At 46.1% G+C, this 288,358-nt stretch overlaps 2 protein-coding genes, 1 long non-coding RNA gene and 1 pseudogene across 7 annotated transcripts in view; 2 read left to right on the top strand and 2 right to left on the bottom strand.

Annotated features, from left to right (window-relative positions):
- ZCCHC7 (zinc finger CCHC-type containing 7) overlaps window positions 1–26,055 on the bottom strand; it is a 230,835-nt gene extending 204,780 nt beyond the window's left edge. Inside the window, exons 1-2 of one of the 2 annotated variants that reach the window (XM_079113549.1) lie at window positions 25,918–26,055; window positions 19,890–20,517 (exon numbers count right to left, since the gene is read on the bottom strand). In XM_079113549.1, coding sequence (XP_078969675.1) covers window positions 19,890–20,496 — 607 coding nt within the window. In that variant the 5' untranslated portion in view covers window positions 20,497–20,517; window positions 25,918–26,055. Of the gene's footprint in view, window positions 1–19,889; window positions 20,518–25,913 lie in introns of both variants that reach the window. The other variant, XM_079113550.1, reaches the window with a different exon arrangement.
- A 375-nt stretch (window positions 26,056–26,430) lies between these two features.
- On the top strand, window positions 26,431–34,299 carry LOC306645650. The gene is made up of 3 exons (XR_013759689.1): window positions 26,431–26,575; window positions 31,251–31,388; window positions 32,286–34,299. It is a non-coding gene; the product is annotated as an uncharacterized lncRNA (long non-coding RNA).
- A 41,158-nt stretch (window positions 34,300–75,457) lies between these two features.
- On the top strand, window positions 75,458–266,013 carry PAX5 (paired box 5). Of its 3 annotated transcripts, XM_079113559.1 has the most exons (11): window positions 75,458–75,678; window positions 88,792–88,957; window positions 94,181–94,378; window positions 101,990–102,054; window positions 105,972–106,100; window positions 139,408–139,583; window positions 176,054–176,110; window positions 182,085–182,214; window positions 222,145–222,246; window positions 254,728–254,814; window positions 261,734–266,013. In XM_079113559.1, exons 1-11 carry the CDS (start codon window positions 75,633–75,635, stop codon window positions 261,808–261,810), a joined length of 1,233 nt encoding a protein of 410 aa, XP_078969685.1. In that variant the 5' UTR covers window positions 75,458–75,632; the 3' UTR covers window positions 261,811–266,013. The 3 variants fall into 3 exon arrangements, with proteins under 3 accessions (XP_078969685.1, XP_078969686.1, XP_078969687.1); XM_079113560.1 differs by lacking the exon at window positions 176,054–176,110; XM_079113561.1 differs by lacking the exons at window positions 75,458–75,678; window positions 176,054–176,110 and adding an exon at window positions 82,082–83,141.
- Window positions 142,719–145,851, bottom strand: LOC306644886 (small ribosomal subunit protein uS5-like; annotated as a pseudogene). The gene is made up of 2 exons: window positions 145,254–145,851; window positions 142,719–142,817 (listed from the first exon to the last, which is right to left on the bottom strand). The product of its transcript is annotated as a small ribosomal subunit protein uS5-like (transcript).
- Window positions 266,014–288,358: the final 22,345 nt, after the last annotated feature.

Here is a 288,358-nt window from a genome sequence, read left to right as displayed (position 1 = left end):
GCAGCTCTTCTTAAAGAGTAAGTTAAAATAGTAATGGTACTTGCTTGAATTAATATACCATTTCTAATGTTTAAAAAAATCCTCAATGTCAAACTTGTCCATAGGCTTACTGACTTAAAGGTGAAAGCATGTGAGAATGTGTATTGTACACACTTCAACAAGATATAAGACCTACTGTCTCAGGTAATTATCTATTAGAAAAATAATCAATCTTTTAATTTTGGGTTATAATCCTTGCTTTTAGCTGAAATCAGTATCTCTAATCCATTTATGAGAACAAACTTTGCCCAAGATTTTACTGAGATATCTTAAAATGTTAAACAAGGAATGTTACTTAATAAAACATTTATTTTAATATAAGAATTTTTTAAAGTCAAGGATCTAAAGCAACCACCAATTTAATAAGCAATTAAAAAGCTGGGTATGCTCTTCATTTCTGAACTCATAGAACTTGGCATTTTTACTTATTTACAATAGCATAAAGAATGAACTTCCAGGTTCCTTCCTTTCGAATTAAGGTTTGTTTACACCTGACAATTACCCTTAATCTAGAAGTTTTGTATTCTTCATTTCATAGCTCAAACTGTTGCTAATCTAGAAACTGAAAGGGTTAATTTTGGAGCTTTTTGGTGTTATGTCTCACCTGGATAACAATTACACATACACAGCAAAATGAACACAATTTTTAGAAACATGTAAAAATCTGAAATAGACTTCTAAAAACATAAATTATTTGATACTTTAAAAGTAGCTTTATTTTAAGACTAAAGAAAAATATGAGAGGAAAGGAAATTTTTAAACAATTAACTACCATATTCCATGCCAACTTTCAATATGGTCCATTTTTTAATCAGGATCTACATATCTGAAAAGTTGACTGCTTATTAAAATTCTCAATGAATTTAAAAAGCACTGCCATAAAACTTTTCCTTAGTCCATTCAGCCCCTTAACTAATCAAACAATGAAACAAATATTACAAGAACAAGGCTGACAAAAAATCATAATGAACCTCTCAGATGAGAAACTAATTGGTACTAAGTACACAATGGCTTACATTTAATCCTGTTAATAACCACACAAAAAAAGAAATAAAAGACTCACTTTTCAGTCATCTCTCTGGACCACTGGGCTAAAATAACAGCATGACTAAATCTGACATTGACCCCGTGGCCCTGCTAGGAGTTAAAAGAATTCCTTTGAGTCTTCTGAGGCCTGTTTTCAACTGTTCCAGAAGGGGTGAGCTAGTCATACACACTCGTTAGCCTTCTTTACAGTAACAGGTCAAATTGGAAATGGTCATATACACTGTAATATATATTAGCTCTTAACTTTAGTCTGTACCTTATAACAAAAGCACCAGAAAAATATGATAAAATAGTTACAGCTGGCTAGTAAAATGTCATAAATGGATGCAATGTAATTTAAACAATGAAGATTATTCAAGCAACATTATTAGAAATAAATTTTTAAAACGAAAAATAAGATCACATCCAAATTAATGAAAAAGTCAAATTGAGATACAACATCAAGATGAATCATTAAACTTCAAAAGAAAAACCTAATTTTTTTCTAGATTGATCACAATAAAATTTTCAGCAAGCCTACTGAATTAAAAAAAAAAAAAAAAAGAATTATTCTGTGAAGTTTTGCTGGCTTTTGTGACATGAACTCACAAACAACAGTGCCAAGATGATACAAACCTGACTGAAAGCAATTACTTTTTCTTTCTCATCCCTTTTCAAAATACAATTTATGTCTTCAAACAAAGAAGATACTAACAACTCACAACTTCCTTCCTAGTGACTGAAAATTATTATGGATACAAACATGCTATACTTCATAAGGTTTTCTAGTTCTAATACTAATACTTTTAAATAAAATGTGTTTTCTAAAATAAAATTCCAGGCTGTCTTTCTATTTCAAAAAATCTAATCACTAAAAAATTTTAAAAAGCCAACCACTACTATATTATGTATCTGCTTCAAGTTACTGTAATTTAAAAAAATAGTTCCAATTTACATCAGTATTTAAAATTAACAAGTCAAAATTTTCTGAATACAGAAAGCCAATAGATGTCCTTTTATAACACTAAGAAATAAAATTATTACACATCAAGGCATACTTGAATTCTATGCTGCCACTGTGGCAAAATATCAAAATTAATTTTACATATTCATTTTCTGCAGTTATAGATCTTTTTCAATTTTAGTGTTTCACATTAATAACAAATGCAATAATCAAATAAATATTACCTAATGAAACATATAACTTAATTGAAGAGTAGTAATTAGTCTCAAGGAATTGTTTTGTATTTTTGTAAAGGCTTAAATTAATTTAGGACAAAGATCAGAGATAAAATTTTAATACTTATCACAAGCTTTGTGACATATGTTAAAGTTTAAATAAAATCTTTTAAAAAGAGAGAATTCAAGTACACTGTTTGGAAAATCTATAATGGCATAGGTATCTCCACCTGTCAGGTGACAACATTTTAGTGGGGAGGTTTTCTTCCCGCCCCCCCATTCTTATTCTGTACTCACCTCCATTTTGCTCATTCACAGAACATTATTTTTCAGGAAATTTCAATAATCAACTAGAACACTAAAACACAAAACACCTAAGAATAAGATAACTGCAAAATACTACACAAACAACTACAATTTAAAGTTTAACTTAGAGCCTACTTTTCTGAACAGACAACTCTCAAGCTAAAACAATTTCCGTACCACAGTGATTTATACTCATTGGCTTACCTTCACAGCATTTTTGGATCTAAAAAAATCATGAATAAAAGTATTTCCATTACACTTTAATAGTTACTAGATATGTTCAGTCTCTCAGTTTTAAAAGAAACTTCCATGTACTGCCAAAAGAAAAAGAAAGAGGGAGAACAAAAAGGAAATTCCACAAAATGAGAACTTCAAATAAAGAACAGAAAAGGCATCAAGCAATCATGACCTTTAAAAAAACAATTGTCTGACAACTGTCTGTGAAGTTCTGTAACAGCATAAAAGCACTTCACCAGTTTCTTTCCTTAATAAATTTCAAGTTTGGCTTTATTGTGCTTTCCTAATAAGACCATACACAACAAAATCCATACAATGAGCTTACTAGTAACATTTTCCACAAATACTTCCTAGTAAAATATGCTAACAGAATGCCTTGTTATTTTAAAAGCTGCATACTTTTACAGTTGTATCACTTTTCATATAACAAATTATATCCTGATTTGATGTGCTGAATACTAGAAGTACATATATTTTAGACATTTTTGTGTTTCTTAATAATTACACATGAATATCAAGTATAAAGTTTAAAATACTTTTAAAATACTAATCAGAATTAAGGGGAATAATCTTAAAAATTTGTGAAGACTATGATTAAAGAGTAGAAATTCAAAGGACTACTTTAATTGCTATAAACAACAACAGCTAATTAGACTCCAGGATATAGTTTCTTCTTATTCTGAAACTCTGATTTTAAAAGAAATTGTTTCTTGAGAAGTCATTTCATAGAAGTCAAAATGTAAAACAAAATAATGAGGAAAAACATAGTAAAAAAAAAAAAACAAAAAACTGCTCACTGTTTCTTGGTAATCACAAATTCTTTAATTCAACTACACATTGTAAAAGTACTAAAATCTATAAAGGAAAAAAAACCCTATAAAACAGATACAGAAAGAAGGCTTACCCTTACCCAAAACCCAAAATACCTCATACATCCCAAAGTGCTCATACAAAAGAACATTTTAGATTCCTCACTGCCATGATGTATAATCAATAAAATTAAAATTATTAAAATTGTAATCAAAAACTAAAATTATAAATTATTAAAATTATCTTTTTCCCTCCTAGTTATCATCATTAAAAAGTTTTTTACACTACTACTTAATAGTATAGCACAACATCATTTCTTCTGGTAGATTAGGAGATTATTATAATTCTTTAAATGGTAAAAAGGTAAAAAGGATCTTTTTATTTCATGCTCATTTAACAAATACAAAATTCAGTTAAATGTGGTACTGCATTATGCCATCCTCACAAAACTAAAATATAGTTTTGATCACATTAATTTGATATTGAAGTCTTCACATACTAATAAAGAGATATTTTGAAGAGCTATTAGGACTAGAGGCCTGTAGTTTTCCTTTATAACAATAATTACTCAGTATTTAAGTTGCCACACACTTCTCCAAAGACGTAACATTTAACAGCATTAAGTTGTGTCTCATAAAACAAAATTCTTTCATTTTGAAAAATAACCATGTTTTGCAAGAAAAGGCAAACTTGGGAACCGGTCAAGGTAAAAATGTTACATCCCCAATCAAATGTAATTCATATGTCTCTGTAAATATATATATAGATACATATGTATCTATATATATATACACAAACACACCATGGACAATTAAAATTCAATAGAAGCATTCATATCAGATTATAACTGATTCCTTATTGATATATTTTAATACACAAGAGTTACACTAAAATATTTTAACAATAATACTTACTGCTAATTAGTATTTTTAGCATTAACTTGGTTCAACTATAAAATTATCCCAACAGTAAAATGACCATGAATAAAAAATTTTAGGATTAATAATTTTCCATCAATGTCATGCATAAAACTAACATCTTTTGAGCTTCTCAATGGCTCAAGAATTAAATTGGTACTGTTATTACGAAAACAAAACCAAAAACAAAATTAGTTTTTCTCTGCTGGTCCCCATGGATCTAAGCACCACACAATAATTCTTCCCAATCTGCAAAACAAAACAACACACAAATAGATGGGCTAAGGAAGAAAGATCAAAACAAAGAAACAAGTTGTGTTTTTTTTTTTTTTTAAATCCTCTTTCCCTTCAGCAATCAACAAAATAACAAAAAAGAAAAAGTGGAAAAGTCACCCAGAATATATGACCATGTAAGCATGGGCACTCTTGCAGAAAACCAAGTCTGCAACCCAAAGCCATGGGAAATTTAAATTAGAGCAAACGGCCACAATAGGCAGAGAAATCTGTATAGATAAAAAGGGACTGCTGAGGTTTCAGGTATACTACTAAGATCTGAGATTTCTAAACAAACTTTATTGGTTTTATTAATTTTTAAAAATAAGAAATAATTACTATATTCATGTTAAACTAGAAAAATTGTTTTCCCTTTTAATCAAAATATATATATGCATGTAAGTAATGTATCTAAAGGGAAAGAAAGGATTCCCATTGATTAATATTACTTCAGAAACTTGCTTCACTAATCTGTTCTTCTATGTTTAAATAATTTTAAAGGAATAAAAATTTAACAAAATGAAGAAGACTCTTTGCTGCTGATGTTAACCTAAGTGGTGGCACAATCACACAGTTGAACACAACTGGCTACCCTATACAGAACTATATACCAAAATTAGTTTACCTAACAAACACTCTTCAAAAAATGGATGATCCGTGCTATACTGTTATATTTTTTTTCTGTTAAATTTAATAACAATGGAAATTTCCCAAACTAAAACATCTCAAACGGAAGAAAATGGGTTGCAGATACAATTTTTTTTAAGTAATGGTATTAAAAACATATACAAATATTCCATAATTAAGTACCTGATGGATTTTTACCAATAACTCATCAGTCCAAAATCATTTAAATTGAATGTTATAAATCTCTTTAAGGAAGTATTTCACACACATAAAAAACCAATAATGTCAGTTAAATGATTGTTACACAGTATTAACAGCAATATTTAAGTTATATTTAGACTCCCACAAAATTTATATCATTTTTAAAGCAAACCAAAAGAGTTCAAGCGGATATAAGGAGACATGTGATGGGCAAAACACTCGATTATATGGTAGTGAGGTAATCTTTCAAGTTCTTATTGGAACAATGAAATTTTATTGGCAATTAAAATCCTCCTTAAATGTAGAAAGTAACGCTATTTCTAAAAACCACTGACGAAAGTTTATTTATGTTTAAATCAGACCATTTAAAACTGAAAAGTGACAAGAGCTGCATAAGGACTTAAAAATTAATGTGGTTATACACCTTCTCTTTAAATAAAACCTCCCTTTTCAGTTAAATTTATCTGCCATGTTCCTGAATCCCTCAACTGACTTTTTAGAGCATAATTTGTATTACTTTAGCAGTCTCATTTATTAGCCATAAACATATTTCCTACATCTTTAGAATTCTTCATTAACTACAAATATGGAAAGAATATTGAAAAGTTTTCTAAAGTTGAAGCTTTCCCTGACTAGAGTAGATACTTCTGTTACAAGTGCTATTTAGTCACAAAGAAAAATCAAATGTGATCTACTCACTTCAAGGGAATTGCCAATAAAAACACTTTCCCTTAATATGTAGTTCTTTAGCTACTTAAGTCATTTTTTCACCTTGAGGCAGTAGTAAGTTAACTACATATTTAAGTTAAAAAAAAAAAGAAGAGTGGGAGAGTAAAAATGATTTTTACAATCATAAATTTATGCTACTTTCCCTTAAACCGTGTTTGCAAAAGACAGGCATAAGAACAGATGCTTTCAAGTCCACTATGAACTATTTTCAAAACTGACAAAAACTGAAATTCTAAGGTAAGAAGTTGTCATAAAAATCAAAATTACACATTGGCAGGTAAGAGCCACTTTTAAATAATTTATTTCACATTTATATTTTAAATCTAAATATATAAATTTTATCACTAGAATTATACCTCTATTCAAAGCCAATGCTATTAGATAAAGACTCAAATAAAAAAGCAGGTCAAATCTATTTCTTTAGGTATTCCTAAGTATGTCTATATAATTTAAAAAGAAAATGTGACCTTACACATTACAGATACTCAAATAATTATCTCTTCTAGGAGAATTAACAACAATGCAGCAGGTAGCTCCAAATGACAAAAACTTAACCATGACAATACATTTAATTTAAAACAAAAGTAAACAATGAGAGATTAAAAAACTTAGACTGAAAATTTCCCATTAACTCAACACTTTTACTTCATTATTGTTAACCACTAAGACAGAGTTCAGCAAATTAATGTTACTTTAAATTAAATATAAATTTAGTGAAGTCTTAAAATCAGTATCTTCTACTTAGAGATGAATTATTTGAATAGCCTTTACTCTTAAGGGAAAAAGTAATTAAATGTTCTTCTGCATTTCTTTTGAAAAAAGATTTACAACCTAATCATGTGTCATTCATATCAAATTTACCTTCTGACCATAAAAGTACACTATAAATTATATTTAATTCAGACAAATGATCATTATATGCAAAAATGCAAACAGTTAAATGAAAATTACATTTAAACCCTCTCCACCCAGACATCAGGAGTCAAGTTCTTCTGACAAGAATGAAAATACTGCCCATCTAATTTTATGCTTGTCCATTCCAAAAAAAATATGCAAACCTGTAGGTAATATTTTAATGATAACTATACTAGGTCATTAGTTCAATAAATATACATTATAGTATTTTCTTATTAGCAGTTTCTAATGAATTTAGTAAATCTTACATGAAAGTCAAATCAGTTACTAAAAGAAATGTTTTTTAAAAAATAAAATTTAATTCTCTCCCTAGGGACTCACATTGTTAAAAGGAAGAACTATTATAAATGAATTTAAAATAAAAATCATAAACGAGTTTGGAAGAATGTACACCTAAGGTGCTGATCTACAGTGAAATCACAAAAATTAGCAACACATAATATCAACATTCCAAAATGTTATTAAAATCCAACCCACAGTTGTCTTGGCATTTCTGGAGTTTCTAAAAAGATTTTCAGTCAGCAATGGCCACGACCATAAAAAAGTTTTCAAACTTCACTTCATTCGCAAGTAAAGTTGAAATTGAACATTTTTATTTCCTCTTTCCTTATGACAACTTCACCATGGAATGACGAATAACACTATCCAAGTCATTATGTTAATTAGAAATTAAATAAAAAGATGTCCTTACAATAGATAAGTGTAAGGTGACATGCTACAACTAGAGACACAGTTCAAAAGCAGCTTTAAGAATTATGTAGCACAGGCTTACAAAAGTAAAAACATCAGGGAGGGAGCTCCTTGATGCTCTTGGTCACTGGAACTCCAGCATGTGGCCATTTTTAAATTACAAGACAGATGTTAAACTACACATCAATGAGAAGCATGTCACATGGCAACCCACACTTATGACCTATTAGGGCTAAAATGTCTCAAGAACTATATTTACTGAAATTAAGCTGATGAATGCAAAAAGGGGAAAAAGCACCACCTCACTGATTTCAGTAGGAATACGAAAAGTAAATGTTAATTTACTAATGCTTCCAAACTAACGAAATGGGCTCCTTGCCTATGTTAAAAGATTTTAAGAATCCAAGCTATGAGGAACCAAGTTGTATTTTAAAACATGTTCTACTTTGAATAGCCCTGCATAAAAAGAAAAAAAGCTAGTCATGTCCTTTGACTAACTTATAGTAGCTAGTCCAATTGAGAGAATAGTTTTATCTTCCATAAAACCATATAAAATACCCAATTGTGTTTTAAAGGAAAAGAAAGAGGAGATAGAGAAGCAAGAAAACAACCGAAGAAAATTATGACCTAGAAATTTTCCAACATCATTCTGGACAAATACAGCACATAAATACCCTTTTTCATTTAGGCTGATGTGGCTTCTGAAAAGATATGCTATTAAAATGTTTAATCCTATCTAGCCACATATAAACATCAATGGTACCATACAGTCTTAAGTTTCTATTAAGAGTTTCAGCTTCTATTCTTCCCTGTATTTAACCTGAACTTTAAATCCTATCCATTCTTCAAGACAAAGCTCAAAGAACTCCTTTTCAATTCAATCTTGTACAGTGCCTATCCACAGCAATCTTTTTTAAAAAGCCTATTACATTCATCTGGAATAATTATGTATTGTGCTGGGGCATCTCTTATATTTGTAGAAATGTATTTAACTCTGGTATTATAGTGAATTTTCCATGTTGTCATGCATTTTAAGGTTTCTAAAGGCAAGAACTACATGGTAATTCTTGAATCCCAACGTCTTAATGGTACAGTGGCTTGTACACTGTTGAACTCATTTTAAGCCTTCAGAACTAAGATTAATGACATAAGCTAGTGTATCATAAAATGTAACAAAATCAAATGTATCCAAGGAAAATACCATCCTACAGACATATTCAAAAACAACTTGGGTTTAAAAAGAAAAATAGCTGAGAACTTTCAACTCAAGAAACCAAGTGGAAGCTATAAACCTGTTCGCCACAATGATCATGAACCTATCTGGAAGTTGTGAGTTATATCAGACTATTTTCCTATTATATTAAATCTACCTGTTACTTCACTTTAGCTTTATAACCTTAATGAAATAAAATGCATTATATAACCAATAAAAAAATTAAGTTACCCAAAGTCACAGTCAAATACAGAGTTGTAACACCTAATATCATCACTAATTGAAAACCTATAACCATTACCTCATTCAGAACTGAACTTTAAACTGACACCTCAGGGATGACTAGGTTATCAACCAGATAAGTAGAAACTGACCCAAGCAGGGGAAAAATAGCATATATAAAGACCCAGCTCAAATAAAATATTGACATATCTGAAAAACTAAAAATTCAAATAGGTATCCCATTCTCCTCAAATTTTAATGTTTTATTTATTCTTGACTGAGTGCCTAATAAATACCAGAGACTCAGCAAATGCCCCTAAATGAGTTTTCCATCTAATAAAATTTACCTGAATTTTGTATTTGTATTTTAGGGGATCGAGTTGTGCAAGGCCCTGGGTTCAATTCCCAGTATTTGAAAAAAAAAAAATTTTAAAGTGTATTTTAGGGAGAAATGGAATCTGACACAAAAATAAGTTAAAACTTACTATCCTAAGTTAAAAGCCATAATTTGACTTCAATTTCAAAAGCCATGATTTTATCTTAATGAAGCCATGATTTGCCTTAAATTTCAAACAGTACCACGTAAAGAACACTACTCTAGGAGCTGGAGTTGTGGCTCAGTGGTAGAGAGCTTGACTCACATATGAGGCACTGGGTTCAAATCCTCGGTACATAAAAATAAAGGTATTAGGAAAAAAAAAGAACACTACTCTACAGAAAGGTGAACTGCAATTAAATTCATGTAAGATTTGTTAAGTATCTATGATGTGGCACATGTTGACAAACTAAAAGAGCAATGTGCGCAATGTGTATACTGAAGGAGCTCCATATTAATTCTAGTTAATGTAGCTCTACATTAATTCTACACATAATTCTGCACCATCACAGTCACAAACTAGGAACTAACAATGGCTTCCTTAACTCTTAAAAAAGGTATATTCCTGCTGAACAAGGAGAATCATAAGTTCAAGGTCAGACTGGGCAATTTAGCAAGTCACTATCTCACAATTAAAAAACAAAATTTAAAGGAACGGGGATGTAGCTCAGTGGTAGAGTGCTTGTCTAGCAGGTGTGATGCCCTGGGTTCAATCCCCAGTACCACAAAAAATAAATACAAAGATAGATAAATGAAAATGCTAATATTCCCCATTCTTCCATTTTTAAACCCTGAACTATTTAATTTTTGCTAAATCTAAATCATTACACTAAATGAGAAACACAAAGATGAACAAGAATAACGCATGCTTCTAGAAGCAGAATTAGACTATTGCTCATTTGCTTAAAATATATTTTAATTCTGTAACAAGTACAGAATTATTCATCAATTATTCCTCATTCACTTTCAAAAAGTATTACATGTCTAAGGTATCAGCTCACAGTAATATAGAAGATACAAAAAATAATTCACAGACCTATAAATAACAAATATCTTTACATAATAAGATGGAGTCATCTTCAGGTTATGCTTACTGTTAACAGCAAAAGTAAGGTAGAACCAAGTGTGATGGGATGTCATTTTTATTTAAGAAATGAAAATAGTACACACATATACATGTGTGTGTGTGTATATATGTATATATGTGTGTGTACACGCATATATACACATATTTGCTTATTTGCTTATTTTTTGTTTTAATGTTAAAGACAAAGCATTAATTTTCTCTTAATAGTTACCCATATGGGGAAGGTCAGGAATCGGGAAGAAACTTGGTTAGAAGGTAGGTTTCCCTGGATAAATTTTACCTTGTTTTGTTGATTTGAATTTGGAACCTTACATAAACTTTTTATATAATTATAAACCAAAATTAAACTTTAAAAGAGTAATCCTGTAAAATAAATATATCAAAAACAAAATGAAGCACATGAACCTAACTGCCTATCAAGTTGATAACATAACTAGAGAAAGAAAAACCTAAATTAACAAGCTTGTAGATCTAACTACTAATTCATAAGAAACAGAAGACAGTGGAACAGATGAAAGAGTACTACTACATGGCGAGGAATGTAGCTCAATGGTAGACTGCTTGCCTAGCGTGCACTAAAGAAGCCCTGGGTTCCACCCCCAGTACCATGAAAATAAAACAAACAAACAAAAACTACAAAATAAAGACTACACTAAATTCTAGAGCAAAAACAATCCAATTACTACAACAATTATATTACAAAAATTAAAAATAAAAGAGATAAAGGGAGAAACTACAAATTAAAGGATACTTACCAACCAATTATAATATACAGCTCAGATATAATTCAACTAAACTGTAAGAAAAAATTAGAAGCAAATCCAGGAAATTTTAACATTGACTGGATACTTAATAAAAGATTTACTATCTATTTGTTTAAGTGTGATAATGATATGATTGTATTTTTTAAAAAGAATCTTTACCTTTTGGAAGGGTATACATAGTGGGATATACATTTCTGTGTGTGCATATTTAAACAAGTGAAACGACTTATATCTATAGTTTGCTTCAAAATAATACAGGGACGTGGAGTTATAAACAAGAAAAGAATAGTCATAGGTTGATAATTACTGAAGGTAGTTTATGGGACACTGGAGTCCATTATAACATTCTATTTTTGCATACTTTAAAATTTCCATAACAAGGACTGGGGTTGTAGCTCAGTGGTAGAGCATTTGCCTAGCACGTGTGAGGCACTGGGCTCAATCCTCAGCACCACATAAAAATAAATAAATAAATAAAGGTATTGTGCCCCACTACAATTAAATTTTTAATTTTCCATAATAAAACATTTAAAAGTTAATATCTCTTCTCTATCCAGGAAAATAAATTGTTGATTATTTCTCCATAATTCCTAAAGCATTTACTATCTCCCTTCATTATTTGGTTGTCTTATACACGTAAATCCACAAAAATCACTCTGTAAATTAAAAAACATCTGATTTCCTTTGGTACATCTTTTCTTCAAAAAAGAGATATGCTTTTCTAATGTGTTAACTCCCCCATCCAGTTTTGCTTTTGAAACTTTGTTATCCATGATCAAATAATTAAATGGAAAATGTCAGGATAATTAATTAATCTTAAAATTATGTGTCATTCTGAATATCATGATAAAATCTTGCACCAACTTGCCCTGTTACCTGGGATGTGAATCATCCTTTTGTTCAGAATATTCATGCTGTATATATTACCCACTCATTAGTCATTTAGTAGCTATTTTAGTTCTCAGGTCAACTGTAGGAGTATCCCAGTGCTTGTGTCAAATAAACTTTATCTTACTTAATAATGGCCCCAAAGCTCAAGAGTAATGAAACTGACATGTAGGATATGCCAAAGAGAAAACATAAAGTGCTTTCTTTAAGTGAAAGGTGTATCACATGCTGAGATGGCTAAAATGTATGGTGAGAACAAATCTGTGAAATTGTGAAGAAAAAAAATTTTGTGATAGTTTTGCCATCACACTTCAAATAACAAATTTTATAGTCACACTGAAATAAGTACTAGAATAGTTATAAAACGTGTGGGTCTCTGTGTGTGTATTCTTTTCTTTTTTTTTAAATAATAACTTTGTTCTATTTAGTTTTGTATGTGGTGCTGAGGATCAAACCCAGTGCCTCCAGTGCAAGCACTCGACCACTGAGCCACAATCTCAGTCCAACAGTGTAGTCTTAAAACTATCTATCTTATTACTAGATATTATTGTTATCTCTTACTGAGCCTAATTTGTAAATTAAATTTACCACAGGAATGCATATGGGGAAAAAACAGGATTTGGTACTATCCACAGTTTCAGGCATCCACTGAAGGTCCTGAAATTCATCCTTGAGGATAAAGGGAGATACTATATATGAGAATTTTAAAAATCAGTCCTACTGAGTAGGTAGGACTTTAAGAAAAACAAATGACAGATCAAACACAGTTCTTATAAAAAAGACTTAGCATGCACAAGGCCCAGGGTTTGATCCCCAATACAGGGGCAGGGAAAAAAGTCTTAGAAAGGGTAACGAAAGTAAAGAAAATGAAGCCCAGACCTTACAAATAAATTCTACAGTAAAAAGAGCTGATGGCTTTAAGTATCCAGTACTGATGACCTATGTTTCTGTGTTTTAGCAAGAATTTATGACAGGCAAAGCCACCATCTATAATTATGGGAACTGAAAAAGATTAGGCTATGAAGTAAGTGTTACACATTTCTAGTCTCAATGGATCCTCAAAAAGTTATATCAACAGTTTCAGATAAAAAATGAGAAAAGGGTTGAAAACTTAGATAAAGTAAAGAAAGGAAATAAATGCTTCATAATTGTATATTATCTGCCAGTAAAGCAGAATAAATGTTTCAGTATCTCACTGAAATTTAACAGGGGAGAACCTAAAGTTTTCACAGAGGTAGTGCTATACTCATTAACATAAATAATAGCAAATGCAAACTATATATGCATCATGTAGTCGTCTATAGGTTTATGCACAATCTCAAATTCACTAATCCTATTTATTTAGAAAGTGCAAGTTTTCAACTACATCAATCATCAGAATTTTGAGAGACTTAACTCCTATGGTTAAAAGACTTCTTACAAAATAACTTAGCTTCTTATTATATTCTATCACTTCAATGAAATAAGTCACTTAAACTAAATTATGTCCTTTATATTCTACATAGAGCAGATGCCCAATAAATGTTTGATGATTTAGCTATTTTTGGAATCAAACTAATACATATGTCAAAGAATTACTCCAAATATTATAAGGCTTATGAGTATGACAAAGACCTGCCATGAAAGAGTTTGGGATTTTTCTCTTGTGCCAAATGGCTGTTTTAAACATGCCACAGTAGCCAGGTACTATGATACACAACTGTAATCCTTACAACTCAGAAGGCTGAGACAAGAGGACAGCAAGTTTAAGTCCAGCCTGGGCAACTTAGCAAGACCCTGCTTCAAAAGTAAAAAATTATAAATTCTGGGAATGTGATAGAATGCTCCTGCATTCGAACCCCAGTACCACCAAAAAAAAAAAAAAAACAAAACAAAACAAAAAAGCAGCAGCCACACTTTTGGCAGTTTGCCTGGGGTGGGGGATGAGTACACATAATAGTTACTGATGATGTTTATAACAATCAGCATTTCAAACGCATGCCAGAATTTCTACATACTTCCACTAACATGAAAAAAATCTTCTAAAATTATTACATGACCTAGATCTATCCCAGATCTATATATGAAAGGGATAATGACTGAAGAGTAACAAAACACTCAAACAGGTATCATTCCAGAATATATTATTTATTAGTTGGAAAGAAACAGAATTATAGCATTAACAGATCAAGGAAATAAAATAGAAGATACGTATTTGAGTATTTGAATATAAAAATGAGTCAAGCAAGTTAATCTGCAGAATTAGTTTCAATTTGATTGGATCAAAAGACAAGTCCTAAGGTCAAAGAGTAGGGATAAACAGCATTATAGATAAAGATACAATGAATGTCTAAAATTACTTATGTTTTGTGTCAATTATTTTATATCACAGGAAAAGTGGTATAAATTTATAAACACACACACACTAAACTTTACCTATTAGGATGAATTAGTTTTTCAAAAACATCATAAATGGATAAAAAATATAAAAAATTTAATATTTTTAAAAAGCCACACTACAAAAATGGAAGTCAACACAAACTATAACCATATAAACCAAAATACTAGGAGACAAAAATAAGAGTAACAAAGTGCCCGCCAGCACATCAAACAATGTGAAACATGACAAGTCACTATAAAAAAACAATGCGGTTGCCAGTTGCATTACAGTGGTGCAAACCTGTAATTCCAGCGGTTCAGAAGGCTGAGGCAGGATGACTGTAAGTTCAAAATTGGCCTCCGCAACTTAGCAAGGCCTGAGCAACTCAGCAAGACCCTGTCTCTAAAAGGCTGGGGATGTAGCTCAGAGGTTAAGTGCCCCTGGGTTCCATCCCTGGTACCAAACTGCCCCCCCCGCAAAAAAAAAAACACAAAACAAACAACAAGAAAAAAACCAATACAGTTAACTAGAACTGTTGCAATATAAGAGAATGTAAAATGGTGCAGCCACTATGGAAAACAGTTTATGGGTTCCTCAATAAATTAAACAAAATTACCAGCAATTTCATTCTTAAGCCTATACTTCAAAGAACTGAAAGCAGGTATTTAAATAATTTGTACATAAATTTCTATAGCAGCACTATTCATAATAGCCAAAGAATGGAAACAACCCAGAAGTACATCAACAGATGAAGAGATAAACAAAATACTTAATACAATGGAATAGTATTCAGTCTTAAAAAGTAATAAAGAACTGATACATGCTACAATATGCAAGGGCCTCCAAAACATTAATCTAAGTGAATAAAGACAAAAGGTCACATACTGGATTATTCTCATTTATATGAAACATCAAAAACAGATGAATCCATAGAAACAGAAAGCATATTAGTGGTTGCCAGTGACTAAAGGAAGCTGGGGAATAGGGAATGACTGCTTAATGGTTGCAGGATCTCCTCTGAACATAATACAAATGCTTCTGAACTAACAGAGCTAATGCTGACACAACCCTGTAAAAGTTCTAAATACCACCAAACTAAATAAACACTATAAAATAGTAGATGTTATGTTTCACTTCAATAAAATTCAAGGACTCCCCCCCAAAAAATATAGTTTAAGAACAGATGTTTCTTGTTTATAACACAAAATATTAAAGTTGTTCTCCCAGAGATTTCTTTAATACCTGATTGCCAACCTTCTTTTTAATCTATAAAACATATTTTATATCCATCAATTTCTTTCCTTCAGAATCCTCATTTCCACATGATTCAGTCGCCTCTTATTCCATTATTACCCTCTTACCAATCCTTCATTTTGTCCTAAGAAATCCCTTTTTTATCGAGTCAGCTCCCAGTTAACTTGCTCCTTTTTCTGTTCCCCAGGTTTGACTTCAAAGCCATCATTAACTTTTTTTCTGATCCAATACCACGTTATGTCCATATTCCCACCTAAAGCTCTCTAATTCATATCTTCCTTGCTATTTTCACTACCAGTACCTAGCTTAATTCTGTCCCCATTGCTGTTAGTGCAGATTACTACAAAAGAAAACCCATCCCCCACCCATCTTGATAATTCCTAACTGTGCAATTCAATTTTCACATAATCCCCAGAATTCTTTCCAAAATAAAAAGGATGAACATGTTACTCTCCTGCTTAAAATCCTTCAATAGCTATAGAACTTTCAGGATAGATTTGTTTTGTTTTTGTTTGTTTTATAGTCCTGAGGAATCAATCCAGGGGTACTTTTAACCACTGAGCTACATCCCCAGATTATCTTTATTTTGAGACAAGGTTTTGCTAAGTTGCCCAGCAAAATCATGATCCTCCTGCCTCTTCCTCCTGGGCAGACAGGATTATAGCTACCAGGCCTGGATTTCAAGATATTTTTTTTTAAATGGACACAGGAAGCCCCCTTATGTGCTGGGCACCATGGCCTCACTGCACTTATAATCCCTCACTCCCCAACTATCACTCTATAAATCAGATTAAAATACTTGCACATCCCCAAAGTCACTGTTTTCATTCTGCAATGTTTTTGTACCTGCTGTCCTCTTCTCCTAAAACCTTCCATTCCAAACCACCCCTCATCTTCTTCTCTTCAAGACTCAACTCTGACATTGTGGTCTCCAACAAGTCTTTCCCTACTCTCCAATTTGAAATAAATGTCTTTCCATATTTCCATGCCAAACTGTAACTTTTTTTTTTTTTTTTTTGGTGAGGGGGGATCCAAACTATATAGTTAGTTCCTTTTAAGACTGTCCTTCCTTTCCATGACCCAACATTTACACAATATAATAAACAAATCACTTCCACATGCCTCCTTTTTAATTGAAAACTACCTTTTGCCAACAATGCCAAGAAAGTAATAACTCTCTCTTATGGAAATCTTAGCTCCAACTGACTCCCCTCCTGTCAATCAACAGAAGAATGGCCATCCTGCTCCACTCTACACTGCCACAATATGTCCATCATCTATCACCACTTAACTAGTTCTTGAGATCTATATCATCAGTCAGTCTCTCCACATTCTCATGACCATCATTTACTACAGGCATGACACAGTTCCAAATCCCTCCATGAGGTTAGCACTTGTCCCTTTTTTCACAACCTATCTATACCCTGCCATCAACTTTAGCATCTCTACAGATTCTGAGTATGTGTGTGGTGGAGGAATGGGGGTGGTACTGGGGATTGAACCCAGAGATACTCTACATTTAAGCTATACCCCAGCACTTTTTATGGTTTATTTTGAGTTGCCCAGACTAGCCTTGAACTTGTGATCCTCCTGCCTCACTCTCCTGTGCAGCTGGAATTAAAGATGTGTGCCACCCAAGCCCAACTTTCTACAGATTCTTAAACCAGAAGAGAGTTGGTTTCAAAGGAAAAATAACAAGCTTTTTTTTCAATATATTAAATCTGAAACAACAGTATAATACCCAAATGGAGTTATTCAAAAAATTGTACATGAAGAACTTGAACTCAAGAAAATAGTTAAGGAGATACCAACAAACACAAAAGTGACTAATGAAACTAGGTGTGAGCTCAGGAGAAGACAATCTAGAGAAAGAAGAGACTAAATGCTTATTTTGACCTTCTACAATTTTATGCCTAACACTGGATGATTTGGTTTCTGTCACCTTGCACCAGGCTACCAAGTGTTTCTGGGGAAAAAAAATTATGGAATCTTTCAAAGTGAACTCATTACAAGCTCATATTATTTCAATCTTGACTGAATACTATTTCTAAGCAATTCTTTTTTTCTCTTATTGCTGATCTGTTAGCACAATGATTTCAAATCCATGAGTTTCAGGCTCCAAGGGAGCTATACAGTTAGTTACCACAATGAGTACCAAGAGGCATACATTATTAAAAGACTATCTCCCACATATATTTATTAACATTTCTCAACTGTGCAGTCGATAAAATATAAAGTCATTTAAAAGACTACTAGCAGCTATTTACTAATATGCATTTTCTCAATTACCAAATACTAACTGTTTTAAAGTAGTTGTCTTCTTCAAAATATTAGGAACCACTGCCAAAGAGTGGTACCCATAGCACTTAAACATCCTTTGCACACCATAAGCTAATAATGTGAAACACCAATTATCCTCTGCCCATTCTCACTTCTGCTTTCACTTTCCCACAAAAATCAAACACATCCTTATATTGTTCCCTTATCCACCTCAATTCATCTCAATTTTTTCTTTCTTCTCTACTGCTACAAATAGTTGGCCACTTAGCAACTTTGAAGACTAATGACACATACATACACTCAATCTCACCTCTTACTTCACCTCACTATACCAACCATCAAACAAGTTTAGTCTCTTCAAGTTTCCTCCTTTCTTCCTAAAAACGTTATCAGATCTCCTTTATTCTGACAACCCTACTTGATTCTGCTGTATGTTAAGACTACTAATCTATCTTTTTTTCTTTTTTCTGTCAAATGGAATCATGTGCCAGCTACCTGTTTTTGTAAATAAGATTAAAACAGTCATCTCGTTTCTTTAGGCACTAAGGCTACTTTTCCACAGAAGCAAAGTTCAATATTTCAAGAAATCTGATGGCCTAGAAGCCTAAAATATTTCTGATTCCTTTAAAAAAAAAAAAAAAAAAAAAAAAGTTTGCTGTTTCCTGGAGATTCAAGCATGATCTACATTCAATATCATCTAAGGACAGGAGGGTGACACTACAGGTTTTGAAGCAGCAGTAAAGAACCATGAGCAAAGGTGCATCTCAACAGTAGTATACAGGGCAGATATATAAGAAGACTATTTAGAAAACTATCACAAGGGACTTGGCATTAGGCATAAAAGGAGAGAAATAAAGGGAAGGAACTTTTTAAAGGAATAGGCATTAAGACTTAAGCTTGTGACAGAAGAAACACCACCAAAAAGTTTAATCCTCAATGATGTGGCTCTTGGAATTTGCATTCTCTCCTACAAACTACTCTAGAGGCTTTCAGTTTTTCATATTTGCCTATCTTACTGGCTTGGGAGTTCCTAAAATCCTAATACTAAAACCATATTTTCTATGTACCAGTCATTCCCCATGCTTGCTATGTGGCTAATACCTGGTTAAGCAAAACACTTCAGAAGTAGTTCAAAAGAGTTGGCCAAATGCAAGCACAAGGTCAATGTCAAAAGTACATGGAGTACTCACCTGTGGTACCAAGCAGAGAGAGAAGAGTACTAAGATTTCAGGTCCAGAACTGGCTCTAGCCAAACAGGAAAAAGCAGCTATGAATGTGTTTATAGCAGAAGCAGAGTGTCTTTGGTACTCTGACATACTTTTTCTGATGTTCAAAGAGACCACCATTAAAGTAGACTCTGGTAAGAAAGTCTCATGAGAAACAAGACCAAAAGGTGAAGAATTAAGGAGCAGACCCTACTGGTCTATTGTCTAGGAAAAGTAGTCCTCCTTATTAAAGATGATTATTACTTTTCAAAATGGCCTATATAATACTAACCTTCAGTAACAGAGTTTTCACATCCCACAAGGTTGAGAAGGATATCATCATCTTTATCATCTACTTCACATCCCAGTAGCATCCAGCTTTCCACATTATCACTTTCTGAAATGATGCTCTCTTCTTCACTTGAACTGACCTCTATAATCATTACCTCTCGGAGTACGGTTGATCTCTCTTCAGGTTTAGGTTTCTCAATATTCCTCTTGGATTTCTTATCAGCCAACTCATTAGAGTGAGAAGAAGCAGAACCACCTTGGGTCTTTTCTTGTGCTTGGACCCTAATATTCTTTCTTTTACATCTATAAATACTATCTTCATCAGATAAAGTGATGACGTCTGACCCATCTGATAGCTGGATGACCTCACTATCTGAAACAACAATTAAGTTCTTCTGATTTGGTTTACTACTTGATGATTCAGAACTCCCAAAGTTCTTTTCTTCATGTCCTTCCTCCCTAATGGCATTACCAAGATCTTGGGCATAATGAACTTGACTGTAGAGTTGAAATTCCACCTCACTATCAACACTCAGTTCACTAGATGACTCTTCACGATAAAGGTCATCTTCATATGCTTCTATAGTCTCGAAGCCACCAAACATCATGGAAAGTTGGTAACCTTAATGCTGTAAAAGAGAAAAGCCATACAAAGAAGATATTTTAAAAGTTCAGACCTCGTGAGGTTAGCGCATATCAGTCTGTAGCACCAACTTCTACATGAAGGCCATCACTTCTCTCCAATATATTAAAGCCCTTTTTCTTGTAAGACAGCTTTTTTCCACAAATTTCTAAATCATATTATGACCCACTGTAATAATGCCCTCAAATGAAAATAATACTCTTAAAAGAGAATTACTACCAACCAGTTGTTATAGTTATTAATGGGAATGTCATAATTCATAGGTACACCAGAAAAGAAAAAAGGTTGAGACCCACTGCTTGACACTGAACACTAATTCTCCAAAATGTTAAAAATTGCAAAAAGATTTTAAGTAGTACTAGAGGTGTAGCTCAGTGATAAACTTGCCTAGCACATCAGAGGCCCTGGGTTTAATCCCTAGTACCACAAAAGATAAATAGATTTTAAGTCTCTCTCATTATTCCATTCATTCTTCATCTCTTCTTGGGCCCTGGATTCAATCCCTAGTATTACCAAAAAAAAAAAAAAAAAAAAAAAAAAAAAAAGTAAGTATCTCTCACTATTCCATTCATTTTTCTTCTCCTCCTTGGTTCTGGTTCTTTATTTTCTCTTTTCAGGTATACTTTCTCATACAGGAATATTACTTCAACTATGATTAAATCCATAATAGGAAGTCATTATCATAGTGTTTAAGTATAGGTATTTATTCTGAACTTTTAAATTAATCTAAAGGGCTAGGGGTGTAGCTTAGTGGTAGAGCACCTGCCTAGCATGTTAGCATGTGTGAAGCCTGCATTCAATCCCCAGCACCACCAAAAAAAAAAAAAAAAAAAAAAAAAAAAAAAAAAGATGGCCTTCTAATCCTTGGCCAAAAGAACATAGCTTAAAAATCTGATAAACCTACTTACTTCCATGCTAGTTATAAAAATGTATATGAAATGCAAACTCAGTAAAGACCTGAAGTTGAGGCAAAACTCCTGGCTTTGGGAATAAATGCATACAGAAAAAAACTTTACTTTCCTATTAGGCACATATTAAATCCTGCTCATCTTCCAACTCAGCTTTAACACCACTTCCCACCAGGCTAAATAAAGCCCTATATAGGTTTCCATAATGCTTTACATTTCAAAATATTCATCACATTTTTAATTACTTATTCAATGTAAATGTCCCAGAAACAGATCAGAAACCCCAGGAGGGCAAGAACCTATGTACTTTATTTCAAACAAAGGATCACCAAAACCAATCGGAGAAACTGATATTTTGGGGGACATCTATAAATGTCTGTTGAATTAATGAATGAATAAATGAATCATATTATCAGACATTTGTTCTTCAGCCCTGATAAAGCTAGTATGTGCCTAGAATACAGAAATTATGGAGAGAATTTCTCAGTTGTTACCAATGTTCTAAAGACTTAAATTTCTTACCATCAACCAAAAATGTACACAGCAGATGTTTAAACTGGGTAGTAATGGAATACTGATCAAAATGAGAGCTTTAGAAAAGTAAGTTGTATTTGCTTAAAAACCATGCCAGGAAGAAGGGCACACACCTGTAATCTTAGCTACTTGGGAGACTAAGGTACAAAAATCTTGAGTTTGAGGCCAGCCTGGGCAACTTAGGGAGAACACGTCTCAAAATGGGGGCTAGGGCTGGGGTTGCAGCTCAGCAGCAGAGTGTTTTCCTAGCATGTGTGAGGCACTGGGATCGATCCTTAGCACCACGTAAACATAAAAAATAAAATAGGGACATTCTGCCCATCTACAACTACAAAATAAAAATTTTTAAAGGGCTGGGGATGTACCTCAATGTTAGAGTCCCCCTGGATTAAATCTCTATTATGGGGTACAGGTGAGGTGGCCTAGCCTACAACACATCATGGATGCCCTAGAAAAACAGTAACAATGCCAATTTATTCTTTCTTCCATTTTCAGATACACAGATAAAATTAAGAGAGAATAATTATCTTCTTATTTTCTCATTCTCTGCCCAAAATGTCAGGGTACTGTGATGGCAGTTTTGGTCACAAAAGGAGCTGACCCCAAAAACCAAATGAACAAGAGCCAAAAATGCACATACTCTTTGTTTTCCAGAAATAAAGAAACCAACTTTTAATGTCTTTTTTCTTCTAAAAGTTACAATACATCTGTTCCCCTGTGTACTTTCAGGTTGCTATGCAGTTATTGTCATAAAAGTTGAATGTGACTGTCTGAATAATAATGCTCATAGCACTTATCAGTTTATATTGAAATGTTAGCCTCAGAGGAATTCAAATAAAAGATGAATCCTTTCCTTTTTATTTAATAGGTAAATTAATTCTAAAAGAAGGCAAAGGAATTATGCTTTCTTCAAAATCCTCACTGGATCCATCCTGAGGATCCAGTGTGGACTTAAGATAAAACATAATTCCAGTGCAGCACAGAAAAAATTAAAAAGCTAAATTACAGAGTTACAAATTTGTACTACTCTTGGAGCCATCCCAAAGGAAGGGGATTAAGAATAGAGCCATAGGCACACCTGTGAATGTATGCCAAAAATAAACTACAGAACCATAATAAAAACTGACTTCCTTGGGTCTAAGGATTTATCTCCTTCCCTGAAATGTAGAAAAATGAATTTAACAATTTAGCCCCTATGGCCTTTAAGAGGATTTTGTACCTTCTGTACTTGAAAATTGTGCTCTGGCATAACATGCTCTCTTCTATTTATGTAGTTTATGTATGCCAGGGTTAAGGTTTGCCTTAGGCTGTTTTGGTTTGTTACTATTTTAATTACATTTGAATGCATTTATTTTTAAAAAATATACTCAGAGATGAACATGAGATAAAATATATCTAGAGTAAACATATATATATACATACACATATATATCCCTCCAGAGTATCTCTCTCTCTACATATCTGTGTGTGTGTGTGTATATATATGTACACACATATATATATATATGTCCCTCAACTCAGAAAGTTTTCTCAGTTTTTTTGATCACTGCGCATGATTCTCAAGTCTACTCAACTAGATAGCAAAAGGCTCTTATGATAGTCACAAACTTTTAAATCTGGAGGGGACATTTTGGATCATTTCACACAACCCCCTCAATTTACATATAGAAAACTGACATCCAAAGAGATAAGAAATAAGGAGGCCCACCCAAGGTCTGGCAGCTGGCTAAGAATACAGCTAGAGGGCTGGGGTTGTAGCTCAGTGGTACAGTGCTTGCCTAGCATGTGTGAGGCACTGGGTTCGATCCCCAGCACCACATATAAATAAATAAAATAAAGGTATTGTGTACATCTACAACTAAAAATACTCTTTCAAAAAAAGAATACAGCTAGAACTGATGACTCACATTTTTCTGACTCAATCAAGCACTAATATTTGAAATAAAAATTTCAAAATAATTTCAAATGAAGTTTGCTATGTGTGCATTGGCTCTAACACCTAAATTTATCTCATGCATATCTACTTTACTTCCCACTGGAGTATGCAAACTTTCAGAGGCATTTTCATTAAGAAAAAGCATACATTTAAATTTTACCACCCAAGAACCTCAAAGACTTTATCAACACTATTACTAAAAAGGAGGCTTCTATATAAGAACCTAAAACATCACAGAAATGTGAATTAAACTTATCTGAAGAATTAAAATGATGTATCAAATATAAATTTTGACAGCTTTTGCTGTCAAAAGAGGGAGTAGTATTCATTCACTGACTTTTTTTTAAAACAACACAACTTAAGTTTATTTAAGCTTTCAGAATTTACTTATACAATCTTTTAAGCCAATGCTTCTGCTCTAACAGTCTACCTACTGGTCATTCCAGACATTTTGCTCTTTTTTCCATCCAAAACATTTTTAGTTAAGATGTTCCTTCTTAAGTCAGAAGCATTCATCTCAGGCAGATTTAAACAAAATCCACAATTTGCTTGCTTGATTTTTGCAGGGCTGGGGATTGAACCCAGAGCCTTAAGCATGCTAGGCAAGCTCTCTACCACTGAACTACATCCCCAGTCCCACAGCTTGATATTTAAATCCAGTTTCCACTGGAAAAATGATTTCTACATAATTTATCTAAACTTAAAATTTTTGACTGACTCTTTCGTGCTGTCCTGACAATAACAATGGATTAAAATTCCTGTCCATTTTTCAAATGTGACACTTTGAATCAAATATGACTTAAGGATCTATATGTGTGAAAGAATGGTCACAAAAAAGAGAAAGAACACAGTATCGAGATGAGAAAATTATGCTTAATTTATTGTGATAAATCCCAGCTGTTCCTGGAATACATAAAAGGTTTTTACAAGAACTAAACCCTATCTGGAAACACTTCCATTACCTTTCTCTCAACTCTTCTCCTTGTGCCAAGTCTCTTACCCCTAGGCGCTGTCCAATAATCTCCGTTCCCTCGTACAATCCGCACTTCCAAATCTTTTTCAGTTCATTCCCCACCCTCAGATTCTCCTGATAACAGCAATAATACTAAACTTGTCCCCAAAGCACAGCACTGCCTTAAATATACACTGTTCACTTAGAAGTCTTTAAGTATTCAAAACAAAGTCAAGAGCTTTTGAAGGAACCTGAATTATCAAATAAACGCTCTGATTTTATACTTGGGAGAAACCGGTCCAAAGAAATGTATTCAATGAGCTATAAACGTCCTAAGATTTCCTAATTCAACCCTTTAATCTGAAATAATCGTAAATTCAGCCTAAAGAAGAGATTTGTAGAGTCACCAGCAAGTCAGTGGTGGAGACATGGCTAGAACCCAGGCCTACTAACGCCCAGCCAGTTTTCCAAATGCACCAGCAGCAATTCCCTAAAGTTTAAAGCAACGATTGGCTAACAAGATGTGGGGGATAAAAAGAATCTTAGGGAATATAATTCAAGTCTCCTTGTTTTACATGAGGGAAAGGTTACAGCTCCCGATATTTTTCTGGTCCCACAGCGGCAGCTTCTGACAGTAGAGGCTGGAGTCAGACCAGGACCATCGGTCCTCAAAGGCCGAACTCGGCCTCGGTGCAGCAGGACCTCGGCGTTTGACTGACCGGCTTCCCTAGAACAGGGGAACATTGTGGGGCGTCAGGCGAACCAGGCAGAAAAGCCGGCCCTTCGCAGACTATCAACCCCCAGTCCTTCTTGAACCACGGCCTCGGGCCGTGGAAGGGCAGGGAGTTGCAGGCAACCAAGCCTGTCAGCCGAGCCGCGCGGGGCAGCACGCGGCTGAGGAGCCATGGGTTGCGCCCTGCCACAAGTGAAGAGGGACCCGGGTGCGGTGGCCAACGAAGGAGCACGCGCTAGTTCCACAGCCCAGCGGGCAAGGCGGAGGGCGGGCAAGGGTCCCCCTGTCGCGGAAGACGTGGGGTCCGTCACACACATACTCACTGCCGCGGCTGCGACCAGGAAGCACCAACCAGGAACCAAAACGCGTAGAGGAACGGGGAGGGGCGAGGACAAATGAGGTAAGGAAGCCGCGTCCGCGCGGACCCGGGAGGAGGGAAGACACTTCCGGGAAAACACAGCTCTCGGCAGTCGTTCTTCCGTCCCCGCCCACCACCTGGACCCTTTGTGCGCATGCGTAGAAACTGTTAACCCTTTCTCTTCCTCGCTGGTAATCTTTTTGGTTCACTTAATTTGCTTTGCTCCTTCCCCTTAACTCCTTCTTTTGAAAAATAACTAGATCCATCTATTATGGAGTGCATTTTGTTTAAATGACTTGCACGAGAGAGCTGCTACTTACAGAGCAAAAGCAGGGGGAGCTCCCGCCCACTGTGCCTGCGAGAAAACTACCACTCCCATAATGCCTCAGGGAGGGTTTCAGGACAGGCTCCACCTCCTTCACGCCGGAGGGACCCCGCCCCCCCCCCGCCCACCTCCCTGCGCCACGTGGCTAGGAGCTGACCCAAAGCCTGGTAGCAGCTAGGCTACCTTGGGCAACGTGGGCAGGCCTAGGACCCCGGGAGCCTCAGCTAGGTAAAAGGCTCTGGAGAATGCCTGGCTTCTAGTTACTTCGCGTATTCGCATGACTGGTTACCTCTCCCTGGTAGGTTGCAGTTGAACATAGTTCACACTGGGGGGCTTCCGCGTTTTAATGAAATACCATGCAGCAAATTTAACCCATTGTGAACCTTGAAGAGCTGAAAAAGATTGGAGTTAATGCTGGTCTTTTGGAAGCCTCTGGAGACTACAGGACTGTCCTGGGCGCGTTTATCTTTGGTCTGCTTATCACACCCCTTTAAACATTTAATCATAGTAAACCCATCTGTGCATATTTATAGACAACACTTCACCAATTCCTTGGCCCCTAGCAACAGTCCTCCAAGATAAGCTTGACTTTTATTCTTTTTGCCAACATCTGTTGAACATCTGTTAAGAGCCAACCTCTGCTAGAAAGTAAGGATAAGTGGTAAAATTTTTTAAAATCTCTGGTCTCATAGAGCCAAGAGTTTAGCTGGAGAAACAGAATATAGATAGTTTGGTTATAATCTTAAGAGTTTAACAGGGAAAATAATTAGAAATTTTTATTAACGTTTTGGTAAATGCTAGAAGGAAAAGAAAATACTGTAAACAGGCAAAACTCGAAAACCCATTTTGCAAATAAGCAAACAGGCATAGAAATGGGATCACAGATTTCTGTATTGTTTGTGTTTAGGTAATACGTAAAATAAATGCCATCTTTATAATTTTTTTTTTTTAATCTTTGTCAGGTGCCAGGCTTACTTACTCCTTTAAAAAAATGATACTCAATCTCAATTTCTTTTTCTTTCTTTCTTTTTCTTTTCTTTTCTTTTCTTTTCTTTTTTTTTTTTTTTTTTTTTTTTTTTTTTTTTTGGTACCAGGGAACGAATCCAAGGGCACTTAACCATTGAGTCACATCCCCAGCTTTTTTATATTTTGAGACAGGTCTCACTAGTTTGCTTACAACCTCATTAAGTTGCTGAGGCTCTCTTTGAATCTGTGATCCTTTGCCTTAGCCTCCCAAGCGACTGAGATTACAGGCGTGCATCACCACACCCAGCAGATATATAATTTCTTTAAAATATTAACAACCTTTTGAGGTCGATTTCTTTTTTTCTTTTTCCCCTTTTTTTTTAGCTCTCATTTCACAGAAGGAAAAAAAAAAAAAGGAAACAGACTGAGAGGTTAAATAACTTACAACCACAAGTTTAGGAGATACATCCAATTACTATACTCCATCCTTTCACTATTCCTCATGTGTTCAACAAAGACATACTGCTGTCCTACCTCAAAGCCTTCTTAGGTTGTCTCAAAACATAGTCCTTTGGATAGCATAAGTGGCACTTCATGAGATGACATCTGCCTACCTGTTCACTATCCTGCTGAATCCTGAGCAGTTGTCAGGATACTGATCTCCCATATCCATGCCTTTACAGACAATGCTCCCACAGCCAGCAAAGTCCTTCTTCATGTCCTTCTAAAGTAGCCCTATTCACCCAACTCAGCTTGAAGTCCTGGGTCTTAAGTGAATCCTTCCATTTCAACAAGACAAAACAGGCATTTCTTCCCCATGATTCCCCATACTTCAGACAGACCTCCATCATGCTAATTAAGGTTGGGTCCCAGCTAAACTGTGGAACTCCTTAAAGTCAGATGTTCTAATTTTGTTTTTGTATGTTTAGTAGCTGACACAGTGCCTAGCAGACAGCAGCATATTCTAAAAGTATATAGGCTTTAAGAAACTAAGAACCATAATTGGATCCACCACTGTCATGGGTATGTGAATACCACTGTCAGTTCAGTGGGAAAACCCAAATAACTAGAAGGCAGTGTGGTGCTCCATGACATTAAGATGGCCATAAAAAAGGGGAAAAAAAACTTCAGGAGTCCAAGGATACAGAGATTTCTGACTTAAGGACAGTGATATATATTCACATACGTCATGTCTTTATATAGTGAACTCTCATTTACAAAATTCTTTATAAATTATGAGATCCAATCTTTTATTGCAGAGAAACTGAAGTCAAGAAGGGAAAGACTGACTTGCCAATAGTAACCTAAGAAAGGCAGAGTTGTGTCTTTAATCCTGGTCTGGTTAATCTGAGTCTCTCACCAACTACCTACACACACACACACACACACACACACACACACACACACACACACACACACGAGGCATTTCTTTCCACTTCAAGCTGTCTCTGGTCTCCACTTCTTCAAATCACGAGCAGCATGCACTCTTACAGAATATATTCTAAAGAGACTATTTGAGGAAGGAAGCACCTGTTTTCCCCCAGGGCAGTAGCAGCCCTACATCATACATCAACAATAGAGAGCTGAACTGGGACAATGGACCAGGACAAAGCCAAAACCTGCTGAAGAGAATAGACAAGATGGGAGATACATGTAGTAGGATGTAGGGAATAGGAGGGGGGCATATCACCACTCATCCTTCCCAGTGCAAAGAGAAAAACTACTTTTTTTCTTTTTTCCAGCTTCTTAATAGGTCCTAGAACTAATCTTTAAGAGTTGCCCTTCAATTATTATTTATTTACTGAGAACCTACTATGAAACAGGCCCTTGCTAGCCACCTCAGATACGTTGTCTCTCACCTAGTCTCAAAATGACTCTGTAAGAGAAGTATTACCTTGTTTCTTCAGTTTGGAAGTTGAGAGTTAGAGAGGGGCAAGTAACTTGTTCTGTCACACGACAGGGAAGATTGAATCCAGAAGTTATGCTCTTCTCTGGTTTCTGAGGTGGATTTCAAACCCCTTAATGGAGACTGTAATGACCTGATCCTGTATCTCCACCTAGCACCTTGCCTAAAGCCAAGCACATAGGGTAGTCACAATGAACTCTTCTGGAATAAGTAAATCTAGTATGGAATGGTTGGTAACTGAAGGTCTGGGTGCAATGTGAACAGCATTGTAAGATAGCAGAGAAGAGTATAGTTCGCTGCTCAGAGGAAATGGAGAAGCCTTTCTATAAGACAACTGACTGGGCCTGGACAATAAATAGTAAATCAGAAAAAAGACCAATAAGCCAGCAGTCCAACAACAAAGAACACTAAGTGGCATTTCACAAAACAAGACATTCAAAATGCAATTGAACTATGATAAGAGGTGCTCAACATTACCAATAATCGGAAAGTAGAAAATTATCTCATACACAGTGAATGGAAATACAAATTGCAGCAATGTTTTAGGAAAGCTATTTGATAGTATCAAAATTATAAGTTGGTTGTATTCTTATATGTATGTTTGTGATTTATCACAAAAGATTGTATAGAAAAATGGAAAATAAGTATTCATCAGTCAGGGACAAAATAAACAAGGATACATACTATTTTTAAAAAAACATGCTTCTTTTAAAAAATGAGATGAATCTGCACTGGGTAGATGATGAAGTGCCCTCTAAGACACACAGTTAAATGAAGAAAAGGCAAATTGCAGAGCATTAGTAAAATGAGCATTATGTACTCTTTTTGTTAGATTTTAAAGATTACTTGTGTATACCCGAATATACATGTGAGTGTATATAAATGCTTAAAGAAAGTACTAAAGGGATACTAATGGATGACAATGATTATTTTAAAACTTTTTAGAAGAGTAGGAGTGGAGAAGGATGAAGGACTTTCAGTGAAAAAGAAAAAAAAAAAGATCTGATTCATTGAGATTCATGCATCACTTCTGTGGTATTCCTTCCAAAAGTGCATATTCTGTATAATAACAAAAAGATGATCAGACAAACACAAATTAAAAGACATTCTACAAAATATCCAATTTACTTCTTCAAAAGTATCAGTGTCATGAAGCAAAAAGAAAGATTGAGGCACTCTGCCTCATTAAAGCAGATTGAAGAGACTTGATACATAATAAACCCAAGGCAATGATCTAGGATTTTCTCTTGCCATAAAAGTTACTGGAAGAGTCTCTCTGCTTCCTGGTTGTCATGAACTGAACTGCTGTCCTCTGCCATGCCCTTCCACCATGATGTTCTGCCTCCCCTCAAACCCAGAGCTTCGGAGTTGGCCGACCACTGACTGAACTTCTGAAACCACCTATCTTTGATCTCCTGAACTTAAAAAACTACACAGTGTTCTCTTTTGCACACTCACAGACACTCAAATGAATCTACCCAATATAGGAAGATTTCATCTCCAGTCTTGAGTTTTTGGATACCATTCAAAATGAAGAATAGAGAACCATGACATCTCTGAATATCTGTGATTCACAGATTTAGTTCTTTTATGTTGCCTATAATAATGTCACTTCAGGTGATGAGCCAGAGGAAAAATAAAAAATGTCAAGATAGTGTGATGGTGAGTCCAGGTGACAGTCTGGAAATAAGGATATCTAGGGTGTGGGGAGATCAAAATCAAGCATTTAGACAAACTGGAAAATAAGAAATCTGCCACAGATAAAGAAAGGTGTACCTTTCAAAGAATCAGATGCCTACAACAGTATCCCTATATATGCCCATGAGAATGCATGGTATAGAAAGACAGAAGCACAGTCTGTTATTCTGTAGTAATTTGAAGAACATTCTAGATTAAAAGCCCAGGAATTTTAATAAAGGCTGTGTGTTTTAAAAAATCATTGAAACAGCAATATTAAAGTCTAGATTAGATTACTAAGTACTATAACTATTATTTTCCCAATTTCTGTATTTATATTTTGGTTTTATTAAGAGAACGTTTTTGCTTTTTCGATGTCATTATTGTTTTTCTTTTTCTTTCTTTTTTTGAATGCACACTGAAGTACCTGGAGTAAAGGAATATCATCATGTCTGAAACTGTCGAATGATTTAGAAAAAGACTGCCATGATTGAAAGAGGAAAGGGAGAGAGACAGAGAAGAGTGTGGTGAAGAGTTAACATTTTGAGAATCTGGGTAAAAGGTATACCAGAATTCCTTGTACTAATTTTGTGTTACTTCTCTAAGTCTGAAATTTTGTCAAAATGTAAAATTAAAAGGAAAAATAGAGAGAATGGTTGCGAGTTTGCCAGATAGAAAAAATAGAAGGTCTGATGGCAGTAGAACAAGAGCAGCAAAGAAAAGTGACTTGAGCAAGAGTCCTGTGTTTTGAGAAACAACTGGTGGCTCTGAGTGTCCAGACAGCATGGTGTGGAGAGGAGAGTAGGAATGACCAGCAACATGACCCAAGATGAACACATTTCCTTACTACCTAATTTTGGAAATTAAGCATTTATGCCTTCCTTATACCCAGCCTCAAGCCCTGCAAAAAATAATTTGAATTCTTCTAGTGACTCAGTTTTTCCATTGGCAATTTCATCTGGGTACTCTATAAAACAATAAGAAACCCTACATCGGGCTGGAAGGGACAGCTAGTCCAACTCCCCCAATTTGCAAAAGGATTAAGACCCAAAACAAAGAAGGGGATTGCAAACTCCTATTTAGAGCTAATGTTAAAACTGCCTCTAGTTCACCATCCATCATTCTTTTTGCTGTACCAAAATCTGAAGGATAAGACAGAAATAGAAGGCTAGAAAGTGGAATGATTGAATGTTACCCTTTAAAGTTTGAGTGTTTTTATTTGCCCAAAATACAGACTTAATGTTTGTATGATTTTAAAAGTAAATACAGGCACCAATGTGATTACAGAAACAGTTATCACTTAAAGCCAATACATTGCAACTGGTAAGGGATATTCAATTTAGGCTCCTAGGTCTGAAGAAGCAATCAAGGTGATTCTCAGGAATTCTCAATGACATTGGTACCCATCTGGATTTGCTGAAAAGTTTAACGTCCTTTTTTATTATTCATGATTTTGCAGTTCTTCAAATTGCAAGGTGATGGAGAGAGCACGCAATTTCAAGCAGACTATGAAATCATTCTTGAAAATTTGGACATTCATATAGATGGCTTTTAATTTTTCTTGGAGACTGCCTTCCCTTATAAAATCATGAAATGTAAAAAAAAAAAAACCTTATACACTATAAATTAAACTATATAAATGATAATATTCTCATTACAATAAAATCCTAGGGATAAGAAACCAGTACTTCAAGGACCCATTCCCACTTGTTATTATTCCTAGTTGGAATTGTATTGTTGGAAACTTAGATCTAAGTGACTATAAATGAACATTGACTAGGAAAACTATTAACATTCTAATGTATGTAAAAATCATTAGGGCGGGATGTAGCTCAGTAGTACAGCACATTTGCTTAGCATGCATGAGGGGGAAAAAAGAAAAGAAAAAAAAAAAAAGGAAGAACTATCAGATTCCATACAAGAAACCTTGAAGCATGTCATCAGAAATGTCTTGTGAAGCTGCACACTGCAAAAAGCATGTCTTTATTTTAAATGTCCATGTGCCCTGGCTCTATAGATTCCAGTACATAAAGAAAGATGCAGACGCCAGGTGTATTGGTGCATGCCTGAAATCCCAGAGGCTCAGGAGGCTGAGGCAGGAGGATCACAAGCTCAAGGCCAGCCTCAGCAACTTAGTGAGGCCCTTAGCAACTTGGTGAGACCTGTCTCAAAATAGAAAAAGAAAAATGCAGGCTCAGAGACAGCCCTTACTTAGGTCTCATTCTATATGGGACAGTTTTCTTCAGCTGCCTATCCTGAGCCTCAGAATCATGCCTATGATTTTTTGTCCCAAAATGTTTTTGTGACAATACTAGCATAACTTATTTTACTCAGGATTTTAGATTGACAACAGAAAAAAGATAATTCAGAATAATGAAATTCGTACTACCAAATGAGCCATATACAGCTTATTGTGGTCAACTTGAGCATAATTTTATGGAATAAACTATAGACTTTGCACTTTATGTTTCAACCATTGATATCTATTACTGCTTACTAACTTGAAGAAACCATTAGTAATGTAGCACATACAAAGGATTGTCTTTATTCTGAGATAGTCCATATCTTCTTCCTCTGTCTCCATTCTGAATCGAAACTCTTCTATAACCGATAACAGTCTACATTTGGGAGGGATACAATCCCCCCCATCCTTGGGGGATACATTCCAAGACCTCCAAAGATAGCTTGAAACAACAGATAGTACCAAACTCTATATATATACTGTTTTTAATTTGTAAATTAGGCTTAGTAGGAGAATAACAATAACTAATAATAAAAGAACAATTATAACCATATGCTATGTTATTTAAAACTTATGAATCTTTATTTCCATAATTTCCCATTTAATGTTTTCAGACTGGTTGATTGTGCATAACTAAAACTGCAATAAATGGCAGATAAAGGAGCACTACCATAGTTCTTTGATCAAACTTATTAATTGCAGAAGATTCTGTCTGACTATCTGCAGTGCCTCATAGTTCCCACTTCCTATTCTGTCTTCAATAACTGTCATACATGACTCTATCTACCTTTGTCCTTTCTTTGCTACTGGATCGATCTGTTAAAATCCTGGAACTACCATACATTTTCTTCAGAATGTTCAATGTCTTTCAAGAATCTTCCTTCTTTCTGTGTTGTGTTGTTGCTCTCAGAACTTATGTTCTCTATTCCTATGCTCAGTTGTGAGGGAAGAGTGAGAGAGGTTTCATCTATCTTGATTTTTTGGCACAGACAGGGTGTCTATCTATCTGAATGAATATTACCCAGTGAAAGCTCAAGGCTTGCTTAGAGTACACTAATACTCATTCTGCTCATGAAGTATTAGGGTTTCCATTTCCTCTCTTCAAAGCCCATCTGAGCAAACCTTGACCAGATTAGAACAGGATAGAATTGTGTGAAGTGGGTCCAGGAAAGCAGTACGTAGGCATCACTAGCAGTTGTACTGGGCATCGAAAGGCAAATACTTGAATCTGTGAGAAACTATAGGATACATAGACATATAGAGATATTGTTAACATAATCCTGGAGACTGAGAAGTACCATAATCTAGAGTTGGCAAGTTGAAGACCCAGAAAAACCAACGGTGTGAATATTTCTTGTCCAAAAGCCACCTCAAGACCCAAGAAGAACTAATGTTTCGCTTTGCATCCAAAGACCAGAATAGGTGAATATCCCATCTCAAGCTATCAGTAAGAAGAATTCCTTCTTTGCAGAATGCTTAGCATTTTTGTCCTACTCAGGCTTTCACTTGATTGGATGAGGGCCACTACATCAGGGAATGTAATCTGGTTTACTTATCCTACTAATTTGAATGTTTATCTCATTACAAAACACCCTTGCAGCCATACCTAGAATAATGTTTGACCAAATATCTGGGCACCCCATAGCATGATTATTGACATATAAAATTAACCATTGCAGTGGGGTGTTGAAGAACTATCATTGTAAAACTACTTCTTCCTTCAACTTTGTCAGTTTGCTTCACTAATTTTGGGGCTTTAGTGTTTAATGCATATGTGTTGATAATTGCTGTATCTTCTGACCTTCTTAACTATACATAAAGTTCGTTCTTATCTCTTTTAACTTTTTTTTTTTTTTTTTTTTTTTTTTTTTTGGTGGTGCTGGGGATTGAACCCAGGGCCTTGTGCATGCGAGGCAAGCATTCTACCAACTGAGCTATATCCTCAGCCCTCTTTTAACAATTTTTTTTACTTGACAATTGATTTTGTCTGATATTAGTACAGCTCTCTTTTGGTTACTCTTTGCAGAGAATATATTTTTCCATTCTTTCACTTTCAACTTATTTGTGTCTATGAATAAAAAATGAATCTCTTGTGAGCAGCATATATTTGTATCATGTATTTTTTCACCATTCTGCCAGTCTTTCCTTTAATTGGTGCCTTATTTAAAGTGATTGCTGATAATATGGGACATTTTCTGCCATTTTGCTGTTTATTTTCTGTATGAATAATATATTTCTTGTTTCTCAGTTCCTCCAGAACTGACGACCCCTTTTGTTTGTTTCTAGTGTCTATATATACACACACATTTTTTAGTTGTAAGTGGACGTGATACATTTATTTTGTTTTTATGTGGTACTGAGAATCCAACCCAAGGCCTCATGCATGCTAGGCAAGGGCTCTACCACTGAGCCACAACCCCAGCCCCTCTAGTGTACTATTTTAATTCCCTCTTCATTTCCTTTTCTGTATACAATTTAGTTATTTTATTAGTGATTACTACAAGTATCATAGTTAACATGATAAATTTATACCAATCTAGTTTGAATTGATACCAACTTAATGTCCATAGTATATCTTAATTCTGCCTCTATCCATCTCTGTTCTCCTACTCTTATTTATGTTGTGCTTGTCACAAATTACATCTTCTTGTTTTGTTTTAGTTTCGCAGTACTAAGGATTAAACCTAGTCTCACTCTACCATTAAGCTACATTGCATTTCTTTTTATTTTTTGTTTTAAGTTAGAGTCTCACTAAGTTGCCCAGGCTGGCCTTAAACTTACAATCCTGCCTCAGCATTCCAAGTCACTGGGATTACAGGCATGCACCACCATGCCCAGTGACAAATTACATCTTTACACGTTGCATGCCCATTAACATAGATTTATAACTACTGGATTATGAAATTGTCTAAGTCATATGTAAAACAAAAAGAGGAGCTATAAATCAAAAATAAATTGATATGAGCTTTTATATTTACTTACCTTTGCCAGACATATTTCTTTCTTTTTTTTTTGGTTGTGAGTTACCATCTGATGTCATTTCATATCAACCAAAAGAATTTACTTCCGTGTTTCTTGAGGGACAGTTCTACTAGGAACAAATTCTCTTAGTTTTAATTTTTCTATGAATGTCTTACTTTTACCTTTGTTTTTTGAAGGATAGTTTTGCTGGGTCTAGGGTTCTTGGTAATGATTTGTGGTTTTTTTTGTTTTTTTTTTTTATTAGCACTTTATATTGTCTTACTTTAAGTATATCATCCTCTTTAGGCTTCCTTGGCTTCCAATGGCTTTTTATCACACCAAGAATCCTTTATGTGATCCTCTTGTTGCTTCTCTCTGCTTCCAAGATTCTTTTTGTTTTTTGACAAAGAGCTACATTATAAACTGCCTTAGTGTGGATCTCTTTGAATTTATCTTGCTAAGTTCCTTGGATATGCAAGTTCATGTCTTTCAAAGGTTTAAGCCATTATTTATACAAATATTCTTTCTGTCCCTCTTTCTCATCTCCTTCTGAGACACTGGTAATGTACACATTGATTGATATGCTTGGTGATATCCCTTTTCACTTTTGTCCTAGTGGCTCTGTCCCTTTCTCTCTCTTTCTTTCTCTCTCTTTCTTTCTCTCTCTTTCTTTCTCTCTCTTTCTTTCTTTCTTTCTTTCTTTCTTTCTTTCTTTCTTTCTTTCTTTCTTTCTTTCTTTCTTTCCTCAGACTGGATAATTTCAATCAACCAATCTTCAAGTTCACTGGTTCTTTCTTCTGCCTGCTAAAATCTACTCTTGGACCCCCCTTTACTGAGTTTTTAAATTTCAGCTTCATATTTTTAGTTTGGTTTCTTTTTATAATTTCTATCTATTGATAGTCCCTACTTGTGCCTGCATTGTTCCCTGATTGTCTTTAGTACATTGTGATGATTTTCTTTAGCTTTTTGAGCATTTTAAGAAGTTAACATCTTCATCTAATATTATGTGTTTGTGCTCTCCAATGTGTATGTTGAAGTACTAAACCCAGTACCTCAAAATGTGACTTTATTAGGAAACAGGGTTTTGGGAAATGTCATTGATTCCTAAGGATAGTCCATAATCCAACATGACTAGTGTCCTTATAAGGAGAGGAAATTTGGACAAAGAGACACATACGCAGAGAAAACATCTTGTAAAGATGAAGGCAGAGATTAGGATGATGCTTCTATGCCACAGGTTTATAGCAGCCACCAGAAGTTAGGTGAAAGGCATGGAAGAAATTTCAGATTTTCTCTTATAGCCCTCAAAAGGAACCAATCATACTGGCACTTGGATTTGATATGTACATTATAGTGACAGAAAATATTTGGAAGGGTACTTTATCTAGGAAGTCAGTTGAAATAGAGAGAAAGGGTGGTAAGAGATTGGACTTCCACAATTTAGTTAATACAATTTTAATTGCTAGACCTTGTTAGAAATGTGTTATAACGCTTTTAAAAAGCAAGTATTCTTTAATTTAAATTTAAAAACGTCCCTCTTTATGAAGAGCAAAAAAGTCTTAACTGATCCATTGCTACTATTTTTGTGCTCTGGAGCCTCACAATGCATGTTAAGATATCAGAAAACTTGGATATGAATCCTGGACTCTGTATCTTCTTTACCTCTCTGAATCCACTCTTCTCTACTTTGCTACAATAAACTGGAAAGACTTATCTCTTTGGGCTGCCTCAGAAACTTCCTTATCTTCTGGGTATTGATTGGGGTTAGACATTAGGAGGCATAAGCTGGATTTCAGAGAGAACTAGGGGACTTAGTTCACTGGCTCCCTCTCTGCTGGGTCTCCATGAGTTGGTTGTGTTCTACAACCACAGCTTGTTGAATAGCTTCTCCATATAGTGACTCCTTCCCTTTTTGTATTAAGTGGACACCATCCCTGTTGTATTCTCTAAACCCTCTCTATCCCTTTGTTCCTTCACTAAACTTTCCTCAATCACTCCTTTAAAAAGTGCCATCTGTAATAAAAATAATAATAATTTTAAAAAGTGCCATCTCTTTCCTTCTGAGACTCTAATTCAAATGTCTAACAATAAAGTAGTACATCTCTCTGGAGTGGAGTCAGCCTTTAGCAGTCCAGTAAGACTCCAGTGTGAGGGAAGGTTTAACAATAATTTTCTCAAGTCTTTTCTGGCTTTTGAACATATGTAAGCCCTTGACTAGCTATAGGGGTTGGAGGAGTTTGGTGAGTGCAAAGAATAGTTTTTTTTTTTATCAATGCACACTTGAGAGATGTGACTTGGCTAAACCATAAGGCTCTGTAGCCTTGTTAAACTGAAGATTTATGACTGCAGTTTCTTCAAATAGGAACAAAAATACCCTTCCTACATCTGCTTCTGGATCTGTTCATCATCTATTGCTGATATCCTGGTGTATTAACTTTTCATTACCAAAGCAAAATATCTGAGACAGACTACTTATGAAGAACAGAGGTTTATTAGCTCACAGTTCTGGAGATTTGGGGGCTTGAATCTGATAATGGCCTTCTTGCTGGCAGAGTCTAAAGGCAGCACACAGCATCATATGACAAAAAGGAGAGATCTTGTGCATATCTGTGTCTATGTGGTCTCTCTCCCTTGTCTTATAAAACTAACTGGAAACAATCACGCGGGCTTCATCCTAATGATTTTATCTAATCCTAATCATTTCCCAAAGGCTTCACTTCCAAACACCATAGTCAGGTTAAATTTGCACCCTCTTAATACTATTAACATATGACTGTATTAAGTTTCTAACACATGAATTCTGGGAGATACATCCAAAATATACATGGCTTAGACCCTGACCATAGCAAGCTAGATGCTTGAACTTTGGGGATTAAAGGCTGTCAAAGGTTTCAGCCCACCCAACTCTTGGTTGATAACTACCTCCATTCCAAGACCTTAATGGACCCCACTTGTGTTGGCCCAGGGAAATATATGTGCTGGCAATATTTATGTATTTGTTTCCCAATACTGCTAGAATAGCCAAAAACTAGGCTCCTTTATTTTCCACAGTTTTGAGGCTCATAGATCAAGATCACATGTTGGCAGGTCTGTGCTCTCTCTGATGACTGTAAAGAAGAATCTTTCTTGCTTCTTCCTAGCTTCTGAAGGCTCTCAGTAATCTTGGGCATTCCTTGGCATGTAGGTGCATCACTCCAATCCCATGGCTATCTTCTCCCTGTGTGTGTCTTTCCTACTCTTACAAGACTTCCAGTCACATTGGATGAAGGGTCCCTTGTATCATAAGTAGTTTTCTCTGCATTGTGCTTATTTTCAAATAAGGTCACCTTCTGAGATATGGAAGTTAGGATATCAACATAGGGGTTTTTTTGGGAAACACAGTTTGACTCATAGTAATATATACTTATCATTTTCAAGGATATATCTACCTCTCTGATTCATTTCAGTCCTGGAAGAAAAAAAAAAAAATCAAACCTATAAAAAGACTTTAGAGGAGATCCAAGATGGTGGACTAGAGGGAGGCTGTATTCCTTGCCACTCCATAACTCTGGTTTCAAGCAGAAGATATCTGTTTCTTGGTGAGGCAATTTTTGCTGCTTATCAATCCCCTGCTGTTTACCCCATTTGTCTACTGTGATCACCTGCAGTCTGCCAGCATATTGACGCCTTTTTTGAGTGCAGATTGCTCACTGTCAGGTGCCTATCATCCGCCATTTGCCTGCCTCTCGCCTGTCCATCGCCTGCCTTACACCTATCCATCACCCACCTCCCAAGGTTCACCTCCTGATCCTCCGACAACAGTCAGCAAACTGATAACCAACCGCCAGTGGAGTGCCAGCTGCCTGCTATTGCCTGGAAGTTCACCCTGACAGTACTTGCAGGTTTGATCACATGTGGCTGCCACCATTTTGAGACAACAGCTAGGCCCTGTAGGACCCCTGGCTGGGCTGACTGAGCCCCGTCTCCAGGAACCCTCAGCCTGACCGATCACTCCCTGCCTCCGGGGCCCTCACATCGACTGACTGCTCCCTGCCGCCAGGACCCCCAGACCAACTGACTGCACCCTATCACCGGGACCCCAGACCGACTGATTGCACCTGGCCCCCAGGATCCCGCAACCACACCAAACACACCCAACCTCCAGGAACCCTGCATGACCAACCGCACCTCACCTCCAGGACCTCCAGCTGACCATGTCCACACTCTGAGCTGCAGCTCCCCATTTGCCAACACATTTGGAAGCCAGAGCAGCCATCCTGGATAATCCTGGACACCATAGCTCCAATCTTTAGGTGGGGCAAATCCCATCCTGAGACGCCTGCTGGAGGCTTGAAGCTCATTGTCAGGTACCTCTCATGCATCAGGCTACTGAAGACTGGAAGGTTTGAATACTGTATGACTGTTATACTGTAGATTTTCTTTTTTCTCCTTATTGAAAAAGTTTTAAGTTTTTATTTCTTTACTTTTCTTGCTCTCTTTTCCTTTTGTTTACCTGTTCCCTCAGAGTCTCTTTCTCCGTTTTTACATGCTAATATCCAATTTCTTTTGATTACACTCTCACCCTTTCTATTATCTAGAACTTCTGTATTTTCTTTTCTTATCCCATTAAAGCTACATCCTATATCCCTCTGCATCCTCTTTGTCCTCCATTAGAAACTGCAGATCTTATTGCAAATCTGTTTGTTATACTGAAGATAATATTTGATCTCATTCTGTTTATTATGACAATATTGTTATTGTCCTCATAGGGGCTATTTGGTCTAGGATTGCATAGTGTCTGAATTGGACACTGTTAATATTGATCTCCCCTTAAAGAAAAGGTTTTGGAAACCTATAGGGCCACTATAAGCCTATAGGGGAAAATCTGCGATACCCCAGATCTGCACTGCTAGAGGGGAAGATACATGAACAACATGAAAAAACAAGGGAAGAAAATGATCCAAACAAATCTACATTCTATATTAATAGAACCCAATGACAGTATGGTAGAAGAAATGTCAGAAAACGACTTCAGAGTATACATGATTAAGATGATTTGTGAAGCAAAGGATGAGATAAGAGCAAATGCAGGCAATGAATGATAATATGAATAAGCAGTTGAAAGAGCAACTGCAGGAAGCAAAAGATCATTTCAACAAAGAAATAGAGATTCTAAAAAACAAAAAAACAAACAAAAAAAAAAAAACGAACAGAAATCCTTGAAATGAAGGAAACAATAAACCAAATAAAAAACTCAATGGAAAGCGTCACCAAAAGACTAGACCACTTGGAAGACAGAATCTCAGACAATGAACACAAAATATATAATCTTGAAAATAAAGTGGCCCAAACAGAGAACATGATAAGAAATCATGAACAGAAGCTTCAACAACTATGGGACATCATGAAAAGACCAAATTTAAGAATTATTGGGATTGAGTAAGGCAAAAAGATACAAACCAAAGGAATGAACAACCTATTCAATGAAATAATATCAGAAAATTTCCCAAACCTCAAGAATGAAATGGAAAATCAAATACAAGAGGCTTACAGAACATCAAATGCACAGAATCACAAAAAATCCACACCAAGGCACATTATAATGAAAATGCCTAACATTCAAAATAAAGATAGGATTTTGAAGGCCACAAGAGAAAAGCATCAGATTACATATAGGGGGAAATCAATATGGATAGCAGCCGACTTCTCAACCCAGACTCTAAAAGCTAGAAGGGCCTGGAACAACATATTTCAAGCTCTAAAAGAACATGGTTGCCAACCAAGAATCCTATACCCAGCAGAACTAACCTTCAGATTTGAAGATGAAATAAAATCCTTCCATGATAAACAAAAGTTAAAAGAATGTACAAATAGAAAGCCCGCACTACAGAATGTTCTCAACAAAATATTCCATGAGGAGGAAATGAAAAACAACAGTAGAGGCCAGCAACGGGAGGAACTACCTTAGAGAAAAACCACTCAAAGGAGAAAACAAGCCAACTTAAAAACCAAAAATAAGCCAAAGGACTGGGAATACAAATCATATCTCAATAATAACCCTGAATGTTAATGGCCTAAACTCATCAATCAAAAGACATAGACTGGCAGAATGGATTAAAAAGAAAGACCCAACAATATGCTGCCTGCAAGAGACTCATCTCATAGAAAAAGACATCCACAGACTAAATATGAAAGGATGGAAAAAAACCTACCACGCACATGGGCTCAGTAAAAAAGCGGTGGTTTCCATCCTTACATCAGATAAAGTGGACTTCAAGCCAAAGTTAGTCAGAAGGGATAAAGAAGGACATTTCATACTGCTTAAGGAAAACATAAATCAGGAAGACATAACAATAGTAAATATTTATGCCCCAAACAATGGTGCATCCCTGTACATCAAGCAAATCCTTCTCAATTTCAGGAATCAAATAAACCACAACACAATAATTCTGGGTGACTTTAATGCATCACTGTCATCACTGGATAAATCTTCCAAACAAAAACCAAACAAAGAAAACATAGAACTCAATAACACAATCAATAACCTAGACTTAATAGACATATATAGAATATTCCATCCATCAATGAGCGGATTCACTTTCTTCTCAGCAGCACATGGAACCTTCTCAAAAATAGACCATATGTTATGCCACAAAGCAGCCCTTAGGAAATGCAAACAAATAGAGATACTGCCTTGTGTTCTATCAGTTCATAATGGACTGAGAGTAGAAATCAATGAAAAAATAAAAAACAGAGATTACTCCAACACCTGGAGACTAAATAATATGCTATTGAATGAAACATGGATAATAGAAAACATCAGGGAGGAGATAAAAAAATTCTTAGAGGTCAGTGAGAACAATGATACAACATATCAAAATCTCTGGGACACTCTGAAAGCAGTACTAAGAGGAAAATTCATTGCATGGAGTGCATTCCAGAAAAGAATGAAAAGTCAACAACTAAATGACCTAACATTACAGCTCAAAGCCCTAGAAAAAGAAGAACAGAATAACAGCAAAAGTAGTAGAAGACAGGAAATAATTAAAATCAGAGCTGAAATCAATGAAATTGAAACAAAAGAAACAATTCAAAAAATTGACAAAACAAAAAGTTGGTTCTTTGTAAAAGTAAACAAATAGACAAACCCTTAGCCACACTAACAAAGAGAAGGGGAGAGAAAACTCAAATTACAAAAATTCATGATGAAAAAGGAAATATCACAACAGACACCACTGAGATACATAACATAATGAGAAGCTACTTCGAAAATCTGTATTCCGACAAAATAGAAACTACCGAAGACATTGACAAATTTCTAGAGACATATGCTCCTCCCAAACTGAACCAGGAGGGCATACAAAATTTAAACAGATTAATATCAAGCAATGAAATAGAAGAAGACATTAAAAACCTACCATCCAAGAAAAGTCCAGGACCAGATGGATTCTCAGCCAAGTTCTACAAGACCTTCAAAGAACTCATTCCAATACTTCTCAAAGTATTCCAGGAAATAGAAAAGGAGGGTACCCTACCAAACTCATTCTATGAAGCTAATACTACCCTCATACCCAAACCAGGCAAAGACACATCAAGGAAAGAAAATTTTAGACCAATATCCTTGATGAATATAGATGCAAAGATCCTTAACAAAATATTGGCAAACCGTATCCAAAAACATATTAAGAAAATCATGCACCATGATCAAGTGGGGTTCATCCCTGGAATGCAAGGATGGTTTAACATCTGTAAATCAATAAATGTAATCCATCATGTCAATAGACTTAAGGTTAAGAATCATATGGTTATTTCAATTGACGCAGAAAAGGCATTTGAAAAATACAACACCCTTTCATGCTCAAAACACTAGAAAAAATAGGGATAGTAGGAATATACCTGAACATTGTAAAGGCTATTTATGCTAAGCCCATGGCCAACATCATTCTTAATGGAGAAAAACTGAAACCATTCCCTTTAAAAACGGGAACAAGACAGGGATGTCCTCTTTCACCACTTCTATTTAACATTGTCCTCGAAACTCTAGCCAGAGCAATTAGGCAGACTAAAGAAATTAAAGGGATATGAATAGGAAAAGAGGAACTTAAGCTGTCATTATTTGCTGATGACATGATTCTATATTTAGAGGATCCAAAAAACTCCTCCAGAAAACTTCTAGAGCTCATCAATGAATTCAGGAAAATAGCAGGCTATAAAATCAACACGCATAAATCTAAAGCATTTTTATATGCAAGCGATGAAACAGCTGAAAGGGAAATGAGGAAAACAACTCCATTTGCAATAGCCTCAAAAAAAGTAAGATGCTTGGGAATCAATCTAACCAAAGAGGTAAAAGATCTCTACAATGAAAACTACAAAACATTGAAGAAAGAAATTAAGGAAGACCTTAGGAGATGGAAAGATCTCCCATGTTCTTGGATAGGCAGAATTAATATTGTCAAAATGGTCGTACTACCAAAAGTGCTATACAGATTCAATGCAATTCCAATTAAAATCCCAATGATGTACCTTACAGAAATAGAGCAAGCAATCATGAAATTCATCTGGAAGAATAAGAAACCCAGAATAGCTAAAGCAATCCTTAGCAGGAAGAATGAAACAGGGAGTATTGCAATACCAGAACTTCAACTGTAACTACAAACTACAAACTACAAAGCAATAGTAACAAAACAGCATGGTATTGATACCAAAATAGACAGGTAGATCAATGGTACAGAATAGAGGACATAGACACAAACCCAAATAAATATAATATTCTCATACTAGACAAAGGTGCCAAAAATATGCAATGGAGAAAAGATAACCTGTTCAACAAATAGTGCTGGGAAAACTGGAAATCCATATGCCGCAGAATGAAACTAAAGCCCTATCTCTCACCCTGCACGAAACTCAACTCAAAATGGATCAAGGACCTCGGAATCAGACCAGAGACCCTTCATCTTATAGAAGAAAAAGTAGGTCCAAATCTTCAACATGTTGGCTTAGGATCAGACTTCCTTAACCGAAGACTGATAGCACAAGACTCCCAAAGCACAAGAAATAAAAGCAAGAATCAATAACTGGGATAGATTCAAACTAAAAAACTTTCTCTCAGCAAAGGAAACTATCAGCAATGTGAAAAGAGAACCTACAGAGTGAGAGAAAATCTTTGCCACTCATACTTCAGATAAAGCACTAATTTCCAGAATATATAAAGAACTCAAAAAACTCTACACCAAGAATACAAATAACCCAATCAACAAATGGGCTAAGGAAATGAACAGACACTTCACAGAAGAAGATCTACAAGCAATCAACAGATACATGACAAAATGTTCAACATCTCTAGTAATACAAGAAATGCAAATCAAAACTACCCTAAGATTCCATCTCACCCCAATTAGAATGGCAATAATCAAGAATACAAGCAACAATAAGTGTTGGCAAGGATGTGGGGGAAATGGTACACTCATACATTGCTGGTGGGGCTGCAAATTAGCGCAGCCACTCTGGAAAGCAGTGTGGAGATTCCTCAGAAAACTTGGAATGGGACCACCATTTGACTCAGCTATCCCACTCCTTGGCCTATACCCAAAGGACTTAAAATCTGCATACTACAGAGATACAACCACATCAATGTTCATAGCTGCTCAATTCAAATAGCCAGATTCAGAACCAATGTAGATGTCCTTCAGTAGATGAATGGATAAAGAAACTGTGGTATATATATATATACAATGGAATATTACTCAGCTATAAAGAATAATAAAACCATGGCATTTGCAGGCAAATGGATGAAATTGAAGAATATCATGCTAAGTGAGATAAGCCAATCTCAAAAACCAAAGGACGAATGATCTCACTGATAAGCGGATGATGACACAATGGGGGGTGGAAGGGGGGCAAGAATGGAGGAAGGAGGGACTGTATAGAGGGAAAAGAGGGGTGGGAGGGGTGGGGGGAAGGAAAAAATAACAGAATGAGTCAAACACCATTACCCTATGTAAATGTATGATTACACAAATGGTATGCCTTTACTCCATGTACAAACAGAAACAACATGTATCCCATTTGTTTACAATAAAAATATTTTTTTAAAAAGGCAAAAAAAAAAAACAAAACTTTAGAATACTTTATCCAAGGAAAGCAATAAGTGAGCAAAAAAATAAAGAGTTGTGAACCAGAAATCAAATGATAGAACTGTAATACTAGGTATGGCATGATTTTTCTGTGTGAACTTCCAACCCACTGTATATCTGTACACTTTAATATCCTCACCTGTAAAATGAGAACTTATACTTACTGGTTGCCAATGCAGGTTCCACTGAGCTCCCAAATTCTAAGATTCTTGAACATATGCATCCAGTGCTAATCTTTTGGAAGTGATACCATGACTTGCTTCAACTGTGTCCTCAGACTGCTTATCCTCAAGGTCTCTCTGGGCTCATTTCCAATTACTCTCCTATTGCCTGTGAGATAGTATGATTTATTTGAAAAATATCAGAGGATTCACTCGCCATAATTTCAAGTGTCAAATGTAAAATCTCCATTTAAAGCTCCATAATCGGTGCCAGATGTTTCTTCTAATGCTATTAAATCTTCTCCATCTATCCTTGATTCAAAGAATATTATGGCGTTTCCTCTCTGGGGAACTCAAATAGAAGCATGTCACAGAAGTCCGAGGGGGAAGGAGGAATCTGCAAAGATTTAGAGCCATGCTGTCTACTCTCCCTCACCTTCCCACCTGTGAACTTCACTCCTATGTATCCCTAACCCAACAGATTTGTAGTACTGACTCCCCTGGGGCAGGTACTCTTCTTATGCATCTGAGTGCACTTAGTAGCCCCCAAAACAGTACCTGTCCCAGAGCCAGTGTTGGAAGAAGGAATGAGGGTTAAGAGACAGATGAATCATAAGACAACTTTTATCATTCTGACCCACATCCTTTGACCTCCTAAATTCAGAGCAAGGAATTGATTTCCCTTTTTTAAATTGCTGAAATACACATAACATAAAAATTTACCATTTTAACTTTTTTAAAGTATATAGTTCAGTAACAACATTCACATTGCTTTATAACCATCACTACCATCCATCTCCAAAACTTTTTCATTTTCCCATACTGAAACTCTGTATCTATTAAACAACTCCCCATTCCCAACACCCCAGTCCTTGGCAGCTCCCATTCCATTTTTTACTTCTATGAATCAGACTGTTCTAGGTATCTCATATAAATGACATAATACAATACATGGTGCTGAGGTTTGTTAAGTGTTCTCCAAAGGTCCATGTGTTAGTTTTGGTCACTAGCCTGTAGCACTATTGGGAGATAGAACCTTTAGGAGTGGAGCCTACTAGAAGGAAGTTAGGTCATTGGGGGTGTGTCCTTGAAAGGGATATTAGCACCTGACCTTTCCTCTCTCTTTGCTTCCTGGCCATCCTGAGGTGAATAGGACTCCTCTACTACTTGCTCCCACCATGATGTACTGTGCTCCCTCAGACCCATAGCGACATGAACAACCATCAACTGGAACCTCTGGAACCATGAGCCAAAATAAACCTTTCCCCTTAAAAGCAAATTATCTCATGTATTTTGTCACAGTAGCAGAATGCTGACTAACATGTATAGCCTTTTGTATCTGTCCTATTTCACTTGGCATATGTCTCAAGATTCATCCTTGTGGAGATAGCTCAGCTGGTAGAGTGCTTGCCTCGCAAACACAAGGCCCTGAGTTCGAATCCCAGTACCACAAAAAAAAAAAAAAAATTCATCCTTGTTGTAGAATATGTCAGAATTAGTAACAGACTTCTTGAGACTGCAGAACATTTCAATTCCCTTCTAATACTGAGATCCTCTACCTCTGTAGGAAGACATGTCTTCTTTTGTTAATAAAGAGCAAGAACAGGACTATTCCAATCTCCTGGTCCTCACCACACTGTCTTTGCCATGGGATCCTAAGGACCTCAGCTTTAGAGTTTTCTTGGCCCTTATTCATTTAATCACTTGAGTTCCTGCTCTGCCCTAATCCTATACTGGGTATTTATAGAAAGAAACAGATCTATAAACAAATGTGAGAAAGGTGCTCACATCATCTTCTAAGATATAGTAAGTATTATGGAGCTAACAGGAAAACAAGAGTTCATATATAACCAAGAGAATGAGAAAAGTCTTCAAAAGAAGTAACCCTCTGAATATGACAGAAAAGTAAGTGTTCTCTGTGGTAGAGCCAGGATCAGGTGAGAAGCATGCCAGGAAGGAGGCTTTGCCAGAACAGTGGTATAGAGGCCTGATTCCGTTTTATGTGTTATGAAGTTGCAAGTGAGCTTGTTTAACTACAGCACAACATTGGAGGGAAGAGAGAGAGAGGAAAAGCACATGAAAGACTACTTTGGGAAGCTTTAGAGGAAGCCATGGGCTACGTGACAAAGATAAAGTATACTAGGTAGGGGATTTGGTTTTAATCTCAGGATAATCAAGACCCATTGAAGGTTTTAAGAAAGGTCATATGGTTGGATGCATGTTTTAAACTAGAGGCTAATATGGGGAAAGTGTGATGAGAGGTGAGGCCAGTTAGGAGACTCTTGCCTTAGACCAGATAAGGGGTAGCACAATAATATGGGATGGGCTTGACCTGGCTCGTGATAGCTTATTTTCAAATTTTCAGGAACTTCTCAATCTAGTTGTTAGATGGTCATTGTTTGAAATTAAATTATATAAACAAAATTAATTACATTTTCCAAGTAGTAATAAATATTCAAAATTCATCACTTTCTAATTACTGCACTACTATCTTTGCTCTTAAGACAATTCACATCCATTGTATGAGAATAATGGAAATGCTATATAATGGTGTGCTACTGCTCATTTCTTTCCAACAATGTGTTCAACAACATTACATTGGCAACTTAAAATCAACCACTGTGGGAATATTTGTATTATATCAAAAGCTGCTTTAAATCAGGGCATTTCTCCCATAAGAGCCAGTTATTAAACATTTACCAGCATACCCCTGAATGGGATCACCATGGCCTAGAGAAATACCTTCAAAGGAAAAGAAAGTAGTAGAATCTTCTGGCCATTATCTGGACATATAGTCAATATAATTTTTTAAGCCCTTAGTTTTAGTAACCTTCCTGCATGATGGTGATGTGCTCTTCTAGAGTCAAGGACCTTATAGCAGAAACAGGTATCTCTCAGTTCCCAAGGACTCTGATGATTTCATAGGACCTTGAGTACAGGGCCAAGACTGTTATTTTGTTGGCCAATAATTTACAACAAGAAAGAGTGGTGTGGCAAAAATCCCCTGTCTTCACTCTATATCCCTAAGGATTTGATTGGTTAGGTCTGGACATTCTTGGGAAGATGTAGCAGTGGACAAAGGGCATTATAAGATCATATTTTTATGTTATAAATAATAACATCACTTTATATGGAAGAAGGGTGGGCTAACATGAATAGAAGCAGAGGCAGGAAGACCAGCTAACCAACTGTGGCAGTCATCCTAGGAGAGGTGGCAATAACTGAATGAGAGAAATGACAATGTGGGATAGACCCAAGAGATGTGACAAGATAGAATTAATAATATACAGTGACTGGTTGAGTGTGAAGGAAGAGTGAGTCACTGGATGATTGGTGGAACCATTACTGAGAGAGAAATCAGGAAGAGCAAATTGTTAAAGGAACTACTTTTGGGCACATTGATTTGGAGATGCCTTTGGGCATCCAGGTGGCAAAGCCGGATAGACAATTGGATATAACAAGAAGGTCCTCAAAAGAATTACAAGCTTGAGACCAGCCTCAGCAATTTAGTGAGACCCTATCTCAAAATAAAAAAAGGATCAGGGATGTAGCTCCTGGGTTCAATCCCCAGTATTAAAAAAAAAAAAAAAAAAAAGAGAGAGAGAAGAAAAAAAGGGAGTTTATTAAAGGAAATGTGTAAAATGAGAAAAATGAGAAGAAAATCAAGGACAGAATCCTGAGGATCAACCCCAAGGCTTAAGAGGCAGACCAAGGAACTAGCAGCAAAGAATAGAGGGGAAGGATCAGGCACCATCATAGCATATAAGAGATAAAAGTAACATCAAAGAAAACTGGAAGGGAGTAGTGACATTAGGGAAAGATCTATGGTAGTGTCAGATAATACCAAAAGATAAAATCAAGTGAAAACTGGAGGAGAGTCAACTGGTCCACTAGATGCATGGGCATCTAGGAGGCCCCCAGAGCCTGTCTTCAGAGCAGTCTGAGTGAAGTGGTGAGATAAAAGGAGTAAGTAGGAAATGAGATTATAGAGGAACATGTAGAAAGTCTTTTAAATGTCATACAATAGAAAGACATATGCCAAGGGAGGTTTGTGGGAGTTTTTTAGTGGTATGTTTAAGATGGGAGAGACTTGCGCATGTTTCTGGCTGTGGAAACATAGAGAAGTTGGAAAGACAGAAAAGACTGGGAATTACCAATCAAGTGACCTACCAAGGCATATAGGAGGGGATTGTAATTGGCAGTTCCTCAAACGTGTGTGTGAGAGAGAGAAAGAGAGAGAGAGAGAGAGAGAGAGAGAGAGAGAGAGAGAGAGAGAGAGACTGAGGATTGAACTCAGAGATACTTAACTGCTGAGCCACATCCCAGCCCTTTTTGTTTTTTGTTTTTTTATTTTGAGACAGGGTCTTGTTAAGTTGCTTAGGGCTTAGGTTGCTAAAGGCTGGTCTTGAACTTGTGATCCTCCTGCCTCAGCCTCCCAAATTGCTAGGATTGAAGGCATGTAAAACTGTGCATGATTCAAACTTTCATGTACATACAAATCACCTAGGGATCTTGATAAAATTCAGATTCTGATTCAGTAGGTCTAAGGTGGGGTCCAAGATTCTTGCTTCCAACAAGTACCCAAGTGGTGTTGATGCTGTACTTTAGGAAGCAGGGCAATAGACCTATGAATTGCAATTGTGCATTCATTTGTCTGTCTACCTCCTTGAACCCTGAAGCAAGATCCTTCTTGATAATCCTTACTGTCTACAATAGTACCTGCCGTATAAAAGTTTGTTAAATGCATTAAATATATGAAGATACTTATCAGAACTATGAACAAGTAGGGAGGGACTCTAAAGTACAACACAAGAATGGGTAAGTAAATTCTAGTACAAATATACCTGGGAATATTCTTAAGTAATTAAAGTGATCTTTATGGAATCCCTGGGATGCTATCAGGAAATTCCTAGGATAAAATTTTAGAAAGGACCAGGTGCAGTGGCTCATTCCTGTAATTCCAGCAACTCAAGAGGCTGAGTCAGGAGGATCACAAGTTTGAGGTCAGCCTCAGCAAATAAGCAAGGTCCTAAGCAAATTAGCAAGACCATATCTCAAATAAAAATAAAAAGTAGGTGGGGATATAGCTCAGTGGTAAAGCACCCCTAAATTCAATCTCTAGTACAAAAAAATTTTTTTAGAAAGCATATTCATTTTTACTTACAGTATGATGATCACTGTGTGATATTATACATTTAGGCAAGAATTGACATTAAACAGAAAAATTAAGATACTTAGATTTCTATTGATATTACAAAAAAATCAGACAAAAATAGCACTGCTACATGTATGAAAGAAATCAAACAGAGGTTACAATGTGGGAAATAAAACAGGTAAATAACCCCCACACATGGTGGCTTAGATTTGGGATTTTATGTATTGTTTAAAAATGTATATTAACTTCTATACACAGTCACTCTCCTATTCTGATTTGACAGCTTCTCTCCTATCCCTTCTTTCTTTCCTGCCTTTCTTTTCTTGTGACTTCCCTCTTCACCCCCTCTTTTAAGACATCTCTCCCTTAAGGAATTCCCATTCCCAGAGATATCTCATCAAAGGAGCACATGAATAGCTGACATTATGTAATGCTTTGACATTTGGCATTCCCAAGGCAGTACCCCACCCCTGATGCAGAATAAGCTGTCAGAGCATGAAATTGGTATTTTTACATATTCTTAATGTACAGATGTCAGTCTGAAAACCATTCACTGGTGTTATGATTACATTCTTTGTCTCATTTTCTTTCTATGCCAAGATCTGTTCTTGTGATTTCTTTTCTTTTGGGAGTTTCAAAGGGGGAAGACAAAACTTTAATGATCCAGTTTGCTGATTCTGCCAAAAGGCAAAAGTAAACTTTTAAGTCTCTGACCATTTTTGGCAATGATATCGCTTGGCGCAGGAGCAGAGATGTAACAAGAAGGACCAGATGCAAGTTGAAAATACAATCAGTAGCCCACTTGATGGTGCCAGATTCCTCAGCGGGTTCCAAATCAAACATGCTTGCAGTTTACACATTTGTTATTCTGTGCTAATCACATAAATGAATAGCCTAGGCTTATGGGGGAAACAGCATGTCTGAAAAATAGAAATGCTATAGAAAATTTACCAGGTAAAAGCAAGAGAGGATTTAAAGATACTGGTCCATCCTCCCTGTACTCAGCAATGCCCCTGTTGGATCCCTGACAGGTGGGTGTTCAGTCTTTGTTGGGCACCTCCAGTGATGGACATCTCACTACCTTATGAGGGACCTGTTTCACATTAGGAGAGTTGGCAAATACTGCTCAAGATTCTTACCCCTTGGAATAATAGCACCAACTGCTTTGGGGAAACGGCTGTTTCTTCATTGCTTGTGATTGTTCATTCCAGGACAGGGCAGCCAGTCACAGGAGCATTCCATCTCCCTGGCCACAGGGGTAGCAGGTTCCTCCCTGACCTGTGTGCCCTCCTATTCATTATTCATCTTTCCTCTTCTCTGTACTGCAATGGGTGGAGACTGATCCACTCAACTCTCAGTCTCAGGCTCCCTGTGGGCTGGGTTTGGATGGGTGTGACCTATGGAAGGCATTGGCAGACTGGAGGATGAAAAAGGGAGAAGCCGAGGTCTTTCTTCCCCTTCTCTCTGATTGAAACTGTGTTTCTTCCATGTCTTGGCTCCAGCTCCAACCGGACAGATCCACCATGGTTCCAACTTCTGCTGGGTAACCCCAGAGACACCACTTTCTCCCTTTATCTCTCTAACCTAGGATCACAGTGGCATTTAGCTGTTGGTGATAATTGTGTTTCTTCACTGTTTCCCCATAGGCTTCTGAAGCACTTCTGTCGCTGGTTTTTAACAAGTAAATTTCTCTGCTAAATACTGTAGTCAGAGTGGCTTCTATTTCCCAGGTCACATTGATATATTTCAGCATGTGACCCAGGCCTGACAATCATAAGGTCTATTTCTGGCCACAGTAATTGGCTCAGGGATGAACATATGTCCCAAGCTGGATGTTTCAAAGTCCTCCAGAGCTATCTACTTTTTTTGCTAATGGTGGTCACTGATCTTGAACAGGATAAGATGGAAGTCTATGGCCATGGCTGTAGTGTTCATCTGCAAAGTGAGAGAATGAAGTTAACATAGAGATATACCTGGCAAGGGGATGGGGAGATGGCCAAGGACAGCCTTCAAGTTCTTAATTTCTGAAATTCTACCCTGAAGTACCCACGTTACATGAACCAACATAATCTTTTTTGCCCCTTAAGCTCCCTTGATTTGGGTTTTTGTCACTTCCAACCCCAAATAAGCCTGACTAACAGAGACAGATAGTAGAAAACCGTCCTCTTGAGGGAGCCCAAATCTGCTTCTCTGAAACCTCCCCCCAGTCAACTTGGTTCTCAACTCTGGGGCCCACAGCAATCACAGCTGCTTCCCACCCTACAGCCCTTCTCCTCTCCAGCAGGGAACCAGGACATGCTCTTTGCCCTCCATCTCCCCTGCCCTACTGTCCCATGTCTCCAGTGGCTCTCTTGCTCCCTTCAGGCTCTCTTCAGAAAGCTTTACTGACTCCTCTGTAACTCTCCCCTCTGGGATGTGATGTTGGCAAGAGTCTCTGGTCCCAGGAACTGGCCAGAGGCATTCCCCACCCTCCCTGTCACAAAGAAGAATTGGTTAGCATGCTTTCTGTGGTCCTTAATAAGCTGAAGGCAGCCTGTTTGTTCCCCCTCATTCTCCTGTTCTTTTCAGGACCTTTGAAACACTTACTATGTGCCTGGGACTATTTTAAGCACATTATGTGTATTACCCTATTTATTCTTCACAAAAACCCTCAGAGGCAGTAAATCTTATTATCTCCATTTTACAGACAGGTAAATAAATGCATAAGGCTGAACAGCTAGTAAGTGATAGAGCAGGCACAGGATTCAAACCCAGCTGCATGACACCAGAGCCCATATGCTTTACCATTCTGCTGGGCTGTCAGTCAGTGCCTAAACCAAGATGCCTCACTTTTACTTCAATCCTTACTCCATGAGCATATGTACATAGATAGTTACTTACACAGACATACTCCCAAATTTCCCTTTCAGGAATCTGTATACAAACAAGGGATGTCCAAATGTACCTTCTTCAATCAGGAGTTGCTAGAAATGAGGTACCCATGTGGAATTGGTGTTGACACCCTACAGGAAGGGGCTCTGTCTCCCAGTCTAGGAGTCTGGCTTAAGGTCTTATGTGGAAATTTCCTGGATGTGCCTCCTAGTGCAGGCAGCTCAGGGGAACTGGTGGAAGATGGTAATAGGAGAGGAAATAATCGCTCACTGCTGGTCTATGTGGAGTCTGAGCAGAAAGTCCAAGGCTACGGTAGACTCAACTCAGTAATATGTGCTCAGAGTCACACCATCCCAAAGTGGAGGGTCGTGGTAGTAATGGAAACTCTCTAGAAAAGGCAGACTATAGTTCTCCACAAAGAGGAATAGGGCCTAATACTGCCTCCTACCCACCTTTGACTTCATTCATTTATTTGTGCATTTAATTACCAGTTAATTTTTTTCTTTTTTTAATATTTTGTTTTAGGTCTAGGTGGACACAATACCTTTATTTTATTTTTAGGTAGTACTGAGGATCAAATGCAGGGCCTCAAGCATGCCTGGCAAGCGCTCTACCACTGAGCCACAACCCCAGGCCCTGATTAATTTTTTCATCTGGTCATTTATTCATTTACTCTGGCCAGCCATGGTAGCACACACTTATAATCCCAGTGACACAGAGGCTGAGGCAGGAGGATTGCAAGTTCTAGACCAACCTCAGACACTTAATGAGGATCTAAGCAAATTAGTGAGACTCTATCTCAGAAAGCCGGTGGAGAGGCTGGGGATGCCGCTGAGAGGTAAAGTGCCCATGAGTTCAATTCCTAATACCAAACAACAAACAAACAAACAAACATAAAGTTTACAAGTAAGAAGTAGACACTAGCTTGCAGCATAGTGGGGTTGGAATGACCATGATTCAGAGAAGATTTCCTGGGGGAGGTGACAACTGAGCAGAGCCCTTCCTGAAGGAATAGAGAGGGAAGAGCAAATTGGACAGAGGGAACAGCTATTACGGAGCTACACTGATTCAAGGGAGCCTCGCTCAGCTGCTCATGTGCTTGAACATGGAGGGTGTCAGTATAAAGGGATGTGGGGCAAAACCAAAATAAAATGTTAATGACAATGATGATAAGGTATCTATTACCTCACCTTTGTTCCAAGGCAAAAATAATGAAATTTGTGACAGTGTCAAGGATACAGGCCTGGGGATCAGGAGGGTTCCAATCTGCACTCTGCCACTGTCAGTAGGTGACCTTGGGCACGTCCCTTCTATTCTCCAGACTTCAGTTTAACCCTCTGTAAAATGACGGGGGAGGATTATGATGATGTCTTAGGGCTCTCTTCCAGCTCTATCATTCTGTGATTCTAAATCCCTTTATAACAAACTCTAGGAGAGGAGCTTTGCTCTTGCAAATGGAGTGTAAAGTTAATCCTGCCTGTGCTGAGGCTAACTAATGTGCATGTGTGGTTTATCCTACTTCATTAGACCCTGACTCCCACAGAGCAACGCAGAAGGCAGGCCGGGCAGGTGATACTCAAGTGTTGCTGAACGGGGTCTCCTGATGGAAAATGATTTTCCCCCACTTTTTCTCAGCTTTATCAACCCAAAGCCTATAACCTCCATTTTCCACGCCGTCACCTTTCCACAGGTGCAGATTCAGATCCAAGCAGAAGTATGGTAATTTGGGTTCTGATACCTTATTTACGAGTGTACCCCCACCATTACACTGTAGGTTGTCATCATTTTACATGAGGAAACTAAGCCCAGAGAGGTTAGGTCACTTAGTAGGAGAGGCACAGCCTTGGGTGCTGTATGAAGTGGGGACATTGCTGTTGTTGACTGAATGCTCACTAAGGGCAAAAGGGAAGGTATTTGGGAAGCTCTGGGATAATGTCCCTGGGTGCAGAACTTCCCTATGGAGCATAATTTTTGTAAAAATTCTTGCAGCTTCCCAAGTCACCTTTTTTTTTCCTTTTCCTTTTCCAGAGTAACAAGTATGAGTTTATTAGAAGAGATACAGAAGAAGAAAAGGGGACATTCTCAAGGAAGGGAGTGGGTCCTTTTGGAAAGAAGGACCCCAAGTCACATTCTTTTTCAATATTAATAACTTGCATTTATGTAGCTTTTTAACTACTGTTCACAGTTATCTTTCTTTTTATTTTTAAAGTAATATATACTTAATATATGATGTTTGGAAAATACTAAATAATATTTTAAAAGTTTATTATTATCTTATTCCTAAACAACTCTTCTTAGTATTTAATTTTTTGTATTTGTTCTAATTAGTTGTACTTGACAGTAGAATGCATTTATGCATTTTGATAAATCATACATAAATGAAGTATAATCTCTCATTTTTCTGATTGTACATATTATAGGATCACATGTGTACATGAGGTAATAATGTTTCCCTCTACCATTGCTCCTACCCCCAAGTCACATTTTTTTTTTTTTTTCTTTTCAGTGCTGGGGATTGAACCCAGGGCCTTGGGCATGCGAGGCAGGTCCTCTACCAACTGAGCTTAGATCCCCAGCCCCTCAAGTCACATTTTTAAGACTAAACAAGAGCCCTCTTTGTAGGTTGTCTCCTGAAGACAAAATTGAACAGTAACCATCTTGGACTCCTCAGTTTTTCTTCTTTTATTATGAGGTGTAGTGCTGATGCTAAAAAATGCATAATTAAAAGGGAACACTGGTGACCCCCAGTTCAGTCAGGAAATAGATTATGATGTTGGGTGAAAGAAGACACAACATTCTTCCAGTATGATTCCATTCTTCAGAAGTTAGAAAACTTCTAACTCTTCTGACAAGCAGAAGAGAGAAGGAAGAGGACATACGGGGGAATGATATAGGCTAAATTATACTGTTACATTGTGAAGAATATGTGACGACAAATCCCAGTACTATCGACGACAAATCCTAGTACTCTCATAACTATAATGCACCAAAAGATATGAGGTCCAAAAGAGTGCATCAGAGTTGGAAAGGATCTTTGTGGTAAATCTAGCTAATCCAGTGAGCCCCAAACCTGGCTAGAAACAAATCAGCTGGCGAAATTGTTTTTAAAAGTACAGATTCTGGAACCCCATGCCCCAGAGATAGGGATTTGGAGTCTAGGACTGGAAATTAATAGGTCACTTTATCCATGTGTATTTCTTTTTCAGGAATGGGGATTGAACCTAGGAGTACTCTACCGCAAAACTACCTCCCACCCCAGACTTTAACATTTTTTAAAAAATTATTTTCAAGAGGTGTTGCAGTGTTGCAGAGGTTGGTCTCTAATTTGTGATACTCCTGCCTCAGTCTCCCAAGTAGATGGGATTACAGCTATGCTGCACCACACCTGGCCATGAGTACTTCTTAAAGCCCCCACTTGCTGCTCTCCACCCCTAGCTGATTCTGAAGATTAACAAACAGGGCATTCACAGTCCTAGACTGCTCTGCCTGATTGACAGAGGGAGAAATTGAGGCCAGATTAGGGGAGATAGAGGGGCTGTGGAAAGCCACATCTCATACCACTCTAAACTCTTCAGTTGCCCAGGATAGAACTGAGCCAGGCTGCATGTCTAAGAGTCTTGATCTATTAATGGTGTTTTCCCCCAATATTGTTTTTGTGGTTAACACGTTTCATTTTTGAAGCAGCTTAAAAGATTCCCAGCCACGCTGCGAGGCTCTCAGATTTGTGCAGTGTTTACAATGACTTTGTTGTTCATTAAACAAATTTACCCAGACTAACCCAACATGAAAGAAATCATCTTGTTTACAATGAGATCCTGACAAAAATACGTGTAGCAAAGACAGACAAACACACATAAACCTGGATTGCCGGGTGGGACATGATTTACTGCCGCATTCAATTTTTCTCATTAGAACTTGTTTTATTTGAACATGACTCAGTACCCCGTGTAAATGCGAGGTTGTTAATCTTATTACTATATGGAAAACAAATTAATTAGTATGCATGCTATTGGAGATGAGTTGTTAGGTTGGTGTTGGAAAGATTAGGAAAATACACTCATTACTCCAAATGATATCTGATATACACGTCTGACTTCCACTTTAAGATTGGTTCCAATATATGGGCAACAAATATAGCTAATAAAAATCAAATTTTTGTGCTCAGCATCTCGATGTTGGTGTTGGCCAGAGTCACATATGCTAGCTTTCTTTGTTTTAAAACAAAGGTCACTATGGTGAATAACTGCTTGTCATGTTTAGCAGCCAGAAACTCACCTGTTGCAAATGCCTCCTCAGGTTCCAGCTCCTGGCCAATACTCAGACCCAGTTGGCGGTGATCTCTTTCTTCTGCTTGGCTACTGCACTTTATGTGGCACTTCTACCTTCTTTAAGTAGTTATAATGACACACTTCCTATTTCCAGGGAACTATGTGCATTAAACGAATTTTTTAAAATAAATTTATAGGGGCTGGGGTTGTGGCTCAGTGGTAGAGCTCTTGCCCATATATATATAAATTTATAAAAGCCCTTACAAAGCAATTTGCCCATATGTATTAAGAATCATGCAGAAATTCAGGCCCTTTGACCCAGCTAATCTTAAAGTGTTGACCGTATTCCAATGTTGCAGGGAGAAAACAATACCAAAATTGAGGAAACTCTTTATGTACTAACGTGGACCAGTCACCAAAATGGATTGCTGGATGTACATATGGACTATCTCTAAAAGTATTCTAATAACATTGATTACCAGGTTACCAGGGAGGTAGACTAAAGAGACTCCTTGAGGTTCCTTTTGTACCTTCTGAATTTTAGCCATGTGTGTGCAGTTCCTAGTTTTAAAAAAGGATAAAAAAAATAGAACAACACTAAATTGAAAAATAAAATCTAATAAAAAGGAAATATCTGCTCATGTAAAAATAAAAACAAGTATCATTTGTGGTTTTGGACTCCAGTACTTCTCAAATAGTTTTTGACCCTGACATTTTTTCCTTTTCTTCTCTCTTCTCTCTCTCTCTCTCTTTTTGGTGGCACTGGAAATTGAACCCAAGGGAAATCTACCACTGAGCTACCCCCAAACCCAAGACTTTTTATTTTATTTTGAGACAGTCTTGCTAAGTTGCTGAGGGTCTTCTAAATTTGCAGAGGCTGGCCTCTAACTTGTGATCCTTCTGCCTCAGCCTCTCAAGTAGCTGGGATTACGAGTGTGCACTCCTGCACCTGGCTCCTGCTATTCTTTTTAAAAACAGTCACTAATTAATATCTCATACACAAGTGACCCATTTTAGGCTCTTAGCAACATTTCAAACCAGAGTGTGGGTGATCACTACTGCCAATTCCATAAATGAACCTGGGCAAGTCCTTTCTCTTCTCTGGGCCTCAGGGTCTTCATCTCCAAAACCAGCCAGTTATGTGAGATTTTCTCTGATGTTCCCCCTGGCTCTGAAGGTCAAGGATTCTCTGGTAAGAATATATCAAAGCTCCTCACTTGGGGTAGCATTTGGAGGCAAGGAGGTCTATGGTACTTGGTCAAATAAACTACAAATGTACCTGTGGACACTTACCTCAGCCTCCATTCCTTCTCCAAGAGCTGGAATGGGGTGGGGAGTAGGAGGTGTCCCTGAGTTCAATCCCCAGCACCAAAACAAAAACCAAAACACCCAGAAGATATTCTAGGAGGTTATAAGAAACCAGTGCAATCATCTCTGAGTCACAACCGTCACTGACAATTTTGCTCAGCCCTTCAACTTACTGTATAATCTGGGGCAAAACCCTGAGTCAAGATTCAGTTTCCTCAGCTATAAAATGGGTATAATAAGTGCTTTGCCACTTCCACAATTTCTTGGTATAGGCATCTAATTTATGACAGAAACAGAGTTAGGGAAAGAGATCCTATAACTAGTTTGTCAAACCATTGTTCAGTTAGTTAAAAACACTGCTTAGCAAGTTATGTTTCATTTGTTGATAGATTTTCCTGAGTTGTGGCAAGAGCATGGTATGAAGTTATGGTACTCATCCATCACTGGAAGCAAAATAAATTTATAAAAGGCTTTTGTAAAGTGATCTATCCATATATATTAAGAATTATGCAGGAATTCAGGCCCTTTGACCCAGCAAATCTAGATCTGGGGATTTTAAGGAAATGACAAAAATAGGAGAAAGGGATATGTATGAAGACATGCACTTTGGGATTATCTGTGATAGTGAAAAAATTGGAGTCCTTCTAAATATGCCATACCAGGGAATGGCAGATCCACTTAAAAGGGTATTAAGCAGTCATTAAAATAATTATTGAAACATTTATTTTTAAAGGATAATTGTGAAGATCATGTGGCATTATAATGATAAACTGTTACATGAGGAAGCTGAATACAAATCTGCAACTACACTAATAAATCACCTATGTAAATTTGCCCCCTTGTAAGAAAGAACGGAAGAGGAACACTGAACAGTTCATTTGTTAGAATGGCAGGATCATGGATAATATTCATTCCTTTTCATTTTCCTTATTGTTAAAACATTATAAACTAAATAAAAATCTAGAGAAAAAAATGCCATGGATGCAGCAGTTAGGTACATGCAGTTATATCCTTCCCAAATCCTTTCACTGAAAGAAGGAATTAAACGTGGCTTACCACAGCAAATCATCAAATAAAACCCACATACTGCATTTGCTCCAGACCCTCCTACCCTTCTGAGAATAAATTTAAATACAAACACCAGAGTTGATTTTAAAATCCAGGATTATCAGCCAGACGTGGTGGTGCATACCTGTAACCCCAGCTACTCGGGAGGCTGAGGGAGGAGGAACAAAAGTCTGAGGCCAGAGTTGGGAGGTAGCTCAGTGGCAAAGTGTTTGCCTTGCATATGCAAAGCCCTGAGTTCGATCCCTAATAAAATGAGAAAAATTTCAAGGTCAGCCTTGGCAACTTAGACTCCATCTCAAAATAAAAAATAAAAAGGACCAGGGATATAACTCAGAGGTACAGCTCCTTTTGTTCAATCCCCAGTACTGAAACAAACGAACAAAGAAACAAATAAATTCCAGGGTTATTTCATTCTACTCCAAACATATGGAAACCCCATTAAAAGTTATCCCAGTCAAGGCCCAATGCTTTTGCTGTGGTGGCAATGGTGGTGCTAGGGATCAAACGCAGGGCTTCATGCTTGCCAGGCAAGCATTCTACTATTCAGCCACATTCCTAGTCCCCAGGCAAGTTCCATATGTCTGTTCTTCCCTGTAGGCAGAGCATGGGTCACCATGTGTACTACACACATTTTTAACCTGTTGACTTCTGCTCAGATTTGTAGACTGCTGGAGAAGCTCCAGTCAAGAGTGAAGGGACCTCAACAGCTCTTGCTCTATGAAATGAGTGTGCTAATTTCTGCCCAACTACAACCAGGGTCTGGTGTCAGAATTCCCTGAGATAATGTTCAGGAAGACACAAAAATGCTTTGTAAATCCTCTAAGACCGTGTCTGGTTGGATTTTTTTCTTTAAGAATCAGCAAGGGGCTGGGGAGATAGCTCAGTCGGTAGAGTGCTTGCCTTGCAAGTACAAGGCCCTGGGTTCGATCCCCAGCACCACCAAAAAAAAAAAAAAAAAAAAAAAAAAAGAAAAGAATCAGCAAGGATCAAGCCACAAAAAGACATGGAGGAAACATGTATATTGCTAAGTGAAAGAAGTCATTCTGAAAAGACTGTATATACTGCATGGTTTTAACAATATAGCATTCTAGAAAAGGCAAAACTGTATAGAGATAGTAAAAGGATCAGTGGTTGCCAGGATTTATGGTGAAAGAAGGGAGGGGTACATAGGTGGAGCACAGGGCATTTTTAGGATAATGAAACTATTTTGGATGGGTGTGGTAGCACATACCTGTCATCCCAGCCACTTGAAAGGCAGAGGATCAGAAGTCCAAGGTTGGCCTCAGCAACTTATTGAGATCCTGTTTCAAAATAGAAAATAAAAAGGACTGTGATACTTAAATAGTTATCTCTTATTAGACAAAGGTGCCAAAAATATACAATGGAGAAAATACAGTCTCTTCAATAAGTGGTGCTGGGAAAACTGGAATCCAGATGCAGCAAAATGAAATTAAACCCGTATCTCTCACCCTGCACAAAATTCAACTCAAAATGGATCAAGGGCCTAGGAATTAAACCAGAAATCCTGCACCAAATAGAAGAAAAAGTGGGCCCAAATCTTCATCATGTTGGCTTAGGACCAAACTTCCTTAACAAGACCCCTAAAGCACAAGAAATAAGATTAAGAATCAATAAATGGATGGATTCAAACTAAAAAGCTTTTTCTCAGCAAAGGAAACAATCGATAACATGAAGAGAGAGCCTACAGAGTGGGAAAAAATCTTTACCACATACACTTCAGATAGAACACTAATTTCCAGGATTTATAAAGAACTCAAAAAACTTAACATCAAACAATTCAAATAACCCAATCAGTAAATGGGCTAAGGAACTCAGCAGATACTTCACAGTATACAATCGATCAACAAATATATGAAAAAATGTTCAACATTGCAAGTAATTAGAGAAATGCAAATTAAAACTAAGATTTCATCTTACTCTAGTCAGAATAGCAATTATCAAGAATACAAGCAACAATATGTGTTGGCAAGGATGTGGAGAAAAAGGTACACTCATACATTACTGGTGGGAATGCAAATTGGTACAACCACTCTGGAAAGCAGTGTGGAGATTCCTCAGAAAACTTAGAATGGAACCACCATTTGACCCATCTATCCTACTCTTCGGCCTATACCCAAAGGACTTAAAATCAGCATACTACAGTGATGCAGCCATATCAATGTTTATAGCAGCTCAATTCACAATAGCTAAATTGTGGAACCAACCCAGATGTACTTCAATAGATGATGGATAAAGAAACTGTGGCATACACACACACACACACACACATACTGGAATATTACTCAGCCTTAAAGATGAACAGAATTATGGCATTTGGCATTTGGAAGTAAATGGATGGAGTTGGAGAATATCATGCTAAGCAAGATAAGCCAAATCCCAAAAAACCAAAGGCCAAGTGTTTTCTCTGATAAGTGGATGCTGATACATTACAGGGGGCAGGGGGAGGGTTAAGGGAAGATTGGAGGAACTTTGGATTGGGCAGAGGGGAATGAGGGGAGGGGAGGGGGTACGGGGGCTAGGAAAGACGGTGGAATGAGACAGACATTATCACCCTGTGTACATGTATGATTGCACGAATGGTGTGACTCTACATCCTGTAGAACCAGGGCAATGAAAAGTTGTACTTCATGTGTGTACAGTGAATTGAAATGCATTCTGTTGTCATGTATAACTAAACAGAACAAATTAAAAAATCTAAATAAATAAATAAATGGGCTGTGGTAAAGTGCCCTGGGTTCAATACCCAGTACCAAAAAAACAAAACAAAACAAAACAAAAAAAAAAAACCCAAAACAACAACAACAACCAAAAAAAGAAAGAAAAGAAAAGAAACCAGAAAAGAAAAGGTGTTTAGCTTAGTGGTAGAACTGCTTGCCCGTCATTCTCGAAGCCAAGGATTTGACCCCCAGGACTGCCAAAAAGAAGTATTCCTGTGATATGAGGGAGGGTACACAGAGGTAGAAACAGGGTGAGTGGGGAGAGGGAATTATTGAGCTTGAAGGAAGCAATATACTGTTAATGGCTCAGAACTGCCTTTCAAATTCTGGCTCTGCCATCTCCTGCACGATCTTGGGCAACATTTGGTATCTCTGAGCCTCAGTTGAAGTTTTATCTGTGAAACAAGAGCTGTAACAAAACCTGCTGCACACATTTGTTTTGAGGATGGAATTTAATAATGTATGTGAAATACAGTGCCCAGTGAGTGTTTAAGAAATGTTAGTTAAAAGGAGGGGAAAAAATGTGGTGTGGCAGGGGTATGTAATCCCAGCTACTTGGGAGGTTGAGGCAGGAGGATGATCTGAGTCTGGGAGTTCAAGACCAGACCAGCCTGGGTGACATAGCAAGACCCTATTCTTGTCCCCCTGCCAAAAAAAAAAGTCAGACCTGGTCATGCACACCTGTAATCCCAGAGAACGTGGGAAGATGAGGCAGGAGGGTTGCAAGTTCAAAGTCAGCCTCAGCAATTTAGGGAGGCCCTAAGAAACTTAGGGAGACATGGTATCAAAATAAAGAATACGAAGGGCTAGGGATGCTGCTCAGTGGTATAGCACCCCTGGGTTCAATTGCCAGTACCGGGGGTGGGGAGTAGGGAAGAAAATAGAATTAAAAAAAGAAAGCAAGATTAAAACAAATAAAAATGTCAGTCACTCTCATTAGTGCTGCCCCTCCCTCTAAATTACTGTGGAAACTCTGGCAATTCTATTTCCCTCTCTGGGTTTCTTAGCTGTTAAATGAGAGAAGGGACTGGACTCAGTGGTCTTCCAGGATGTCTTAGCACAAAGATGGGCCAAGTCCATGGTTTCAAGTATAGATGTAACAATGTCTTTTTGTTTTGTTTTGTTTTGCACAGGATGGTAGGTGGTGGTGCAGGTGATTAAACCCAGACCCTAGCACATGTTAAGTACGTACTCTGCTATTGAGCTACACTCAGGCCAGCAGCAGCCTTTGAAAACCAGATTTGTGTAGGAATCTGTATAAACCATGTGGGCACGGTCATGGGAATGGGGTTCCAGAAATTTTCTGCAGGTTGGGTTCTCAGTCCCACAATCCTGCCCTTGTTTTACTCCTAATGTGCCTCTTCCAGTTGGACATTCCAAGACCAGTGACACCTTCCAGCTGGGATTATTCATCCAAAGACAGGGGAGATGTTGGAACTCCCCTCACATTGGCTCAGAAGTTCTTTGCCCAGGAACCTTCATCACTGTGACATCCCGAGGGAAATGACCCTCAGAGGGCAGAACTAGCAGAGGAGATATATGGAAGCTGATAGGTATTCCATGAGGGGAAGGCAATTCCACAATGCAAGGGCTAGTGAGCTCACTGTCTCTGGAGGTAATCAACCTTAGGCTGAACCATCATTTACCAGGATGCTGGCGAGAGGCCAGCCTAGAAATAGTTCACTCAATTTAATGAGGTCCACTACCCCAAATCCCTGTGCTATTAATGAACTATTTATCAATACATGATTACTTAATTAGTGATCTGTTAATGGATAAACTACTGGTTGTACCATCTTGGAGTTCTGGCCTGCTCTCATTTCTCTCTGCAGAGAAGGCCCTTGGAGGATTCCTGGGGGTAGGGATTGGTGGAGAATTAGAATGCTCCTGGCTCATCTTCCTGGGCCACCTTTTCCACAGAGAGAATTTTTTTCTGTGATTTATGGGATGTGAGTGTGTGTATAGATTTGTGCATACACAGTACAGGCCCTCTCATTAATGCACTATTGACTGCCATTCTGTCTTTCCATTTACTCTCCAGGATCTGAGGTTTTCTTCCCCCTTCCACTCTGCCCAACTGTTTTAACCCAGCAACTCTACATCCGACACTGTCTTTTCAGAATCTTAGCAGCAGTATCATGACAGCTGTTAACCTTACAGCACTCAGATGTGCTTGAGTTGAATTTCTTTGCTTTCTCTCTTTCAGTGCTAGAAAAGGATGCTGTAAAAAGAAACACACAATTTTTCAGCACATGAGTTCTGCCAGCCTCTTCCTATATAAACCTTCACTCACAGCTCCTGTCAGAAATCCGGGGCCATGGGCTCTTCTACCAAAAGAGAAATATATTTAGTCAACCAAAAAATATTTTCTTTAAACAGCCATGAGGAATCTAAGCCCATCCTAACAATACTTTGTATAGCAAGTGGCCAGATGTTTTATCATTTGGTTCTCACAACAGCTCTGGGAAGAAACTTGAGAGGGCTGTGAATATACTCTCCATTATACAGGTGAGCAAATTGAGGAGCAGAGAGATAAAGTCATACTTATAGGATGTGGAAGCAGGAGTTAGAGGCCTAAAGAGGACTCAAGAGGCCCCATTCAGGGAAGACTTCTCTTCAGTACATTTATTCTCTCACATGAACATCTTTTATGCGCAAGTTCTGTGCTGTTCCTGGGGTTGCGAAATGGATCACACGGTGTGAAGGCCAGAGGACGAGGAACTAGGACAAAGTGACAAAGGCATTAGCAGAAGGCGCCAGAAAGAACCTGATACACTCACTCATGGAGTGGCCCCAGGCGTAATGCGGGCACAAAAGTATACAAAAGCAGGCAGCAGTGACTCCTTCTTCAGCCAGAAGGCTCAGCCAGAGAGGGCTGGCAAGGAGGTCTTGCAAAGCTCCCAAGAAAGTTCGGATGATCCCATGCATGCTGCCTGCCAGTTGTGGTCGAGAGTGCTCTAATGCCGCTCTTACTGTATCTTCTTGGATACTTATATTCTCAGCTGGTCCCAGTTTCAACACTACAAAGTTTTCTCTCTCCTCATGCCTTGCCAATTCCTAAGTTGGTCAAGAATCTACCTCCAAGTCATTGCTCCCCCTGAACCCTGGGTCTGTATCATCCTTGTGCCTGTCTTTTCCAACTCAGTCTTCCAAACCCAGATGAAATGCTGAAAATGAAGAACTCTTCATAGGTTCACCCTAGAAGGAAGGAAGGACTCTTCCTTTATTTCCCTAGTTATATTGATTAAAAGCCTGATCATGTCCTACCTTGTATTACAGGTTTATTTCTCCAACCTGACTGCGAGCTTCAGAGGTCAAAAGACAAAAGGTCAGGCCTGGTTTAGAGGAAGCAAACTCCCCACCATCAGGACAGAAGGCACTCATATCTCTCCAGGACTAAGCACCATATCAAGTTCTCTTAGATGAATGGGATTGAATTAAAAATGGGACTCCATGGGGGTGGGGAGATACCTCAGTTGGTAAAGTGCTTGCCTTACAAGCACAGGGCCCTGGGTTCGATCCCCAGCACCGCAAAAAAAAAAAAAAAAAAAAAAAATAATAATAATAATAATGGGACTCCTCCCACATTCATCTCCAAGGTCAGAAGTGTCTTTGATACTTCTAAGGCAAATTGGGAATGGTTCACAAATCTGGGTGCTGCAACTTTTGGAATGTGGATGCTGCAACCCTGATAAGTTCCAAGTTCTCAACATGTGAACAGTTACAGACCTGGTGAGGAGGTCAGGGATTGGTGAATCACAGTGGCTAAGTCTTTGCCCTGGAAAAGTTTCTAAGTCACTATTTCTCATGGATGATCAGGTATATCCTGCAGCTGAATGAACTGGGGAAGTTAAACATTCAGGTTCCAAACTCTGTTTCATAGCACTAAATCAAGCTCTCACACTGAAGTTTAGAAACTCCAGTTATAAAGGAACAGAAGGACCCCAGCAGGAATTCCTGCCCAAGGGAGTTCACAGACTAGATAGGACAGGGACACAAATCCTTCATCCCTAACCCCCAGGACAACAGGAAGGTCAGCTTAGGGCTGCAGGGCTTGAGTGGGGGATAGTAGTGGTCCCCACAGCCTAGGAAGATGTATGAGGAACTTTTCAGGCTGAGATTTGTTTGTTTTCTCAGGCTGAAGTTTTTGAGGAACTTTATAAACTTCCTAAGGGAGAAGGTAGAACATCATTGAAATTAAGCTTACTATGAGTCTCTCCTTTGATCCAAGTATCTTTCCCTTATCTCTATTTACCCCACCTGGTGAGAGGAGCAGGTAGTTGCTGCTTTGGTGAGCTGGGCAGAGATGTGGCAGGGGCCTGCCCATCTGATCCATTCTCCTTTCTTTGTCCTATTCCCCCAGACCACTGTCAATCTCTTCCCTTGGAAGCACTTGACATTCCTACCACTCCACAAGCCCTTTAGTCATAGAATTTTACCTGTACATGGATACCCTGCAGCCTCATCTGCAAAATAGAATATTAGTTATGTCCTCTGTGTCCTTATTTACCTATCTAAGTCCTACTCATCACTGGTCACTCTCCCAGGGAGGTCTCCTCTATCCCACCTTCCCTAAGTCTGGCTCATCCTCCTTGCTCAGTTCTCTCAGAGTCCCCTCTTTGCTACATCTCTCACACTCTTCTGACAGGGCCTGCAGCTCAAGGGATATTGCATCCTGGCTTCTGACTCCAGGCTGTGCACCCCTTCCCAGGGTGACCATGAGGTTCAAAGGATGCTATTTGGAAGCTGAGGGCTTCTCACCAATGTTCTTGTCCTTTGTCTTGGCTCTCCTGACAGTGGAGTGTGCCAGACTGACCTATTAGGCCAAAGAAACAAGGAACCCTCGTAAGTCACCCTCTCCTTCTAGGTCTGGAGAAAGGAGAGCTAACCACTGGGGTATGGTCTTTTAGGGTTGGGAAATAAATCACCTTGGCCTGGGTGGCCAGAAGGATTTTAGGGGCAGCGTTTCCTCTGGGTCTTGGAAGCTGAGCTGGCTTGAACCAAGAATCCAGCCTGCACAGAGGACCTCAGAAGAAATGAGGAACCAGACGCTAAACGGGCTTTGGTGAAAGGAGCCAGGACAAAACACAGCTCTGAGCTTAATTAAAAAGAGTGCTTAATCCCTCCCCCAACAAATGCAGATTGCCCACAAAGGAGAACAGGAACCCCAGTGGCCAGGAAGACCCACAGCCTTAAAAACAAGCACTTTGGGCTGTGCAGGGCAGCTCCACTATGATCTGATACAATGACTATTGTCAGGGAGGGCTGTTTTTCCATGTTTTTGTATCCTTTTCTTCGAATTTTCTTTTGCTACCTAATTTCATGCATCAGAGGTCAAAAGACAAAAGGTCAGGCCCGGTTTAGAGGCAGCAAACTCCCCACCATCAGGAACGTGTGTCCAAGGGAGTGCTTTGAGGCGCCGCCTGCAGATATCGGCAGGTTTTCATCCCTGCCTAATTCTTTTTTGTCACTTCATGGGGTACATGAGCCTATGTTCGAATTGTATGAGAAATGAGACACCAACTGCTGTCCCAAAGTAGGAAAAAATTGTCCCCTTTTCAGAGCACCAAACTGTTTCCATCTCATATCCTGTTTGTAAGAATTTGTGCCTAACAAGGAGACCCCATCTGTGACCTCTCAGTCTGCCAATGCTGGTTGATATGTGTGTACATATGTACGTGTATGGACACAAATGCATGTATACACAAACATATACTGTAACTATAAAATCCAAGTACATATTCCTTAATCGTTTTTCTGGACCAATTTATAAAGATCTCTCCAGAAAATTCTCAATATTTGTTGTAAAGATTGTTTTAATTGAAATTGTAGCTGCATTTTACTGTGATACTTTGATATGACTATTTTAGTGTGAATTTAGGTTGAATATTTTATACTCGGACTTTATATCTTTCAATGTTCCCTTTTTGAATTCTTCTTTAACAGTGGGTTGCCAGCACTTCCTTCTGTGACATGGAGATATTTCATGTTTTTAAAGAAAAATAGAATGCCATGATTTCCCATTAGACGTTTTTCGTGATTTAGGGAGAAACAACTTTCTTGTCTTGTGTTCCTAAGCTCCTCATATTAAATTGATATCCCAAAAGGCTTTCATTTCACTGAAAATATGTGTGGAGGCATGTTTAATTTCTCTTTGTAGACACTTTTTAGATTTGCATTCCTCACTGGAAGGAGTAGCTCATGGCTCCAGTACAAAATAAAGAAGTTAAGCACTTTGGGAAGGATCGCTGGTGATTGCTAGACACTAGGGTTGTGTTTAGGGCCCATTTCAAAGGCCCTTTGGATCCTAGCTTAACTCCTCTTTTCCTACTCTAGGCTGAGTTCTGGAGAAGGTTCCTAAAAATAGGTAGCCAGCAACAAATCTGAAAGACTTTTAGAGCACAGTTTAATTTCAGGCATGTCCTTAAATCCAGACTTAATATACTGCAGTCTCCTAAGACTTCCTCCCCCAAAGAAAAAATAGCAATCAACCCACAACCTGCCCTGAGACTGTGGTATTCACTTGTCGATTTTCAAGTGTGACTGCAGGCTCCAAGGAAAGTGTCCCAATCCTGCTGTGATCCTCTGCAACAGTTCTGAAGTTATTATAGAAAATGGGAGAATACAGTAAGTGAGAACATTAAGGGCCTACTTAGAGGCTTCCTTCACTTCCGTTCAGCATTATGATCTGCATCAAAAAACTGAAAGAAATGTTTAGCCTGTTCATGCACCCTCAGTCAAAATCGTGTGTCAACTACATTCCTTTAGGTCCTACTACTTTGCAGAATCACATTAGATGACATCAAAGTGTTATTAGTTTAAAACAAATTAAATAGATGTAAGTCCAGGCTGGCGCATGAATATTTAAAGCTCAAATCACACTGAGAACCAGAAGAAAAAGAAGTGGGGAGAGTTAACAGTTCATTGTATAAATACTGATAGAAAAAAAACCCCTACATATCAACTGTCTTTAGCAAAGTGTGATTTTATTATTTATATATTCTGGTATTATTAACTGTAAAAGAAAATATGAAAAAGAAACTAATTTGCACTTGTTTTCAATCAGAATGCCAGTAAATCTTCAAGGCCTCATTTTGGATTCTTAGGTGATAGTGAATTGCTGGGACATGTTTGGCAGATTTTAAATACAACCGACTGCTTGGCTTCCATATTCATGTATTTCGAATGTGTAACTGCAGGAGAGTAAATTTTGTCTCAAAATTCTCTAAGAGTTGCCTGTGAATCTCATCTCTGTGCATATATATACCGCTTACACTTGACGTCTGCCGTGTGTACCTGAGCACTGGAAACCAGTCGTGGAACTGAATTGAATTACTGGATTTGAGTCGAAATGAACCCATCTAAACGACCCAGGTCTGCGTTCTTTGAGGATTTTCTCAATAACACTTTTAATTAAAGCAAGAAAAGCAATAAAGTTAAAAAAACAAACAAACAAACACAACAATAGCAATAACCCACCATGAACACCAGGTTCCACCGAACACAGCCCCATTGTGCATCCCAGAGCTACCCGAGTATTTCCGGGCGGCGAGTCGCTGGCACATGGTGCCCCAGCGAGCCAGCAGCCAGAGCTCGAAGCCCTGTTAGTCGCAGAGGACCTCACAGACAGCAGAAATGGGTATTTGAACCCAAACCAATCCACAGCTCCTTTCTGCCGCGGGCGCCGCCTCAAACCTCGCAGCAGCAACAGACCGCGCTGTGCGCTTTTCTTGCGCCCTGCGCTCGGGGAGTTGAGGGCGGAGAGGCGCCCCCATCCATACGGGTACCGCCCCTAGGTAAACCCTAAGCTCCTATAGCCAAGGGGCCTACTCGCCACGACTCGGAGTCCACCCTCATACTGAGGTCCAGGCCGGGCAAACCAGGCAGGGCGGGGCTGAGCGTTAGGGACACCGCCTGCCGAAGGTGTGGTACCACGTGCGCCCTGCGCGGACCTGGAATCTTGCGAGTCCATCTCCGGCTAGACTCTTGCAGAACTGGTGCTCGGGCTTTAGGGCGGGGCCTCTTTCTTGCCTCCTGCCAGGATGACTGCTCCCACCCACTGTCAGCGCGGGCTCCTGCGGGAAACCCCAGGGGTTCGCACAGACGAAGGCCCAGCGGTGGACAGTGATGGCCCAATCCTTTCTAGAATCTGGGCTGGGGGTCCCGGGAGGGTAATCGCTGGCCGGAACTGAGCTCCAGTCTCGGCTCCTCCAGCCTTGGAACCCACTGGTGTTTCCTGGTCGAATTGAAGTGGCCGATCTTGGTCCCTAGCTTCCCGACGTCGGCCTCCCCCTCCCTCGAATGCCGCGTTTTAGCTGGAGGGAAGCTCGCAGAGTGCCTAGGCCAACCCCTTCTGCGTCTTTTTTTCTTTTCCTGTCACTCTGTGTTCTGGATTTCTGCTTTCTCTTACAGGATGCCAGAGCGTGGAGGGGTCCTGGAGGAGCCTCCACATCAGCCCCTTTCCTGGGCCCCCAATTTGCCTTTCTCCGCAGTCTTGTCTCCGTCATTCCTTATTTCTCTTTAGATTGTCCTCGTTTTCCTTACCTGCTTAGCTAACGTGTCTCTCTGCCTCTAAATTTGTCTTTTTTTTTTTTTTCCTCCCTGGTGTAGCTTTAAACAATCCGAGGTGTGTTGAGGTTGGTTATGTTGTCCCGGCAACGCAGACAAAAAGAATGCCTCAGTCCCTGGAACGTTTCCGGTCACTACAGTTTGGTTTCCCCCTGAGGCAGTGCCAGCACTGGTTCCGCCTTGCAGGCCGCTGCTACCAAGGATCTGGCTCTTTCTCTCTTTCTCTCTCTCTCTCTGTCTCTCTCTCTCTCTTTCTCTCTCTCTCTGTCTCTCTCTGTCTCTCTGTGTCTCTCTGTCTCTCTCTGTCTCTCTCTCTCTGTCTCTCTCTCTCTCTCTCTGTCTCTCTCTCTCTCTCTCTCTCTCTCTCTCTCTCTCTCTCTCTCTCTCTCTCTCGTTTCCTAACTGTGTGTCTCTGTGTTCGGTGAGGATACCATTATTTATGGTAATTAACCAGACGGACTATCCAAACCGAAAGCTGAGCAGGGTTGGATTTCTGGGCTGCGGGCAAGGGAGACAGGAAATTTTCAGGAATCCAGATGCCCGTCTGTTCCTACACTCCACGCGTCTGCCCCCCTTGCTCCGTAACTGTAGGACCGCAACATCAATTCCGTGTCCCCCGAAGTGGTTTGGTTTGTCACCTGCTTTGCGGCGGGAAGCCTCCTCTCAGCCCAACGCTGTAGAAATCGGAGAAGTTAGAAGCTTGCTGATCAAGCTTAAGGAGGCACCGACCCACAGTTGACTGGATGAGCAAAAGGGTAGCAGCCAGGCCTGGGTACCGCATGAAGGGGACTCAGTGAATTCTGAACCGATCACCCGCCCTGCAGGACCCGCGTGTCCCTGGCTAGCAGGGGGTGCCCCCTCGGGAATGCACGTTTGTTTAGCGCTCGTTCGTAGCGCACTGAGCGCAAAGCCGCAGCGTTGGGGTCAGGTACTCCGGAGCATGGCAAACCGACCGTTCTTGATGTTTGGCCTAATCCTCTGCACTTCCTGGGTGCTGGAAGGAATGAAGTAGGGGCCAGTGCCCCCTCCTTTAATCCACATCCCCAAAGCCAAAATACACACGCGGGATTCATTGAAGCATACCCCAAACACGAAAACTAAAACCAATACTCTCACAATAAACAACCCGAAGCCCCAATCCAAAAGCACAGCTCATAAAAACAAAATCAAAATCGAAGAAAACAAAATAAACACACAGTTCACCCGTGCAACACACATAAACGACACCCACTAACCCCAAATCAGAGCACATCAAAACACCGCGGGGGGAAAAAAGCCTTGCAAAGAACACACAAAAGGACAATCTACAAGGACAAAGTACAAAAAACACACAAAATCAAAATACGCAAGACAGAAAATAAAGCCTAACAAAAAGACAGAGACAGAACTAAAACCACTCAAATCAATTCCACGAGAAAACAACACGCCAAACACCCGAATCAAAAGATTCTCATAGATAATGAAAACTCTCAGAAAATAAAAACAAAACAAAATCCCTAAATAGGGAGGGGGGAAACCCCAACAACCCCCGCCCCCATCTCGGGGTGAAATGTCAATTCCGGGAGGGCTTTTGATCTCCTGGCGCGGACAGGCCGCTCCTCCCTGGCGCTGCCTCCCGGTGCGGGCTAGGCGGGAGAGCGGGAAGCCGGAGCTGGGGCCGGGCTGCAGAGGGAGAGTCCAACGCTCCGAGATGGCCAAAAAGCAAACCGCTGAGTAGGGACCCCCGACCCGCAGGCTGCAGGGAGGAGGAGGCGCAGGGGGACTGCGCAGACCACTTGGTGGGGGGGCCGCTCGGGAATCGTTTCCGATTGTGGCGAAATCTGTTAGTGGATACGCGATGTCCGGTTCCCGCTGCCCACCCCCCTCTCCTTGAACTCTAGGCTCTTCCCCCTAGGTTGCGGCCCAGCCTCGTGACCACCCCCTCCAAAAAACAAACACTCTCGCAGAGGACGATTCACTCTCCGAAACTGCCATTGTCCGGCGGGCCAAGAGTCCTCCTGCGGAGCACTCCCCCGCCCAGGAGAACCTTTTCTCTGCGACCACCCCGCATCAGGGCCCCACAGGCTTGCAGTGACCAAGTCGAGCAGCTGGACTGGGGACTGGGGAGGGGGAAAGGGAGGGGATCCTCGAGCCTGGGCGGAAGAGAGCGGGTTGGACATGCCACTCCTCTGCCCATCTGATTTCCCCTCTGGAATCAAGTCCGGGGGCCTCGGGGATGCCGCAACGCCTCCCGGCCTGAGGGCAATGGGATTCCATTTATAGGCCGGGGTAAGGTGTCCAGAACTCCGACAGTCTCCAGAACCTACTGAGATGTTCTGCTCTGCCGGGGTGCTCCAAAGAGGAGACTCGGAATTTATCTCCAGCATTTCACAGCTTAACCTCTGTACTCTGGGCCACAACGGGACATGCAGTAGGAAGGAGATCTGGGACCTGAAGACTGAGTGGGACCTGGGGGTTTTCGGAATCTGGCGCTGCCCTAGAGTTAGGGGCCCAGCAATAGCATTGGTTCTGCCAATTGGGGTGGAGTGGGGTGCTTGGGAACCCTGGGGGCGGGCGCCGCCCTAGGGGTGAATCTGAGGATGCTGAAACTTCCCATCCCTACCTGGCAACACTGCTAGTTTTTGCACCCCCTTGAAAAGCACCCGCTTGGCAGAGTGGTTATTTCTTTTAAAACAAAAACACGGCCTGCGCCAACAAATACAGTGGGGTTTGTACAAGGTGGGATCACCAGCTCCGAGCACAGCACAGAGGGCCACGACCCCCAGATGCAGGTTTTATAGAGGGTTCGGGGTTCGGCTTCATTCTGCCCCTTCCCGAAGGCGCGCGGACCAGAGCCCCGCGCAGTCTGAAGCCTTCCTTCCCTCCCCCCAACCCCTATAAAAGTCCGAGGCGGCGCCGCGGCAGCACTGCTGCTTTCCGGGTTTCTCGCTGCTCCGGCCCGGCCCGGTCCGCCCCGTCTGGCACGCTGAGCCGACCCAGCAGCACAGCGCGGACACCCTTTCCCGGCTCCGGCCCGCAGTGCGGGGCGGCGCGCTGGGGGCGCGGCGTGTCTGGGGACATCTTGTGATGTTGGCGAGAACAGGACATGATCTCACATGGCGAGAAGCTCTTTAGTTCCTTAATCATTTCACGGTGCCTTCGGACGCTTTTTTTCCACCTAAAACGTTTAGTTTCAGCTCAGTGATCAGCTACCCCAGCTCGGCGGGGGAGCGGAAGGCTTGAATTATTCCGACCTGTGAGCGGCCCCGGGCATCAAAAAAAAAAAAAAAAAAAAAAAAAAGAAAAAAAAAAAAGTCACAAAAAGTGGAAACTTTTCCCCCTGTCCATTCCATCAAGTCCTGAAATATCAAAATGGATTTAGAGAAAAATTACCCGACTCCTCGGACCGGCAGGACAGGTAGGACCGCGATATGGGCTCCAGACATGCTAGCTCTGGGACACCACCGGGCTCTGGTCCTCTCGCCTGGTGACCCTGGAGGAGGAGGAGGGGGTGTGCCTCATTTTCTCAGGGATTGTATGTCTATCTGCAGCATGTTTGTATATCTTTTAACCAATCCATTCACCCATTTCTGCATCAGTTCGAGTGTCTTTGAGTTTGCCTGTTTCTCTGTTTCTGAATGTTTGTGTTGGTGTCTATTTGGAGGTAAGTTTGGGTCTGCGTGTTCACATAAGGAGCTCAGTGTGTGCAGGAGTGACAATGAGTTCATGTGTCTCTGTATATGTATTTTAAAAATGCCTGAGTATGTGTTCCAGATTTTGTGTGTCTGTGCATCTTTATACCTTTGTAGGTATTACCATGTGTTTATGAGTTGGTGTTTGTATATATGCTCTTATAAATATTAAAAATATGTGTCTCTGAGTGTTTTATATGTAATTTGGATACGTGTCTAAGTGAACTTCTGCTGCTTTGAGCGAGTCTGTGTTCACTTGTTATATCCCATATTATTTTGAGAGTGAGAAGGAGGTAATTGCTTTGACCCTTCCATTTTTGGATGTCCAACAACTGTCCAATGTGTATGTCAATGCACACAAGAATACCTGCTTTAGGCACAGACATGGGGCTGGGGCCCATGTGGGGTCTACCATTCTAAGAATATGTAGTCAGGCCCAAGTCTCATTTTGTTAGGGAATGGAACCAACATTGGAGGTGTAAACAGGGTGTGGGCCTTTGGTGTGCAGTGCATACTACTTTACTCTTTGGGCACTGTGTAAAGCCTAGCATATGTACCCTAGGGTCTCTTGTGGCAGGCACAGCCTTGGCAGGTGAGAGTGGGCTACTGGTGACATTTCTAGAGCCCCCCCCCCCCCCAGCATGTCTTTGCTTTCACCTAGACTATCCTCAGACACTGGTGCATGTGTGCATGCACGTGCACACATGCACTGTATGCTTGGGTTTTATCCTGTGGGTGCCGCTCCAATGGAGGAGAGCACAAGTGGGTGGATGTGTGTGCCCAGCCAAGGCATTTAGCTCTGGTGATGATATGCATACAGGTTTTCTTGGCACAGGGCTCATGTGTCTCCTACAGGCCCAGGCACTGGGTAGCAGTGTGTGTTTATATCTGAGAGGAGGTGGCAGGGGCAGTAGGCCTCTGTCTGTTCTGAGGTATAAGCTGGGATGCAGGCCTCCTTCACTCATTAGGCTATCATGCCATCCCCCTCCCCCCAACACACTCTCAGCCCTGGCAAGAAACCCCCTTCCCCCATCCTAGGCCATCTGTGAACCCCCATCTCTACTCCAGCCCCAATTAAAGGTCAAAGAACAGAGACAGGTAAACTTAGACCCCAAACCAGGGCAACTCCCTAGGCATAGATGTGTTTCTGAAACAGCAACTCAAGAGAAGTGAAGGCAAAGGTCTAAGAGGCAGGGGAACCTGAAGTGTTTCTGAGATGAGGGTGCAGAAAAGGGAAACTGGAAACCTCCTCTTCTTCACATTCAATTCCCAGACAACCTTCCTTTCCCTGGTTGGTGAACCCTTCTCTAGATGGGACACCTAGAGGTGCTTGCTCCTGGTACTAGAGATTGTGCATGCATTGGGAATGGGTTGGAGGTATGTGAGGGTCAGGGAGAGGGTCTCTGTGGCCCACCAGCTGGGCTGCCTGTCTACAAAGAACGTAATTCATGGCGGTCGATGGACTCTTTGATTAGTTCAATCGCCTGAATAATCATTTAATCAATAGAGCATTTCATTCCTCTGTGGAGCTGGACAGGGTGGGCTTTGTGTAAGGGGGAATCCTAATAGGGTTGACTTTAAAACCCTGAGAACCACGCCCTTTCCTCACTTGTTGGGTTGAGGTAAGGGCTGCCTTCCCTGGAAAGGGTGACAGCTCTGGTGGTTCTGTACGTCTGCCTGTCTGCAGAGGCCTTCCTCCTGACTGGAGATATGGGGGGCCAGGCTCAAAGGTGTCCAGGCTGGTGCTTAGGGCACCCAAGTCTTGTTTCTGGAAAGATTTCTCCCCTTTCCCACCATCTAGAACTTTCATAGACCACTAGACTTCTCTTTCCTTCCTTCAGAACCATATTTCATTCCTTCCCCAATCTCAGTATCCCCATCTGTAGCGTGATGAGGAAGTATGTCTTTAAGTAGTTTTAAGCCCAAGGTTTGGTAAGGTCATAACTCAGCAGGAATTCCCTTAAGGATCTTCTTTTCTGGCCTCTTCACTGTAGTTTGGAAAAAGAAAAGAAGAAGGTTCAGAGAGGGCAGGGACTTAGGGAGATCACAAAGCAGAAGTTACGGTGGGAATAGGTTTGGAAGGGTAAACTCCTTGCTCTTGGACCTCTTATTACTGCTAGGAGAAGAGGTAGATCCCACCACCCCCACCCTACACATATCCTTGGAAAACTACTATTGGGCAAGTCACCTACAGTGGGAGACCCTGAGTCCCTAGGCCAGGGAGACCTGTATAGATTGAACACTTCTACTGGTCACTGGAATGAGCCCAGCATGGAATAACAATAATACTCTTTATCTATGGAACTTTATCTCACAGCGCCTTGGGAAGTGTCATTTCTGGGGTTGCTCTCTGCATCAGGCACAGAGAAAGCTGAGGCTGTAGAAGTAAGGGCTGCCCAGTCTTTAAGTCTTTGAAAAGGAGTATGTCTTAATGCTCCTGCTCTCTCTCTCTCTCTCTCTCTCTCTCTCTCTCTCTCTCTCTCTCTCTCTCTCTCTCTGTGTGTGTGTGTGTGTGTGTGTGTGTGGCAGCTGATAATGATATGATAACGATAACCAACCCCAACACAAGTGGTGTACAGGTTCTTGAAAAACCTGGTTAAATTCTTCCTTCTCTCCCATTTCCTTCAAGACTCCTGCACACAGGCTCCTGCAAACCGATCTGGGACAAGTAGGGCAGACTTCTGATTCAGGTGTAGAAATTATGCAAGAATTTCCGTACCTGAACCTGCTTTGTAATTTCAAGTCACTTGCTTTTTTTTTTTTTTTTAAGGAAGTTTAGAGAGAACCCACCAGGTTAAGACAGATGCTTAGCATCTCTGATCTTCCGGAACTAAGCAGCAGGTCTGAGCCCTATAAGTCCTCGCTTTCCCAAGCAAAAGCAGGGAAATGGGCTGGACTCCTGCTGCGGGAATAGGTCTCAGGTATGTAGGGCTCTAAACAGCCCCAACATTCTGACCTATGGTTATGCTGTGCGCTAGAGGGAGTCATGCGGAGGCGAGAAAGGATAATCCGGAGGGTTGTGTGTCCGAGTGAAGTGAGGTCTGTGGCTTCATGCAGACATGGATGAACTCTCTCCAAAGGTGCTGGCTTTTGAAACATTATTCTCAATGGGCTTTCTTCCAATAGCAAAACTTTTCAAAGGCGATTCGATTTACATAAATTAAGTTTCTTCCTGTGAGATTTCCTTTCCCGGTCTCTGTCCCCTGCGCCTAGCACAGAGTTGATCCCAGAGCCCCGCTACTAAAAGAAGTCACGAAAGACTTTAGGGCACGGCCACGGTCAGCGCGTCGGCGAGACCAGCTCATTGCTAGTCTCTTTCTCTTGGACAGCCTGTGTCTTGTGGGCGTACGGAGACAGGAGTGAGACGCAGAAACTGGGTTCGCCCATGGAATCGCTGCGTCATCTCGGGCTAGTTTTGTAACTTCTCTGGGCCGCCTTTTGGTGGCCTGTAAGGCTGGGCTAGGTGGCCACGATCGCAGGTCTAGTCGCACCTTGGGTTTGGAAGTTCTTGGAGGCTGTCCTGCTCAGGTGGCGGTGAATAATCCCTCACATGGGAACTTCTTAGCGCGCCCCGCCTCCCCTCCCCCCCCCATCACAAAGTGGCGACTTAATGCACACAGGTTAGACTGGTCCTGTGTGAGCACACATCAAAACATCCAACAGAAGTGAAACATCTACTGTGTGAAAGGAAATCTGTGCTACTCCGGTTGGAATCATATCTGTGATTCCATCCCATCCCCAAATGCCCCAGGGATTTACAAGAAAATCGGTTCTTTGATTTGGCAGCATCCCTCTTCCACTGACACTGGTTCATGCCTAGCCAGAGTGGTCTGGAGAAGAGGTTCTGAGAAAAGTTTATATCCCACAGCCTTTCCTCCACCCCAGCCTGCTGTGTGTGTGTGAACTTAGACAAGTCACATCCACCTCCTAGTCTCAGGTTCCACATCTGTAACATGGGGGAAGCATAGCCTCAGAACACTTTAAGTTCTAAGACTAGATTTGGATTTGTAGGCCAAATCTCAAGGAACAGAGTCACATGTAGGGGGTGTCACTGGCTGTGACTTTCAGGGCATCTCCACACTCTCTCAGGGGATTTTTCAACCCACTGGGCATCAGGGGATAAAACCAACCCTATTCCATCCTAGTTCCTCTCCTGTAGTGACCTTCCTGCTCCAAGGAGGGAGTTGGGATTGGTAACTAAGATCTAGATAGGTGGGGTTCCAGGCAACAGAGAGATAACACCACCTCCCCACCCCAGCCCCTGCACACTGCAGCCTCCTGGGTCCCTAGAGGCCTGCCTGGGGCTGTTTTCCACAGCTGTGCCCCTGCTGGGGTGGGGTTGTGTATCAGCACCGGAAACTTGTCTACCGGTCAGGGACAGCTGGGTCTGGGACAGACGCAGAGGATGGACCTAAGGGCAAACCTAGCTTAGAGGTATGAAAAGTGGAGCAGGGGTAGAGAGAGGGGAGATGAGGGAAAACAGGCTGACAATGAAGCCAGGATGACCCAGCGGTCCTCCAGGATCAACCTGTGCTCTGTTCTTCTTTTAAGTCCAAATCAGGAGTAGCCATCTCAGAACCCTGTTTTGATGGTTTATGCTTAATATTAAAGGATCATCACTTATGAATTTGAAATGGCGAATCTTCAGACCACTCCCAGAACCTGCTGGGGCAGGGGAATGCTCAGTGTTTCTGTGGGATGGGGGGTAGGGCTGGCACATGGTAGGGCTCATAAAACTATATCCTTCTAGGTGAAGAAGGGCTGATAAATGCTTCCATTTTAAGGTCTAGTTCTTTTGATTGTGTTCTCAGGGTCTTACAACCCTGAGAAACTGAGACTTTCTAGTCAAAGACTGCTTCTGTGTCAGGAAAGTTCAGCTAGAAATCAATCCATCCCCCCGCCCCCAAACACTACAGGAACTTCTGGCTAGGAGAGGTCCGGTTATCCCAACAGCTGGAAGGTACATTACTGTTTGCTGGACGCTTGCAGATACAGTGGGTTCCTAGCCACCTGCTTCAGAGACCATCATGAGCACTGGAAAAGAGTGGGCTCATTCCGTTTCCAATATACCTTGCCCCCGGGGGGGCAGTCATGGAATTGCTCCTGCTGACAGAAGTTTTCAGCTGCAATATCACCAGCCCCCATAGTCTCTAGCAGCTTCTGGTCTGAAGTTGGAAGGAGGGCCTACTTTCTCTGTGCTTGGGAATTTGATCCACAGCCTCAGATGGCCTCTTTCCCCAGCAGTTCTCTGGATACTAATTTTAAAGAATTATTAGATATCTTTCTCCGCAACACCTCTGCCTTTGGTTAGTGCAGAACTGTAAGTTCTGCAGATGGAGGAAGAGGGTAAGACAAAGAGGAGGCAGCTGTGGCTTTGCAGGTGCTTGATAAAATTCCGAAGAGTTTCTGCTAGAAGGAGCTGTCATCAAAAACGAGTTAACACAACTCTGCCCATTTTACAGATGAGGAAAATGAGGCAAGAACTGGCAGGTATGTGCATACTAGGTGTCCATCACCTAGATTGAAAGCGGGATCTTTCTGCGTTTCGTGGTTTCCTCCAACACCCCTGGGTGGGCTTTTTGTTTTGTTTGTTTTCCCTTCTGGAGACTATTCCCTCATTTTCACCTCTCACCCCGCTTCGGCCGGCCGCCAATGACTTAGAGCGTTCCAGAATCCTAACCGTAGGGGGGACCCGGGCGCGAGCAGCAACTAGACTCTCCAGGCACTGCGTGGGCCCTCTTCTCCCTTTCCCCTCCCCCATCCGCAATCCACTAGGCCTGGGCCCCGCGCGTTTGTCAATGAACGTGGCGCCGCCGCCCGGGCCCCGCCCCCCATTCTCTCTCATTGCCCAGGTATCGGCTAATCAGGCGGAGCCCGTGGATTGTTTAGCCAATAGGGCGGTGTTTCGGACCAGGGCTGGCTGCCGTCATTCTGATTGGCTTGATGGAGCGTGATTGGCAGGTGAGCCCCCGCCCCGCCCCCGCCCGGAGGGAGGCTGAGCCCCGGGCGGCGCTGTCCACACGCAGCGGGTCCTGAAAGCGGCTCCGGGGCGGCGCGGTGGCGCACTGTGCGCGCCGAGCAGGCGAAAGGCTAGCGCCCGCGGCGGCAGCAGCAGCACCGGCAATCAAAGCCGGCAGTGGCTTCATCTCAGCACCGACAGTCCTGGCGGCCTTGGTGGCGGGAACCCTCTGCTCTCTCTTCGGTCCCTCGCTCCACGCCTGGGGCAGGCGCGGCGGCTGTCCCGGAAGAGGCAGCTGGAAGACAGTCCAACCAGACCCCCCCAAGAGAGGGCAGCGGGGTTCGAAGAGTTGGTAGGCGTGAGGCAGATAGCCAGGCGAGAAGGAGCCGGTCGCTGTTGTCCCCTTTCCTGTTCCCAGCAATGGGGAAGCAACTGGGGCCGCGGGAACTTTGAAGGCAGCGGGTCCCAGGGTTTGAGGGTTGCAAGCTCCTGGGGACTCCGGAGTCTCTCGGCCCCAACATCAGTGGCGGAAGCATCTCCGAAGCCACCCGGGCCCCAGCGCAGCCAGAGAGGAAGTTCTCTACAACTTCGTCTGAGACGTCGGAGAGCCAATTGTAGAAAGGCAGAGGGGGCAAGTCCGAGCCCCAGAGACTCAGAGAAACAGAGAGAAAGGATCTGGCGGAGACGGAGGGGTCGAGGTGGGACCCTAGAAGCAGCGAGGCCGCGGAACCAGCCTGGCAGCCGGCGGGCCTCGTTGCTCCCTGAGTGAAGCTAAGGGCCGTGTGTTCCGGAGGCCTCCTCAAAGCTGCTCCTACAGGGGGCCGGGGGCTCCTAGCCGTCCTGGAGGTGGGCCCCTACGCTATGTCCCCGAAGCCACGGGCGCCTTGGCCGCAGCTACCCCGGGCTGGGCCGGGAGCCGCCGCCTGAGCCAGCCGGGGAACGCAGCCAGCCAGAGTTGGGCGCCCGCTCCCAGACCGGCTGCGCTAGCGCGGTTTCCCGCCTCTCCGCGCAGCTTTCGACAATCTTCGGCAGGGAGACTCTGGGACAGACCCAAAGGCTCCAGCAGGGTTTTCTGAGCCTGGCTCGCACGGTGCCCGGCCTGGTGGCACGTCTCCCTAGCCGCCCTGGGCAGCCCCTTGGCGCCGGGAGGCGGCGGCGTGGGCCGGCCTGCAGTCTGGAGCGCCCCGATGGAAATACACTGTAAGCACGACCCGTTTGCATCCATGCATAGTAAGTAGGCGGCGAACTCGCTTCTCTCACTCTCCGGCCGGGACCGGGTTGGGGGTGCCGGACCGCGGGGCAGGTACTAAGGCCGGGAGGACCCCGGACCTCTGTAGCTGCGTAGACAACTTTACAAAGTGCCAGGGCTTCCAGGCAGGGGACGTGGAACAACGCGCTCGGCCGCCCAGGCCGAAGTACCTGGTCCGGGAATCCCGCCTCTAGCAACGCGTAGTGTAGGCAGCGAGCTGCAGCCTTTCGGGGGCTCCAGCAGCGACATCTCAGAGCATTCGGAGAACCCTGGCTGTGACTCGTAGAGGACTCCGGGCCGGGCCAGTTGGAGGGCACGAAGTTGTAGCGAAAGGTCAGTCTGAGTCTCAGACAGCGCCCCAACCCTGATGGCGCCTTTTTCAGGCTTAGGGGGTGATCAAGACTGTCGTTTGGAGGAAAGCGGGGCCCTGATCAATCTCTGTATTTGTGGAGGAAGAGAATGAGAGCTAAGAAAGGACACCGGGTCCGGGGCTTCAAAGGCGTCCTGGAGTTGAGGAGGGGGATTTGAAAAACCAACGAAGTCGTGCTCCCTGAGCTAAGCTTCTGCTTAGGAGACGGCCAGTTCATACAGAGACCCTTAAAGACCCCATTGGGTCCTTCTCTGCAGGACGCCTGCCTCGTGATGGCTTCTCCCCTTAAAAGAGAGAAAGAAAGGAAAAAAGAAAGAAGCCAATTAGTCATCAAACAGGCGCCCCCGCCTTCTGAAAGCCGCTTCGTGTGTAGGAGACGGAAAGGGTCATTTGGGCGCGGGCAAGGTTCGCCTGACTGATCCGCGGGATCCTTCCAGTTCACCCATTAGCACAGCCTCCTGTGAGATGAGCGCTCCTCTCACGGTGAGTTAACGCCGGTTAGATTCGGAGATTTCAAGGAAATTCCAAGTGGAACGAATCGCGTTTCCTTTCTGTTGGCTGTAGAGCCGGCCGAGGAGGCTTTGGCAACAATCAGTCTGGTGTCCAGTTTGGGTCTCTGCGGGTTGCAGGTCAGGGCAATGGTTAGGAGCCTTCTCCAACCTCCGTTTGCCTCGAACAGCCCAGGATTCGGCTTCCCTAGCCGTGGGTCCCCTATTTAACAAAGGCAGCAGAGACCCGGCTGGAGAGAAAGCGAGCTTCCGGGGCGAGAATGTCCGTGGCTGCCAGGGAGTGCCGAGTGACTTGGCAGGCAGGGGAAGGCTTGTCTAGGCGCTGGGCTGGCTGCAGGCAGGTCAGTTTCTCTTTGTGTCAAAATTCAGAGTCCAAGGTAATTCTCCAAAGCGGTGGGTTTGCGCAAAGAAGCCGCTAGTTCTGGTCCCAGCCCAAACGATTCCCCACCATTTGGGGCCTATGCTCAAACGGTTTCCAGTCCGTGGTGACCCTAGTGCTCTCTGCAGCATTTTCCTGCACATACTTGAGCCTGGCTCTGGAAAAGCTATGATCTTACAGAGGGAGCCTGAAAATAAATGAGTTGGAGCAATATTCTGAGAGGTGGGCAAGTCCTTGGCTCAGCCAAGAAGTAAATGGGGGACAAGATAGGGAGAGCTGCCCCCTGTGCTTCTCTCCATGCTGGCTGGAATCCACAGGCCCCTGCTGCTTCCTCCAGCCCAGAGGTCTGTTGCTCAGAGGTGGTTCGCAGCCCTTGGGGAGATAGTATCAGACTAGGTGGTCTCCTGGCTGTGGATCAGCATGGAGAAGGCAGCTTCTTCCTGGTGCAGATTAGTCAACTGCTAATGTCTGTGCCTCCTTGCCCTGGCCTTCAGTCTGCCCCCTCCTCCCATTTTCAATCTCCCTGGCAGCACCGTGGGGGCTGGGCCCCAGCCAGCCTAGCTTCCAGAGCTGGTGCAAGACTTTGGCTTCTTTGGAAGAACCTTTGGTTCTGGCATCCAAAGCTGTTTGCTTGAACAATATAGGCCAGCTCTGGAGACCAGTTTGCAGGTGATGGGGGTGGTGGAAAAATTGATCCTGGCTGATGGTTGTGATAAATAGGGGCTCAAAGTCCCACCTCCTCATCTTCCTTCCTGGCACTGGTCAATTTTTCCCTGTCACCTCTCCCCACGTCCCAACTTCTTCTACCACCACTTTTGAGCAAAACAACTTCTACAGGGAGGGGCAGGCACTGCTAGGAAATTGGCTTCAGAGTTCAAAGGTGTCCTATTTACCATTCCAGACTCATCATTCACATCAACAAAACGGCCTCCCCTTCAAGACATTTTCTTCCCCCAAGCGTCTTTATGAGGCACTTTTGTAGCCAGTGCCCTACCTGAATGTCACCCAAAACTTCATTTATGTCCATTTTATAGAATATGTTACTAAGGTCAGAGAGACAAAAGAACTAACAGAAGTTCACAGGAGCAAAGCTGAAGTTGCTTTTTGGGTATCCTTGAGAGAAGCATAAACATAAAGCTTTGAAGGGGAGAGGGAAGGACTCAGATTTCAGACAGAGGGCAGCGGACTGTGTGGGTGAATTCACATGTGCAAGATTCTCACTTTGTGTAGTTCAACCATATCTGTGTCCACTGTCCGACTGTTTGTGTGTCTACCTGTTGGAGAGTTCATTGGGGGGATTTCATGACTACCCTTTCCATATGCTCTTGTTCACATGTCTGTGTGCCCCTTCGTTCTTCCTCTTTGGTGCATCTAGGAGGAATTTCACCGACCCTGTGGGTCCTGTAGTTCAATCTGCAGCTAAATCATCAAAGACCTTCCCAAGACCCTATGCCCAGCCATGATCTTTGGGGTGTGGTCAGGGCCCCCAGTGGCTGGTATATCATTATCAGAACCTGAGGAGCATCTGTGGAAGCCAGTGCCTTCCAGATCACAACCACAAAGGCCCCAGGAGCATCTGCAATTCAACCTTTCTTTACCCACCTCCCTCTAAACCCTGTTTACTCTGACCTGTGAAGGCTGGCCTATGTTTCCCTTGTATCAGTGTGTCTGCTTCCCCGTCTTCGCTTGCTTTGCTCTCACCTGTCTCTGTTGCAGTCTTTATATTCTCCCCCTGGAAAGTGTAGGTTTTCTTGGTCTAGCACACTTCCAGGGGATAAGCCCTCAAATAGCTGGAGTCCACAGAAGTGGAAGCCAGGACTTGGGTTCTTCAAGCGGACGCAGTGCTTAAGTGGAGACACTAGAAAACAAAAGTCTGACTCCGAAGAAGTCTCTGTTTTCCAGATGCCCTTTCTCTGTGCTTTCTCCATTTTCTCTTCTTTTTCCTTTCTTGGCCTATTTTGGCTTTTCCATTCCTTTTTTTCTTCTCTTCTGCCTGTCTGATCTGCTGCTTCTTTTCCAGGCTCTCTTTCCTTGCTATCTCTCTCATTTAGTTCCCACTCTATACCTTTCCCACATACTTTCCTTTTTTCTCTTTTCTTTCCCTGTCCTACTTTCCTCCTCTCCGCCCCCCCCGCCCCTCCCACCCCCCCCCCCCCCAATACCAGGATAAATGGCTTTCCTCAGGCCACAACTGTGAATTTTCTCACTGCCATCCTTGAAGCGCTCTGTTAGGTAAAGGCAAGAGGTCCAAGTGGATTTGGGGTCTTTCCAGGAAGCTGAGAGAGATAAAAGTCTCTAGGTCTCCCTGGGTCTAGTGTCAGCTGTGGAAATGTGCATCAGATTCTGCAAGAACCTTAGCAGCTTTGCCTTTGTGGTCAAAGTTGAAGGTGTGGAGACTTGCTGTGACCAAGACCAGACTCTAGGAGAGACCATTGGTGGTTTTTGTTTTGTTTTGTTTTTCCATGATATTGACAACCCACCAAACTCACAAATGACTACTCTTGGTATTAAAGTCCTTTGAAGGTGGCTGCTGTGTTTGGGGCAAAAAGTCTCAACTGGTTAGTAGTGTAGCAAACAGGCTTTTGTAGATGGGCCACAAGGCCTGGACTTCCAGGTCCTTCCAAAAGTGTGCTGGTGTTTTTAGCTTCCTTTCTTTTCTGTCCTTTGACCTCTCAGAGCTCATATCAATTTTGATTTTACTTTCTTTTACTTAAATCCAGTTTGTCTTGAAAGATCTATATAATCCATTTTTCTTAGATGCTCCCAGCCCCAGAACCAAGCCTTCCTAAGGCTGTTGGCCAGGGTGGCTTCAGTCTTTCTGGTTTAGATAAACTGTACAATTGTGTTCCTAACTGCAAAATCCTATTCAAGATGTTTTCCCTTTTATCTTATGTCTGAACTGTTTCAGAAAAATTAACACCAATTAAAGCTCATTTTGAAAATTAGAAAAATGCATCATAAAACTGGAACTAAGTACTTCAATTATCTTTTTCTTTGAAATAAGCCTGAACTTGAAATTTTAGGAAATATTGATGGGAAACCTCAGTGGATTGCTTGGATGGTTTTAAGGATATAGGCTATATTAACTGTTTTTGCCCCCTCCATTTCAAATATTATTCATGAACCCAGGCAGTAGATGAGTATTGGGGAAAACAGCTGAGATGAAGTAGCTATTTTATGTTTTAGACATGGATGTGTATGTATGTGTGACCTCGGAAGTGCCTTGGCTTCCCTCGTTCAGTCCAGTCCCAGCCCAGTTAGTCCTAGTTAAGGAGGATCCCCACTGCCTTTGCCTCTGAGCTGCCAGTAGCAACAGTATATGCTCTGGGCTTGGCTCTTGGCCCCAATCCTCAACAATGTCAGTTAGCAGCTGATTAACAGCTACAAGGTCAATGATGTTGCTACATTGGATCACTCTGTGTTTACTGGGTTAGCTCTTCAATTTACTTAGGTCCCTATTTTCTTCCAGATGGACCTTGATGTAAGAGAAGGGCGCATATGGAGAGAAGAGGCACTCCCAACTCCTTTTACTTCAAATCCATCTCAGAGCTCTTGTGAAATGGGGCTCAGAAGCTTTCTTTGGCTTCTTTATTTCCCCCCAATCAACTTAAAGCTGCTTGTCAATTGCAAAACACTCCAAAAATTCCAGGGAAATGCCTTTATAACAAATCATGATGCAGTGAGGTGGAATGTGCTGTGTGTAGAAGATCCTATGACCCATTTCTTTTGTGTGCTTTGAGAGGGTACAGTGGTCAAATTCACATGTCAGACTCACCTTAATGGAAGGGTTTAAAAACATTTTTTAAAAAAATTTTAATTAAGGCAGTGGTTGGGTTTTTGTCTCAGTACTCTGCAAATGCTGTTTTTTTTTTTTTTTTTTTAAGTCCTTAGCCTTGAATTAGATGGCTGATTTAAAAAACATTTTTCCCCTGAGATGTAGGTTTGTTGGAATAGTCCTTTTCACTTTTAAAGACATTTGTTAAAAGGAAAGAGTTGTGCTGTTTTTGTTTTTTTTTTTCCTCTTTTAATTTGATGTATTTTAAAGCATAATTTTCTCCTTAGGATCTTCCTTAGACTTGTGCCCTTATTGTTAGTATAGGTTAAATATTTTTTAAAGTCCATTGTTTAAAAATTGCAAGGAAAATGCTAGTAACTAAAGGAAACAGCATGGCAATCCTGACTGTCAATGGCCCAACTGACTGCTTGAAGATGGACAAAAGCTAAGCTTAATTTTAAAAAGCAACCCAGTGTGGTCTGCGGGATTGAACTCCAGGAGCGAGACATCCAGCCTCTGGGTGCTCACAATGGCGCTTCTACTATGTGACTGGTTCTAACCACCCTTCCCCTTGCCCTTTGTTTCTGATCTGTTTCAGGACATGGAGGAGTGAATCAGCTTGGGGGGGTTTTTGTGAACGGACGGCCACTTCCAGATGTAGTCCGCCAAAGGATAGTGGAACTTGCTCATCAAGGTGTCAGGCCCTGCGACATCTCCAGGCAGCTTCGGGTCAGCCATGGTTGTGTCAGCAAAATTCTTGGCAGGTAAAGGCAGGAGCTCCAGGCTTCCATGATCTTTCAAATAAAGACCTTAAAGATGACCCAGCAGCTGTCTAACGTGCCAGTGTCATAGTGAGGATCATGGTGGCATTTTACTCTACATGCACAGCACTTTAGAGTTTACAAAGCCCTTTTGATCCATCTCAAAGTAGCCCTGGGAAATCCCATCTCAAGTGATAAGTGGAATAGGGTGATTTAGGAGGGACATGTTTCTAGAAAGCCTGGTGTATTATCCTAAAGAACCCAAGAGTAAGAAGTCTCAGGAAATTCCCCTACCCATCTTAGGTGAGCTCATAGCTCTGGGCTGAGCTGGGTAGAGACTCTGTAAGTTATAATATAATACAACCAGAGTTTAGTCAATCTTCTTTTCTTTCTTCTTTCCTTTTTTTTTTTTCCTTCCCTTTGTGTGTGTGTGTATGTGTGTGTTGAACCCAGGGCCTCACAAATGCTAAGGAGGTGCTCTACCACTGAGTTACGTCCTTTGCTCTCAATGTTTCATTTTAATGTTTTCAGAAAGCATATTCCACTTTTAAAAGTCAGCCATCATTTTCAGTTTGGGTTATCATCAACCTTATTATGTTGGGCTGCTGTGTTTTTCTTCTATGTGTTGTGTTTCCTTCGTAGTGACAGGCATCCTAAGTATATATTAAATGGGGGTGGGGGTTAGTCAGCAAACGCTGACTCTCAAATCTGACATTTGAAAGTTGCCACTTGACCCGGCGATTTGCTGCAAGCAAAATACTAACAATGACGATTCTCCCAGAGGGCTGTATAGCCTTTTAGCGCTCCAGTTTATTTTCTCAGTAGCCTCAGCATGATCCAGTGAAGCATGTTTTAAGACGAGGAAACAAACCTAGTGAGGCGAAGTGACTAACCCAGGTTTATCCATCCAGTTAGCACTTGGGTTGGGATGGATCCTAAAGGACTCCTGGACCACCTGTATCTCCCCACACCCCTAAACACAGCTGTAGGCTTGTTTCTGGGCATGTGGTAGTGTTAGAGGTCTTCCCTGGCAGGCAGGAATGTTCTTGGGTTTAGCCGTTCACTGCTTTCCATTTCTTTCCCTGTGTCAGGAAACAACCTTTGTCTTGTAGCCTGCATTATGGTTGGAGAACAGATGCCAGAATAAAAAATAAATATTCTGAAGTATGTCAGTGACATCATGACTTTCTGCTTGCTCTTTTCCTTCTGTCTGCTGGAATTCATGAAATTCTCTCAGCTGGAGGAAGCAACAGTGTCAAATAGCCTTGCAGTTTTGCCTGAGGCCAAAGGAAGAAGTTTAAGGGCCAGGGGCCTGGCAGCTTCTTTAGGGTTCTGGATCCCTGTATTTATGTCTCATCTACCTGCCCAGAGCAGGTACCTCAGCTGTGAAGACTGGGGGACTCTGCTTCCATTTAGTGATCTGCAAGCAAATGAGCCTCTGCCAGAGTTCAGAGAAGATTTGAGGAACTCAGCCTTGTATTCTTGCTAGAGGGTGGTTTTAGACAGGAAGGAGAGAGTGAGAGTAGCAGAAGAAAGTAGGAGAGCGGGAGAGAAAAGAGAAAGAGAAAAAGGAAACAGAGAGAAGAGAATGGTTTTTAAAAGACAGAAATAGAAACAAGAAGACAGAAGGAGAAAGAAAAAGAGAGAGGAGAAATGTTTTAGACTGTCTCAGCATTGGACTTCTAGAGTTGAATGGGTCTCAGATACCTTCCTGTGAAGCTTCTTTGTACTGAGGGAGAGGGAGAGAGAAAGAAGGCCCTTCCTTTGTTTTTGCTGAGACATCCTTGCTGAGCCGACATTTTGCTCGCTGTTTGAAATCTTCAAGATACTGAGCCTTTTTTTTCAGAGCGAACATCCAAATGCTGGGTCCTCATGTTGTGCTGCTGTGGAGCCCTCCAAATCTCCCGGAGACTAAGGCAGACAGGGATCCTTCCAAACCCAGCTGGCAGCCTCCCTCGGTCCAGAATAGATTTGTCACTAGGTAGAGTGGCACTAGGAAGTTACGCGTCGCTCTGGTGCCTGGCCGTTTAAGTTGTCAACAATAAATTGGAATTTCATAGCTCATTATTTTCATAACTAAGAACCACAGTGGACAAAATGTCACTCTAATTAGAACTGCCTTTTAAAAAACAAGTTCAGTCCGAAAACAGTGTGACTGGGAATTTCTGAACTGGGGCTGTTCAATGCACAGATTTTTTTTTTTTCTTTCCTTTTTTTATTTTTTTGTTTGGTTCACTGAAGAGTTGTATAGACACTTAGGAGGTGACAGGTTGTAGAGAGTGTGTGGAGTGTGGTAGCTGTGGTCTTCAGAGGTTACATGGAAAAATAGGCAAAGTCACTGAGGTAGGCAGAGACCCCTGTCCCCCAAGGAAGGAAGTCAGTCTTCCAGAAGTGTGAATGGTCAGTCTAGATCTCAAGGTTGCTGAGGGGCTGGAGAGGCACAGCCCAGCGGCATGCGAGGCCAAGTTTAAATCTACCCTGAGCCTGACTGTTGTCTTTTCCCACCGGAGCCTGGTTGGGAGGTTCAGGCCACTTGGAATTGGTTGGTATATTGTTAGACAGCAAAAATAAACATTTTAATTAGGACTTTAATCCTCAACTCATGCTTTTTATTTTATGTTTTGCTAAAGTGTCTTGTAACCATTCTGTATTTCCATCTTCACAACAGCCTTATGAGTCAAGCGGGGCAAACATCCTCCATCTATTATATAAAAGGGATAGCTGAGGCCTAGAGAGGCTAAGTGAGTTGGCCAAGATCACACAGCGAGTTAGTGTCAGAGCCACTGACAGGCACCTACACCTCTTGACTCCCAGACTAACACCCTGTGTACGGAAGGACACTGTGTGTTGGTGGCTGCCGTTCGTCTTTTGTCTGTAAGCCAAAGGGCTGCACGGCTGTTTTGCTGAGATGAAAGGATGGTTATTAAGTCTGAATTCTCACTTGACACAGTTGTGAGTTGGGGTTTCAACAATGTCAGTGTTGCCTTCTAAGTGCCTGGCCCATGTGTCAGTCAAAAGGAAGACAGAGACCTCTTGTGTCAAGACCACAACCTCCCACAGTTGGCACTGCTCAGGTGGGTGGCGGTGCAGTCCGAGCACCGCCACCCACCAGCCACGTAAGCGGGGGCCTTTATCCTGCTGCCTTCTGAGTGGCCATGTGAATGTTGTAGACCCATTCAACTACACAGTTTGAAGATGCAGCACAGAGTCAGTTATCTATGTGTCTGTAACCCCTGCCCTGAGACCATCCCTGTCCTAACAGGCACTAGAGAATCAGCGAGTGAATGAAAGATGCATGTGAAAATGTGGTAAACACTAAAGCTGTCTGCAGCTACAAAGAGTCATTGTTATTATTATTTAAAAAAAAATTTTTTTTAACCAAAGCAGCAATTTGCTCTAGCGGGAAAAGCACTGGATTCAAAGCCAGGTTTGAAGGCTGCAGCTGCCTCTAACTTCCAGAAGCATTTGGACGAGTCACTTAGTCTTCTGATCATTTATTTTCCCTTCTATTCTATTTTCCCTACTGACTTCAAAGAATTGGTGTGATAATTTGAAGATGAGCTCTGTAAATTTTAGAGTGTTGTGCCTAAATAACAAGTGTTGTAAGTAAAAACTGACATTTTATTATAAAATTGAGAGGACAATTAGAAACTTCAGGGATTGGTATTTGCCTGGATTTAGGTACTTTTCTAGACTTGCGGCTAAAAAAACCCCAAAACCAACCAAACAAACAAACAAAAAAACTAGGATTTTTAAAAACGCTGTTGTGAATAGTGTATATTTTAGCAAATTATATAGAAAATTGCTTTCAACAATTTCTCAGAAAGAGGGAGGATATGTTGAGTTTTGCCTTCCGATCAATGAGTAAATGACTCTTCTCAATGAAAAATAGACTTTTTACTTCCACATCATTGCTCTCAAATTATTTCTTCTAATCTAGAGTATTCACTAACTTGGCCCTAACCAGACTTACCCAGGTTGAGAATTTTAGCATCTCTAATAGTGTTGCCATTGTTATTGGATAACATGTTCACCTATCCCAGAATCACCTGGTTCCTTTACGTCTTATAAACTCTGGCTAGGTTTAAAAATTACTAGCTGTTTCTAAAATGTCTTTTGGTTAAAAAAAAAAAAAAAAAATTCAACTGCAGGATAATCTCCTTCAGAAGAGGAAGTCAAAAATTCCTCTGTAAATATTGAGAGAGACATCCAGTGACGGCTCAAATTCAGAAAAAGAATCAAGTCATTTTTCTCCCTGAAATGATCTTTCATGGCACTCTTCTCCCTGGTCTCGGTTTTACTGTAAAACCCTGACATCCTATTTGCGTTAACGAGGAAAAGCTGATAGCATGGAAATGTCCTTAGAAACAGCCATTTACCTCAGCGGAGGCCCCTGGAAAAGCTGCCGAGACTCGTGGTTGGTTTTTCTGATTGCTTGGGTTGTGATTTCCAGCACATTTCCAGTTAATTCTGGAATCCAACACTCCTTTTAATTTTACACCAGGGTTATTGTTTTTCTCTTATGGAAAAATAAGTTGCATTTTAGGGGACAGTTTTACTGTATGCTGGAGATTCTGCTATAGGATGGGAGAAATGGAAAATCAAAGGTATAAATCATTTTTCTGGGAAAATTTTTAGTTCACGAGGATTGGCCACTCGATCTTGACTGGCTCCAAGGAAGTCATTTAAGTTCTTTGAATCTGTTTTATACCATAGAGGGCATAGAGGGTACCTGTTCATTTATTTGTTCATTTACTCATTTATTCATTCACAATGAATGATGAGCTTAGCACTTTTGAGAATCAATCAGGAAAACTGACTTGAAAGAATTTTTGTAAAAATTGATAGACGAATGCAAAATAATTTTGTTAATCTGTAGCATTCTGCTAGTGCTGTCCAATAGAAAAATCGTGAGCAATTTAAAAGCTTTAAATTGGAATTTAAAATTTCCTAGTAGTACATTAAGAGAAGTAAAAAGAAATGGGTATAACTAATTTTAATTATGTATTTTATTTACCCTAACATGAAAATTATCATTTCAACATATAACCAATATAAAAATTCCTAGTGAGATATTTTGCATTTTTTTTTTTTGGTACTTAACTAAACTTTAAAAAATCTAATTTGTACATTCACAGCATATCTGGGTTCAGACTAGGCACATTTCAAATGTTCATTAAGTTGGCTGGTTCCTCACGACTAAGCTCCTTTCTCCTTGGGTCCTAGGTATTATGAGACAGGAAGCATCAAGCCTGGGGTGATTGGAGGATCCAAACCAAAGGTCGCCACGCCCAAAGTGGTAGAAAAAATCGCTGAGTACAAACGCCAAAATCCCACCATGTTTGCTTGGGAGATCAGGGACCGGCTGCTGGCGGAGCGAGTGTGTGACAATGACACGGTGCCCAGTGTCAGTTCCATCAACAGGTGAGGGGTTGCTGCTGGTGGGGGCTGGGGTTTGGGTGGCATGTCTGTGTGTACCTTCCCTGAAGATCTTGTCTCTCTTTTTATCAAGACCCCTTAGGGGTTAGTGGACAAGAGGTCCAAGATGGGGTTGCTGGTCTTTGTTCCTTCTCTCTGAAGTGGACAGGAGTGCTTGGCCTAGGGAGAGAAGCCCAGGCCAGTAGCTTGCCAGCTTGAGAATTTTCTGAGTCCAGACTAATTTTCATCACTCTCTTCACCATCTATCTGTGTAGACTACTTTGCGGTGAATTGTCCTGATGAGGACTTCACAAATGTCCCTGTCCTTGCCAGCCAAGGCTCAAGGTCTTAGTACTGGTCCATCTCAGAGGTTCCCAGGAAGAAAATCCTGCCTCTAGTTTGGGCAGAGGTTAAGCAAGTGAGTATGGGGAGCAGGGCCCTCACTTGGAGTTGGGAGACTTGGCTTCTCATTGCTTCTCTGTCAGCAACTCAAAGTAGGATCTCAACAGAGATCTCAAGAGTAGGATCTCTTGCTCTCTCTGAAAGCCCAGGACCCTGGTGACTCTGACATGGGTCTTTCATCTGCAAGGATGAGGTCCAGGATGCTAGGATGCTCTGGAGTGAGAGAACTGCCCTCTCCCAAATTCCCTCAGTTCTCTCCCATGGAGACAGGGAATCAAACACCAGGGTGCCAGACCCAGCATCATCCAGGGAGCACAGTGACTTCCTCACTTCTCTAGGCTGATCCAAACTACGTTGAATGGTGCTGTCAGAACACCATTTAAGAATGAAATTACTTATTTATTTTGCATTGCTGGGAATCAAACCTTTGTGCATGCTAGGAAAGTGTTCCACTATTGAGCTACATCCCCGGCCCTAAAAAATAATTTCTGGAAGAAAGTCTTCTAGTGTAGAGGGTGCAGTCTCAACTTCATTTAAACCTATAGCATTAGGGATGAAGTTGTAAGGTAAACAGAAATGATTGTTCTCTAGTTCCACAAAGAAAAAAGAAGCCTACAGACTGAAAACTTGAACAGTTCTCATTTCTCCAAGGTCAGACTGTTTGGGCATAGAGGACCCCTCACCCCTGGCCGAAAGAGATGGACTGGAATGTCTCTTGAGGTCTCCTCTGCTCCTGACAGTCATTCCTCTGTGATGACTCAAATGCACAGAATCACCGTCGACATTTCAAGACCCACTGGTTCATAAACTCTTAGCCTCTCTTCCTTCTCTCTGCAAACCTTTGCCAAGGCCCTGACATCCTGTGTGGTGCTGAGGAGACAGAGGGGAGCGGGGCACACAGCTTCCCCGTCTCTGTTCTAGAAGGCTACCTCCTCCAGGCTAGAGTTCTGATGTGCGTTTATAAGTCTGGGTGGCCTAGACAAAATCACTGAGGAAGTAGCAGTGACTGTGGTGGGCTTGGGGGTGGGAAGAATGCCTGTTCTCCTGTATTATGAGGAGCTCCAATGTGTTTGTGAGTCCCTTACTTTTGGCTCAGTGCAGAATTTCCATGACACAAAAAGCATCATGACTTGTGTTCTGGGCCTCCAAAAACACAGATGTGCTGGCAGATGCACCTAAGGCAATGTTGGAGGAAGTGGCCTGCCATATCTGTGATCAGGTTCCAGAGGCCCACAGGTCTCCCAGCACAGGGTATACCTATACTTAGGCAGTTCATGAGCTAACTTTAGGTGAACCATGGGGGTCACAAACTCTCATGCTTTATGTGGGGTCAGGCGGATAATGTAATGAGGGAAGCAGGTCAGGCAGCAGGCTGTAGGGGGTGGTAGGGCCTGTGGCAATCAAGAAAGCACAAGCCTTATTAAAGGAGCAGTTGCTTCTCAGCTCCAGATGAATGCTGCCAGGAATGTTTGCTGGATTTTTTCCATTCTTCAAGAAAAGTTGGAAACTAGGACCTGTGTATATTTGTGTTCATGTGTGTGTTTGCGTATGTGACATCTCTATATTTTTAAACAGTAGCAACTAATTTCAAGCATAACCCACTTACAAGACTCTGGTTTAGATCCTCTGTAATGCAAGGATGAAAACTGATGTGCGTTGAATTTATCTTCATGTATTTTAGGAAAAATATAAGTGGAAAAAAGAGAAATATAAGTGGCGCACCAAACCAGTGAGCTTGTGAAATTTGAATTTTCCCCACTCATGGTAGAGAACTACAGTTGCCTTATAAAATGCAAATATTTAAGTTAAAAAATGTTATTTGAAAGAAACTTATGGAGCAAAGAGAGCAGTGGTATAGGTGTGGCTGAGGAAAGGAGAACCTATCAGCTGAGGCTTGGTGCCTGGAGCTGGGCTGGTGGAAGTCTAATGCTGGTTACTGGAGCCATGCCGAGCCCTAGGGACCTCCTGGTGTCCTGGTCCACAGCAGTGACCTGCTAGTGGTACCTCTGTGCTGCTGTTACATCTGTGGTCTCCTACAGCTCTCCTGCAGCAGAGAGAGAAACTGAGTCCCGGGTGGGGTGGTGGGGAAAGATGACCCTGAGATAGTAAAAGGTGGGCTGGTCTCTTTCCATTACTGTCCTGTAGGACTCTGCAAGTGACAGAACTGAGGATCCATAAGAGAGGCAAGGAGGGGTAAAACAGTCATTCCTACTCTGTTTTGAGCCTTGCAGCCAACAGTTTGCTCTTTCAAATTCCTCCATGCTTAGCCTTTCCTGGAACTACCTTCGGGGAGCACTCTGGCTCTTTAGTGGGAGCTCACTAAGTGTGGGACAATCTCATGCCAATGCACCCGCCTCTTCCCTCACAGGAAAACCTGAGCCTGGGCAGCATCAATTTTATTTTCCACACAAAGGCAAAACTCCCTTTACATTCAAAGGGGTACAACTTCTAAGTATTTGCTTTGCAAATGTCACATGTCACCCTATAAGAGGGTCCCCAGTTCTCTGACTGCACCTGCCTCCCTTGAGGCAACTCCTCACCATCGTCTCTTTCAAGTGGTTGGAGAGGGAGTGGTGGCTGCCTTTGTAGCTATTTTAGTGGCCACAGCATCCTCTTCACTGTTCACCCATTGCAGTGTGTCTTTCTGCTGTCTTCTGAACCAACGCCCAAAAACATGTCTCACATGGGGATAGGCAACACTGAACAAATTCTGCTAGGCTTCTGGGAACTTTCCAGGGACACAAACCAACTTGTTCATTTGGCTTCTTATGGACTAGTGTGCTGGGATGCTGCACAGCCCGCAGGGGGGATTCTTGGAATCCAGCCTGAGTGGCATCTAAAGGTGGCTGTCCCAGAGCTAATCCAAATGGTGGGTGGAATGGGGGCTTCCTTCTTCTGTTTCAATCCTGTGGCTCTAAATCAGGGGCTGAATGGTGGGGACGACAAGGGACATTCCCAGTTAAGGGAGGTAACCAATGTGAGAATGGGGATCCCATTGGTGGGCATTCTAATTTTTCAAAAGAAGCTTGAAATCAGGTATTTATGGCAAAGTTCACAACTTAGTCATATTAGCAACTAATTAAAATAAAAACAAAAATACCATATAAGGGCTGGAGGCAGCCTGCGGTGACAGTTGGTTAATTCTGCCGTTCATCCTACCTTTGGCGGCAAGTCTTCTGAGATTGCTCTCCCAGTCTCCCTTTCTTCTCCACCTCAGTTGCAGGCAGGGTGCCACCAATGGTCCCCTCTCCCAGCTTAGCCAGCCAGACGCCAGGTTTCTGGATGCTCATCACAGTCGATGGCCCATGCTTCTTCTGCACTGATGACAGTTGCATTGGGGCCACGGATGTGGGTGTTTCTTCAGCCCCATCGCCTCCTTCACAAGGCACCTTGATTTTTTTCACTCAGTGTAATTTTGTGAGTTTTTCAAAGTAAGGGAACTGATGCAGAAAGGGGATCCTAAAGATACAAGGTCTCTTGGAGTTTTAACCCTGAAATTCTAAACAGATATTGAATTCATATGGGCTTTATGCCTCATATGGGAGGTATTTGACATTGAACTACTTTCTTCAACTGAAAAGAAAAGTGTTCAGGCCTGAGGGATGGGAGTCTGGGCTAACTAGCTGTGTGACACTGGGCTAGTCACTTGAGCACTCTGGGCTTTGGTTTCTTCATCTACGGGAAGAGCCTGATTGCTGAGTTCTCTGTTGGAAACCAAAGGACATTCCTATGCATCCAGGGTCACAGTCACACAGTGAAATGCTCAGCAGCAGCATAAGGATAATCCCCGCCTTTTTAAACCAAGGACCTTGTGCATGCGAGGCAAGTTCTCTGCCACTGAGTCACACCCCAGTCCAAGGATATTCCTTTTAGTGTTGACTAATTAGTTGGGATACTAATTATCCCAACTGTCTTGGACTCAGAAAAAGTCCTAGTGAACTCTCATTGGGACAGGTATTGATGATAGTGTCACTTTTTAAATTTTAATTTTTTTAGAGGAGCTAGGATTGCATTTGGCCTTTTCCTTCCCACTATCATTTCTTCCCAAGGGAAGATGATCTTCATTTTTACTTGGGGCTGCTGCAAGCAGATGGGCAAAATCTCTTATTCCCGGGAGCAGCTTTCCCTGTAGTTGTAAGACTCCTAATAAAGCTCCATCACAACCTTTAGATAGTATAGGAGGGTGGCTTCTTTCCCTTCCTTCTCAAGGGGAATGCATGTGCTTTTTAAGGCAAATGTGAAACCTGCTCTTTAAACCAGGCATGGTGGTACATGCCTATAATCCCAGCAACTCGGGAGGCTGAGGCAAGAGGTTCCTGAGTTCAAAGCCAGTTTCAGCAACTTAGGGAGGTCCCAAGTAACTCAGCAAGACCCTTTCTCTAATAAAATGTAAGACAGGGCTGGGGATGTGACTTGGTGGATAAGTGCCCCTGAGTTCAATTCACGGTACCAAAAAAAAAAAAAAAAAAAAACAAAAAAACTTCACTTTAATCTTCATGAAGACACCACCCACTGAACAAATCTTCTCTTTAATCTTCATGAAGACACCACCCACTGAACAAATCTTCTCTTTAATCTTCATGAAGACACCACCCACTGAGAGTAACAACACCTAATGTTTATTGAGCATCTGCTATGGAGCAGCCACTTCTAAGTGGTTAATTAATTCAATCCTAATAATAACCCTATGAGGTAGGAATGATTCTTAGTCCCATTTTACAGATGAAGAAACTGAGTCATAGAGAAGTGAAGTAATTTATCCAAAGTCATGTAGCTGGTAAATTGCAAGGCTGGGATTCAAACTCTAGTAATTTGATGGTGGAGGTTTACACTTGATCACTATGCTGCAGCTGGCTTTATTAGGGATCTAGAACTAGTTGAAAAGAAAAAGGAGGAAAATGTGATTTTTCTTTGCGTTACTTATGCACAATTTGTTATGAAATATTTAACCACATACTTAATATGTAGATACACTATATTCATATCTGGTGTAGCCACATATTCACCTCTGTAGCTGTATCTCTGCAGAAACACACACAGAGAAGGCGTTATACACAAAATGCAAACATTAGATCACAAGCCGGCTTAATTCCAGGTGGTCAAAAAGACTGCCTTTCTTCCAGGTCTTTGTGCTATGCACTCTGTTCCCTTAGTTAGAGTAAGTGATTTCAATATTGGAGAAACACACACACACACACACACACACACACACACACACACACGCTCTGAATATATTAGAGGCAGTGCTTAAGCTGACCAATTAGAAAAGGGCAGAGGGAGCCGTGGTTCATGCCTGAGATCCCAGCTGTTCAGGAGACTGAGGCAGGAGGACCACAAGTTCAAGAGACAGCCTGGGTAACTTAGTGAGACTTTATCTCCAAATCAAATAAAAGGGACTGGGTGTGTAGCTCAGTGGTGGAGTGCCTGCCTACCATATGCCAGGTTTTTGGTTCCATCCCTGGTACCTGCAAAAAGAATTAAAAAGAAAATGACCAAAAGGCTCTTTGCTGTATTCAGGTGGCCAGGGCAGCAGAGGACCTGTAGTTAGGCTGTAGGCTATAGGGCGAATGGAAAGTCCATTCCAGTCTACCACCTGAAGATGGGGCACGCCCTGGATGAGCAGGGAAGGCAAGCCTACTGCCCGGGGGCCTTAAGGGGAGATAGGGGAGGCACCTGCTGCTCTTCTGTCCTTCACTTACACAAACCAGGGACCCAGAGCAGCCTTGAAGTGAACTTCCAGATATAATGGTCAGGCATGTGGGAAAACTTCTTATAGAGTGTGGCTTAAAAAAGCAGGATGCAAAACTGTGTCCAGGGTTAAAACCTGATTTTGCTAAGATAAAATGGATATTTTTAAATATGCACAGAAAAGTCATCATAAAGGAAATGTGCTGAAATGTGATTTTGGATGTCTTCTTCATACTTTTCCATGCTGACCAAATAGTACAATGAACACATATTATTACTTTTATAAGAAGGCAAAATTCTAGTAAATGTCGTTTTTAAAGGGAATAGTTTACAGAGTGTAGAATCCCAACTACTCAGGAGGCTGAGGCAGGAGGATCACACTGGAAAAAAAAAAAAAAAAAAAAAAAGGCAGGAATAGCTTGAGGCAGAAATAGAACTTTTCACAAGAAGTTGAACATTTTATTATTATGCACCTTTCTGCCAAATGCCAGGGAAGGAAATTTCTCATAGCTCCCCAAGGGACTTCTGGCTTGGCTCTGTTCTTTTCTCAAAGATATACTGGGCTTGTGATCTTCTGGGGGTATGATGTGTTGTTCCAGCTGGAGGTTTGTAATCTAAGCTCCCTAAAGCCAAAGGTTCTGTAGAAGAAGATCAGAACTTCCAGGTGGCAAAGGGAAGTCAGTATTGCTTTTATATGCTGGGTTTTGGGTAAAATTTTTGTTTAAATTTTTTTTTTTTTTTTAAAAAGAAGGATTTGACTACTTAAAATCAGCAAAGAATGGTCTGTTCCAATTCCTTTATCATATTGAGGCTTCACGACGGAATAGACTTGATCAAGGTCGCCATCAAGTTCTTATTAGAACTAAAGCAAGATCTCTGGAAAGACAAGCCAGGATGCCCCTGGCTCCCAGCCTTGTGGATCCTTTCAATGAGGATTTGTACCAGGCTGCTTTCCTTGTAGCAAAACCAAACCCTAGTGCTGCCTCTTGGTAGCACTTTGACCTTTAGTTTCAGAGTAACACATACATCCCCTCCCTTGGAAATTTCCTGTTGGGAGGGGTATTAACCTTGCAATGGGCTCTCTAGGGCAGAGAAGCCAGCCAGGAGAGCTCCCTGAGGTCAGTGAGGTTGTGTGGTTTGGTTCCTTCATTCCATGCATAGGAGGCTGAGGTCTAAGAAGAAAAGGAACTCCCGAAAGTCACTCAGGGAGTCCCCTATAGAGCTGGAACATGAGAGAGGAATGCCTACCTGTAATGTTAACTCAGCGTCCCCTTTCTTCAGAAGAAATACTCAGGACTCAGAGAGAGGGTGCCAGTTATCTAAAGACAACCAGGAATATAGGAGCTGAGTTGGGCATAGTCCATAATTCTTCCAAACCCCTAACTCCCAACCTGGGTTCTTAATGTCTCCCCACTTCTGTCCTTATGTCCCAGTTTGAGTCTGGATTTTCTGTTTGTGCATAGCTGCTTGAAGTCTTTTTCCTTCCTGATGGTAAATAGCCATTTGTTTTTTTTCCAACTGCCACAGGATCATCCGGACAAAAGTTCAGCAGCCCCCCAATCAGCCGGTCCCAGCTTCCAGTCACAGCATAGGTAAGAACTTTAAAAAAAAAAAAATTTGAAAATCTAATGGGCTCCAAATATTCTAAAGAACTTTTAATCATTCTTATGGACAGATAATTCTGCATAAAACACTTCGGCACACGTACTAATGCGCCTTCTTTGTCATTCTCCAAGGGCTGAACCTGGTAAATGAATTTTATAAATACTGCTAAAAGGTTTTGAATTTTACTGATTATTATGATAAATAGCTTTCACCATGAGACAGAAAATTGAAATCTAAGCCAAAAAAAAAAAAAAAAATCCACTAATGGGGGTCTATAGAATGTCAGATAATTAAAGTAATAAATCAAGAAAGGGATACTTATTCATAACATTTTCTGCATCATTAGTCAGTAAGTAGTTTTGAATGTGTTTTTTTCTTCTATCAACCAGCCCTTCTGCAATTCTTTGTGCGCTTGCAGTCTTGAGTGAAGATGTGGCAAAACTTCCCCAAACTTACTTTCTCTCACTCTTGCTTCGATCTCATGCGCTCTGAGAATTGTCAAGGTGGGGCTTCTGACGGTGGGGCTTCTGACACTCATGGGTGAAATCTGAAAGTGACCGTGACCTTCTAAGGGCAGAGTCCTCTTTCCTGCTACTCAAGAGTTCAGACATCCCCTGACTTTTTCTTCACAGATGAGTTGAAAATGACATGTGTCTGTTTGAGGTATTTTTTCTCCACTTGGGACAAAAGAAGCACCTCTTTCTAACTGGAGGAGAGTTGCTTTACTGTAAGAGAGTGGGTGACCATCTGGCAAGCCCCTGACAGTTCACTGTCCCTGTGAGTGCTGCACAATCACACCTCAGAAGGGGCAGACTTTCCATGCCTTCATCACCGTCTGTCCTCCCTTACCTGCACCTGAACTTCTCACGGCGGTAAGGAACCACAGACGCCTGGCTTATAGTTTCAATTCTGTCACTAACTCACTCAGTGAGCTGTGAAAGTCCCTTCACCTCTCTGAGTCTCAGTTTCCTCACTGATGGGCACAAACCAGGTGCTCTCCAAGGTCTCTGATCCTCCTAGTTTGCCTCTTTGGATAAAGGTAAGAAAGAATCCCTTTCTGCCATGAGATAATTCTTCATTTAGCAATACCTCCAGAAAGTGTTTGTCACCACTAATACTACACATAAGCAGGACAAAACCCCCTATTTTCAAGGACTTCTCAGTCCAATGGGGGAATGTAACAGAGAGAAGTTTGCAAAACACTGAGATGAAGCCCAATAAAAAGGTATGGGTGTCGGGAGAGCAGAAGGAAGAGAAATGCCAGCTCTGCTGGGCTGTCCCAAGAGGGTTGAGGAAGTATTCTGGGGTGGCAGGATGTTTGCAGCTGAGATTTCACTTGTGGACAGGTGCGATGGCGCATGCCTATAATCCCAGCAGCTTGGGAGGCTGAGGCAGGAGGATGGTGAGTTCAAAGTCAACCTCAGCAACTTAGAGAGGCCCTAAGCAACTCAGAGAGACTCTGTTCTAGATAAAATATTTTGAAAAAAAAGGGCCAGGGATGTGGCTCAGTGGTTAAGCATCCCTGGGTTCAATCCCTGGTACCACAGGGGGAGAAAAAAAGAGAGAGAGAGAGAGAGAGAGAGAGAGAGAGAGAGAGAGAGAGAGAGAGATATTTCACTTGTGGCTTTAACTGTTTCAGGCCGTGAAGCAATGGGAATCAAACAAGTTGTAACTGATAATATTCTTTCAATAGGTTTAGAGGAATAGTTCTGTTGTGGGTCAGCAGAATAGTTTATCCCAGACATTTTAATTTTTTATGGAAAATCAATTTATTATGAATATCTATAAACAGACATTTTTATAAAAACTACATCTCACATGTATTATAGTCCTTTATGGTTTAAAAAGTTACTGAGCAGGGCTGGGGTTGTGGCTCAGTGGTAGAGTGCTTGCCTAGCGGTGTGAGGCACTGGGTTCGAGTCATAGCACCGCATATAAATAAGTGAATAAAATAAAGGTTCATTAACATCTAATATATATATATTATATATATATAATCTAATATATATATATACATCTAATATATATATATATATATATATATATATATATATATATGTTACTGAGCAGTGAGGAAACTGCAGCTTAGAGAGATTGAATAATTAGCCAAAGCTCATGTTGCCAGGAAGGGGTGGAGTCCCTCCTGCAGTCACAAAATACAGAATCAAATGTCCTCTACTCTGTAACCTGGTGACAGTGGCTTATATGTGACTGTTGCTGTTTAAAGTATCGAGTGGCCTGTGATCCTCTTTCTTTTTCTGTTCTTTGCCTTAATACAGAAAAGGTTGTGAGATTTGCATAAATCTATTTTGAGGAGCCTTTTCTGGTGAAGGAAAAGAGAAGTTAAAGATTTCTACTTCTGTGTCTCTTAAGGTTGATCTAAAATCAGACTCAACCGTGGAAAGAAAGGCAGGGTCCCTCTAGGCTGTAGGACAAGGAGTTGGAGTCCCTCCAAAGAAAGGAAGAGCTCTTCATGGGGTCACCACTACTTCCAATAATTTTCTGCCCTTCAGAGCCAAAGGTGGCTCCATCCACCTCCAGCTAGTCATACCCAGGGAAATGTCTGAGATTAATCTGCAGGTTGAAGTGAACCAAGGCGGAACTGGAAACTCAGCTGTGGAAATGGAGAAGGTCCACGTGAGGACTGGTCTCTCCCTGGGCTCCGGGTGGGCCTGGAGTCAATGAGAAATTTGTACAGAAGTCTCTTCTCCCCCCAGTCTCATCCTTTGCGTTGAGACCTGGTCTCAGTCACAAGTCACAGATCCTGCCCCCACTTCTGGGCAGGGGAAATCTAGACTCTAAGCGAATGGGCCTAAGGCCAACATGGGGCCAGGTGCAGCAGCTCATCAGCTAGAGGACGTTGAATCACTTCACCTTGTGGAGCCTCAGTGTCCTCGTTGGACAAATGGGGATACACAGGGCTGTCACCCTCATCAAATGAAAAGCATTGCATTGGGCTGGGGCTGTGTCTCAGTGATTGAGCGCTTGCCTAGCATGTGTGAGGCACCAGGTTCAATCCTCAGCACCACATAAAAAAATAAACAAAATAGAACAAAGGCATTCTGTCCATATTACAACTACATAAAAATTTTTTTTTTTAAAAAAAGCATTGCATTAATGATAGGCACACTGTTGGTTCTTCATTGTTCATGACTGAGGAGCAGATTGGTTACAGGGGTTTCGACTTTAGTCTCCAGGTTCCAGTCACCACTCTGGCTCTCACTAGCTGTGTGAGCTTGCATGAGTCACTTATCTTCTCTGAGTCTCGGTTGCCTTACCTTTCCAATGGGGTCAATAACATATGGCTCATAAGATTGTTCTCCAAACTAAATGTGATAATGCCTTCAGTTCTCAGAAAATATAAGTGATCATTATTGTCATAATTAATGTTCAAAATAAGATCGAGGTAAACTGAAAGGTAGCAGGGAACTATAAAAAGACCAAGAGACCTGCTGCTCGGTTGGCTGTGCATGTGAGTGTGTGTTTATGTCACCGTGCATGGGTGGCTATAGGAGGGAGTCAACACACCCAAGAGTACTAGCCCTAGGTGCGTTTTTAGCACTGCCTGTGGTATGCCCCAGCTGCCCTCTTTCTCTTCTCCATGCTTGGACTGGCTGGAGAAGCATGTTCCCTTTCTACTCTGTCCCTTTGTTCCTTTCTATGTGGACAGTCCTCCTGGCTGCCCATACACCCTCTCAGCTCCCCAGCAGCAGAGAACCTGGGCAAAATGGCCGAAGCCTGTGTGGTGACACTGCGGGGTGAGTGTCCTCAGCCTGAAACTCTTGCTCCCCTGCAGTTGCACCCAACCCAGTGTATGGTGAGTGCCTCCATGACAGGACAGCAACTGGTGCCCTCTGCCCCTCGGCCTCCTGCTGGCCCTGACTACCCCTCTTCCTCTGCACAGTGTCCACGGGCTCTGTGACACAGGTGTCCTCTGTGAGCACGGACTCAGCTGGCTCGTCGTACTCCATCAGCGGCATCCTGGGCATCACGTCCCCCAGCGCCGACACCAACAAGCGCAAGAGAGATGAAGGTAAGAGACTGCAACCCAGCCCTGCCGGATGGACAGAGGGGGTCTGTTTGGTGTGCTCAGTGAGGGCAGAAGCAAAGGTGCCTGCTCAGCACCCCCTTAGCTGCAGAGGCCTGGAGTTCCTAAGGCCCTGTCCTTACTGAAGGGACAAGGAGGGGCAGACAGACACCCTGCTGGGATGGTGGGTCACTTGCTGATATCTTCCCATCTTTATCCCTGGGGTGGAGAAAATGGGCCTGGTGGAGCCATGAGCTTTGTGGCCTTTGGGAAGACCCCACATGTGCAGATATATGATCCCTGAGGGACCCTGTGTGCGGAGGGTCTGAACATAACACCAGTCACCCCTTCATGGAGGAGCCTTGGAGAAGAGAGAGGGGGCTGGGTGAAGCAGTCACCGCTCTGTCCTGCAGTGTGAAGGGGACTAGGGGTGTGGGGGAAAGGGGTAGGTCCTCTGAGGGACTGGGCACACTTCTCAGAGGAGAAGGCCCTCAGCCTGGTGAAAGGGGGGGTGTGAAGGGAATTAATAACCATCTCGTCTTTGCCCTTGGGCCTGGAAGGCAGGGGCCTTATGGGGATTACAGAGATGACAATCTTCCTGGTTGGTTTTTCTCAACCCCTCAGTGTTCCTGGGCCTCTGGAACCAGCCATCTCCGGGCTGGACACGGGCCCACCTTAACCCTCATCTCCTTCCACCGGATGGGCTGCCAGCGCTGGCTGACATTAATCGGTTTGAAACGACCCCCTGGGAATCTGTAAAACCTTAGTCAGGAAAGAAAAGAAAAAAAAGGCCGTGGTGGTCTAGGGCCTGAGAGCAGCGCGACAGAAATCTCGATTCAATTATTCTGTTCCTCCACACAATTCCCTTTCTCAGCGCCATGTAAGGGATGCATGTTCTCGTGAGCACATGCCTAAGTACTTAAGATCTGTAACTAGAAAATTGAGTCGGCCCAGCGGTGGATTGGCCTGTGGTCTGCGAGCTCCAGGCGGCGCAGAGCCGGGCTGTGGCCTCTGTCTGCAGCTGTGGGGCACGTGGGGATGATTCATGGCCCGTGGCACCTGCCTCACCTCTTTCCCCTGCTCCAGACATTCCCAAGCAGATGTCAGAAGTCTTTAACTCTGCGGGTTGCTGTGCCGGCTGCTGTGGGGGGCAGTGGGCCTGCCATCTCTGTTGGTTTATGGTGTTGACGGTATCATCTTTTCTTCCACTGTCACCCAGACTCACAGCAGATGTGCCAAGCTGGGGCCTGGCTGTGTTTGATCATGGTGGAGGGTTGGAGGGTATGAGACTTTCTTGAAATTGGGGGGTCCAGGTAGAGATTTTTGGAGAAAGAAAAAAATTCTGGTTTACTAACAGACAGGTCCTGATGTGGGGGGATTGCTTTGCTGAGTTTGTGGAGTGCTGTGTTGGTCACAGTCTCTGCTCAGCTGTCACTGTTTGGCCTCTCAAGCCGCTTAAAACGGTGTAGAATGATCAGAAGGTGGATAGTGTTAGTCTTCACTGCTCTGTACTGGTCAGATCATTCCCTGAGGACTGTGGCCCATTTGGGACATTGATCTTTAAGAGTGGCCGTGACAGATGAGTCATAGCCTGGGCAGAGAGGGATCTAGGTAGAGCACCCAAGGAATACCTCAAGGCACAAAGAAGAGCAGAACAAGCAGGAGTGGATTATTGTCTTGAAATATTTAAAGGGCTAATGTGGAAGGAGAGAGGAAAGAGACTTTGTTTGGTGGCCTCAGAGGCCAGTGTGTGGCAGATGCAGAGGCAATTTCAGCTCAGTGCAGGAAAGAACTTCGTACATATGAAAGTGGTCTAGGGAATAACAGGGAGGTACCCTGTGAGTAGTGAGTACCCTGTATGCAAGCAGACTAAGTGGCCCTTGCTGGGCTGCTGTACAAGAGTATCAAGGATCAGATGTGGGTTTGGATGGTCTTTGCAGTCCTTCCAGTTTCAAAATTTATAGTAGAGTCCTGATCCCCAGGAAGGTTTGGGAGGAAGGCCAGCCTGTGGTCTGTGAGCTAAGGGAGAATGACTTGATGGTCCTCGAAGCTTAGAGAATTGGGAAGAGTGAGGAACCCAGGCAGTAACCAGAATCTTCCCCTCACTCTTGCCCTGCCTCACTGAGAAGATCAATGGTTGAGCAATGCCCTGGCTCACATCAGGAAAGTGTCTGAGGGGAGTGCTGTATAGTATCACCTCCTGTCCTTTCCCATCCTTCCCTTGTATCTCCCTGGATCCCTGCATGGGCTTCAGGGGAAGGTGAAAGGCAGAAATTGCCCATTTTATTATAAGAGGTGACAAGGCCCCAGGGAGCTCCCTCACAGTGTCAAACCACACAGCTGCTGTGGACTGGGGAGTTGGTTGGAGCTGAGGGGCTGCAGACATCCCCTGGAATTGTCTGGCTGTCTGTTGTTTCTTGGCCTGGGCCAGACAGAGCCTAGGAATCAAGTAGGGAAGAGCTTAAAGCAGAGGGGTGTGGCCAGGCAGTGGTGCAGGCCTGTGATCCTAGCTTTCTCAGGAGCTCTCAGCCACCTGAGAGGAGTGACAGGGAGAAACAGAGATAGGGGAGGGTCAGGAGGAAGGTGGCAGAGTCCTTCCCCATTTCTCAGACTGAGATGACCAAGGCTTTGCAAAGTGGAGTCACTTACTCATTCCCTGGTGCACAGTCACCTCCGACTGGACGTGGGTTTTACTCTGTGGGCATACCCTGGGGCCGTGATCCTGCCCAGATCTCAGGGCTGGGGTGGAAGGGAACAGGGTACAACCACGGAAGGTGGGCTGTCAAGTCAAGACTGCAAATCCAAAGTCTCTCTGAGGGACAGTGTATGAGGTGATGCCAGAGGGGGAGAGCAAGGCAGAGAGGGGCCAATTTTGATCACAAGGATCTGGAAAGACTCCTCATAGGAGGTAGCATTGGAGGGCTGGGTAGTGGGAGGAGAGAATATTCCAGTCTGTGCCAAGTCTGGTACTCCAGTGAAAGGACCAGTGGGGCGGGACGCAGACAGCGAGGGATGGGGCAAGAGAGGTTGGGGATCAGGCATGACCTCAGTCCCCGAACTTTTAGTCTGGAAGCAGTGGTGAGATGGTTTTGATGGTTTAGAGACTCAAGGAACATGTGCTATGCTGGATGTTTTGAACATCAGGATGGATATGAGAGTGATTAGCTTAGCAACATCCAATAGAAATAGAGAACAAGCCACATATGTAATTTAAAAATTTCTAGGGACCATGCAAAAAACAGTAAAAACAAAGGAGTGGAATTAATTTTAATAATGTATTTCATCTGGTCCAATATACTCCAAATATTATCATTTTAACTTGTGATGAGATTGAAAATATGACAACATGGTTTCCCTTTTATTTTGTGCTAAGTCATTGAAATGTGTTTTACACCTAAAACACATCTCGATTTAGAAGCTAAACACTTGACAGTTAAAGTCAAATATAGTCAGTCCTATCAAAACAATAAAATTGTGTTTAGTGGGGAAAATACTTTACATGGCTTCTGTTTTAAAATATAAAGTAATTAAAATTAAATAATATAAGAAATTTATTCCCTTGGTTGTACTAGACACATTTCAAGTGCTCAGTAGATAATGGTTACTGTATTCGACAACATTGAGCACATAGTAGGTACTCAATAAATGATCCTTGGTGGAATGGAGTAGTCACCTGCCTTGAGAGGGACACAATTACTGAGGAATTAGTGAATGGGAGCTCCCGTCTCCTCAATCATGGGGCTTCACAGAGAGCCCTGCTTGAGTGAAGAGTCTGTAGTTAGAACAAGTTAAAACATTGTCAGGGTAGCAGATTGACAGAAGTTGGTTCAGACTAGAAGTTCTAGGTGTTTTTTTTTTTCCCAGAATGCCTCCAAGACCAGACTTGGGGATGTGACCCAGGATTTATCTCAGACAAATTGTTCAGTGACTGAGGCAACAGATTAGGTTCCCGTGACCTCTGAAGGCAGAGCTGGGGCTGGTGAGAAGAAGCTACAGGGAGACAGGAGACAGACTGAGAGCTGCTTAGCGCTTATGGACAACAGCCAGGCGTGTCCCCTTGGAAAGGTAACGAGTTCCCTGTTCCTGGAAGTGTGAGCAGGGCCTGAATGAATGAGAGGCAGAAGAGTCAAAGAAGGCCTCCTGATTTGAACACTGCGATTTTTGGGGGCCTGCGACAGCCTGCTTCTGTCGACCACGCTTATGTCTGAGCGGTTCTTCCCATTTGTTCCCCTTCTGTCACCTGGCTCTGAGTCTGCTGTGCCTGTGGATGCAGCTGAGCAGGGGCCCATGTCATGCATTTCTGTGCACATCCCAGTCTCTGGGACAGGCCTGGCTCGCAGAGATGCTCAGGAGGCTTTCCTGGAGGCTGAGAGTCAGGCTGGTGTCCCACCCAGGGGAGTGGGGTGGCCTCACTTCTCGGTTGCTCTGAACTCAGAGCTTTCATGGAGGAAGTGTGGCACCAGTCTCAGGAATCCTGCCCACCTGGGGCTCAGGCCCGAGGAGGAGGTCCCTCCCTCTCTGGAAGGCCAGAGGAGTGGTGGTGGGGCTGGGCTTGGCAGAGCAGGCGGGCCTGTGAATAGCGGCCATGGGTGAAAGGGCAGCCCCAGACCCTCTGCTGCTTCCTGGGCCTTTGATCTCTGGTGAGGCCTCCTTCCGCTTGTCTCAGGGCCCCCATTCAGGTCCTCTGGACCTCCCTTCTCCTCCTCCCCCAGAGCTTGAAAGGCCCTGAACACACCAAGGTCAGTGGAGTGAGAATCCCTTTCAGCAGCTCAGAAATCTGACCTGTCCAGCACCAGTGTGGATCATGGGGGCCAGAAGCTTCTGTGGGGCAGTAGGGGTATATTGCAAGTGGAATTTCCAGCCTTCTGGAACCTGGATCGCCCGTTATCTCAGGAGGGCACAAGAAGGTCAGCCAGAACCCAGACACAACCAGTCCTTTAAAAAGATGCCAAGTCCAATGAGACTCCCCTGGGGGAAGTTTGGGGGCATTTGGCTGGGGGGTCCTGTCATGACTCTCTCCATCTCTCTTTCTAGGGTTACCTATCCCCTCTGTTTTTGTGTTTCTCCCCACGTCTTTTGTTGGGGTGCATCTCATTCTGTTATCTGACTCTGTGTTTTGTTTATTGAACCCCCCTCCTAGCCCCACATATACACATTCCCTCTCTTCTCTCTCCTTTTTTCTCTTTTCATATTTGTTCTTGTTCTGTTTCTTTCTTACCAACTCCCTTCAGGCTGGAGGCCCCAGCGTAGCCCTGCCCCACAGACCTCCAAGGGAGCCATGGTGTGGAGGGACAGTATTGGGGTGCTCTGTCTGACCATGGGCAGGCATTTGTCTTTTCTCCTTCCTGAGACCCTTTTCCTTTCCTGGACATACAGACCCTGTCTGCTGCCTCGGTGCTGGGGTTGGAAGTGGGGGACAGAAGACTGGCATGGATAGTGGCCAAACCCTTCTCAGATTTCCCACGGGGAACAGGTGGGAGGCAAAGCTCAGGATTCTGGAGAAAGGAGTTACAAGCAGCTTTGCGTCACCAAGATTCCACACCTTTTTCCTCTTCAGAGAGTCCCCCAAAAGGTGTCAGATGAGGACACAGGCTCAGGGATGAAATGGTCTGAGGACTTCCTGTGCTGAAACCCTGGGCAGGTTAGGTGATCTCTCTGGACTCCATTTTGTCATCTGGAAGAGGTGACACAAGCCTTGGAGATTATCCTGAGGATAAAGACAAGCGGCTGCCACAGAGGGTTTAACTCAGCCTGCTGATGTTAAGGGCTTAATGAATGGCCACTGGGGTTCGAGGATGCGAGGCCATAGATGGCTGAGGATGGCGGGCTCTGGCTACAATTCTGTTTGGCAACTGAAAGTAACCGATCTGCCCACCACCACTTCCTGTTTATAACAGTCTGTACCTGGGCACTGAAGGAACCTGGTGAGGAGAAGCTGGGGAGCCCAGGGACATCTAGGATGAGCAACAGTGCCCCCAGGTGTCGGCAACTGGACCGAGGGCCCCATCACTTTCCTTTTCTCCCTTTTGCTTCAGGCTTCCAAGTCTTTCACGGAGAAGGAGGGCCAAGCCTCAGTTTTACATGAAAAGAAGTCTTGGGTGCATGAAGTGTGGAGGCCTCCAGGGTGCAGGGCGACGGAGGGCCTCTGGCCTGGGAGGGCTGGACGTCTGGGTAGTGATTGGTGTTGTTGGCTTGGGCCTTGGAGAGTGTGTAAGGACATCTCCCTCCAGTCATTATACAGAGGGGAAAATACACTGGGAAGGAGGAGGGTCTCTGGGTCAGACAGTTAGACCTAGAAAACTGACAGGGAGAATTGGCTCCTCAGAAAATCCTTGGTATCTTCCACCTTTCAATGTGACAAATCTCAGCTCTCTTCATTCCTCCTTTTGCCCATTCTTATAGGTCCATCCCCACTTCTGAAAGCCACCATGCCCCTCCCCATGAGTGCATCACCCCAGGGGGATGGCCCTGATCCCCAGGGCTCTGACCTTGCCACAGTGGCCTGCTTCCCCCCTCCTGTCCTTTCTGTGTCCTTGCAGTCCCTGTGTGCTCTCTGTCACTGCCCATGCAGGACCCTCCACCTGGAGTGCTGTCCTTGACAGTGGCTGTTGGTTCTGAACTCCGCTGGGGAGATGGTCAGCGTCTGGCCTTCAGTCCTTCACACCTGGCTGGGCCCACTCATCAAGCCAGCAGGCTCTGTAGACTCAGGGGCATCCCCTTCCTCACAGTGGCTTTGGGGATGGGAAAGAGGTTATCGCCATTTTGTCTTGGTCTCTGCTGAGGCTTCCTAGGGTAGGTCCCCACTCTGGTCCTGTGTGAGGTGTCTCCTGGATGTACCTTCCTGTACTTGGGGAAGAGAACTTCCCCAAGTTCTCTTCTTATCAAGGCAGGGGCCAAGACCAAGGTCTTTGCTAGAAGGGTATTGCTCAGGTGGCAATGGCCAGGCTGGTTGTTACACTTTAGTTTTCTTGCTCTGGATTTACAATTTTGAATTTGTTACCGATATTTCAAAATCAGGAGGTTTCATGTATGGATGTTGGCTATTGACAGGGGATCAATCTGGCCCCTGGGTGGCAACTGCCCTCTGCGGCTGGTGGGCCTGCAGCCCTCTGACTGCTCCACTCCATTTTGAAAGCCAGCTTCAGCAACTTAGTGAGACCCTGTCTCAAAATAAAAATTAAAAAATGGGGGTAGGAATGTGGTTTAGTGGTTACACATCTGCTTTGCCCTGGCCCCTCCTTCACCTGGGTTCAATCCCTAGTAAATAAGAAAAGAAAAGTTTCCATCCAGTCTGTGGCAGCTGAAGCCCATGCGAGGCAGGTTCTGGAACTGGCCTGGTATTTGCATGCATGTGTGCAGTCAGCAAATTAGGTGGATGGGCTCTGAGGTCCAAGGTAGGTGGGTAAGGAAAACAGCCACTTAGGCAGAGTCAAGAACAGTGGGGCTGAGATCAGTGACTTCATACTCTCTAGATAGGATAGTCCAGGGGTAGTGGCTCGGGCTTCACTCAAGGGCACCGAGGTAGCAGTTAGTGACAGGGATGCAAAGGACCCGGGTTTCTGGTTTCCGACCTAGTCGGCCACTCTCCCTTGTCTTGTCTTGAGCGGTGAGTACCTCAGCTGGGATCTAGGCAGACAAATGCCAGAGGCCTCCTGATTGAAGGATGAGTTTAGGCGGTTAATTGAGGGGCTCCATGGGCCTTTCCCTAGTGCTCCGGGGCCTGTCCCATGGGTGGGGGCCAGATTTCAGTTCCTCCTAGCTCCCGGGTCCCTGAGTTTCACTTTGATTCAGTAAGTGAGAGCCTGTGTGAGAGCCAAGACCACTGAGCCCCCTGCCCCCAACCCCTGTTTACACACCTGCTTTGCCCTGGCCCCTCCCTCACCCCGCCCAGGTTCTTTCTCCCACAGGACCCTACACAGGTGTTCTGGACAGCCCGGGGGCACGGGACCAGCAGTTCTCAAACTTTTGGTCTTGGGACACCTTTAAACTTTTAAAAATTGAGGACCCAAAGGAGTTATAGTGTATGTGGGTTAATTAAAATGGACACCATTTCGAAATATTATTAATTTATTAAAACAACATCAATACAAGTAGCATAAATAGTATTCTTGAAATAAGAAAGATCTTTTCCAAATCAAGTATTTAGTTAAGAGTGACGCAAGTTTAGTTTTGTGCAGATCTCTTTACTGTCTGGCTGAACAGAGGACAGCAGGATTCTCAAGCTGCTTTTATGTCCTATCACAGTGCCCCACATCTTAGAATTGGGACAACTCCACTCTAGACTTGTGAAATAATGAGAATGAAGGCAGATAACATAGTGGTATTACAATGAAAAGGTGTGACCTCAGAGCCCTCCTGAAGGATCTTAGTGACTCCCCTAATGGTCCCTGGATACACTTTGAGAACTTCTGCTCCAGGGCGCTGCAAACTCTAAACTAGCTAGTCATCACTGTACAGATAGGGACAGCCGTTAATAAGAAAGGTTCCGATGATAAGAAAGGTGCCATCTACGCCTCCCATTCTTAGCTCCTGAAGGTGAGCTGGGGAGAGAGTGGAAAGACACATTGGGCTTTGGAAACGCCCCTATAGCAGAGTGAGCTCTCACAGGAAGGTACAGCTGAGGGTCCTTGCAGAGTGTTGGTAGGGTCAGAGGTCTGATCTCCCTCCAGCATGCTTTCTTCTGTGTCAGCAGCAGCTACCCAGTGCTCCCTAGAGCTGGGGAATGGGCGCTTTGGAACCCAACCCCACCGCCCCACCTGTCCCAGCTCCGCATTTACCTGCAGACCCCACCCCAGGCATATTTTCAGTGTGTGTGGGGGAAGGCAGCAATGATATGCATTGTGAATGAAATAAATTAAAACAAAATAAGGAAGTGGATTTGGTATTTATCTCAATGCCTGGCCTTTGAGGAAAAGCAGGTCTGAAGGGCAGACGAGGAGGGGAGTTTTTGTTTTGATTGCATAGGGCTTCTGGGTATTTCTGGAACACTGGCGGTTGGTGACTCATATGCATGTGTGTGTAGAGTGTGTGTGTGCACAAGCATGTGTCTAATTTCACTTTGAAATTTCCAATTTCATTTACATTAGTCCTTTCTTGGATCATTTTTATCATGGATGGAATAAAATGGGGGAGAGGAAGAAAAAGGGAATGTCCTGATGTAGTTGAGAAGAATCGAGAGGGAGGAGGAAATAAGAAAGATAAAGGGGATGGCGTGTGTGGGAAAGAAAGTGCTGGCAGCTGAGCTCTGAGCAGACAAAGAGAAAGGCGCCCCTGGAGGGATGAGAAAGGAGGATTAAAAGCAACATGGGGTCAGGTACTTCCCAGAACCTGCCACCAGGTGGCACCATTGGCCCAGGACAGCTTAGTTGCTGCCCAGGTTTAGGGACAGAGGGGTAAGAGGGCAGTGTGTACTGACCATTTGTGAGGTCTGTATTCTTTAACTGAGCTGGAGCCAGGATGTCCAGTCAGGCTAACCATTTGCCTGAGTCTCACTTCTCTACCAGCATTCAATCGGGGAGGGGGCTGGACCATCACTCTTAGGGATTAATCTGGTCTTTTATCCCCATGTCCCAACAAGAACTTCTGGGAGTCCTTGGTTCTACTGTAAGTCTTTCCTTGCTGTGTGACCTTGGGCAAGTCACTTCTCTCTGGGCCTTGTTTCCTCGTGTTTAAACATGATAATTTGAAGGGTTGATTTGTAAGGGTCTTTGGGGCTTTGACATTCTGTGAGAGTGTCCTGGAGTTGAAATCAGAATCTTTCTCTGTTAGCTGTGTGACCTTGGGAAGGTCATTTCCCACCTGTGGGAGTTTTAGTACTATCTCCTTCTCAGAATCTTACATAAAGTAGAAGTTGAAAAATGAAGTGTTTTGTTGGTACCATTGGAGGGGAAGGAGTAGCTATTTCCTCTGTAATTTAAGGAAGTCAGAGGCAGGGGTTCCACCATCCTCACCACTTAGAATGTTCGTGCCTCTGCCTGTGACCACAGGAAAAGGCCTTCTGGCAAGTGTCTGCTTGAGTCTACCCTCCACATGTATATAGTGGCCTCAGTGGCTCTTCTGAAATATGTCCAGGGCTTCTAGTACTGGGGATTGAACCCAGGGGCAGTCTATCACTGAGATACATCCCCAGTCCTTCAAATACATATATATTTTGAGACAGGATTGTACTGAGTTGCCCAGCATGGCCTCGAACTTTCGATTCTCTTTTCTTAGCCTCCCTAATAGCTGGGATTACAGCTGTGCACCACCAGATGAAATAAGGTTCTGATCAATGACTTGCCTGAAGAGTTTTAGTCTTTCATATCTGCCTGATGTTCTCAGAAGCCATCTTCCTAACAAGGCTTCAAGGCCTTCTGTGATCAGGCATCTGCCTGCCTCATGAGACCCAGGCTTCTCCACTCTTCTCTTTTTCTTTGGCTCACTCCTGTCAAGCCAAACTTCTTTCCTTCAGCGTCACACGCTCCATCTTGCTTCCATCTTATGAGTTACCAGCGTTCTAGATGATTCCACCAATCATTACTCCTGTGACTTTGGGCAAGTTATTTTTACCTCCAAGCCTCAGTTTCCCCATATATAAAGCAAAGGCACCAATTATGCCTATGTTTAAATTGTTAGTATAAATTGAATGAAGTCGTGTATGTAAAGTACTCAAAGACCCCTGAAGCTTGAGAAGAGCCCAGTAAAGCCTGCCTTTTTTTTTTTTTAAAGGTTGTCTTTTATTACAATGCTGTTGGTACAACCTGTAAAATTGTCCTCCCCCATGCCAAGCTACCACTGTGTACCCAGATTCCAAAACCTCAGCATCTAGCTTAAATGTCATTTCCACAGTAAAGGCTTCCTGAAGTTCATTCTTTACCATTAGGTAGGTGCCTGTCCCCATCTGCTAGCCACCACTGGGGAGAATATGAAGTTCACTCCCCTGCCATCCCTCTCCCAGTCACATGAACCTGCTAATAAAAACATTTGTCACTCTTGCGTTTTCCCTGAAGAGTCTGAGACCATGAGCTCCATGAAGGCAGGCACTGTGTCAGAAGCAGTCAGCTTTGTCACCTTAGTGCCCAGATCAGGGCCTGGTGCAAGGTATGAAATATGTACTGAATGGAGGGGTGGATAGCCAGAAACCATGTGCCCGTCTGGTTAGTGGGTGCAGCCTACAGAGCAGAACCCACAGTCTTACACAACAAACATGCTCGCGTTCCTGCCTGACCCCAAATCCTCTATCCGCCAGTCACTGCTTTCAAGTGCGTAAGGAGGACCTTGTGATGATCATTCTAGAGGGGAGGGAATTCTACCCGGTCTAATGCACACACGCATGTACCGACACACACAGACATATCAATGTGCACAGGTAAGAATGTGGCACCTCTGGTCCTCCTCTGGCCTGCCTTACCAGAGCATATGCTCCAGGTGGGTATAACCATGGCCCCAAATAGGAACTGCAATACAGTATAACTATAATGATAGCACTTATTGAGTGTTGACGTTACATATTTAAATTAGTAACCCAGTTAATACAACCACTGTACCAAGTGGATATTCGTATTACTCCCTTTTTGTAGAGATTCAGAGATCAAGGAAATTGCCCATGGTCACACAGCTCAGCAGTGGCAGTGTTGGGATTGGTACCTGGATAGTTGGCTCCAGAGTTGCTTTACTTGCCCCTCTGGACCGCCTTTCACAGAGTGTCACACAAGATGGTGTTGGCGTGTGGCTGAGTGTCCCCATGGGAGTGTCCTACGCTCTCTCCAGCATGGGCCTTCAATTCCACTTTTTTCAGTTCTGCCCTGAAAGGTGGGACTCAGGAGGACTTGGCTCAGGGCTCTTTTATTGCTCAGGTAGTTCACTTCTGGAGTTTCCTCCGTGCTGCTATGCACACTCCCTGCCATACCCTCAAACCGGTCAGCTTCAGTACGGATGGCTGGCGACAGCCTGGTAAGCTCAGTGGGCAGAGGGGGTTCAAGCCCAGCTGCTCCCTTAGGAGCTGTGTGCACTGTGGCAGCGGAGAGCCTTACCTTCTGTGACCTTTGGTTTCCTTATCTGTCAAAAAAGGATAAGAATTTCTACTTTTTCTGGTAACTTTAAAGTGTTACCTATACTATTTTGATCAGCACAGGACCACAGCAAGTTTTAGAAATATGAGCTACTATTTTTTTATTATCAGAGTAAAATGTTTTTACACCGAATCCAGATTCAAGACCATGTAGTCGAGAGACTTCCAAATCCTCAGCTCTTTCATTTTCTCTTTTTAAAAAAATATTTTATTTATATTGCTATATGACATAGCAATATTATATAATTAATAATGATTAATTAATAATTAATATATAACCCAATGATAGGCTAGGATCAGAAGAAGAAAAAAAAAAAAAAGAACCAAATAGAATTTATACTGGCAGAATTTTAGCCTTATGTCCCAGAGTATCAAATAATTCAAGCTCAAGGAGGTAGATGAGAAGCCTGGGTCTCTCTTCCCTGTTCAGCTTTGCTTTGCTGTGTGATCTCAGTTGGATTCCTGCCTTTTCTGAGCCTTGGTTTGGATGCTTTGAGCCTGGACAACCCTTCCAGCTCCTGGTCCTCTCTCCTCCCTCCTCGCTGCTGCTCCCCCTCCCTCCTCCTCCATCTTCTCTCTCTCGCTTCCTTTCTGTCTGAGACACAAACGCCATTCGGCACTTTTGAATGGTACTTTTGTTCAGCGAACATCTCTTTTCTGAAAAGGACGATTGGTCAGGTTTGTATCTTTTAAACGCTGGCACATTTTATCAGTTAAGAACCCGCGTACCTCTCTCTCCAGAGACAACCTTAAGGAGGCAGAGAGAAGCGGCAGAGGGGAAGGTTTATGGGAGACAATGGATGAAAAACCACAAAACCTCCCTGGAGTCCTAATGTACGATCCCTCCAGCAAACACTCTTCCCCTGGGCTCTGAGCATCCTCCAGCTTGAATCCATTTATAACTCGGGTCCTCCTCTTAGCTCCCGGCAGAAGAGGGAGAAGGGCCAGAGCAGAGACTGTGCCTGACTCTGTTCTGTTCAAGGCCTCTTTGAGATGGGGCACTGGACGGGGTCACAGGGTCCTTCAGTGCTGGCCCTGTTCTCTCTTCCTGGTGATCTTGGGCAACCCATTTTGGGCCTCAGTTTTCTTACTGGCAAAAGAGAGCAGAATGACTTCCTCAAAGTCTTGTCACAAACTATAAAGCTGTGAGTATCCAGGAGAACACTGTAGTTCATCTTGTGTACCTGCCCTGTGACCCTGGACAAATTCCCTAACCTTTCAAGGGTCAGCTTTCAGGCATGTGAAGCGGGCATGATAATCTTCCACATCAGATGTAATATATCTGTCTCAGTGCTATGCGTGGCAGGTGTCTAGGTCTGGGGTGGGGCCTTTTCCCTCCCCCATTCTTATTTCTTGACAGCGCTTCTCCTGAGTATGCATAATTAAGCCACAGACTTCCGAAAAAGTGCTGCCCATCTGAAACCCATTGGCCACCGTCCTCTGAGAACTCTTGGGCAACTTGCCTAACCTGTGCCTCAAGTCCCTGTAAACGAGGGATGGTCCTAGTCTGCTTCAGAGGATCGTGGAGCTCAGATCATGCCATATGTGACTCTGCACCAGGTGGATGTTGTGGGTTCTGCGGTCCCTGCCCCCCAGTACCCCCAGGTTTGGGACTTGGGTGGACGGAGCCCCAGCCACCATCTTCTTTAAGTCCCTCCTTGGGAGTGAGGAAAGCCAGGACAGAGCGAGCGTGAAGGGAATCACTCAAGGTCACAAGAGTCACATTTCAAGCCTTTCAGGAATGTCCTGTGATTCCACTGTTCCTCCTTGCAAGGAGAGGCCACCGGTCCGGCCGGGGGAGCTCAGCCGCTCCTCCACGGCCGGTTGTCCCGCGCTCTGAGGCGCCGCCTCGGCCCGGGACGGAGGGCGAACGCCTCCCAGGAGGGAGGTGGATTTTCCTGCGCGATGTGGAAGGAAAATCAATTCAACCACCGCCGAACCGGGCGCAAAAAGAAGGCAGCGCACGGCGCCCTCGGGAAGGAGGCCGCCCGCCCGCGCCGGGCCTCCGCCGAGCATTTGCAATTTAATTGACATTTGGCGGCAGGAAGCCAATCAGTATAAGTCAATTGACGTTCCGAGATAAAACTAATCGGCGGCCGGGCGCTCCCCCCGCCGGCGCGGCCGCGGCTGGGCCTCGGGGCGCAGCGTGGCGGCCGCGGCGCCGCGGGCCGGCCCCCGGCAGGTAATGGCGCTGGCGCGTGTCTCGGCCCGCGAGGGGGCAGCCCGCGGCCCGCTGATTGCCGCGCAGCCCACGGCGGCCGGGAGAGGCCCGTAATGAATGACTTTATTTGCCGGGGCCCTGCTGAGAACAATTGAGTTTGTTATGGTAACAACGGATGCCAGCTTTCCGGGGCCCCCGGGGGGCGCGGGCGCGGCGGCAGCCGGGAGCTGGGCAGCCGAGCAGATGATGCGCGCCGAGGCCAGGGGCGCCGGGGGCGGAGGCGCGGGGCAGAGCAAGTGTCAGACCCGAGCCTGGCTGACGAGGCGGGCCAGTTCGGCAGCCTTGGACCGAGGTGCTGGGATGAATGATGGACACACGGTGCAGCGCGGCGGTGGAATTCGTTGAATTCCTTGCTTGCTGTTGGACTGACCAGTGTGAGCCTGCCACCCCTTCCTTCCTCGGCTCCCCAACCAGGCTTGATTCTGGTCTTGCCGAATGATGACCTGACATCAACTTTTTATCTTGCACCATAGCAAATTAGCAAAAAACACAAAGGCACCCCTTCTTTGAGTGCTATGGCTTAGGGAGTTGGGGACTGGATTTCAGCCCCGCCATATGTGCCCCTGTGTCCCGGAGAGATAGCCTTCCTTCCACCTCTATCTCATCTGTATGCCCATGGCACCTCCTTCCTTACCCCACAGGGAAGGCTGCCCCTCAGGATGGCTGCCTCTGAGCCCCTACAGCTTCCTACTGCCTCCTCCATCAGGCCATGGGTTCCAAAGGCAGGGCCTACCTCCTATTCATCCCAGCCTGGCTTTCCAAGCAGATGTGGAAGGAGTGAATGTGGGTGTGGTTTTCTTTCTTCTTTGCAGTCTTGTTTTTCTCCTGGTTACAGATACAGAGTTTTCTTTCTTTCTTTCTTTCTTTCTTTCTTTCTTTCTTTCTTTCTTTCTTTCTTTCTTTCTTTCTTTCTTTCTTTCTTTCTTTCTTTCTCTTTCTTTCTTTCTTTCTTTCTTTCTTTCTTTCTTTCTTTCTTTCTCTTTCTTTCTTTCTTTCTTTCTTTCTCTTTCTTTCTTTCTTTCTTTCTTTCTTTCTTTCTTTCTCTTTCTTTCTTTCTTTCTTTCTTTCTTCTTTCTTTCTTTCTGATTGAACTCAGGGGCACTGAGTTCCCTGAGACACATCCCCAGCCCTATTTTGTATTTTAATTAGAGACAGGGTCTCATTGAGTTGCTTAGAGCCTCACTTTTGCTGAGTCTGGCTTTGAACTCTGGATCCTCCTGCCTCAGCCTCCCGAACATGTGCCTGTGCCATCACCCTTTTCTCTTTTTTATCCTTTTCCAGTTCTGTTTCCAGGTATGTTATAACTCACTCGCTAACTCAACAAACTTCAGATGAGAGTCAATCATATGTTAGATACTTACGTATCACACACCCTTGCTGAACTTCCTGGCGCATGAGAGATGATAATGTGATGCATGAGATAAATATGTCAGCCTTCACTATTTGCTGAGCACTGACTGAAATTCCTTGAGTTGGCAGATTTTAATAAGGGCTTGCTGAGGTCTTTTCCCTTTGTTTTTGTACTCAGTGATCCCTGGTACCATCCAGTGACAGTCACCCCCATTTACAGATATACAGACTGATGTTTGAGAAGCAGCATTAAACTATGGAAAGGGTCTAGACTGGGAATCTAACACAAGTTCTCTGTGTGAGCCTTGTCCATTTCCTTCCCCTCCTTGGGCCTCAACATCCCCATCTAGAAAATAAGGGAGTTGGAATTAATGGTCTCTGAAGGCCAGTTGAGTGTGAGTGGTTAGTGGGGCAGATGGAACCAGGTCTTAGGTCTCTGCTCCCAGCTTCCTGCTCTTTGGTCTTGCAATATGACCAGTGGGAAAAAACTATCCCCCTTTTCAGCTTTGTGAGGCCGACACTAAGACTGAAGTGCCAATGATGTGAGAGGCACTGTGTTCACAGCAGCTTCAAGAAGTGTGGGTCCTGATACCATTTCCCTTTTGCAGATGGGAAAGATGAGCAGTTAAACAACCAGTTCAAGGTCAAAGAGGCAGTAAGTTAAAGGCTGGGATTCAAACCCAAGCAGTCTGTTTGCAGAACTTCTGTACTGACCTGCTCTGCTAGTTGGCAGAAGTAGCATATAACCTCTTCCACCCTCCCGTTCTTACACCTCACCCCAGTCTTAGTTCCACCTCCCTTGCTCTTGGAGCTCCAAAGCTCACTGTGTGTGTTTGCAGAGCAGCAGGTGCACTGATTTTTTAGAGGAGTTTTTTCTTCCCTTGCCCTTTCTTCTTTGCCTTGGCTGAGAGAAGGCTTCAGCAGGAAGGAGAAGTTGCTTTGGGAACTGGCTTATCTAGAACTAAGCTTCTTGGCTTAGTTCTAGATAATTCTAGTATTTGGGAAATGGTTTCCTAAAAGAGGTTGGGGTGGGGGAATTCAGGTCTTTTAGGAACCAGTTCTTACCATTCATGATCAAGGAAATTTGTTTTATAGTTGCTTTTGGAAACTGTCCTTTGTCCCTAAAAAGGAGGTCTGGAAAACTCTCCCTAGAGAGAGCCCTTTTTCAGTCAGACAGATTAGAAAGATGGTCCTAATCTGGGATGGTTCTAAGTGGCAGACTGGAGAGGGCTTGGAAATCATACACAGTGATCTTAAGCTTTCCTTTTTTTCCTTCCTTCCTTTCTTAGTGCTGGGCTCGAGTTCCAGGCCTCTCACATGCCAGCAGGGTGCCCTACCACCGTGCTATATCCACCACCATAGTGATTTTAAATGTTGTCAACCTAACAACTGGGAATGTTCACACGTGAGGCCCTGGGTTGATCCTAGCACTACCCAAACCCAAAACCACCACCACCAACAAGAACAAATGAGCCTCCCAAACCAGAAGGTTCTTTTTAAAAAATCCAGTTAACTCACAATTTTTATTTAAAACAAGTATTTTGTAGTGCTTCCTTTGCTATCCTAAATACTAAAATTTAGAGAAAATATAACCTACCTGCACACATAATTTTAAAAATCAATATAATGCCCAACTGTAACAAAAAGGGGAAAGAAAAGTAAAATCATAATGAAACGATGTATTTCATTATGTAAACACTCAGGCGTGACTACACCAGGAGACGTAATAAAGTAGTTAGTTGCTTGCACTTATGAGTTGAATCACCATGAGTTCAGCAGCTACAAATGTGGACAGCTGTGTTTTTTGGCAATATAAATACCTCTGGTGGTATTGCCACCAGCAAACTGATTTTCTGAAATCGCGAACACATCCTGATAAAATTCCAGCCAAAGCAAAGCCTAATCTTCCCTCAAATTATGTGGTGGTTGTGTTCCTGGGAAAGTCAGTGTAAATAAAAGCACAAAGTTTTTGTGAACATAACTAAAACAGAATTAGGTTCATGGCTCAAATATTTATAAAGTTTTTGACAATCTGAATTGGCAAAGATGTGTGGGGTACAGGGCAGTTCTTGACAATGTTGGACTGTGCTGTGTAGCATCCCTCCTCTGTCCCTCCTTCTGAATGTCCTGACGCCTCCTCAATAACAAAAATAACTGACAGGTTTTCTAAGTCTTCTATAATCTGATTGTTCTTGTTGAGAACCAGTAAAACAAATGGGTCTTCCTATAGGGTGCCTTCCTTTGGGAAGTTCCATGAGTCTATTAAAAAGAAAAATCTGCATAAAGTTTGCACCTACTGTGTGCAAGGCCTTTGCTGGGGAGACATAAGAAGACAGCTGATTTACATGTGGGATCTGAAAGCTATAAGGGGCAACGCCATGGGTGCCGTGCTCCCAGGGGGTCTCAGGCAGTGAGCACGGCCCCACCTACCTTTGATCCCTGGTTGGAATCCCTTCTGCCTGTTGCCTCTTGTCCCTAAATCCAAATTCTGATCAAACATCACCTCCTTCCTCCAGGAAGTCTTCTCTCACTTCTTCCCTCCCACATGGACGGGTCCTCTCGGACTCTGAGTGAGGAGTCTGCCTCAGGCTGCCACAGGCTTTCTGAGGTACCTTCCCAAGCTTGGACTCTACTTCCATCTCCAGGCCTTGTCTCCGGGCCACAGACTGGGGTCTCCGAAGTTTGAGACTGGCTTACCTCACAGGGCTACGCTTGGGTCACAGCACTGGCAAAAAAAAAAAAAAAAAAAAAAAAAAAAAAAAAAAAAAAAATTGCATGCTTGAACCAAAGGATTCGGTTTAGCTGGGCACACAGCTTCATACATCTTGTCCTTTTAATTAGGCGAATGTCTTTTTCTTGTCCTCAGCCACTGATGTGAGCTGCCTGCTGTGCAGTGGGCACTGCCTTGCTGGAGCCCACCAGCGTGCTTGCTCCGAGGGAAGTGGGAGGCACGTAGCTGGCAAGAGGCAGAGCCAGAGTGTGCATCCTGGACTCTACCACCTCTGTCATTAAATGCTTCCATGGCAGAGCCTCTTCCCTGAGATCATTTCCCTATTTACAGACTCTGGACTTAGTGTCCAGCACAATGATCTCAGTGGTGGGCAGGGCTTCCCAAGCCAAGCCTGGAAGGTGAGCATCAGGTGCCCCTAAGGAAGTTGTGGCCATTGTCTCCCAGCAGGAGGTCACCAAGGAGCAGCTATCTCCCGCGTACCTATTTTTGTTGTTGTTGTCATTGTTGCAATGAAATTTCTACTTTTCCCCATTCATCTACAAGTATTTATGATGCACCTGCTGTGTGTAAGGCATTGTTTTGGATACTGAGGATGAATAAGCAATGACAAAGGCAGAAAAAAATGTCCACATGAGTGACAGTCCAGTAAGTGGCATTCCACAGAGGGAAGAGAGGAGGGAAGAGAGAATAAATACATAAGGAAAAGGAAGAGCAGGTTTTTAATGCTCTCAAGGATAACGAAGGCAAAACCAGGAGGAGATGGGGAATGTGCTGGGTGGATTCCATACATGCTGTGTTTCTGAGGGTGGTCGTAACATGAGTGGAGGCCCTAAGGGAGGGAAGAGCAAGCCAAACAGCTATCTGGGAGGAAGTCCCAGAGAGAGTGAAGAGCAAATGCAAAGGCCCTGAGGCAGGGTGTACTTAGCCTGATTGAGGATGTGTAAGGAGGCCAGCCTAGCTACAGCAAGACCAGTGGGACAGAGTCAGGAAGATGGGGATGCTGGGGTAGCACCCAGATCCAGGAAGACCCTGTAAACTCTGAGAGATTATGAATTTTGCTGAGTAGCTGGGGTATCAGTGGATGGCAGCCAGGGAGCTTCAGAGGTACTTTTTGTCTCCTACTTCCAAAGAATCGTGAACTCCAGCAGCTGTTCCCTCCTGACTGTCTTCTACACCTGCTGCTTCTCTTGGTAGCCATTTCCATCATGAGGTCTCTCCTGGGTGAGGGGCTCCCAACTTGTCCCTCGTCTCCCCCCAGGGTCTTCACATTGTGGCCAGATCAGACCAAGGGTTTCTCCCAGTTCCCCATGCTGGGAGTGAACTGTGATCAGACAAGGGGTCAGCTGTTTGGAACAGAGACTGGGGAATCTGGGAGGTGGGGAGCAGGGCTGCTGGAAGCTGGACTGTCACTTTGTGAGGAAAGGAGGCCATGTGGTAGGGTGGGTGGTCCAAAGCCCCCCTCCTCGCCCCCCGGGTCCCTAGTTCCCAGCCCCTGTCTGGCTTCAGCACTGGCTCCTCTCAGAGGACCTGGTTATTTATGGCTTCTTCCCAGCTCCCTGTGGCCAGAGGAAAGTCTGTTAGCATGTTTGCAGACTCCACCAGCTCTGAGCAGAGCAAGGCTTATTTGCAAACTGTCATTGCTGCGTTCTCCTCCAGGGACCCTCATGCTGGGCTCAGCATTGCAACGCCAACAGCCTCCTCCCCCAGGCAGCCAGCCGGGGCCGGGGCTCTCCCCTGATTTCCCAAAGTGTAGCCTTGGCTCAGAGTTGAGAAAATTAAAATAAATGCCATGAAGGAACCATAGCGGCACATTGGGCCATGCTGGCAGTGGAGAATGAATTTCTCTCTGTTGATAGAGCTCATTGGTTTGTCATAAATTAGGGGGGTTTCAAGAGAAAGGGGGAAAATCCTGAGTCAAGGACCCCGGATCCAGGTTAGACTTCTGAGTGTTCAGGTGACTTTGGGCAAAGGTTTATTTGCGCTCTGGGCTTCAGTTTCCAAGTGATACACAAGAAGTCACAGATGCTCTTGGAATCTGTCCTAAGATCTACAATGATCTGAATTGAATTTTAAAGATGTTTCTTTCATCCAAGTAACCAGGGACAAGATGGTTTGCCTAGAGTGCTCAGCCAATATGAAATTGCTTCATGTGGGGTCTCTGGTGGGTTAAGAGGTACCGAGTTGAGACACCAGGGTTCTCAGTCCCTCCAGGTCTGATAAGTGCCCTACGACCTCAGGCAAGCTACTTTCACCACTCTGAACCCTTTTCTCGTCTGTAAAATGGGAACCATCATCTCTTGCCCATCACCTGAGGTCATCGTGAGACTCAGAAGAGCAGATGAACGGCTTCCCACTCAGCATGGCTATGTATGTCAGAGGGGACGGGATTGCTCTTATGATTGCAGTTGTCATTTTCTGATGTGCCTTTTCCTGTCTAGGCTTCAGGCTTGCCAGTAGAATACTAGAATATGCCCCTGCCGAGTACAGAGCCCAAACAGAGCCAAACTTGACTATAGAAATGGGGACTAACGGTGCTTCCATGCAGAATGAAGAGCCTCTCTTGTCACTTGTGCTAGCTCGATTCCTCCCCATCGTAAATCCACCCCTCATGTGCGTATGTTTGTGGGAAAACCACCACGGATATACACAAAAGCCTCTTGAGTTCTTTTCAGCTGGGACAGGAGATGACATACGTTGGCAGGCAGAGGCTGATCTCTGTGTATCCAAGAGGAGTCGAGCCAGTCCGAGTATATCTAACAGGTCAAGCTCTGAAATGAAGAAGCAATAAGCCAGTGAAATGGTACTATCACCGAAACATGATTGATCAATTGAATTCTATCAGAGACAGTGGACAGTGAGATTAACTCAGGCCTGATAGGTTCAATGAGTTAAAGCATGATGTTCATTTCAGCTTCATTTCACCAGTCTTTGCTTGTGAAATTGGTCAATCAATAGAGGTTGAAGATCATATATATATATATATATATATCGGGGACCATCTTATGGGGAATATAATCTCGGTAGTTGGCTCCTGGCTGGGGCTGCCTGCTACAGGTAATGGAGACAGAGCAGGGACTCCATCAGCCCCATCGAAATGGCCTGATATCTTCTCCAAATGAAAAGTATTTTTGGATCTCTGATGATTTATCTTTTTTTCCTCTCTCTCACTTTGATCTACGACAAAACCCATACCCATCTTGGAGAAATATAGTGATTTCTCCTGAAAACATTTGTGCAGTGATCAGATAGATACACTTCAGAATATGAATCTTCTTAGTTATAACGTCCTTGGTTGCGGGGGGGGGGGTGGGGCAGTGGAGAGAAATGAAGACAGTCATTTCAAAACTCAAATGGGGGTAATGCAAAGATATCAGCGTGAATATGATTTTTAAGCCCTTTTTATTTATTTATTTATTTCTGTGCAGTGGGGGATGGGAGGGAGACTGCCGTGCGCACCAGAGCCACAAAGGGCTGCATGTGAAAGTCCTTCCAGGTGTAATTAAAATGAAGCCTTTAGCATTCTTTGATCTCATTTAAAAGCACAATTCTCAGGGAAAAAAAAATCACCCCTTTGCTCCTAGAAATATTTCATTTGCTTTGGAATATTTTCACTATGGTGGTTAACATCCCTCCTAATTAGCGCACACATCTCTCTGTAAGGTGGAGTAATTAGGGGCTACAGGATGAGGTAATGAACTTGGGCAGTATGGATTATAGAGAGCAGACTTGTCCTGTGGCAAAGCACAAGGTACTACTTCCTTTCTGCCTATTCTTTGAGGTCATCTTGACTCTTTTCTTTCTTTTGGGGGGTACTAGGCTGCTGAGCCCCAGCCTGTTTTATTTTATTTTGAGACAGGGTCTTGCTAAGTTGCTTAGAGCTTTGATAAATTGTTGAGGCTGGCTTTTGAACTTGTGATCCTCCTGCCTCGGTCTCCCAAGCCTCTGGGTTTACAGGTGTGCACCACCATGCTGGCCTCATCTTGAGTCTTTTACACACATAGAAATCCCATTGCATCACATCAACACCCTGAGAGTTTGATAATGTTTGCACTATTTGTATGTCGCTGGAGTGTATGTTGGGTTCTGGATACTGAGCAATGGTGCTGAGCAGCTAGGACACAAGGGAAACCTTGCAACGCTTGGCTTCCCCAACTCCTGCATTCCTATCATGCCAAATGATGGCCATTCCCCATCACCATGCTTTCCAGGGCCACTGGGCTTTGCATATGCTGTTCCCTCTGCTTGGAATGCCCTTCCCCTTTGCTGCCCCTTTCTGGGGCTAACTTCTTCCTTTTCATTCTTAAGATTTAGGCTGTATCTTCCAGGGCATCTTTTCTGGACCATCCCTGTCCCTGTCTGGATGAAGCAGAGTGGTTTAGTGTATGAGTTAAAAGCAAACTTTGGGCTGTGTGCAGTGGTGCACGCCTGTAATCCCAGTGGTTTGGAAGTCTGAGGCAGGAGGATTGCAAGTTCAAAACCAGCCTCAGCCATGGCGAGGCACCAAGCAACTCGATGAGACCCTGTCTCTAGATAAAATACAAAATAGGTCTGGGGATGTGGCTCAGTAATTGAGTGCCCCTGAGTTCAATCCAAAAAAAAAAAAAAGCAGACTTTGGAATCAGACTGCCTGGAGTAGGGTCTCAGCTCCTCCACTTCTTAGCTGTGTGGCCTGGGGTAAATAATTTAACCTCTCCATGCCTCAGTTTTTCTCATCTATAAAATGGGAAGGGGCAACAGCAGACCAGACATCATAGGGCTTTTATAAGGTCAGGTGCTCAGAATAATACCTGACCTTGTAAACTCTGAATATGGTTTGGATGCTGCCATCTGGATCAGGGCCCTCTGTGCTTCTCAAGGTTCCCAAGACTACATTGTGATTTTTTTTCTCCTTCCCATCCTCCACCCTAGGGCAGGAGCTCAGGCTTAAACCCCCAAAAGCCCTGGTGCCCAGGGCAGGGCCAGACACCCGGCATGTTGCTCAGGAATGAATGGCTTTCTGTAAGGCTTGGAGCAGGACTGAGACCTCACCACGTAGGCCTCGGATCTGCCGTCTCGTCCTGAACTGTCTGGCTGTCTGGCTTCAACTCTGACGTCCCTGAGTGTGGAGTCGTCAGTCCCTTGGGGTCCTTCCCTCCCCACAGCCTGTGACTCATTGGGTAACACACGGCACAATCAGATTCCCTCCAGTTGAGCCTGAACGTATCTGGCAATTCTACAATTTTGCGTTTTCCTTCTCAGAGAAGAAAGATTGAGTGAAACTAATGACTGAATCATGGTAGCTCCACTAGAATTTTCCTCCTTGCCACTTTGATTTTTCTCAGTCTGGCTCTAGTTTAGAACAGGACTTATAAAGTCACCAGGAGTGCTGGTTTGGGCTTTGGGCTGCCACAGCCATTTCCAGTCGGGCTACCCTGGTCCCTAGCAAATGGCACGGCTTATAGTGGGTGCCCTAGAAATGTCTGCTGGTGGGGTTCAGCTGCCCATGCCTGGAATCGAGCCTTTACCTTGCTCAGCAGCTCTGGCTGTTCATCCAGGCATGGCTCATATGTCCCCTCTTCCAGGTCCCCTTCTTGTTATTGGTCCTCTCTGCCATACCCTAAGTCCCCAAAACAGGGCACGCAGAGAACAGAAGCTCTGATCCATTTGAGGGGAAAGATGAACGGCATTTTTTGGTCATCATTAGTCTGAGCAACATTCGACTTGCTGAGGTTTCCTTTTGGTGTGAACGCTCCGAAGCTTGAAGCTCAACGAGGTCTGGTCATTTATCATCCTCTCTGGTTCAACATTTTAAGAACTGCTTCAAGTCTTAGAAGTAGGCAGAACACAAACCCCCAGTGGGTCTGCGCTTCCCTCCTCTGAGTCACTGGAAGGGCGATTTGTTCGACCTTGGACATGGAGGCAGGCGGTTTTCAGGCTGAGACTCGATGGGCAGGGGTGAAGGACACGCCCCAAGAGGGAACAGAATGAATGGTGGCATTGGAGAGCATGGTGAAGGACACCCGAGGACTGACAAGTCGCCTCTGGGATGGCACTGTGGAGTGGATGGAGGGGTGATGCTGGCTAGTGGGACAGATTGTGGAGGCCTGGGAGGACTTGGACTTTGTTCTCAGGGTCTTGGGAGGGTTTTCCTGATGAGAATGATGATGACAGCAGCCAGCATTGCTCCAGTACCATGATAAGCATGTCACGGAGATGATCCCACTCACACCGTACAGAAGCCCCGTGTTTGTCCTGCATGCTACTGTTCCTGGCCAGCAGATGAGGACACTGAGGGCTTTAGTCCTGGTAGCAGGCACGGAGATCAAGAGGGGTGTGATGATCAATGGGCCTGCAGACCAGAGGCCTATGTACAAATCCCAGCCATGAGCTGAGGGACAGTGAATCCAATTCTTTGAGCCTCAGTTTTCTCATCTGTAAAATGATATTAGCGGCTGGATATGGTGGCACACGCCTGGAATCCCAGTGACTCTGGAGGCTGAGGCAGGAGCATCATGAGTTCAAAGCCAGCCTCAGCAACTTAGTGAGGCCCTAAGCAACTCAGTGAGATCCTGTCTCTAAATAGGGCTAGGGATGTGACTCAGTGGTTAAGTGCCCCTGAGTTCAATCCCTGGTACCACACACACATGCAAAAATGATATTAGAATACACACTTCACACAGATACTCTGAGGATCCAAGAAATGAAAGGATGCAAAAATAACTTGACTCAATGTCTAGCACTGAATGGTGCCCCATCCAGGGGCCCAGAGAGCCTTGTGTCCCTTTTGGTCTGTCAATCCCCTTCATTTTTTGCTAAGGAAAGATGAAGCTCTCCCAATCAATCTCTCTCCCTCTCCCTCCCCCCCCCCCCCCCCTCTCTCTCTCTCTCTCTCTCTCTCTCTCTCATTATTTATTTATTTTTCACAGACTGCATTTTGATTCATTGCACACAAATGGGGCACATCATTTCATTTCTATGGTTGTACACAATGTAGAGTCACACCATTTGTGTAATCATACATACACATAGGTAACGATGTCTGTCTCAGTCCACCATTTTTCACCCTCCCCTCCCTCTCATTTCCTTCAACATAATATAAAGTTCCTCCATTCTTTTTTTTTTTTTGTAAGTGTGGGGTAGGTGGGTGATGCTCTTTCAAAAAAAAAAAAAATGGTCCTGGTGTGGTACTGGGAATTCAACTCATTGCCTTGCACCTGCTAATTAAATATTTTTGGTTATAGATGGACACAATACCTTTAATGTGTTTCTTTAGTTTTACGTGGTGCTGAGACTCAAACCCAGTTCCTCACACATGCTAGGCAAGGGCTCTACCACTGAGCCACCACCCCCTCCCACTCAATCTTATTCAGGAAATTTTGCTAATGTGGCCCTTGAACAAGTTCCCTGGCTCTTCCCGTTTTGTCACCCATGGTCATACCTAGCCCATCCCTCGGAGATATTCTGGAGCTACTACTTGCGCTTAGCAAACTTCTTAAAAGTTGCATCTGAAATAATTTCTTGAAGTTGCAAATTAGCATGATCCAGTTTTGGTTGGTCTCTGTACAGATAGCTTTTAGCATTGGCCACTGAAGCCACAGGAGGAGACCAACTCCAAGCTCCCTGGGCTCATTTGACCCAAGCTGGAAAGGCCCCAGGTCACAATGGTGCACTCTTGACAGTCACCCTGGCTCTGAACTGCTGGGGCAGATGCCCCACCAGGCCCTGGCTCTCTCTGCCATCCTCACCGTGGGCAGCAGCCTGGCTGCACAGTGGGTACCAGGGTTGTGGTGGGGAGCAGCAAAATGGCCTGACCTGGGGAGGCCTGGGGCCCTGGGAAAAGGGAGCGAGTAGTAGTGCAGAAAAACAGTACTGGGATTTGGAAGTCGTCATCACAACTTCAAAAAATGTCAGGATGAATTATAACAGTGAAGGGAAAAAGAGATTCCCTCCCATTTCTTATTGTGAGACCGCCAACCCCCAACAAGCCTCTCCTTAAATGCAGGTCCCTTTCTAAACCAAGTATTGGCAAAGAGGATGACGGGCGGGATGCCTCAGTTGACTAAGGCAATCATTTAGGTGGTGGAATGGATCATTTAGGGGTAGGGTCACCTAAGAAGACTGCACAAACAATCAAAATGGGAAAAGAAGTTAAGGCTCATTTAATATCACCTAATAGGCAAAATCTAGGTTGATTTTAAAGGAGGAAAGAGTTAGATATGACTCACTCAGCTTCTTTAGTTTACTAATGGGGCCTCTGAGGTCCAGAGAGGGAGAGTAACTTGCCTGGGCTCACACAGCAAAGAAGAGCTGGGGCTAGATCTGAGATTCGCTGGTACCCAGCACTTTCCCCCGGCCCTGCCACTGCCCTGCCCTGTTGAGGAGAAGCTGCTAAAATGAAGGAGGCTCTATAAGGGCTCTGGATTTTGCCTGGGCCCCGAGGAGAAATGGGACTTTGAGCAAAGCTGGAGGCTGACCCAGCGGCTCTAGTCTCCTTTCCTGGGGCTCCTCGACTTCCAGAGAGGTTGCATCCCAAAGGCTACGATGCCAGAAGGGATTTTGGAGACTCCTGTTTGTTTTTATCTTTTTCCTCCCAGTGAGCATCTGCAGACATAAACGGCATGATGATTTTTAAAGAAACAAACCAGAACCCTCCAAGAAAAATGCAAAACCCCTGAATCTGCTGTGCTCTGAAGAAAACGCAATGGGTTTATGATCTTTTAAGACACACAAGAGACAGCTTTCTCCTGACAGATGGGAATCTGAGGCTGTTTTGCTTCCTCCCTCTTTGCGTGACCAGACCCGATTGTGTAAAGCTTTTAGCTTCAAAGCCGGGCTGTGAATAACATTGGTTTAACCTGAAATTTAAAGCCAGCATTTCTTTGCTCCCCGAGACGGGGCTTCCTGCCCCTTGCTCCCCTGAAGCTAGCTTCCAGAATGTTAATTCTACCAGCCATGGTTGACTAAGCCCAGCACTGGGTCTATTACATATTATTTGATTTGGAGTAGGAAAAAAAAAGATTTAAAGATACCTTGTCCCCTGTATACCTTTATACTTTCGCCCATGTCTATCCATATATTTAAGCATACCATTCACAATGTGAGTTTAGATTTTTCTCCCTGGAATAAAGTGGGTCCGAGCATTTCTGTAGCAATTCTGCCTCCAAGCCCACCTTCTCCAATTAAATCAGACAGCATCTTTGCAGTGCTGTAGAGAAACGCTACCAAAGCTTACACCAGAGTCCTGGAGGTTCAGACCTGCCTGGTGCAGGGGATGATTTTTGGTGTTCATTTCTGTAGCTGCCTCTGAGCATATAATCCATGTGGCTCAGACTCACTGTGCCTACTGTGTGGGACCTCCAGAGGCAAGTCAGCATGTCCCTGCACTCTCAGACCCACATACCTTTTCGTCAGAGTGCCTGTCTTGGTTGTTACTTGCACCTGAACTTCTGATTATTATTATTATTATTATTATTATTTTAGCAGGGGTACTTAGGCACTGAGCCACATCTCCAGACCGTTTATATTTTATTTAGAGACAGGGTTTTGCTGAATTGCTTAGGGCCTTGCTAAGTTGCTAAGGCTGGCCTCGAACTTGGGATCTTTCAGTCTTAGCCTCCTGAGCTGCCGGGATTACAGGCATGTGCCACCTCACTCGGCTCCAATTATTTTTCAGTTAACATTTGCCTCCTTTGAGAGGACAAGGCTGCATCAGCTTTTTCCCATTGCTGTGTCCCTCACGTCAACACTTTGAGTTTGGTTCAGGGGAGAATGAATGAGTGCGCTCAGTGGGAGGAATCCTGACGTTGGCAGCGCGGACGTGCAGAGGGCAGGTGGTTGTCACCAGTATCACGATTTGTTCATTCATTCCACAAATTTCCTCTTGGAGGAGACACAGATGAATTGCCTGTAGTGTTTCCCCTGAAGGTAGCTAATGGCCCAGCATGGCCGTCAAGGCTCAGGGGATTTGGCTTCTAAAATAAGGAAGAAAATGGTCAGAGCCCTAGGAAAGGGAGATGGAGAACAGGCTGGGGCAGGAAGGAGGGCTGCCTGCAGGCCATGTGTGTCCTGGAAAACAGGGCGCAGGTCAGTGAAGAGTGGCTTATGTTCCTTCTGAGCTCGTCACTTCTCCTGCCCCACAGGCTGACTCTAGCACCAAACACCCACAAATGCAAAGCCTCGTCTTTGCCAGTCCCTGGTATCTACCAAAAGATAGGGCTTGCAAGTAAAGTTTGGAAAGGGAAGAGCAATTTGGGTCTGAGAAATGGGAGTGTGGCTCTTTCCTCGGCCCCTAGCCCCACCCCCTGGGTTCCCCAGTGTTCCCTTAACACGACTCAGATCCTTGGTGGCCTCTGGGCTGTCCAGCTCCACCTCATGCCTCTCCAGATACTCCCTCTGTTCCTTTCCTGTCCTTGTGGCTGCCTGGCAGGGCCTCTCCACCCTCACCCTCATCTCCCCGACTCCTGCCCAGGTGAGGCCACGCCCCTCCACATCATGGGTGGTCCTGGGTCTGTGTCTCTCCGCTCATTACTACTTAGCTTCACTGTGTGATCCTCTGTATATTTGCATGATTTCCTGACTGAAGTGGGCTGCCCTCTCTGGACCGCAAGCACAGGCTTGTCTTGCTCAGCACTGTATTCCCGGATTCTGTTTATTTTATTTTTAAAATTTATTTTTTAGTATTGCCTGGTAAAAGTACACATCAATATCTGTTAAATTGATGAGTACATGATTATATGTTTAGGAGTGTCCTGGCCTTCTTAAGGAATGACAGACTTCAGCCATCTTCTGTACACAGGGACAAAGGGTTGATGTCACTTCTCTTCCCAGGAAGGCAAACAAGTGGAGGTGCTGGTTGGGGGTGACAGTAGCAGGAGTGATCGTAGTCAGGGTGGTATCTGTGTCACCCAGATAGCCTGGTTGTTCTTATGAGATCGACTTTGAGAAACCAAGCAGGATACAGCCCGTCCCCTGTCTGGAAGACTCTGCAGAGGGGGACCCGGGTCCCTGCCTGTGTCTGTACAGGCACATGAGGACATGTAGTATCCTCAGGGGAAGGTCTCCAAGGACCCTCTGTGCATACACTTGAGCCGACCCTGTGTTCTGAACCTTTACTTTGCTGGCCCTACTCTGTGGCCAGACGGTGACCAGGCCTGCAAGACCCCTGAGTGTAGCCACCTTCTCTGAGCCTCCTCAGTGGAGGTGAAGCTCTGCCCTTCTGGGAAGAGCAATGGAGCCCAAGAACATCTGAGAGGACCCACAGGCTCACTGGCATAGGCTTCCCTCCAGAGGCAGGGTTGGTAGGTCTGGTGAGCAGGCTGAGGAGGAGGAAAGAGCAGGGCCTGGACCCCTGGGGGCAGGGTGAAGTCTTGGTGGGAGCTGGGTAGCGGGTTGGCAGGAAGGAGCCTGCATGAGGAGTTTTGGGCCTGGATAGCAGGACGCAGGCTGGGAAGTTTAATTGAAGTAGGTGGACAGGGGAAAAGTCTCTTAAAAACAGATGTGGACTGTGGCAGAGAGAAAGTTGGTAGGGCTCTGGGGAGTGAAGTTGAGGTCAAACTTTGGCATTTGTAACTGGGGTCAGAATGACTGGGTGGAGCAACAGCTGGGTAGATGTAAGCTGATCCATCTTTGTGTGTGTGTGTGTGTGTGTGTGTGTGTGTGTGTACATGTGTGCACATAGGTGCATAGGACCTTTGAGAACAGAACCATTTAGGGGTGCTGACCAACAGACAGACAGCCTGAGCTGGGAGCTCCCACATCCTGCTAGTTTTGGTGACCTTGATGGGGACTGGGCCATGAGGGAAGAAAGGACTCTGGAGATGAAACCCTGTGGCTAGAAGCAGGCACCACCCCTCTTACAGAAGACCAGTGTCACAGGCGGCCAGAAGAGGTATCTAGGTTTATTTTGGGACTTTGACCAGAGAGATCAGCTTCTCCCTTGGCCCATATATTGGGCTATCTGGCCATTCAGGCTGTGACCCAGCCTATGGCAGCCTCTTGGGTCCAAATTGATGTGGGAGGCTGGGGAGACAACTCAGTGGTAGAGCACTCACCTGGTAGTGTGAGGCCCTGGGTTCAATTCCCAATACGGAAAAAAAATTGATGTGGCATCCATTTTCTCAGGGGGTTTGTGAGCCACCCCTGAAGGCCCTGTGGAGGATGTTGAGCCTTCTGAAAGGCCAGTCTGCATACGTACACCCCAAACTGGTGTTCAAATGTCAGATCCTGCACTGCGAACGGGCAGGGAAGAAGCACTCAGCCAGAGTGAGGTGATGTCCCGCTGCCTCGGGCTCCTTGGTTTGGCCTCATTCCTCACCTGGGTGGGGATTCGGGAGGCTGTAGGAAGCCTAGGGCAGCAGCATGTGGGCGGGCGAGGGCTGGACACGGCCTTGTGGAAGGTCACCTCCAGTATTGAGCTGACCGTGCTGGTGCCCCTGTGGCCTCCACCAGCAGAGGCGGATGCCCTGCCTCTGGTCAGTCCTGCAGGAGCAGCCTGGTCCCCTGGGGAAAGGTGTGTCCCCTGAGGCCACATCCTTGCAGGGAACTTCTGCTCTTCGTGCTTGCTTTCATTGTGAACGGGTCAAGTCCAAGGCACAAAAGATATTTTATCCCATTTTTTTTAAAATGTAAAATAATTATTTTGGTAGACTAAAATAGGTAGATGAGAACTTTTAGGCTTACAGCAGTTTCAAACTTTGTTGCTGGATCTTGTTGAATACCATGGAATATGACTTGGCTGTTTTAGTCCTGGGCTTTTCTTTCTTGGTAGGCTTTTGATGGCGTCTTCAATTTAATGGCTTGAAATTCATCTGTTTAAATTTTCTATGTCCCCCTGATTCAATTTGGATAGGTCATATGTGTCTAAAAGTTTATCAATGTCTTCAAGATTATCTATTTTATTAGAGTATAAATATTAAAAATAGTTTCTGATTATTGTCTGTATTTCAGTAGTATATATTGTAATGTTTCCTTTTTCATCACAAATTTTAGTAATTTGCGTTTTCTCTCGCTTTCTCTTTGTTAGCTTGGTTAAGGGTTTATCAATTTTATTTTATTTTTTGAAGAACCAACTTTTTGTTTCATTGATTTTTTTTTGAATTTTTTTGTTGTTTCAATTTCATTGATTTTTAACTCTGATTTTAATTATTTCCTATCTTCTACTAGAAGCTTTTGGTGTTGATTTGTTCTTTTCCTAGGGCTTTGAGATGTAATGTGTGGTTATTTATTTAGTGACTTTCTATCCTTTAAATGAACCATTTGCTTTTTAATTGATAACAGAATATTTTCTTTGAAATGTAAACATCATTACCAGAGACTTATAGTGTGAAGAGCTAACATGACAGAAAACACAGATAATTTAATCATGTACTTTTAAAAATCACATTTTGGAATAGTCCATCCATTTGAAATTCTGCAACAAAACAAAGTCAAGTACAAGAGCAGGCTGTATAAAGTCTCTCTCCCTGTCCTTCAGCTGCTCAGCTCCCACCTCTCTGAATGAGAAACCACTATACATGTTTCTCATGCATCATTCATATCTTATCTATTATAAATAATATTCCTATAAAAATATTTTGTACAATAGAAAATTAAACTACATAGCATAGTATATGTGAGTAATATAAATATGATATAAAGTCTTTTTTCTTTCTTTTTTACACAAACATTGTGTATCGCACACACTGGGCTGTGCCTTCCTTATTCATCACATAGCAATGTATCTTAAAGATCTTTCTTTACCAAGTCAAGAGGGAGTTCTTATTCCTCTTGGCTTCTGTGCAGTATTTCATTATGCAAGTAGGCCACAGCTTATTTAACCAATGCCCTGTCAATGAACTTTGGTTTATTGCTCTAAGACACTCGTACATGTGTTACTTGCTGTATCTGTAAGTCTAACTGTAAAATAAATTCCCAGAAGTGCAATCACTCCATCAAAGGGAACATGCCCTTGTGATTTTCATAGTTTTTGTCAATTGTCTAGCACAGGTGTGTAACCACTCCCACCAGAATTGTATGATTGTTCATTTCCCTACGGCCTTTCCAGCACAGGGTTTTGCTGAATTGTCACATGATGTGGTGGCAAATGTCCAGGGTGAGGACATCAGCTTTGGGAAAATCTGTCCTTCCAAAGAGGGTCTTCAGTATGGGAGAGGCAGTAGCCTCTGGTCTCTAAGTCCCTGAGTGAGCCTGAGCTCTAATCCTCAGGCAAAATCTCATTTAATCTCTATAGGTCTTGATTTTCTCATCTGCAAAATGAGGAAAATAATAACATAACAGATTAGTCCATTTTTTGTTATTATAATAAAATACCTGAGGTTTAAATAATAAAATACTTTATAAAGAAAAGAGATTTATTTAGCTTATAGTTCTGGAAGTTCAAGGACATGGTTTTAAGCCATTTGGCTCAGCTGTAGTAAAGGCCTCATGGCAGTTGGTACCATAGATAAGAGCACATGCACTTGAGGGAAAAAAATCACATAACATCACCAGACAGGAAGCAAAAGAGGGGAGGGGCCCTCCCACTTTTCTTTTTGTTTGTTTGTTTTTTGCAGTGCTAGGGATTGAACCCAGGACCTTGTGCATGTGAGGCAGGCACTCTACCAACTGAGCCATATCCCCAGCCCTAGGCCCCATCTCTTAAAGATCCCATAGCCTCTGTCACACTGAGGAGCAAGCTTCTAACACATGAACCTTTAGGGGCCAAACTCAAAGCACATCCTAACTATAGAAATACATTGGGGGTCACTGCATAGGTTAGATGAGGTGACATATGTAAAGGGGTTTTCATGGTGCCGGGGACCTGCCTATGGGAGGCTGGCTCTGTGGTCACCAGCAGGTGACCTTGGGCCAGGCGGCTCCTTTCTCATCAGGGAGGGAGCTGGGCTCAGCCTCTCACAGGTCCTTCCCCAGGCTCAGGGTCTGATCTGCCTTCCTTTGGTGACTTGTGTGACCTCTTCTCACCCTTCCTCTCTCATGCTCATCAAAGGTATTCAGGACTCTCCGGTGCCGAATGGTCACTCACTGCCAGGCAGAGATTTCCTCCGGAAGCAGATGCGGGGAGACCTGTTCACTCAGCAGCAGCTGGAGGTCCTGGACCGCGTGTTTGAGAGGCAGCACTACTCAGACATCTTCACCACCACGGAGCCCATCAAGCCAGAGCAGGTATGCCCCTCACTCAGCTGACCACACCTGCCACCGCAGGGCAGGCCTGGCCACTCTCCCAGAGGCAGAGGCATCTGGCAGAGTGCAGGTGACAGCCCACCAGGTTCTACTAAGAGTGGACTTTTCATTGTTTTGGCCACACTCGGCCAGTCACAACATCCCACGAGGTCAGGAGGCGTGTTCAGGGCTCTGACGCTTTTTGCCCTGGTGCCTGTGTCTCTGGCCAACCAGGGCACATGATTGTCTGGCTGCTCTGCCATTGCTGATCCGTGTCCTTTCCCAGGGCTCTTTGGACAGGAGTGTATAATGACCTCCTGGGCCACTGGAGGTGATCTTGAGTCATTATTCTATCGGTCCTGGTGTTGGTCAAAATACATAACCACCCTAAGGCCTGGGGGCTCACCAGTCACAATCACAGGTGTGATGGTACTAGAGAGGACCCACTGCCAGCCTCTCGTCAGGTCACCTGTCATGCTTTAGAAACTGGAGGTGAAGAAGTGTCTCACTGGACAAGGTCCCACCTGGATACTGGAAGGGAGGGAAGGAAGCAGGAAGACTCCCTGACTGGACAGCAGCCTGCTGTGCCTGGACAGAGGGGCAGTCACTGTCTATGGCTGCAGAGGAGGCTCTCAGGGTCTGAGTAAAGTCCCTGCAGTACTAGATTCAATTTGGTACAATATTTCCTGATGCCCTGTCTGTGCCAGTCCCTTGACCGGTTCCGTGAGGCCTGGGCAACTCGGACTTGCTTCCAGCTGCTGAGAGCACCCATCTAGTGGACCCAGTGGATCTAGTCAAGGAGACCCTGTGAACGGTAACTTTCCCCAGCTCTTTCCTAGCTGGTTCTGGTGGGACACACTGGTCCTGCTGAGCTGCCTCTAAATGCTAGTTAGATGCAGCTTCTGAAGTTTTCCCAAGGAGCCCTTGGAAATGGCAGGCCACGTGTGCAAGCTCCTATGGAGAAGCAGGGTACTCAGGAAAGAGCAAGGCCCACAGAGCTACCGAGTCAGGTCTCTCTGAGCAGCTCCTATGAGGGCCTTTATAGCCCATTTAGCCACCTTGTTTTCAGATGGGGAAACAGGCTCAGAGGGGCAAAGCGGCTTGGTTTAGGGCCACCCAGCAAGTCATGAATTCACTTAAACATTGATGAGCATCTGTTATGTGCAAGGCACAGATTTGGGCACTAGAGTTCCACCAGGGAACAAAACAGTCTTGGACCTGCCCTCTCAGAGCCTACAGACATGTAGAAGGATCGTATTACATATCACTCAAAGGGCCATGGGCTGCACGTGGGCTTGGTGCTGAGGAGATGTCTGAGGTTCTCCAAGAGCCCAAAGCAGAGGCCACGCCAGTCTGGAGGCCACAGTGGGAAATGCCCTTACATTGAGTCTTGAGGGGTTTGGGCAGAACAAAGAGAAGAGATGTAGGGTGGGGAGAAACTGTGTGGCAGAGTGAACGGAAGTGCAAAAGTCCTGAGGCGGGAGGGAATGGCAGGGGTGGGAAATGGAAGAGCAGTGTGACTGGGATTCCTGGAGCGGGTGGGAGGTGGTATTGGAGAGAGGGGCTGGGTGTGTGAACTGTGGTGAGGATGAAGGTCTTTCTCCTGCAAGTCGCGTGAGGCCTCCCCTGGAAACAGAATGGGCGTGTGTGCTGAGTAGAGCTGACCCCATGCTCTCCATCCTGGGCTTTAGGGAGAAGAATCTGCTTGTATCACAAACAGCCTCTTTCCACTGATCCAAGCCATTCTGAGAGGTGGTGGAAACCACATCTCACCTGTCACAGGAGGAGAGAGGGAGGACTTTATCTGGAAAACTTCCCAGATGAGACCAACTTTTGCCTTCAGAATCCAGGAGAAAATGATCTAACCATTGACAGGATCACATAATTTTAGGGATGGCAGGGACAAAGGAGGCGAGTTTTCAACTCCATCATTTTTTAGAGGTCCAGAGGAGGACAGGGCTGTCTAAAGTTGCCCAGCAAGTTCTTGGTCAACCGCAAGGGTCCAGAGTTTGGCACAGCCTGGCCTTCCAGCATGCAGCTGCTGGCCCTTCCGTGAAGCCTGTATTCACTAAATGCTGACATTGGGTATCAGAATCTCCCTCTGCCTTTCCCAGGATTCTCGTGGACCGGAATCTGTGTCCTATTTCGTTTAGCTTAGGGTATGTAGGAGGACTGGGCTGGGCAGAGGCTGCAGGGCTCTGCAGTTGGAGGAGCCCAGAAACCTCCCAGGTGCTCCTCACTTACTTGCACAGGTGTTCATCGGTACAACCTGTTTCTTACACGTGGGCTGTTGGGGCAGAGGCATTAGTCAGGCATCAGTTCTGTCCAGTTTCAGAGCTTCTAGACATAGACTCAGCTTCTGTGACAAGGACATCCGGACAAAGGAGAAGGTTCTGTGAGTCGGGAAGTGTTGGGAGAGGAGGAGAAGCTGTCTCAGTTGGGAGCATCTGGGGTACTCGTGTGGTGGAGGCAGCACCTTGTGGGGTTCCTGGAGGACAGGCCTGATGGGGAGCAGACCTGAATTACAAACTCTGTGAGGACTTGACTTCTCTCAGTGTCCTTCAGAATGGCACAGGCACATTCGTGGGCCTGTCTCTGTGTGGGCTTTGAGGCAGGGCCTGCGGGCAGACGGTGTGGCAGGATAATGACTGACTCAGTGTTTTCTAGTTAATCTGCTTCACCTCCCTGTAATGCGCTGTAATGAGGAGAGATGGAAGGTGAGGCCGTGGGGCCGCCCTGCACACACACAGGCACTGGACTATGAATGACATACCCTCGCGCCCGATTCCTAGTCGCTTTGGACAAATGACAGCTTGAGCAAGGGGCTGCAGGTGGAGAAGGCATGTTTGTCAAGGGTACAGGTTCCTTGAGCCCCCTCCTGCTGGCACCATGGGCCTTCCCTTGTAGGCCCTAGAATGGTCTGGTGTGGCATCAAAAGGGGGCTCTGAGCTGCTGCCCATCGAGGCTGGTCACTTCTTCCATTTGCCAGCAGATCTAGCTGTCTCAGTCTGTGTCTCTGTGGCCTAGGGGCCTAGGTGGTGGCTTGCTGTCACCTTCATTGAGCAAGGTGGCAAAGCAGAAAGAGTATCTACTGGCCTTGGAATTGGGGGAGAGGATTAGAGTTTTGGCTCTGCCCTGTCAAGCAAACACTTTTTTCTGGGCCCCAGTTTCCATATCTGTGCTGGGGGCAATCACGATATTGATGAAGGGCACGACAGCAGCCACAAAGGCGGCCGCCTAACAATGACAACAAGAGATCTTCCTCACACACAAGAGCCCTCAGTCTTCTGAGGTCTTTCATTTGATTTCAACTTAAATTCCTGCTTAACAGGTTGGATAAGATTTGTGTGTCCCAGGGTGTAGATTAGAACTTTCCCCCAGATGGTTCACCTCATTTTCAGGATTGTTGAGGTCACAGAGCTGGACTCTGACCTCGGAATCTTCTGACCTTATGTTGTACAGCTGGTTCCTTGGGCTTCCATGCCCCTGGAGGGTTTCTAGGGACAGTTCTCTGGCAGACCTGCTGCAGTCAGTCTACTTGGTATTCCAGGACCCTCCGAGACTTGCATTGGCTTGAAGAGGTCGCATCCTGCCAAATGGCCCACCCCACTGGCTGGGAGGAATGTTCTGGGGTCCTGCCAGTCACTGCCACGTGCTCAGAGCCCTCCAGGCCATCTTGCTGCTTTTCCCGCCAAGTTCTGCCCTGGGTGGGTGGACCAGGCTCAGGCTTTCGTAGGGAAACTTAGTAACCTTTGCCCTGGCTGAGGGGCTAAGGAAACCCACTCCTGGGGCAATGAAATGCTTCCTTTTCAAAATGGTTATTGAAAAAGCAATTGTTTTCCCTACATGTGGAGTGAGTAAAAATCACCTTGGAGGAGAAGAGGGGAAAAAAGAGTGAAGCAATTGCTGTGGAGAGAGAGAGGGAGAGAAAAGGGGTGTGTGTGTGGGAAGAGAGAGAGAGAGAGAGAGAGAGACTGACTGTGTGTGTGTGTGTGTGTCCAGCAGTGGAATCTGATAAAACTTGCCCTGATGCCGCCATGGTCACCCGCCGACTGTGGCGGAGCAGGTCCCTCCTCCGGCCACCACAGGAAGGCGGCTGAGCGCAGCCTGCTGTATTTACTCTCGGCAGACTATTAACCAACACCAGGCTATTAATCTGGCTTTTGAGCCTTCACTAAAGCCCATAAAAGCTCACAGTTGTCAAATGGAGTTCATTTTAATTTCCTTTCAATCACAGTAAATTATTCAGGTGATAAATCAGCTGGAGCAGCCTCCTGGCTGTAATAGAAACCCTAATTCCTGGCTAATTATCCAGCCCATTGCTGCCAACAGATCAATACCGGCGCAAAATGGAACGGGCCCTGGGCCCTCCCTCCCATTGGGCCAGAGACAGAGAGACAGCTGGGGAAGGGGGACGAGCTGCTGACCTCCTAGGAAGTTCAAAGGTCATAGGGGGTTAACCCAGGAGAAGGCCTGTCCCCTGTCTAACAGAGAAAGCCACCAGAAATGCCTCCCGCTCTCCTGAGCCACTTTGCCCTCTGAATGGTGGCATTTCTCCAGGCTGGTGGGCCAAGCTGGATTCTAGCATCGCCCACTCCTGTGGGTTTCCTATGCCTGGGAGGGGCTGCTTTGCCTTTCCCAGCATGATTGAGCATGGTCATCAGGAATGGCCACAAACTGACCATGAGTCAGAAAGAGGGCTGGCACTGTGGGGAGGAAGATGAGGCTGAGGACACTCCTCTCTCCAGGGAGCTCGTTTTCCTCCCTGGTGGGTCTTGGTCCCAGCAGGAGGAGATGAAAGAGGGAATGGAGGGGTGGGGAGACAGGTGGGCCAGGATGGAAAAGGGGAAGGCTTCCTGGAGGAGGTGCTATTAGTGTCCTGAGCGATGGATGGAATCCAGATCTGCAGAGATGGCAGGGGGTTGGCTGGAGAGGGTGTGCTAGGCTGCAGGAATGTCAGGGTGAGGAAGCGCGGGGGCAAAGGTCCGGAGGAGTGAGGGTATGGGAGAATGTGCATCCAGAGAAAGGAAGCCAGGGACCATGGGGCTGGAGAAGCAGGAGGGGACCCAAACCCCAGAGGGCTGACTGTGGTCTGGACTGTTCTGCCCACCTTGGAAGCAGCCTTCCCTGGGGCCTCTTGCCTCTTGTCCCGTCCCTGCTGGATCTTAGTTCCTGAAGTCCATCCCCACACAGGAGCCCCTGATGGTCTCCCTGATGCTTGCAACCCAGCTCCAGAACTCCCCCCCCCTGGTGACCCTTCACTGCCCATGTCCCTTTGCTTGCCTACAAGAAGCTCTGGCTCTGGTCATGCCTGAGCCCTCACTGCCCTACATGGGCTGGCTGTTCCGTGTTGGAGGGGACCACTGACTGCCCCCTCTCCCAGGGCTGGCATGTATGGGCATGTGCATGACTGTGAGCATCAGGGATGACTGCCTGCTTGGTGGCAGGAACTGCAGCATTATTACTTTCTTAATGTTCCCACTCTAAGCTCCTGCTCACTATTTCCCTGCATGACATTCCTTCAGCTTGTGTTCCTGCCTGCCCTCAAAGGTCTGTACTGACCCATTAACCTGCATCAATGTGCCCCTTGCTCAAGCTCATAAATGTATTTTTTGAAAAAACAGGTTTCATGCACTTTGTTTTTCTTCTATGAAAACCCTCTGTTGTAGCCACAGCTGGAGCCCGGGTCCTCGGTACAGAGACTCTGGTGTGGGTTTTCACGAGATGGTGGGTGAACTCCTGATAGGGAGGCTTGGGGAACACAGTCTTTTTCCAGAGATTGGGGGTCAAGTAGCTGTATGTCTTAGAGGTAGCATCAAAGGTGGCCTTGGCAAAATTGCCCAGGGTGGCAGTGCAGCCCCTGGCAGGAGTCATCAATATCAGCCATCAACAGCAGCTGAGATGGTGCCAGTACCTTTGGGGGCAAGAATGAAGTGCACCAGCACAGAACCACAGCGTCCTGTCACCTTGCAAGGGACAGTGTGGCACCTGCCAATCTTGTTTCCCCAGTAGCCTCTCTGCACAGGATCGATGAAGAACTTGCCCAGGATGCTGGCCCTTTAGACAGCAATGGCTAACGCCTTGGAGCACTTAACTCTCAGGCCAGTGTGACCATTGTAGTCCCTGATAGCAACAAATACCTTGAAGCTCATCCGCTGGCCAGTACGCGTCTGCTTCTGTACAGGCATGATCTTCAGAACCCCAGGAAAAAGCCAATGATCTCAGACTCCTTGATGGGCAGAAAGAAGAGACCCATTTCCTCTAGGGCCATGATCTCATGTCCTTGACCAGGCAGCCCAGCTTGGTGGCCCGGCTCCATTCCTTGTCTTCATCATTGCCTCCCACTGCTGATGCCCTCTCACCCCCACCAATGGCTGCAACTTTGATCCCCCCAGAAGCCACCTCACCCATTCCAGGGCCCCCGGGCCTCTGAGTTCTCCCACTGCACTGGCATCATTCACCACTTGGTGTTTCCCAGAGAAGATGTCATACATGCATTGTTTTAGTCCCTGCTGTGGGATTGCTGTGACTCATGTATATTCATTGTTTACCCTGCACCTGGCCCTATTTTGAGGAGAACCATGGTGGCCCCGGCTCCTTACCAAGTTGCGTCAGCTCCTGTTGTCCCATTGCGCAGTCAGGACCGCTGAGGCTGGTGAGATTAGTGCAGTGGCTTAGATAAGGGCGCACAGTAAGCCTGGAGCCAAGCTTGGAAGCCAGGTGCCCGCCTCTGGAACCCGGGCTGGTAGCCACTGGGCTGCAGCACAGCCAGGCTGTCCACTGATTCCTAGAGGGGGCAGTTTCCTGAGACACAGTCTTGGGGTCTTGGGGTTCACTATTAGTGGACTACTCATCCTAGGAGCTGAGCATGAGTTAGAAGGCTGGGGCTACCCTCACGTCTCTGGAGGAGTAAGGAGAGGTGTAGGGTGGTGAGTCCTCTTCCGCTCTAAGCTGACACTGTTCCTTTTGCCCTGCCCCTCCTGTGACAGGTTATGCTCAGGGCAAGTTCATTGCTTGCGGATGAGGAGAGGCACTGAAAGTTCTTTCCTAGGAGGGATGACTGAGTTGAGAAATTGGGGCTGTTTGATCTAAAGAAGGGGAGACTGGGCTGGGTAAGCAGGGAAGGAGACAGACTAAGAGAACTCCAATAGCACAAGCTTTCACACAGGGGACTGAGCCTCTTTGTGAAGTAGTGAACTTCCTGTCACTGGAGGCAAGCGAGGAGAATATACCCTTTGTCATATATGCTGTGTGGGAAGAGGAAATAGGGAAGAGGAGGTAACAAAAGGAGAAGACCTTTTACTCTGCAGCTTCAGGGACTGAAGGGCTGTTTCCCCACCAGAATCCTCACTAGGGTGGGCAAAGAGCATCACCCCAGGCTGCAGGGGCCACTGCTCTGAGCAGCAAAGCTGCAGGCTGTAAGGTCTTGGGAGGCCAGTGGGCGACACCAGCATCTCCAGTGCACAGAGCGGGGCTGGGGTTTCAGGTGGACATGCCAGGGCCGGAGGTCTGGACATTAGTGGCTGCCATCAGCCTCCTCTGCCCAGGACTTCAGTGCCAGGTCCCCCCAGGGCACATGAAGAAGGAGAGGACTAAACAGACCTGTGTCCTGCCAACAGGAGCCACAGCTTGGGGTGTGATGAGTAACTGGAGATAAAGGATCACTAATAAACCCCAAGGACCTCTTACACAGCACTGTGACTCACAGTTGATCTTAATTGTTATCTTCATGTAGCAGATGTGGAAACTGAGGCAGGGGGAGATTAACAACATGCCCCAAATGATGTACTCAGTAAGATGGCCACATTCTCCGTTCCCTGCCTTTTGTGAGTGTAGACATGCCTCTGGCGTCTGCTCCCTCCCCCCTGCAGGTATAGACATCTCCTGAGTGGTTGACTTAAGCAACTATTTATGGAGGACCTCCTTTATGCCAGTACTATGCTAAGTCCTGGGGAATTGGCAGCAAGGAAAAAAAAAAAAAAAAGATATGGTTCCCAGCATTTAGTGATGGAGACAGATGTCAACACAATGATGGTACCCGTCAAAATGGGGGATGGTGGGGGAACAGAGGGGAAGGGGGAGAATTAGGTGGGAACAGGTGGTCATTATAGATAGGTACAGAGTATGATGGAGCTCTGAGGAGAGGACAAATGTGTGAGGAGAATAGAGAGTGGGACCTCCATTAGGTGGGGGTCCCAGAGCATGTTTCTGAGGGTAGTACTTTTAAGCTGAAGGTGGTGCAGCGTTTTGGGAACAGTGTCCCAGGCACAGGGAACGGCCTGCGCAAAGACCTGAGGCTGAAAAGACCTTAATCTAGCAGCTTCAAGATGTCCCGTGGGGCTGGTAGGCTTGGGATGTGGGAAGTGGTATGTGAGGCAGTTAGTGAGGTGGGGACGGAATGTGAAGGGGCTTGATGGGCCAGGGTTAGGGTCAGGGCCTTGGGTGGTGTCTTGAGAGAAAGAAGTCTCCCCAAAATTTTAAACTAGGGGACATGAGGATCTAATCCAATAGAGATTTGGAAGATTATTCTGATTGCTATAAAGATACTTGGATGGTTGTGACTAGGAGGCTGTTGCTAAGGTGCACACAATGTCACTGTACCCGTGGAGATAGTCACCTGATTCTCTGGGGTCGGCCTTCTCTCCAGTCCACGGTATCACCCAGGAATTGTGGCCGCATAATGCACTGCTTCTCCCTCTCGCCTCTGTTCTCCCACCTGTCCCCCTGCCCAATTCTCACCAAGCCCCCAGGGTTACTAGAATTGAGCTCAAATTTGATCCTGAGCTTCCTGATGGCCAAAGCAAGATGGGAAGCCCAATCATTTGTATGCTTATTGTCTACTGGGTGAAATAGGCCGTTCCTCAAAGGAAGCCATAATTTTTTTTCTGACCAAGTGGGAAGGAAATTTTCACATGGATTTCCAGTGGAAGCCCTGCAAGGAAATGGCCACAGTCCTCATGATATACTTAGAGGTCCCGCAGCAAGTTTGGCAGGGCTTTGTCTTATAGGTGAAAAGGATGATCACATGCCAATCAGTGCATTTCTGCAGGGGCTATGACCATGGGGCTCAAGAGCACAGCCTTTCTAGTAGCCCAGACTTAAACTATGAAAACGCCAGACACCAGGGCAGCTCTTCCTAGAGTCTCCCATTTGATGCTCCAGGAAGATGTGCTTGGGGTTTTGGGGCTTGGGACTTTGAGATTTATCTCTGTTATTCAAAGGCTACCCTGGGAACCCCTTCTCTCAGTTGGAGACGTTTCCATTGATAGGAAGGTGTCTTGGGTGCTCACCATCAGCCCAGCTGCATTGCTCAGCCCTTGATGACATGAATCTGGTTGACTTCTCTGATGAGGACTTGGTGTGTGAGGTCAGGGTGGGGGGCTTGATGGAAGGAGGAATCGTGTGTTTTGGAGATTAAAGAAGCAGATGGTTGGCAGGACATGCTTTTGTTCTGACTTCCCGATCTTCGCCATGCCGTGGCACAATGTGGAAGATGCTCATATTTATGTGACACAGTGTTTACCAAGAATGTTCATGACTGGAGGCTACTGGCCTTCAGGCTTTTGCTTTCCCAAGTCCCACCTGGTCACCTGAAGGCAGAAGTTCTAATATCTCAACACATTGTTTAGGAGACTCTGCTTTTGAGAACAGCATGAGTTGGATGTGAGTGGGGCTTCGACTCTTCTCCCTCATTCCTCCCATCTAGGGTGGACAACCTCAGGAAAATAGACAAGGGACTGCTTTGGGTATTTGAGAAAGTACCCAAAGACTCACTCCACATCTTTCCAACTGTTTCTGGGATTCTTTGAAAACCTGAGCTAGGAAGCATTGTGTAGGCCAGAAGAGACCCAAGTGAAGCTTCTGGTACATTATCTCTGAATCGGAGTGCTCTGTCTGGCACTGGTTAAACCACTTAGGTACAGGTGGAAAAGATGGAGCTGGGAGAGAGGACATGGCTGGGCCTTCCCATCATGTAGGCCTGGCTTGGCCTAGTGGATACCTGGAAGCTTGAAGTTCCAGAGGAAAATGACTGACCTTCAAAGCAAAGCAACATGGCCCCAGTGAATGTGGCTTAGTGAATGTCCTAAGCTCTGACCAGGAGGATGAGTGAGCTTCATGTCAGGGAGCCACAAGAGGGTAGAGGGAAAGGCAGAACCAGGGAAGACAGGGCAGAAGTTCTTGTCCCAGTTCTTCCCAGCATGAGGAGAGGGGATGGGGGGAAAATAGCTTCCTGAACCCTGAGATGCTAAAGCACAATTTAACCTGAGTGTCATCCTGTCTTTGGAATGAGATGGTGACACGGATAATTCTGGAATTTTTGCTTCCTAGATCTCTAGAGGTACCAAAGGTCTCTACACTAACCCTACTCTCCCTTATCTTTCCATTGTCACCATTGCCAAGTGACCCGAAGGTGAAAACTGTATGGACTCTCTGTGGCCTCAGCCTTCTTTGCTTTGCTGCCCAGACTCGCTCTGGGATACTCGTTGGTTCCAAAATGGCTTTTAAAATATATTCTAAACAACTGGGTTTCCTTTATCTCCTTGTGGGTCAAGCACAGGAGTGGCTTCCCAAGGAAAACCATTGTGCCTATTCCATAAGACTTTGGGATGCTTGAGGGAACACCGAGCAAGGTGGGGTGGTATAAAAGCACAGGGCACCCAGGCTGCAGCGAAGGCTTTTGGGCCAGGCTGTCTGGGTCATGGATTTGCATTTGGGGAAGCAGATTGGACCGGGTAATCCTTGAGATCCATTCAGGCTCTAACACTCTGTGAGGGATAAAACCAACTGGAATCCATCTCTTACTTTTATTTTGACTTGTTTACAGTTTTTCCTCCTGTCTGTTTTACTCTTTGTGATGACAAGCAAATTCTGTGTATGTGGGGTTTAAAGATTACAAGTGAATTGTCAAAGAGCTGCCTGCATCTTGCTGGGATGTTCTTTCATTCATTTATTCATTTATTCATTCATTCATCCAAGAAATTTTTACAGATATGCCATCTCAGTGACATTGACCACCTGTGCTGAACTGTGTGGCACAAAGTAATAGCAACTGATGCTGCCAGAGGCACCGTGTGAGAATTGACTTTGGGTAGAGATGCTTCCCTCAAGCAAGGCTAAGCGATACTTGCAATTTAAAAAAGGACAAAAGAATAGATAATTCCAGTCTGACAACTTGTTTGGTTTTAAGTGTGCACTGGAAATTTGGCTTAAGGAATTTGGCAATTCACAAAGCTCTTAAAAATAACAACAGTAAAGAATGTACATTTTTTATTCTGTTCACAAAGTTTGAGCTGCCACAGGCTCCCCTTCCATTTCAAATAATAGAAATATTGAATTAAGTATAATAATAATATGATATATATGATATATATAGTTGGAATATGATATATATATTTGGAAGAAAGAGGGAAGTTCACAGGGTATGGAAATTAAGAGGGCTCTCAAATTGGGTATGGTGCTGCACTCCTATAATCCCAGCTACTTGGGAGACTGAGATAGGAGGATCGTAAGTTTGAGACCAAGCCTTGGCAACTTAGTGAGACCCTGAGACCCTGTCTCAATATAAAATAAAAAGGCCTGGGGCTGTAGATTGGTGGTAAAGCATCTCTGGGGTCAACCCCCAGTATTTAAAAAAAAAAGAGATATAGTGTTCAGAGTCTGAACTTTAAGTGCATGAACTAATGTCTGATGGGCAGGGAACTAGTCTTAGATACAGTTCTAGTGAACAGGGGCTGGGATTTTGATGCTGATTTGGGGCAGAAGATGTGGCCTTAGACCTATAAGATATGAGAGTTGGAAGTGAAACCCCTGGAAACAGCTGAATACCTGGATGGCCAGCACTGTCTGTGAAGTGGGCATCAGGCCATTTTTACCTTCTAGCCCAGGGAAGCAGTAAGGGAACTTAAGAGTCCAGGAGAATAAGAAGAGAACAAAAGTTTCCCATTAGAAGTTGAAATCTTAAACCTCTGCCACCTATACATGTGAAATCTCACTGTATATTATGTGTAAGAAACCCATGAATAGAAATTAATATAAATACTGGACTCATCAATGAAATTCCTGAGATGTCCCAGAGATGCCTATGAAAAACGCTCATCTGGATTCTCCCACAGTTTGATGTGTACAACGTGCTGACAGAATGAGTAATAACTACTAAAGATGAGCTCACAATTAAAAAGTTGCAAACCACACAAGGAAATGATGAGGAGACAGGAGATCTAACTAGGATGATTAGGACTCCAAAAACCTAAAATAACAGACAATTTAGAAGACACACAAAAAAATGAGTAAAGAGATGAAAGAAGGACTAGAAACCATACATAAGAGCAAGACATCATGAAAAAAGAAAAAGCAGCTATAACCTTATAGCCATCAGAATTAAAAATTCAATTGAGAGGTTAAGTACTGGATAAGAAGCAGCTAAATAGAAAATTAGTGATTTGGGAGACAGAGTTGAGGAAATTACCAGGAACATGGGACAAAACCCTGAAGAGTTTGGAAATATGAAAGAGATGTTAAGAGATAAAACAAAATATGAGAAAGTCCAACATACATATAATAGTAGGACTAGAAAAATAAAATAGAAGAAAGGGAGGAGAGGCAATATTTGAAGAAATAGTGGTAGGGACTTTAAAAAACAGAATGGTTGTGTGTATTAGTAGATTGAAGAAACACACTAAATCCTAAACAACTTAAATAAAAATAAATAAACATGTAGGCAAAACTGCAGTGAAACTGAAGAACATCAAAGACAAAGAGAAAATGATAAAGGCAACCAGAGAGAAAGTGTAATGTTTAGACTGATGGGACACTTTTTTCGTAATCATTAGGAGTCAGATGACAGTAGAAAATAACTTTAAAGATTAAGACATAGTAATAATTGACTTATAATTAAATAGATGATCATTTAATAGTGAAGGCAAATAAGGACATTTTTAGGACAAAGCCATAGTTTACTACTCAGACTCTTGTTGAACTGCTAAGTAATGTAAGAAAGATATGAGAGAGTTCATTTCAGCTATGACAAGTGAAGAGCTCAGAGGTTGTTTACAAGAAGAAACAAAGCTGGAAAATCATTGGGGAAAAAAATGGAAAATCAACATGTAACATGTTTTCTTGACCCATCCTATAATTGAGGTTACAGGGCAAACAGCTGCTCTGAAATCCAAAGAGGCCCAGGAATACAGAATTATGGCTGAAATCAGCAGGATCAACATAACTCTCCCACTGAAGGCCTGCTTACTTCAGATAGTACTACTTGATTGATCACGAGCAGCTTTCAATTGAAAGTTAGGTAAGAAAAAAAGAAGAAGAAACAAAGTAAGCATCAGACCCAGACCTAGATAGAACATCCTAGCATGGATGTAAAGGAGAAAGTATACAGCATGTAAGAGCAGATGGGTGATAGAGCTGAGAGATGAGAACTCAGAAAGGATTAAAAGGAAATGCTAGAAATAACACAGCTGCAGAAATGAGGAATGCCTTGCTGAGCTCATCAGTAGGCTGGACACAGCCATGCAAACAATAATAAGCTTGAAGATAGGTCAACAGAAAGCTCCAAAACTGAGATGCAAAGAGAAAAAAGGATGAAGAGATACCCCCCACCAAAATAAAACAAGCACAGAACAACCAAGACCATAAGATAACTTTAAGAGGAGTAATATATGAATACTTAGAATGCAAGAAGAGAAAATGAAGAAAAATTTTTAAAGGAGTAATGGTTGAGAATTTTCCAAAATTAATGACAGAGATGGAATCACAGATGCCGGGAACTCAGAGGATTTCAAGCAGGATAAACACCAGCATACTATGTGGAGGCATATCATAGCCAAATGTCAGAAAATCAAAGACAAAGAGAAAAATTTGAAAAAAGTCAGAGGTAAAAACAAAAACAGAGCAAACCCACCTTATTCACAGGGGAAGGATAAGAGTGATTTCTTGTCAGAAACCATGCAAGCAAGAAGAGAATGGAGCAAAATGTCCAAAGGGTTGAAAGCTAAGACCATCAGTTTAGAACTCTATATCTTGGAAAATTGTTCTTCAAAAGTGAAGGACAAAATAAGGACTTTCTCAGTCAAACAAAATTGGAAAGGATTCATCACTAGCAAACCAGGCCTTCCGGAAATGCTAGAAGTACTTCAGGAAGAAGAAAAATGGGATGGGACTTTAACCCAGATCTATACCAAGAAAAGAAGAGAGCGTGGTGCAGCGGTGCACACCTGTAATCCCGCAACTCAGGAGGCTGAGAGGGAGATCACAAGTTTGAGGCCAGCCTCAGCAACTTAGTGAGTCTCTAAGCATCTTTGTGAGACCTTGTCTCAAAAAAATAAATAAATAAATAAAATGGCTGGGGACATAGCTCAGTAGTAGAGCACACCTGGGTTCAATCCCCAGTACAAAACAAAAGGCGGGGGTGGGAATAGAGCGCAGTTGGTAGAGTATTTGCCAGGCACGCACAAAACCCTGTGTTCAATCCCCAGCATTATCAAAAAAAAAAAAAAAAAAAAAAAAAAAAAAAAAAAAAAAAAAAAAAAAAAATCTGAGAAGAAATGAATGAAGATATAATTTGAAACCTTTGATTTTTCTTAATTGATCTAAAAGGTTAACTGTGTAAAGTTCTAGTAGTAACATTGTATGGAGTGGCTAATACACATAGATAAGTGAAGTGAATTTCAGTGATGCCCTAAGGGTGGGGAGGAGGAAATGGAATATTCTGTTGGAAAGTCCCTGTACCATTGAAGAAGAGTAATGTTATTTGAAGGTGAACTTCGATTAGTTGTAAATATATGTTGTAAATTCCAGGGAAAGTAATAAAACCTTTTTTAAAAAAAAAATATAGTTGGGCATGTTGGTATAATCCCAGCAGCTCGGGAGGCTGAAGCAGGAGGTTCACAAGTTCAAACCCAACCTCACCAGCTTAGAGAGGCCCTATGCCACTTAGTGAGATCCTGTCTCAAAATAAAATAAATAAATAAAAAGGGAATGCGACTCAATTTTTAGCGCCCCTGGGTTCAATCCCTTGTTAAAAAAAAAAAAAAAGTATAAGTGAAATGCTAACAGGAGAGACAATATGGAATCATATGTTCATTTAAAACCAGAAAAGGAGAAAAGAGAGGAGGGATAAAAGAAGCAAAGAACAAGTTTAACAAATTGTAAAGTTCTACAGGCAGTAGACATTAATTCAACTGTATCAATAACTACTCTGAACATGAACAATAATTCATATTTATACTCTTTTATACAAGACAGATTGTCAGATTGTATTTAAAAACCATGGAACTCAACTATATGTTGCCTACAAGAAAGACATGAGGACTGGGGATGGAGCTCGGTGGTGGAGTGCTTGCCTAGCACGTGCAAGCTGTGAAGTCCAGCCCCAGCGCTGGAAAAAAAGAAGGACAAGGAGGAGGGTATAAAATACAGAAGGAGAAAATGGGATTTAAGAAACAATGGTAACCAGATACGTTGATAAATAAAGGGTAATCTAAATGGGATTATCCAGTAAGGATAATTGGCTGTCAAAATAATGACTGGTGTTGTGGGTTTAAAAGCAAAGTAGAAAAAGAGACAAGAAGGGATTGATCTAAGTTAAAACATTCTACAATTCTCATATTTCTCTAGAGGATGATAGATATTAATAAACTTTTGATGGGTAGGTCAAAGGGTACCCACTAATGCCCATTACTATACATAATAATAGAATGTATGACTTCCAAACCAGAAGAGACTAAAAAAGGATATTCAGAAAATCCAGTGGGAAGACAGGGGTGAAGGAAAGAAATGAGGAAAAAGCATGGTAAATGAAAAATGAAAAATCAGGTAGTAGAGGGTAGACATAGATAAGAGCATTTGAGCAGTTTCAGTAAGTAGATTAAAAATTTTACATAATATAGAAGATATGTAAAATAACCAAAACTGTAAATATGCTGTATTAGGAAAGTAACCTAAAAACACAATGGTATTGAGTCAGGCAGGGTGGTACACACCTGTAACAACAGTGACTTGGGCGGCTAAGGCAGGAGGATCCCAAGTTCAAGGCTAGCCTTGGCCACTTAGTGACACCTTGTCTTAGAATAGAAAAATAAAAATAAAAAGCACTGGGTATGTAGCTCAGTGGTAGAGTGCCCTTGGATTCTATCTCTTGTACTGGGCAAAAAATGGTACTGAAAAGTTACAAACAATGAAATAGGAAAGTTTAGACCAGTTGATAATTACCCAAAAAAGTGATTGTGTAATATCACTATCCTATCAATGGAAATAAACTCTAAGGCCCACAGTATCCTCAAAGACAAAGGGATTATTACTTAATGATAACAAGAACAATTCATAGGAAGATGCGGCAATCCCAAACTTGCATATTACTTAACAACAGAGCCTCAAAATAATTAGAGCAAAAATTATCAGTGACTGAGTATGGTGATACATGCCTGTAATCCTAGAGACTCAGGGGGCTGAGGCAGGAGGATTACAAGTTTGGGGCCAATATTAGCATCTTAGTGAGACCGTCAGCAACTATTGAACCCTGTCTCAAAATAAAAACTAAAAAGGACTGGGGATGTAGCTTAGTGGTACTGTGTCCCTGGATTTAATCTGCAGTACCAAATAAATAAATAAATAAATAAAATCAATGAATAAATTCCATGAAATTTTGAGGAACTTTAATATGCCCCTCCTATTAATGACTAACTCATGTTGACAAAAAAGAGCAAGAATGTTTGTAAGATTTGCATAATGTACTGAACAAACTTAACAAAATACATACATTCAAGAGCAACAATTGGGGAACACCCATGGGACATGTGCTATAGACTGGGTGCTAGCTGTGAAAGTGAGTCTCAATAATAGCAAAAGTCCACACCACAGACTGTTCCTTGATCATGATGCAATAAAATTAAAAATTGATAATTAAAAGCAAAATATGGTTTCAAAAATCTGTGTTTAAAGTCTAAAAAATAGATCAGAATAAGAAATCCTAATGGAAATTATAAAGCACTAGAAATGAATAACCAAAAAAAAAAAAACCCCAAACACCCTACTACATATCAAAACTTGATCGATGACACTAAAATGATACTTAAGAGAGATGCATAACCTCACATGCATTTTTAAAAAATAAGATGTTAATGGTTAAGCATCAACTCAAGAAGTTAGAAAAAGAATTTCAGAGTAAATCCCAATAGCACGAGTTGCAAAAAATCCACATGATAAATAAATAAAAATAAAAGACTATCTTGTCTAGTCTGTCTCTGCAACTAATGTTAAGGGTCAACTAATGAAAGAAGAATGTCTAGAATGTGTGCTCTAAAATTAGCAGTGGGTAAATAGTTACAGCTGGAACATTTGGGGGCAGAAGAAGACAGGAATAGATTGATCATTTCATAAATACCTTTATTGTTATAAAAGTGATAGCTCAGAAAGCTGAGGCAAAGAGACATGCAGATAAACTGGAGCATTAATAAGAATGATCTAGGAGTTTAGTTTCCTGTGCCTCAGCCATGTGGCTGTCAGTGAAAGCAAACTCTTCATTGTTCTCCTTTGGGTTGGCCACCCTACCCCTTGGTGGGATTCAGGTGGCTGCCCCACCTTAGGAAGGATGTTGACTAATTGGAGTGTGAGCAGAGGAGGTACCAGGGCCGAGACTAAGTAGCTAACATTTACTAAGTACTTAGTCTGTGCCAGGAACTGTGCTGAGCTCTTTCTGTACGCATCCACTCCCATGCTCTGGGGATAGGCAGTGTAAAGTTATTCCCATTTACAGGTGAGAAAACTGAGAGAAGAGAGGACAGCAACTTGTCCAAAGATACACAGACGGAAGCCAGACAAGCCAGACCTGAAGCAAGGCAGAGTCCAGGGCCTGTACCTTGGTCCCCTTTTTATCCTGCCTACCACTTACATTACCCCACTTCCCTAATCCCAAACCTGTCTTGTAAGGAACTTGTGGATGAGCTGGAGCTATCTGGCCTGGAGAACAGAAAACTCAGTGGACATCAAGAGTGTGGTCTGATCTTGGAAGGACTCCGGGGAAAGCTAAGCAGAAGTGGGCTCCTTTGTGGTAAAAGGGGGAGACCCAGGTCCTGGTGGAAATTAGAGGCAGCTTTCCTCTCTTCTATTTTGGAGAAAAGATGGATGTGTTGATTCTCTCCTGAGGTCCTGGTTATGAAACAAATGAGATGAATTCACTGAAGACCATCACGGAGTCCAGCTCAATGCTTGTGTATTTAAGAGGAGCCAGACAGTTCTTGGGTCAGGCAGGTTTTGGCAATGCTCATTTTCAGCTCACCAAAAGGCTGGACAGCTTTAACCATCTGTTGGTTACAGCAGTCCTGGGGCTTCTGGAAAGACCTGGCTTTTTAGGACAACAGTATAAAAGATGATGAGACAGGACTTTCAGAAGGGAACTGAGGGATTTGAGACTCAGAGGTTGATCAGTTCTAAATGACAGGATAAAGCATTATCTCTGGCCATCCATAGAGCTGAGGTTGGGGCATGGAGCTCAAGGCCAACAGGCTCACTGAGGTCAAGGGCAGGTGCAGTGGGAGGTCTGGAGGATGGGGATATTTCCGGAGGGAAGTGGGCATTTCACTAACAGAATGCAGAGATGGTTGGCCTGGGCAGATGGTGTGGAGATCTGAGGAGGAAATGCTGTGGCAGAGAGCCGTGGTGGATGACACTGGGGGACGGTGAGCTTGCAGACAGTCCTGGGAAAAGCAGGGAGGCTTACTTCCCACTGGAAAGACCCATGTCAGAGGCCCAAGTCTGGAGGACTGCTGGAGGCAGAGCAGGCCTTGGCAGCAGCCACTTGTGACTTTGCAACCTGTTATGTTGGTTCTGAGCCTCTTGAGAGGTTGTGGCAGTGACAGGGATTGCAGGGTTTGTGTGGTCCTCCCTTCTAGCCCTGGGTTTGAGCACGCTGGTTACCATCACCTCCCTCACAGGCATTAGCATTCTTTGTGTATGAAGTTTTTACATTAAGCCTACAGTGTTACCAATGCTTGAACTTCCATTTTCTTGCATGTAAAATAGGGCTAATAACAGTGCCTGCGTTATAGGAGGCTGTACTGATTAAATGAGATGGGCATAAAGAGCTTAGCAGAGGGTTCAGCCCATCAGAGGCACTCCATAAATGTTATTTTTATTGTTGTGATTGTTATTATTAAGGAGCATTTTGTTACGTGGGAGGTTCCCAGGGCAGAGAGACAAGGTCAAGGAGGAAATGGATAAGGAAAGCCCATGCAGGTAGGGCTGGGTGGGGCAGGAAGGAAGTTGGAGAGGACTGGAGGGGGTTTGCTTCAGGGAGTCTGAGTGGCCAGGAATTGTCTGGTGGGGCCGGGGAGGAGAGAGATTAGAGGCTCTGTCTGGCTGCAGCGGCAGAACCTTTGTGCTGTGGAGTGGCTGGGAACTTTTTCCTTCCCAGGTTTTCTCTGATTTTACTGTTTGGCCTCAGATTACACAGGCAAATGAGCTCAGGTTTCAAGGGGCAAATCCCATTAAAGCAATCAAAATAACAATTTGTATCACTTTTAGAACTTCTGCTGGAGGAGCTGAGACATCTTTGTAATAAATTATTAATTCCAGTTGTACTATAAGAATTTTCCCCTACAAACAAACACATTCATGTTTTCTTTTTTTGTGTCACAGGAGTTTTCTAGCCTCCTAGATCTGCCTCAAAGGGGGAAATGAGGGATGAAATCCTAGTCTGCTCCATCTAAAGGACTAGCCCTGCAGAACCTGGCATCTCCTTCCTGGAGGAACGGACGGGGCCATGTTCTCAGGGATACTTAGGCTCAGACTGAACTCTGTCACCCACACAGTAGGGCCATAAAAGCAAGGACTCTGGAGATGTCCTGGTCCTGGAATCTAACACCTGCCCATGAGAAACAATCAGTGGATGTTATTGATCATTACTATTTATGTCTTCAGGGAATGTCTGAATGATAGAGATGAGGCTCTGGCACCCACGAGCTTATAGTCTGGGGGTTGCACATGAAGTAGGTGGGAAGAGGGTGAGTGAGAGGTTGCCAGGTGGAGAGGTGGAAAGAGAGCAGGGCAAGCAAAGTGTGAAGACATGCACCTGTCTGGGTAGGGGGTAGTTTCATGCCAGGGGGTGAGGTGTGGTAGGGATATGGAGGATGACTCCAGAGAGCCCCGCATGCACATCCACACACACACATACATATGCATACTTTACTTATTATCTATTTTTAAAATTTTTTTGTAGCTGTAGATGGACAGTATGCCTTTATTTTACATTTTTATTTTGATGTGTTGCTAAGGATCAAACCCAGTGCCTCACACATGCTGGGCAAGCACTCTGCCTCTGACCTATGGTCCCAGCTCCCACTTATTATTTATTTAATAGGTATGTATATACATGCACATAATATAATGAAATTAGATATGTAAATCTAGACAGTGCATATAGTTAAATACTTCTATCTCATTTCATCCTCATAACAAACCCTTTCAGGTAAGTTTATTTTTCTTATTTTGAAAAAAAGAAGAAACACAGCGAAGTTTAAAGTTTTTGCATTACGGTTGCCTGGCAAGACATATATGGTAGGTTTGGATACACAGTATAATTTTATCATTTTTAAAGTTCAGCACTCATTATTCTGTGAGGATGAGGACTGGTGGCCTTGTGGGGCCACATCTGGAGCTGCTGGGAAAGGGAGTGACGCTTCCCTGTGGAACACTCTTTTAGGAACAGATGTATTAATTTATATGAGTCTTTCTCAACAAATTCATTTATGAACAGAATCTGGGTGCCATATTATGGCAATATGGAATAAATCTGGAGAAATCCCATGATAACTGTGCCCAGGGGCACAGAGCTATCCTTTTTTTCTTGGCTTCTGATTCTCTTTCGGACGGATATTTGGGATTTAAAAAAACAAAAAAACAAAAAAAAAACTTCCCTCCTGTTTTGGCTGTGGGCGTGGCAGACCCATAATTATACCAACAGGGGTGCAGAGGTTAGCAAGTAAGAAGCAGAAAGTGGGCACTGAGCTTTCAAATCTGTCGCAGTTCAGCCTGTTGGTAAAGAACTTGCCTAAAATGGACTTAACCCACAAAAGGTCTCCCCGGGTCCCTGTGACCTCTCTTCAGCACCTGGTTTTCTTTTTCATTACCTGGATAGTCAGAAAACTCTGCCTATACTCTGGGGGCATATGTGACCTTGAAAAGAGAACCCTTTGTTGCTCTGCAGAAACAGTCACAGGGAAACTTTATGGGAGGACCTGACATTGGCCATTAGATCCCTACTGGGGCAGGTCTGGGGTCACCATGGCTAGAGGTTTCAAGCTGGTGAGTATGGGCCAGGTGCTGGCAGGCCCTAGGGAAGCTTCTTTTTTCATTGCTACAAACTGAACAACTGCTTGGATTTCTTTAAATTTCTGACTGGTTCTCAGAAACAGCTTTCTGGCTTAAAATCCAAGCCGTCTATCTGTGCCCTGAGAGGCACACACAGCTGTGCCCGAGCAGCACTGCTTGATATTGTGGAGTTCCTGAGGCTGGGGAAGCTGCACCGTGGCAGCTATGAGCCCTGGGCGGAGGGAACGGTGCCCTGATGGAGCAGTGCGGTTTTCTGCGTGCTTCTCTTTAGGGATGAAGTGTGTGTGTGCATCCTAGTGTACAGGACTCAGAGTGAATCCCGCTCTGGTTCCTGACTGTATGGCTTTGTAATAACAGAGCGTTTATGACACACTAAACATTGGTCCAAGTATCTAAGCACTTTGCATGTATTCACTTATTTAATATTTTCAACTGCCCTGTGAAGTGGGGACTTTTATTATCCTAATTTTACAGAAAAGGAAACTGAGGAAGAGAACAGCTAAGTCACCTCCAAGGTCCTGCAACTGGGAGATTGTGGCACTGGAATTTGAAGACTGGCTCCACTGTCTCATTCCAGGAATGGCTCAGCCAACTGGATCAGATGATAAAATTTGCTGAAAAAAAAATAGCTGTGAATTAAATATTCTCTATTTTTCAGACCTATTTCCTGCATTTAAACAGACTTATAAATAACAGTCTCTCTTGACAGTCTACTTGGTTTGGTTCTCTTGGCATAGAGTTGATCTTGGAAGGGACTGGAAGTAGCATTGGTCAAAGCTAGTTGCCCAATGAGTTTTATTTCCTTTGTTTTTGCTGTCAGAGATGGGACACCTGCCCGGAATATCTTCTAGTTCATAACCCTCATGGCTGGGCTAAATGGAGAACTTCTGGGTCTCTCATCTACAGCTCTCTGTGTTGGAAAAGATCCAAAACAATCTTCTAAGAAGATACCCATCCCTGCCTGTGCGTAGTGGCTCCGCTTACTCTGTAAGGCTCCAGCCTGGACCCTGTCAGGCCACTGACCTAAGGTACATAAGAGGGTGTCACTACCACTCCCAGCTGGGACTGTATCTAATTGTTGACACAGAGTAGCTTTTCTCCTGCCACTTGTTATCATTAGTTTGCCTCAGAGATACAAAATTTAGAGAATTGCTTAGAGAAAATATAATCTATGTATCTTCTATTTATTCTAAAATTATTCTTAGATCAAACTGCTTTGGTAACCGGACCACTTGGATGATCTCCTCAGTGTTAACTTTTACCGAGTTGCACTTCAAGGTCTGATGCCTGCACCTGTATAAGGAACACCCTAAGAAAGCACCTGTGGAAATCACCCCTGGGTCTGGAGGGTATTCAGTGATGTCTCTACTTGTGGGTTTTTTTTTTTTTTTTTTTTTTTTTTTTCTTCTTTTTTTCTGTACTGGGTATTGAACCCAGGGTTTTACACATGCTAGGAAAGTGCTCTATTACTGAACTAAATTCCCAAACCTTTATTTTAAACTTTTGAGATAGGGTCTCACTAAATTGCTGAGGCTGGCCTAGAACTTGCAGTCCTCCTGTCTCAGCCTCCTGAGTAGCTGGGATTACAGGTATGTGTCACTATGCTGTACTGGTTTGATTTTCCTGGGGTCTGGGAAAAAATCCTTCCTGAATGGAGAGTCGGTTAGAAAACCTGAGTAATGGACAGTTTGCCTCTCATGAAGTTGGTGAAGTCACTCACCAGGTTTCTCTTCTCCAGTTGGTGGGTTGGCGGACCAAATGCCATCCCTCCTGTAGCAAGTTTGTAAGCCTCCAGCTTTGATCTTGGCTTTGGAGGCTGTGGAAAGTGTGGTGGGGGAGGGTGTGGGCTCTGGACTGCCTGGGTTCCATCCTAACTCTATTGCATATCAGCCTCCTGGTCATGGGTAGGTTATTTGGCCTTGCTGAGTCCTATTTTTTGTGTGTGTTCATTGTCAGAAGGATTTGATTATTATTAATCCTATTTATTTATTGTACTGGGGATTGAACCCAGGGGTACTTTACATTGAACTACATCCTTCTCCTTTTTATTTTTAATTTTGAAATAGGGTCTCACTAAGCAGTTAAGAGCCTCACTAAGTTGCTGAGACTGGCCTCAAACTCACAATCCTCCTGCCTCAGCCTGAGTCACTGGGATTATAGGCATGCACCACTGTATCTGGCTTGGTCCCACTTTACATTCACCTTTTTTCTGTTCTTTTTAAATTTCGAATCCTTGTGAGCTGCCTTCAGTCTCTCTTGGAAAGCAGTAAGGTATGGAAGAATGAGTGACTGGACAAAGAAAGTTAGTGAATTTAAAAATGGCTAATGGGTACACACAAGTCTGGGAATATGTTTGTTCCTCTTAAAGTCTTTCATGATTTTACTATGAAAATTCAATAATTTGCAATATCATTTTACCCTGAATCCTTACACAGTGATCCTTAGGCCTTCTTTCCTAGTATTACGTAGTTTGTGAAGAGAGGCTTTGTGAGTGTGCCCTTGTGAATGTTGAACTAATCTACAAACCTAGCCATGTCTTCAGAAGCACTGAAGTAAGCAAGTAGGATCAGCGACATTGTACCAGGAAGCTCTCGGTGTGTAAAACTCCAGGCTCATGTCCTCGGGGGCCAGGCATGGCAATTTGAAAGGAAGGATGGGACAGGGTGGGAAGTAGATTAGAGCCACTACCTGTGGGATGCTAGGAGCCAGCCAGGTGGGCACTGGGGATCATCTGGAGACCCTGGTGCCCCTTGATTCCCTGTTGGCTTGCACTCACCTCTGAAAAGGTACACTTACTTGGTCCTTCTACAGATAGACCAGAAACCCACAAAGCAAGATAATCCTGGTCATGTGACAGGGCATGGGGAGAAAGAATGTGAAGAGGTTGGGGTGGGGTAGATAGAACTGAGATGGAGAAGAATTAATGGAAGTGGCAGGGCTTGGGGCAAACCTGACCTGGGGTTGGGTACTGAGGGCTGGGAGCCAGCTGATGGTGAGTATTGTGCACCCTGGCGTGTAGGTGAAGCCCTTGCAGCCCCCTAGAGTCAGCCTTGCAGAAGGCAGCCAACTGGTCACCTGGCTCTGTTGAGTCCTGGCAACTGATCCTTGTGTGCTCACCCACCCTGGGGGAGAAGGCTGTACTCTGTCCAGCCACTTTTCTGCTGAAAGCTTCCCCTTCCACATGAGCCTTTGTAACTGTGCCACCTAGGGAAAGATTGTACTCATAGAAAACTCACTTAAACTCTGTGCCTCAGTTTCTGCATCTAGAAAAGAGGAAGAGCAACAATCCCTTTCTGATCAAATGGAACAAAGCCTAAAACTGTGGCAGCTGCTGAGCACGGTTCTTGCACTGGAGCAGGACCTTGTTCGTGTGGCCACCCTTGGATCTTCCTCAAGCCCTATCAGCACACCGAGGGACTTTGACTTTTCGTTCCTGAAAGGTTCTGTGAAGTGCTCTCTTGTGTCTGTGACCTTACTTGATCCCTATTAATCCACTGTGACACAAGAGCCGACAGAAGCTCTTACTCCTCTTTGGCTGATAAAGCAAGTAAGAACCAGAGAGACGCAGAAACTTCTTTTTGCTCCTCCTAATAGCAAGTGATGCTTTTCCTGGGACCCACTTTCTGATTTGGGGTCACCTGTCTTTCTACAGTGTCTCCTCAAGCAAAAGTTTCTCGGTTAGCTCCCATCTGAAAATGGTGGGATAGGAATGGGGGTTCCCGAAATCCATTCCAGCTCAGACACTGCCTGGAGCTGTGGATCTGACCAAGAGGGCCTGGGCTTTTGCCCTAGGCCAGGCTGTGGGACAGGCTGCTGACATACACAGGTGGGTATGTGGTTCACGAGCCAGCTGCCTGCTGCCCAGCGCATTCCCCTGGATGTCGTAACAGCTGTGCTGGGCAGTGCGGGCGTGTGCAGGGCACCCACCCCTCAAGACAGACGGGGCCTGAGGGGCCCATGGACACAGGCATGGCCCTGTTCAAGTCCAGGCAGAGCCTGCTTATCACCACCTACCTGAGCAACACTTTGATTTTTTTCATTCAAAAATTGTTAATAGGTGGTATATGCAAAATGGTAAAAATTTCAGAGAATGTCTATTATAAGCATTGAAAAGTCCATCTCTTCCCACCTCTTTTCTACCTGCCACCCTGTTCTCCTCCCAGGGGACAGCCCTGTGACCAGTTGCTTCTGTAATTTTTAGAGATTTTAAAATTTGCCTACAAGTATCTATGAATACAGATGGAACTGCCCCAACTTGGGATGATGTAACTCAGGATTTTTCGAGTCCATGAGGTACAAAATCATAACTGTACAGCCATTCTGTACAGTATATACAGTATGATATGTGACATATTCCACTCTACGTTATAAAATGGGCTTGTGTTAATGATTTTGACCAAGCATAGGCTCATGTGGATGTTCTAAATACATTTAAGATAGGCTACGCTAGGCTATGATATTCAGTAGTTAGGTGCATTTTTTGGTGGAGGGTGGTACTGGGGATTGAACTCAGGGGCACTCGACCACTGAGCCACATCCCCAGCCCTGTTTTGTATTTTATTTAGAGACAGGGTCTCTCTCAGTTGTTTAGCACCTCACTTTTGCTGAGGCTGGCTTTGAACTCGCCATCCTCCTGCCTCAGCCTCCTGGGATAACAGGTGTGTGCTGCCACACCTGGTGGCTAGGTGCATTTTTGACTTTCGATATTTTCGACTTGCAATTGGTTTATCAGGACTTAACTCCATTGTGAGTTGAGGAGCATTTATATGCAATATTTTGATGAGGGCAAGGCATATGTTTAAATATATATTTAAATATAATTCTCTCCCCTTTGAAGACAAATAGTAACATACTATTTACATGGTTCTAGTTTTGCTCTTTTCTATAAACAAGTATTTCTTGGAGATTGTTCTATGTGAATAGAACACTGCTTCATTCTTTTTAACAACTATAATAGTATTTTACTATGTGCAGTACATAATTTATTTAATAAGTCTTCCCAATAGATCGATTTCAATATTTTTCTTTTTCAAAAAAGTCTGCATCAGGCATCCTTGTATACATGTAATTGTGTACCTGTGGGACTACATCTGCCGGATAAATCCCCGGAAGTGGAATGGCTGGCTCAGTGTGTGAAGATTGTGAATTTTAAAAGATGAAGTCAAGTTGTGCTCCAAAGAGGTTCATGTCCCTCATGAGGGGACCTGCTTCCCTACAGCCTGTCAGATATGATAGATGAAAAGTTGTACATTGTGGTTTTAATTTGCTTTTTTTTTTTCCTAAAATACAGGACTTCATTTGGTTTGTGTGTGTCCTGCCACAACTTTTCTGGAAAGTCTGAACTTTTCAGGGTGCTGCCAGGGGTTGGGAGTGGCTGGAGAGGACATTGGGCAGACGTAGGAAAGCTCCCCTTTTTTCTCTGCACATGAGGGGCGTTAGCATCCCTGTCTCAGGCAGGCAGCACTTCATGCTAACAGAGCCTCGTGACATGCACCTCAGCTGTATCACAGCAGCTCTGTGAAGGTGGGACCGTCTTAATATGCTTTTCTTAGATGGAGGGAGCTGAGGCCCCGAGAGTGGAGGAGCTTGTCCTAAAGCACAGCTAGTACCAGCAGAGCTTGCACTGAATGTGTTTTTCCTGTTTCCTGAAAAGGAAAACAGTAATACAAACTGATGAGGAACTGGTCGCTTTGCAGTCTTTCCTTTACTGCTCAGGACAACTCTGTGAGGGAGCACTGTTACTAGGCTTGTTCCACAGATGGGGAATTTGGGGTACAGAGGACTGAGGGCTGGGACTGGGTGGGGAGCTGGGATCCTCACCCAGGGCATCTGCCATCAAGCCTGCAGGCCCACCTGCTTTGCTGACCAGCACCCTACCCCTGTGCATTTCCTTTTACCCCACAGTGGCCTCCAGTGTGTTGGAGAGATTCTGAGCATTTTGCTCCATTTATTCACCAGATCGGTGATACCAGTGCTTCTGTGCCAGGTCCCACCTCTGTTCCCTCCAGCTTGTGCCTCTGTTATTCCTTGCTTAACCTGGCTTCTGGGCTCTTCCCATCCTCTTGCCACCTGGGCCCAAGATCATCTTCTTTCATTTTATTTCTTTAGGATATTTCCAGAGCCACCACTGGTGCCAGGCCCTGCTGTAGGTGCTGGGGAGACGAGGAACAAAGCAAAGGAAAGCCACTGCCCCCAGGGAGCTTCTGTTCTTCTAGAGCAGAGACAGTTTCTGATTCCAGGGCCTGGGCACCTCTCCAGGTCCAGAGTCAGTTCTCCCTTCTGCTGGGTTCTGTGTCCTTTCCCCTCCTGTCCCATTTCCTGGGACAGTGACACATTCTAGTGGCTATTCTAGAGGCCCTGGATGTTTTCTCCTGGAGACCTGCTTTTTTTTCTCCAGACACCCCCAGGGGTATCGCTGTGGGCTCAGGGTAGGACCCCAGACCGCTCCTGGGGCTTGTGTGGGCACGCACGTGATTCACCGTGCCTCACCACGCCACATGTCTTTAAAATTACGGTGCCCATTTCCTGCTGAAATAATTTCCACAAAGAGTGGCTCCTATTACCGCAAGAGGCGTGCAGACGTCATGATTTATTATTATTTATGGTCCCAAGGCCTTGTTTATGCAAGACGGGTTAGGTGCGTGCGATAGAAATGCCATTATGCAAATGACATTGAATGTCCTTACTGCGCCTAAATAATTTTTGTGTTGGACGATTAAACCTCATCTGTTATTGATATGGGCTGCAGTCGGGCTATTACAGAGTCCCAACAGTACTTACTCCCAGTAATGGGAAAATTGAGAGAGAGAGACCAACACAATTGCCTCCAGTGGGCTGTGATGGTCTGGAAGGAGTAGAACATCTCAGAGGCCTGAGCAGAGGGAGCCACGGACTCCTCGGGATAAATAAAGAAGGTAGCGCCGGGCAATAAATTAAGTCCGGGTTTGAGTGGGTGCCTTGGAGGATTTGTGGCCTTCTAGTCTCGTGATTTAGCTATTTGATTTAGTCGGGGGACTAGGCCTCAGCTGAGGGAGCTGCCAGCGTGGAGAGGAGGGGACAGGGGACGAGGGTGGCCGTGACGATGCTGGGCATCCAATCTGCTGCACCCACATGACGTGGGTTCCTGTGAGCACTTGCCTGCACACTCTCTTGCTCTCTCTCTCTGTCTCTCTCTCTCTCTCTCTTTTTTTTTTTTTTTTTTGACACAGCTGTGAAGTCCCATTTTGATCAGTGTTGATAGCTTATGAATTCCAAAATTGACAAAATTTACAGAAAAATGAGGATAATCCATCTTCCTTAGCAGCCTGTCAGGAGCTGGCCATACTTCATAATCTCCAATTACAGATGCTGTTTTCCGACATTTACATGCAGATATTAGAACCAAATGAAAATGAGAAACAAAGAGAGAATGGAAATGCAGCTATTTATATGTATAAAAGACAAACAGGTAAATTTGAGACATTTAGATTGGATTTGGGGGTCCCTCTAGGAGGCTGGAAAGAGACCGCCTTGGCAAGTGGGGTTTGAGAACAAAATGGAAGCCACGTGGCCTCCCCAGGCCTGCCTGCAGTCTGGCAGTTTGGGTTAAAGATGAATCAAGCCTAGTCAAACAACCAGGGGTGCTTGCCTGGGAGTGGAGGGATACATGTAGGGACTCTCCCTGGACTTTAAGGGGCCCCTGAGGACCACCCATAGCTCACTGAGCCATCAAGTCCACATATACGTCACAAAAGGGTGAGTTTAGACTCTTTCACATTTAATGATAATAATTTTAAAAACGGTGGTGATGGACTCTGTCTTTGGAGTCAGCTTTTTCTCCAAGGCAAATTTCAAAAAGTTGGCACATTCTGGTGACAAATTGTATAAACTCCCCCTGACATGGGGATTCAGGAAGTTGCCACTGCTTGCTGTCAGAAGGACTCTGGCCAGGTGCACAGAGAGTTGTGCCAATAAACTTTTAAAATGGGATATAAATAATAAAATTAATGGGGGGAGAAGGAGCCCTGATAGATGGATCATCCCCGCTTCCTTCTCGAGGCTAATCTGGTTGAGAGGAGGGCCTGGGAGGAGGCTTTGTAATGAAAATGTTCTTCCCATAAAATTGAAGGGAGAACAGGCTTGTTGCCCTCGCAGCTGTATGTGGCACTGGCTTCTGGAAAGCCAGGGATATTAATTAGCACTGCTTTGGATTAAACTCTCCCAACCATGTCGGATGGTACGATTTTTCTCTTTGTGAGCTTGACACGGGTGGCAAGGAGAAGCCTGCCTGGATTTTCCCAGCTTCTTGTTTCACTGAACTTGTCTTTTATTTGGGGGCTCAGACCTCTTCCCCTCCTGGAAATGAAAATGAGATATTTTGGGGTTTTCCAGGACATTTGGGCAGAGGGAGGCTGTTTTGTTGGTCCAGCACAGACGACAGAGATGGTTGGATGGGAAGATGTGAGCATCTCTGTTGCCTTTGGCTTGATGGCTTTTGTTTGTGTGTGAAGCCTTTTCTAGCCATCAGTTTTATGTTATTTGAAGTTTGATTTGTGGCAGAGAGGTGAAGGAAATAAAATCAGGAGGCTGAATTCATGTATGTGTGTATAGGAGGGAGAAAAATGAATAGTTAAAAATCAAACTCAAACAGAGCCTTCAGGAGAAGTGTATTTGTTTACATGTATAGTCTCAAGGCAAATGGCTTGCTTGTTTAGGTAAATTATAGGTATTAGCACAAAAAAAAAAAAAAAAAAAAAAAGATTATCATGCTTTGTTTCCTGGTCTGAAATGCAAGCTTCATGGAATTAACACTGCAAAATGCAAACACATTTCTATAATGAAAAGCAGAGGTTCTTAAATAAAGTTAACCTTGATAAGCAGTGAACTGTTTTCACTTGCTAGTTTTCTCTCTCTTATGAACATTATGACAATCTGGGCTTACCCAGAATAGCTAAAACCTAAGACTAGTGTTGACTTCATTTAATTTCTCATCTTTCTAAAAGCCAATGTCACCTTCAGTAAAAAACAGAGAGGGCTCGAACCAAGGCATGAGTCAGAAGCTCAGTTTTCCCAATAGTGAAAACAATGTGACTGTCACTCTTTATTTCTTTATGGTTTCCCACTAATATTGATGCCAGCATTCAATCTGGGGGTGGCTGTCCTCTGAGTTTATCATATAGGAGCTTTCTGTCTACATGGGAAGAATAAAGGATAAAAATCCACAACATCCCCAGCTGAAACAATCTGGAAAGTTTTTCTAGAATAGTTGGTTCTTGAGTCAGGATCTAGTGGATAGACAGGACCACGTCTGAGGGAGGGAGAGGGTACTCATCAGGGTGGGGGGAAATGACCAAGCAAGGGTTCCGAGTCTGGAGCAGGCAGGTTATCTGAAGATTAAGATGTGGGAAGATGCACCTGGTGTAGCAGCTGGGGTCCCTCTCTGGGCTCTAGCACTTAGGAGACAGTTTAGAATCAAGACAAAGAGCTCAGACTTTGGAATCAGGCAGAACCTGAGCTTCAACCTGCTCTGCGACTTACCCAAACCTCAGCGACTTACCTCTAAACCTCAGTGTTCTTGCCATCTAACTTGATGGGGCAAATTATAGTGGCAAAGAGGTGGTTCAGAGTGGTGTCCGTGACCTTGGACTTTGGGGTCCCACTGCTGGGAGGTGATTTGGACATTCACATTATTTTGATTCTTTGTGCCTTGTTTTTGTCATCTGTAAATGTGGGTTAGTAAAACTCACCCCATAGGATTGTTGTAAAGATTAAGTGAATTGTAGGTTGGGGGTGTAGCTCAATGGTGGAACACTTGGCTCATATGTAAAAGGCACTGGATTCAATCCTCAGCATCACATAAAAATAAATAGAAAAAAAAAATAAAATGGTATTGTGTCCATCTACAACTAAAAATATGTTTAAAAAGATTAAATGAATTAATGTATTTTCATACCTAGGATAGCCCCCAGTGTGTAGGACACATCCAGTGAATGCAAGCCTTTTGATCGTGATTAAGGTGGGAGAGGGTTTATTTGAGAGCTGGTGGAGTCTTCTGAATTGTCGAGGGAAGAGTCTGAGTTCACCACGAAGTCCTAGCCTATGGACTCTTCTTTTTCTGGAGGTTCCTGGGAATTTTTGGTGACAAAGAAGGTACTCCTTCTCAAGGGGGTCTTTGCAGAGAGCACCCCCTTTACAAAGTTTGTTCTGATGGAGAACAAAAGGAACAGAGAGCAGAAGGGACAGAGAGGTGGCCTTTGGCCTAAGGCGTGTGTGTGTATGTGTGTGTGTGTGTGTGTGTGTGTGTGTGTGTGTGTCCACATAGCAGTAGTGGGCTAGAAGTGGTAGGGGAGAGAGACTTCTAGAACCACCAGTCCCTGCCCTGCCCCATGCTGTCATCTGACCTTGCAGAGGGAAGCATTCCTCATTTATTTCTGGTCCCAGGGTAACATTTCTGTTCTCCCACAGCTGGGAAGTCACTCCCAAAGAAAGTGAACTGTGAGCATCTTGAAATGCCCCCACCCCTCTCAGGTCAGGTACTCGGGGATGGGGGTCCTCCCTTTGCACCAGCCCTGACATTTGGACCCCTTGGTAGCTAACAGTCCTGCATTCCCTTGGCAGATATCAGACACTCCTGCCTGTTACTAGCTCTGCCGTGGGATGGGACAACCAGGCCTTGCCCTGGATCACCTGGGAAAAGCTTATGGAGCTTGGCAGCCTACAGATGGAGCCTTGTTCTCCCTCTGGCTCTTGGGAGTCCTCCCTCGTTCCCAGGGGACCCAGCCCCACTGGAATCTGAATCCGATGGTACAGGAGGCCTCGCTGCTGAGTCCCGGATCTTACTCTGCTGAACTGGAGCTTGGTGCTCCGAGCCTTGTCCAAGTAACCTTCCTGTTCTTATAGATCTCTGATTGGTTGGGGGAAGAGGAAAATGAGTGCATCACTTTCTATTTCTCATGAACTTGGAGTGAGCTCGGTGAGAACAACTTGGAGAGCAGAAGCAGGTGCCCTGAGCCCAAGTCAGAAGGGTCCAGAGGAGGAGTGGGGCATCTGGGGGCCCTGTGCTCCTCTGGCAAGGAGGACCCTGGCATTGGAGCCCCAGAGGACACTTGGTAGAACTGGAGCCTCAGAGAGCACACTCAAGGCCACTGTAGAGGCCCCTGGGGGCCACAGTGAGTCCTTTCTCACAGCCAGAGCTGTGTGGCCTCTGTGGAGTAGCTTCTTGGAGAGTCAGTGAGCTCCGCATCACAGAGACACCCATTTGATGGGTTTTGAGCTTCAGATTAAGATCAGCCTCTACAGTCCCTGAACTCCTTTGGGCTCTCAGATTGGGGGCTCACTCAATGTTTTGTAAGAGGCCAGGGAAAGAAAATGCCCTCCTAATTAGTCATTGCTGGAAAAGTTTCTTCTCAACAGAAACCACAGTATTGACTCCACTGTCCTCCCTGGGGGCTTCTGCTGCTGTCCCACGCTGCTGGGGAACCTTCTGGGGTGTGCTACAAGGGGACTGCAAGCTATACACAGAACAGGGGGTGGGGAGATGAGTCATTTAAACTTTGCAAATCTCTTCCTGGCAGCCTTCGGTTCTACTGCAAATCATTTTGACTCAGGCCTGGTCACAGTTCTGGAGAACCCAATGAATACAGAGCACGTCTCATACATGCTCACGGTACTTTCAGATGAGTAAAAGCAGCTTGGCATCATCTATCCTCTTGGTGACCCCAGGAAGCACCTCTGATGCCAGGCCATGGTATCTGTCCCTGTCACTTGGTTCCACAGACATTGGTCAGAGCAGGCATTGCTGTCACAAGGATGAGGGAGACACAGCTTCTCCTTATGAACTTCACACTCTAGTAGGGGACCCTAAACAGTTAAGTGGCACACAGGGTGACAGGTGTTTGGTAGATGTCTGACACTCAGTTATTTTAAAACACAGAGGAGAGGAAATCACGGAGGCCTTCCTGAAAGAGGGAGACCTATCAGAATCCTTGGCAATTCTTCCCCTTAGTTAATGTAAACAGTAATGCTTTGAGGATGATGGAGTACTTTTGCAAGAGATATTCATTGTCCTTCCATGCTAAAAACCCTGTCGTTTTTGCATTGTTACTTTTTTTTTGTATGGGGAATTGAACTTAGGGGCTCTCTACCAGTGGGCTAAATCCCCAGCTCTTAATTTTGCATTTTGAGACAGGGTCTCGCTAGATGGCCCAGGCTGGCCTTGAATGAGTTGATCCTTCTGCCTTAACCTCAGGAGTAGCTGGGATTTCAGACACTGTGTCACTTTTTAAATACATATAACTTTTTATTTTGTGATAATTGTAGATTCACATGTAGTTGTAAAACATAATACAAAGAGGTCCTATGTACCCTTTGCCCAGTTTCTCCCATGACATCATCTGCCAAAACTGTACTCAGTAGTACAGTTGGACAGTTGGCATTGATAGACTCAGGATGCAAGGCAGCTCCATCACAGGGATCCTTCCTGTTAGCCTTTGTGGTGGACTTTTTAAAAGTGCTTTTTATTTTTTAAACCTATCTGGCCTTGGGAACTCAGAAAATGAAAAGAAAAAGCCCTGCCGGCCAGGCTTGTCATACTTATCATTCCCTATTTGCCTTCTCATGACCTTTTGAGGCAGATCGTATGTTCCCAGGTTACAAATGAGAAAAGGAGCCTGGAATTGGAGTCTGCCCAATATCACCTACCATGAACTTGACTGAGTCAGACTTGAACTGTGTCCTGCTTGCCTCAGTTGGCTCCCTGCCTCCCCTGATGGCTGCCAGATCTCTGAATTTGGGGACTTGAAATAGAGGGCAAAACCTTCACCAACCCACAGGCTGAAGCGTAATCCTGGCCCAGGGCGCCAGGTAGGGACCCTACTCTGACAGGGGACAGACTTTGGTGAAGTGTCAAAGTCAAGAGGGCCCTGGCAGATCTGAGCTATGAGTTCATGGCAGATGGTGTCACTGAGGCCTGGGGAGGGGAGGAGTCTTCCCAGGTTGCACCAGAGTCCAAAGGCAGAGCCAGGTCTCCCAGCTCCCTGCCAACCAATCTAATCCATGGTAAGCAAGACAGGGCTACTCCTGTCACATGCTTTGCAGGGGGGAGGTTTTGTGTGGCCAGTATTAAAAACGTGGACCATGCCTCCTTCTGGCCTCTGCCTAGCAGGAGTGGTGGAGTGAGGTCTGCGGCCAGCATGCTTCATGAAGGAGGACGTCCCACTGAAAGTGTCTGAGCTTTACCCTCAGGGCCAGCATTTAGTCATTTCTGATTCTAACTCTACCTCTGGGGCTGAGGACTAGCGCTGAGCTTGGCGTTCACACACCTGGGCTTCCCTCTCTGAGCTCCATTTCTGCATCTGCACATACCCCAGGATTCCCACGGACGTCATGCACCTGCAAGGACGTTGCCAACTGGAAAGTGCTAGGCAGACAAGAATCTGATGCGTGCCGTGTTTGAAACTTTGGAGTCCCTGAAGATGCAGGGGGCCTGGCCCTGGAGGAGCAGGGCAGGGGCACAAGGAAGAGGAGGTGACAGCCAACTCCTGGCTGACCTTGACCTCCTGGATTCTCTCATTATCCCACTAGTGTTTGTGGATCTCTATGAGTGCCAGCAAGAGTGGCCGTAAACCAAACACAAGCTGGCTGGGTTTTTTTTTTTTTTCCTTTAATTATGGAAACTCTCAAAGGAGAAGAAATACTAGTTAATCCCCTCACCCCAATGCAACAGTTACTAACACCAGTCTTATTTCATCCATACCCCAGTTCTCCTTGTGCTCCATTTTACTTTTTAATGACTTTATTGAAATATAATTTTATACCATAATAGTAACTCATTGTTAGTGGGCAAGTCAATGGCTTTTAGTAAATCTAAGGAGTTATGCAACTATCACCACAGTCTGGCTTTAGAACAGTTCCTTCTCTCTAAAAAGATCCTTCGTGCTGGTTTATAGTTAATCCCTGCCACCACCCTCGGTTCCCGCCCACCATTGCTCTGCTCTATCTGGAGATTGGCCATGTCTGGACAATCCTTAAAAGTGGATGTCGTTGCTATCAGGCTTCTTTCACTTAGCGAAATGCTTTCAAGGCCCACCCATGACGTGACGTGTATCCTTTGCCCTGTTGAATAGGATTCTGTTGTACAGCTACACCACATTATGTTAACTGCACTTTATTTCGAGGCAAACTCCAGACGTTGTGTCACTTCATCCGTAAATATTTTGGAATGGATTTTTAAAGGACAAGACCATTTAAAATGCATAATCACTGCCGGGTGCACACCTGTAATCCCATTGGCTCAGGAGGCTGATGCAAGAGGATCGCAAGTCCAAAGTCAGCCTCAGCAACTTTGCAAGGCCCTAAGCATTTTAGTAAGACCCTGTCTCAAAATAAAATATAAAGAAAAAGGCTGGGGATGTGGCTCAGTGGTTAAGCACCCCTGCATTCAATCCCTGGTACCAACAATAAATAAATAAATAAGTATAATTACAATACCATTGTCACACCTTAAAAGTTAGAAAATCCCTTAATGTCATAAAATATCCAGTCAGTGTTCGCATTTGCAATTGTTCCATTTTCTATCGTTATGGTTTTTACCATCTGTCTGTCTGAATTGGGGTCTATGTTGCCGCGGATTGATGTGTCCAGACTCCTTTAACCCATGGACCACCCCTGTCCACCTTGCAATTCATTTATTGTAGAGGAAATCCACACCTTATCATGTAGCTAGTGATAGTGGCAAAGAGGGTCAGCAGTGGAAGGGACTTAGAGATCATCAAATGAAAGTTCCCAGGCAGATGGGACACAGAGGCCAGTGGGGAGGGGCCTGGGAGCAGATCCTGCCTGGGGGCAGCTTCCTCAATCTCAGTCCCTCAGGCCAGGTCCCAAGGACCCTCCTCCCTACTCAGCCTCTGCCTCCTCTGGGTAGGTGTACAGGCGGCTGGTGTCCGGTCCTTAGGCTGGGAGTGGTTGGTCTGGCTCTGGTGGGGCTCCTGAGGGCCACCCAAGGCCTGGCAGTGTGCCTGGAGGAGCCCAGCAGGTGACGGGGAGGCCTCCAGGCCCCAGGAGGCCATCTGAGTGGCCGGCCCTGCTGTCTCGTCCCCACGCCTTGCACTCCTTCTGTGGTCCTCCTTCTCACGTGTCTGTTTCTTCTCTCCTCCATGCTGTGGCAGTGGTGCCCCGTGCTGATGGGACAATACTTGGTGCAGCCCCAGGCAGCCCTTTTCCAGGTAATTTCCTAGGGACCCGAATGATGTCCAGTGCGCTTTCCTGGGGCAGGTGCCTCCCAAGGCCTTTGCTAGAATTCTTGAACATCTCACGTTGCTTAGTTTGCAAAGCGCTCTCCTTCAGACAGCGCTCAGACTCTCCGAGCTCCCAGAAGCTCCCACGCAGGTAGGCAGCTAGGGATCAGGATTAAAATCCCATTTTACTCTTTCTCACCCATGTGCCTTTCTCACCGGAGCTGGCCTTGCTTGTCTAAGGTCGCACAGGTGAGAAAGGGGCTAAGCCCTGGGTGCGACCACTCCTGGCCCAGTGTTCTGTCTATCGCTGTTATGTCTATAGGCCATACATGACACATAAAAATTAACTGAGGAAGTCCATCCCATCTCTGTACCTCAGTTTTTCACATTGGGAAAGAGACCCTGAGAATCCTTTTGACTGATGTTTGAGAGAGTGAAGCTTTCCATTAACGGGAACACGGTGTCTGCGAGGGGGCTGGTGACTTTGACCTTGAGGCCGTGGTGGAGTCTGTGGTGGTAGGCAGAGGAAGTGTTATGCCAGTTGGCAGCATCGGAGTGGGCCGTCTGTGAGTTGCTGATCTCAGTTCATTTCTCTTCCTGAGTCATGGACAAGGACAGCACTAGGGGGCCCTGATGGGAAGGGAGCAGAAGCCTGAGATGCACCCTAAGAAAGGACCCCAAGGACTCAGAGAAGCAGGGACTGTGGAACACAGTACTGCCTGTGACTGGGAGTGGCTGCGGGGGGATAGGTCAGTGCAACCCCGGATAGGGGCATGCCGACACCCTCATGCAGGGTAACTGCGTTCCTTCTTCTGCACCCCACTGGCCAGCCCCTGGCTTCCCAAGTAGCTGTGAGAAAGGAAAGTAGATTGCCGTTGTTACCAGGAGAAGAGGCACCAGCCATGCCTCCTGGTTCTCTTCTCTTTTCCTCTCTTCTTTCTTTCTTCTTGCCTGTCTTCCTTGTTCTACTGTTCTGTCTCTCCCAGCTTCCACTTTCACAAAGGTCTTGAGGTGGTCTGAAAAATAAGCTATTACGTGTATTTAAGTTAGGTAAGTCTGAAAAGAAGTTCAGAAATTATGTAAAGAGGAAGATCATTGTGCCAGGAGCCAGCAAGGATGTGGTTGTGGTGGTTGGATTTGACGGAGCTTCCTGGCGGCCCAAGTAAACAGGGATAAGCTGTGGTTTCTAATGTTCTTCTTGTTCTGTCGGAAGTAAATCAACAATTCATGGAGGGGAAAGAACCCCCCCCCCTTTTTTTTCTGGTACTGAATTGCAGAAGGGATTGATGAAGAGTCTGAATATTCTCGTGGGCAGTTCTGCAGAGGTTTTAAAACATATCCTTTGGCCAGGTGTGGTGGCACATGCCTGTGACCCCAGTGGCTCAGGAGGCTGAGGCAGGAGGATGACAAGTTCAAAGCCAGCCTCAGCAACTTAGTGAGACCCTATCTCAAAATAAAAAATAAAAAGGGCTGGGGATGTGGCTCAGTGGTTAAGCACCCCTGGTGCAATCCCTGGTACCAACAAAACAAAACAAAACAAAAAGAACATATTCTTTGTATGGTCCTTTTCTCTTATTTTTTGTAATAAATATTGAGTGCCTAATATTCCATCACATACCAGTGAAAACACTTCCTCAGAATCTTTAACAATTTTGAACAGAGACATTGTTTTCCAGTCCCCTGACCTGATGAGGGGTAGAGGTGGGAGGAGGGCAGAAGATGTTAGCCTATCACTGAGAACTGTTGTTCAGACACCTCCCAGTTAATTCCTGGGAGCTGTGACTTACTTCATTCTACTGGACCATTCATTCAACAAGCAGTTTGGGAGCAGTAAGTTCCATGTTCTCAAGGCATCCTGGAGGGAGATAGACACACAGTCATTATATGTGATGGAAAGTATGATGATGGAGGTCTGTGGAAAATACCACCAAGTGTGGAAGCAGAGCGAAGAGGGTAATTATTTCTTTTTAGGGGTAGAGGGCAAGGAATGTCTTGGAGGAGGTGACATTTGAACTGGGTTTTGCAGGCAGTGTAGGAGTTCTCTAAGTGACTGAGATGGGCCCTCTAGGCAGAGGCAGGAAAGGTCCTGGAATGCCTGAGAAGTGCCTGGTGCAGTGATGCTCCAGGGACCTCAGGATATAGAAGAGATACAGTTGCCCTTAAAAGATCACTGGCAGCTCAAAAGGTAGACAGTGATGAGGACTTGGGGAGCAATTGAAAACCAAACTGAAATGGCAGCATCCCCTGGCTCCTGCAGGAGCAGAAAAGAGCTGCAGAATCCCATCAAAGAGGAGGGGCTGGGCTTCAAGCCCCAACCAGGTGGTGACAGTGGGAGGCACAAGGAAGAGGGGCATCTGAGGTCTCATTCCAAGTCCCACCATCCCCCAAGCCACAGCTCTTCAGGAAGGTTCGCTCTACCTGCTGGAAGCCGGTGGTTGGTTGAGCCTGAAAGTTTGGACCTCCCCTGTGTGTGTCACACAGGTCGAAGAGGTCCTGTCTTGAAGATGATCCAAACCCAACTGTTGGAGTGACTCGATGAACCTTGATACTGAACTTATTGACTAAAGCAAAATCAAACAGCAATTCTCCCCTGGAAAGTAAATCCACTCCGAGGCGAGGTTGACCGTCGCTTCTGCAGTTCTACATGGCGTTGGCGCTGCCTCTTTTGGGGAAGCAGGCTTTCCCTTGCAGATCAGCTGACCAGCCGTGTCAGAGATGGGAGGCTGGAGGCTGGGAAGGGAGCTGACCTGGGAACGGGTGGGGAGGGCGCAGGTGTCCGACTCAGGGCTGGGGTGCTGCTGGGCTCTGAGGGAGCACTCGCTCACTGTGCACCAGAGTTCCTTGTGCAAGCCGCTAAGTCAGATCCCAGGTGGACACACGGATGTTCACCTTTAGACTTCCACCCCCTCCAGCGAATGCATGCCCCCTGCCTGTGGGTCACTCCTGCCCCACCACCTCGGGGCCTTCCTCCAGATGTTCCCAGCCTGGTCAGGGATTGCTCATCCCAGGTTAAAAAGCACCTGCCTCAAGACCTTTCCTGACCACTCCCTGCCCCTGGACAATGACTCTGTGCTCTTATTCTTCTTGGATGGAATTTCTGGGGGCCATGTGCCTCTTCTCTTGGGGTTTGTGGATGAGAGTCCAGCACTGGGTCTGGTCTCACACACCATCCAAAACACAAGAGGATTGAATAATGGGATGAGCACAAATGCACTATGCTCAGGCCTCCAGGAGGGTATCTGGGACACAAAAAGGAGGGAGGAACTGGGACCCACCCCAGGGACCCAGAAACTCTAGAAGATGCCACCTAAGAAGAGAGCCTACGGAGGCATTCTGACCTTCCGTCTTTGTACTGCACTAAAGGAGCTGCTTCCCGTGAACTTTACTTCCAAATTCATTCTTAGCAAATTAGGAGGCTAATGCCATGACCAAGTTCCATCCTACAGGAACCAAGTCTAGACAGTGACCTTTCCCCAACAGTCCCTGCTGCATGCAATGAAGGCAGTGTTTTTCAAACACTGCTGGCCATAACTTACAGCAAGAAATGGAGTTTCATCTCCAACTACACACATACAGCTGCTGATAGGTGCAACCAAGATTCACAAACTAGGACTTGTGAGAACCTTGGATATTTTCTGTTCTATTCAATTTTCATTTCATTTAAAAAATTGCTGGGACCACCATTTTGATTTCACCACCTCTTAATGGGTCAGGACCGATAGTTGGAAAATCATTAGGGTCATTGTCAAGGACTTTGGAGTTTGATGGACCCAGGTTGAATCCTGGCTCTGGGACCTAGAAACTGTGTGACCTCAGGCAAGTCACTTCCTTCTTATAGTAAGAGTCTCAGTTTCTTCATCAGTAAAATGGGGACAACAGAGCTTGTTTCATGGGGTAACTGTGAGGATGAAATGGGAGGACACAGGTCACGCTCCTGGTGTAGCGTAAGTGGCTAAGAAGCTATTGATGTGCTAGTGAAAGTTTTGATAGTTATCTCCTGGCACCAACGGTGGAGTGAGACATGCCTCCTGGGGAACTGTAGTCAGGAAAAACTTCTGGAGGAAGAGATCCTGAGGCAGGATGATAGGTCTTCACAGAGACCTGGAACCTTGTGTGAGTAGCCCGGGACAAAAAGGCCCTCTGTCCCTCTTCTATGAAGGACAGGTTTGTGCCCAAGGACTTTTGGCTGGACTTAGAGCTGGCCACGTTAGATGCCTTTGCTTTTTGCATTTTGGTCTCTAATCCACCTGGGATTGATTTTTATGTCTGGTGTAAAGATCCAATTTCTTTTTTCTCCCTGTTTCTGAATGGATAACCAGTTACCCCGCACTGTTTATTAAAGAGTCCATCCTTTCCCTCTGATTTGTACGTCTCCTCTCTCATATATCAAGGTTCCATATGTGCACAGATCAGTTTCTGGTCTCGGCTCTGTTTCATTGGTCTATTTATCTGTCTCTGTGCCAATACTGCACTGTCTTAATTACTGCAGCTTTATAGTGATTCCTGATGTAGGCAGGCCCATCCTCCGGCCTTGTTCTTCTCCCTTAGAAGTCCCTGAGCTTGCTTTGGGCCTGGGCTCTTTTCTACATGTTTCAAAATCAGCCTCTGCTAGAAGACAATCAATGAACTCAGGGCACTGTGGACCAGCTGTCCTCAGGAAGCATCATCCCAGGACACCGGGGCCTGTAGCACCTCCTAGAGACACGGCTGCCATCAACTTTTGTTGGCATTGAAGCTGCCCAGGAAGTGCTTTCTAACTGATTTACAGAGAAAACTGCCAGGATGGTGCCTGACCTGCATCTCTTCTGCCTGCCCCTTGCCCCGTCGCTCCTTTGGTTTCTCTCTGGTGGCTCAGTCATCATTATCCTACTCCAGGGGCCTGCAACCCCTTCCAGAAAAGTGCTTGCTTCTCTGACCCTACCTGCCAAGGACATAACCTCGGACAGTCAGGGAAGCATCCCCCATGGCAATGCCAAGATCCTAGGAAGCTCCCCACACCAAAGCTTGGCATGCGTAGCCAAAGCCTTTGGCTTAAGTGTTTGCAAATGCTTTCTTTAACCAGAAGAGGCCTGGGGGGTTGATGGGAGGAAGGGATATGTCACTCATACTTACAATTTAGTCTGTCTTGAATGGGAAGATGCAGGTTAGTATCTTCTTGCTTTCTCTGGAGGCCATTCTGACATGACTAGGATGGCAAGGAAATGACTCATTGCAAGGTCTGATTTCATGAAATGGCCTAAAGAAAGGAGCATGGCTCCTGGGCCCTGCATCAACTTGGGGGACGTATGCACCCCAGGGTTTCCAGCATATAGGTGTTTGCATGCTTCTGAAATTCAAAGAGACTTGCCAAACTGTGACTCAGAGGGCTTGGTGTATGGGATCTGTGGTGACAGTTTATGGTAACTGATCCCCTGCACTGAGATTCTGCCTGTTCTATCATGCACAAAGCCCTTCTCCCCTTGGGCCTCTGTTTACCTGTCTGTGAAAGAGGGTCTAGCCTGGATGAACTTCCAGGTTCTTTTGAACCCTTGTTTTTATAATTCCATCCTGTGGTTTGAGAACCCCCAAATCAGAAACCGTTCTCTCTATCCTCTTGAGGAGAAGACTCGTATTTAAGCCTTGCTTTGGTTACTGATGTCTCCTTCTTGGCATTGAGGGGGACAGTTATTGCTAACTAGTTAGGTCTGGGCCAGGGGAGCCTGCAGGCCACAGGGGAGCCAGGTCGAACTTGTTGTGAAGTTGCACTGACCCCCACTCACCTCTTCACCCGGGGAGCATGGTCACTTCTGGACAACTCTCTCCTGTTGAGCCGAATCCATCCTTTCAGCACCAGGGGATTCATGAGCCCCTGTGGGCCTTGACACCAGCCCAGCTTGGTGGCTCAGCCCAGAACATGGCAGTGGCCTTTTGACTAGGGGGCTTCAGAACAGGAGTGCTGAGGTGTTTCTGCTTCCTCTTTCAGACCACTGAGTATTCAGCCATGGCCTCACTGGCCGGAGGGCTGGACGACATGAAGGCCAACCTGACCAGCCCCACCCCCGCGGACATCGGAAGCAGCGTGCCGGGCCCACAGTCCTACCCCATTGTGACAGGTGAGGGTAACTGGCGTGAGGGGAAGAATGGCTTCTTGGTGCTTTTGGACATGACTGGCCATTTGTGGGTATGAGGTCCTGGAACAGGTCAGGTGGGAGACTGCTTCAGCCACAGTTTTGGCTGTGATGAGACAAAACTGTATATTTTTCTGATAAAGTCAAAAAAGAATAAATGTCAAATGGATCATGGGCTGAAAAGAGAGACAGGGAAGCCTCCTGTCAGCAGGGCCCCCGTGGGCGGGGTCCGGTGTTCAGAGGGCAGCCCTGCTTGGGGCCAGCTTCAGGGAGGAATGGGAACACCTCACAGGTGGTTTTTCAAATTTCCAGGCAGAGGCTAAGTCAAGGAGGCCAGAGGCTTAGACTGGAAGGTGCTGGATATGTGCCAAACAACTGCCTTCTTGGAAAGTGCCAGGCCTTCCTGGAATGTTCACTGACCATGTAAAGATTGAGTCTGGGCCCTGGGGCTGGGGTGCAGCTCAGTGGTCAAGCACTTGCCTAGCATGAGCCAAGTTCTGGGCTCCGTTCCCAGAATGCAAAGGAAAGAGTTTGGCCCTTTCACTCACAGCTGGGTTTGTACCTGCAACTTACTAGCTGTGCAATCTCAGGTGAGTCATGTAGGAATTGCAGGCTGTGGTCTTCAGATCTGTATGATGGAAACAGTGAAATCCTGCTGCCCGAGGCTGCTCTGAGGATGGACACATTCATGCATATAAGGTGCTTTGACTCTTGCCTGGCACAGAGTAGGTACCCAAGAAATGTAGCTATTGTTACCCCTCTCCGAACCCTTTTATGTGGTCAGTCACTGTTGGGCTCATTGCTGCAGCGGACCCCTCTCTATAGATCTGTAGCTCTTGTCTATGGAGCCCCAGGAACAGGCTGAGCAGCCATCTCTAGGAGGGTGTCCAACTTGGCAGCAGGAGACACAAATAGACAGTGTGGGACTGGTGGGCTGCCTTTGGGGTTGAGCACTGGGGTAAGGCAGCAAGCTCTCCCCACAGGTTGGTGGGCAGAACACAGTGAGTAGTGACAGATGAGGGGTTCTCAGGTGTGCAGGTGGGCTCTGTGTGCATCGGGGATGCTGAGGGCTAGGTCCAGATTCGAATTTTAGGTGTAGGGATGGGTGAGACAGGAACTTGGTCCCAGAGGTGCCTCAGGTTCAAGCAGCAAGGCAGGGAGGACCAGCTGAGGCCTGAACTGTAGGTCAAATCTGGGGCTCAGGCTGAAATAGCTGGGGCCCTATTTGCAGGTCTGGGTACCTCATGGTGGTCAGATGACCTGGCAAGAGCAACTGGATCCCAGTGCACCTGAGGTGGGGTAGAGCCTCCAGGGCAGCTGAGCTGCAGGTGGGGAGAGGTGAGCAATGGGATAGGGGACTTCAATGGAGTGAACTTTTACACAGACATTGAATGAGGTATTCTTTGCTGGTGTCACCAGGGTCTCTGACAAGACTTCCGACAGCATCCCATTTTGTAGATGCAGAAGCTAAGTCTAAGAGAGACTTGCCCAATGTAAGGGATAAAGAGAAGAGTGAGAGCCAGCCCTCAGTCCCCTAGATCCTGAGTCCTTATTCTTTTCAAGAATTCACAATGAGGGAGGTGGTGATGGGACAGTGGAAAGAAGATTGGACCAACTTGTAATAATAGTCACTGTCACTTAATTGAGCACTTGCTGAGTGCCAGCCACTCTGCTAAGTGAGCTCATTTTTACCCTCAGGAGAACCCTGGGAGGTGGGTCCTCCTATAATCCTGTCTGTTTCCTGTGCAAAGAATTGGGTCAATTGAATGTTTTGGCTGAGGTCACAGCTAGTAGTCAGTGGTACTGCAGTGAACCCCAGGACTTGTGCGACTGGCCCCTCTGCCATACAGGTCATCTGGGGGCCCATCCTAGTGCTGCCAGTTCCTTGCTGTCTGCCTGTGAACATATCTCTGAGCCTCGGTTTTCCATCTGTGAAATGGTTCTGGTCTCTCAGGATCCTTCTGATGATCAAATGAGATCCTGGAGGCAACCATCCTGCAGAGGGAGGGCTTGCGATCAGAACTGGGGCTCATGGGGAACTTGGGCTTAAGCAGGTCACAAGAAGACTTCACATCCATTTGTGCATATCCTTATTTAGATGGATAATAATCCAGCGAACCTAGGATGAGTTCTCCTTTCTGAGGCTCTTGTCCATAGAAGTGACCAGCTAGTGTAAAGAATCATCTAGCACATAGATCCATCTAATTGCCTCACCCAGGGATTTAAGAAAATTGGAGCCACACTTAAAAAAAAATCATGAATTTCTGGCTTCCCTTAAAAAATTGGAAGAGCAATTCCCCTGGGCCATTTCCCACATGGCCATGGGATATTAATGTCAGCAGCAGCCCCTCAGGACAGTCCTCCAAGTCCCCAGCCAGCAGCTCCCTCCTTTATCCTGCAATCTCAGCCTGGAGAAGCATTGGAGTTGTACAGCCCTGATCTAGAAGGTTGGTGCTGAGGACAACCGGCGGGTTAACGGCCCTGGTATCTGAAAAGGGTGCAGCAGGCACTTATTATTAAGCCACATACTAGAGCTGGAAAAGAGTATAATAGAAGCAGAATAGAAAAGAAGAGCTCATCAACAACAAAAAATATAGACTACCTAGGAATAAACTTCAACTCTACTGAAGGACATAAGAGAATAAATGGAGAGATGTTGTTTGTTCTTAGACTGAACATCATAAAGATGTCCATTTCCCCTAAGTAGTCTATTAGTTCAAAGCAATTCCAAACAAAATAGTAACAGATTTCGGGTAGAAGGATTTGTCCAAATGATGCTAGCTATTGGATAAATAAATAGGATAGCTAGAAAAATTCTGCAATTAAAAAAAACTGGGTAGAAGTCCTACCACAGTTAGAAACATACAATAAAGCTCCAGTAACTGAAATTGTCCTTGAAAGTGAAGTTTCAGACAAATAATGGACCCAAACAGAGAGTCTGGAAACAGATTCAAATGTATGTGGGTGTTTATAAATGCAGCCCGTTGAACCCCTTGAAAGGAAAATGAGATGCAGATGAGCAACACAGAAACCAGGTGAAGAGATCCACACGCAGAAAGTTTATTTATCAGTCAGGATCTGACAAAGGCCATCACTCAGAAAAAAGCAAGAGAGGCAGGCAGGGCTTAACTTCAGGGTATTTCATAGGGCAGGTTTGGACTGCTTGCGTGGGATTGTATGAGCTGCTTGTGGGAAGAGCTTGTGGTGGGCTGAAGGGACAAATAAGGGGATGTTCTAGTAGGTCAGTTAACACGAGGTGGGGGAGGGGAAGTTATATTTTAACTTTTGTTTTCTCAGCAAGTACCCCTCTAGGGCGGGAAAGTGAAATTTATTCTATAAAACGGCTATACAGATGTTAAGCCTTGGACCTAATACCCCTACCTCACTCATTATATCAAAATAAATGGTTGTTGAGGTGGTGAGTATCCTAACTACCTTGACTGGATCATTAAACATTGTGTATGTGTATCAAAATACCACATATTTTGCATGATTATATATTAATTAAAACATAAACTTCAAGTTGACCAAACTTTAAATGGGAAAAATAAACTAAGGAAAAAACATAAGGGAAAATTTTTATAATCTTAGAGTAGGAAAGGCCTTTTAAAAATATGTTGCAAATAAAGATACAATACAAATAACTGTTAAAAGGTGAATCTTTTGTATATAGGTAAAACACCTAAAAGAGGTTGGGTAAAGTGGCACATATCTGTAATTTCAGTGACTTGGGGGGCTGAGGCAGGAGAATTGCAAGTTCAAGGACAGTTTGGGAAAATTAGCAAGACTGTCTCAATATAAAATAAAAAGGACTGGGGGTGTGTAGCTCAATGGTAGAGAGGCCCTGGGTTCAATCTTCAGTATTGCAAAAAAACAAAACACCCAAAAGACAAAGAACAAAATTGGGGAGCAAAATGTAGAACACAGGTAAGAAAGAATTAATTTCCTTAATATAAAGAACTTTTAAAAATGAATAAGAAAAGTCAGGAAAAGTATATGTATAGGTAATTCAATGGGGAAAAATGCAAATGCCTCAATAATATATAGAAAGTTGTGAACCTGACTCATAATTTTAATGCTACAAATTAAAACAGTCATGAGACACTTAAAAAAATACCATTAGCTTTTCAAAGATTAAGGTTTAGTTTTGGGAAAATGTATGAGAAACAGATATTTTCATATACTGTAAGAGTATAAATCGATGCAGTTTTTTATGGAGGGAAACTTGTAATATCTATCAAATTTTTCAAGATACATATCTATCCTCTGACCCAGAACTTTTATTTAAGGAATTATTCTCACAGATATATTCACATAGGTGCACTATGATATCTATATATGTAGAGTAGTCACAGAATTATTATAATGACAAATAAATAGAAACAATGTAACTTCCATCAACAGGAGCTGGCTAACTAAATTATGACTTTTTCATACAATAAAATATGTGAAACCATCAAAAATAATATATCTATATCTGTATAGACATGAATAAATGCCCAAGATACAGTTTGAATAGAAGTAGGCAAGTTGTAGAATAATATGCTAAGTATGATCCCATTCATATAAAAATATAATACAATATTATAATATAGAGAAAGTTCAAAATATAATACAAAAATTGTACTTTGGTTAATGGAACCATTGTATGAACCTGCAGGCAGGCACACGTGCGCACACGCGCACACACACACACACACACACACACACATACACATACTGTATATCAGATGCTTGTATGCGAAGATTTGGTAGAAGATCTCTGAGCCCGTTCTGCTTTATGGGACATTGATCAGGTGCTAGGGATTCACTGAGGTGGGATTCTCCACCCCATCCTACCTAGAGTCCCCTTGGGATAGCAAATGTTTACAATGTCCCTTTATTCTCCCAAAATTAAATTCGTAAAGAACGTAGCCTGTTTTCACATCTAATTTCAGATAAAATCAAAACACCCTATGAAGTAAAGAAGAAATAAAAGCAACATTATTTAGAATTAAATATGTGTTTGATATGAGCACCTTCTGAATGTCTAAACCCTGCGATGTAATGGAGGGGCTCATGGCTCTCCGCACACACGGAAGCACCACTGTAATGCAGCCCCCTGACCGGACATATGCAGGGGTGAGGTTCAGGGGTTCATGCCTGCCCATACTGAGCAGGATTTTACAAATAGGAGAGGAACCCTTGGCAAAGTTCCAAGTAAGACAAAGTACAAGGTTTGCTCACTTTACACTGTAGTTGCCTTCCTGGAAAAGTCAGTCTATGAAGACTGTGGAAATAGCAAATTCACATTTATATGTAAATGAAGTTTAGTTCTAGATTTGAATAATTGTAAACAGATTTCCCCCCCCCCCACTGGAACATTTGGTGGGACATGAGAACAGTGTGGGATGAAGGAAAATTTTTATTGTGTGGGACAGTTCCACTGCAGGCCAGTAACGCCTCTTCATCATACAAGAGCCCCTACAAAATTTCAAAGCACCCTCTAGGAAGCAGTTAGGTGCCATGAGAACTCCTGGGCCATCTTGAAGGACATCCCCCAAGAACTGTCAGGGGCTCCGTGTTGCCACAGGGCCCCTGTGTTGGTGGCTGTGCTGACGAAGTTCTGAACTCTATGAGGGTGACTATTCCAGCCCACCTCTGTCTTTCTCTCCACCCACAAGACCCAGAGCATAGTGGCCGCTTGGCTGGACCATGAGCCCAGCCCACAAGGCTACCTGGGGTCTGGGGTGGCAAGGGGTAGTATTCCCTGAGCTACTCCATCCCAGTCCTCATACGCCAGGCTTTCCAGGAGAGATATCATTAGAGAACAAGTCCATTTCCCACCATCGTTTATATGCCACATCTGATACTAGGTTAAATCCCTGCTCTACCAGCCAGGGCCACGGTTCAGAAACTGCTCACCATTTGTGATTTGGTTTCTGTCCTCTCAGCAGTTTGGGCCTGTCCTGATTGGGACTAATTATCTGCAGGTGTATCCTTGGGCCATCGTCCTGCTGATGGTCCAGCCGCTGTGCCTACCTGTCAGAGAGCACAGCAGGCCAGGTATCAGACTCCCTGCTTCTGCCCATCTCCCCACTGGCCACGCAGCTGGCAGTCTTGCCCCCAGCTAAGCCCTTGGGACCTTTTGCCTAGAACAAAGGGGTAGGGTTGGTCTGTGTCCTTGTGGGTTTTTCCCCTGGGGACCACATCTTTGCAGCAATAGATTGAAATGGCAGGAAGAGGCAGAGGGGTGTCCTCTGGTGCAACAAGTCTAGAAGGCACTGGCCTGGTAGGTGACCCAGGCCCTGGGGTCTGAGGCTTCCCTTGGGCACTGCCCACTTTAAGCAACAGAGATCATGCTGTGGGACAGTGGATGAGCACCTGCCGAGAGACAGAGTGGTTGCCAAGTTCCTGAGTCCTCCAGATCTGATTTGCTGCTTTCCTTTGTTCAATGTTTGGAGCCTCAGTTTCCCAAATTTGACAATCCAAGGAAGCACATCCTCTTTTGCCTTTTTAATTGAGCAGCATCTGAGGGCTGGAGGACAGAGCACAGACTAGGAATCAGAGGAGTAGGTTTAAATTTGGACTTTGCCATCTACTAGGTCCTATCTTTGGGAAAATTGATTGTCCTCTCTAAGTCTCCTAGTTTCCCTATCTAGGAAATGGGGATGGTAATGTGCCCCACCTGCCTCCCTTGGCTCTCTTTGGGGATAAAATGAGTCAGCAGTAGGAGAGGGTTTGAGACCTGCCAAGGGGGCATCTGCTATGGGTGGACAGAGGGCTCAGGACTCGGCATTGGCACTTTCTACCCTTCCTTCAAGCAAATGTACTGACCATACAGGGCCTGGGTGGGAAGATCATGGGGTCTGACTCCTCTTCATAGCTGTGGAGACCTGAGGCCCAGAGAGGGGAAGTGATGTGGTCAAGGCCACATTCAGTGAGTTAGGGCCCTGTCTCCGCCACCAGTCTGCTGCCATCAAATGATCAGATGGACTTAAAAGAAATCCCATTCAAGTTTCAGAAGGCATTTCTTTAAGCATGTCTCTTGAGCGGGAAGGCCAATCTGCCTGAATTGGAGCCCAGCACCACCATATCCTAGCTGGATGAACTTGGACAAGTTATTAACCTCAGCCCAAGTTCCCCACCTGTGAAATGGGTCCCACACTCGAGCTGTCATGGCGCCTTGTGAAGATTACATGAGAGGTCCATTCAGAGGCTTAGCACAGTGCTGGGTACATGGTAAACACCAGATAGATAGGAACAATTACTACCTTTCAGGCTCTGGTACCAAAAAGTTCTTTACCTCTGTCCTAGGGGCAGAAGACAAAGAGAAATTTGCCCAGTAACAAATCTATATGGGGCCACACTCTCTGGGGGAGTCTTGAAGGGCCTGATCCTGCAAAGGTCCACGGAAAGGGTTCAGTCTTGGAGACTGTCAGGCCATCTGGTTGAGAGGAGGGGGAATGGAGGTCAGAGCGTGGTTCAGGAACCCTTTCCCACATGTGCCAGTGTCCGTCATCCAGGGTAGTGTGACATCTACTGTGTGTTTGGAGATTTTTGAGGAACACTCAAAACCTGTGCAGGTGTTGCTTTTGGCCTGGGAACCCATGAACTTCAGGCCTTGGATGGTCTTCAGGGTCAGCAAGGCAAGTTTGGCTGCACAGTGGGAGACCCTTACCCATCCAGCTGAGTGGCTTTGGGGTCTCCTGAGGAGCTTCCGACTCCTGCATGTTCTCCATCACACTCTCCTTGGGCTGGAAGCCAGGCAGCCCTGAATGGCCATTTGTTCATCTGTCTGTGGGGAGCACCTCCTTTGACCCATTTTTTACGAGCCTTTTTGAGGTGCATCAGCTGTAAGGAAATATCTCTTCCCTCCGAGTAAAGTCATAATGAATAATGAGAAGCAGGAGTAGGAGAAATGCCTCTGAATCCAGGCTGCCACAAGGTGCGGTGGAAATCACAGTAACAGCTCTCAGACAGCTTGATCGCTGGAGTCCGGTGCTCAGCCGCGGAGCTCCCCCTGGAAGAGCTGGGGCATCAGAGTTGTTCCTTGTATCGGAAAGGGAAGGTACATTGCTGGTGACTATTTATTGGGCTTTCACTCTGTGCTAGGCTGGGACTAAGAGGGTGACCCTGGGGAACAGCCCTGTCCTTATGCCTTGCCTGTTGGAGGAAGCAGACAACCTATAGTAAACACACAGTAAACGTGTAGTGTGATTTCACAATGGCGTGTTCTCTGAAGAAAATAAAGTAGGGGAATGAACTGCAAGAGGCTGGGGTTGAGGGAGGTGGCAAGCGGGGTACAGTGGAGGATGAGGCAGAGACTTCTCCAGAAGCTGGCAATTGATCTGAGATTTAAATAATGAGAGACTTTGAGAAGATGTGGGGGAAGGGAATTCCTGGCAGAAGATATAGCCTCACAAAATGCCTTTCAAATGTATAAAGGAATGAATGAGTGAGATGCCTGAAGATGCACCAGTTGGGCCCAGTCTGTACATCAGATCATGGGGGCTCTTGGAGTAGGAGACACCCCAGTCAGGGGTCAGGATACCCCAGGCTGGGTAGCCTGACCCTTCACCCTTTCTGGGGTTCGTTTCATATGGGGGCTTGGTTACCTCTGGTGACGGGACACTACCTCAAAGGCAAAGAATCTTCTTAGCAATGTTTACTTGAAGCTGTTCTCAGTTTGATTTCCTTTCAACCATGAGGACAGAAACAGGTTCTACAGTCAGGCCAGCATCTATGCCATGAACTCATAGACACAGGCACTGCCCACTATGACCCTCAGCCTGGCATGTGTCCCTAAGGTCTAGTCCACAGGATGTTTGGTCTGCATAGCACTTTTTGAACATTTTTTTTTTTAAATTAGACCTATCATTTTAAAGATTAAAGAAGTACCCAAATGGCCATTAGTAGGGGACTTATTAAGTAAAGAGTAGCTGATGCATACTCTGGAGTAGCCTTGGACTAGAGAAAAGAATGAAGAAACCCTTTATGTCCTGAATGGGTCTTTGATATACGTTATTCATGAAAAAAGCAAAGTATAGTATGTACTGTAGGCTATCTTTTGTGTAAAATATGCCTTCAGACATTGCAAATGCATATTTGTAAGTATTTGTGCAGGTTATAGAAACTCTAGAAGAATCCTCAGGAACTTAGTGACCATGCTTTAGCAGAGGATGTGGGAAGAGCACTTTTCACTGAATATCATTTACATTTTTAATTTCTGAACCATGTCAATGTGTCAACTACCAAAGAGTTAAATTGAAACGTGCCTTCAAAACCAGAGGTTTTAACAAAAGATAAAAATGTCTAGCCCCTCTGGAAAGCATAGAGGATTTGTCCCTCTTGGGTCTACATGTGCATGCAGCCACACCTGGGGACAGAGAAGTGGCTGCCTCCTTCAGATGGCCCAGACAGCATCCAGCCAGCCTTGCTTACTGACCTGCTGGCCTCCTGGGCCATTCCTGGTTTTGACCCAGCACGGCCCCATCGCCCCTTCCTGTCTGTCTCCTCTTATTCTCACTCCTGCCCAGCAGAAACCCCCTGTGTCAAGCTGGGAAGGACTACCCAGCACTCTCCAGCTGGCCTGGCCAGGCCTGGACTCCAGGCCTGTGTCAGGCTGTTCCGCCTGCTTGGGGTGGCTCTCCCTAGGATCAGCACAGTGCGTAAACTGTCAGTGCGGAATGCCTGGGACACCACGGGCAGAGTTCTCGGGGATGTACAACAGCTCAGCCTTTCCTCCCAATGAGGTATCCACTCCCTCCAAAGTAAATGTCATGGGCCCTTTGCAACAGCAGCGGTCTGCTTCAGGGCACACCCTGGGCTGCTGCTCGAAAACTCAATATCCAAGATTAGACTCTCCCCTGAGATACAGGGCTACTTGCATTCCAGAACAATCCAGGGTGAATTCTATTGGGGTCTAAAGTATTTGTTTTTCGATTGTTAAATAGATTCATAATGATAGATTCTTAGATTCCTAGGAACCCAGATTTTGGAATGTTAGTGTTCAGAAGGATCCTCAGGGGTTCAGAAGTGACAGGGGGCTGATCATTCTAAAGTCAAAATGAAATTCGAGCCTCTCCATAATTAAAATGTACATCGAAGAAAACGATGATTGGCTTGCAGGTTAGCATGGTGTTCCCAAGAACTAATTGTTGACTAAATGAATTAATATTTGTGTAAAGTGCAGTGTCAATTAAAAAAAATAATTTCAGCAGAAAGTACTCTACTCGTTCCTGACCTTGTATTTTGTAGGATAAAAATAAACAAAGCCGGACGGTGCTCCTGGTAATGCACTCATAGATTTTTTACACTTGCAGGCAGCTTGGAGCCGACCTTTCCAAATAGCCTTCAAGCAGGTCTCTGGGCCTCCAGCTTTCCCAGCCCACCCTGCTGTGATCCATCTTCCTAAAATAGCGATTTCATTAGCTTGTTCTTCTGGTCAGAGAACACCAATGCCTCCTCATTGTCTGGAGGAAGAAGCACCAAACAGTCCCGCCTGGGTAGTTTGTAGGGCTGCTTCCATTCATCATTCTTTTTGGTTTGTTTGTTTTTGGTACTAGGGATTGAACCCAGGGGCACTTAACCTCTGAGCCACATCCCCCATCAGACTCAGTCCGATGTGGATACACATACATTCCAGAACAATACAAAGCCAAACAGAAGACCAGATATGCCCTGGAAGAAGCCAAGTGCTTTAGAGGACATGGTGATGGAGAGAACCAAGGCTTTCCTTTGGCTCTGAAGTTTGGGGGGACTTGGGAGGAGACGATGTCTAAGCTGCTGCAGGGTAGCCATGCATTTTCGGCTTCTTTGCTTTGGAGTTTGGTTTAATCTCTCATCATTCCTCTTTCTTAAAAATAATTCCTTTTTAACCAAAAAGTAATACATGTTCATTATAAAATAAGTTCCAGTGTTACAGAAGAGCATGTAATGACCTGTGACCATACCCCTCATTCGTTCCTAACTGTTCTGCAGATGTCATCAGAGTTGACAGTTTGGGGTGTGTCCTCCAGAGCCTTTCCTGTACAGAAGATTCTGTGCACCAGGTTATACGCAGATAACCTATTTTTTCAGACTCTAATATTGTTTAATTTTTTTTAAAAAATTTGCTTCATAATTTACAGACACAGACTGGTCTGTAAGTAAGGAACTTTGTTCTTCTAAAGATGTGGATGAACCACCAGGGACTTTTCTTTAGTAAAGCATTGGGTTCGGCCCCTATCCTCAGAGCTAGAGGGTGAAGCCTCTCAGCATTTGATTCACAGAGCTGCAGACAGAGGAGGACAAGCCCAGGAAGGGAAGAGGGCAGGGAACTTTGTCATCCAAGGAGGCCCAGGACTGCTGACTTAGAGTCACTTGGGGTCTGGCTGCTGCCTCCTCAGTACTCAGGGCTGTGGGGGGAGGTGGGGGAGCAATAAGGAGAAGCCAGGGGGAGGCCAGCTTCAGTTTAGTGCAAAGGAGAAGTTCTAAACAGCGGGAACTCTCTGATAGCTAAATGGGCTGCCTCCAGAGGTAATAACGGTGCTAGCTAATGTTTATTGAGCATTTGTTACATGCTTTGGGTCATTTAATCCTCTACTCTTGGAAACATAGGTACTATTTCTGTCCAACTGACAGGTAAAGGAAAATGCCTGAGTTCACCAGCCAGTAAATGGAAGGGATGACTTTTCTCCTAACCCCAGCCCTGACCTGCTTGTGTTAGTAGTGAGCTCTCCATCATGGTGGGAATCCAGGCACAGCTTGCTCATGTTCCCCTGAAGCACAGCTAGGTTGGCCTGGGTTGGTCAGGGGTCCTGTGGAGGCTGATCGACTGTCTAGTGTCTGTACAGACTCTGGACCAGAATGTCTGACTCTGAACCCTAGTTCTGCCACTTAAGAATGAGTGACCTCTGTTTCTTACCTGTTGGTGTGTGAGCCTACATTTCCTCATCCATAAAATGGGAACAGAGCTTTGTTAAGTGGATTAAATGAGTCAGTACTTAAAAGGCACTAAGCATCTTCCTGGGCTACTTAAAAATCTGGAGCTTAGGAAAATAGCCTGAGGCAGAGCCAGGCTTGGGTCCTTACGGCTTGGGTGAGGGAGGAGCTGGCAGGGGTGGGGGCTCTTCCACTGTTCTGGATGCTCCACTGGCCTCCTGTCATAGTTTCTAGCTGATGCTGTAACAAATGACCATGATCCCAGATTTATGTCTGACCGTGTGGGAAGTTAGAAGTCCTCGAATCGGGATGTCCATAGGGCTGCACTACCTTCCAGAGGTTCAGAGGGAGAACCTGCCCCATGCCTTTGCCAGCTTCTAGAGGCTTCCACAGTCCTTGGTTCCTGGTACCTTTTCTCTGTCTTCAGTGCCAGTAAAAAAGCATATCCTCCCAGCTTTGACCTCTGCTTCTGTTGCCACCTTTCTGTGACGCTGGCCCTCTCTTGGCTGACGCCAACTCCGTCTCTTCCCCCCCCTTTTTTTTTTTTTTTTTTTTTTTTTTTTTGGTACCAGGGATTGAACTCGGGGGCACTCAACCACTGAGCCACATTCACAGGTTTGGGGAATTAAGATGTACATCTTTGGGAAACCACTTTTCTTTCTGTCACACTCCCAAGGGCCCAGAATAAAGTCTCCTTGAGCACTCTGCACCCCTTAGTGCCCTGGGGACCCATCGTCTGTGAGGCGATGGGCATCTCTGCATCTCTTGTGCTCTGTCCCCCCCCAGCTCCGCCAGTACCGGCTGGTCCTCACCCTGTCTCCATCTGTGTGACAAGTTGTGCCCCGCCCCCAGGTACCAGGGTTAAGAGAGTTTGGAATTCTGGTGCCCGTAGCCATCATCTCCTGCAGCTCTGTCACTGAACAGATGGGAACACTGAGAACAAAGAACTCAAGTTCCCCCAAAGTGAGACAGCCCTGGAACCCCCATCCCTTGTCTCCTGTTCCAGGACTGTTTGCTCCATGCCAGACTCCGCCTTCCTCCTTGCAGAATGGAACTTTCCCCACCCTTCACTTCCTCCCCAGTCTGACTGCCCACCACCATCCATCTGCCTCTTCCAGGAAGCCCTCCCCTGGAACCCATCCAGTCCTGTCTTCTTACCACCTTCTGACTCGGCCTCCTCCTAACTCCAAGCCTTTGCTTCTGCTGGTGTCTCTACTTAGGATGCTGCTGTCATTTGCCCAGAGGTGGTGGCATCTGCTGTGACCAGACTCTCTAGGTGTCAGGATCACAGACTTCCATCCTAGCTCCACCATAACTCTTGGGAAGTCTGAGGATACCCTTACCCTGTGTGAGCCTCAGTGTTCACAACTGCCCAGTGGGAATTATAATCCCAGATCTCCTCTCCTTCCAGGACTGTGGGGACACACACTTGACAGCGTGTGAAAGCATCCCCTCAGTGTAAGGAGCTGTGCCCTTTTCTTGTGAGTTTGTGGAGAGCCCACCACCTGGATTGTGCTACGGTCCTGCACAGGGGCTGGTCCAGGGCTTGGCCTGTAAAAGGCTCCCATGACACCTGCTAGCAGGCCTGCCAGTTCCTGCCCATGTGCCTTCGGTGCACGTCACCTGGGCTCAGTCCCCAGGTGCTCCCTGCTCTAGGAAACCCTCCCCATCACCCCATGCAGACCCCCACATGGGTCCTTGATCAGCCCTCCATTATGCCCAGTACCCCCTTGTACCTTGATTTATGATTCTTTCTGCTTATGCTGTGAGATTCTGAATTATCTCTGCCTCCTCCAGCCCAGCCTGGTGTGGGGCTGAGAATATAGCAGAACTCAGGAAGTGCTGGCTGGCTGGCTGGGCTGTCATGATTGGTCATTACTAATCACCCTGCACCCCACCCTTCTAGGTCATTGTCAAGGTTATTGACATGATTCACACATTCACACACACACACACACACACACACACACACACACATCTTTGGTGAGCAAAAAAGGCACATTTGATTTCAAGATATTATCATAATTATTTCTCCCCAAATGTATTAGCTTCTAGTGCCTCCTGCCCTCCCCCCACACTGTTCACAGTTCCAGAAAAAGAAAACTCTCTCTAATTTATCTCTATTCGCTTTTATTTTCATTATCTGAGAGGCCATGGAACTTCTACTCCTCCCTGAGATGGTCTATAAATGTTTGGTGAGACCACGTTCAGCCTGAATCCTTAGGGACACTTGCTGCCTATCTGGATGAGCCTGCCCAGAGAAGCGTTTGTCTTTCCAGTCCTGGTGGTCTCTTCTGTACCCCTCTGTTGCCCCAGGTCCAGGATGGTGTCACCTATCTACCGCAAGGACAGGGTGCAGAGTAGCCTGTTTGAGGAACTGGTATCTAGGGTGGTGTTCAGGGTAAGACCTTTCCCCAGTCTCCATCCTGAGCAGCCTAAGTTAGGATACAATAATCCAAGAGTCACCAGCAAGAGTAATAGCTTTTGCATCCACCTGGCTCTGTGCTAGGCATTGTTCTCAGCACTTGACTTTCTGTTAACTTGTCTAATCTGTGTAACAACCTTAGGAGGGAGATTTTCTTGTCTCCATTGTCCTGGTGCAATAACTGAGGCACAGAGAAGCATAGCAATTGGCAGCAGGTCACACGACTTTTTTTTTTTTTTTTTTGTGGTGCTGGGGATTGAACCCAGGGCCTTGTGCTTGCAAGGCAGGCACTCTACCAACTGAGTATCTCCCCAGCCCTACACAACTTTTAAGTGATGGAGCCAGGTTCAAATACAGGCAGACTGCAGAGGCCGTACCATTGAGTCACAATGCTCTCATCAAGCCTGGCTTGCCGGTGACAGGCAAGAAGCCTGACAGAGGAGTTCTGAGTGGGGCAGACCCTGATCTGGGGAACAGAGTACAAACCAAGCCAATGCGCTCATCTGCTGACACATGAGGAGGCCTTAATCTTAGCTGGTCCTTATCTTGATCTTAATCTGACTGAAGGGCCTTGTGACAACTCACCCTCCAAAAGCTGGCACCCCCAAAGGCCCATCTCCCTTTCTGCGTGGAGCAGGCTCTCAGAGAAGCTTTGCTCAGTGGGTGGGTAGACAGCAGGAGGAAGAAGTTACTTCTTCCTTGGGAAACTCAGGTGGTACCCATTCAGGACACCTGGAGGTATTCCAGTCTTCGGGACTCTTGGCCCCTGAAGTGCACCCCCACCACCCAGGCTGCGTGGCCCAGTGTGGGAAACCCAGCATGGCCAGCAGCTCCCCACCTACTCCCAAGCTTTCTTCTGTTCTTTTGTTTTCAGGGGAAAAAAAAGAGGAAAATTATTATCGCTACTTTCCTTCAGTAGGCTTTCTTCCTCCTTCTCTGGTCTGTGAGAGGGAAGGCCAAGACCTGGAGATGGCCATGCCCCCTGAGCCTGGTTCTCTTCAGGAATGAGCCTGTTAAAGTCCCCAGCTTTTCTCCCCCATGCCATGGGCTCCCTGCTCTCTGGTATCTTACCCACCTTACTACCCTACCTGCTCAAGAGAAAAACAGATGCTGCACACTAGTGCAGGAGGTGCAGGGTGGGGGCCCTGGCCAGGCACAGGGAAGGGGAGGATGAGGGGTGGGGTGCTCACCACCACAGACTGTCACATCCTTGTGCTGAGTGTAGGGCTGTGGTGGGAGGACTGGCCACATCTGCTGTTGCCTCTTCCTCTTCCTCTCGTGGATCCCTGTCCTCTATGTATGATCAAGGTGGCTGGATTTGGGGGCAGGAGGACAGAGAGCCCAGGGAAGGTATAGGAATGGCTGATGGTGCACTTAGAGCTCTGGGCAGGGACTCTTCACCAGCTGGACAGAATGGTAATATGGTGGTCCATATCCTTCCGACGAGTAATGTCAGCCCTGCAAAGTTGCTCAAAAAGTATTGTCCAGAAGAGGACCACAGCTGGCACGGAGAGTCCTCTGTGCTCATACAGAGGTAGGTCATGAAAAGATATCTGTGGTTTTCTTATTTTAGAATCTCTTTTGTGCTCATGTGGCTGCTGGAGTAAGAGGCTCCCACAGTACCCAAGCCGAGGCGCCAGGCTCTGAGCTGGGCCATGGCCCTCCGCCACGGCCTCTTCTGGTTCCTCCATCCCTGGCTTCCAGGGCCTGTCCCAAGCAGGCCCGTCAACTGCTCAGCTTCTCTGTGTCCTGAGCAGACTGCCCGCAGGCACTAGCACTGCCCCCGGCACCCTCTCAGATGAATCCCTTCTCTGACCTTTGTAATTATTCCTGCTCAATCTCCCTCCATGTTTTCTCCTCCCCCTCTTGAGGTGCTCACTACTGCACTCTCTCCAGTGTATTAAGGATGTGAGTGAAATTGATGACTGGGATGTCTCAGGTCTTTATGATGATGAATGACTTTCACTGCCAAAGCTTTTATTGTCTGTGATTTGGGAAGAGGGGGGAACTGATATATCAAGGCTGCCTGTCACACCATTTAATACAGTTATAAATCCTGACGTCACTAACTGGTGGTCAGGAGCTGGAGAATTCCGCTGGCCTCTGCTTTGCTGAGCCTTTATGGATTTTTTCCCCCTCTCGCCTTTCATTGCTCGGCTGTCACCATGGTGTGTCGGGAGGGGTGGATGGGAACGGCTAGGTGGTGACTTTAAATATCCCAGGGACATCCTGGTCTAAAGAAGAAGTGGGAACCCTCCCCTCACCCTCACTCTAAAAGAAGAAGCAGATGGAAGGCCTTTGGTTCCAAGGTGAAGAAGGAAATTGCTCAGAGGAACAAATCCTAAAATTCTGCTCATACCTTCTTGTGTGTGCACCACCCTTTACAGTTTACCAAGTGACTTAACATCTGTTACTTTTGAGAGTCTCCTTCCTCCTTGGGAGGGCAGCAGGGAGAGACCTGATCCTCACTTTATAGAAGGGGAAACAGGCTCAGCAAGATGAGTGGCTTGGCCAGGGCCATGCCATGCCAGGTGGATGCAGAGGGAGCTCCCTGGGGGTGTGGCAGAGCATGACCGTGGGGAGCAGAGGTCATCTGCCCGGCAGGCTTGGGCTCCAGTCCTTGACCCCCTGTTAGTGACTGACCCTGGAAAGGTCACTTAAATTTCCTCACCTGGAAAGGAGAATGGGTCTCCCCTTGTCGGGTTGTCATGAGGGTAGATGAACTCACGCATGTACATTTCTTAGCAAGGAGTGCCACGAGAGAGGCTTGGGCATATGTTGCAGGAGTGAGAGGGGCTGATCGCCTATACCTTCCTGAGGCTATATGCTGGGGGTCTGGAGAGGGCTTCCTGTAGGAGGTGACGCTCAAGGACTGAAATGGGTGGGAGTGAGCCAGGCTGGAGAGAGGTGAGGAAGAGCATCCAGCCAGAGAGAGCATGGTGAGCAGCTGAGGTGAGGGAAGGCAGGCCCCGAGATTCCCAAGGGCCTGGGGTCAGAAGCTCCAGATGCTTGAGCCTCCAAGGGAGGGGTATCTTTGAAGGAATCTTTTGGGGAGTCTTGGCCAAGGATGGATGTGAGGAGGAAGAGACCCAGTAAGGAGCCTGGGCCCCCTGGCAGGAGTATAAGAACCCAGGGAAAAGGTGAGGCTTGGACGCAGGTGTGAAGATGCAGCTGGAGTGTTGAGGGGTAGAACTGGCAGTAGTCCAATGTGGGGGAGGTGGGAAGCTGCCATCAGGGGGGCTCCTGGTTGGAGTTGGGAAACTGGGTGGATAATGGAGCCACTTGCTGAGACAAATACCACAGGAAGAGGAGCTGGCCAGAAACGTTGGCTTGCTGAGAGCCCAGGGACACCCTGGTGGAAAAGTCCAGAAGGCAGTGAGGGAGGAGTAAGGCTGGGGTATGGATTGGAAGTTGGGGTCACTCAGTGAAGATCTTCAGATAAGAGAGGTCAGGAGCAGGAAAACCTGGGAAGGGACTCTGAGGGACAAGTGTGGCTGAAGAAAAAACAAGAATGGAGAAATCTGGGAAGAGGAGATATGTGAAGGACAAAGCAGATTGTGAAGGCTTTCCATCTTCGGAGCTGGGGCAGTCCCAAGTCTTAGTTGTCAACAAAATTCTCTCTGACTGCTTAAGCGGAAAAGGGTTTTTTCTCAGGATATTAGAACATTCAGGTTCTCTAAGAGGGTTTGGAGGTCTCACAGCCAGGAATGACCCTGAGCCTTACTGAAGGAGATAGCACACCATTGCCTGGGGACACAGACCCTTCATCTCACATGACTGTCGCTGGGTGCTGGATATCACCATGGGACCTCTGCCTCAGCAGGTGGGCTCCATATGGTGCCTGCTTCTTTGTGTCACTAGAAAGACTCACACAGGTGTATCTTCTTGGTGGGACCAGAAATGTGCTAGCCCTAACTGCAAGGGAGGCTGGGAAATCATATTTCTGACTACTGTCTTGACAAACCTGAGCTCTCAAAGTGCAAAATTTCTCGAACCAAAGAAGGGTGTGTGATGGTGTCAGGTGGCTAAAAACATCTGGAAGAATTAGAGAGTGGGCAGAGAGATCAAGATAACAAGGACTGGGAACCATCTCTTGGCTTTGGCTGTTAGGAGGGCCTTGTTCTTTGAGTACCCCTCTTGCCACAGGGTTTGAGACAGCATTAAATTAAAACCCAAGGACATCTACACATCTGCCAGAAACCACCCAAAGAAAATAGGGTAATTGCACTGGATTCTGGGGTGGAACTTGTGACAGTTGAGCCCTGAAGCCCAAGGACAGCCCTAGTGAGGAGAGCCCTTTGGACCAGGCGCCTGTGGGGTTGGGGCTGTCTTTTAGGATCTGAGTGAGTTACAGTAAGCTCCTGGACTAGGGTAAGAGTAAGGGAGAAGGAAGAAGCAAGGACCCAGTGGCCTGGTCCCAACACTGTAGGTCATGAGGGTGGCTGGTAGGCTTTTCTCTTTGGCTAGAACTTGAGTGACTTCTGAGCTTTGGTGAGTGGCTTTTCTTCTGTGGGATGGGAAGGGTAGAAAATAACACCCATTGGGCTCAAAGAAAAAACTTCCTATCCTTATGGGCACAAAACCCCAGCACGTAACAGAAGCAGAGCCCAGAACTGTGTCTCAGAAATCGTCCTCTGAGTTGATGAGAGTTTGCTCTCAGCTCTGTGCCAAGCACCATGCTGAGCACCACGGGGAGAGAGAGGTGAACAGGACCTCTGTGCTAGAAGGGGTCATGTTACTGTCTTCTACTGGACAGCTGTCCCAGGTCGTCTGAAGAGTGCTAGAACGTAGAATTGCATGCAGGGCCCCTGAGAACACTAAGGAGGGACGGTGGGACTGTGCCAGGGTATGCGTGGTTCTATTAAAGGAGGTGACAGCACTGGAGAGGGCCAGAGGCCTCTCAGGGTGCAGCAGCAGCAGCATTTGCTAAGGCCCAGAGGTGAGTTGGAGGAGAAGCTCTTTAGTGTCAGGTTGGGGTGGGGGCTGGAACCTATACCATTCTAGGCAAAATGATTAGAAAAGGGCAGCAAGGGGTCTGGACTTGACCTCATGGCAGAGGGGATACAAGGAGTGTAGGGTCCTGCTGGAGATGGCTGGAGCCAGGCAGGGGGACAGTTCAGGGTGGGTGGCAATGGGACTCCACTGTCTGCAGTTTGCTAAGGGTGATGCCCCCTAATTAAAAACCGATTTGAAGGTAGTGGTGAGAGAAGTAGGACCAGTGGGTAGCAGGGTGTCCAGACTGGGTCTTCTTGCCCCAGGGTGCCCCAGAGCCTGCTGGGTGCCCTCATTATGCCTCTCACGTGGCAGGGAGAGACACGAGCAGCCATCGAGACGCCGGGTGCCTCCTGCTGGTGTGTGGAGCGCCGGGCAAACCACATGAGATCCCATCTCGCACATAATGTGCATCCGAGGACAAAATTAGATTGAGGAGTAAATGGAGCCGAAAATTTCCAAAGCGTTTCCCGTCAAGAAGCTGCTCGATTGCATGTTTTAATTCTCTGAGTTCTCCTGCCCAGTGAGGTTCATTTTGGTGGGGATGGCTGAAGCAGAAGGGGCGTGGGATGGGAGGGGACTGCTGGGGACCTGGGGCTCAGAGACCAGAGGGGGAAAGAGGCCTTTAGCATGTGTGAATCCGGATTTCACGTGGCCTATCTCCAGGGAGATGTGGCTCAGACCTCAAATGACCCAGTGAAGTGGGTGCTATTTGCCCCATTTTGGAGACAAGGAAATTGAAGTGTGGAAATTAAGTGACCTGCCTGAGGTGGCATAAATAGTATGCAGGTGGTTAGGATGGCAAGCCCTGGCCTATTGATCTTCAAAACTCAAGCCAACGTCGTCACATGGTGTTGCAAGTTTGAATGTCTCCATTTTAATTTTTTTTTTTTTTTTTGCCAGAGACTCTGCCTTCTTTATCTTTCTTCCCCTCTTTCCCTCCCTCTCTCTTTGTTTTCAAAGCAGAGGAACCTCATGAGGCAGAGCAAGAGCTATTATTCCCATTTCTCAGTTGTGTAAAGTGGAGCTCAGGAAGGTGCAGTCATTTGCTGGTAGTAGAGAGGGAGAAGGTCAGTGGCAAATTCTGTGACATGGGATTTCTGTGTGTGTCTCCCTTCCTGGCCCTGCCTCACAGATTCAAGAAGGTTCCAGAGGCCCTGCTGACACAGGCCAAGTCTTTGGGCCCAAAAAGATGCTGGTCTTCCTAGATCTGTTCATAAAAGCATCTCGGTTCACTTCTTCAGGGACATTAGAAGATCTTGGGTCACTGGAAGAAAAGAACTTAAGAGTCAGTTTTTTCAACTTATGAGACATACTGTGAAGAAAGTGGGGAGAAGCAGAAAAGGAGAAAACAAGGGAAAGGAAATTTGGACCAGGTGTATGGTGGTTCTGGACACAGGCCCGGCTGTGCCTGGCTCTCTGGGAAAGGCCCTGCTTCCTCTGGGCTTCACCCCTACCTACAGAATAGGCAATGAATTCTTTTCCAACAATTGTTAAGATCTCTTTTGTTGTTTCAATTTTTTGTTTTGTTTGTTTATTTGTTTGTTTACTGCCAAGAAAACTTTCATTCAGCTAGAACCTTCCTGCTAAACTTCACATAAAAAAGTTAGATGTGGGACTCACTGGTTGGGAGAGTAGGAGTCTGAAGACAAGGGGTCCCCTGGAGGCTCAGAGGCCCACACTGAACTCGGCGGCCTCCTTGGTGTGTAGTGTCCTTTGGGCTCTGATGCCACCTGACTGCAGAGGTTCTTGAGCCAGGGTAAAGGGTCAGGTTCTTCGTCCTCACAGCCCGGGCCTCAGCTTTCATGCTTTACACCTCAGACACCTCAGGGGTCGCCCCAGCTCAGCCCCACCTCTGCCTGAGCCTGAGGGAGCTCAGACTCAGTCCCCTGCATGTCTTTCCTCTGAGGCTTATCCCCTGGAGCGAGGGGAAGCTGGCAGTTCAGACCCACACCTGGGCCCACCCCTCAACCCCAGCCCTGCCAGCTCCTCCTGAAGGAACCCTGCCCACTGAGTCCCAGCCCCGTCCCAGGAGGCTGCTGTCCAACTGCAGGAATGGAATCTCAGCTCTGCTCTTTGATGTCTGTGAGACCTTGGACAGGACCCTTTGCCTCTCTGAGCCTTAGTTTCCCCAACTGAGATGGCGAATAGCTGGCAACCTGAACCCAGTCAGGGCTGATTCATATACTTGTCCCCACATGATGACATGAAGTTCCCGCCCCTGCCTTGTACGGAGCATTTTCACTTCTGGGGTCCTCTTTGGGGCTCCTGAGGGCCCACGGGGGATGCAGGGCAGGGCTGATTGAGACCCAGGACTGGTGGTGGCTTGAAAGCAGGAGCTGCACTGGGGCTCTCAGAAGCAGCCGGGAACTCTGTGAGATGGACGAGCCCTGGTACCTGAGCCGGCAGCTCTGGGAGAGAGGGCCGGGGAGGGCCGGGCTGGCGCTCTGGCAGCCCGCGGCGCCAGCCCAGCAGCGCGATTTAATGCGTGTTCTCTGCAGCGCATTAATTTGCTGTGCTCCCTGGGAGGCGCCTCTGCGGGGTGGGCTTGGTTTTCCCTGGCAGGCTGCGCACCTGCCCAGCCCCGCTCTCTCGCAGAGGCCTCCTCATTGGTGGCTTCCCAGCATCAGCCTCACTGTTCCATCTGGGGAAACGGCTGAGAGCGGGAGCCGGTGACACAAACTGTGTCACAAAACACCCGTGTGTTCTGCCTGGGCTCTCTCGGTCCTGGGCCTGTCTTGTGACATCCGCCTCTGGCCTCTGCACCTGAAGCAGGCTGACCGTGGCCCTGCTTTGGAATTGTGACGGGCCTGAGCCTCTTTAAGAGAGATCAGAAACCTCTGGGAGGCTTAGACATTCACCTATTGACTTCTTCTTGAAGTAGACGGGCAGTTTGGACGCATGTCTCGGTAGCGTTGTCTGATCTTCCCCAGGTCGGGGGACTTGGGCTCTGAGACCACAGGTGAGCTGTTCAGGGACAGGAGGGACGTGCTTGAGGCAGCATAAGGGAGTGGAGGGTTTTCTGACTTCTGTTCTGGGGCCGACTGTGCCTTAACAGGCTTTGCGCCTTATTCTCTGCCCTGACTTAAACTCTTACCTTGAAAGGCTCAGTAGGCCCCTCCCAGCATGTTTGACCCTTCTAGCTAGATTGCAGCCCAGGAAGGACCTTGGTCCGTGGAACCTGGTGGTAGAGCACAGTTGCTGGCCTTTCCAGTCCTGCCCCCTCACCTGCCCTCCTTTCTGCCTGTGCAAGCTTGGGCGACCTAATGTTTCTCAGCCTCAGTGGCCTCCTCTGCAGGTCTGGAGGTCAAAACAGGTATGACTATCAGTTAGGAGCATTTGCATGGGCCAGGCACCTTTCTAAGTGCTTTACATGTACTAGGTGGCACTATTTCCCTATTTCATAGATGAGGAAACTGAGTGCAACAATTAATAAGTAATCCAGGCAGCCCGCTGCCAGCACTTGTCCTCGTAACCCCGAGGCTCAGCCTCCCATCACAAGAATGACATGAACAGTTCTACTTCCTAGGGTTGTTTAGGTAACTAAGTGGTACAATACCTAAAGCACTTAGAAGGGAGCCTGGCAAATAGAAAGAGCTTGATCATGCCACTCCTGCACTCCATTCATCTGGATGTGCTTAGCAGATGCTGCAGCCCAGCAGGGGTGGGAGTGACGGCTCCCAAAACTTCCACTGTGGGCACAGGGTCACTTCCTTCTGCACTCATCAGGTTTGTATTTCCATCTCCACATGGTTTATGTGGGTCCTGAGCTGGTGGCCTGGGAGAGGCCAGGTGGGACCTTGAGACTTGGCAAAGGCTCCTGGCACCATGATGTGGTCCTAGAAAGCGAGACGTCTCTTCCCTGACACCTCTGTCCCAGAGCAGGGGCAGGGAGGAGCCCACGCTTCATGCATCTTAGATTCATTATTATCTCCCCTTCTAGACAGTGAGAGCCCCTTGGGGCACAGACTGTGTCTGGTTCTTAAAGTTAATTTTAAATCAAATGTTAATTTTGAATAGAGGGTAATACATGCATGTGGTTAAATATTCAAACCATACAGAAAAAAATAAAATGAAAAATAAGTCTCCTTCCCCCAGCCTCTGCCCTCCCATCCATAATCCTTGTCCCCAAAGTTAACAGTGTCTTGTGACTACTATCAGTATGTTAATCTATTAGAATATAGGTTTTATCCATTTTTTACTAGCACAAATGGAACCGTATCTTACACAAGTTTCTCTTAGGCTTTGCTGGATTCATTTCATAATACACCTTGGAGATCTTTCCATAATCCCCACATTCACATCTTCCTCATGGTTTTCCAAAACTGTAATATTCCATCATAGGGAAGTATCCTAATTGATTTATTCTAGCTATTATGATCGACAGTTGGATTTTTCCCTCCCTCCTCTCCTCCCTCCCCTCCTCCCACCCCTCCTCCCTTGCTTCCCTTTGATGGTAGACCTTGGTGTACTTTTCTGTATACTTCCACAGGTAAAGTACTAGAAGAAGAATGGCTGGTCAAAGGGAAGGCACATTTTATATTTTGTGACTTTCCTATTGACACAGAATGTATGGGGTGCATGGGAGATGTAGGGGGAGGATAGGTTCTGAAGTCAGAACCTCAGTTGGCGTCCCTCTTGCTGGGTGCCTTATCTGTAAATGGAGGATTATAAAGATTTGTATCTCCCAGGGCAGCTGTGATATTTAAAGGAGATGTACATACAATGTATTTAGAACAGCGCTTGGCACATGGTAAGAGCTATCTAAGCGATAGTTACTGTTGTGGTTATTATCTCTATTATCATCTCTGGGTCCTCTGAAACACTGAACCTGGTACTTAAATCTTAATAGGAGTCAGATAATATCTGAATGAGTGAATGATGAATGAAAGAAGACTTGAACTAGCCACAGTTGCCTGGGGATCCTTCTGCTGTAAATACTGCCTTTCTGGGCTGGGATTGTGGCTCAGTGGTAGAGCCTTTGCTTAGCATGTGTGAGGCACTGGGTTCGATTCTCAGCACTGCATAAAAAAAAAAAGTCTATCAACAACTAAAAAAAAAAAGTTGCTGACTATTGTAACAAGTTTATTATATATATATATATATAAAAACTACTACTTACTACCTTCTTCCTGTCCCTGGACCAGTGCCTGTCCTGGCAGGAGGCTGCAAGCCATCAGCGTGGTGGGGCTGCCTTTCAGCCTCAGTAATTAGAACCCTGCCTTTGTTGTTTTATTATGCTGGATCAACACACACGCACATGGAAGTATTGACTGAGCCCCAGCGTCGGCTTTAAAGGCCAGGCAGGTGAAATTCAAACGTGCTCTCAAATCCGAAACACAGGACTTGAGTCTGTTAGCTTCCTGGGGTTCCTGGGCAGTAGGCTAGGTCCTATGGAATGGAGGGATGGGAAGGGCTGACAGTAGAAATGTAAGCTGCCCCTCAATTCCTGGGTTCTCAGACTTGTCTTCCTGGCTCTATGAAGCCAGATTAGATCTTTAGCCAGGACAAGGAGGCCAGCCGGAATTAGCTACACATGAGAATTAAGTAATTTTTGCAAAAAAAGTTGAGGGCTATTGTTTCTAAGTAAATATCAGCACCTAAGCTGATAAGCCTGTCGTCAGGAGCATGCCAAATCTGCGTCCATGATGGGCAGCTCATCTGAGTTGGTGCTCCGTTGTCCACAGACTGAGGTAGGACCCATCTTCCCCCTTAGTGAAGTATCCTCCCAGCAGCTCCCTAGATCTGCACGCCCTTTACCAGGGGCAGGTCCAACCAAGGGGCCTTCAGAGGAGCCTCTGTTTGAACCCTCACACTCCCTGAGCACCATCCAGAGCAGAGAGCCTGGGATACATCCCAGATCCCATGTGGATCCAGGCTTGTGGAGCACGATCAAGTCCTTCCCAAGTCCCCAGCATTGGCCGTTTCTTTTCCCCTCCCTCTAGGTGACAGTTTTCTACTACCGTCTGCTCTAGTGTTTGTTGAAAATGTTCAGTTCAGGTCACCGTCTCAGGCATGGTTCCCACAACAGATGTCGAAATGTACTTTTAAGAAGTCAAAAATATGGTGCTTGTTTGTCAGATTTCCGTTACTGTAACAAGATACCTGAGATAATTAACTTATAAAGAGAAACGGTTCTGGAGGTTCCAGTCCAAGATTGGGTGGAGCCATTTCTTTGGGCCTCTGGTCGGGGCGCTGGTGGCACTGCAGGCAATGCATGAGATGTAAAATGCCCACCTCGTGGACCAGGAGCAAAATAGATAAATAAATCAAGAGACCAGGTCCCACAGTCCTCCTTAAGGACACACCCCGCTCAGTGACCTAAGGAGCTCCCACCAGGTCTCATCTCCTCAAAGTCCCACCACCTCCCAATAAGGCCACCCTGGGGACTGAGCCTTTAATGCAGGGACATTTGGGGACACGTATTCAAACCATAACATAATTTTTGTATGATTTCAAAATGGACAATATATAAAATAAAGATTTAACTCCATTTGTTAATGAGGAACCTATACAAAGGTAAGTCTGGTTTCAAGAGCATTGAAGGAACAGCATTTATATCATCCGTCAGCAAGAGCATTTTTTAAAGTGTTAGAATACAGGTCTGGGAACGTAGCTCAGTGGTTGTATAGCACGTGTGAGTCCCGGCTGCAATCCTAGGTCTGCAAAAAAAAAATAAAAAAAAAAGGTTGGAATAAGATTGCTTATTTTGTTTAGAAACAAAATTGGTTGATATCCTACAAAGCATCATAGCTCACCTTTGGGTTAATTTTCATACCTAATTTTTATCTGAACCTTCACAGCATCTGAGCTCCACTTAAATAGCGAAGAATTCATTCAACACAGACCTGATCCCGGGCTGCCCTGGAATGTCGAAAGGCTATGCATGCTGCCCACCTCTCAGACCTCTTTCTAAAAAGTCGTAAATGTTTCTTAACTTGCAGAAAGCTTTCTCATGTTTCTATGACCGTGAGAGGGGTCTTCTGGGAAGGAGTTTCACGAATCCCAGCGGCAGAGGGGTCTGTGTGTCTGGTGGAACCATGGAGCCAAGACAGAGTTGGACACGCTGGCTTCGGAGCCCTCACTGAGTCCAAAATAGGCCCGGAGCAGTGCAGGTCTGGGCGGAATTGCAGGACAGGAGAAAGGGGAGGCCGGCTGACACAGGGGGTCAGTCCGTGGAGGAGGCAGGAGGATGGGGCTGGGGACTGGACACGATGAAGGATAGGTGTCCTTGAAACCAGTGTGATCAGGAGCCTGAGGCTGTCAAGTACAGAAACGAGGAAGATGGCAGAAGTGTAGGTGGCCCCGTTTCCTAGGACACACCTTCTTCCACGCTTTGGCTCCAGGCTCTGGCCTGTCCCACCCTGCAGGGAGGCACCTCTTGGGCAGACACCCAGACACCCAGGCAGGGCTCTTGTCCTTCGCCAGGCCTAGCAGCAGGTAGAAACGGCTGGTGGGGGGGTGGTTCCACTGGGGACCAGAGGGCTTTGAAATGAGTACAGGTGGAAAATTGGTAGTCTGAGAGCTAAACATGGCCTCGGACACATGGGGAAAAGCTGAATTAGTTCTTAGCATCCGCATAGTCAGGAGAGTCCCCAGTGAGGTGAAACAATGAGAACCAGAAATCCAGCTTCTTTTAAAAACAGCCTGCACTGAGCAGGACTGCTGTCCAGTGTGTGCTCGCCACACCCACTCTTGGTGAGGAGGCCCATGGCAAAGTCATGCGGGTCAACAGCCCTCCTTCTAGAAGATCCTTTCCTAGAGACATGGACGCCTGCCTGACGCTTAGCCTCCTTTTACTAGTGTGTGATCCAAGGTCTCCAGGAAGTCTGGTGCTTTGGGCAGAAGCACAGAGGTCAAGGCAGGCAGGCACTGTCATCTGCAGCCACCAGCACCGGCCTCATTGCCACCCACACAGAGGGGAGACGATGACACTGACTTGTGGGATGTTGGAGAAGAAGAACCTCAGGCCACCTGTTCCCACTGCTTCAATGTTCAGACGGGGAAAGGACGCCCAGAGCGCAGTGGGGTTTACCGGAGGTCACTACTGCGCAGGGTGTGCAGGCTTCCCAGTGTGGAGAGTCCCCAGCAGATACGATGGCAAAGGACCTTGCCTTTCCAACCAGCTCTGCCATATTCCTTCATAGTACGGTCCTTGTGTGCGGACACCTCCCTCCTCCAGGAAGAACCTCCCACCCCAGAGTTGTCAAGGCTGGCAGCCACCAAGCCACGGGGCAGTCGCCAGCTTCCTGCCCCCACCCATCTCTTTCACCATAATTAGGGCTCCCTGAGTAGCCCGCTCCGTCCTCTCACCCACACTCAGGCAGGTAGGCAGGGGGCGCGGGTGTGAAGGGCTTTCACACGTCAGAGTAATGAATTCTGCAAGGGTTTGAAGCCGGGCGGGGGGATCTGTGTGTCATGTATCTGGGAGTGACAACCCCCAGTGGTTAATTACTGCCACACCATGAGAACCGAGCGGGTAGAAAAATGAGATAAGTTCATTATGAGCTAAATTTGAAGTTAATTGGATTCATATCCCGCGCCCCCCCCCCCCCATTAGTGTACATGGAGGGCGCCCACCTAGAAATGGGACGCACCGGAAAACAGAGTTGCATCTGAGCAAAAATGACAAAGCAGGCCCAGTGGTTCTGTGGAGTTCATGACGGAAGGCTTTCTGAGATGTTGGTAAGATGGCAACTGTGGGTGAGTAGACCCACCGTCATTCGATTCATGTCATCTCGGAAGGCATTTTCTGCACCCCTACTGTGTGCAGGCCAGGGCAGCAGAGGGCGGGACAAGAGCAGCTCTTGATCTCTGGGGACCTCTAGTCTAGAGGCAGGGGAGGAAAAGTGTCGAGTGTTCTGGGGGGACGTGGAGGAATCAGGTGCCGGAGGCCTGGGTTTGAAGGTGGCTGCATCTCTTACTAACTGTGGGAACCTGGGCAGGTGCCGAATCTCTCTGTGTGTTAGCTTCTACTTCTGTCAGATGGGGATAATAGTTTGCCTTACAGCTATTTTTGAAAATTAAATGAGACAATGTTTACGAAGCACGGTGAACAGGACTTGGAAAACAACTCTGTGTTTAAAGCCATGCCTGGCATCTAGTAATTGCTACCAATATGTTGGCTGTTATGATTGGTGTCAGCTGTGCAACCTGAGGCACATCAGCTCTTGGAGACTTCATTTGTTAACCTGCAAAATGGGCATAATAAAAACCCCACCATGGGGTTGCTGTGAGTGTGGAAGGAGATAAGGCAGATGAAGAACCTGGCCTGGGCTCCAAGGAGCCTCCAAGGAAGCTGTAGCTCTGTTGACCAGTCACAGCGGTGGCTCAGAGTCCATGTGAGAGGACACAGACCCACCCCTCCATAAGCTTTCAACTCAGTCCTGGATGGCTCCCAGCTCCACCTGACTCTGCCAGGTTCCAGGGTCTAGATATGCTCTGGAGGCAACTGGGGAGCTTGTGTGGAAAGATGAGTGGATGCAGGGGCTTCACATCTTCATGTCTGATACCCTCAGAGCTGGCTGGAGCATCTCCTGGGGGTGAGTCCCTTCTGGAGACCATGTCAGCTATGGCTTGCCTTTGCCCAGCCCTGCCCTCTCTCCCAGATGCAGCCCAAGAGTTTACACCTTCCCTTTATTGGTTTATCTGTTGAGCCTTCCAGTCTCACACATGTCCAGAGGACAGTAGGCCAATTTGTCTCTTCTCTATGTTGTACCTTCAAGGCTTCCTATTAGTCATTTGGAACCTGACTTTGGACTTCCCCAAGAGCTCTGACTTGGCATTGTGTGCAGAATGGCAACCTACTGTAAGGGATTGGAGAAGCCAGTGTTTAGCTCCTGGATTTTATACACTCCATAAAAGCCTACCAACTACTCATTCTTTTGTACAGCTGCATAGTACTCCATGACAAACATGAATCACAGTTCATTCAACCAGTTCTGATATTTGGGCATTCAGATAGTTTCCAACCCTTTTATAGTTACATATAATGCTGCAGTGAGTAATCTCATGCCTATGCATTTTTTTTAATTTTAATTGATTTTTATTGTAAATAAGCCTATGCATTTTTGTATTGTTGAAGTCATATGTATCTTTAGGGTAAATTCCTACAAGTAGGATTAGCTATTCAAAGGGTAAATTCCATGTATAGTTTTATTAGCTAGTACCAAATTCTCCTTCATATGGGATTGTACCATTTTGAATTTAATTTGCTTTTCTAGTATATGAATGAAATTGAATATCTTTTCAATTCATCTTAAGGACCATTTTATAGGTAAATATTTTTAGTGAGTTTTTTTTTGTTATAGAATCTTTGATCTCAATTTTCACATGTTCTTTTTTATTTTTTATTTTGATTCATTGCATACAAATGGGGTACAACTTTTGTTATACATGAAGCAGTCACACCATTTGTGTAATCATACATGTACATAGGGTAATGATGTTTGTCTCACTCTATTATCATCTTTCCTTCTCCTCACCCCTCATTTTCCTCTATACAATCCATCCTTCCTCCATTCTTGCCTCCCTCCTACCCCCCATTATGTACCATCATCTACTTATCTGAGAAATCATTCTGCCTTTGGTTTTTTGGAATTGGCTTATTTCACTTAGAATGATATTCTCCAGCTCCATCTATTTACCTGAAAATGCCATAATTTTATTCTTCTTTATGTCTGAGTAATATTCCATTGATGCATAGGGATAGTAACCCTTTGTCTCCAGTACATGTTCCAAATAATTTCTCCCAACTTGTCATTTATCTTGGACTTCATGTTGTTTCCGCCAGCCAAGAGTTTTTGTTCATTTTGCATAATCCGATTTTTCAGTCTTCAGTCTTTTCATTTACTATTTCATTTTTTCTATACAATAAGTTTATACGGCTTAAAAACAGCTTATTTGAATATTATATCCTTCCAACACTTTTGGTGTCAAATTAGCAGTTAGATGATAATTTCAAGAACAGTAACAATTAGTCCAAAGTAAGAAAAAGAAAAGAAAGGTAATTCCATCAAAATAAAAGAAAGATCAGTGGAGTAGAGGAAGGAGATTCAGGGGGAGGAGGAGGGACGGGATAAGGGAAAAAGAGTGGAATGAACTTGACCTAACTTTCCTATGTACATATAGTAACATACCACGTTGAATCTTACCATTACGTTTATCCACAAGACACTAATTAAAAAAAATTATAATAGTAGAAAGATCAGTAATAGAGGAAAGGGAACAGGAGTGAGAAGGGGAGGGAAAAGGGAAGTACTGGGGACTGAATCAGAGCAAATATATTCCATGCTTTTATAATTATGTCAAAATGAATCCTAATATGTAAAACTAAAAAGAACCGATAAAAGAAGAAAGAAAAAATGGTAGGCTGACTGAGATATGATTCACACACACACCATGCAACCTGTGCATGTCACATATGCAATTCAGTGGCTTTGGGGTAACCACAGAGTGTGTGACCATCACCACGAGCAACTTGAGAACACCTCCTCAGAGCCCCCAGATCATCCCATAGCCATCAGTATCCCCGCTGCCCCACCGCCAGCCCCTGTGTCTGTAGATCTGCCTATTCAGGATATTTCGTATGAATAGACTCATATCATATGTTGTCTTTGGTGACTTCTTTCCCTTAACATAATGATTTCAAGTTCATCCGAGTTGTGACCTGTGTTGGTATTTCATTCTTTTCTATTGTCAAATATTCTATTGTAAGGAAATACCACATTTTCTTTATTCATTCATCAGTTGACAGACATATGAGTTGTCTCCACTCTTTGGTTATTAGGAATAATGCCACTAAGATCATGTAGGCACAGATTTTTGTGGAGACCTTTGTTCCCATTTCCCTTGGGTATACACGTAGGAGAGGCCATGCTGGGTCCTGTGGTGAGTCTCCGCTTCGCCTTTGAGGGACTGCCAGGCTTTCTTCCAAAGTGGCTGCAAGGATTTTATCTTTGCACCAGCAGTGTGTGGAGAATCTGGTTCTCCTCATCTTTTGCCAAAGATTGTTATAATTTGTCCTTGTGACTCTGACCCCCCTGGTGGGCGTGAAGTGGTGTTTCTTTGAGCTTTTGATTTGTATTTCCCGAATGACTAATGATGTTGAACATCTTTCCGTGTGCTTGCTGGCCATTTTATTTATTCTTCTTTAGACAAATGCCTGTTCAGATGCTTTGCTCATTTTTTAATTGGTTTATTTGTCTTTTTATTGCTAAGCTGCAGGAGCTCTTTGTATAGCCTGGATACAAGTCCTTTATCAGATGCATGATTTGCAAATATTTTCTCCCATTCTGTGGGCTTTCTTAATGGTGCCTTTGAAGCACAAATACTTTTAATTTTGATGAAGTTCAGTTTTTCTATTTTTTCTTTGGTTGTTTGTGTCATGTCTAAGAAACCATTGCCTAATCCAAGGTCATGAATATTTATGCATTTTCTTCTAAGAGTTTTATAGTTTAAATACTTATGTTTAGGTCTTTGCCCCACTTTGAGTTCATTTTCATATGTGGTGTGTGTATTTGGTTTTGAGTCATTGTTAGAAAGGCTTTCCCTGCTGCTAGTTTAAAGAGGAATTCACCTGGTATCTTCTAATACTTGTACAGTTTTATTTTTTACATTTGTCTTTCAAATCCATTTTGAGTTTATTTTTGTGTATGGTGTGGAGAATCAATCTACTTAATCTTTTCTTTCTCAAATGACTCTCCAGTTTTCTTAGCATCATCTTTAAAAAGTCCCAGTTTGCCCCGCTAATTTGAGATCTTACCTTCAGCATCTGCTAAATTTCCCGTATAATTGAGTCTTTCTCAGTTTTTTATTCTGTTCTGTTCCGTTTGTTTCCTAATTATATGCAGATTCACACTTTTAATGATAAGATTTATGACTCTATAGAACGTTTTAACACCTGGGAAGGCCAGTTTCCTTGAGGGGTACGTTTTGAACAATCCTGCAAGAATAGCCTTTAACTAGAAACCACGACATCTGAGATGAAGTCACATACTCTGTGACTTTGACCCAGTCAAAACTCATCTCTGGGCCTCGGTTTCCTCAACTGTACAGTAGGAGTAGGTGCCAATTCTTTCCCTCCCTCCCAGGATTGAAGAGTGAGTTATTTTAAACCACATATTTTTGTCTTGAGTCCCAAAGAGTCATGTGGACTCCTTGCTACTAGTAAGCAAGGCCAAGTCTTGATGATTCTCTCTAGAAAGACAAGGATGTGAATTGGGCAAGAAGTATTTTTGTGCTCTGCTGTCGTATCAGGATTGGAAGCATCAATTTGGATTTAGCATCCCAGTCCAGAGGCCTGAATCAGAGCTAAGAAGGAGCTGTGGTTTCTCCGCAGCCTGGAGACGTGCTGAGATGTGTAGGAGAAGGGACTAAGACGGTGAGAAGGCCCATACGCTCTGAGGTCACGACTCTCAGCTCAGGGCCAGGAGAGTCCTTAGAGGCCATCGAAGCAGATTTCAGGCTTCAATTCCCTCTGCAAGTTTCCCACCAGAGGTGTCCAACTTCTGCCTGGATTCAGATAGGTGTCCTTAGGAGGCCCCAGGAAGTGCGTTCGGAAATAAAAATAAGTCCAGCAATGGCCACAATACTGCTACTTAGCAAACCATCCTGAAACTCAGCCTGCGACAGTCATCATTTATTCTTGCTCATGCCTCCAGAGGGCAGTTGGGGACTGATTACTGATCTAGGCTGGGCTTCGCTCTAGGGATAGTGGGGGTCCATCTCTGCTTCACAGGTTGGCCCTTCTCTTAGACCAGAGCACGTTCTCATGGTGACTGACGAGGGAAGCACAAAGGACACACCAGCCCACACTTGGGCTTCAAGCTTCTGCTTGGAGGTGCCTGCTCAGCCCTTACTGGCCACAGCGAGGCACATGGCTGAGTCCAAACTACTGGAGCAGAGCAGACTCCTCTGCTCCCGAGGGAGTAGCTCAAAGGGTTCCTTCAGAGTTTTCATAAACATTTATTTGACTTAAAAAACGGTTTGATACTACATCATTCTGCAGCTTGGGAGGCTGAGGCAGGAGGATTGCAAGTTCAAAGTCAACTTTAGCAACCCTGCAAAGCCCTAAGGACTTAGTGAGACCCTGTCTCAAAATAAGAAAATTAAAAAAAATAATAATTATATATATATATATAAATATTATGTCATTCCAAATTTTTAGAGTCAACATTACCATCTTTCCCAAGTGAATGGTGTGCCAGTGTTTGGGGCCCACCACCCCATCTTCCACACATCTTGCCATGGGTCTCGCTCACATCTTCCCACTGATCCTCACCACAGCCCCATGAGAGGGGCAGAGTTGGAGAGTGTGGGTGTGCAAACCAGGCTGCCTGGGTTTGAGACCAACCTTTCACGTACCAGCTGAGACCATGAGCCGGTCGCTTACACGCTCCATGCCTCAGTTTCCCTCTCATTGAAGCCAGTTAATTGTAGCTTCCTAATAAGATCATGCTGTGCACCTGGCTCATAGTCTGAGCTTTATAAACATTGGCTGCTAGCATCCCCACTTCGCAGATGAGAAAACTGAGGCTCAGAATGAATAAGGAACTCTCTCTAGGTCACTCAGCTGCAAAGTGGTAGCCAGGATTTGCACCCGGCCAGTCTTGACACTCCTAGTCACTGTGCCCTGCTGCCTTGCTTTGTGTGTGCAGCTGCGGTCAGTCCCCCGTCACTCCCCACGTGGAATTTTGCAAGCTGAGGATGAAATGATAATGTCCATCAACAGCCTCCCCCGCCATGACTGACAACCAGTTGCAATTCAGGAAGTCGAGATGACGCGGACAGCTATCACTCTCTCACTTCCTTGCTCACTGTGGTGGCAACATGGGCCCTTGGCTCCCCTGATTAGTCTGTGGAAAGTAAATGCAGCCACAGGATGAAGCCTCTGGTTCTAGGGACAGTCTCTGGATAAAAATGCAGCCAACACAAAGAAGCCTCTCGGTAACAGGGGCTCAGAGGCAGAGCTACTTGGGGAATATGCATGGCTGTTTGTCAGCTCTTCACGGCAGTGTCATCCCGGTGGCTGGGAGGAGGGCAGGAAGGAGCCCCCGGCATGATAGCAAGTCCTGGGCGAGGCTGGAGCTGGCACAAAGCCCCCGGGGCTGAGGCTGTGCCGGCTGCCAGCGCAGAAGGTCTCCAGCCCTGCAGGGCTGCAGATCCAGAGGGATGCAGATCCAGAGCTGGCCGGACCTCGAAGGCAGGAAGCTGTGTGCGGGGCTCCCTCACCCTTGTGTGTGTGCTCACTCAGGACAGTAGGACCTTCATGCCCTGGGACATGTTGGGCTGAGAGCTCTTTTTAAAATAGGGGAGACTGAGGCTGACAGGGGAGGGGGAGTGTGACTTGTCCAGAGTCCCACAAAAGTTCAGAAGCCAGCGTGGGACTGGAATCAGCCCAAGGGCTCTGGATGGCCTTCTTGTCCGGCCTCCCACAGACAGTTACTGAGCACTTGCCATGTGCCAGGCACCTTGTGGAGCTCAGTGTGGTGGACGGCGCTGGTGAGTTTCTGCCTGAGTGAGCAGGGACACCCAGCCTCTGTCTGGCTTCCCACAGTCTGTCCCGGACTCCACTCTCTCCTCCTGCTTTCACCTGCTCTTCCCTTCCTGTTCTCCCCCTGGCTGATCGTCCTCTTCCTCAGCCTTCCTTCTTTGTCCATTTTCTCCTACCTGCCAGCCCCTCACCTCACCAACAGAGCTCAGGCTGGGGCCAGGCTGCCTTGGTTGAGTCGAGGACCACCCTAGGGACCAAGGGAAAATGCACTTGTGGGCCATGGCTCGTGGCCTGAGAGCAGACCCAGGAGGCTGGACGCGCGCCGCCCTCAGCCTTGTGAGCTCTGCATTGCGGAGGCGCCCTCCCTGCCAGCCTTCCCTCCTGAGGTAACTGTCCTCAGCCCAGGGCCAGATGCTTGAGCTGAGCGCATCTCATCCGTCTCCATATCACTCCTGCAATGACCAATAAAACGAGCTCCCTTCATTCTTTCAGGGAGCCAGCCTGACGTTGTCTAGCTGGAGTTGTGTCTTCCTTCCCAAATGCAGGCCCCCGTAAGAGCATCACCTGTGTGTTTGCTCACCTGACTCAATTTTATTTCTGTTGTCATCAGGTCAAAAGATCCTAGTGTCTGGCATCAGTTCAGAGCCTCGCTGTTTCCTCCTCACTGTGTCCCCATAGACGGGTTTCTTAAACTCTTCATTCCTCAGTTTCTCTTTTATAAGGTGCATATGATAACTGTTTGGACCTCAGAGTCACCGGGAGTTAATGCACGTAAAAGAGGAAGAGGGCACATGACAAGAGCTATTTGATAATCTCCAGAATCTTCCCCTCCAGCTTGTCCATTCCCCTGCACCATGCTCCTCTTGCACTGGGGACAGGGTGGGGAGCAGGGGCATCTTTGGGAGAGGCAGTTACTTCCAAGGCTAGAAGAGCTTAGAAAGGTTCCACAGAGGGTCAGAGGCTCAAGGGTGGGATTTGGAGACTGATATATTAACCAGAGGGCCTGACCAATATTTTAATATTGAACCATCCTTGCATACCTGGAATAAACCTTATTTGGTTGTGGCATTTTATTGTGTTTCTAATATTGCTCAATCAGTGATTACACTCAATCAGTGTAATAAATTAATAGTAGCAAGAATGAAGCGCTCAGGTAACTTCTTACTACATTAATACATTGTGAGACTGGGCTTTACTTTTTATTTTTTTTTGCTACCTTCATTAAGGTTTTACATCAAGGTGATGCTAGCTTAGTGAAATGGATTCAGAGGTGTCAGTTTCATGTATCTGGGGATAGTTTAATAAACAGAAGGATATGTCTCTTAAGATTTAAAAGAACTTTCCAAAACAAAACAAAAACTAACTATAATTTGCCCAACAAAAATGGATAAGGCCCTTACTTTTTTTTTTTTTTTTTTTTTTTTTTTTTTTTTTTGCCCCAGGGATTGAACCCAGGGACACTTAACCACTGAGCCACATCCCCAGCCCTATTTTGTTTTTATTTAGAGACAGGATTTCACTGAGTTGCTTAGCACCTCGCTATTGCTGAGGCTGGCTTTGAACTCTCAATCCTCCTGCCTCAGCCTCCTGAACTGCTGGGATTACAAGCCTGCACCTCCATGCCTGGCTTGAGGCCCCTACTTTTTAAAAAGGCATTTTTTTTTTTTTTTCTATTTCATCTAAGGTTATTGGGCGATGGTATTTTCAACCTGTTCTTGGGCTAATTTGGTTAATTTATGTTCTCCAAAAAGTTGCCCATTTTGTTGAGAGTTCCACATTTATTAGTGTGAAGTTACTCTTTTTTAAATATCATCTCTTCTGTGTCTCTGGTTGTATCTTCCCCTCTTTCCTTATCTTGAACTATGTGTCCTTTAAAAAAAAAAAAATCTTGGCCTAGACTGGTCTATCTTATTTGTCTTTTTGAATGTCGTTCTGGGTTGTGCTTATTGTTGGGTCTGCTTTTCTGTTTCCTAATTCGTTATTTTCTGCTTTTTCTTTATCGATTCCTTCTTCCTCTTTTCCCTTGATTCTTTTTATTGCTTTTTTATCTGACTTTCTGAGTTGAATGCTTTGGTGAGGCTCTGATTTTCTGAGCCTTTGCTAGAGGGATCAAGGTTTTAGAGCATATGTAACTGCCACAGAAACCGTTGACCAAACATGACCAAAAGGGCAGCTGGCTATTGAAGGGAGAACCCAGTCCCAGGAGGCAGGAGAGCCAGACTCCAGGCCCTGCTCCCCTCGTGTCCACTGCGCCCCACCTCTCAGCACCCTCTCATCCGTCCTAAGCAGCTGAGAAGCGCGGGCTTCTCTACCAGACAGCTCCCATCAGGACAATGCCCTCCGCCCTTCAGGAGGCAGGTGTCCTCATGTCCTGGCCTCCACCCCAACACGCTCACCCATAAGAACTGTGCACTTGAGTTTCCTTCTGCTACCTGGAGCCAATAAGTAATGGTGACGGTGTCCCAGCTGGGAGGCCATGGAGCTTCTGGACTGGAGCGGATAGGCCCAGGCCCTGGGCAGTGGAGTGGAGTTTGACATTGGGTTGCTTGGCTTCAAATCCTGGCCAGTACTGCCCAGCCTCGGACAGGTCTCTTTCCTATCAAATGGGGGTGGCATCAGTACCTTTCCTCAGGGGATTGTGGAAGGTTAAAGGAGTTGACCAGGTAAAATACTTAGGATGGAGTCTCCTGTTTTATGGTTTCTATGGAAGCGCCGGTAGTTTTCATCATCAGGGTGTGAGCCTGGGGGCGGGGCCAGGGCGGGGATGCTCCCCTGATTGGTGGGGGAGCCAGCTCATCAAGGCAGCCCCTGCCATTGGCTGCCCTCTGTACTTGTCTCCCAGTCTGGCCAGTGACATCTCAGTCTTGTGCTGAGGAGTGTGACTTGTGGTCACTCTGCTTTATCCAGCAGCCTTCAGGCTCTGAATTTCTGATAGCCACGGGGAAGACTGCCCACGAGTGCTCCCCACCCCACCATGGCGCTGCTTGAGCAGAGGAGGTCTGAGCTGCTGTTAGAGAATTTGAGCTAAAGTACCTACTCTGCCACATGTTCCTGTGGGACCTGAGTCAGTTGATCCCATCCCCCACCGGAAGACTCAATTTTTCTCTCTGCAAAATGGCCACAGGGGTTGGTCAAGAAGACCCCCCAGATCCCTTCTTTCATTTATTCCTGAGCACAGATGTTGGGACTATTATGGGCTCCCGAAAGCTTCTGCTTCTCTAGCAGGGTCACTTCTTTCATTCACTTAGCAAATATGTTAGTCCACGCCATTCAGATCTCAGGGTACAAAGACCTGATTCCTGGAGCTTACACTCTGCAGAGAGGAGCCACCGCCCAGTGCTGTGGGTGTTGGGCTGGAAGAGAGGGAAAGGCACAGCGGGGCTCCTTGGGGCAATCCTCCTTCGTCCACATCGTTAGCATGACTGGTTCTGCCAGCTTCGCTTTGTGTTCAACATGGGCGCTCCCGGGGAGTCATGATAGCTGTGATGGATGCAGTTCTTGTGGGGGACGGAGGGTTCCCAGAGGTAAACCCTGGGTGTTTGCTCCCCGCTAACAATGCCTCATGTGAAGAGACTCGGCCAGGATGCCCAGTTCAAAGTCACAGAGGCAGTTAGCAGAGGGAGGAGGAGCCTCCTGTCTGTTGCTGCCTGGTGTTCTGGAAAGTTCTGGACAGTAGACAGAATCCTGTGGAGTGAGGCAGTCTCTGGAGCTGTTCTTTGTGTGTTTCTTTGAATGATGGTACTAGAAGGACTATTGGTTTATTCAAAGAATATTCATGGGCTCATCCCACTGCCGGACTCTGGGGGGTATTTGTCAGAGGTGGCCCTTCTCCCGTGCCCATCCACTTGTGGGGCTGGTTTTGGTCATTGATCTGTGTGCTCCTGGACCCTAGAGGAGGCTGCAGAGGTGCACCAGGGCCCAGTCTGGATGTGTGTGTCCAGCGGTTGCTCACCCACAATCTCGAGCCTCTTCTGACTCCCCACAGCCCTTCCCTGTCCTCAGGGTCCACACCCAGATGAGGCTGAGGTTCCACCCTTTCTCCCTAGTCCCAAGGTCACCTCATTTCCTGTCCTCTTCCCAGGATGGATGGCAGCAGGTGCATCCCTTATTTTTAAGGAAAACTGCTAATTCCCTCTTCAAAGATGGGGTCTTGCCCTCCAGGCCCAGTGGTAATCACAGGACAGTGTGACTCCCCCTGCATCTAGGTTATCGTTCTTACCCATGATCACCTTGGTACATGTAACTGACCACCGGAATTTAAAAGGCTGCAGACCCTGCTCTCACCCTGAGAGACAGACAGACCTCACAGTGTCTCCCGCAGTGTTCAGCACTGTGTGGTTGAAGCACGTGCTTAATCTCTTGGTGCCATGTCTTGTGCCAAGGCAGGCTTTCTAGGTGATGAATATGGGGTCATCGCTGCCTCAAGGGGTGGCTGCCTGTGAAGAGCTGGACTCTAACTGCTGGAGTAGCCGCCCCTTGAGGCCAGAGACCTTCAACTCCGTGTCACAGACCCAGAGCAGTGTTTGGAATCAGGAGGTGCTTCCTGAATTAGCACTGAGCAAAGGAACGGCTCGGGGCCAAGAAAGGAAGAATCCAGCCCAGAGCTGGACATGGAGCTGGAGAGGCTGAGGCGGGAAGGCCACTGCCCACTGTGGGCCATCAAAGGAGAGGAGGAGGGAGGCATTTGAAGTGTCTTCGAGGGTGGTGGTGTCAGGCTGTGTGCAGCTGGAGGAAGGGACTGTGCAGGAGGCCCCGCAAAGCACCAGCGTGAAGTTGGGGCAGTCCAGTCACTTGGGGCGGAGGCAGCCCCGTCATGCTGGCATCTTTGCTGTTCCACCTCCCTGAGGGGTTCTGGTTTCCTGGGGATGGGCCAGAGCCCTGGCTTGGTTCTTGCTGAGTGGAGCCAGGATGGCTAGAGATGTGTGTGCATGTTTGTGTGCGTGTGTGAACATGAGCACGCATGAGCGGAGGGGGGATCCGGGGGCACATTGGCATTCAGCGTCCGGACGTGACAAATGTGCAGACGTGTCCGGGGAGCTGTGGACACGAGCAGCTGGCCGCGGAGATGCTCACCCTGTGATTTGTTGCTTTGATTCCTCAGGCCGCGACTTGGCAAGCACGACCCTCCCCGGGTACCCTCCGCACGTCCCCCCCGCCGGACAGGGCAGCTACTCGGCGCCGACGCTGACAGGGATGGTGCCTGGTGAGTTTGCACTGTCCACGGCTCCACAGCAGGCAGCGGACGGGGTTTCGACGGGGGGGCAACCCCCCAAACAGCCCGGGTGACCTCGGCGCTTCTGAGAAGCAGCCCTGAATAAATCAGGCAGAGGTCTGGCTGGCCTCCTCCCTGCAGCTGGGTCTGCCGTGCGATTGGGACAGCGGCACTGGGAGGACATCAGAGAGAGGCAGTCCTTCACTGTCACTCAGACAGCCCCTTGCTGGCCACATGGGGAGTGAACACAGAGGGGTGCAGGCCAGCCAGAGGGGGGTTCCCCCAGCCTCCCCTCCCTCCTCCCCGCCCCCTCCCCAGCCTTCTCTCTCCCCCCTGATTCATGTGGCGGAAGCCCCTGGGCTGCTCTTGGCGGTCTGACGCCTTGGGACTGAGGATGGCGTGTTCAAGATAGGTTGTTGGTTGGTGGGTTTGTCACTGGATTCTATACTGAATACCACTGAAACCCAATCTCCTCTAGCCAGTGATGGGTGAGTTTCAAGATATTTGGAAAGGAGGCCACTGCATTGCACCCCCTTGCATCATGGAGATGGGGCAGACATAGCGTGGGGTGTTCAGGGCATTAGCGTAGCAGGGATACCCAAGCCCCCTTTTGTGAAAGACGTTAAAAATTTGGGAAAAATCAGGCCTCTGTTGGATGTCATTGTACTTCCTTTATGGGGCACCATTGACTCACTTGGTCATTTGCAGGGGTCACACCTCTCTTTTCAGTGCCTGGACCTAATATACCACTGACTCTCTGGGCATCTAGAAAAGCCACAGTACCTATCCCCATCCCCAACCCAATCACTTTCTCTTTGGAGTCAAGACAGCCCTGAGAAGCTGGCAGGGGGCCATTCCTTCTTTGTTAGTGAAAAAAATTAAGTCCAGAAAGGGGCTGGGAGTGCCTGAGTCACCCAGCAAGGAGGAAGCAGGACTATCCATCCTCAGGCCCAGGCAAAAGGGACACTTGCTCTGAGAGCTGCTCCTGCCCTGCCAGGCAGCACCCCACCTCCTTCCACAGACCAGGGAGGGTCTGCGGGACCACGGGGAGGTGCCCACAGCCCACCCTCCAGCACACACTGGAGTGTCTTCAAGCCTTTTCCCAGGGCGGTCCCCTAAAGATGGCCTGTGTCTCCCACGTGAGCCCCCAGGCCTGAGGACTGGCACTTCATTGGAATGTGGACAGGGCTTGGATGCGGGGGTCAGTATTTCACAGGTGATGAGTGGGGATGGGGTGGGGCCGGCGGCAGGTGAGATCATGGCCAGGGTGGGCTTGCCCCACGCAGCTCATCTTGGCCCAGATCACCGAGTTGTCCCAGGAATCTAGATTCCACCCTGGACTTCCAGGTTGTGCTGAAGATGAATTTAACAAGGTAGGAGGATGGAGCATATTTCATTTAACGGTTTGTTAGCTTGATTTATGACTTTTAAATATGAGACATATGGGAAATGGCCTCTGTGTGTGCTCTTACCCTGGGCCTTGCCAATGCCAGGAAGACCTGCCAGGTTCCACCTGCAAAACCTTTGCCTTTTCTGCTACAAGGATGGGCCTGTAGCCGATCCCAGGGAAACACTGCACGCGGGCAATCAGAGGTGGCGGGAATCGCTCCGTCCTTCCCCATCCGGCTTCCCGTTCCCCCATCTTCAGCAAATTAGGATGGATCCCGAGCCCCCCCGGGACACGGCCCTTCATAGTTATGTAGCATTTTATAGAATGTGAATCCCTTTCTCTAGAGCCCTTTGACATAACAGCCCTGTGAGGTGGGCAGGCTCGAGGGTGTAATCCTCATTTTGCAGAAAGAGACCCAGAGAAGGCAGCGAGCTGCCCTGACTACACAGCACGAAGGTGGAAAACTTACCCCCTGTAGGGCGCACCCTCTGGCGCCCAGTGCTGCCTCTGTGCCCTCCTGATTCTCAGTGGTGGCAGAAGGGGAGGTGGTGGCAGCAACAAGCCCTGTCCCAAGGGCATGTTAGCAGGTGAAGCCCAGGCCACCCAACTGGGCCTCCCAGCTCCCACTGCAAGCCCCAAAGAGGCCTAGTTCAGAAAAGCGGCTGAACTTTCTCCAATTTATCCAAACAGAATCTGCCCTCTGACCCTGTGATTCCTCCAACCCTAATTACCAGGTTCCAGGCAATGAGCCTGGCAGAGCCCCAGCAGGAATGGGTGGAGGCTCCTCACCCATTAGTGGTGGCAGCCGGAATCACAAGACCGAGCAAGGGCACAGCCCAACATAATCTGCTGGCATGAGCTGGATGGGGTGACCACAGGGTGTCCTGGCACTCTGTCCTCTGGCATATTCCCTTCTCGTCTCCTCTTCCTCTCCTTGCCTGGCTTCCTTGCTTCTCTTCTGTACCCTACAGTACTTGGTGTCAGGCCAGCACAGGGCTGGGACTCTGAGCTCAGTAGGCACCACCCTTAGCTCCTGTTCCTCAGTCACGTATGTGGGACTCCTGTTTCCACTGTGATTTCCACACCTGTTTCTTGCAGCCTGAGCATGTTGTGAGCACTGTCCCCAGCACAGAGAAGGCGCCCTGTCAGCAGAGCTGAGGTTCTGCCCTTCAGGCATGGCAGGATCTGGCCCTGGCTGGCTTTCCTGGCCTCCTCTCCCAGTTCTCTGCTCCCTGACCACTGGCTAATTCCCAGCATGCCTTGGACTCTTACTGGTCACTGACTTTCCTCATTTTGTGCCTTGGATCAGCTACTTCCTACTTGACCTGTCAGGCCCAGCCTCACCCTTCAGGGCAGAGTGCCAGCCTCCCTGGCTTCATGAAGCCTCCTGGTGTAACCTCCACTGGGGGCTAAAGCTTTATTCCCTGTCAGCTCTGCCCATGTCCTCCACTCTCATAGGGGCCTTCTTGCCTTTTGCACCCTTCACAGCCCCTAGCTCATTCTAGGTCCTTTCGTGAGTGTAGGCTAAGGAAGACATGAGAGAAAATTACATGGGCCTGTGCATCAGTTTCCTGTGGCAAATCACCACAAACATGGTGCTGGCGATCATAGAAACTTATTCTCTCACAGATATGTAGCCAGAATTTTGCAATCGGTAGCACTGTGCCAGAATCAGGGTGTTGGCAGGGCTGTGGAAGTGCTAGGGAAAGGCCCCTGCCCTTTCTCTGTGGCTCTCCCTGCCTCCTGGCAGTCCTTGTCTGTGGCCACATGACTCTATGTCTAGGGTCTTGACCTCTCCCTGATCCATTTATTTAATTTATTTATTTATTTTTGGTACCTGGGATTGTACTCAAGAGCACTTAACCACTGAGCCACATCCCCAGCCCTTTTTTTTTTTTTTTTTTTGTATCTTATTTAGAGCCAGGGTCTCACTGGGTTGCTTAGTGCCTCACTAAATTGCTGAGGCTGGTTTTAAACTCATGACCCTTCTGCCTCGGCCTCCTGAGCAGCTAGGATTACAGGCATGCGTGGTGGCCCTGCTCTATCTCTACATCACCCCCTCTGTGTGCCAATCTCCCTCATATTCTCTCTTGCAAGGGTACTCTTGCATTTAGGGCCCCCTTGAGATCCAGGATAATCTCCCCATCTCAGGATCCTAACTTAATCACATCTGCAAAGACGCTCACCCCAACTCTGTGCCCCACTGTGTAAGGTGACATTCACATATTAGGTTCCAGGGATTCAGACATGGATGTACCGCAACCTGTTTGAGGATTTCATTTTTGTATTTATTCAGATTTCTGATTCTTAACCTCTCAGGCTTCTGAGCCCAGAAGGCACTCACTTGAGAGTGACCGTGCTGAAGGGGATGATCCCATTTCGTGGACCCAACAGGCCTGTGGGCACTTGGGAAAAAGCTGCCGAGCTCTCTGGGGAGTTGTTCTCCTGCTTCCCTTTCTCTGAGACTGCTCTACTGCAATGTCAGTTCCAGGTATGGAACGGCCTTCCCTCCTCGCCTCCTGCAGGCTCGGCAGTGCAATCTACAGGGAGACTGGAGACCCTCCGGGTCAGCTTTCTCATGTAGGTTTTGAGTGACGTCAGCTGATGCTGCTTCCACTTATAAACGGGGACTTCCATTTATCATATTTGCTTTTAGGACACACAAGGGAGGGGCTGCCTCCAGGTTATACTTGAGCAGTTGAACTTTGAAACCTGGAATAATAGACATAACTTGGTTCTGTATTTAATGTCAGCTTGTTGGCTTGGACTCATACTTACTTTGGATTGGATTTGGTCATCAGAGTGTTGTCTGTCCTCTGGCTCCGGGGCATTCCCATGTCTGCAAAATATGGCTTCTAGTTGTTTGTAATGTTTGTAGATTCTGTTTCTGCAGCTCGGCAAACTGTATAGATAGCCCTTTGCTGATCAGGTATGTTGAAGAAAGCAAATCCGATATATTGTCTCAGCTTAGAATGGAGACACTTTTCAGATTTTATTTTCATCAAGTCTCAGCAAATGCCAAAAGTTTTGCACCAAAGATTCCATAGTGTCTTGATCGGTGTAACTACTTGATTCCTGCCGGAAGGTATTTGTGTAACCTAACAGATATTGACATGGCATTTGAAACTCTTAAAAATTCTGGGCTGGAGAGGAAAAGGAAATGGAGTTCACTGCCCTTTGGCTTCAGTGAGTCTAAAAAACAAGGTAAGCATCTTTAAGAAGAGCCAAGGTTCTTCACGTGCCCTATCCCTGGAGCCCCTTACTTGACTCCTGGTCCGCGACTTCAGGCCAAGGTGCCAGGAAGTCCTGACAGTATCATGGTCTTTCTTCTGTGGGCTGCAGCAGATGCAGAAGCTGTTGGTGGGAGGCTTCTCAGAGCAACGTGCATGGAGGAACATGGCCAGGTCCCTGTGGTATATACTCTACTTGCCTTGGATTGGTGGACATCGTTTCTAGATGTCTTGCAGTTAAGTTACTCACTGAACTGATGGCTTTTATTCTCTCAAACAAGTAGGAGGAGAGGGTGAGGGATGGAGCAGAGCTTGAGGCCAGAGTGGAGGTCTGGAACAGCCATGGGCAGGCACGGGGTCTACTGCTCTCTGACAAAAGGAATGAGGCACCTGCTCTTCTTGCTCTGCTCCTGTGACTTCTGTGCTTCAAGGCCAGGTGTGGTGGCACATGCCTGTAATCCTCACAACTCAGGAGGCTGAGGCAGGAGGATTGCAAGTCGGAAGCCAGCCTGAGCAACTTAACCAGGCCCTAAGGATCTTAGTGAGACCCTGTCTTGAAACGAAAAATAAAAAGGGCTGGGGATACACCCAGTGGTGAAATGCCCCTGAGTTTAATCCCCAGTGCCCCACCCCCCAAAAAAAGGCTCAGCACAGCCTGCTGGTCCCTCACACCCTTTTTGGCTTCTCCTACCCAGAGAGGCCTCCCCCATTACTCAGTGTATCAGTTTTCTGTTGCTGTAAAGAATTGCCACAAACTTGTGACTTAAAGCAACAGAAATGTGTTCTCTTCCAGTTGTGACGGTCAGAAGTCCACAACAAGTCTCCCTTGGCTCTAGCCCAGCGTCCACAGGCTGAGTTCCTTCCCGAGGCTCTCAGGGAGAATCATTTTCTTTATCTCTCGGGTTCGTAGATGCTACCTGCATTCCTTTGTTTGTGGCCCAGTCCTTCATCTTCAAAGCTGGTGACATAGAGAGGAGCCTGCCTCCCTCTTCACTCACAAGGACTTCTGTAATGACATCAGACTCACTTGGATAACCCAAGATAACCCCTTACCTTCAAGGCAGCCCATTAGCAACCTTAATTCTATCTACCACCTTAATTTCACTTTGTCATGTAACTAACATTCACAGCTTCCAGGGGTGGGGATGTTAGACATTTTTGGTGGTTGGCCATTGTTCTGCCCACCATGTGCCACCTAAACCAGGACTGCCATGTCCCTCTCTCAGAACATTCTGGTTTTTTCATTCACAATACTAAGCACTCTTGGAGTAATTTAGTGAGTGGTTCATTTGTCCCTTGCCTGGCGTCTCTCAGGTCTGTGTGGGTATAAGGGGTTGGACACTAATCAAGGCTAAGTGTGTTTTGTTGATGGCTGCATCCTTGCTTCCCAGCAGAGTGCCTAGCACCTCGTAGCACTCAGGACACATTACTTGAAATAAAAATGGGAAATTTTAGCCTGGGCTGCCAGTGAGAGTTTGGCTTAATCTGTTGTTTCCCTAGTGAGTTTGGGGATGGAGCAATATAGCCAAGATGCCAGGGATGACCAAGGGCTGGGAGACTCAGGTCACTAATGTGGCAGGCACGTGGTGAAGTACGGGAGGGTGAGTGATCATGAACATGGACTCTGGAGATCCACTGTCTGGTTCTGAATCAACAGCCTGCTTCTCAGTAGCTGTGTGACCTGGGGCAAGTGCTATAACTTCTCTGGGCCCTAGTCTCCTCCTCATCTACAATGGGAATGATGAGAGTAAATGTGAGTGTCCAGTGATGTCAGACGTGTGGAAATTCTTAGAACTTTCCCTGGAGTATATGAAGTTTTGTGCACATGTCAACTAATAGTAGTAGAAGTAGTGCTTATATAGGCGTGAGCCGGGGGTGGTGTGAAGACAGCAGCCTCGCAGGCACACCCACGCTGGCCTGGCCTGCTAGGCATCAAAATCTTGAGCTCCAGGGGTGCTCATACCCTGTGGTGTGCATGGATCAATGGGAGAGCCTGTTGGAGAAGAGCGTAGTCACAGGGAGAGTGTGGCCAAGCAGGAGCTGGGGAGGGGTACAGACTCTAAATGCCACAGGCCTGGAGGAAGCAGAGAGGGGCCTGGGCTTGGTGCAGTTGAGAAAGGCATTCGGCCAAGGGGGGCCCATGAGCCGGGTATTTGGATTCTGGCTATCTGAAGGGGAGGGCGGGGACTGAGCCTAGCTGCTGGCTTGAGTTCTGTGGGGGAGCACAGCCTCGCCAGCCCAGGCAGGGAAATGGGTTGACCAGAAGGGGAGGTGGTGGTGAGGAGGCTGATGGATAGGTGTTGTGTTTGGTTTTGGACTTGAACAAGGTTAGGCTTTGGACTTGGCAACTTTGGGAGACCAGCAGACCTCCAGGCAAGGCCTGTGCGGACAGGTGGGGAAGCAGGCCAAGAGCACAGAGGTGAAATTTAGCAAGACATGCATGGGTACCCCCCAGAGTGGTGAGGGGTACCGTGGAAAGTGTGTGCAGCTGTGTGACATGTGTAGTTCTGTGACCTCTCTGGACCTGCCTTGGCTACTGTTTGTGAGGGTCCTTGGAAACGAGGGTCGTGCAGTTCTGCAGGCACCAGCTGATGAGGTGGGAGGAGTACTGAGTTTCTTGAGGGGAGAGGAGGAAGAGCTTTTTCCTCGGCCCTTGGCAAGATCACCCTAGCTTCTGGGTCCCTCCTGTTCCACAGGCATCCCCTGTGGAGGACGTGCAGGCCAGAGGGGGACAAGATCCAGCACCAGGCAGGATAGTGGCTTGACTCAGCTCCTTGTGGTCTGACGTGTCATTTCCACCCTATGGGTCTCATTCTGTGACCAGTGGTAAATTATATTCTGCACTAGTCCGAGGTAATGCTGGCAGCTGCCAATGGGAGTCAGGGAGGCACTGTGTTTGGCCCTTTATAAAGAACCTTCCCAGCAATTAGAGAGGAAACCATAGCATGGGCAGACTTGGGAGGGGTCAGCAGAAGCTTGGTGGGGAGATTTAAGCATCAGATGGGAGAGTGGACCTGTGCCCTCCGTGAGCCTCTCTAGCCCAAGCATCCGTTTTGCTCGGGGTGGATGACCTTTGTTCTTAGTTCTACTTCCTCCCACTTCTAAATTTCTTCCTAAGCGCCCCCTGAGACTCCGGGTGACTCCCAGGCTCCTTTCCCTCACCTTTGCTGACCTGGTCCTGGTCTCTGGGGCGCACACCTGTTGCTTGTTCCTGACTCTTTGCTGCCCTCTAGTGGCCTCTAGTCACTCTGCCACTCCAGGAATGTGGAATTGACCCCAGATAGCAAGGATGGAACTTCACCTTTGTTCATTCATTCATTTTTTAAAATGTTTCCTGAGACACTGAGCGCCAGTTCTGGACTAGGTGTGGTGTTTCAGACACAGCTAGCTGCTGCCCTCAGGTAGCTCACAGTCTCCTTGGAAAGATAGATATAAAAACCATCCCTAGGGTTGGGGCTGTGACTCAGTGGTAGTGTGCTTGCCTAGCAGGCATGAGGTCCTGGGTTCGATCCTCAGCACCACATAATAATAAAATAAAGCTATTGTGTCCACCTACAATTAAAAAAAATTCCTACATTGTATGCTAAGTACTAAAACCCAAGAATGTACAAAGTGCCCAGGAAATCAGGAGAGGGGGCTACTGAGTCTGCTGGGGGGAGCTGGGGTGGAGTGAGAGGAATCAGGGAAGGCTTCCTGGAGGAGGGAGTCATCTGAGCTGGAGCTCGAAGTGTGGGTTAGCCAGTCCAAGAAGACACTGTTGGGTAAGGGACCCATGCATAAGCAGCCCCAGAGAGCCAGAGAGCACAGGCATCTAGCAGGAGCTGAGTGGCCAAAGCCTTGGGTGCTGGGGGAGAAGAACTGAAGGGACAGGCTGGGCCTGATGGAGAGGGGCCTCTGCCGGTGTCAGGCCTCACCCTCTGCAAACCTCTGGGCTCCAAGCAGTACATCCAGTTGCTCTGACAGAGGGCAGGCTCTGCCCAGGCAGGTCTGGACAGGAGTCTGAGAGGTGAGCCCCCCTGTGCCCTCACAGGTGGGGGACAAGGGTCTGGAGTGACCTGATCTGACAGTCTTTGTAACCAAAACTCAAGGAACCCCAAAGCAACATTGGAGTTAGGGAAAACCGACACGCCCATGCAGGCTTTCTGAGCTCTTGGTTGCACTTGTGAAGAAAGTAAAAAGGCAAAAATCAAAGAGTCTGGGATGGAAAGGCGTGGGAGGCCCAAAGGTCCTGCTCAAATTGAGAACTGGGTTTTGATCCCAGCTGCCATACAGTGTGATCTTGGGAAATGACCCTGGCACTTCTATTCTCCCTTAAAACAGGAGGCAGGGACAGGGATGTTGGACCAAATGCTCCCTAAGGGTCTTCCTGGTCTTGCCACGCCAGGGCTGCTAAGCCAGTGGTGTCCATCCTGCCATTACCTCCTGGCTGGACTGAAGGGCTCTTGAGTCCTGCCTCCTCTGTCCTAAGTGGGCAGTGCCCTTAAGATTTGGGCTATGAAGTGAGGAGGCCACAGCCCTGGGCCATGGTGTGTGAACTTCGAGGAGCTGAAGGAAGGAGCCTGAGGACGCTGATCCCACTGCCCCATCTGGAAGCCCCAGCCACTGCCGTGCAGACCAGAACAGGCCTTCAGGGCCTTGGCACCTGGGATGGGGTCACAGACTCAGGCAGAGATGGCCAGAATTCATTCCATCCTGGTAAGTACCCAGTCCCTTTGGGGAGTGCAGAGGTAGGGAAGAGGCTCATCCCAGGCCCAGGCAGGTGCTGGGAATGTTTTTCAAACATGTCCGACACAAGTAGGGTCCGAACTGGAGAGAAGTGCCCTGCCTGAAGTTACACACTCCCTGGCCTGACCAGGAAGTGGGACGTCCACTGGCATGAGGACACCTTCGTCTTTGGTACTGCTCCAGGCAGAGGTCACGTTTTAGTTTCCCCCAGTGTCTAGCTCCATCAGGATGGTGGTGGCAGGACCCAAACCCAGGGCCCAATGTGAGGCCATATGGGCTCTGACTTGTCTCCTCCTGATGTTCCTCTACAGCTGTTGTACTTAAATCTACAAAATAAAATAACTGGCTCGTGATGGCTTTTTAGGCGATCAAGGGCGTGCAATCGGGATTTGCTTTAGTAGAAACTGGACTATGTGCAGTAGGTCTGAGCATTGGGCAGATGGGGGTAGGTTGGGCTTGGTGGCCTTTCAGGGCCTCCCAAAATGTTGGTGTACCCATTAGTACAGGAGGAGCATGGGGGTACGTGGGGTCCCATGGGGAATAGGTGGCCTTGCTGGTCCTTGGACCTAGTCCCGAAGTCCTAATGATCAATCAGATTCTGACCAGAGGTGAAGTGGACATGAATCCAAGAGATAAACCCAAAGGCTTGGACAAGGACTGTAGCTCCGTCCTCAGCTCCTGCCCCACCGGAAGTGGAGGAGACACATGACTGAGATTTAAGTGCTGAGATTTAAACCATTCTGCTGTAAATGCCTCCAGTGCCATTTCTTGCTGAAAGAGCTGCCAAGAGGGCCTCATGGCCACCCTGTCTGGGAGGCACCAGGCCTGGCCAGGCTCACCATGCAGGAGCGTCCAGGGCTCAGAAAAGTCCTTCATCACTGGACAGCTGCAGGCAGTCTGCCCACTTGAGATGTATGGCCCAGCTCCCTCACCCTGTGCTTCTTTACTTCTACTTCTTCCCCTTTCTTAGTCCCTGCCAGCCTTGAGCTCTTGGAGGATGAGGTGGTGTTCCACCTGGAGCCTTGAACCAGGACACAGGGACCCAGAGAAGTCCCCAGCTGAAGGTCTAGGAGCGTTTCCGAAATTTACGATCTGAGGCCTGAAATTTCCATCTCTTTTAGCTTTTGTCTGAACAACTCAAAAAGGAATCTGGAACCCTGGCATTAATTAATGCTGTATGAAATGTCTACACATTGTAACATTAACTTCATTAACTACGAAATTTAAGACTCATCAAACTTTCATTATGTTTTAAAACAATTTTTAGGTTAGATTTTTCTCCCTTTGCAAGAGTCTATGCCTTGATTGCTGAGAAATCATAAGTAGTCATTGATTAAATGACTTATGGCCAAATAATTCCAAAAGCAAAATTATTTTAAAAAATACATTGTTTTTTCATTTTTAGAACATAAATTATTAATGTGGTGCATTTAATGTGCTGTAAGTTGAGGTGGAACCTCCTATAGAATGGTTCCTGGGTGGCTGGGAAGGAGGGGCTTGGGAGAGACCTATTGACCATAATAATTAATGCTAGGGCCTTGAGCTCCTGCCCTCCCTTTCTCTCCCCTTTTATCATTTACTGAGCATCTACCTGTGCCAGGCATAAGTCTAAGGATACATTCTCAGGCTAGTGGTGAGGGCCTACAGGGGGACAGGTGTCCTAACAGGTAAGCCGAGGAACTCTGAGAACACAGAGGAGATTCTGGCCTAGACAGGGGATGTCGGGCATACTGGGCTCCAGAATTTCTGTACAGAGGACTGGGTGGGGGGCAGGTTTGAGGTGCTTTTCCAGAGAGGTTTACTAACATTGAGAAAGTGCCATTGTCCACCTCAAAGAATGGGGAGGCCCGGGGCCCAGCCAAAGCCTTCCAAGTCATCTGTGATGCTTCCCGAGCAGGGGAGGGATCTGGGAGGAGACAATCCTCAGGTCTGTTGTTAGAGGCACATCTGTTAGCCCGTGGGAGGTGGAGTGAGGGGAGGAGTTGGTTGAGTGAGCAGGGCCATGGTCTCTAAGGTTATGAGACTAGCTTTGCTCCTTCTGAACCCCAGCTTCAGTCTGCTGGAACTGTCTTGTTTCTGTCCCTTTGACTTGGTGGAGCCTCTGGCCCCATCTCTAAGACTTCATGAGCTGCAGGCCCTCAGCTGGACCAGCCACCGCCTCTAACCCTGAAGGTCACTCCATCTGGAACACTTCCAACCACCACCCAAAACCCTCAGGGGCAGTGAGAGCTGGGGGAGTGTCCTCAAATGAGGTCCAATGGCCCCTGCTTGAGACCTAATTCTACCAATAGCAGCCACCGCACCCCCAACCTGCATGGAGCTGTCCAGTCAGAGGGAGCACATGCCCCTTATCCCATGCTGCCATCTGAAAGCACCTTGTCAGGTGGGAGCATTTTTGTCCACCTCAGAGGCTAACCGAGCTCAAAGAGGTGCTGTGCCTTCCCAGGACACATAGTCCACCTGGAGCAGCTGGGCCAGGAACCTGGAACTGTGTCTTAAGTTCACTGAGCCCTGGTACCTGTGGAGACTGAGAGGGATTGGATCCTACTGGAAGGACTCTGGGCCCAGGGAGAGCACTTGGCTTCCCTGGGCTCCCTGAGGGCTGTGGAAGGCTGTCCTGACCCAGAGTTCCTCCATGGCTCAGGAAAAGCCCTTCCTGCAGGGGGCACCAGGGAACTCACACTTCGGATTCCAGGATATTCCTTTCAACCTCCACCTCATCCTCCTAGGTCCTAATTAAACACTCACTATTGCAGGGAGCCTGCTTCCCAACAAGGGGCCTCACCTCCCCTTGAGCGCACCCCCTGGGCACCCGCTGCTCTGCGCTGGCAGAACAGTGGTGGCAAAGTGTGCCTGGAACTCCTATCAGAATCTTCCATCGACCTGTCCCTACACACAGGAGGTGCTCAATGGATGTGGGTGGACTTGTTTGAATGAAGCACTTGCTTCCTCTTGTCTGGTCCAGAGTCAAGGGTTTAGGGTCCAATCTGTAATTAAACAGGGCTTGAGCTCCATTTAAACGCCCCCCCGCCCCCCACCATATTTGCTCTGGTTTCTTGCTGGAAGACACTGAGACAATGGCCCTTGTTACCCTCTGTTTGAGTTATTTATTTTTTTCACTTTTCCCTCCTTCCCCTCTCAGGGGACTCGCCTCTCGCCCTCATCCCTCATGTTTTCCCTTTCACTTGACTGTCACTCTCATTGTCCTCCTGGGGCCGGGAACGCGGGGTGACAGGCAAGGGGAGCCCAACCGGGCCAGGGAGGCTGGAAATATAGTCATTAATGGGACCCGCGAAGCCCAGATGTCCTCCCTGAATGCGGGTAATTTGTTTTTAATGAAAAACCACGCGGTGACCCTGAACAAATGAATTTTCTTTATAAGGAGTCTATGTGCAGAGGCACCAAATAAAGGACCCGAAATGCAGAGACTTAAATCGAGGGTCGAAAGAAAGAAAGAAAGAAAGAGGGAAGGAGCGGGAAAGAGCAAGAGAGATAAAAGAGGATGGAGAGAAAAATTTTTAAGTAACTGTGTTCTGTCCTTTTGTCTAAAGAGCAATCCCAGGTCAAAATTCCTCAGGCATTATCCTGCCAGAGCAGGATGCAGGACGACTGTGGCCATTCTGAGGTCTTGTTCACAATAATGGTGAGAATATGGGCACCGTGTGGCCACATCGTGTCACCTCAGCGGATCCTCACCGCAGCCTGAGGCCTGACGGTGTTAGCCCCATTTCACAGAGATGCAAACTGAGGCTTAGGAAACGGGGTTTGCTCCGCGTCACACAGCTAGTGAGTGCTTGAGGCCAGATGACCAGGGAGGGACGTTGCCAGTTTGGAGTTGGACGTGGGTTAAAGTCTAGAAATCACTTCCTCCAGGTGGCACTAGGAAGGGTGTGGTCTGAGCAGATCAAAAGGAGAGGGGTCTTGGGTTGAACCACCATGTCACCTAGAATTAGGCCCTGGGACTTTGGGAGTGGACACCTCTGCAAGAGTGCTTTGGGTGGGAGATTCCTGCAGAGGGAACGCCCAGAAAGGAACCACGTGGAAAAATGGATGCAAAGAAATTGGCGTCTGCCTCTTGTGAAACAGGAGACCGGCCACGTACCACCCATGGCCTCCCAGGACCTTTTTTGGGGGTGCAGGGCAGGGCTTGGGTAGACCACTGTGCAGGAGAAACGTGGTGAGCAGTCAGCAGAGGCCCAGACGGGGGTGATTTGCGGTGTGGGGCTGGAGATGGTCCTGTTTGGGCCGTGGCCACCTCACCCTCCCTGGTAGATGGACAGGCCTGGGACTGTGCCTCTGCGGACAAGGCCAGGGCTAGTACGGGGTCCCAGGGTGAGTTAGAGCAGATGCCAGGCTGTCCCTCTTTCTGGGCTCGCCCCCCTACCACCCAGTTCCTTCCCAAAACAAGAAAAAGAAGCATTTTTGTCTTCCTTCATCCTCCAGGCTTGGTAGTAACAGATGGTCCCAGCGAATCAAGACCCCCACCCTACCCTGCTCTGTGTTCCTGAGCCTGGTTCCCTCCCCCAGGCCTGGGACCTGGCCTCTCAGGGATTTCAGCTACTCTGCTCCAGGGGATACAGACGGTGGCCTCCCCTGGCAGAGGATCAGCCCAAGCCCCACATCATGCCCAGGTGCCAGCTTCCTCTACTCTGCTCTTCTCCCAGAGTCAGGTAGCTAGACAAAAAGAAATGATAGTTTTCTTTTCCTGCATTCAGTTTCCCTCTGGAAGTTGTGACCCAATTAGAAAATCAAACAAATAGAAAAGTCTGACCAGAACCCCGGCTGAGGTCATGAAGCTTCGGCTTCTATTTAGGCCTTTGCCTCACAGCCTCTCGGTGAGTCCCGGCTCCCTCAGACAGCAGGAGCGGACCTTCCTCACTCTGTAATTGATGATTTATTCCCCGCTGACTTCCAAAATGGATTTGAAGCAACTTCTTGACCTTTCAATAACATCAGCCTGACCTGAAATCCCCTCATAAAATAGGAGGGCCGCCAGTGTTCCACGCAGAGACCCAGGAGTGGACAGGCGCCCGCCCCCAGCTCCGCAAGTGGACTACTGGCTCTTGACAGTGCGGACCACGGAGCTGTCCTCGGTGCCCAGCCCTGCACCTGGAGCCGCAGCTCTTCCCTGCTGGGAACTGGGAGCAGACTTGGAAGCAGTTCCTCTCTGGACGCACTCCAGAGCATGCTTCCCAAATTACCTTCGATCAAAAGGAAGATCACCAGGAAAACTGGGACAAATTGTGATTTCTACAGTGGATAATTACGAATACCGGGATGGGTTGCCAATTGGCAAATGAACTCCTCTGGTGAAGCCTTGGATTAATCACCCCACCAGCGAGGCAACCCGGTCAGATGGCTCTTGATGGCCCTTGATGGTCCTCATTGTGGGATCCTTTCCGGTCCTTCTTCTTCCTCCCTCTTCCCCTTCTTCTTCCCTCCTCTCTTCTCTTCCTTCACTCACTCTCTCACTCTCTCATTCATTCACCAGATGATCCCTCAGTTTCTCTTTGGTGCTGAACCCAGTCAGTCCACAGTCAGGGCACAGAAATGATTGACTGAATTTCTCAGACCCAGGCGCATGGATGAGGAGAACCACCCATGTTACCTACTCAGAATGGCAAGAAAACAGCTTGACTGTGACAATTTTGCCTGGCTGCAGGCCCAGGGACTAGGTAGAGACTTCTGGGGACACAAACAGGGAGAGGTTTGGGGGAGGCAGCAGCAGCTGAGGGCTCGGGCTCGGCGGCAACAGGGATCTGTGGCCTGACCCAGGGCCAGCTCCAGCCCAGCTCACCCTGGGCCTCCCTAGGAGGACTCTGAGGGACCCGGGGAATCTCTGTCCCCAAAGCTGGGACCAGACGCATGTGTACAAACAGGGGGCTCGGTATTTAGGAGCAGGGAGGAGCAGGGAGCTGCCCTGAATGGCTGCCTGCTTTGGAAATTTCTATGCATTTGTAATAACAAAATTACCATAATTTGCTCGTTAACGCAGCTAGATCAGTCAAGCATTGTTCCATCGCGGGCGGGCGGGGAGGCCGAGCGCCTCTCTCTGCACACTCCACACACCCCAGCCAGCCTGCCAGCCCGTTGGAGCGCTAGAAATTAGCATGCAAATGGTCCTAATTCGGTGGGCGAGCTGTCAGGCAGCGCCTCTCCGGCCTCGTCTCTGTGAAGGCCCTGACAGCCCGGCTCCGGCGCCGGCCCACCCTCCTTGCTCCAGCCAGGAGGGGCTCCGAGGGGCACCTCCAGACTGACAGCTTGGCGGCCTCCCTCCCTCCGTCAGCGCCATCAGGCCTGGCGGCGGGCTCCCCGGGGAGCAGGCAGGGCCTGCCACCATGCCGGTGGAGGAGGTGGGCAGGCGGTAGGCTGTGGGGGAGGCTGGCCCACACTCAGGGCCACCAGCCTTGGCTGGCCTGGGGCAGTGGGGGCAGAGTGAGGGTGGAGTGGTGGCCCCTTGGCTCAGGGCCCAGCTGGAGCACAGGGACCCTCCCAGTTGGAGAGTTCTGAGTGGCCCCGGGGACTTGGGGCAGCTTCTCCCACCTGCACATCCACAAGGACCAGGTTCAAGTCCTGCCAAGCTCTCTCCCTTCTTGGTCTCCCAGGCCTGACTTCGCCCACGCTGCCCCACACCCAGTACCACTGTCTGGGGCTGTGCATGGGATTCCTCAGGCCGGGGTGGAGGACGGGGGATGGGGCAGCCGGGCGTCGTGTGCAGGACCTGCGGCCCAACAGCTGGTACCTTGGGCTGTGGAACCGCTTCTGAGTGCGCCAGGCCCTGAGGGGAGGCTGTTCCCTAAACATCCCTGGCCCTGGGCCTGCATCTTTGTGGGGGACGGTGCTTGGTGGCTTCTTCCAGGGCTGGGGAGAGGGTGAGTGAGGGGAGGGCCCTGCTTTGTAACTGTGGTGCGTTGACCTGGAACTTCCCTGCGGACTCTTTCCAGTCTCCCACCTGGGACTTCCCCAGCTGCTCCCGCGGGTGGGGCTGGTGGTGTCCCATGCCACGGAGGCCTCCTCCGTGCCACTTGCCTGAGTGGCAGCACCAGGATAGAGCCTCCCAGTCTTGATGAGCCTTTTGTTTTTTGAGATGGAGTATGTATGTCGCTCAGGCTGACCTTGAACTCCTGTGTGTGGGGGTGGGGCTGGGGATCAGACCAGGGCCCTGCACAGGCAAGGTAGGTAAGTGCTCTGCCCGTGAGCCACACCCCAGTCCTCAGAGCCCCGAGAACAGGGGGTGATGCTGGCCGGAGAGCCAGCTCACGCCTCTGCCTGGGGCACAAGCCACAGCTCATTCCTGCACTGAGCCAGGCCTCGGCTCCTGCTCTGGGCCTGCCCTGTGGTCGTGCCACCTTGTGATGATGTATGCCTCTTGCCGTGCCTGGCACATCCTTGGTACCAAATAAATGTCCTGAAAGGACAGAACTCAGGTGGGAGCAGCTATGCCTGTCGTGTGTTCTCCTGACAGCAAGAAGCTACTGTGGGAGTCTGACTTGATACCATAGAGCTTATCTTGAAGCTTCTCTGAGGCTGTCCCCAGGCCACTTCTCAGGACTTGATTCCTTCCTTCTCATAAGTGGATCCAGCTCCCTGCTAAGATTCAGAGTTTGCTGAGTGGGGAGCAGGCTGGATCTCAATCCTCATTTGCCCAATCAGCTGACTGTACTTGTGCAGTGAACAACTCAGCCATCCCTATATGGCTGCCCTGCCTGCCTGCTGTTTGTTGTGAGGGCATCTTATTGGGTCTTTTTAACTTCAGCTCAGTGGAGAGGTATGAGAAACCCTGAGAAATTCAGAACTTCAACTGCTCCTGGCTCAGGGGAAAAGATGAGACCTCACAGCCTGAGTTTCTGCTGTGTTGCAGAATCACTCACCATGCAGCATGGAGCCTGGCCGAGGGCAGATGCTGGGGTTTGAGGAGCTGCCCTAAATAACCTGAGGACCAAGCTAGGAACTGAGTTCATAAACTTGCAGGTGTGAACCCAAAGCCACGCAGCCTGCTGGACACCAAACGCCTTGAACCAGGGGTGACTTTTCTTCCCCATGTGACCTCTTTTTCCCCAGCTACCTTTTGGTGTGTGTGTTTAGGGGCATGGGAAGAGAAGGATAGAACCTTAGGGTTCCACATGCCAGCTTCTCAAATAGCTGCTGTTGGGCTGTTCAGAATGTCTTTTGAAAAGGAAAAGTCCTGCCCATCACAGGATCCCTGGAACTATGGGAACTTCTCAGAGGCAGCTCTGTTCCACCCCAGGGAACCCTGCTCCCACTTCTGAAATTCCCCTGACCAGGCGGGACTGACGCCGGCAAACTTCATCTCCGCTGGAGGACGCATTGCCACAGCTCCCCCTAGTGGAGAAGCGCGACGCCTCGCCCTGCCTTGCTGACTGGCGGCAGGCCACCCTCTGTTGACCCGTTTCCACACCCACATCCTCAGAACCTGCCACGCCCCGCAGGTACCCTCTGTACTGCTTTTGCGATAGGCTCAGTGAGAGGAAGGGGCTGGCCCAAGGTAATGCAGGGCCAGGAATAGAATCCAAGGCACTTTCCCTTCCATTCAACAGCCGCGTCTGGCCCCACCCTGTGAGCGTCCTTGATTTTGGCCAGTCGAACATCAGCTCTCAGGGTCACATGCAGTGGTTTCCGCTCTGTGGCCAGGTCAATCTTTCAATCTCTATTTACAGTGACCTTCATGGCACCCATGCCCCTTCAGTCCTTTCCAACATGGCAGCCCAGGTAGGTCTGAGTCAGGTCATGTCCTTGGCTCACTCAGAGCAAAGGACAAAATCAGGCCAAAGTCCTTCTATGATCGCCTAACCACTTCCCCCCCTGACCTCGCCTCCCTCCCTTCCTTCCCTCTTCTCTTCTCTGGTCACACAGGCCTCCTTGCTGTTCTACCATATACCACCCACGCCCCTGCCTCAGGGCCTTTGCACTTGCTGTTCTCTCTGCTTGGAGTACTCTTCCCACAGATATTCACATTGCTAACTCTCACTTCCTTTTGTTTTTTATTCAAAAGTCACCTTCTCTCGGGCTGGAGTTATAGCTCCGCGATAGAGCGCTTGCCTAGCACGTGAGGCACCTGGTTCGATCATCAGCACCACATAAAAATAAATAAAGTAAAGGCATTGTGTCCATCTACAACTAAAAAAAAATTTTTTTAAAGTCTCCTTGTCAGCAAAGCCATCCCTACTCTCTCAAATTTCACCTCCTCCCCAATGTTTCTTATTCTGCCTCCTGCTTTGTCTTCTCCTTAACACACTATCCCCATACCGTATGCTTTGTTTTTACTTCTGTCTTGTGCATCATCTGTCTGTAGCACTAGAGCATAAGCTGGCAGAGGGCACGCCTGTCGTCTGTGTCCTCAGTGTCCAGTGGCAGGCACGCCGACGGTGTCTGGTGAATGAACAGGTGAAGTGCTGACAGCCTGCAGCGTGCCTGGCGCCTAGGTGGACACACGCTGGGTCCCCAGCACACCTGTGGGGCTCCCCCACTGCTCTGTGTGTTCCTAGGAGGCGTCTCCACTCCTCCTCCCTCATCCCCCAGGACACGTCCCTGCTCCTCTCCATCCCCGGATCCCTTCCCCTCTGTGCCCTTGGTTGACACAGAGGAAAGCGTCGGTTGAATAGATTTCCATCAGCGTGGCCAACTTGAGGGTGACCCCCCTCACTGTGCTCCTGGGGAAACTGAGGCTTGGACAGGGGAAGGGCCTTGCTCCGACAAGTCGGTGGTAGACTCGGACTGCATCAGGGCTCCAGCCTGGGACCGTCCTGAGGGCTTGTCCTCATCCGGCTCCCTCCACAGAACCCCTGCCTGGTCGAGCGCTCTGAGCAATGGTGGCACCTGCCCCCTGGCCTGACTGGAGTCCACCCACACAGCCAGCCCTTCTTGGTGGTTGGCCTGCAGTGGCCAAGCCTGCCGGGAGCTCTGCCTTCCTCGGCCCGTTTCAGGGGACTGATACCGGTGTGCCCCCGAGGATGCTGGGAAACTCTTCCACAGGGACCCGTGCTCCCCTCACTCTGCCACTCCTGTCCCTGGGGATCATCTCACAGCAGACTGAGGCTCAGGAAGTCCAGGCCAGCCCAGGACGCCACACACAGCCTGAGGACCAGCCCCGTCCACGGGCTCTCAAGCTCACCACGCTCTGGAATCACCTCCAAGTCTGGACAAACATCCGACTCCACCCTGGGAGGTCCAGGTGAACCAGCCGGGGATGTGGCCTGGCTGTCGGGCTCCCCAGACCGTTTGCGACCCTCTGGCTGGGGACACCTAAGGGACTGCTCCTGCCCGGGGGCAGCTCAGCAGTGGGGCGCAGTAAGACTTAAAAAGGCGGAGTCGTGTTGACAGGTGAGGAGGGGCCAGCAGGTGGGGGCGCGGCCTCCCATTCCGTTTGCTTTGGGAAGGAGACGCCCGAAGAACTGCCTGGGGTAGTGACGCTGAAAGAGGCTGCGGCCTCGAGGCCAGCTGGGGGCGGGACGGAGAGCCCCGGGGCCCTTCTAAGAGGATGGACCAAGAAAGCCAAAGCAACTGGCCCTCCTGAGAGCCCCCATCCTTGACTTCGCTCTTGACCTGGACACTGACGCGCGAGAACTCCCTCCCCCACCCCAGTCCAGCCGGCCTCTAGTGCTTGTCACCGGGGCCGGTCCCCAGCCACCCAGGATGCAGGTAATTTATGTGTGTGCGGCTCCCTCCTGCAGACTGCGGGCTCTCCGTGGGCAGGGACCGTGTCTGATTCATCTCCACCTCCCCAGGCCCAGGCCCTGCTTGCCGGGGGCAGGAGAGGCGCGGGGAATGGAGCGCGTTCCTGGGGCACCGTGGGGCTCCCAGCCTCCGTGCTGCCGAGGGGCCAGCGTGCCGCGCAGCCCGCACGTTGTGGGAGTAATTGTGGAGGTAAATCTTGTCTGGTCTCCTCGCAAACACTTGGTGAGGCATTCCATAAATATGTCAGCAGCAGCATTAAAATTTGATGGCAGTCGGTGCAGGTCGGGACTAGCACTGTGACTTCCCAGCAAGGTATGACACCTTCACCTCCGTCTCATTAGTCAGCGGCTGGCGTTCAGACCAGCAGAGCTGGGGAGGCGGTGTCTTCCGAGGAGGACCCCTGGCTGCTCTGAGGAACAGGTCAAGGTCAAGGCCACAGGAAAGTAAGGTGGCTCTGGGCCAGCCTGAGCTGAGGGAAGGAGTCCCTGCAGGGCTTGGGGCTGTGGTGGGACACTACTGGGCCCCATGCTGGAGAGCAGGGGGCTGGTGACAGGGGCTGGGGACCTTTTTCATCCTCATAGTCAACCTGGTAAAAATTGTTTCTACACCCACAAAAAAAGACCCCACAGAATACTTTGAAAAGGTGGGTGGTTGGACTCATTATTTAAACAGGGTAATCTGACAGGAGTGACAGGGTGGCAGGGGCTGTGGAGGACAGTGTTCCTCAGTGGCAGAAAGACCAGACACCAATATTGTCCTCCTCCAGTATCACCACTATCCACTTGGGGAAACTGAAGCTAAGTGAATATGAAAGGCATGTGGCCAAAGCCACACTGTGATTGAGACACTGTGAGATCAAGGGCCCTGACTCCCTCCCAGTGTGAGGCTTTCCTTAGTCAAGAATTTTAGACACTTCCCAACTTGGGAGGCTGAGGCAGGAGGATCGCAAGTTTGAGGCCAGCCTCAGCAAATCAGTGAGGGCCCAAGCAACTGAGCAAGACCATGTCTCAAAATAATTTTTTTTTTTTTTTAAAAGGGCTGGGGATATAACTTAGTAGTTAAGCACACCTAGGTTCAATCCCTGGTACCCGGAAAAATTTAGACACTTTGAAATATAAAAAATACATCTAAAAATATAATTTTGTTAAAAAAGAAAAGCCCCAGTGTACCCATTGTTTCCAACAGTCACACAAAGGATGTGCTGTTTGCTAAGGAGTTTGTTTGGAGTTAAAAATAGAATATCCCCTTCACATTTGCATGACACTTTTTAATTCACAAAGGACTTTGAAACGCATCGATATTTCTTATCGCTGTGCGTGTCCTAATAGCCACACTCCAGAGGAGGAGCTTATGTTCAGAGAGTTTAAGTGACTTCACTCTGTCCCAAAGTGCTGGTGGGCTTTAACCTGGACGGACCGGCTCCACGTCCAGGAGCCTTCCAGTGCCTCCCAGGTACCAGGTGCTCACATGGAAGCCAGGGAGCAGAGAGGACAGGAGGGGGAGCCCACAGTCCCCCTAGTAACCTAAGGACCCCCCGCTAGGCTCTGCTGTTTCAAAGTGCAGAGCACCGCCAACACTCCACTGTGGAGACCAAGCCTCCAGCCCACGCGCCTTTGGAGGGGCCTTCAATATCCAGCTCTAGCACCAGGACACGCTGTAACCTGCTGGATGGGCCTTTTGCTTGGGATGAACAGGGGACCCACTTCCATGCACTTGGACACTTTAGGGAATAGCCTGGGCTGGCAGGTAGTAGGCCCAGATTTCAGTGACCCTCTAAATGATGAAGTTTGAATATCCTTTGAGGCCCAGGTTGTTGTCACTTCCTACAGGAAGACTTCCTGGATACCTTAACCAGAATGAATCACAACTTCTGTTCTGTTTCTCAATCCATTTGCCCTTTACTGCCACCCAAATGTCTTCTTTGGATCCAAGAATCACCTTCAGTACATGGAGTTCCCAGAGCACAGCGGCCTGGACTGGCCCTACTGTGTAGCTCTGAATGGAGTCAAACTACCCCGAATGCTCAATGAAATGGATTGATCAAAATAAAGTCCATCACCAGTATGTGGGTCTACAAGGTAAAAGATCCCCAAGTCAGAGATGGAGTGTCATTTTTCTCTAAGGGCAGTGTGTACAGTCCATGAGGAATCTGAGAACTTTGGGGCAGGGGGGACACTGTTACTTTCTACCACAACCAACTCTTCAATCATGCATCCCAACTCCAAAGCTGCTCTGAGTAGCTCCAAGAAAAGTGTGTTCCGACAGTTGGTTGGAATGAATCCAGCTTAGTCTGGATGCACAAGAACCTCGTGAGTTTATTAAGCATCCATCACGGATACGTGAGCTGGATTTTCTTGAGAATACTATTCAATGTCATCCCAACTGAATGTGGAACCTGGGGTCTGGAGGGTCAGGCCATGAGCTGGGGACTTCTGGTAACTCAAAGAAACCCTTCATGTTTCCAGGCTGAGTATCTACCAGTGGTCAAATGGGTGCAGAGAAAAGGCACTAAGAAAAAACAAAGAACTTTCTTCTCTTTCCAAGCCAGCTTTAGTTTGGTCTGGGTTATAACTACCAGTAATTTTTTTGACTCCTTCCTTTTTAAGTTTTTTACTCCTTGTACTTTTGATGTGAGCCAATATTAGTGCTTTATTTACTGTATGTCAGGGGAGGTCTGCCAAGGTCTGGGGTGGGGTCAGGGGGCGCCAAGCCCTCTGGAGCCCATTCATCCTGAGTCTCTCTTCACAAGTGGTACCTGCACTGTGGTCCCTGCAGCAGATCTAGCACCTTCTCTTCTCTGTGTTATACTGGCTTCTTCTCTGGGATCGAGGGCTCCTAGCACAGACCCCAGCACAGTTCTTCCAGCATGAATGTCTTGACTGGTTTCTGTTCTGATTCTAACTGGGGCTAGCTCAAGTGACATCTATTGGGCACTCTTAGTCCTTACTCAGGCAGCATGTGTGTTGGAAGCAGGGCCCTGTGCTGGGGCTGGCAGGGGCTACAGGTGTCTTTTTGTCTCAAATGGTCAGCCTTGCTTCCTGCCCTTGAGGAGGCACTGCGGACTCAACAGCAGAGAAGGCAAGATGGGGTCTCAAATGATCCACAGTCTGGTTAGGGAGTGTCGTGATAGACCCGGGGCTGGGGAATCAAGGGACAATGGGGAATGCCCTCAGTGGGACAATTGACCCAGAAAGGCTTCCTGGAGGAGGTGCTATTTAAGCTGAGTTTTGACAAGTTGGGAATTAAACATGCGGAGGGAAAGAAGGTAGCATTTCAGATGAAAGGAACAGTGGGTGAAGAGGGCCACGTGGAGGACGGACCTTGCATGGGGAACGCAGGTCATGTGGACGACTGGCACCTGGCACATGGCAGGGGATGGTGACTGGGAAGGTCCATGGCAGCAGACCTGAAGGGCCCCCACTGCCCACCATGAGCCTCCTTGGGTGTTGGTCCTAATGAGTGCGCTGCCTGTGGGCACTCCCTGCTGGGCTTGCAAATGCGCTAGGAGCCAGCATGCCAGACGCTGGGGTCTCCCTTACTCCGCCCCGCCCCCACAAAAAGTCGGTGTTATCCTGCACCCTGTCATCCGCAGGGACCTTTTGTATATTGTTTTCTTAGATGCTAGCAGGAGGGGACAGAATTTTGGAATAAGACAACAAAACAGTGGATTGACATTGGACCAGAACTGATGAAAATATTCCATAGCATAGCCACGGGTCTCCAATGGAAATACCTAGACAGGCCAGGCAGGCCATAGGAAGAAGGGAAGTCAACTTCGCAGACACATAGAAGTTGCCTGGTCTATGACTAATGACACCAATTTGCCTTCAAAACTCTGGACAGCCCATCAATCTGTGTCAATGGGCATCAAGTGATCCAGAGGCCCCAGTTCTTGCCTCTGATGGACTGTCAGCTGGTGGATTTGGGGGTGCTCTGTGACCCAGGGCAGGTGTTGTCATGCAGTGGAGAGCTCACTGAAGGATCCCTGCATTTGGGTTTTTATAGGTAGAGACAAAAGGAAGTGGGCATAACAGCTTCTTAACTGGGGACAAAACCAAGGCCCAGAAAGGTCACTCAACTGCCTCAGAGCTGGCCACTGACAGAGCCTCACTGGGCTCAGCCCTGGTCTCCACCCCATATTCCTGTGACCTACCCAGTGCGACCAACCAGCTACAAAATCTGTGACTCTCCCAGAGAAACGGAAGTGAGAGGCATTCTGCATTCTCTCCCTCACGCTCGCCCTCTCTCTCGGTTTTTCTCTTCCCTGTTTTTCTGAAGGCCTTCATGGCTGGCCTGAGCTGGCGCGAGAAGAGGTTTTTCCCAGCGATGGATCGATAGGCCGAGTGCTGGTCTGTCGGGTTGACAGGGCTGACCTTTACTGAGCTCAGGTTTTCGTCTCCCTGTTGAGAGCCCAGGAAGGTCTTGCCGTGGAGAGAGGGAGGGTGAACGGCCCTGGCCTGCGAGGGGCCGGGCTGTGGGCCTTCCTGTCTGCAGCGAAGACAGGAGGGGAAGCCTCCTGCAGGTCATGTGTGTGAATCTCGTCCATGCACGCCACTTTCACAGATGAGAAAAACTGAGGCTTGGTGAGAATTGCTCAAGGTCATTGAGAGAGCCCCAGAATCCAGAGTGTAGGTGTATGTTCTGCATATGTATACCCATATATGTCTGAGTCCTGCCTATATGCATATTATAGATAAGAGGTTAAATAATGTAGTGATATGTGGATGTATATGTCTATTAGTTAAATATACCTGTTGTGAAAGGTCATGGTTTTGATCAACCGAGCCATAGACAGTTTGGTGCAGCCACGCGCCAGGTACCCGCTGACCCCTGAGCCTCTGCACACCGGGCACTTCTACAAAGCCACAGGGAGAAGCTGAAGAAATCTCGTGGCCCTGTTCAACTCTTTCCATCCTCCTCCTCCTCCTCCTCCTCCACAAAGAGTTTCCTCTCCAAGCCCAGTTTGACTCCTTTAGAAACAGAACTTGGCCGGGAAGTCACTTTGAAAGACTTTCCGTATGTTAATTACAGCAGGCCAAGGTCTCGAGCAGAGGTGGGAGCCCACCATCTGCAGATGGGGTCGGCCCCCAGCGCGCTCTGCAAATCCCCATCATCTGGCAGGTGTCGTTTTGGGTTAATTAAGAGCTACACTGAGCCCGTTTACCTGTCACTTCTGAGAATTTTAGGAAACTTGACTTCTTGCCATCTCTGAGCTTTGAGCGAAGGGGAAACTGAAAATACCTCAGATGCTGGTGAAGCTCCCGCTCCTGAAATCTCCAGGCAGCCAAATTCGGCACAGTTTATCACGGCCCCCTTGAAACTTTTTATTTTCATCAGTAATTTCTAGTTATCTCATTGGTTTTTATAGTCAGCTCTTCTGTAATGGGAAGACAGTGCTGTTTGAGGAAACCCCATATTTATCCCAGGTTTCTTAAGCCTCTGCTTTCCTTCTTAGTCTTCGAGGAAAGAACATACATTCCTCCAGCTTTCTGCCTAGTGGCTCTGTGGTAGGGGGTTGGGGTGGGTTTCAATTGTCCAGTCAGATTCTCAGCAGTCAGGGTCTGGGCAACAGTGCTGACCTCAGAGCTCTGTGTGCATGGGAAGATCCCCAGAGTCGGGCTCTCAGTTGGTCAGATGTCCCTCCTCCTCATCACCAGACAACTTTCTCTCTTGGGAGTGATGCTAATGTGTTGTAACTTGGTAAGGTTTGCTTTACCCAGGTGTCATGCATTTGTCAAAACACTATAGTACCTTGAAGATCTGTGCATTTCATTATGTGTAAATTTTACATCCAAAGAGAAAAATTTGCTCATTAAACAAATAATGAACTTCAGCTAATGATATGCATGCTGAAGTACTTAGGGAAAATGTACTGATATTTGCAATTTACTTAGAAATGCAAAAACGATAAGATAAATGGAAAGCTAGAGGGGTGGAGAGACATATGAGAAGCCAAGCAAATTCTGATGGCAGAACGAGGTAGTGGGCACACAGGTGTCCCTCTGATGTTCCTTCAGCATTGCTGTCCTGAGGAGCGGGGGTGGGGACTCCCTCCTCTGCTGAGCTTCATTTCTCTACCATCAATGACGAGAAGGTTCAAATTGCTGCTCGCATTGCTCCTTAAAGATCATCTGTAACCATGAAGTCACTTGGTCTTCTCCACAAGCTGAAGAAATTGGGACTTCCCTTCCCTCCATTTTACAGATGAGGAAACTGAAGCTTGAGAGGTAAATCCACATGCCCGAGGCCACACAAGCCATAAGCAGCGAGCCTGGCCTAAAGCCAGTGTGACTCCAGAGGTCATTTTCTGTCTTCTCCTCCAGGTCGAGCAGCTCTGGATAAGTCGGGGCTGGAACACAACCTAGATGTGACCCTGAAAGGATACCAGCTCTCTATTCTCAGTCCTGTTCACAGTAGCCAAGGAATCCCATTAGGGACCATTTGCTCTGACTTTGCTCATGCAGTGGCCTCTTCTGGCCCCACCACTCCTTGCCCTTCTTCAAACAATACCAAGAGCTGCTGCCATTCCCTGTACCTAGATAAGATTGATTCAAACCTTCATTTGCTACCTCATGGAAAAGTCTGATGTCCTCTGCAAGATTTTTGCAACACTTCAAGGTGGAAGCTCACCTCTGGTTCAGGCTTCTTGGGCTCCATGATCTATACTGTTCTCTAATTAAATTCTTTCATCCTAACCCTGCTGGTCACCCCCACACAGTACCGAACCACTTCCTCTGATTTTCATGTGGGGAGAAAACACCAACTCCAGCCTTGGAGTGTTGGCTTAGTCTGTTTTCTGTTGTTATAACAAAATACTTGAGAATGATTAATTCATAAAGAAGAGAAGTGTATTTTGGCTCACAGTCTATAGGCTGGGAAGTTCTAGGGCACAGCAGTAATGTCTGGCCAGGACATCATAACGTGGCAGAAGGCAAAAGGCACTTTATAATAGTACATTTTCCTAAGAAAGGCATTAACCCCTATTAACAACCTAATCACCTCTTAAAGACCCTCACCTCTCACAGAACTACAATGGCAAACAAATTTTGACTTGAGTTTTGGAGGGGACAAACTATTCAAACCATAGCAAGTGTGTGGCAGGCTTTGTGAATCTATGGAAGGTGGGCAGGAGGTAAGTTAAACTCCCAATCAGACTATTGAAGATGGGCACTTGAACCTTCCCTTCTTAAACATCTCCCTCTGCCCAACATGGGTTATGTGCATCTTTAGTTCCCACAATTCAGTTCCTTCCATTTTCTTATGCATAGCAGTGAGCTCTTTCCTCCTTTACTCCTGTACCCAGAGCTTGGTTGCCCTTTGCATATCTAAGAATGCAGCAAAAAAGGAATTTTAGAGCTTGATCCAGTTTTTAGAGGAGATCCTTTCCTTTCCTCCACCTTTTCCAGTCTCCTTGGCATGGGGAGAAGGTAGGTTTGTTCTTCCAGGAACATTGTATTATTTTTCTCTCACCAATCCTGTGATAGAAGTGCTTGTCTCAGTCCATTTCCTGCTGCTATGACTGAAAAACACAGACTAGGTACCTTATAAACAATAAAGGTTGATTTAGCTCACAGTTCTCAAGGCTAGAAATTTTGAGATTGGGTGGTGGTACCTGATGAAGTCCTTACTGATGGGGACTCTATCAAGTCCCAAAATATCTATAAATACCACATTTGGATTAAGTGTGTGCCTCTTAATACCTTATAATGCAGATTCAGTTTCAACTTGAGTTTTGGTGGGGACATTCAGACTAAAGGCTCAAATTCAAGATGAGGAGACTCAACCCAAAGAGGTTCAATCACTTGCCCAAGGTCACACAGTCAGTGAGTAGGGGGGCTGCTGTGCCGCATCTGTCCTGTGTGTACCCACTTTCTTTCTGAGGAGGGCCCAGATGGAGGCCACTGCCCACTGAGTGACAGCCCCTAGGCACAAGCTGGCACCCCAAGCAGGCCTCACAGAAGTTTTCCTACTAATGCATAAAGAGCATGTTTCCAGTTTAAGGGGTTAACATTTTCGAGAAATGGCCACAGCGTGGATCAGTTAGCAGAAGAAGCTCAGGGGTCCACATGCTGGGCAATATCTCTGCCCTTTACGCTGGAAGAAATCTTTAGAAACAGCATTTATAGTGTGATCTTTGTCTTGGGCCTCTTGGCTGCATCTCTGGAGGTCCCAGTAAAAGCCAGAAGCAGGAACTTGCATTTTCTGTCCTGTGACTATCAGTCTCGCTCTTGAGGAAGATTTTGTGCCTATGGATGGTACAAATATGTCACCTCCCAGGCTGCGTCCCTCACCTGTGCTGGGGCAGCAGGACTACAGATGAATCCCCCGGGCCCCAGGCTTGTTCCTGCAGCTTGTCCACCAGCTGCTGTCACTCCCTGGCCGTAGCCTGGGCTGGTCCAGCCCCGATGGGAGGGAATCCTAACACCCTGCCCCATCCTGGCTATGCTCTGCAACAGGAGCTTCAGACGAACAGGAGGCCGGGCCCCTCGGGTTAGGCCAGACCACCCAGCCCAGACCTCTGTTTGGCCTCCCTGGCTCCCTCTGCTCTCAAAATCCTACCCATCCTTCAAGGTCAGGCTCACTGCTGCCCTCCGCCCCAGAGGTGTCCCAGGCCTCTGGCTGGTCAAACCTCACTTTTCCAAACAGCTTTTGTGAGGTTTCAGCAGAGCAGGTGAGGGCCCCTCAGCGGATGGCAGTGAGTTCAGGCAGGGGAATCAAGTAAAGGACTGGACCCGCTGCGCCGCAGGGACCCAGGAGCGGGTGGGGCCCGAGCAGTGTGAGGGCCAGGAGGAGCAGCCCTTGCAGCCCAGGAGGTGACAGAGTAGAATCAGGCTCAGCAGACAAGAAGGACCTTTAGACAAGGCTTGGACTGTTCTGTCCTTTTACAAATGGGGAAACAGAGGTCCAGGTGGGAAAGTAGTGTCACCGAGGTAAGAGAACCCTGGGCTGGAAGACAGAAGCCTGGGTCCCCCGGCCTGGGCAAGTCTCCCCTGCTCTGCAGGCTCCATTTTCTTTCAAGTGAAGTGCAGTCAGTGGTACCCATCCCTCGAGCTTCACAGAGTAGTCAGAGCTTTACATGAGATTCTGGATGCAAGGAGGTCTTGGGGACTGATACAGGCTCATTATCACCATGGGTGGCATTTGCTGAGCCTTCACTGTGTGCCAGGTATTCTGCGTGTCAGTTCATGTGACCTCGACAAAAACTACAACCAATCAATTGTCGTATTTCATAGAGGAGGAAACTGAGGCACAGAGAGGTTGAGTGGCCTGTTGGGTGTCACAGAGCTAGGAAGAGGCAGACCCAGGATTTGAACCCATGCAGTCTGGCTCCAGAGCCCTTGCTCCCAGCCTCTGTGCTAAACTGAGGCCCATGGGGTCCAGTGGTAACCCGTGGGCTTGAATCTGGGTGGTCTGCTCTTCCCTGTCAGCATTGTGGCTTGCGTAGGCTAAGAATGTAGACTAAGGACCTGGCCTCCTCATATTTCATGGGGCAAGGGCTCCCTATACTTAGCCAGCTTCCTATGTGGCACTTGAGATAATCAGGCACCACATCAGATCCTCAGCAGGTGGCTGGACCAGCCCCAGGTCAGCCTCATGCCCTGAGATGTCAAGCCCCCCTCACTTAGAGTGCACCAGGCTCCCAGGCCATCTCACAGGGCAGGGGTCCCAGGCCGAGGGTACCAATCCCACCACGACTCTTAGCACACTTACAGGGGGTGGAGACTGGTGGGCTCATTTGCTCCACCCAGGGGCAGAATGGTATGGTGGGCAACGGAGTCAGAGAAATTGGTTTGAATCCTGGTACATAGCAGGTACTCAATACACCCCTGCCTATGGAGACTAATAACAGAAGTAGTACTGGCTGTCACCTGAATTAGAGAGATCTGTTCTGGTAGCACATCTCTGGTTGACCTAGGAGTTCCCATTTTTCACCCACCCATCCATCCATTCATTCTTTCATTCATTCATTCAACAAATAGTTATCCATGCCTGCTAGATGCCAGGTAGGCCTTGTGCTGGAGGGTGGGATAGAGACACGAGCAGACAAAACTCTGCTCCCCAAGGAGCCTACAGGTAATTAACAAGTTAAGCAAGATAAACAAGGCAGATTGGAGTGGGATGCTTTCTATGGAGAAAAATAGAGCAGAAGAGAGGAATGGGTGGTCAGGGAAGGCCTCACAGGAGGGTCTTACCTGAAGGAAACCCGGAAGAAGGAGAGGAGGGAACCACAGGGACATCTGTAACGGGAAGCCAGGAAGTTACCAGGGGTCCTTTGGGCACCTTCTGTGAGGGTGACATGCATACATGTGGAGGGAGGAGTCACAGGGACCTGCAGGGCCAAACACCCATGCCCCAGGGGATGACCATTCAGGGCAGGGCAAATCTGGGGCTGGGGCGGATGCCAAAGCCTGGGTCTGCCTGGGGAGAGGAAGGAGAGAGACTTCCCAGGGAAGAGGCATCCCAGAGCCTCGGTACTAATACTACAAGGACAGCAGGGGGATGGGTGAAGGAGGGAGGTGATCCTGAGTTAGGCACATCCTCCAGAGGAGCTGGGAGCTGTTTATGACCCCACCGTGGGCCTCCAGGAGCCAATGCCACTTTGGGGGTAGATAACAGGTACACAACAAACAGTCCAGTCCAGTGGACCTGAGACTTGAACTTCTGGGGGCTGGAGATCAGGGAGGCTTCCTGGAAGAAGCCATCTTGGACTGGGCCTGGCAGTAGGAAATATGTTGCTAAACCGATGGCCTTTGCCTGATGCCCAGGGCCTAGGCACAGTGCTGTCAGGAAGTCCCTCTGACGGGGCAGCGCCATAGGCACCCAGAGCCAGAGGGCAGAGTGGCTCGCCCTTCTCCAGGCTGCTCTGCATCTCTGCTCCCCCACCCTGCCCCTGAGGAGGAGGAGGAGGAGGAGGAGGAGGAGGCGGCTCCGTGGTGTGATGGATATGCTGAGGCTGGGCTGCTGCGGCCCAGCACTGTCACCATGCTCTCCCTCCGTACGCCAGAACCTGACACCCTGACCACTGAGGCATAAAAAACAGAGAATTGGAAGGCTCAGCCTGTCAGGCTGGGAGTGGCCCCCAGAGAGGCCTGAGGAGGAGTGCACGTGTGTGTGTGTGTGTGTGTGTGTGTGTGTGTGTGTGTGTGTGTGTGTACACGCTCTGCTGTGTTGCCTTGAAGGTGGGAAGAGGCTGGCTGGGCCCAGAGGTGGGGAGGGCTGGCCCCTCGACCTAGCCTCGCTGTTGGGTCTCTACCTGGCCAAGCCTCGTGGGCCCCACATTTGGGCTTAAGCCACAGGAGAGAACATGGCTCTTGGTCCTGAGTTCTGGCTGCCTCTTCTGGAGACTCTTGCTCTTTGGCTTCTGTAGACCTCTATGGGGGTGTTGTGCAGCCATGCTTGGGCTGCCAGTGTCCTCATGGGGCTGTGTAATGCCTGTCATCTCCAGCAGAGACAGGCGCCTGTGCTCTGCACCCAGAAAACCACTCAACAACTGATTTTCCATGCCCCGCTCCAGGGCCTCTGCTGAGCACCCTCTGCCAGGCACAGAGGCACCCAATGAAGAGTCAGGGCCCAAGCCTGACCCCTGGGGACCTTGACCACCAGTAGGACAGGCAGGCCCTGGCAGCTGTAAGAGCGAGGTAGCAAGGGTGTGCAGGATGGGATTCAGGCTCCTGCCTCTGACCTGGCTGTTGGTAGGATGCCCTCCTGGGCTACTGTGTACCCCAAAAAGAGCCAGATGCAGGTACACTGCCCTTTGAGTTAGTGGGCTAGGATGAGCCATCCTCAGGGTGTCCCATGCTATCCCCCATCCTGGCACACCTCAAAATACCTGCCTGAACATACTCAGAGCCACCGAACATAGCCAGCTGCCCCTCGGTGCCTAGAAGACAGACTCCATCTGCATCCACAATCCAAGGGCCTGGGTCTGTGTCTATCTCCCCAACCTCAGGAGGCTCCACGTGCAGCCACCCCTGGAGTCACAGTGCAGAGGCCAGACTACAGCTGAGGTCATGGGTGGTGCAGAACCACTGGAGGGTCCTGGAGTGGCCTCAGCCGCGTCTGAGAGCCTGGCGCTCCAGGGCTTTGTGCTTGGGCAGGTGTACCAAGGCCTTTTTGTGAGTCCTCAGATTTATAAGATGGGTCAGGGTTCCCCCAGAAACACCTGGCCGTCGGTGGCTCCATGGTGCCAACTTGAGAGAACGTTTTTCACTCGCAGGGATACAAAGGGCTTTAGGGGGAGATAACAGTGACGAGGCTGGCTGCTCACTTAATGAGGCTGTGGGCCCGTCCTGCCTTGACTGGTCATGAAAAGTGCCTGAAGCTTACACAGGATGCAAATGGCATCAGCACTCGGGCTGGCTGGGACTCAGAGCCTTTTCCAAACCTGATTTGACACCTGGTTCCTGTTTCTCTCTCCTCCTCCACCTGCAGGGAGTGAGTTCTCCGGGAGTCCCTATAGCCATCCTCAGTATTCCTCATACAACGACTCCTGGAGGTTCCCCAACCCGGGGCTGCTTGGTGAGTACTGGCAGAAGCCGGTGGGGCCCTCGGGCCATGGGCTGCTGCATCTGAACCTCCTCGTTGGGCCAGGGTCCCTGGATATCCTGAGGCCTAGTCACCAAGGTGGGGTGGGTAGCTTGCCCCATGCAATGGAATACTTGGGTTGTCATGGGGCCCTTAGGGCAATAAATATCACTCTTCTCATGCTCTTCTTCCTCCCCAAGGAGTTTTGGGGGATTTGGGGAAATGTCACAGAAGGGGAAGAGAGTAAAAAAGACATTGAGGGAGAAAGAAGGTAGGAAAAAGTCCCTGCCTATGAGGAACTTGTATTTCTTAAAAGCCATTAAAATATGATGAGAACTCTCTAAGTAAGAGGTAGTAAAGACATGGATTGATCAGTGGTGGCTTCCTGGAGAACCGTCTTGGTAAGGCCCATTGATTGATCGGTGATGTCTACCATGGATGGCAGTAGTGCCAGCTCCTTTGGAAACTGGCTGCCCTGTGGCTGAAGGCCTGCCAGGCAGAGCTCAGCTGGTACCCAACTCCTGCCCAAGCCTCAAATTGGCTGATTGTCCATGGCCAGTGCCAGTCTGATTTGTGAACATCATCAATGTATTTGGGTTCCCCTAAGACCAAGCAGGGCTAACTCAGCCCTCAAAAGTCTAAGAAGAGCCTTTTGTTTTGTTGACATAAACTTACATAAAACCAGCAGGTGAGTGCCAGCTGGAGCTTGAGGAACTTTGAAGCGGGTCACAGATGTCACTTACCACCTGTGGGTGGAGCCAATCTGCCTGCAGGCAGCAACACTCGTCCCTTCCGTAAGGTCGGCTAAGAATTTTCCACTCAGAGGATCACAAGGTCAAACATTGAAGGGCCCTCTGAGACCACTCTGGTCTGTCTGTCCAGCTTTAACAAGGCCTTCTTAAGTGAGAGTCTGTTAATTCCCTGGATCCTTAATTATTTCAGGACTGGGAAACATAGACTTCATCAGAAAAGCAATAACCTGAGGTCTTCAAACTCAAGTTGCCAAGCCATAGGTCTTGAAGGAGGCCCTGAAGTCTTAGTCCTGACCCCCTCCCAAACCTGGTTTGGTGATTAGGACAGACACACAGCACAGACACCACCTCGCTCTTGCTCCTACCATTCCATGTCCTTGGGGCCTTGGGCTGCCCAAAGCATTTTGGCATGTCATGCATAACTGTGGATGAAATGAGGCACATTGCCAATTAGTGCCGTGGGTCTCTGTGCAGGGGAGATTCCCAGCTTCACAGAAGCCTTGTGAGCCTCTTGCTAATATAGTTTCCCAGAGGACCTGAATCTGCAGATTGACGGCTTCTCAGACTTCTGTTTTGATTGGATCAAAATCATTTCTAAGTATAGTACAAGGGTCTCACTTACCTGATGTTTTTCTCTGAGCTGACCCAATTGTCCATCTCAGGGACCAGGAGGTTTGGGCCAGCTCTGGTCTCCCTGAACAACTTTGGGGGTTAGTGGGTGAGACCTGAACCCAGGAGTCCCGGTCCAGTTCTACTAAGAGACCACAGGGAATGACTCAAAGGAGGCCTGGGCATCAGCCTGGGGCAATGGCTCCTTCTGATGAGGATGTGACTCCAAGGAGGTCATGTTGACCCAGGGCTTCCTACGGGGACCAGTGGGGGCTGAGATCCAGAAGAGGCACCTTTCTCTGACTTTGCATCCTGTAGGTGGGCAGTGGACATCATTTCTTTGCCTGGACACTCAAGAGGCAGAGAAAGGGGGACAAAACTGCTAAGGCATGTGGCAAAAGGATGGGGGTACAGGTGAGGTGATCTGTGGAGGGTGCACCCTTGGAGCACCTACAATGCCAGGCGGGGAATCTGGCAACTGACCACACGGGCAGCTAGCTCCGTGTCCAAGGACAGAGGGGGTGGCTGCACCACCTTGGAGGCTTTTGCTGCTCAATCTGGAGAAAAATTCGGGTCACAGCCCCAGTTGTTAGCCCCTGGTGTGCAGAAAATGAAGGCTCTGTCCCAGCGAGCTCACAGGCAGGCGATGAGGGAGCCTCCAGCAGGCATGTCTGTGCTGGGAGGTGCTCTGGGCCTCTAGGGAGGCCAGAGACAATGTGGGGAGGAGGAAGAGAAATCAAAACTCCATTCTTCTAAGGACGTACTTGCTAATTGTAACCAGCACTGGGAAAAACCCTTCACTTGGGTAATCTCATTTGGTCCATTCAACAATGCTATGGAGAACATATTATTTCTGTTACACAGATGAGGAGAATGAGACTCAGAAGGGTTGATTAATTCACATGAGGTCACACAGCATGCAAGTGGCAGAACGAGGACTTCTCACTGACTCCAGAGTCTGTGTTCATAGCTAGTATGTGATGTGGCTCTCTGACTCTAACTGACTCAGTCAGAACAACATTACAGCCTGGAAAGAGACCTCATTCCTTTGTAGAAATAGGCCTGAGAGTTTTCAGCACTCGAGGCTTGTGTGTGATGAGGAGAACTGGTCTATTTTTGAAAGCCAGGTTAATGCTCTGTCAGACTTATAGTTGCAAACAACAGAATCTGCTCTGGCTGGTTTAAACAGAAAACAGATTAAGGGACATGAGGGGCTCCAAGAATCTGCAGGAGGACCAGAGAGGCAGGCCTGGACACACCCAGTCACACCACCAGGGCTGCTCTATTGCAAACATTTCCATGCTGCTGGACGCCCCCATGGTCACTTGCTCTCTGTGGCAGCTTTCCCTGGGTGCCCAGCCTTGAGTATCAGAAGATCTGCCCTGCTCCCATTCAAAACTGGAAACCTTTGCCACCCACTCCCAACAAATGGAGTTCCCTAGTCCACTTTCTCAAGTTGCTCCCTTTCTATTAAAGGTCACATGCAAGAAGGTCTCTTTCCAGCTCGTAATGTTGTGCCCAAGCAGCAGGGGAAGCTGGGAGGAGGCAGGCCTTTTGTGAAAGGGGGACTTCAAAGCCTGCGGGGCAGCTACAGGCATGAGCAGTGGCCCCAGAACTGGCCCGAGTCAGGCCTCCACAGTCTGGGAGTTGGTTGGCTCAGGTGTAAAATGAGGCGGGTCATTGTGGCGACTTCTCAGGAAGGCAGTGAACACGATGCTCTTCCTGCATGCCCTCAATCCAGAGTGAGGGTTTCTTTGACTGGACAGTGGAAGGTGTGCCAGGGGCCAGGGGTGTGGAAACCTGTCCCAGGGCCCATGGTGTTCCCGCAGACTCCACAGGAGCTGTGGGCACAGGCGAGCCCCTGCACTCACACACACATGCTCACACCCACCCATCACTTGCTCCCACTAGCACACAACCTGGCACACGCTGTCTACCTCAGCTGGCCTGGCTGAGGCCTCTTCACAAACGTGGACGGAGTGAGGACCCTCAACGCCATCAAATGAAGGCAGAGGACACTTTGCGTGGGCTCTGGGGAGAACTTCCCTCCCCGCGTGCATGCCCAGCGGGGGCAGCTGTGACTCAGCATCCTGTCCTGTGGTCCCTCCAGGCTGGCAAGGGCGAGGGGGCAGCGGAGGCGGGCAGGGTGGCCAGGGCTGGCGGAGAGAAAGGGCGGCCTCAGTCAATTAGGATTAGAATAGGAGCGCCCTGGCCGCTGTAAAGGGATTAGAGAGGGAGCCAGCCCGGAATGACTGTGTCAGGAGGTAAATTGATGATAATGTGAATTAGAGAGGAAAAATGACAGAAGAAAGGACAAGTTTATTCTAGATGGAGGTCTAATGGGCACCAGGAAGACAGAGCACTTTGTGAGGTGATGTTTTCATTTTTCACGGTAAATGCAAACTCTCACGCAAGGCGCTCTGGATAGTCTGGCCAATACCAGGCCCTGGGAGGGAGGTGAGCCAGTGCTAGGGGCCAGAGGTGGCCAGCTGGGGAGCTGGAGGATGGGCCAGGAATCTGCCGGGAGCCTTTCCATCCATTTTCTGTCCCTTGCCACCTCTTCATGAGGCAGCCTCTGTGGTTTTTCTGCCCTTGTGCATGCCCAGGTCTACAGGGGAGGCTCTGCTCACACACACGCCCCTCTCCCCTAGGTTTGTCTTCCGGTAGATGCGGGGCTGGCACTGCAGCTACTCTGCAAGAGGCTGTCCTGATGCTGTCTCCATCCCACAAAGGAAGGAGCAGAGGAAGGTGGATAGGTGTCTGTATCAGGTCTCCAGCTAGCAGAGGGAAATGGGATGGGTCTCTGGGAATTCTTAGGCATGGGATTGGTATGTGTTGCCTCCCAGGCTGGTTCCACTGCTGTCTTGTGGCTGGAGGCCATGCTACTTCCTTGGGGGGCAGAGGAGAAAAGAGTATGTCTGCTAGAGGAGGTGAGTTTGGAGGGGAGGCAGTGCATGCTAAAGTACCCTCTTAAGCCACCGCCTTTGGTTACATACTAGCTCTATGACTTTCTTAAAACCTCTCCAAACCTCATTTTCCTCATCTATAAAATGAGTATAATAGTTCCTACTTGATAGGATTGTAGAAATCAAGAGTTAATGGATATGGCTGGGCATGGTGATGCCCACCTGTCATCCCAGTGGCTCCGGAGGCTGAGGCAGGAGGAGCACAAGTTCAAAGCTAGCCTCAGCAATTTAGTGGGGCCCTGAGCAGCTTAGCAAGACCCTGTCTCTAAATAAAATATAAAAAGGACTGGGGATGTGGCTCAGTAATTAAGTGCCCCTGAGTTCAATCCCTGGTACGAAGTTTAGAAAAGTGACTGTCAAAGGCACTCTTCATATTCTTATTTCATGGTTACAATAGCCCCACTGTGAACCCCTATTACAAATGAAGAACCAAGTCACATGTTCAAGGTCTTACAGTTAAGATGTGATAGAGCCTCATTGGCAAACCACAGGTCTCAGCCCCCAGTTATGGTATCCAGGAGAATCCCTGGATTGGTTTGGATTGCAGTGGGTGAGATTTCAGAATAAATAAGGGTTGCCTCACCCAGGAGATTAAGAGGCTTGCTAGGGCTGGGGGTGTGGCTCAGTGGTAGAGCACTTGCCTAGCATGTATGGGGCACTGGATTTGATCCTCAGCCCCACATATAAATAAGTAAAATAAATAAATAAAGTAAATGTATTGTGTCCATCTATAACTAAAATTAAATAAGTAAATAAATAAACAAATAAAGAGGTTTGCTAGTCCCACCATAGCAGACACATGGTCTATGAGTCACTGACAAGGCCCAGAAGCTTAAATAAATCCATCCCTTTGGCACAGACCTTGTACTGCATTATAATGGAAGGAGTCCCGAGCTGGGGGCAGGTGGCCTGAGTCCCAGGCCAGGAACTGGCACTAAGAGACTCTGTGGCTTTCTTTGGGCATGTGATTTTGTTTGGTGAATGTCAGTTTCCTCACCTATAAAAAAAGGAGATTGGCCTCTCTCTAACTTTGTTGTTATGAGACCAGCTGGTGCCCTGGGTCCACAGCTCCTCTCACCCCTGGGGAGGAGGTGCAGACCAGAGCAGAGCTTTTGGAAGCCACATGCAGACCACAGAGCTAAAGAAAGCAGCCCAGAGGCAGTGGGAGGAACATAGCGTGAGGTGAGGGCCCCCATTGCTCCGTCCTGATGTCACAGGAAGGAGCCTGAGGTGAGGGCCCCTGTTGCTCCGTCCTGATGTCACAGGAAGGAGCCTGCACCTGCCCTTTACACACACCCCCGTCACCTCTGTCCTCCAAGCCCAGTTCTAACCCACTTCCCTAGGAAGCTGACTTGCCAGAACAGACTGTTTCCCTAGTGCTTTTTCTTAGAGCTCAAATCCCCTTCCTGACTCAACATCAGACTGTGTCAGGTTGATGGCTGCCATTTTCTTCCAGTCCTGCACCCAACGAGGTCAGGAAAGGAGCGGTGGAGTAAGTTAGTGAGTGACTGAATGGATGAGTGGGCAGCAGGGTGGCTGGGGGTTCTTCACTACTGTTTGCTTACTCAGGGCTATTATCCCAAAACCCCAGCTGAGCTGGGTCAGACTCCAGGCTGGGATCTGGGGATAGACACCGAGAGGGTCAGAACCCAGCCCCTGCCTTTATGGGACTCTCCACCCTGGGATGGGGGAAGTGCACAAAGATGTAGTTGTAGCTGTGGCCCAGGCATCGGGGAGTTTGAATGCAGGGCAAGGGGCCTTCCCAGAGGAGAGAGCGGGACCCTGGTACTTGAAGGAGGCATAGAAGTTTAACAGAGAGTAAAGGGAGTGAGAGTACAGGTCAGGTGTTCCAAGCAAGAGTTCACCATGGGAAGAGGGACAGAGGCCTGAGAGTCTGATCAAGTGGGTTAACTACCTGCCCTGGGGTTAAGTGAGATGATACATGCGAGGGACAGAGGAAATGCTCAGCCAGCTAGAGATGCCGCTCACATTATGGTATACTCGGGACCACTGCAGAGAGTTCATTTCCTCTGAAGTGTGGCATGTGAGTGTGGGCCACAGGGATGGTCACTGTGGGAAGTAAGTCCAGAGAGGCCGGCAGGGGCTAGACCACAAAGCCCTGGATGAAGACTGAATGCTTTTCATCTTCTCGGTCAGAGTTCGGCAAACGTTTTCTACAGTGGAGCAGATAATACATATTTTAGGCTTTGTGGGTCACAGGGCCTCTGTTGCGACTACTCAGTTCTTCCAGAGCAGCAAGAAAGCCTCCATAGATGGTGGGAAGACAGATGGGCAAGACCGTTCTGGTAGCACGTCACTTACTACAGCAGGTGGCTGAGGCCCAGGTTTAGAGTCAAGGGCTCCAGCAGGCTGAGCCCAGCCCTCAGTGGCAAGGAGGCTTGAGATCTTGGGGGTAGTTATTGACCCTGATCAGACTTGCAGTTCAGTCAACAGCTCAGGACAGAGATCTTAGTGAGAAGGAACCGTGTCTTGAGCTGGGTGAAGGGACAGAAGGGACAGAGATGGGGAGACTGGTGAACAGGGGACCCCAGGTCCAACCTCAGTGCCCTCTCTCATCTCTTCCAGGCTCCCCCTACTATTACAGCGCGGCTGCTCGAGGAGCTGCCCCACCTGCAGCCGCCACTGCCTATGACCGTCACTGACCCTCGGAGACAGGCGGGCGCCGAGCACTTATGACACATATCACTGAGAAAGATAGCCTCCCAGCCTCCCCACCAAGACAACCAGAGGGGCCCAACAAGACCGTCCCCCAGCCAGCCCCCACTCACCCAAGCCTCCCTCCCTCCCCTTTTCCTGCCAGGGACGCAGGTTCTATGGTAGGCCTGTTGGACTTCTGGACCTCCATCAGATTCAAATGTCAGTCAGTAAGCTTCTCCCAGTGGTAACCAGATTTCCGCAAACCAATGGACTGTTTACCAGACAACTGCAGCCCAGCCCAACCTGCCAGTCCCCCACCTGTCTGACCATCGGTGCATCTTATTCACCACAGGTCTGGGAAGGAGAGCTAGCTTGTGTTTCTTCAACAGCCCCCATGTATATACCTTCTTGCTTTTCTGTGGGCCTGAAGGTCCAAATGAGCAGACTTCCCATCCCATGATGAGCTCATAGTGTCACAGGACATTTTCAGCCTGACTCTGCACAGAGTGTCTCCTCTGCCTTGAGTGCTCCTATCAGGTGGGCTTGAAGCTGTCCTGAGACCAAGGATGTCCACCAAAGGGCCCCAGGCCCCTGCTCGTTCCTACTGCTCTAGTGTCTTCACTAGGAGTCTCACTGGGCTGGTTGGGCTGCAAGCTTCCCCCTGACGTCTCCCGGAGGAATACACTTTAGGGAGGTGCCCTGGGGCCACCGCAGTGTGAGCAGCTCTTTTCCAGATCTGGGGACTCAAAGAGAAAAGACTGGGAGAGCCTTCAGCTGCTGTTCTAAAGTAAGAGGTCATCCAAGTGTCGATCATGTCATGGACTTTGAATGTCAGGGCTGGGTGGGATCCGGAGGTCAGCTGATCTAGGCCAGGGAGGGGCCTGAGGCTCTCCTGACACCTCAGACGCTGGAACCGCTGAATGGAATTGGAATGTTTCCTGAGTCACACCCAGGCTCGAATCACTTTGGACACCTGCCATGGCCACCTCACCCACTCACCCTCCAGGATCCTAGCAAGTGGATTCTGGGCAAGCCTGTTCCAGTGATAGAGACAACGGTTAGTAACAAGGACTTTCCCAGCACCACGGACCACAGCATCTACGGCAGTCAGCCAGAACCTCTGAGCCTCCTCTCCAAGCAGCACCTCCCTGACCTCCTGGAGCTGAGCATGCGGCTGGGTCCGGAGGCACTGGGGTAGGGAACAGATGCCTGACTCCACACAGTGTAGGCCTACCTGTTGATACAAGGATGGTCAGAGCTATGGCCAAGGCCATGAGAGCTCAGAGAGGGAGCTTGGGGAATTCATTGTGGGCCAGGCTGGTCAGAGGAAGTCAGCTGGGAAGACATGGGAGACAGAGAAAGGCCTCCTGAGGGAGGGACAGAACCAGCAGTAGTGAACTGGGTGTGACCTGGGAGTGGTTTTGAGTTGGGGACACCAGGTGCTGCCATCTCTTCACCTGGAACCTCAATTCCTTGCACAGTCTCTCTCGTCAACTTAGAATAGCCAGGTGGTGCCCCTGTCCAAAACCAGGCTGAATCACAGCCATGACAGCAGGCTTGGTCATCTCATGTGACAGTCGCTCATGTCCATATGTCACCAGGTTAGCAGAGAGCTGGGGTAGAAAGAGCCTGGACTTGGGATCATCAGGCCCAGCAGGTCTTGCTCTGGCTACACCTCTGCTTTACTGTAAGTCCTCAGACAAGACCCTTTGCCTCTCTGAGCCTTGACTAACTTGTTACGGCAGGGTTGCCTGACTGCTTTCTTTTTCTCTTCCTCCCTCCTAGGGTGCTGGGACTGTGATAGGGTCATCTGGGGCCAATCCTCCATTTTTGAACAAGCATATGGGGGCAGACACCTGAGTCCTGCTAATGTTTGGATCCACTCTGAGGGCTGGGGATTACAAGGGTCTTGAAAAAGACCTAGTCTGGCTACCCTAGGGGAAACTGAAGCCAGCTTAAGGAAACCCAGGATCATGCAGAGAGTCAGAGAAGACCTCCTCTGGCCATCCCCAAGTGATTTACCCCCTAGACCCCCAGAGACTGGTGGACTAGAAGAGACTGAGGCTCAGTAAAGTGGATTCCCTAGCAATGGCTGGTGGAAGTAGGACTGGGACTTGAGCCCTGGGCCCCTAATGCAAGGTGATCCCTGTCATCCCCATCTATCATCTCATATTTCCCAGTGGTAGGAGTTGACAGTGAGGATAGCAAGAGAGGTTTCTGCTCTAGACTGGTGTCTCGGGCTGTTAGAATTGCCAAGGAAGCCCAGGCACCAGACTAGGGGTGGAGCCCAGTGAGCTCACAGCAGGTGCACCTGCCCCTGTGGAACCCTCTGGGCAGAGAAGGAAGGCAGCTGGGGCCAGAGCCCACTCCAGGAGCTGAGGTGAACTGGCCCCAGCCTCCACCTTCCAGGTAAGGGTGGAGAAGGATGTTACCTGGCTCCTCCCTTTCTCCCTCCCACCCCTCACAGGAAGTGGTGTGGGGGGCAGTCCTTGGCATAGGCCTCTTGGGCCTCTGCCCCCAGCAACTCCTCTCTTGGAATGATGTGCACCTACATCTTTGGGTCCTTATGGTCTCAGGCTTTGGGAGGAAGTCAGCCCCTACTGAACCAGCTGCTGAAGATCCATACCATCCTTCCTCTGCAGAGCCCACCTGGCACCGCAGCGGCCCCTGTCCCTGTCCCATTCCTGATCTTGCCCCTGTAATGGGCTCCCTCTAAGTTCTTCCTCTCTCACCTGAGGCCTTGCTGGTCCTCAGGCTGGATCTGTATTTATTAGACAACCCCATGACTCCTGGCAGAAGCACAAGAGCACACAGATGCACACGGAAGTTCACACACACACACCTGCTCCCATGGATTCACAACTCCCAGGCTACCTAGCGGAACGGCCTGGGGGCTTGGAGAGAACAGTCTCAAAGGACACAGGTGGTTGAGTAGATGCCAGAAAATTCTGAATGGAAATCCTGAGTCCAGGGCTTCACCAGCATCACAGCAGGGGCCTGGGGCCTTCCTCCATGGGCCCTGAGCCGTGTGTTCCAGTCTGACTTTTTGAATGAGGACATTTCATACCATTCCTTTAACTCCGACCTGGAGAAATTTGATAACATATCAAACCCACCATCCCATTCCCAAGGCGTGCTGGTTAGGGTTAGTGCTTTCCTACCTGATGTTGTACGGTGCTTTGCAATCCTTGACCAATGCCTACTTTATGGATGGGGAGATTGACATTTGGGGCTCACCAGGTAAGACAGAGATGAAATGAATTCTCTGATACCTGGGCCCCATTCTTTCCCTCAGAGTTGTGCTCCTGTTGTGGTAATATATGACTTGAAGACTCCTGTCTCTTAATCCTCCAGACCCCGCCAGACCCACGATGAGGAAAGAGCAGGGCCTGGAGGTTGGCCTGTGAAAGGGCCCTGGGGTTAGTGGACTTGTCAGTCTCACTTGATTCCATTAACACTGAAACCTGTAGTCTTCGCCCAGACTCACACCAGTGCTTCTGAGGTTTCATCCAGGCTCCTCCCCTGCTGCACCTCGAGGCTCAGAGGTGGTCAGACTTCCAAGGCCACTCCATGATGCCTGGCAGGCCCAGCTCCAACTCTCAGGGTGCAGGGCACTAGTGTCATATGCTGTCCCCTTACTCCTCTTTGCTCATTTTGATTTGGGGCAAACTGTGACAATATGCAGGAGTGCCTGAGCTAGGACCTCAGGATTCCTACAAGCCCAAAAAACACAGATGGCAATCTCAAGGGCCCTGAACTAACTGCTTTCCCAGCCAGACAGGTGATGTCGTCCACCCCCCAGGCAGGGTAAGAGGCAGCATGATGTGGTGGGGCCCAAGACACCCAGGAGCGTGTTTGCCCTGCTGAGTGGCATTCAAAGGTAGAAACTTGTAAAACACTCTGTCAACCAAGAGAAAAGTATATCTGTGGTCCAAATCTGACCCACTGGCCCTCAGCTTGTGACCCCCCCATCTTTGTTGAATGCTCCCTTTCTTCCTCACCTCCTTGTCCTTCATCGTACATTTGGAGGAGGTAGGAGCCCAGAGAAGTGAGAGGTGTGCTTTGGGTCATCTAGCAAGTGGGTGACAGAAGCAGGCAAAGCCACCCTTCTGGCTACATCCTGGGCTCTTGCTTTGAAAAGAATGAATTTATTCATTTAGTTCTCTTGGCCTGCTCTTGCAGGTGGGGTGGATGGCAGAGGCCGTGGTTCAGTTAAGGGGAGGCGAATGCTGCCTGGCCTTTCACACGCACAGGGAAGAACCCTGACTGACCACAGGGCACTGATGGGTCAAATCCTGTCATGAAGAGTCACGCCCCAGAGTGACTGCCTGCCTCCGGAGCCTTGGCTCCAGCCACCCCCTTGGGGACATTTCTGCAGGAGTTCAGCTCCAAGGCATGGGGAGCAAATCTGAAAAACAAAGCCTGCTCTCCCGACAGATACCCCGAAGTGAGCTATGTTTGAGACACAGCGTCCCAAGAGGGTAGAGAAAAACCCAGGCCCTTGGATAGACCAGGTCCAGGTAGAGTAGTTTGCCCCCATAGGACTCTGGGCTAGACCAGTTCCACAGTAGGCCTGCCAAGAGGCTGGCGCTACAGCCCTGGCCTTGCCACCCACCTGGGGCCTGCCTGCCTGTGATGGTTTCTACGCATGCACACTGGTGTTCCTGGTGAATTTATTCCTTTAGTTCTTTTGGCCTTGGAGAGGTCTGAGGCAAGTGCATTTCTTAAAAGATAACAAAATACATGATTGGAAAGTTAGACAGTCAGGCCACGACTCCTAGCCTGCTGTCTGCCCCACCTCTGGTGGCCCCTTCAGCCCCTTGTCCCCTGTTGTCCCCGGACCTCAGGATTCCCTCTTGCATATTCATGGGGGAGCCACAGTGTTGATAAGCTCCCCCACTGTCAGCTCAGGCAGCCAGGTCCCCAGAGGTGGCTGCAGAGGACGGCAGTGAGTCCCTTAGCCTGGGAGCAGCAGGCTCCAGTCTTCCTTTCATTCTCTGGTAATTCCTCAGCACCAAGGGGGGGCCCCATTCCTGGACTCCCTGAGTATTGAAGGGGATCTAGGATCATGTCACTGCCATTTGAGACCTTCAGTTCAGGGGATCCGTTTAGCGCATCCCCAAGTTGGAGGTATGTCTACATATTCTTTTGCCCACATCTTAGACCCCTGAGCAGCACAAGAAGATAGCGAAGCTCCGCTGTCTGTACCACGAGTATCTCAATGGATGCTCTAGTGGCGTTGGCTCAGGGTGGGCTCTTGGCCTGTGGCAGGAGAGATGGAGGGCCAGCTCTGCCCTTCAGCTTTTTGGGCTCTGTGCTGGGAAGGAAGCAGATAAAACAGCAGAGTGGAGGGCTCAGCAGTTCTATGTCCGCTCTGTGACTCAGACCTGACTGAGGGAGGCCATGTTGCAGATTCACCTGCCCCAGCTAGGGCCCACCAACCCTGTGGCTACGGCTGTTGGGCCACCCTTGTCCCCCAAATTACCATGCTTTTATGGTCACATTCCTCATCTTCTCCAATAGCACCATTAAGAACAAGTGATTTTGGATGATGGATTTTTGATTTACAAACGGTGCATTTTCCTTGGAGTGGAACAGAAAGGAAACCATTTAATGGCTCCCTTATTTTCAAGCATGAATACATTTTAATGAAACTATTTTATTGTATTTGAGGAAATGGAGAGTTGAACATTCCAACCAATCAATAGCCAATTAATTGCTATCAAGCTAAAAAGAAAATAAATAAATCCCGAGTCTATTTTAAACACCCTGCCAAGTTCAGAGCCTCGGAATCTGGCCTTCTGTCCGTGGTGTGCGCACCAGAGCGCGTGCCTGGGCGCACGCACACACCCGAGACCTCATACGTACTTGAAACTCAGAAAAAGTGCTGAGTCTCCTCATGCCAATTCTTGCCTGCTCTCCTTGCCTTTGGTCACAGAAGGCGAGCAGACCTGGCAGCAGCCTGTTCTGGGGCTCAGGAAGAGGCAGACCTGTCCCCTGGCCCCAAGTCACCAGCACAGTGTGGGGAGTGGGCAATGAGGGCCTGGCATTGCTGGGGCCACACTTCTTGGTCCCCACTGTTGGGCCTCCCGCATAGGGCTGAGGATGGGATTCTGACTCTGGTTTGGCCCTGACTCCTGCTGGAAGATGCTGCCCTGGTTTTCCACCCTCGAGTGGCCTTTGGACATTGAGTATTTGTAGAAATGCAGATTACATTGCAAATGGAACTCTCTGCCAGGAAGACACATGGATTTTGCTTTTCATTCTTTGAGACAGTTGACTTTGTCTTAGGGACCAATCTTCCAGCATCAAAGAAATACATATCTACTGTATCCGCCAAAGTTTGTGATGCCTGCATAGACGCTTACTTATTAAAAAAAAAAAGTACAAAAAAAAACAACAAAAAAATTGAATTGCCTTTGAAAGTCGGAGATGATCTTTCTCCAACAGATTGAAAAAAAAATGCTTCCTAAAAATGTGTATGTTTTGTATTCTTTTTTTCTAGTAGAAAAATAACTGACTTGAAATATTGGTGGTTTTTTCCTTTCTTAGTGACGTGTGTTGCTTTTGTGTGTAATGATATTTGAATGTAATTACAGCAGTGCCAATTTGCCAAAGATGTTGGACATATTTTTCTTTTGTTGGGCGAAGGGCAGGGGCTGGGGGTGGGACTTGGGAGGCAACTGGGGTGGAGTATTGTTTTAATTTTTTAACTTTTTTTTTCTTGTCAAACCTGGAATTTGTGCTTTTATTTTAAGTTAAATGGTTGACTGCAACACCTTTATTTTAGATTAGTTGGAAAAACATGCAATAAGATTGGCGTAGTTTCAATATCTGTGTGTCTTTTCATGAGTGACTGTTACTTGTGAAGAATTGATTTTATGTAACCTTTATGTGAGATAATTATTTGTAAATATTTGCCATAATTTTATTGGTTCCTAAAATAAAAGTAATTTTTTAAGTTCAGAAAAAGAATTTGCTCTCATTCATTTTTAAGTAAATTCGTAGATGCTCTTTGACAACTTCAGCCAAACCAGGTGGGATTGTGGGAAATTTGATGACTCCTGATTAAATCCTGGTCAAAACAAATCCATGGATCCAGAATGATGTGCCACATCCCTTGACTCTTTTCTGTGCAGGGGGCAGAAGGGTAGAGCCGGCCCTTGAGAGATCCCTGGAAAACTGCCAACTGGCTTGGCAGTGCGCTGCAATGAGCGAGCACTGCCCCCTGCCCCCTGCCCCACCCCAGACTTGTCTTTGCTGTTATTTCACTAGCTGTAGAACCTGGGCCAAGTTCTTTAACCTCAACGCCTTTAGCTCTAGAATGGTCCGCGATACCCACTCATTCATTCACTCAACATCGGCTCTGTCCTGGGCACTGGTGTTTACAGCAGTGAACAGGGCAAATGGGGAACTCTGCTTATATCTGACATACAATCCCGTGGGTTATTGTGAAGCTAAGTTAACAGGTAAAATGCCAGCACCCATGCTTTTAACCTTGATCCAGCCGGAATCTCCAGGAACCTAAAATGTCCAGAAACAGACAGAGCTCAGAAGCCACTTGTGCCAGGAGACCTGGTTTTTAGGTACCAAAGTACAGGCTGTATGCGGCCAGAGTTCAGAGCCCAAGATCCACAGTCCTTCTGAGGAATCTGCCCGTGCCCGCAGCCTTCAGAAGTGAGCATCTTGGCTGCCTGGGAGCCCAGAAGTGGCTTTTCGTCAGGGGGCAGGGCAGCTGCAGACCTGAGCCCTACCCCTGCCGGGCGATGTCAGTCTGCAAGGGCAGGCAGGGACCGCTGTGCCGGTTGGCACAGTGTGTGCAACTCAGTAATTGCCAGAGATGGAGTGGGCGAGTGACCACGTGGGGGCCGTGGACTGCGACTCATTCATATTTAATAAAGCAGACTGCATGGCCTCCATTCATTTCTGCAATGGATGGTGACGAAGGTGATTCCTGGGGTAGAGGCAGTGAGAGAGGCGCAGCAGAGCTCCGGCCCTCCTTACTACCCAAGGCACTTACAGCCCGAACTTCAGAGAGAAGCAGCCTTGTTTGGGAGCTGAAATTGGACCCCAAACCTGTGGGCACTGGTGAACCAGGGCAGGTGCTTCAGGCCCTGGTTCCATGGTGCTGGTTCCTAGTTTTCTGGGGTCAGAAACTTCATACCTGCCCTCAGAAATGGGGCACCAGTATCTATGGCAACCAGGGCAGGTGCAACCCCCACATGACAGCTGCATGGAGGCAGGAGACCAGGCCTCCAGGGGAGGAGGGCAGAAGTGCCAACCAGGAGCATGCTCATGCAGCCTCTAGGGACAGTCACAGAGGGTAGGAAGGCATGCCTGAGGCCTGAGTGTGAGGACTCAGGCCCATTTATTCTTCTGGGCCTCTGGAGCCAGGCCCCGAGGAACTGAGTACAGGGACATCCAGCACCAGGATATCCACCACCTGGTAGAGGGGCAGAGCCTCCTAAGGTCCTTGACTGGGAGCCTCAGTTCCAGTTTTTTTGATGGTCAGTTTGCTGATGTAAGCCACAACTTAACTTCTAGAAACCTTGACTACTTCATCTGTACAATCGCACCAACTTTATAACATTTACCTCCATCTTGTGAGGAAAAGTGCTACACCCTTGTGGAAAAGTTTTTCCAAATGACAAATAGGAGTTTTGTCACAATGTCTTCTCTAGTGAAAAGAAGTAAAAACTTTACACCCGAAGGCCAAAGCACTTCCTCAGTACTAGGTGCAGGAGGAAGGTAGAATGCAAAAATGAACCAACCAGAAGTTTGCAGTCTGGGGGATGGAGGTGGGCATATTTTAATTCTAGGCCTCATGTGACCAGTGCCATCTACTCATGGGGTAGGCAGGGCAGTGTGGGCTGAGGAAGGATTCCATTCAGTTGGGCAAGAGGTAGTCAGGGAAGTCTTCCTGGAAGAGATGGTTTTGAACTGAGCTGTTAAGGGTGGGCAGAATTTCAACAGGAAATATTGGAGAAAGTAGGACAGAAAGGACTTCCAAGCAGAGGTAACAGCAGCACAAAGTCCCAGGGTTGGGGATGTGTGTGTGTTGTGAAGACACACTAGACTCTTGACCTCTGAAATCACCAGATACTATGGCCCTTTCTCTAAGCTCACCTTCTGAGGTTCTGTTGCCCCTGTGTCAAAGTGAGGGCTAACCTGGGTCCTAGATGGAAGTGGAGGGCTAGCCTGGGCCATGCCATTTCCTAGCAGAGTTCGAGGAGGAAAGGGAGGTGGCAAGTACAGACAGAGGCTGAAGACCTCCTTAGGAGGCTGCAGAGGGGTGCGTACTCCACACAGGGTGGGAGCAGACGGATTTCCAGCCCCATAGACCTAACAGCTTTGGAACCTCCAGTCAGCCATGTGGTGATATGGGGAGGGAACTCTTCTGACTGACTTAGTGCTGCTGTGGCCCCCCAGAACACTGTCTCCTGAGCTGTCTCTGGGAGAGACACATGGTCTTCAAAGCCCAAGGGGAAGGGGTGGCCATTACCAGGAGGTCTTGTCTGCAGGAGACACAGCCACTGTGATGTTGGACCACTGCAGGCACTAACACCAGGTGATCTTGACTTTTTGCTTCTTGGTATGTCCTGATTTTTCAATGAATATTTATACACGACTTTTAAATATATATATTTTTTAATTAGCATAGCTATCTTGGCTTAGATTTACTGGCAGATGGTGGCGGGAATCTTGGTGACTCTACTTCAGATCATCGCTGGGAGCCTTTATCCTGAATTTGTTTTGAGCACTGCACAATCCAGTACCACAGACTGGGTGGCTAAAACAACAGAGGTTTGTTTTCTCACAATTCTAGGGGCAAAGAGTTCAAGAACAAGGTGTCAGTGAGGTTGGATCTTCTGAGGCCTCCTCCTTTAATCTGTCAATAGCTGCTTTCTCTCTCTGACTTCAAATGGTCTTCCATCTACATGTCTGTGTCCTCGTCTCTTCATAAGAGGGCACCAGTTGCACTGGATTAGGACCCACCCTAATGACCTCAGTTTACCTCAGAGACCTGTTATAGACCCTATCTTCAAAAAAGGTCACATTCTGAAGTACTGAGGGTCAGGTCTTCAGTTTATGGATTTGGGGGTGACAACATTCAGACCATAACACCACCTGAATATAAAAAGACCCTCTTGGATATGCCAACCCTGCCTTGGCTAGTCCACCACTGTCTCTACCCAGGAACATCAGTCCCTGTCTGTCCACACCAGAGACTCTCTACCCTCAGTTCTCAACTCCCCAGTGTAGCCCCCAGGGAGATTCTCCTCCCTTACATTCCAATAAATTCCTTGATTAAGAAGTTGCATTAAATTTTTAAATAAATTTTTAATAATCCCAGTTACTCAGAAGCTGAGTCAAGAGGATTGGAAGTTCAAGGCCTGCCTCAGCAACTAAGAGAGAGGCTATCACAAAAATTTTCTTTAAAAAATGGGCTGGGGATGTAGCTCAGTGGTAGAGCACTTGCCAAGTGTGTGAAAGGCTGACTCCCCAGAATGGTTCAAAAACAGAAAATTTTTACAAAACTTGTAGTTATAGATACCTATTTCAAATCTCCATATGAAATGTGGCTTTGTAAGTGTAAAAAAGATGTCAAGTCTCAAAGGAAAAAATTGACATGTGATTACCTTGTATTTCTTTAAGAAAAAAATCAACAAAATTCAAAGATAAATAACTTGGGAAAGTACACCTAAGAAATGTGAAAAGATGGAATGTTCTTCAAATATGAAAATTTTGTATGCAATTATTTGAAAAACTACTACCATCCTCATGAGAGAAATGGCTAAAAGACATGTGCAGATCACTCACAAATGAACACATACTAATATTACTGCATGTTCAGTACAAGATCCAAAACAAGGTTTGACTTCATTAAAAAAAAACAAAAACAAACAAACAAACAAAAACACCCACTGCTGGTGAGGGTGCAGAGAAACAGGCACTTTTCCCTGCTGCCATTGAGGTTTCTGACAGTGAGGCCTAAGCTGCCTGTTAACTCTGGGCCTGGTGCCCGCCCCACTTGGAGGCATGGGACTCAAAGTGTGTAGGGTGGGGATCCTGCATCCGGGCCTGACCATGCCCAGCCTGTGGTTTTTCCACAAGGCTGTCTGCCTGTAGTCCTAGGATGGTGTTTACAGCCCAGGTCAGGTGGGAAACGTGGCATGTCAAACCCAACAGTGTCATCTGGTAGGGCACGCAGGCAGCAGAGGTGCCCGCATTATCCACAAACATGTGTAAATATCGCGACGGCTGTAATGTAACCAAGAAAATCACTTCCCGTTGTTTCCCCTTCAATGATATTTTCTGCTTGGCTGAGTTTGCTTAGCACACTGGAAAGGCCAACTCATCAGTTCTTGTTGTTAATCAAGAGCAGTAATTGTCTGAGTTCAAAGCCTCCTGACTTAGACTCTGCTGAATAGGATAACAAGTTCCAAAAATGCTAAGTGGTAGTTTCTATAAATGGGCATTTTTTTTTTTTTTTTTAAATAGGGAAGGCCCCTGAAGAGGGTTTAGAATGAAAAAAATTCTGCGAAGTAGAATGAAAACATTGTGCATACTTTACAGAGTATGGCAGATAAACTTTTTTTTTCCTTAGATAAACTTTGAAAACTCTCAGAAATTCTTACAGAATGCCCTAGTTGGCTGCACACTCATTGCCTCCCCCACTGTGCGAACTTGTTTGTTGGTTAAAGGGATGCCAACTGATGTAACGAGCATGCCCCATAACTTCAAAGTCGACACAAGAGAAATCAGGTTTTTCCTATGTAACACATTCCTGGAGGGTGGGCAGCCTTCCACACGGGGACTCGCCTACTTTCTTCTTTTGGCTCATCCATTTTGTGCATAGCCTCGGGTCACCTTGTTGGTCTGCATCAGGCCTACACAAAAGAAACCCTGGGATCTAGCCTTGGGAGGGTATCGTGGGCAAGGCTAGAAGGGCGGCACATTCGAGCTCACATGCTATTGGCCAGAACCCAGTCCTGAAGTCACATCCGACAAGAAGGGAGGCCAAGAAGCAGTCTAGCGATGTAGTGAGAAAGAAGAGGAAATGGTCTGGGGACAGCTGGCCAAGCTGTATCTTCAAGATAGCTGCGAATTCCAGAGAACTTCAACCTCAGCTTAATTCAGGTCTTTGCTACCAACTCTGGGATCAGTGAGGGACAGAATAGGCTGAAGCAAAAGAACAGCATGAAGGTGAGAAACCCAACTCCCTGCGCCTCACCTCAGCCCTACCTTTGGCGGTACACAGGCAAATGCTAGACTTAGAGAGTAGCGGATTCCTGTCCTGGAAGAGTTAAAGGAGTCTCATGGTTTGTCATCAGCTGCCTTGCTCCTGGTCCACTCTGACCTTGTGTCCTGCTTCTAAATACAGACCTCTGGATGAGTTGTAAGAATACCTATTAGCATTTACTGAGCACTAATTGTCTCCCAGGCACTGATATTGAGTGGAATGGCCCCTTTTGTCCCAAAATTGCATAGCCAAGGTCCAAAGTTGAAGCCAATAATTCATGAAACCTCCAAAAGTTGGGTCCAGTCACCTCCCGCAGGACTGAGAAGTGACAATTCAGAGAATGGATCTGGTCACCGGATAACATGCCTCAAATTAGCCCCCAACCACAGTTATCACCACAAATACAAGACTGAGAGGGGAAGAGGCAGTCAACTCTGGGAAGATGCAGGTCCAGGACAAAGGCTAGACCCTCCCTTTCCAGGGCTGCTGCTGCTTCTCTGCAAAGCTAAGGGATGGTGACTTTAAGAGAATCCCTTGGAAGTCTAGAAATATCTTCAAGAAGGGGAGACTTGAATTCACAACCCCTCCTGGTATGAGCATCTCCTTCACCATCATATTTGGTGACCTGCCACGGAGAAAGGAGACTGGACAAAGGTATGCACATGCCTTGTGGGCAATGGGGACATCATTGATGACAACCACCTTTGCACTGCCTTGTAAAACCCCACCCCAAAGAGCCCCCCCCCCGCCCCCAGCAAACTGGAGGCTAAGGCGTGGACACTCTGGTGGGGGCTGGAGGAGAAGCAGAAGAAACAGAGTCCCATGGCCCATCCCCAGGAACTGGGGGCAGGAGTGGGAATGGGAGGCATTCAGGATCATTGTGTGACAGGAAGTGAGGAGATTTTGCAGAGGTAAAGTCCCTAACCAGTTGGCTTCGTTAGTCAAAATGGGGATTATGTGGGTGGAATGACCTAATCAGGTCTTTTCTTTCAAAGAGGGTCTAGAGGGCAGAGAAATAGTTGCCCTCCCTTTGGCTTTGAGGACTCAGAATGCCATCCCATGGAGAGGGCTATGTGGCAGGGGACAGTGAGCAGCCACTGGGAGCTAAGAACATAGGTCTAGACCTGCAGGGATTGAATGCTATCCTCAACCAAGGACTTGGAAGAGCACCAGAGCCTTAAATAACAGCCCCGGCCAGCACCTTGAATTCAGCCTGGAGAGGACCCACCTGAGACATGGATACACAAACTCCGGACCCACAGAAACCACGAGACAATTCATGTTGTTTTAAGACACCGAGTTTGTGGTAATTTGTGTCACAATGGAAGATGAATACAGCTTCTCTATAGGCTGGAACTACAGAAAAGTCCAGTCCTCTCACAGGAAGAAAGGACTCCGTGAGAGAAGAGGGAGTCGCATGCTCCCTTCCTGTCGGATGTGACTTTAGGACCAGGTTCTGGCCAATAACACGTGAGCTGAAGAGAAAATACCAGCTTTGAACATTTGGGATTGAAGTTTCAAAAAGAACACGACCGTGGAATGGGGATGTAGCTCAGTGGTAAGAGAGCATGCTTTGCATGTTTGAGGCCCTGAGTTCTGTCCCCAGCACCCACCACCTCAAAGGAAAAAAAAAACAGGACTTCCTGTTAAATACCTGTTAAAAATGAAAGAAACAGTTCTAATAACTGGAAATTTCTAGGAAGCTCTGGAATTGGACCAATATGTCAATAAAAGTCCTGCAGCCTTCCCAGGAACAAGGAGGGGATAGTTTCACATAATACACCCAGGGATGCCGGGGGATTAACTCGTGTCATGTTTATGCCCCAAGAGTTATGTCTTCTTAATAGATTGGTTGCACATGTATCATCTCATTTAATTCTTACTCTAATGCTACAAGATAAGGACAAATATTATCATCCTCACTTTTATAGCTGCGGACACAAAGCCTGGAGAATGACTACTCCATCATATAACTGGTAGGGAGTGAAACCAAGACATGAAGCCAGGTAGTGTGACCCCAGAACAGAGGTCCCTGAGATTCCCTACCCTAGGCTGGCTGAGCACTCATCTTGAATGCTCTCAGCAGCCTGGTCAACTAAGCAGCAAACAGCAAGCAGCAGAGGCCTGGTAAGAATATGAGAGGTTCTCTCACCCTGCATAAGAAGGTGATGTCTTCAGGCAGAGCTCCCAAGACCCTGTTCCTCCAGCCTCAAGCCTCACTATGGCAGTCCCTGAGGCAGCTTGAAGTCAAATCTAGAAAAAATTAACATCGCGTAAAAATCAATAAGCAACCAACGTGGCTTGGAACAGCTGCCACGACGTACATCTTAACTGCATGGCAGGCAGACAACTCCTTGATCCCTATTCCATGCCAGGTTCTTAGCTAGGCACAAGGGCCTGGTCTCCACCTGCAGGGAGCACCCCTCTGAGGGGTGGGGAGGCTAGTGGTAGGAGGATGGTGGTTCACAAGCAGAGTCCTTGGGGTGCTGTAGGGAGGCAGGAGCACCCTGAAGGAAGGGTGCACCCCTGTAGCCAGTGCCTTGACAGAGCAGCTGGGACATGCCACATTTGCCAGGCACACTCACTGCCGCCCTGTGAGGAGGTCCTATTCTTTCCCAGGGAGGTTCCAGGGATTGGCCTGCTTGTCATTTTTTCTTTTTTTGTTTTCCAAATAAAGGTATCTGGGGAGAAGGTGAGTACCTTGTCGGTGAGGTGTCCAAGTTGGAGCTGGATATTCATTTAGCAACACTGAAGAGACTCGTCAGATAGTGTTGGACTGGGGACCTCTAAGGTATAAATTTTATAAAATAAGGTTTTTAAATGTTTGTTCTTATAAGAAAAGGTAGGACATGCACATGTGGCTAAAAGTTTCAAACAGAACAAAAATGTAGGCAGTGGGTCTCCCTCCATCCCTCCCCAATCCCCAGATGCCCACGACTTCCATTTCTTTCCCATGACTACAGTCTCTGTGTATTCTCCCAGAGATAATGTATGCTAATGTAAAGCGTATGTATAAAGGGATATGTGTACCCATACACAGATCATTTTAGTTCAAATATTTTCAACCATAGAGTCTAACTTCTTAGTAAAAGTTCCTTTTGAAAATGTCCAGTTTTGTTCTTGGCAAAGCTAGAAAGAAAAGGACCTTCTTTTCCCCAAATCCTTGTTAAATATTTATTTTACTGCCTGTAATAGTTAGAATCAGATCAGCTGTGAATGACTGACAAACTCAGAATAATAGCGGCTTAAACAAGACAGATTATCTTCTTTCACATATGGAGTCCAGAGGTTGGTGATCCATAGCTGATGTCACCTTGCCTGGGGAGGCCCACAGGGCACAGACTCAGGCATCCTTGGTCCACTTGAGATTGTGTCCTTCAGCCCCAGGGCCCAAGATGGAACATCAGGATTCTAGAAGCAGGCAGAGGACACACACACACACACACACGCGCGCGCGCGCATACACACACATACACACACACATACATGCACACACACTCAGACACACAGAATCAGCTGTCCCTTGAGTAAGGTTCCAGGAAACTGGTCCCTGACACTTTTGTGTGTGTCCCATTGACCAGAACTGAATCACATGGTGACATCTAGCTGGGATGCTGGGAATGTGAACTGTGTCCTGGGAGATCCTATCTGTCCAGCTAGAGTTCTATTACTCTGGGAAAAGGAGTGAGGAGATGCTGCAACATGACTAGCAGTCCCTGCTCTGTCCACACTGCCCAGAAGGCTCAGACTGAAGGCACATTCTTTCATTTATTCAACCAATTGTTATCTAATGTGTTTGTGGAGTTGAATTGAAGTTCCCATGGGAGATAGGGTGAACTTGTCTGGGGATACCATGGGACCTAGACCTGATCATAAACTCACAAAGGGCCAGCTGAGACTACCTCCTCCAGTTAATTGTATCTTCATGCCAGATTCCTCTCACACCCATGTCAGAAAGTCCACTTGGGACTCAGTTTCTCCATTTGTGCAATGGGTAGTGGACATAAGATTGATCACATGATTTCCAGTCTTTCCACTTCAAAAGCCCAATGAGTCTATGGTTCTAAATGAATCACACTCAAGGGACCACACATTCACCAGCAGGACTCAGAGTCAGAGGTGAGAAGTCAAAGAGAACTGAGCATTGCTTGGGTCTGGACTTCCTTGTGGTGTCCCTCATCCCTCAAAGGGCCAATGAGACCCCAGGAACTATTCTGCTAGTGAAGTGAGCAGGAGCACATAAACACTGGCACCCACCAAAATGTTGGGGAGATGGAATAACGAAATTCTAGAACTCTGACCACAAAAGAGTCATTGTGGAATAACCTCCAAGCCAAAGAAGTATCAGGCTGCCAGGGGCAAAGACTGATTATCAACAGTAGTTTTTAAGGGCAACTATTAAATAAAAATGATACTTGGGAGTCCATGAGGAGCAATCTTTGGGGACAGAGGAGTGTGGTGGCTTCCACAAAGAGAGGCCTGGCTGATCCATGAGGTTCTTTTGAGGAAGAATGATGACTAGAAAAACTAAAGAATATTCTTGCTCAGCCTTCAGGTGACTTTGAGAACATTCCTCAGGAAATACACTAATACACTGAGCTTTGCAAGAAGTCCTGGGACATTTCCTCATGACTAACTCATGGGCCACAGATGTGGAGTTATATAGACATTTCTCTGAATGGAACATACTTAACATTATCTAATTCTCTAGGGACTGGGATTAACTGATTTTAGCTGGTATTTGGCAGTTTTGGGGGGACAGTTTCTTGTGAGGAAGAAGTTAAGCCAATTGCACTTCAAGCAGGTTACAAGGAGGTTTCAAATGACAAGTGAGTTTCAGTGGAGGGAAAAAAAACTAGCTATGGATTTGGAAGCAGGGAGAACACAGCTCAGGAACCGTGTGGAGATTAAGGCTGCTCAGGGACTGCCCAGAAGCTGAACCTATGCTTAACCCGCGCATCTTTAAGACGAGGAATATGCTTGTGTAATGATTGGCCAATCACAACCTTGAGGTGTGGACATAGTCGACTCGAGGCAGCAACGCTGTCCGTGGTCCTGAAATCGACCTTAGTCCCAGACCAGTCAACAGATATTTCTTTTTCCTTTCGCCAGGACACTAGGGTTTCTATCCAACTTCCTCGACAATTCCGAACCTGGTGAGGGTTTTAATTTTCTATCTTGATGAAAAATGCGTGGTTTATACACTGTCATAGAACAAATAGAATTGGGATTTATGTCTCACAACTTACATGGTTGGTTTGGGTTTTTTCCATATGTCTTCGACAGTCCTATCGCATATCTGACAGTTACAATTTTTTTTTTCTTTCTGGGAAGTTGGGAAGAGGTGGAAAACATGTTTTTCCCCTTTCTCCACTAAGTCTTTCTTGGGAGTATTCATGTACAATATGTGACCTATGCATGTGAATCTCTTCTAGAGAGAATATTTGCATCTATGTGTCTAGGTGTGGTGTCATGTGTTTGTATGTGGTATGTTGTGTGTACACATTTATGTTAAGTGAAGTCCTGTATAGTTGGACAATGTTTGCAATGCAATTGTGGCAGTGGTGTGTGTGTGTGTGTGTATGTGTGTGTGTGTGTACCTACAATAAAAATGAGCCAATTAGATTATTCCAATTCAGATGTCATTAATAACCAAATCTTTTTCCTCACAATGTCGTGAACTGATATGTGTTGGGTCTGCCAGCAGTTGGAAAGGGTCAAATTGTTCTCCATGCAAACTCCATGTGTTTTCAATTAATTTCACATCTGTGTTTGCAAGTGTGATGCTTTAATTATATAGGTGGAGAAAATGTCTCACTCCCAATTATTAATTGAGGTACATTCCTTCATTCTGTGCTGCAGAGTCTCCATCAGGAAATACTGTTAAATATGGCATCAATCCCAATAGTTTGACTAATTCCTTTTTCATTATAAAAACAGATTTACAACTTTAAAGTCAGGGTGTTGCCTTTTTTTTTTCCCCACTAGAAAATTCATCTGTATCCCAGAATCAGCTTGTAGCTCAATGTAAATTCAGTGTAGAATTTAGTCAGTTATTAAGTGGATTTAAGTGGCTGAACCCTGGTGTAATCTGACCAGCAATGCATGAAGGAAAGAGTTGGAGGTGTAAAAAATGTCAAATAGCTTTCTCAGATGCATTAAACTATTAATAAAGATAAAACGATCTTTATGTTTGGGGTTTAGAACATCTCTTTTATGATAGCAAGAAGCCACTTTGATTCACGACTCGTTGGTTTCAAGGTCTGGTGTCATTATTCAGAAGGTGTCAGGAAGAAATGAAAACAAGCACTTCAGCAGGGAGAGAGGAGAAAAAAGAAACTCAGAGTTGAGGACCACTCTGGGCCAGCTGGGTTGAGCAGGGAGACATGACAGTGGGGGGATGAATGTAGAAGGCAGCAGATGATGGTGTCCACTCCATGTGGGACCCTCCATAGGGGCATCTCCACTTGATCCTGAAATTTGATTTGCTGTGGCTCTTCTGGGGTGAGCATGGCTGCTCTGCAGAAGGGAAGTGTCATTTGGAGTGTGGTGTGATGGTACTCTCCACTTGCTCCCTATCACCCCCCACCTCAGCTCCATCTCCTTGCTCTGCCTTGCCCTGTATTCCAGATTAATTCCTGGCAACTACATCACCCAGAATCCCCACCCTCTAACTTCTTATAGGATGGACTAGCCAAGGGTGGGCACTGGCAAGAGACTGGAGGGAAAGAAGAATGAAAGGTCAAATGGCTTGTCCCCTACAGCCTCTTTGCCCCCACCCCTCAACAATTCTGGTAGTGGCTGCCTTCTAGGGTCACATCTTCCTTCAGTCTCCCTTCCAAGGCTCCCAAACTTTCCAGATTCTGGCTATGACAGTCCCTTCCCTTTGCCCTCATCCCCACGGATGCCACCCCATCCCATGTTGTTTCCTGGCCCCCATTGTACCTCTGCACATAGACTGAACATTAAACTCTTCTCAGCTGAACTCTGTGAGGGGGCTGGCATTTTCTCTGGGAACTCTCACTGATTCAACAGAGTCTTCCTGGTAAAAATCAGAACCTGATCCTTCTGGAGTTGTATGTATAAATGGAGGTCAGGCACAGCCAGCAGGATGAGAAAAAGGGAAACCAGAGGAAGGGGTCTTAACCCGATGCATTCATTACATGGGAAACTCTGGTGCATGGCTTCCTCCCCATCAAGGTTTCTTGGCACGTCACTGCTTGTATGTCCTCTATCCTTCCAACAAACTTAGACACGGTGCATCCTGGGGCCAGGTTCCACCAAGGCAGTCCCTGCCCTCATAGAGTTCACAGTCGAGTGAGGGGTAGAAACCAATAGCCGATTAGATCCTGTGGGTTCAGAACTATGGCCTGAGGCTGGGGCTCTGAGGAGCACATAGGAGAAGAGGCATAGGGTGGAGTGCCAGGAGGAACAGTTTCCTGGAGGAAGAAACATCCAAACTGAGAACCCAGAAGACTGAGAAAGAGATGTCTGAGAAAAAGATTTGGGAGGAGGGGCACAGGGACAGCCACGTTCCTGGAAGAGGAAACAGCATGTACAAAACCCCAGAGAACTGGGGCATTTGACAGCTGCCAAGGGTACAGAGAACTGAAGTGTGGAAACAATGAGGGACGGCCAGAAAGAATACTGGGGGGAGGCAGTGCCAGGCCCCCAGCCCTCCCCTACCCCTGTCCCAAGCCCTACTAAGCGTTCTGCTTTTATCAAAGGGCGGAAGGATCGTCGGACACAGCCGCATTTACATTTGTAGGAGAGCCCTTGGTATTCCACATACAGGATAGAAAGATGCAGGAGGTCAGATGGTTCCATCAAGGAAAAGGGTGAGATGGGTCTGGAAGGGGAACAGGGACAAGTGGGCTCACACGATCTGATCCAAACTCTTCATAGTCCAGATGGGGACACAAAACCCAGAGAGACTCAGATCTCACTCAGGTCACACAGGGAGATGAGTAGCCCAGAGTTCAGGCTATCAGAATCAGGGTGGGAGGGAAGAGCCAGGGTGTCTAGAAGCCACCTCATCTAAGGATGAGGACTCTGAAAGGTGCTTCAGGACAGACTCTGAGGCCCTGGCCACTGGCATGTATCTTTGCAAGGCTGGGTGGTCTTTGGTGGAGGGATGCACCCTGGCAGAGCCTGGACTCTCACCTGGATGCACCCTGGGCACCTCGCCCATCGCCTGGGCTCAGCACAGGTGACTGGCGCTTCCCACTGAAATCATGTGAATATTAAGCTAATCAAAGCCTTGCTTGGGAAGGGATGGGGCTGGGAAGGCGGCCCTAACGAGCTACGTGTCACTCCCTCCACCCCACGCGTCTTGTGCTGTCCCATTTGTCTGGCTGTAATCTACATTTCAAATGATTACATGGGAAGCTGAAGTGGTAGTGACAAGGATAAACGAAGCTTGTTAAACTAATAGCTGCACTAATGCCCAAATATGTGAACTTCCCGACGCAGGCCGCATCCCAGCCTGGCGGAGCTGTCAGCCAGGCTCCCCCGGGCTCCGCCGCCAGCCGCGGCCACATGATGAATGGCCCTGTCGACCAAACTCATCCGGGGCCCAATTAAACAGGCAGAAATGAACTGGAGCCGTCAGGCAGCCGGGGAGGGGGAAGCGGGGATGGGGGGAGGTTGAGCCAGACACAGAGAAAGGCGGGTGGGGGGAAGGGGGAGTCAAACCAGATACAGACGGGGAGAAGCAGGGAGAGAGGGGTGGAGTGGGCCAGCGCTAGGGGGTGGGAGAGCCAGAGCAGCCAGGGAGAAGAGATCTGAGAGGGAGAAGAGATGTCAGGGCCAGAAGGGGAGGACAGAGACATACACACACAGAGACTGAGACAGAGAGACCAGGAACGTCAGGAAACACAGACAGGGAACCACAGAGCTGTGCAGACACACGGAGAGATGGAGAGACACTCTCAGAGACACTCTCGGAGACAAAGAGACAGAGCACACACAGAGTGCAGAGAGACGGCAAAAGAGTGGCACCAGGAATGCAGCCCAGCAGGGAGGGCAGAGTGGATGAAGGGAGGGGGTGGGGTGGAGGATGGAGAAGTGGGGGTGAGAAGAGAAAATGCGTCCCCTGGCAAGTCCTGGCAGCTCGGCGGCGGCGGGGAAGTCGTTCTGTCAGAAAATGGTCATTTAATGGTTTGCCGAGCCTGCGACAGATATGTCATGTGAGGCGGCTCTGCAGCAGTCCCAGGGCATTTCATTTATTAATTACCAGCTTCCAGCCGGCTCCCTCCATTCCGGCCTCATGCTCCTCAGCAGCTCAGCCCCTGGCTGGAAGCCCCCCACCATCAGGGACCTCGTCCCATTTTCCGGAGGAGGTGGCCCAAGGCCTTGGCTAGAGAGGGCAGGCCCCTACAGGATTGCTCACCAGCCTGTGGGCCAGCCTCCCACCCCACCCTACCCTGGTTGGGAAGGACCACCAGGACGGGGGTTGGTGATCCTAGTGCCTCCTCCACTCAAGGCTAAGGGAAGGGGAAGGGCTTGGCCAACCCTCTCTCCTTTTCTTTAATACACCTTACAATTTCTAAATCCAGAATATAATCATGTTTTGCTTGTGTCATAATTTTGTGTCTTTTGCTTTTATGTAAACTCAATTTTACAGGATTCTGATCCATTACTCACCCCAACCTCCAGTAGTTCCTAAGCCTTTTAAAGGACCTGGACTCTAATTTCCTTTCTTTCAGACCCAGGGAACTAGTCTCCATTTTAAAGCACAAATAAGATTGATACCTTCTCAGGTGACCCTTTGCCCATGAGAAGTGCTTCAGTGGAATGTTTACTAAAACAAGTACGCTGTGCTCACAGGTGTGGCTGTGGCGAGGCCCCGCTGGGCAGTCTTCGAGCCACCTCTCTTCCCTCCTTCTCAAGCTCCGCCCACCTTTCAATTGTCCTGGAGCTGTCACTGATGAAGGAAAACTGCAAGGGCATCTCCCTGAACCCAGGGAGTAATTATCCTGGGTTCCCAGGTGGCCCTCTCCCCAGGCCCTTCTGGACCCTTCAAGACCCTGTGAGTAAGAGGTCTTCCAGAGGAAATCCCAGAAAGGAAGTGAAATTCCTGTTTGAAACAGATGCCTGGCTGGAGATGTAGTTCAGTGGGAGAGCTCTTGCCTAGCATGCTTGAGACCCTAGGTTCCATCCCCAGCACCACAAGAATAAAAACAAAATGCCACTCAGAAACACCAGATACCAGGTGAGTTGAGCTGACACTTTTAGAGGTCCAAGGAAGTGAAGATGTTTCTGAGGCCTCTGTGGGACAGACGTGAATTGGGGGGATTGATCTGAACCTCCCACCTCCACTGCCATCCCCCAAATCTCCAGATGGCTCCACAAGCACTGCACATGCCCCAAGTGCCCACATGAACTCCTTCTTCTCCAAAGCCTCCCTTGGTTCCCCATCCCAGGTAATGGCACCTGGCTCGGACTTGGGTACTATCCTACATCCAGTGGGTCACCACAGGCTGCCAGCCAAGCTTTCAGTCCTCTCGTCTATCTGACCCCACTAAGTCCCCAGGTAGTCTTCTATCATCTCCCTCAGGTTTGCACGCTGCTCTCCTAGCTGAGCTCCCAGGCACCAGCTCAGCACCAGTCTTCCTCCACATCACAGTCAGGGGTCCTTGCAAAGGGCCAAGTATCTCCCTTGTTGGCTTCTTCAGAAGAACAAAATTCAGACTCTTTAGTCTTTGAGTCTTGCCTATTTTTTTCTGCTTCTGCCATTTGGTCAATATTCTAGTTTCATTGAGCTTTTAGTTCCTTAAAAATAAGAGGAGTATCTCTGATTTTCTCTCTCTCCCTCTCTTCCACCCCCACCCCTTCCCTTCTCTTACGTTTGCAGGATATCCCTCTGCATAGGATATTCTTCTTTGACCTGTGTGGGGTGATGTCTCAGAAAATTGGATGCCTGAGGAGTCTAACAATGGATGGGTGGTGTTGGCCAACTGTGGCCAGCCCTTTGAGGGCTGGGGAGGACCCTCCAGCGTACAATGGCAGTCTTCCTCAGGAACTCTCAGGACCTCTAGCACAGCATCTCTGTGATCCTGCAAATCTGCTTCTTAGAAATCACAGCTGGTAAAGGCCCGTTTTGTTGGTGCTCTCTTTGTGGTCAGTGGAACCAGGGGCCAGGAGTTTGGGAACACTGAATTTTAGCTCATTCCTAACCTCAGCATGAGTCATGTGCTCCAGACTCTTCAGTCCTCAGAGGGGAGCTGGTGAGACAGAACTCCCCTGTTTCCAGTGGGGACATCCAGTGCTTATAGGGACCATGGGTCTCTCCTGCAAAGTGATTTAACTGAGAGAGCTGGTACGATAGGAATGGGCCATAGTTTGTGAGATCTACAGCAGACAACACCCCCTTGCTGTAAAGATGGGCAAACTGAAGGCTAGAAAGAGGAAAGGACTTATCCTCACTCACAGAGTGAGGAAGAGGCAGGCCCAGAGCAGAGCCCAGGTTTCCTGCCTACCAGGGCTCCTCCTCTAACAGAACAGAACTGCTGTTCCTTTCGGCATCAAAACCCCACAGAGAAGTAACTAGACCCCTACTGAATGCAGAACTCATCTTGCCATTCTGAAATTCTCAATCATGTCTATCTTCAAAACCTCATTAATACACATACACAACACACACACACACACACACACACACACACACATTTGTTGTTGTTGTTGCTGCTGCTGTTATTCTTTCCTTAAATAACCTGGTCTCCTGGGCTTCTAGGATGAACAATCTCATTTGTAAACACTCTCCCATGGATCATTTCCTCTACAGTGGACAGCCTAAACAAAAGACCATATTAGTTCTTGGGTTATTTTTATCAATGTCCATTGGGGCTCTGCTCTCCTTCACTGTGTGTGATTTGCTAGGGCTGCCAGTCAGTCTCAGGACAGGCCTGGCCAGTCATAGTGCCTCTTCTCTCTGGCAACAGTGATTGGTCCAAAAAGTGGACATGTGACCCATTAGGGCCAATGAGAGTACTTCCTTGGGACTTGTATATAAGAAAGCCCTTTTTCTGTAAGACTTCTGTACAACTTTCAACAGCTCTTTTCTTTACTTGAATCTAGGATGCTCCACAGCAGTGGGAAATAATGAGGCCAATATACAAACAGAAGCAAACCCAAGAAATGGAGAAGGAAAGAGAGGATCCTGAGGATAGATTTAAGCCCTGGATTCAGTCATGCCTAAAGCCAGTGCCTTACCCTGGAGATACCTGATACCACAGGTCAATTAATTCTCTTTGTTCTTACTATTGATTGCATTGGGATTCTTTCCCTTACACCTAAAAGAATACCAAAAATAATATAAGTTCCTTTCTTGGGTATTTTTGTTTTACAAAATAAGAGGCACTCACATAGCCCTCTGCTCTGAGCCTCTTTGGGTACAGTGTTCATGCATATATTCTCTCATCAATAGTGAAGAAGTCCCCAAATTTAGGACTTGTGTCTCCTCCTGCTTCTCCTGCACTGTATACTTAAGGCTTTGGGACAGAGGAAAACTGACCACTAGAACTTTTGTCTGAGCTCAAGTGTGGCCAAAGACTCAGATCTTTTGGGTATGTACAAGACTGTCTCAGGGAAGACAGGAAGGGTCTCTCTCCCAAGAGCTCTGATCATACCATGCTCCTGTTCCATAACCTTCAGTAGTGACTCTGTGCTACCAGTGGGTCAAAATGCAGCATCGTTAGCCTGGCATTCAAGCCTCTCCACAGTCTGTTCTAGCTAGATTCCTCAGCCTTTTTCTCCTGCTTCTGAGTCCTCATTTGTACTATTCCTGCTCTTCCCTCTGGAGCACCCAGCTGTGAAAGTCCTTTCTGTCCTTCCAAGTCCAGCACTGCCTCCTGTAGGCAGCCCTCCCCAGTCCCCTAGATATAATGCAGTTTCCTAGGACCACCCCCTGAGTGTTATCTGCTCCTCTTTTGTTGCCCCCTTGTATTAAATATACAGTCTCTTCTGTCTGACTTTATTCTCTCCTAACCCCTTCCCACCCCACACTGACCAGCTCTGAATCCATTCTTTAGATCTCAGCTCAACTTCAAGATGCCTTCCTTGGCTGCCCTGCCCTGACAATTTGTTCCCCTCAATTTCTTATGCTCACAGCACTCTAAACTCATCTTCAACAGTGTTTATCACATTTTATTATAAAATATTTATTACCATAAATATTTGATTAATGCTTGTTTCCCTCTAACAGAACACAGGCCCCTGAGGGCTGAGACTTTTTGTAGCTAGGATAGTACCTGGAATATCAGTCAATATTAGTGGAATTGGTATTGGGAGAATCAATTACCAAACAGGTATGTGAATGAGAATGAGTGAGTGAATGATTAAATGTCTCCCCCAGCTCCTTACTAACTGGGAGTTTGCTGGGGTAAAGGACTATGTAAGTGATCTTTATAATCCTCATTGTTCCTAGGATATAGTCACAGTAAGTGGTCGGTGAACATGAGTTTAACCATCTGCAGGTGCAGAGTTTCTCGGAATTCCTGGCCTCTACCCACAGCTGAAACAGGAGCCAGGAACCTACAGCTTCAATCCAAGCTGAGACAAGGATCAAAACATTTCCTAATCCAGGCACACTAGGGCAGCAGAAATGAATGAAACAGGGGAGATAGCTCAACTGATAGAGCGCTCGCCTTGCAAGCACAAGGCCCTGAGTTCGATCCCCAGTACCGCAAAAAAAAAAAAAAAAAAGGAGGAATAAAAATAACACTGATTTCCTTTAAAAAAAAAAAAAAAAAGAAATGAATGAAACAAGTCCCCTGCCCTTGGGAACACACAGTGTTCTTTTCCTGAGTGAGTTGTTCTGACCCATCACCTCTCCAATGGGCTATGACATCGTTCTCCAGTTTTATTGCTACAAGATGGGCTTACTCAAGTCCTCAGTAAACAAACAGCATTACACAAGCACCATGCACACACATACAAATCCAGAGTGGACAATAACCCCAGGCATGTTGGAGTGTTTGATGGAATGACCACAGGAAAGCAAGCCAGGAGCCAGCTTTAAAAAACAATATTTATTTATTACAAGTGGCAGAGCAATGGAGAAAATTGCCACTTAGATAGAATTTTACATTTTGCAAAGCATTTTGTAATCAGCACAATTTCTCCCAACAATTCTTGAGGGCAAGTTGTTTTTGTCATTCCCATTTGCAAGCAAGAAGAAGGTAGTAGGGGAAAGGGAAGTGCTGTGCTTTTAATTATGAAGAGCACAAGCTGAAAGGAGAATTCTGGCTTAATTGAATGCAAACTTTTTAAAAAATGTCTACTCTGTGTTGGGTGCTGGGGATCTGTTT

This window comes from Sciurus vulgaris, assembly GCF_902686455.1.
Source record: "Sciurus vulgaris genome assembly, chromosome: 15".
Lineage (NCBI taxonomy): Eukaryota > Metazoa > Chordata > Mammalia > Rodentia > Sciuridae > Sciurus > Sciurus vulgaris.
The sequence above is the reverse complement of the archived record's forward strand: the minus strand, read 5'-3'. Positions and strand labels throughout refer to the sequence as shown.

Bases quoted from the DNA above. Each gene is read 5' to 3' on its own strand.
- PAX5 (XM_079113559.1), top strand. From the start codon at position 75,633: ATGGATTTAGAGAAAAATTACCCGACTCCTCGGACCGGCAGGACAG. The intron at 88,958-94,180 runs GTAAAGGCAGGA...CTTGGGTCCTAG, and splicing joins GTCAGCAAAATTCTTGGCAG to GTATTATGAGACAGGAAGCA. The intron at 106,101-139,407 runs GTAAGAGACTGC...TGCTCATCAAAG, and splicing joins CAAGCGCAAGAGAGATGAAG to GTATTCAGGACTCTCCGGTG.